This window comes from Indicator indicator, chromosome 22 (genome assembly GCF_027791375.1).
Source record: "Indicator indicator isolate 239-I01 chromosome 22, UM_Iind_1.1, whole genome shotgun sequence".
Lineage (NCBI taxonomy): Eukaryota > Metazoa > Chordata > Aves > Piciformes > Indicatoridae > Indicator > Indicator indicator.
The window spans coordinates 9074272-9357782 of record NC_072031.1 but is presented as its reverse complement, the minus strand read 5'-3'; the positions used below and the strand labels follow the sequence as shown (position 1 = coordinate 9357782).

General features: G+C 42.0%; 15 protein-coding genes across 17 annotated transcripts in view; 6 read left to right on the top strand and 9 right to left on the bottom strand.

Moving 5' to 3' along the window:
- Positions 1-20, bottom strand: part of ANKS4B (ankyrin repeat and sterile alpha motif domain containing 4B) — a 4949-nt gene extending 4929 nt beyond the window's left edge. Inside the window, exon 1 of the mRNA XM_054391236.1 lies at positions 1-20. This exon is cut by the window's left edge and continues 144 nt beyond it. Coding sequence (XP_054247211.1) covers positions 1-20 — 20 coding nt within the window.
- Positions 21-5401: 5381 nt separating this feature from the next.
- Positions 5402-11205, top strand: ZP2 (zona pellucida glycoprotein 2). The gene is made up of 18 exons (XM_054391058.1): positions 5402-5448; positions 5527-5600; positions 5783-5866; positions 5956-6050; positions 6789-6947; positions 7292-7336; positions 7557-7721; positions 8130-8226; positions 8309-8490; positions 8906-9035; positions 9216-9397; positions 9479-9570; positions 9650-9774; positions 10046-10235; positions 10489-10624; positions 10705-10801; positions 10887-10973; positions 11060-11205. The coding sequence occupies exons 1-18, from the start codon at positions 5402-5404 to the stop codon at positions 11203-11205; spliced, it is 2133 nt and encodes a 710-aa protein (XP_054247033.1).
- A 5676-nt stretch (positions 11206-16881) lies between these two features.
- LOC128974647 (melanin-concentrating hormone receptor 1-like) lies at positions 16882-18462 on the bottom strand. Its single transcript, XM_054391321.1, is given in 5 exon segments — positions 16882-17033; positions 17036-17121; positions 17123-17356; positions 17358-17862; positions 18378-18462. Coding segments are annotated over 5 exon segments (1062 nt in total).
- A 1493-nt stretch (positions 18463-19955) lies between these two features.
- On the bottom strand, positions 19956-25100 carry LDAF1 (lipid droplet assembly factor 1). Of its 2 annotated transcripts, none has more exons than XM_054391046.1 (5): positions 25063-25100; positions 23729-23860; positions 22687-22855; positions 22153-22291; positions 19956-20805 (listed from the first exon to the last, which is right to left on the bottom strand). In XM_054391046.1, the coding sequence occupies exons 2-5, from the start codon at positions 23798-23800 to the stop codon at positions 20712-20714; spliced, it is 474 nt and encodes a 157-aa protein (XP_054247021.1). In that variant the 5' UTR covers positions 23801-23860; positions 25063-25100; the 3' UTR covers positions 19956-20711. The 2 variants fall into 2 exon arrangements, with proteins under 2 accessions (XP_054247021.1, XP_054247022.1); XM_054391047.1 differs by lacking the exon at positions 25063-25100 and adding an exon at positions 24579-24607.
- Positions 25101-28646: 3546 nt separating this feature from the next.
- Positions 28647-85055, top strand: DNAH3 (dynein axonemal heavy chain 3). Its single transcript, XM_054391320.1, has 62 exons — positions 28647-28737; positions 29166-29188; positions 30257-30352; positions 32715-32940; positions 33085-33154; positions 34255-34420; positions 34881-35070; positions 35718-35913; positions 36914-37039; positions 37706-37901; positions 38937-39116; positions 39489-39625; positions 39777-39882; positions 40441-40619; positions 41701-41885; positions 42356-42479; positions 43033-43186; positions 44580-44724; positions 45002-45213; positions 45491-45582; positions 46002-46116; positions 46665-46781; positions 47789-47968; positions 49143-49279; positions 49938-50139; positions 51017-51109; positions 51407-51517; positions 53317-53431; positions 53873-54071; positions 55438-55546; positions 55807-55920; positions 57072-57248; positions 57948-58039; positions 58423-58642; positions 59638-59772; positions 61420-61531; positions 62054-62295; positions 62860-62960; positions 63038-63143; positions 63662-63791; positions 64277-64513; positions 64877-64980; positions 65995-66289; positions 66708-66887; positions 67605-67728; positions 67823-67979; positions 68946-69089; positions 69671-70337; positions 70441-70606; positions 70935-71151; positions 72036-72218; positions 73066-73264; positions 74140-76281; positions 77214-77439; positions 77768-78012; positions 79678-79794; positions 80844-80998; positions 81738-81905; positions 83160-83302; positions 83840-84044; positions 84399-84536; positions 84702-85055. The coding sequence occupies exons 1-62, from the start codon at positions 28647-28649 to the stop codon at positions 85053-85055; spliced, it is 12267 nt and encodes a 4088-aa protein (XP_054247295.1).
- Positions 84878-100379, bottom strand: LYRM1 (LYR motif containing 1). 2 transcript variants are annotated; one of them, XR_008489314.1, is made up of 5 exons: positions 100348-100379; positions 92464-92622; positions 91327-91419; positions 89269-89541; positions 84878-84906 (listed from the first exon to the last, which is right to left on the bottom strand). XR_008489314.1 is itself a non-coding variant. In XM_054391235.1 (4 exons), the coding sequence occupies exons 2-4, from the start codon at positions 92620-92622 to the stop codon at positions 89425-89427; spliced, it is 369 nt and encodes a 122-aa protein (XP_054247210.1). In that variant the 5' UTR covers positions 100348-100379; the 3' UTR covers positions 89242-89424. The 2 variants fall into 2 exon arrangements, 1 of the variants encoding a protein (XP_054247210.1); XM_054391235.1 differs by lacking the exon at positions 84878-84906 and having other exon boundaries at positions 89242-89541.
- A 15798-nt stretch (positions 100380-116177) lies between these two features.
- Positions 116178-119387, top strand: DCUN1D3 (defective in cullin neddylation 1 domain containing 3). The gene is made up of 2 exons (XM_054391124.1): positions 116178-116700; positions 118676-119387. Exons 1-2 carry the CDS (start codon positions 116270-116272, stop codon positions 119157-119159), a joined length of 915 nt encoding a protein of 304 aa, XP_054247099.1. The 5' UTR covers positions 116178-116269; the 3' UTR covers positions 119160-119387.
- Positions 119388-128469: 9082 nt separating this feature from the next.
- On the bottom strand, positions 128470-142433 carry REXO5 (RNA exonuclease 5). The gene is made up of 19 exons (XM_054391045.1): positions 142400-142433; positions 142002-142123; positions 141022-141148; positions 140088-140172; positions 138632-138781; positions 138379-138467; positions 137581-137696; positions 136706-136844; positions 136043-136137; positions 135186-135288; positions 134440-134576; positions 134027-134135; positions 133605-133715; positions 133343-133480; positions 132763-132855; positions 132026-132245; positions 131308-131501; positions 130543-130652; positions 128470-128552 (listed from the first exon to the last, which is right to left on the bottom strand). The coding sequence occupies exons 1-19, from the start codon at positions 142412-142414 to the stop codon at positions 128483-128485; spliced, it is 2223 nt and encodes a 740-aa protein (XP_054247020.1). The 5' UTR covers positions 142415-142433; the 3' UTR covers positions 128470-128482.
- A 1699-nt stretch (positions 142434-144132) lies between these two features.
- On the top strand, positions 144133-148796 carry ERI2 (ERI1 exoribonuclease family member 2). The gene is made up of 8 exons (XM_054391239.1): positions 144133-144155; positions 144364-144503; positions 144785-144912; positions 145061-145217; positions 145344-145444; positions 146500-146581; positions 147151-147239; positions 147450-148796. Exons 1-8 carry the CDS (start codon positions 144133-144135, stop codon positions 148794-148796), a joined length of 2067 nt encoding a protein of 688 aa, XP_054247214.1.
- Positions 148797-149518: 722 nt separating this feature from the next.
- LOC128974645 (acyl-coenzyme A synthetase ACSM3, mitochondrial-like) lies at positions 149519-162365 on the bottom strand. Its single transcript, XM_054391319.1, has 15 exons — positions 162172-162365; positions 159381-159432; positions 158542-158718; positions 156956-157166; positions 156055-156262; positions 155672-155815; positions 154381-154537; positions 153311-153390; positions 152440-152563; positions 151843-151923; positions 151082-151183; positions 150626-150753; positions 150416-150515; positions 149745-149864; positions 149519-149605 (listed from the first exon to the last, which is right to left on the bottom strand). Exons 1-15 carry the CDS (start codon positions 162363-162365, stop codon positions 149519-149521), a joined length of 1965 nt encoding a protein of 654 aa, XP_054247294.1.
- A 33-nt stretch (positions 162366-162398) lies between these two features.
- THUMPD1 (THUMP domain containing 1) lies at positions 162399-164661 on the top strand. Its single transcript, XM_054391318.1, has 4 exons — positions 162399-162608; positions 162967-163147; positions 163511-163759; positions 164342-164661. Exons 1-4 carry the CDS (start codon positions 162399-162401, stop codon positions 164659-164661), a joined length of 960 nt encoding a protein of 319 aa, XP_054247293.1.
- Positions 164662-166870: 2209 nt separating this feature from the next.
- LOC128974273 (acyl-coenzyme A synthetase ACSM4, mitochondrial-like) lies at positions 166871-175255 on the bottom strand. Its single transcript, XM_054390827.1, has 13 exons — positions 175055-175255; positions 174413-174623; positions 173996-174203; positions 172052-172195; positions 171471-171627; positions 169875-169954; positions 169292-169415; positions 168807-168887; positions 168506-168607; positions 168059-168186; positions 167870-167969; positions 167211-167330; positions 166871-166957 (listed from the first exon to the last, which is right to left on the bottom strand). The coding sequence occupies exons 1-13, from the start codon at positions 175253-175255 to the stop codon at positions 166871-166873; spliced, it is 1743 nt and encodes a 580-aa protein (XP_054246802.1).
- Positions 175256-184538: 9283 nt separating this feature from the next.
- On the bottom strand, positions 184539-194298 carry LOC128974643 (acyl-coenzyme A synthetase ACSM4, mitochondrial-like). Its single transcript, XM_054391317.1, has 14 exons — positions 194240-194298; positions 192873-193104; positions 191800-192010; positions 191177-191384; positions 190676-190819; positions 189833-189989; positions 189143-189222; positions 188333-188456; positions 187770-187850; positions 187554-187655; positions 187046-187173; positions 186240-186339; positions 185445-185564; positions 184539-184625 (listed from the first exon to the last, which is right to left on the bottom strand). Exons 1-14 carry the CDS (start codon positions 194296-194298, stop codon positions 184539-184541), a joined length of 1833 nt encoding a protein of 610 aa, XP_054247292.1.
- A 1389-nt stretch (positions 194299-195687) lies between these two features.
- Positions 195688-207513, bottom strand: LOC128974278 (acyl-coenzyme A synthetase ACSM3, mitochondrial-like). Its single transcript, XM_054390833.1, has 13 exons — positions 207313-207513; positions 206851-207061; positions 205676-205883; positions 204131-204274; positions 203167-203323; positions 202253-202332; positions 201269-201392; positions 200476-200556; positions 200230-200331; positions 198016-198143; positions 197807-197906; positions 196551-196670; positions 195688-195774 (listed from the first exon to the last, which is right to left on the bottom strand). Exons 1-13 carry the CDS (start codon positions 207511-207513, stop codon positions 195688-195690), a joined length of 1743 nt encoding a protein of 580 aa, XP_054246808.1.
- Positions 207514-209612: 2099 nt separating this feature from the next.
- Positions 209613-231837, top strand: PDILT (protein disulfide isomerase like, testis expressed). The gene is made up of 10 exons (XM_054391314.1): positions 209613-209811; positions 217600-217806; positions 220908-221041; positions 223756-223893; positions 225710-225835; positions 226784-226981; positions 228437-228557; positions 229900-230081; positions 231166-231252; positions 231832-231837. Exons 1-10 carry the CDS (start codon positions 209613-209615, stop codon positions 231835-231837), a joined length of 1398 nt encoding a protein of 465 aa, XP_054247289.1.
- Positions 231838-283511: the final 51674 nt, after the last annotated feature.

Here is a 283511-nt window from a genome sequence, read left to right as displayed (position 1 = left end):
TTGTGATACCTGCTCGACATTTTCTGTAACTTCTGGTTTCCCTGGGCAGCTCTGAATGATAAACAGACTGTACAGTCACACTTCCATTACAGGGATAGTTCATTAATGATTACAGGTTAAGGCATCCCTGGGAGGATGGAAATGAGGAGGCAAAGTTCAACCTGGCAAACAACTTGCCTGGAGCTCTGCATAGGTAATAAGGCAATGGTGTGGGGAATGCTTTCAATTTCTAGAAGCTGGCTCTTCTGTTTAGCATTAGTTGCTTATTTAACTACTTAAAGGTAGAGGGGATTCATTCATCTTCTCTGTGTCTTTGTTTAACTGTTATGGGAAAAATTCAAATGTACCTTGAACTTCTGAAAATAACCATCAAAACCAGCAAAAAGCCTTCAAAAGGCCATGAATGTCAGTACATGGAAGTTTCACCCTAAGTACTGAAGCATCCCTGAGCTTTAGCAGGAATATGGCATAGGCAGGAATATGGCATAAGCATTTACCTTTACTGGTGAAGTCACAAAGGTTCACAGATTATGTTGGATTGCAAGGACCCTCAAAGGTCATTTTGTCCAACAGCCTGCAGTCAGCAGGGACACCTCCAACTAGATTAGGCTGCCCAGGGGCACATCAAGTCTGATCTTGAATGTCTCCAGGGACAGAGCCTCAACCACACCCCTGGGCAGCCTGTTTCAGTGTTTTAGCACTCTCCTTGTAAGAAACTTCCTCCTTATGTCCAGCCTAAACCTTAGTCCTTTGTAACCTATTCTTTACTGAGTTGCTGCTCTTGATAACAAGCCTCTCCCCCACCAGACCAGGCACTTATGAAGCCGTTTCATGCACAGAGATTGGTGTGTGGATGGAAACAGACCTGTCAGGACCAACATGGTATTTCAGTAAAACTGACAGTGGGTCTACAAATCACAGCAGGCAAAACCACAGCCTAGTGTCTGATCCTTAACTGAAAATGACATTTCCTCAGAAGATCTTAGGCACTTGGCAAACATACATTCATCTAACAAGCATTGCAATCTCTGGTTTAGAGGCAAAAAAAGGTGCAGGATTTCCCCAGGATGGCACAGGGAATTCCAGAAATGGAAATGTGATGGGCTTGCACCCTCTGCCACACTGGCACTGTGGTCTTTGCCTGGGAGCAGACTGCTCCAGTGCCCATCTCAGATAACCACTTGTTGCTTCAGAAACTGTTTCCTCTGATTTCAGTGACGTTAAGGGCTACCTCTACAAGTAGAAGCCTTCAGAACTAGACTGTAATTCTAATATTTATGTTCAAAAGGATTGCTAAGAGAGAACCATGGAAAAGGTCAGTTTTAAAACAGTAATTGAGAAGAAATCAGGAAGAGACTACCTGCTGTTCAAGAACATGCTGCAGGCTCTCAGTTATTCTGGTCACGTTGACAGCAGCTGGCAGGTAAATATTGCTTTTTTGTCAAGCTGTTTTCTATGACTAACTGAATTAACCTGTATCTTAGAGAATCTACCCTCAGCAATTAGCAGGGTGGCTTGGCTGTGTATTGTGCTGCTGTTACAGAAGCAGCAGCAATTGAAAACCAGCTCATGGCTCAGAGGTGGTGCAATTACTGACTGGAGTGCCACCTCATTTACTTCCCATAATGCCACCTATGTAATACACCAGAGACCTCTCCAAAGGGGCTTTCTCTCTTAATTATTTTCTCAGACAGGGATTGAAGAGCTCTTCAGGAAGAAACTTGTACCAACATTTTTCTTCCATGAGGGCATGGAGAGTCAGTCAGGTTTGAATCTTTGAATAAGCAAAACCAAAACCCTGGGTTTGCTTCATGCCATCCACAGACACAGCCATCCCTGGTGGTATTCTGCCATCTCAGGGCAGTGAAGAAGGCTGTGCCTCACCCAGGCCAACCTCCATCTCTGCATTAGAAGGCAGTTTTACCCTCAGCCCTTCTTTAAGTTCCCTGCACCACCATTAATACTTTTCTAATAAAAAATGCAGTTATTTATTCTAGTTTCTATATAAAGAGGCTCAGCACCAAGTTAAATTAACAGCTATTAGAACAAACTAGCTATTGCAGAACAAAATCAGGTTTTATATATCACAGAACCATAGAATCATTCAGGTTGGAAAAGACCCCTGGGATCATCAATTCCAGCCATTGACCCTAATCTGCAAAGTTCACCCCTAAACCATATCCCCAAGCACCACATCTAAATGACCTTGAAACACATCCAAGGGTGGTGACTCAACCTCCTTCCTTGGCAGCCCATTCCAATGCCTAACCTCTCTTTCTGGGAAAATTTTTTTTCCTAATGTCCAGACATCTATGCATCTTACATATATTTTGGATTAGTTGTTTCTTGATGCCTTGAATTTGATTTCCTTTACTGGACAATGTAAGCTTTTTTATTCTCAGGAGTGAAAGATGCTCACCAGGACATGCACTACACATACCACCAATTCCTGGAAAAAGAGAGGAGAGAGCATTTTCTTGTCCTTTCACATTTCCTATTGTTAGCTACACCTGTGAAAGTGAGTTGGTAGCAAAAGAGACCTTTTAATTCTCAGGGTTGTTGATTTCTGCTACAGAAGTACATTGATTTGCTTTCCCATTAATTAATTCAGTACACAAAGGGTGGATCTCAGAGTGATTTTTATAATCTAACATAGAAAATACTGATTTAAAAAGACAGTTACTTTGTATGATGGTAAATGGAAAGCCAATGTTCCATGTTTTAAAGAGAAGTAAGGCAAAACTCACATCAGTTGGAGAGAAGCTCCAGCAATCTGCAAGCTTTCTGTTTGTTTTTATGCCACAAAAGTAGGCATCACAAAAAATAAATCAAAAAGAAAAGACCAAACAAAATCTCCATCTGTTTCTAAACTCCTGGTATTTGTCTCATCCAAAACCCTCAGCTTAAAATGTGATAATTAAACAATTAAATTTCTCTGAATGGAGATTTTTCTTTTGAGACTAAAGCTCAAAATCGAGAACTTTCTATACTCCCTGGGTAGATAAAACTAACCTTTTCTTTTTGGGTATGAAAAGAACTTCAAAACCACTCCACTTCCAATTGAAATGTTTTACCAGGCTCAGGAGAAACTCTGTTGTAAAGGTACATAGTGTTGTAAGCTAATTAATTTACTTGACAAGTATCTTTGGTTTGTTATTGGATTTTGCTATGTCTATGATTTTTTTTTTTAAGACTCTCTTAAATAAAATCCTACCAGATAACCAAACTAATTAGGTTAAAAAGCATTAATTACATTGCTCTAGATAACTCAAAGGCCCAGTATGAACAGTGATGATGTTGTGCCATCTCTTTTGGGTGAGGTATTATTCAGCACGACATTTCCTCATTGCAGCTTTTCTAAGCACCAAAGGTGGTATGGTAAAGGCCATACTAAGGGAGACAAATAAGCCTCTGCTTGCCTAATGAGATCCTTGGAACTAATGGGCTTAGAGAATTAAATTAGTCACATGGGGTGATTGTGGCTTCACAATTCAGAGATGACGACAACCTTTAAACAACAATAAAAAGTTATTTCTTCATCCCTTAGAGAGGCAAAACTGCAGTGCCTGAGGACACTGCTGCTGGATGGCCCCTTAGGGCAGCTCTGTTCCCACAGAGGTTGAGTGTGACCCAGGTCAGTGCTGCCTGAGACACTTCCTGATGTGATCATTGCTCATGCGGATCCTCACCGGAGTCAGGGGGTGCAAGGGCAGCCCTGGCAGTCTGCCTGCACACATCATTTCAGGAGCCAGTAGGATCAGTAGGGAAAGATACTTAAAACTGAAAGGCAATAAAGCCAGCTCTACCAAAGCCCTGTGTCTCCTCACCTGCATAGCTTGACATTGCTGGGTACACCAAAGCAGACTGGAGAGCTTCTATAGGGCTGCAAGCAGTGACATTACCTGTTTTTTACCGAAGCAACATTTGAAGCAAGTGTTTTTGCTGGGAGTGTTCAAAAGGAGTCCTGGCCTGGCATGCAGGCTCCTTGCATTGCTCAAACCTTTCCTTGGCTTTGGTTTCTTTTTAAAATTTTCCCATGCTATCATCATCAGTGCTACAAATAGTCCCAAGGAAAACCGTGGTGAGGTCATCGGTCTCTCAAATGCTGTTCTGCTGCCAGTGTGTGAGGGACAGCCAAAGCCCATAGGAAATCTATCCTGAGGTGGTCTGTGCTCTCTGGAGACAGTGTGCGGCACCAGGATGCTCGGGGCTGTTCAGCACTGCTCCAAGGCAATGCCTTTTCTTCAAAAGATACAAAATCAAACAGTAAAAGAAGAAAACAAAACAGAAGAAAACAAAACAAAGTAACTGGAAGAGGAGACTTTGCAGGTTTTTGCAGCAGAGGAAAAAAAAATGGAGATAGTTTCGTGTTTGGGGGCATGAATTTGCTGTTTACCTCTAACTTAGACCATAGTTGCTGACTGTTGCAGGTTGAACAGCCCAGACAGGGGGGGATGGCCTCACTTCCTCTGTAGCATTAGCTGCAAATTGAGACATGGTAAATGAAGCAGCAACTAATTATTTTAGTACATCCTGAGGAATTACATTCTATGAACCAACATCCTCAAAGACTGATACAAGGGAGCTGCTAACACACAGTTGCAACTACCTGCCTTCCTCTCATGTGTTGTCTCATACAAGTTTCCAGCACTTTGGTACCTACCAGGACTCAACAGACAAACTCTTTCTTCTAACTCTAAGTCTTTAAGAGAATTGAAACTACTGTTAGTTGGACTGGGAAACTCTAAAATCTGCTCAAGGCACAGATCTATAACCGTAAAAAGAAATATAAATCATATATTTTTCATGACTACATGGCACATGAATAAAACATTTGTTATTCCCTGAAGCCAAACTTAACATCCTGTTCCCAAATTACTATTAATTTCCTCCTTCCTATGATCTATCTTTTTTCTTTCTCACATCTTAAGAATTCACTTTTAAAAACAAGAGTCTCTGTGGTTTTTTACAAGTCTGAAATAAAAAACATCAGGGAAGCTGATAGATAATATAAATCTGAGATAGTTTTTTTCTTTCCAGGCCTTTTCCTCAGATCTTTGAACAATGATGACCCATCTGAAGCCTCCAGAGACCTTCCAGTCTAAAGGTCTGATCTAGGAATTCTTTTCCTTACCCTGCCACTTATGTTTTCCTCTTAATGAGGTCTATAACAGCATTGCAGAATTGCCATACAGGGGAACAATACCAAAAAGTTAACACTCACTTAGGATCTCCTGTGAGCCCTCCCCTTTGCAGCAAGGAGAGGGCATCTCAACAAGAGGCAGGTGCAAGCTCTCTGTTCCCAGGGCAGCAGAGAGGCTGCACCTGTGTGGAGCCTGGACCAGGTCCTATATAGTCCTCCTTGGGCAGCCAAGGAGCAAGCTTGTGGTAGCAGTGAGAGATGGGGCTGTTTGTGGAGCAGCAGTGCCTGAGCACCTCAAGGATGTGGTGAGAGGGGGTTTGGGTGGGCTAGGGAGCTGGGCCCTTTCCTTACTGCTTTCTCATTTGGTCCTCTTTTGCTTGCAGGTTGCTGCTCTTATTTGTCTTTTTGCTGCCCTTAGTCTCTTGTGCTGAAGACCTGGAGGATCAGGATCTCTTGGGTAATGAGGCCTCTTTGGGCTGGTGGCTGTGTGGGTGTTGACTTCAGGCTTGTTTGGAGTTGCTTCCCCTCTACCTTAGTGTGGATGGGGGCTCTGAAGTGGGGCTGGCTAGCTGGAGGGCTTGCAGGGTATGTGTCTCCAGGAGGGTGATGGTGGAGCTGATGATGGTCTTCCTTCTGCAGAGAGTGTGACCTGTCACAGGGAAGGCATGGAAGTTGAGTTTTCCAGGGAGCTTGGGAACTACTCCTGGCATGTGTGTGTTGTTGGTATGTATTGCTACTGCCTTGCCCTGGCCTTTTGCTGTAGCCCAAGAGAAGGTGATGTCTGCAGGGCTCATCTTCTATGTTCTCCCTAGATGGAAATGATGAGGAGATCATGTCCTGTGACCCCACTGTGGATTATGAGAGGCTGTTGCTCAGTGTCCTGTTTGTCAACTGTACTAACCTGGAGGTAAAGAGGTCTTCATTCTGGGAAGCTGCTCTGGTGGAATGTGGGATGTTTTTCCTAACCAGGACTGGATTTAATAGTGTTTCTAGTCCTAACTTTACTTATGCTTCTGATAACTTACAACGCTTCTAACAGAGCAGCTCATGCCAGAGGCTGATAATTACCAGAACACTTGGTCTTTCAAATGGCAATTAAAGCCTCAGAGGAAACTGTAAATGTTTTTCTGTAAAGGCATTGAGCTGCTCTAAAGGATACCTTGCAGAGAGATGGACCAGGTTCAACAGTTTGAGCACTTCTCTCTTTACACATCTCTAGAGGTTACCTCAACACCTATTCATAGTGTGTGGTGTTAGTTGCTTTAGAGTATGTGGGAGGCCAGCCCAAAATAGTCAAGCAGAGGCTTTACTGATATCTGTTGCTTTTAGGCATTTGAAGTACCACAAGATTCTTGGTGTTTAACTTTTTGCTTGAACAGCTGGCTCTGGCACTACTACTTTAGTCCTTAGTTTTCTTTGTAACTCCTGCAGTTCTCATTCTGTTCTTCAGTTGATCCTTGTGACTCCATGCTGTACTAGAGAACTCATCTTTTTCCATGGGACATTTAAAGCAATTGATCACCTTGTCCTTGCACTGGTACAAATACTTAAAATGCTGAAGTTAGAGTTTATTCTCAATGGCTTTTTGTTGTGTTTATGCTGTGGTGGGTACTGCTGCTTCCTAATTCATGTCTCTTGTCCATAGGATGGTCAGTACTGGCTCAGATTGAGGATGATGGTGAATGACACAATGGGAGAGGAGAAGAATGTAACCTACAGCACTCACTGTGATAACATTCATGAAGATGAAATTGCTTCGCCTTTCTTTGCTGGCACAACAAACTGTACAAAAGACTTCATGGCAGTAAGTACAGGAAAGGGGGTCCTGTAGATCCTGCTTATAGGCTGCAAGACAGGATGGCTGTCCTCTGGAACTGTTTAGCTGGGATCTGCAGAAAGCTGGGGAAAGCTCCAGCCAGGTCCAGGGAGGTTGGCTGCATGTCCACCTTGGCATGACCATTAGCTCTTCAGAGAGCTAGTTTGCAAATGGTCATTAATGATGCACATAGTCTGGCTGCAGCCCTATTGCAAGGGGAAACTGGGATGCTGGTGTCAGTTGCCTGCTTTAGAAAATTGTAGGAGAGATTTTTCCATTGAACATTGTAGGGTTGTTTGCTCCTGTGGTCTAACCCTTGTGCTGTGTTTCAGGTTACTTTCCCAAGACTCCTTATGAGCTTCAGTGATGAGGATATGGTATGTGCCTTCTGTCTTGCAGAGGCAGGGTTGGGGAAATGTCTGGGTTTTGGACCTAAGCTGAGCTTGGTGTTTCCAAGCTGGGGGAGTTCCCTCTCAAGAGTACTGCATCCTCTTGAATGTAGAACCTGTGAGTGGGTAGCCCTGTAGAGTGAAGAACTGTGTAATGCCTTGTTGCTTCTGTGTGGTTGTGCTTTCCTGAGGATCTCTTGCTTTGCAGCTTCCAGCAGCTTCAATGACCTGGACTCTGTCAGTTGATGATGGAGCAAGAATACATCAGCTGAGCCTTGGGCAAGCCATGCAGCAAGGCTATAACCTTCTGTCTGATGGTCACAATCTGATCTTTCAGGTGGCCTTCACTGCCACTGGAGTGGCCTCCTATAAGGTAGGCAAGTAAAGAGCTGGCACTGAGGAGACAGTGCTAACAGAGGTTGGGTATCTCTTTCCTGCAGGCTTGGGGGAAGCACTTGCAGGTCATTGCCATAGCTGGTGTCAAGCTGATGCAGTGCTGTGCCTAGCTGGCAGTTATAGAGCTCTCTGGCTTTTTGTATGGCTGTTGTCAAACTCCCTAGTCCTATAAAATGAGGAAACAGTCTGCTCCTCATGGCACAGCTGTAGGGCACCTCCTATAGCTTGCCCTATGAACAACTGACTGGTAGTCTTATGAGCAGATCCTTTTTTGAAAAGGTGTTGAGGTGAACAACAGCAGTCCTGAACCACATGTAGTACCCTGTGGGGTAGGTGTAATGATAGATTGGGCTGAGCACTCTAACAGAGGTTTATCTTTTGCCAGCACGATGATAACGTCCTCTACACTGTAGCACTTAAGCTAATGTATGGGCCTCCTGAACGTAGACTGACTGTGGAGTCAAGAATGCTTTGTGCACCAGGTAATGCATGGAGAAAATCAGAATTTGGTTTGCTTCTGCCCTGAGGGAACTGGTGTTGTATTTAACAAAAGTGTTGTTGCAGGTCCAGCAATCTGTAATGCAACACACATGACTGTTGTCATCCCAGCCTTCCCAGGCACTCTTATGGCTGTGGGTATAGAGAATAAGACCATCCCCATGGACAAGCTCCAGGAAAATGGGATTGTTCTGGATGGAGAGAAAGGGGTCAAGCTGCATATTAGCAGGGGAATTCTGAAGTTCAGGGTGAGTTGTAATCCTCAAGCCACAGGTGTTGGTATGATCACAACTGCTTGTTGGTTACTCAACTAGAGCACAGTAGCTTGGACCTTGATTAAGCACTTGCCAAGTCAGCCATGTGCCCTGTGCCTGGCTGAGGGCAGTTGTGCTTTAAATGAATGCAAACTGAGTTTATAACAGACAGGCATCACTCAAAGGTGACTTGGTTTTATGAAGTCTCTTGCTCAAAAAAGCTAGAAGTGAAAACTTTCCTCCTGGAGTGTATTGGTGTCAGGCATGCCTGGAGCAATGCAAACTAAAACTAGTGAAGGGTGAGGACCACCATGCCCTTGGGGCTAGTAAAAAAATAAAAAAGCTTTAACATGCTGCTGGTAAAATGAGCTCTTGTAGCTACATCTCAGGAGAGTAAATCTTCTTTCAGGTGCATGGGGGGAGCTGCTCAGGACTTCAGCCCTACATGTCCTCTTTGAACCTGACTTTTCAATTCCATGGGGAGACTGTGGCAATGGTGATGCACCCAGAGTGCCCCTGTGACCAGCATGCACCTGTAGGTGAGTGACTTTTGCAATGGATTTAGCCTGTGTGCTGCTCAGAGGATAATCCTTCAGCTTGGCTTGTTCCTGAATTAGCCTTTCCCAGGGGAGGTCATATCTAGCTATAAAACACAGCAGCTCTTGTCAGACTGGGCTCTTGTCACTGACTGGTATAACTTATGTGAACCTCTATTGCAGCTGCTGTATGCACCCAGGATGGGTACATGGATTTTGAAATCCTTGCTGACAGTACCACACCACTGCTAGACTTGGATACACTTAGGCTCAGAGATCCTACATGCCGGCCAGCCTTCAAATCTGCACTGAATGACAGGGTTTGGTTTCATGTCCCACTGAATGGATGTGGGACCAGGTACTGGGTAAGTGTGTAGCCAAGATTGCTGGTGAGGATGCCTCATGCATTGGGAATGCCCTTACTAAATAATGTTTGCTCTCTGCAGTTTGATGGGGAGAAGATTCATTATGAGAATGAGGTGACAGCATTATGGGCAGACCTTCCCCTGCGCATAATCTCAAGGGACAGTGAACTCAGGTGTGTCTGGAAACCGTTTTGAGTAATATTTAGTCCTAAAAATGAACTTCAGAGTTACCTGCTCCTTCCTTCCTTACAGGTTAACAGTCCTGTGCTCTTACAGCAATGGTGATGCCTCCCTCACTATAAGGGTAGACAACCCTCCTTCTCTGGCTTCTTCAGTGAACCAAGGTCCCCTCTCCTTAATTCTTCTTAGCTACCCAGGTAAAGCTGACTCTGAGCTCTAGGGAAGCAACTGGAACTTGATGGGGGGGGACTTGGGAGGGGGGTGTGTGTGAGTGAACTGTTCTGATGCATAGGCTTCTAACGGCCTCATGTGCTTCCTTGCCCTTTTGTGCATACTACATGAGACAAATGCTTAAAATCTTACTATAGAACAAACTGCAGCTGGTGGACCAGCTGCTGTTGATTTCCAGACTAGTTTCTTCAGGAGTGCCTGTGAACTGAGTTATCTAAGAAGCCTTGGTTCTTGCAGAGAGCTCCTACAGGCAGCCGTACCGTGATGACCAGTACCCGATCGTGAGGTACCTCCGGCAGCCGATCTTCCTGGAAGTGCAGGTCCTGAACCGCAATGATCCCAACCTCCATCTGGTGTTAGATGACTGCTGGGCAACAGCTTCACAAGACCCAGGCTCACTTCCCCAGTGGAATATTGTAGTTGATGGGTGAGTGCCCTGCCCCCCCCCCCGAAGATGGAAGGGCTTTTGGCAGTGGCTGGGGGACTCCCTAATTGTTTCCTACCACTATTTAGGAACAGCCCAAGTGTAAAGGCTGCATTTTGACACGGCCTACCAAGCACTGCTCTGCTATGCTGGAACTTGGAAGTGGGCATCACCTCTACTTTTTAACTGTAGCCTGCTTATAAAATCCCCAAACCTTCTCTACCTTGCTCTTCTGACTTGTCTTACCTATTGGCAGGTGTGAGTATGACCTGGACAGCTATAGGACAGTGTTTCATCCAGTGGGACATGGTGTCAGCTATGCTAACTATCGCCAAAGGCTGGAAGTGAAGACTTTTGCCTTTGTCTCTGGTGGCAAAACCCTACCTGGCCTAGTAGGTGACGTTCTCCTTCTTGGAGTAGATAAAAAGAATTATTGTCCCCAAATGAATGGGCTTCTCATTCTCTGTCCTAGGTATACTTCCATTGCAGTGTTCTGATCTGTGATCGCTTTCAACCAGACTCCCCTTTGTGTATGACAAGATGCCCAAGACCATCTAGAAGCAAACGAGGTAATGTTTAAGTAGATGTCAGGTTGCACTCATCAAGATAACCAACTGTACTATGGCCTTCACTGTTACTGCATTGCTGTTGTAGAGAGTGGGATGCCAGGTGTGAACTCTGCAGTGGTGAGCTTACAGGGTCCTGTTCTCCTTGTGCCAGAAGGATGGTCTGCAACCCAAGGTACTAAGCCAGTGTGATGATACTGCATGCTGCTTGGATCTAACAAAGAGCTGTCTCTATAAATTATTTCTCTGCTTGCTTTGCAGGGACCACTCCCTTGAGTAAGGGGGCATGGACTGGCATTATGATGACTGCTGTTGGCATTCTCTCTCTGGTGGCCACAATGCTACTTTTTTTGGCTTTTCTTAAATGTCTGAAGAGAAGAGCTTCCATGGTAAACATAGTATGTTAGTGTTTTATACAAATAAACTTGGAGAAAGTGTGACTGCAAAAGTCTTCTGGATGAGTTTTGTGTGGAGTGAAGTTGCAGTATAGCTTTCAAGCAAGCAGACTGGACTAAAATGGGTGCCTAACTTGCTGAGCAGTGGCACTGCTCTCAGTGTCTTTGGTCAGGGCTCTAGCTCAGATGAGAACTGAAGCTTTTGAAAGCTCAAGCTTTCTGGGTAAGACTCAAGTGACACTGGCAGTTTCCTCTATATTAGATGGCTTCTTCACCTCCTTCATTGAAACTTGGGGTTCTTGAATCTTATAACACCTTTTACAATGCTAGGTTACACTGTGTTGCACTGGTGGTCAGCTTGGAATAATGGGGTGCTTTGGGAAAAAAATAACAAAGGGTCTAATAGGCTCATGAGTAGGCTTGTTGCTCTCTAACATGATTTCTGATTCAGCTACTTCTAGCCTGTCTTGCATGATAAATATTTCAAGCCATTTATGGACTGTAGAAAACCAATCTGTTTGTTTACTGGATCTATTTCTGGTTAGTTTACTTGTGGCTTTCCAGTATCTGTCAGAGTAGAGAGCAGTCAGTGCAGCACTCCTATTCTGTTAATTTTGTCTATCATGCACTTCCTCACATGCATCTAATTATCAAACTGCTGCTAGTCCTCTCTTAATCTTATTGAAGATCTGGCTGTAGTGATAAGTAATACTAAATTTCCTGAGCATCTTTGTTCTGAAATCTCCTGTTGCTGTGTTACATTCCTGTTGGACTTTGCAGGCTTTCCTTTGAAATGTTTATCAAATGTTTTTGTTCACAATTGTGATTTCATTCAAATGGGTTGTCGTTAAAAAAAGTTTTGTGCTAATGTCTTCAGTACATGCAGCTCTTATCTGCAGCTTTTGTGAGGTCTGTGGTAAGCTGGGAGCTAAAACCTGGCTTTGCTTAAATCGGCTAGCAACACCCAGGGCTTTAAAACATCACTGTCTACCACACCCCACCCTTAAACTCAAACCTGCCCTACACCATTGCAGCACAATCCACCACACACCACCTGAACTACTCCTATTCTTTCCTTTTGTAAAACCCAGAGGTTTGCTCTTCCTCTCTCTAATTGAATGCTTTCCAAATTCAGGTAGGTTTGAAGATTGTTACCATGTAGTCAAACTAAATACTACTAGGTTGTAGAGAGCTGAACAGTGTTTAACAGTATGCTTAGCTTGCAGGTGAAGAGGGGAGAGTTCCAATGCTGTTTCTTCATTAATGCCACCTCAGCTGGAGGATGGCTGTGCTATGCTAACTTCATTAGATTGCATTAGAGCTCTGCTTTCCTTATGTCTGAAGTCAGCTGATCTTCCTTTTCCTGGAACAGATAGCTCTGTTAAACTGAATGTGAACTTCCTACACCCTTTCTTGCCCCTGCTGGAAACACTACCAGTATCAGTTTCTGTGTTTACTGCCTTGACTTGTAGATATAAAACAAAAAGGGAATTATACCCAAAATACTAATTTTTAGGGGAAGCTCTGATTCTGTAGTCATGTATGAAGAACGTAACTTGTACTCTGTCACTATTTGGTTTAGTATAGAAGAGTCTAGCAGTGCTGGATAAATGAGACTCAGCTGTACTTACCTTTTAAGCACAAAGGTTTTGGAATTGCACCCAATGCAAATACAGGGCAAAAATACATTAGAAGCTCTCTATCCTAGAGCTGATGGAGCAAAAGCCCTGAGTCACTGAAGATTGCTGCACACTTTTGGCATAAAAGGATCTCAGATCTTTAGTTCTACTGTACTTTAAGTGGAGCCTTCATGGAAGCAGCCAGGAAAGGTGTTTGCACTCAGAACTTCAGCAGGGTGAGAACTGTAGTGTTTTAAAAGGCCACTGTTTGGTGGGCTTTTTTTAAATGTCACTGTAGCTATTCCTTGCAGCTTTCAACATAGGTGAGGACAGCAGTATTGTAGCTGGAAGAGACCACTCACGGCAGTTTTAGTCATGCAATTATGATTTTTATTCTGTATTCTTTACACATTGCCATAAACAGTCAAGGAGCTGAGGCATAACAGTACAAGTGCCTGTGACAGAATGAGGAGGGATGAAAGGGCTCTGTTGCACTGTGCAACAGCCTTAGGTTAAAGATTGTCTGGGCATTTTATGCAAACAGGGAGAGTGATCATCACAAATCCAGTGCTGACCTCTGTGCATGCAGGGCTTCAGATCAAGCCAGTGGACAGACTCTACTACTGCTGATTGTCAAGCATGCTGTGCATAAATAGCACAAGGCTGGCACTCTTCTGCCACAGCCCCTATTTCACCTAACAAGCACTATTAATGAGCTATTTTTACTACAACAGATTTCAGGGTGCATTGTCTAACTATTGACAGATACACCACATAAGTGTGTAGTACTGAGGACATGATCATTGGGAAGGCTTTATGCTGTTTATCATGGTGTCAACACAAGTACACTGGAACTATGAATTTTACACTGGAGACACTTATTTGCAAATAACTTTTATTATTTATCAGCCTGATGGAGGTTAGGGCTGAAATGATTGCTTAGGCTATTGTCCAGCAAACCACCTACTGTACTTAAGTCCTGTTGACTTAGTACTTGGATGGAATATGAAGTATTCCTATAAAAGCTGGAGAAGTGGTGCTTGAGGAAGAGGGTTTATGTACTTGGCAGCACACAGTTCCTAAAAGTATGGGCTTTTAGCTCTTCTGAAGCAAATAAGCTATTTTCTCCATATCCACTCAATTTTACTCCAATTGTGTGGGAAAAGATTGGAGTGTGTTCAGGCAGAGTCCTTATTTCTCATTGCTGGACAGACCCCTGCTACAGGAAGGGCAGAATTTACTAAGTACCACTACCCAGACTGGTGTGTGTCTGATTTGTAGAAGAAATGCTAACTAGCATCTCCATTAACTGATAGAGACAAGCTCTAGGAGAAATTTTAATCTGGAGATCTACAGTAGTGAGGGTGTTCAAAATCCCTCACTTCTGTAGTAAGAGCACAGGTAATAGCTTTATTTTTGCTCTTTGTCTTCTATTTTTGTATTACACTTACTGGCTGGGGAGGTGAGACAGAGGGGTTGCACAGTGGCCACTATCCAGATCAAAGGGATGGTTGCTCTTGCCTGCTTCTTCTCCCTAACTAATATTATGTGCTTAGGGAAAGACTGTCAGACATAGCACCTGAGAGGAGATCTTTCCCTACTTGGAGAATTACCTCTATAGTTCTCTCAAGGTGGTTCAGAAGGGAAGTTAGAATGAATAGTATTTACATCCAAGAAATCGCAGTTGGTTGTTGGTTTTGTTTTGTTGTTTTTCCACCCTACTTTTTGTCGATGCACAGGAAGAAAAGAATGCATGTGGCTAGTAAAAGCAATGCTGTTTCTCAGCTCACTGTTAGTGTTCACTGGAATTTCAAAGCTCACTTTACAAATACAAGGGATTCCTTTTCTGGGTTCAGTCCTGATGTCCCTCATGTAATACATATGGAAAGGGGAAGTGTGAATGATGCTCCAGCAAGAGGGGGCATAGGAAAAGAGTGAAAGAACTTGCTGCATCTGGAGTTGGCACTGAAGTCTCTAACTTGACCTTTAGCAGCTGCTTCAGAAACCATAGGGAAGCTGATTGCTCCAATCATCCCTAGAACAACTTAGGATGTTTAGGTTCTACTAGGATGTGAAGATGAGAGCCTGATGCCTGTTTAGGCCTCAAGTAAGGGTCAGTGGACTACATCCTTGGGGCTGAGGACCCAATTGGGTCAGAAAGGCTGCTGCCATTTCTCTGCTGGGCTGGTGCTGTTCTGCAGCAAGCCAAGAAAGCAGCTGAAAGCAAGGCCTCTGTACCATCTCCCTGGCCTCCCTTTCGAAGGACTTTTTACCTCTACTACAATGTTTAATAATTTAAATCAAAACAAATAAAAAACCATCCACAAACCCAACAGCCCACACACCTTCCTCTCTCCAGTAAAAACACCTGGTCTGTACTGACCTAGTTTTATTCCTTCAGCATATTCCTATCAAAACCTGTGCTAATGTAATGATGGCACAGCACTGGCATCTGCTCTTACTGAGAGGACACACTGAGAAGCTTTGAAATAGCAGTGGCTGATAAACATGCAAAGGTCAGGGCAGCAGGACTGAAACTCTTCCATGTTTGCCTGCTGGTAACTGAGAATTCACAGCTTTGGCTCCTGGGAAGTGCTGATAATTATTGCATAAAGAAAAATCAGTTTAAAACACAGAAGGAAATGGTTCATATGAGGCCAGACTCTGAGCTGGAATAAGTGTATTTGCTTCATTGTCTGTTGGATTTAAGCTTTGCCTGCTCCCTTTAGTAAAAGTTGAGGGTGTAAAGGAAATTCAGGGGAAAGGATGAGGTCCTTTCAGCTGTGTCCATGTACAAGCTGTGGTCTAAAGCTTTTGAGTGGTGTTGTTTGAGTCAGTAGTAAGGGTTTTATTGCTCTGTTTTTGGAAATTACCTTCTAGAAAGCTATTAGAGACAACCTTGCCTCAGGGATTGTTGGCTATGTGGTTCTCCAGTAGCTGGTTGCTGAATTAATATACTATTAAAATAAATGGCTCCTAAAAATCTAAAGAGTTGGAGCTGACTATGCATGTTACAGAGTGCATATAAATAATTGTAGGTAGGTTTCTTCATCTATGGTGTGATGTTTGGTTACTTTATAGCAGCAGGAAGAGCTTTTAAGTTTTTAATTTAGTAAAACTGAAGTAGGTTGTGTGTTTTATCAATGAAGTATTGTTGATTAGGGAACTTGGTCTGGACTTCTAGATTTCAAGATATCATAAAGTACTTTTTGAGCAGGTACCTGTACCATAAAGAGGTGACTGAGTGTTCTGTTAAAATAGTTGTGTAGAAGTTTGGCTTTTGCCCATTTTTCTGGAAGTGTTTGCTGTTAGAAGTATCATTTTAAAACTAAAACCCCATGATTTTGGTTGCATTGTGCAACAGGTTTGATTGTCAAAGAAGATGCTCAGTGGCTTTTCTTAACTGCTCAAGATGGGGCTGTGCAGTCATGTGCTTTAAGATGTGGATTTACTGAAACATTGCAGCCAGATGAAGAAATACCACAGGATATCTATGCGCACATGATACACTGCCAGGAGTGAGACACTATTCTGATTCCTCTCTTAAAAAAAATGTAGACAGGACCTAATCATTACACTACAAAGCAAATTGGTGACTTAGTGACAGCTGTTCTTTAACTGGGCTTTCTGCTGTCCCCTGGGAAGATAGTACAGAACTGCCTTGCAGAGTGATTGGGGAAAAAAGTCAGTCTGATTACTTTTCAATTAAATGTTTGTCAATAAACCCAGCAAATATTTCCAGTTGCTGATTCTGGAGAGAGAAAAAAAAAAAGGGTAACTTTATTTGCTTTAAAATGACAAAATGATTGTCTCATCTGCTGTTAAACATGTCATGGAGCTGGTGTGTTAAGTAGGAGATGAAAGCATGATTGTCTTGTTCTTTAAAACTTTGAAGTGTTTTTGCTTCTGGGCCACATTTCAGGGGAAAAAAGGAATCCCCTCCAAATTCTTAATTTCTTCCTCAGAAAGCTTTATACTTGAAAGTCCCCAAGTTTCAAATGGTGGTAGTGTCTCTGCCCTGGGCAGAGTGTTGCTGCTTCTATCCATACCTGGAGTCCTGTGGGTCTTGCTAACTACCAGAGATGGACACCAAATGCAGCAGTGGCTGCCCTGATGCAGCTCCATGTTCCTGAATGTTTTTGCTCCTGTTTGGGGAGGCCTGTCCAGCAACTGTTGGCATCACAGGGACCCCAAGCTGCCTCTGGAAATTTTGGGCCAGATATAGATGAAGGGGTTCAGAGAACTGTTGGCATAACCCATGCTGATAGCCACATTGTAGACATAGTATAACGGTAGGGTAGGGTGAGTCCAGGGCAAGTTGCAGGATGTGGAAAGGTGCCCAGCAAATGAAGAAGGCTGCACAAATAGCAATTGCTGTGTGGATCAGCCTCTTGGTTCGAGCCCTGGTGTATCTTTGGTTCATCAGGGTTTCTGAAGACCTGGACATCTTCAGCAGGATCTTCCTGTAAGCAGCTGTGATCAGGGTGAAAGGGATGGCAAAGACCAGGAACAATTGGTAGAGTGTGTACCAATAAATATCTCTGAGGGTTGGGCAGGAAAATTCCACAGCCCAGTAGACCTCCAGGCAAAGGGATGAGCTGAGTGTACATCCACAGAGGTGTGATGCTGAGGAAAGAAAGGGCCCAGAGCATACGGATGGTAAGGATTGCTACAGGAGGCTTCCTGAAGTGAGTGGAGGTGAAGGGGTAGATGAGAGTCAGGTAGCAGTCAATGGACATAGCTGTGAGGATGGAGGTGCTGGTGAACTGGCTGCTGGCATCCAGGGCTGTGATAATTGTGCACATTGTCTCCCCATAGTGCCAGGCTCCATTCCCCAGCAGCTGGTGGATGAGGAAGGGCATACCCAAGAGGAAGAGAAGGTCCACCATGGAGAGGCTGCTGATGAAGATATCTGGGACACTATTGCTAGGGCCAGATTTCTCTAAGACTGTACAGATAACCAAGCTGTTATCAATGATCCCCAACAGGCAGATAGTGCCAAACAGGGCAGGCATTATGAAGCTGCCATAGCTCATCCTCCTGGGGTCGTCTGCAAGAGATAAGTGTATGCAGGAAAAAAAAAAAAATCATCTGTGCCAGTATCACCAGTAAGGATATGCCTTATGGATATCCTGTTTTCTAACAGACAGTGCAAACAAGAACAGATTTGTTAGGCACCTGCAAGATGAGGAAGTGCTTTGTGTAGGTGGCTATGTGTAACTACACAGGCACAATCCCATCAGCATTTACAAACATATGCAGTAAAATGTTTAATCAAATGTGCATACACCCTCTCTTTCCTTCTTCTGTACACATCCTAACAACAGGGGAAAGACCAGGGTGGCTATTGTTCCATGACTGTGCATTTAGACCATTTCAAATACATGCATATCACTGTGTCAATATATGTGTACATAGATTGGTATCTCTCATACAGATCTGGTCCACTACCTTGACAATAACATTCAGATGCAGACTTTTTTTCAAAGCCATTTCACATAAGATTTTTTTTTTCCCCTCTGCCTATACCTACTCTATTTTCACTTACCTGCTTATGACACTTACCAGGCAGAGAAAAGTTTTGAGCAGCCCTGGAGCTGTTGGGGATGCAGCTATTTAAGCTCTCAGTATGATTAATTTCAAAATCCATCCTTCAAGAAAGCAAGCAGCTCCTTTGTCCCCTGCACCACCACTGGGCAAAAGTAATGCCAGAATGTAATGAGGCAGCACCTGTCACCAAGCTGGCAGCAGAGTGCTGGAAATACACTTGCAAAGAGAGCAGAATTTCATTTTAAGGGTGAAGGCAGCAATTGGGGATCTGCAGATAGACTAAGCAATGAGCTTGTGTTCCTGAGAGGCAAATGCAGTTTGGAAGTAAATATAATCCTCTAAATAAATTGCTGGGTACCAAGTACTGCAAGCACACTTGATTTTTCAGAGTTCAATTGAGTACAAATATCTCAAGACAATTCTGCAGAGTACCCTGTCAACTTAAAATCAAGTTTACAGTAAGATTTGTAAGAATAGGTTGAGGTTAATCTCTTTAGGTTGTGGACCAAGATCATCTTCAAAGTGCAAAGGAACAAGCTGTGTCAGTATGCAGGAAGCCAGTATTTCCCAGCTGTGCTTGGTAAAGTTGCAGCACAGATAAACAGCATCATTATTTCTCTCCTGTGACGTGCCTTTTCTACTTCATTTTCAAGTCTTAAGCATGGTGTTAAGTGTATGTTTTGTTTTAGGCAGACTGACAGGACAATATGAGATAAAATAGGGCTATGTTCTCAAGGTGTGTTTGATGTTACAGCAGTTTGGCCTGTAGAAAAGGCAAAACACTGGAAATTGAGTAAACGGGGTGGTGACTGTCTTGTAACCAAGTCATACTAACTTCTGCCTTATTTCCCATACATCTGTGAGTATGCTCTTAGCAGCTGGTAAACTCCTAGACTGAAAGTATGACTGTCTAGAAAGAGATTTGGAAAGGAAGATTAGATCAAACTACATCCTGATGATAGGGACCAGTAGCCTGGTAGAAGGCAGCAAGGATTCTGTAATGATCAGAATGCTATTTCAAGACTCAGTTTTTGCTAGTCCTAAGAACTATTTCTATTTCAATACTTCTAGTTAGTAAATGAGAAATCTCTTACAGTTTTTATTCTGTCAATCCTTCACATTTAACTGGACTTCAGTACATACTAGAGCTCTTTATTAACTACTATCAGGTCTCATGTGTCTCCTGCAGATTAACACAGAGCAGGGCTAAGGATGATTTCACTCTGGTGCTGAAGTGTGGGGTTAGTTTATTACAACAGCTGAAACCATTCCCACCACTACTATGTGGAACACTTGGCAGCTCAGATAAACTGTGACTCTATGTTAAAGTCAAATAACATCTTGGTTTAAGCAAAATGAGAGCACGAGACTGATACAGTCCTTAGAATTCTGCCCTTGCCTTTACAGGCAGGTGGAGCTGAGTACCCTATAGTTTGTGGCTCAGCACTATTGGCCAGCCAAAATACTTGAACATTAACTGAGGAGAAAAACTCAGCTCCAAATGTAGCCCTTCTAGAGGTAGATCTGGATGGTATCTTTGTACTGTACAATAAACAGAAAAACAAGACAATCTGGTTAAACAAACAGCACTTTATTAAATTAATATAGTTAGATACTTTCTAATGTTTAGAAGTATTACTGCACTTGCAAAAATGAGGAAAGTTTAAATAACACACAAGAAGTTACAACCAACAAGCAAAACAGGCAACTTAACTAAACAAGTATGACAAAATGCAAGGTCCAGCTGCATGCCACTGATGTGTTAAGGCAAATACAAGGAAAATATCCCTTCAGCATAAAACAACATCTAAAGGCATATAAAAGCTTATGCCACAACTTAACATATGATAAACCCCAATTTCCCTCATATAATGAATACAAAACATTAGCATGATGTGCTCATGCTCTTTTAGCAAAGGCTGCTAAGGCTTAGAAATGTTTTAACATTCAAAACACACTTCTGGTTTTCTGAGCTTTGAGATTTGTGTATGAAAACAACCAACTGCTGCATACAAACTTCAGGAGACAATGCATCCAGAACTCCAGTAACAAGCAAGCAGTCAACTACCTACATACTCCTCCTTTCCAACAACTTAGCAGTTTTTATTATATCCTTTCACTGGTTCCTGTGGAACACTCCACCATGCACATGAATCTAACATTGCAACGCATTGCTCTTTAATAGTTATTCTTAATAGTTTTACACTGACCACACAAGATGCATATGGGTTGTTTGGTTTGTTTTCTTTTTTCCCACTTCCCATAAGGAGTGCAAAAAAATTGAATGCTCAACAAGTAAACAATCAAATTACAAAGGTTGGAGTAGCACAGTTAAGTGCCTCTAAAAACTTATTCATTCTTTCCATTATTGGCAGACAAATTCAAGACAGAAGAACTCCTCTGTGACAAACTTCCATTAGCTTCTTGTTTCCTTATGTGATCCCTGTATACAGGAAAACAGGAAAAAGCTTTCACAGTCTGTTCTTCTCCAAGATTGTCTTTCAACTTTTGCTTCAAAACCTGACCAATATATGATGTAAACCTCTCTTGAGACTCCAGGAACATCTACTGCTGGTCTACCAGGGCTTCTCTCAAGCAGGAAAACAAAAAGAGAAATATTACCTGGTTTTGGATGTGCTATAGGGAAAAAAAAAGTTTTCTAGAATTGATAGACAATATTACAGACCTAACAATGTGCTCTGGGGGAGTAGTATGCAGCCCTGGAACCCACGCAAGCACACTGGACCTTGCACTGTAGCTTTGTTGTCCTGACAATACCACAGGCTCTAACAGGCAGTTTTTGTGTGCCCTTGAGAGCTGTGCAAGGAGCACAGCCATGATGGAGCAAAAAGTCTATGAGCCGCTGTAATTTTTCCTCTTGTTCTTCCCTCTCCTTAAGCAGTGATTACCATTATTAACTCCCTGGTTGATATTTCAGCAGGCAACAGATGGCACTCCAGCACAGCCTGCTGGTGCTTCTTACTCCTAGCCAGATTCTGGGCAAAGCATGGCTAGGGCAATAGCAACTGAAACAGACCTCCAGGACTAAAGTACTAGGAGGCATGCCTGGCAAGCAGCATGTGTGCAGCACCCACCAACACCTGCAATTTCTATTTTGGCCACACTGTCCCTTTTAAGTACCCCTCTGCCTACTCCAAATCTACAACTAATCTTGCTCAACTGTAATCACAGTGATCACAGAATGTTAGAGGTTGGGAGAGACCTCAGAAGATCATCTAGTCCAATCCCCCTGCCAGAGCAGGATCACCTAGGCTAGGACACACAGGAATGCATCAAGGTGGGTTTTGAATGTCTCCAGAGAAGGAGACTCCACAACCTCTCTGGACAACCTGTACTCAGCAAATGCAGGTAAGCAGAGACAGCTAAGTCGCTGTGCAGGCAGAACTGCAAAAGGTTCATCTTCTATGCAAAGTCCAGTTTGGAAGTGTTTTAATGACGTTTAAGAACAAATACTCTGAATGAGATGAAGTTGTATCTTACTACTCAATGCTGTGTTGTGTTAGTACATGCACATTTAAGGCAATTTACACTTCCCCTTTCCTAACAGGAAAGAGGGCATGCATTAACACCCACATTAAAATACTTATTGATAACTAGACATTTATATGCTGTACATTAAGCCATCAGGGTCACCAAAGATGCTCTAGAATTCAAGAAACATTTGTTACAGTAAACAGCAGTAGCCCACTTAAAATAAATTTAGGCATCAATACAATAGTATAGTTGCAGAGCTTGAAATCCAACCAGGGCTCGAGCCATCAGTACTCACCTGGAAGCATACCAGTAGTTGACCAGAGTTGAAAGAAAAACGTAGCAAATGCTCAGTACTCCAGAAACTCCCAGTGAAAGTGCACCCAGGCCACACAGCACACAAAGAAGGGCTATACCACCTATGGCTATTGCAACACCTAATAAAAGAAAATCAGTTTGTTACTTAAACTAGTTTACGCACAAATGAATTAGAAGAGCTGACATTCTACCACAAGCCCAGCATCAAACCATCTGGGAAAATTGCCTTCTGTGATCAACTAGCTAGCTAGCCTCTGTAAAAGCTATGCATGCTCAAGATAACTGGTTTAGGCATATCCTGGTTGAGACTAGAAAGGAAATAGGATTTTCCTGGTATAGACTACGCTTAATCAGATTACTACTCTTGTATTAAGAATTTCACCACTACTGAGGCCTGTGGACTACATACAAAACCCCTCAACTGCTAGAACTGGGAACTCCAGATGGAAGAGGAGGCAAAGACATTATGCCTTAAAAGGAAATAAGTAAGTACATACATGCATGCATACAATACCTTCCATGACTATCACACCAATACAGGCCATTAAGGCTGTTGTAACAACAAAAATGAAGAAAAATGCAATGGGAATAGCAGACACTACAATAAACATCAGGAGTGATAAGGCCACAAAAGGATGGTCATCTAGATATTGGCCAACACGAGAATTCATAAACGCAACAACCTGTGGATAAAAGAAAAACAGTTCACATTTTGGTTTTATTTCTTGTTATATATAACTTTAAAAAAAATCCCTGCTCTTTTAGTTAACTAGAGCTAGTATCTTTTTGTAAGTCTGCAACTTCAATAGAGGACAGCTCTTGCCTCTCTATTTCAAAAGCATGAGGACTTATTGCAAATATAGGTAACTTCATAGCAAATATAATCCTACCAATAACAGACATGTTTCTTTTGGACTTCCTACTTCCATTTCTGCACAAACAAACAAAAAGTAACCCAAACAAAAGCCCTGAAAACAAACAAACAAAAAAATCCCTGAATCACAGTTTAGCTGCACCGATTTCAGAGGTGTCTCAGCTATGACTTTGATCTATTTGTTAAGAAAAAAATACTGTAGAATGATTATTTATCTGCTCTTCCTGTGCCTTAGTAATATATGCAACCTGCTCATTTATTGAGCATTAAGTACAATGCTGGCATATCTGTATCACAAACTTGTTAGGAATTTAACTGTTACTAGTAGAAAAAAAATTATTTTTACAGAGGAAGTACACCTATATATTAGAATTTTACTGTAGTAGACATTTCCCTTCCTTTTAGGAAATAGGTATTGTAGTTTTAGTTCTTTTTATAGCTACACAACCATTTCACTAAAATGTCACCCTACTACCTCAGATGGTTGTATCAGTAAAACAGAGAAATGCAGAACAGGCTTCCCTTTTTTCTTGATTGCTGAAGGTGTGGGAGGACAGCCCTTCTGAAAGGCTCCTCAGTGTTCAAAACAAGGGAGCGAACTGTATTTAAATAAATTGGGGCAGAGTACTCCAAAAGTTAGGAGTATCTTTATAAAATATATAAAATTATAATCCAGACCCACATTTGAGTTGCTGTGGATGGACTGCATGATGAAGTGCCATTGCTTCTGTAGTTCTTGCATTTCTTTAGACATGTTGTAATCCTCAACCACGATCTTCTGAACAACCAGCTCTCACTCAGCCATCCAATTCTCCTTAAATTGAAAATACAATTAGTAACAGATTTCAGATGTTAAGGTGAGTCAGAGTCCAAAATACTTTAACAAATGTGTGTCAGGGAGGGGGCTCGTCCCTGAAAGCCCTCCCGAAAGCCCCAAAGTATTCAGACACACGGTGACTCACGCTTGTTCCTTTGTAACATTAGCTCCGTATTTAACGGTTAGCGTATTTAGCAGCCAGTAAAAAGGACAATTTTAATTATCTTCATGGACAGCTTACTGCTACGAGTGCTGGAAACCTGTGACCAACTACCGAGACTTGTTTTTATAAGCAGCCTCACGTTCAGAACTGAAACTATACCCTGTACAGCTTCAAAACTCTTGCATGCAAGGCAAAATGCTTTTCAATGCCATGAACATAAGCAACATAAAGCTCAAAAATCTCGCTTCCCCCACAAAAATTTAACCTGTTGTTGCTAGGGCTTCCCTTACCAGCGGAAGGTTAAAGGACACATCTTCCTGCCTGCAAATCTAAGCAACCAGCGTGTCAGTATCGCTGTTTATACTCTGCTTACATACGCGGTCCCTCCCTTTGTCTACACGGTTATGTTCATACAGCAGCGTTTGGGTTCTTGTTCCCAGCAGCTCTGCCGGAGGCTGCCAGTCCTCCGAGGACGCTCGCTCTGAGCCCGGCAGTGCCCGAGTCCTGAGCGTTACCTTTACCGCACCACCGCGGCCTCCACCGGACACTTACAATCGAGGTTAGGAGCCGGTTAATCACACCCCGCCACACCACTGCTGCCGCATCTCCAGCGCACGGTACCGCTACTCGCGGCCGTGGCTCTTCAAGCGCGTTCCCGGGCACCAGCCGCTCAACGGCAGCTGCCGAGCCCTGGGCCACGTCCCGGCCTCCCCGGACCTGTAGCACTAGGGCAGAGCGCCGGTCTCCCCACCGAGCGCGGCGGGTGGAGGCCCCGCAGGGCCGCGGCGGAGCTCCGTGCTGACGACTTGGGGCCCTGTGGTGGTGGGCTGCGAGGCGCTGTCCTCCCGAGCTGAGGGAGGTAAGTGGGACACGGTTCCCGCTCCCGCAGGACTGCGCCACGCTGATCGACGCCGATCCTCCGGCTGAGACCGAGCAGCAGCTAGGGCTGACAGGCCGCCCGCAGTCCCCAGCCAGGCGGAGCGGGGCGGCGCCGCTTCCCGCCCACCCTCCACCGAGCCACGGTCGTCTCTCTCACCTGCGGCTGCTGCCCGCCGGGCCGCAACCCCTCTTGGAGACTCGCCCTCTCGCCCTCCGGATGCAAGGCGCGGCCCGGGCTGGGCCTTGCCAGGGTTGAGGGAGCGCCACCGCCCTCCCACCGCTGTCTCCTCCCAGCGGGGCCCGGCGGCTGGGGGTGCAGGGCCCGGCGCTTGGGGCGGCCGAGAGAGCAGAGAGGTCTGGGGCAGGGTTATAGGTGGTGTGGCACTGGCATCGTCAGCTGAATGTTTAGCGAGGAAGGGACTGAAAAGGTCTCCTGAAGTCGCCCGGGGGTTTAGGGGCGTTTTCTTATTTCCCCTTTTCCTGTGCTGCCTATAGCCCCACGGAACCCTGCCTCAACCGCTCAAGTCTGGGTACCCTTTGGCAGTGTCCAGCGTTTGTGTAGCTTTTAAGGCACACAGCATTGAGGTTTTCAGAATTCCGGACAGAAGGTGAGGCTGTAGCCATGCAGTGCTCCCTGAGGGACGTATTGCCGTGCGGAGGCAACCTGACCTCGGGGGTGCAGGAGCGGTACCGCGGCGCTTCTGAGCTGTGCCTCACGACACCGTGTGCCAGGAGCTGCTCAGATACGTGTCTGCAATCACACCATTCCCAGCTGCAGGGGTTACTGCCGTTGGAGTGGGAGGCTACGAAGGCGTTTTTCAGTGAATGACTGTTAGGCAGTCACGCAGTGTGGTGGTGTGGGACGGCAGCCGTGAAACACTTCATCTGGCATAAGCACCTTCCCCTGCCTCTGCTTACTTGTTCCCACACGTTTCCACCTTGTCCTGCTGCTTCCATGAGTGCCACGTGGGAAACCTGTTTAGGGAGATGTTCCACAAGAGAAATGATTACTTAATTCAGCTGGGTTTTCAGCAAGGTCAGTGCATCGTCCAGTGTCCCAGCATTTGGATGGGACTGCTCATCTCAGAAATGATGCTTGGTGAGGTGTGTTGCATGATGGTTTGTCTTAGCTGCTTTCCAGAACCATCATCATGTTGTTACAGACAAGTGTGAGGCTTCAGCAGATTCCTAGCTCTTGCTTTATAGAATTTCTTCATGGTGTAAATTACAGTCAGAAATTACTAAAATATTTGTGTTTCTCATGACTACTTGTCCTGGGTTAACACAGCCTGCTGTCACAAGCCCCACTCTCTCCCCAAACAGACAGGAGGGAAAGTAACACAACAAAACCAACCCCAGCCAACGCTGGGTAGAGATAAACAGTTTTATACTGGAAATGATCCAGCACACAATTACCTTAGCCTGTTCTCAGAAAAGTGCAGCAGCAAAAGCCGGTGAGCTCTCCCACAGCCCACCCCACAGCCCACCCAGCAGAAAAGACCTGGAAACTGAAAGCAGCAATTGGAACAGGAAATCTTTCCTTACAATCTGAACTTCAAGCCCCACAATACTTTTCCCCATCCACCACTTTTATTTTGAAGCTGGTAGGATGGCAGCATGGTACTGAATATACATCGGCAGGTTCAACTCAACCCATGACACTTTTAATCACTTTAATCACTTTTTTTTAATTGGTGCTGCCTATGAGAGTATGGCAAAATGAATGTTTATGGTTTCAGGATTATGTTTTAAAGGCAACAAAATAAACAGCATGTTTAATATGTAGCGTGCTGGTCTATAATGCAAAGAAAGGCTTTATAAAGTATGGTGGTTTTCATCTATCAGACTGTAAGGGCTCTGTCTTTGAGGTGCTGATTTCAGTGAGCTCTACAGATGCAAGGATCTGGAAGACGAGAGATTTGCATATTATTGCAGCTTTGGACCATGGGCTTTAAAAGCCTGACACAATATACCTACAAGAAGAGGATGGTGAGGACAGGTTTATTTTACTTAATCTATTAAAATGTTTATATTTCAGATTATTAAAGTGCATAGTGTATTGATATTTCTTGTACATGAGCATATATAAAACTGAAATTTAATTTGTTGATTTTTGTATAAATTTTTTAAAGTGAGTGTAGGGAAAAACCTAACTGGTAGAATTACAGTGTAACAATCTGTTGGTAATGGTACTATAAAGTTTAATGGCTCCATGGAGTTCAGAAGTATATTGGAGATTTTACACTTCTGGGTGTTTTTGAAACATGCTGTAGCTGTGGTTTTGGAGATAGTCTCGTACATCTTAGTAAATTATTTTCCTGTTATGCATAATTATTTCTGCTGCTAAAAATTCACACATAATCTCTTTCTATATAAAATTACTGTGTTTAATGTTTCCCAAGCAGCACAAGTAATTTATTTCACTTCAAAGGGCATGTATATTTAAGCAACAGAGTTGTTGTGCACAGAGGAACAGTAGTTACTATAACCGTTGCTTAATTGTGCTTGTCTTCATGCCAGCATCAGCTCAAATTAGCTGGGAAATACTCATGTTGCAAGCCAGCATTGAAGTGTCTGGTCTGTTACCACACACTAACTGAGCAGGTGCCATTCCCAGCCGTAGCAGTGCCGGTCCTCTACCCCACAGTGGTGGGTACTGTGAGGTCTCTCTCAAGGGTCAGTATAGGGAGAATGCACTAGATCTCATGTCAGATGGTAATGATTCCTATTTGTGAAGAAATTTGGTGGAGGACTCTTTCAGGACATAGTGATGACTGTTGAGTGGGAGGCAAATGCATACGAGCAGACTTAATTGGAACCCAGAGTACAAGTATCCCACTTGCTGTCTTTGGATCTCAAGGGAGTTTGATTCTGTATGGTAGAAAAGTGGTAGAGGTGTTTGGGTTTGAGAATTTGAGTCTTTAATATTGGTTTGGGATTTTTTTCTACTTTTTCCTAAGAAAATTTGGTGTTGTATAGCCTTTAGTGCTCTTGGACCTCCCTTGCTATGTGCAATATTTTCAAACACATGTCATATATGTTAGGACTACGCTTTTGGTAGCTTTCAGAGGTAAAATGAACCTGCACAGTTGCTCACTGGAACTCCCTGACCACAGCTTGGTGCAGCACTGCACTGTAAAGGGCTGTTTTCTCTCTGCTGGAGGAAGAGAGGGAGGAGGGAATTCCTGTCTCCAAGCACCAGCTATGCTGTAACTGACAACAAATCTGAGGACTGTAAAGCTGAGTGTCAGAAAAGTTCACCAAGCTGGAACAGGCAGAAGGACAGGTAACAAGGGAGTTTTCAGGTAGCACTTGCTCTTACCCTGCGCACTCAGGCACTCTGGGGGTATGTAAAGCATGCTGGGCATCTCTTTTTCCATTTCTGTTGATCTGTGCATATTTCTCATGGTATTTAATGTGTGACTCTCTTTGCTGTAATCCACAACTAGGGGCCTGTTTTTGGAGAAAGTGGAAAGGGCAAGGTGGAAAAAAACCTCTTTCTTGAAAGACAGTGGGAAGACTTAGAAATAATAAGGTGAAAAGTGAGCTTGAAGAGAGAACTGGAGAAAAGGAGAGTGTGTGATTTGGAGAGATAGAAAGCTCAGTGTTGTAAACAAGGAAGGGGAGAGAGCTCATATTTTAATTCTTCTTGGCCTATAGGAAGCTGATTGTTTCAACAGCTTGTATAGTACCTGTAATGAGTCTCTAATTCTTTTCCAGTGCATGCAACAAGGTGCTTATATGGAAGGGGAGGACCAGAAATTTCTAAGTAGAAACCCTGAACAACTCCAAAACCAAAATGGAGCCAAAAAAGAGCCCAAGTCTCCTAAGGGTAAGTTCTTTATGCGGTGACTGTGAGGGACTCATAACTTTTTCAGAGCTTCAGATGAAATTAGCCATTGCTGATGGCTAGTGGTTTGACATTGGTAGAACTCTTATTTTAAGAAACTCATTGAATATTCTTTGGACCTAAGACTTGACCATATAAGTCTTATTAAGAATTCCTTTGCTCAGTATTTAAGTTTTTGAAAGGTTATGAGGCATATAAATCAAGAGCTGCTTTAGAATGAGCAATGGTTTTCTTAATAACTCTTGCAGCTTTAAGAATGAACAAATCTCCTAATAAACCACATGGTGTATTCATTTTTAAAGTACCCTTAGGCCCAATCTTTTAGCCATTAATCAAGAGCAATTCCTGCTGTCTTTAGTGAATTATGCCTGGCAGTGATGATGTCTTGATTCCTGTGTGTCTGTCTGCAGGCACACTGGCAAATACCAAGGAGGTAAATCAGATCAGTCCTTTCTGGAGTTTTATTTCTAAATGAACTCTACTTTCATACTGAGGAGGGCATGGTTTTTTTCTGTTGGAAAATTAGATTTGAGCAGCCTAATTTTCTAGTCATATATGAGAAAGCAATAACCACATGCTAAAAATTACATTAAAAAAATATGTTATTAAAACATAATTGTATTGGGTAATAACTTTCTCTTTTGTGGTGATTTAATTCTCTGGTCTTCAGATACCACGTACATCCACCTTTTTTTCTGATAGTGTCACTGTGTAGTTGGGAATTTGGTCCTCATGAATCTCCTAAACAAATTTAGGAAACTCGGAGCAGACTAGAGGTGAGATTTTTGCCTATGCTAAGGAAAGGTGTCATTGAAAAACATCTTAAAGCACTGTAAAGCTGAATATTGTTAGAGAGCTTTGTGTGGAGTCCTGAAAGGTCACTTCAAAGTATTGTCACCTTGAGGAGGTGGAACATAGTCCTAAAATGTATTAAGTATTCCAACATTTGTATTTAAGCAAATACAAATGTTGCAGAGTCCTCATGAGTAGTCTGTTTTTCCAGTGGCAGTATAGCTTCTTTTGGAACTGGGTCATTATAGACATGAAAAAAATCTAGGGTTTTTTTTCTCTTCAGGAATGCAGTTCATACAACTTGGACAGTTTCACTGTCAGGTTGGTAGCCTGGTAGGCTTTAATAGTTTAATATCCAGTGTTTATGCTATTGCAGACCCCACACATGAAGTTTTTAATATAACTAAGAGTACTTAAACCAGTTTGAATTGTTTTCAGTGGTATAAAAGCCTTAGTTGTTTGTTGTGGTTTTAATCTGACATTTCTTGGTGATGAGAGGATTTATCAGATGACTGTGAAGAACAATGCAAGCTGAAAACCCATTTTGTTGAGGAACCTACTCCACAGAACATCCGTTTCCTTCAAACTAGAAAAGCTACAATATGTAATTTTCAATAAAAACTGAATGTCTGTGTTGTTTCAGAATGAATATCTTTCAAGACAGTGTATTTCATAAATGTCTTTGAGGTTGTTTTTAATTTCTCTCTAGTCACAGAGGGATTCTGTGTATAACATGAGTCATGCGAACCGGTTACCAGAGTTACCACCCCTACCTGCTTCAGCTGCACCTTCAGAATTGTACCAGGTGTGTGCTCTCTCCCCTTGTGTAAGGGTATACATTAAATTACATGTGCTAGAGTGATGTGGGCATCATATATTACCAGACCTTAGGCAACTGAAGTAAAGACAGCAAAAAACTATTGAAATTACCAGAGCCACGAGGATGATTAGGGGACTTGAGCATCTCCCCTATGAAGAGAGACTGAGATCCCTGGGGCTGTTTAGTCCTGAGAAGACTGAGAGGGGATCTGATCAATGTCTATAAATATCTGAGGGGTGGGTGTCAAGTGGAGGGGGCAAGGCTCTTTTTGGTGGTTCACAGTGATAAGGAACAATGGGTTCAAACTTGAACATAGAAGATTTCACCTCAACCTGAGGAGAAACACAAAAGCCCCTGAGTTAGAGTGGTATTCCAAAACCAGCTGAGATCTTGACAGGTGAGGCATTGATCAGAATGGATAGCTTGTACAGCTGCACAACTACAGGCTCTGCTGTGTGACACAAATGAAAATTACATATGACAGTACTTGAAGAAGGGTGAGCTGGCTTTTTCCACCATGAGTTGCTCATTTGTGTCAGCACTTTGTTCATCTGGGATGTCTTTCTTTGGAAAGATACTGTTTGTGACAAGATTGAAGTAATTTCGGATGGCAAATGTGCTATCTTGGACTTTGTTAGGAACTTTTAAGTGAAACATACTCTAAAATAATGGTAAAAATGTTGGAATTATTCAATGAAGATTTACAGAGATTTTTTTTCTTTTCATCCACAGATCAAACTTCTGGGGATGTGTTAAGGGTTTTTATATGACACGAGAGCTGATATAGCCAGTCCTGAACTTTTTTCTATCACATAAGCAGTAGATTTTTGCCAGGTGACCTTCTTGCTTTCCAGAAACAGCTGTTCTTGTCTGACCAACTTTTTGCCCATAGCACTCAGTGCCTACAGTGCACTCAGGAGGTTATTCTACCTAGCCAGGGAGGCAGAAATATAATTTACAAAGTGGGCCTAATTAAGAGTGCAGATGAGAATTCAGCTTAATGACTTCAGCAGTTCCTAAAGATATATAGTGACTGTCTGAAGAAAATCCCCAAATCTCTGAATTATTTTTAAGTCTCGTATCAGTTCATTCCTCCCAAACTGTAATCCAGAGATCTGCCTGTCTGGTGTGTGCAGTGGAAGAAATCAAAAGATTCTATGAACTTTCAGAAGCTAATTTAAGGAGTGTGATTGCAGCAGAAGTGTGAATGCTTTTTCTTTTCCTGATAAGATTAATCCTGTCAGTCAGAAGAAAAATGCAAGGCAGATGCAAGAATCTTGCCTTTGCCTCTATTTCAGATTGGCAAACTGTATTGTTGATCTCACTGAAGCTCATGATAGACCAAAATAATGTAATTCATAGCTGCATTGGTAGATTAAATGAAAAGAAGCTGGTTTATGCTTTTAGTGTTCTGTCATCTCAGAGGTCATTAAACGCTGAGAAAATGAACTTAACTGCAGCTCCTGAGGGAAAGGCAAGAGAAATGAGGGAACCAAGGATGTGATGTCATAAACATATTTAGAAGCTTTTATCAAGAATTATATAAAACTTATGATGCAAATGCTGCATTGTGAAGTGGGAGAGATGGGTAACAGTGATATGATTGTGTTATTCCAATGGAATATAAAAAGAAAATATGTAATACAGAAACAATCTAAATAAGAATTTAGACTAAATTTTATGAACAAAGGTATGAAGTACATTCATTATTCTGTTTTATGTACATTTTCTCTGTGAGGGTATCTTGATAAGAAACATACATCTTGATCCCATGTCCTTTATGCCTGTGAGCCCTCAGGACTGATGACAAGCCAATTGATAGATACCAAGGCACCTGAGAAGACATGGAATGAACAGACAATAAATCTATCACAAATCCTGTATTGATGTGGGAGAGAGAAAAAGATGAGAACTGGATTTGTAGAACATATATTGTTCAGCTGTTACAAGGATTGAGTGTTAAAAGCAGATCATTAACAAAGGTTTGAGGAATAAGAGCTATCTAAATTTTAGCAAATGTAGGGAGAAGAATAAAAGCAAGATGGAGATGTGGGGGAGTAGAGAGTACTAGATAATGCATTAATGCTTGTTTATAAAAAAGACCTTGATTATGCAAAAAAATGCATGGATACTCCTCCTGAAGCCTTGTGTAAAGTTATTCTTATACATGTGTGGAACATCATGACCTAAAAATAGATCGATGGTCAAATTACTGACAAGTCAGACTCAGGTGTTTGCTGTTTATACTAATTGATCTTTAACCCTGTTTGAACTCTAAGAAGATTCTTTAAATTACTGTGCTGTGTAAAGCTACTGCTTGCCTTTTTTTTTCTTCCCCCAATTTCAGCTTGTTCTTAAGAGCAGCTGTTATCCTCCTTTGATGCAACAAGCATCACGGACTTTGGCAGCTCCGTTCAAGGAACAGAGTTACTACCGAAGCCCAAGTGACTCCATAGCTAATAACTATTCTCTTGCTGCACGGGATTTAACATTGGAAAATGTGCACAGATTGAAGTTCTCTCCAATGACAGGGACATCACTGGGTTCAGCAAAGCAGAGGACAGCCTCGCCACGTATCCATATTTGAATGTGTCGTTTGTAGTTTGCTGTTACTTCATTATCTGATGAATTGACTTAGCTCTGTTTGTCACCAAGCTGAAATAATATCTTATTTGAAAAATATTCCTGTATGTGATTTTCTTAACTGGTGCTTAAAGCTTCAAAAGAATTTGGTCCTTCTAGGAAAAAGCTCAAACTTTCTGCAAGAAATCAACAGGATTCTGATAGGTAATGAACTGTAATGTTGTAAATGTGCACATTATTGCAAGCAGCCTAAATATCTGAGTTGTAATTTAGTATTTCCTTTTACTTGGATGCTATGTCAAGCATCCAAGCATGAAATATTAACTCCACAAAAAAAAAAAAAGTCTGTGCGTTAAGTCTGAAATTCCATGGTGCTGAGTGAGCACCTTTAACTGCTGCTTTGTAGCAGGACATTTGTCAGTCCTGAGCATGCTAAAGGAAGGGTCTTTCTCTCATGATTACTGACTAGTGAAGATTGTAGAATTGAAGTCTCAGGTTTGCTGAGTGTTTAAATGCTCTGTCATGTTCCTAGAGTCGTGTCAGATTATGTAATCTGCTGTAGCAAATATTTCTTTTAATCTTCTTTGTGCTCATCTGTAAAACAAGGAAACAGTCCTCTCTGGAGGTGCTGTGACAGTAACTTTTTCACTCCTTTCTAAGATAACATGGTGATGAGTACCATAAAAAAGAGAAAAAGGAAGTTTAAATTCTCTTGAAAAAAGGACTTAATAAGGAGAAGTAAATCAGGTATGGAATCCAGTATTGTTCATCCTGAACGTTGTAGAAGTCAGTCAAGTATGGACTCCAGTATTGTTCATCCTGAGTGATGTAGAAAACTGCATATAATCATGAAAAAAAGTCTGCAGTGTAACATTTACACAAAGGAGCTAATATGAATTTTAAGATCAAATTATTATGATTTTCATAGAATAATCTGAAAATAGACGGAGATCTTGGGCAACCTAAATAATAGTGCTCATAGGTCTGACTCTGATAGAATTGCTTGTAAGATGCTGCCTGTCTGAGTGATAGGGTGCACCTGGAAGGTTTGCATGATTGTATTCTTTCTGTTAAAGTAGTATGCTATGGTGTGTAATTTTATAGAGGACTTTTTGTGACTAATTGAAATACACTGAAGTGAGGACAAGTATGACCTATGAACTAAATTCATATAATGCTTGTCATTTGTCCATAGTAATTTAAGAATCCATTCCTGCTTCTTTATGAATTTATTTTAATTCATTTACTATTGCTGCTTTAGTGAACTAAGCTTGTTTTCTTTTTGCATAAACCTTGTCAAACAGTTTGGATCCCATTTCATTGTGTGCACTTGCTCACATGCCAGAATTGCATGGCATACGTTATACAGACAACCACCCCCTGACCCCAGAAGAACAGTTTGTTGTCATGCACTTATGTGAAAAGGAGAGAACTAAGCAAGAAAAGCCACCTTCAAGAAATGATATAGAGGTATTTATATAATTTGTTTTTAAGATAAGAGTAGGAGCAGTGATAATGAGGAAAGAAGGTGGTACATGAGGGCTGGAAGATGTAAATATTCTGTGTGCAAACTGCTGGTAAATACTGTCAACTCCTTTCCCATTTACTTCTCTTTCTAGCTATTCAGTCTGATTTTTGTTCTAAAGGGTTTACAAATAGAAGTTATCTTCCCATATTCTTAACCTCTCAAATTGTTGGCTAGTGCTTCAGAGATCAGGAATTTCACATGCTGGTATATATGCTTGCATCAAACCAGACAGAAGTACTGTAAAAGTGTCAGGCATTTACAGTGCTTTAAAAACAACCAAGTGCCAGATAGCTTTTCAGTTGCAGACAAGGTTAAAATGATAAAAAAAGCTACAAATATTTTGTTATAATTAATTCTCTGTCAGAAAATTCTCTAACAAACATATTTTAAACATTTTTTTAGCGGTACTGTTACTACATCTATAATGGAGTGCAGGAAGACATGCTGGCACCTCATGATGAGGAAGTGATGAATGGAATTTTAAAGCATATTCCAGCTCACATGCTTGCCAACCCAAAGCTAGAGAAGTTAATTGCAAGTTTAAAGGAGGAGGTTAAGGCAGATTATCGTATCAACCTCATGAAAGCCATTGGTAAGACTCAAACATTAGTGATTCAGAATCCATAGAAATTTATTGCACTTTCAAAACAAGTCTGTGTTGTTTGTGGGCCCTTTTGGTGGTGATGCTAGTGTCAAGAAGAGGTAGTGGGTCTGCTTCCTGGATTCTGTTCATCCCATATGTAATGGGCCATTGGTAGGAACTGGTAGGACATGAGTTTTGGCACCTAGGAGATAATAGATCAGCCCTTTGAATGTCATTTCCTTACTAGATGCAACAGATGGTTCCTCAGATATTTGTGTTTCACAAACATCTAAAAAACCTTCTAAAAATCATCCTTGAAATGGAGATCCACCCCTGGGTTATAAGCGAGGAACTGAAGCATGAAATAAATGTGCTTCAGCTGGAAAGACAGAATGAAAAGTTGTTTTCTCCTGCCTCTTAATTTTAGAATCAAGACCAACTCTTTCCTTTTTCTAAAATGATTTTATAGTTAAATGGCTAATTTGATTATTGTGCTGTATTTCATCCTAAAAACATGCAAGGAAATATATGACAGTGTATAAGCTTTAAATGGGCAGAATTCTACAGCTTCCCGAGCTATGATGACGCCGTGCTTTCATGTGCTTGCAGTTATGTATGTCATGCAGTCCCACCATGATCCATGTGGTTTGTTCTAGTTGATTACATCTTGATGGATCCAGCTGAGAGAGAGAGACTGTTTATTGGAGGTACCCCCCGCCCTTTTCCCCAGAGAGTTGTCCGTGCACCAGTGCCATGGCACAGCTCTTATGAAGAAGTGAAAAGCTGGATTGAAAAGAATCTGTTCATAGTGAATCCGTTGATGCCCACTTTGCAACAGCTCTGGCTTTCTCAGTAAGATGTCTTGTTCATAGGATCTTAATTAAACTGAGAATGTTTGTATTTTATGGCTTGGTTAAAGAGTGGATCTGCTGACTTCTCTACGTGTGCTACAAATATCCTCAGCAAGCCAGTATATAGAAAGTGGCAAAATCTGTTTTGTAGAGGATTCTTTGTCTGAGCCTGTGAGAATTGCAACATGAATTGATTGTTTCCTGCAGACTCTCAATGCAAGCAAGGAACAAGTTTTATGTGTCCACAGTGAAGCATAGATAACTTTGTGCTATGAAGAGATCACCCCCTTTGTGAGAAGAGATGATATCCCTAAATAATGATACAGTGCTCCATTAAATAGTAATTTGGAATTCTCATCTTGATTTCTGAAATTAACCAAAGTAATTCTTAAAATTGAGGCTCTTTCAAATGTCTGTATTTGAAAGTTGGTCTGGGGACTTTTGAAAATTGAAATATGTTTTCTTATGGAGTTAAATGTGGTAGGTAGTGATCCTGAGAACTGTTCTTGCATTTATGTACTATTTGCAGGAATTTAAGCTCTTGTGTATTCTAGGCTGTGATCTATGCCATGCTGATGAAATTCTACTTTTTTTTCCCCCACAGGGTATCTAGGGTAGGTACTTATAACTATTAATATGGAATAGAAGCAGTAGGTGTCATTCTGTGTGTTCTTTAATGCCTACACTAATGAATCTAGGAAAAGACAAGAAAATATTTTAGCCATTGTAGCAAAAAACAAAAATTAATACAATTTAAAATATAATAAATGCAAAATGAAATTTGTGAAATCTTTTACATAGCCAGAAGCAAAAAACATAAGAAGTACACTCCTTGGACAGTTTAGCAATGAAGTGGAATGCATCAATGAAATTATTTGTGTTTATAAATATATATGATAACCTTCCTGCCTGTATTTCATTGTGGGTTTTTGTTTTTTTGTGTTTTTTTTTTTTTTTTAAACAGAATTCCATACAATCTCCTGTTTGTTTCACTTTCATAGGTATAGTCACCTAAGGTTTGTTCACACAGAAGAACTGCTTTGTGGAGACCTACCACTGCTGCCTACTGAATTTGAGGAGGTCATTCGAAGACACTGTGTGGAAACTCACAATGTTCTTCGGAATGAGTCAGTGCTAACTGTAGTGACAGTAGATAAATAGAATATCTTAGGGTCTGATTTACCTGAAGCCCCCTTTTAAAAACAAATCTTAAGCTTAGATGACACTGTTCCCAGCCATGAGGCTGCCAAAACAAAGGGGAAAGTAGCAGTAAGTTATAAATTTCTGGATGCTGAAGGGACCATTGAAACTGCAAGAGTGCTTGTGCAAAAGCAAACAGGAATAAACTGACTGTGAATAAATATAGACTGGAAGTTAGAAGGTTTTTGATCGTGAGAGGAATGAGTCTCAATCTATAAAAACTGTGACAGGAAAACCTGCCCTTTTTTTGTTAATTGTTGAAATCAATCCATTTAAGAAACAGATTATATGAGGCAATACCCAGGATATAAGGTGACTGCAGTCTGCCACCTGACATCTCTTCCAAACTCAAGTTTCCTATTTAATGTTAATAATTCACTGTTGCTATTAGTATTTTGTCTGTTGATATTAATTTAAACTAATGTTAGTGGGCTGTTATAACAAGAATCTTTAGTTTAAAACCTCAAGTTTCCTCTTTAGTCCTGGTAGCTCCAATTTTGTTTAACATCTAGTTATTTCTCTGCCAGACCTTGGAATTTTGCTCATTCAGTGGGTGCTTTTAAAAACTTTGTGTGCATATTATTTCGTTGTAGATGGATCCCAGCTTGTGCATCAGTTTTCCTTGATGAGAAAAGGAAATGGCTTCATCTTGCCCCCCAAAATGATAGTGATTCCCCTCAGCAAGTTGAAAGCTATTTTCATTCGGTGGCAGCACTAATGGCATTACAGTTACGGGAGATGGTTGTGAACTCCTTAGAAGATCTTCTTGCATTTTTTATGATCTACAAGGTATATTCTGCATATCTAAGCAGTGAAGATAATTCATATACCCCCAATTCAAGAGTCAGGGATCTGCTGGATTGAGTCCAACAGATAGCCACGAGGATGCTTAGGGGACTTGAGCATCTCCCTCATGAAGAGAGACTGAGAGACCTGGGGCTGTTTAGTCTGGAGAAGACTGAGAGGGGATCTGATTAATGTCTACAAATATTTGAGGGGTGGGTGTCAAGCTGAGGGGGCCAATCTCTTTTTGGTGGCATGCAGGAATAAGACAGGGAACAATGGATACAACTTGAACATAGAAGGTTTCACCTCAACATGAGGAGAAACTTCTTTACAGTGAAGGTGACAGAGCAGTGGAACAGGCTGCACAGAGAGTTGTGGAGTCTCCTTCTCTGGAGACTTTCAAAACCTGCCTTGGATGCATTCCTGTGTGAACTACCCTGGGTGATCCTGCTTTTGGCAGGGGGGTTGAACTCAATGATCTCTGGAGGTCCCTTCCAACCTCTAACATTCTGTGATTCTGTGAAATGTATTGCTCTTTGAAGGCTAAAATAGCCCAGATAGCACTTTGCCTTCATAAAAAATGGCTGGATCCTTCAAACAGTTGTGTGTAATCAGTGGATTTTTCTTGTGTGGTCAAGAACTGCTTATTTGAATAATCATTTTGCAGGCCTAGGGTTTCAGTTGGAGTTTTCAGCTTTTGAAGTGAGTATGCATTTGTTAGTTTTTAAAAATTATTTTAATTTTACTTCTCTCCATCTTAATGAGACTTAAATATGTTTTTCTGGAAGCACATGAATGAAGTCAAAAGTGTGCATAATCATGCATGTGATCTTTGGCAGACATAATCTATGCATGCAGTGTCCTTGTCCATACCAAATGAATGTTCTGCATTATTTCAACTAAGGCACATAGTTTGAATAGTAAGCATTACACTATGAGAATTTGTAGTACTCTTTTGGGTGAGCTTCAGTCTTAAGAAAACAATTCTACTTTTAGCTGATTTCTTTGTCATGTACAATTTGCATTCTTTTCCCTAAGGATGGAAGTGATTTTACAGAACCATATGAAGAAATGCAGTTCTTTGTACCTCAGACACTAACAGTGAAACTCAATGTGGAAGAGTCCAGGATTGTCGTTGAGCCACCTTTGAAAGAGTGTTGGAATTTAATCAGTCATTGCTTCAGGGAGATCCTGGACAGTGCTGAGGAACTTCCAAAGGTACTGGACAAGTTAGAGCTGCCTACAAAATATGATATGAATAAAACCTGTCTGTGATATAAAAAGTTATGAATGAGGCAGAAAACTGACAAATGGAACATAAAGATGTGGGTTGTGTATCACAAACTGTGTGATCATTGGTAATTATAGAAGAATTGTTCTTTTGCACATTCAATTTACATGAAAGCTCTATTTTGATTTTCATACCATTTTTGCAAACAAACTATGTGTATAACCAAGTGTTAACTATGAATTAGAGCCCTTTCACATTGCTTTTATTTGTGGTTTGTTGGGTTTTTTTTTAAGTGGTGGGTGAATAGGCTATTTCCTCTCTTGTATATATATTATAATGTTTGCAATGGTTCCTTTTAGGTAGAAAGATTACTATTTCCTGAGTTAAAAAGAGATGATCTCACTCTGAGAACAGTCAAACCAGATGAATCATTATTTTCAGAGTATGTGGACAAACTTGAAAAGATCTTTGAGAGCAACATTCTTGGTCCACAGAAGTAAGTTTTGTCTGTTAACTCTGTTGCCCATCCAAGCCCTCAGATTCATGACACTATTCATTCGACTCAAACAGTTTGAGCTGATTTGTTTATTATAGAGAATCTTCACATTGGAATCTTATGTTTGTTTTTGTGATCTTCTGTGTTTAAGATATTTAAATGTGTACAAGAAATACAGCAATCTTTTGAACAACGATGCACAGCAAGATGTCACAGATTTCTTGAAAGAAGGTCATTCTGTAGAGGCTGCAGCAGAGGTAATGTGTAACTCACAACTGATACATGTTCATACAGCAGCTGACACATCATGCTTGACTTGCTAAGATACTGCCAGAGAACTCCCTATCAAATCACTTGTTTTACCCTTGGCAACACTAGGGAAGCCATCTCAATTCAGGTAGCCCTTCAGTGCTGCTGTGAAAATGAGCAAAGGTTTCTTTATGGCCTCTTTCTATAGGTTTTGTTGGATCTAGTAGAAGTCCAGTGGAAACCTGGTGAATCTGCAGCTTGCTGATCTTTTGCCTGTCTTGTCCTTAGTCAGCCATGGCTCTTTTTTTCTCTGCATTCTGCATCAGTCTGTGGCTAAATACTTCTTCAGGCAACTTGTGGTGTTCCTTAATATGGCATATTATTGTGCAAACCTTTCATTCCTGGAACCCATGAACTGAGCTCTGGAAAGATAGAAAGTAGTTGTTCCTTCTTCTGTTTGGAATGTGTTATCCATTTGCTGGATGGCAACAAATTAGTTGTTGCTTAGCATTTTTCATGCATAGACTTGAAGAAAAAATATCAGATGTATTATTTTCCATTTGTAGAAGATTGACAACTTGACAAAATTGAAAAGAGAGATTGCTTCCATGCATGTCACTGTCCCTCTGGCCATGTTCTGTCTGGATGCTTCACAACTAAATGAGGAACTCTGCAATCGGACTCAAAATCTGAAAGATAAATTGATTGAATTTGAAGTGATGGAAAGCAGAATCTTAAACGAACGGTATGTGTTGCTAGCATGCATGGTTTGTGCTGTCTGCATGGTCTGAGGCTCTATATCTGTGGATGAGATAACTTTATTCACCTGCTGGGATTTCTAGTGCAGACCAGATGCGTGCAAGGATACCAAAGTGTGCCTTTAAAATTAACAGGAACAAAGATATTTGTAAATAAATACCTACATTATTCTGTATAGAGATTAGACTGGAAACGTGCTGTTGTTCTTTCCTTCTTTACTGACCTTCTAGGATTTGGGTTGAGGGCCTTCCTTCTTCTGATGTTTGGATAAAGCAACCCAAACCACCCTGGTAATTAAAGTGAATGGAGAGAAAAAAATCACTATAAAGAAATTATTCAACCCACTTATCTAAAATTCATCTCCATATGGAGATGAACTATAGTCTCAAGAAGCCTCTCTGCCCCCACTTACTGTGGAGGGGATCTAGACAATGCCCTTATGCTGAACATCCACCATTTACAAGGCTTGAGCTGGCTTATATGAACCTATCCTTTATGTGTGGTTGCTGTTTGCATGCCTGCTGTCCAGCTATTTACAGTACTGAACTGGAGTCTGTAACAGGAGAATGTATCACTGGGAAGAAGGAAAGTAAAATGATTTCTTTCTATATTTTCTATTCCCATATACAATGTAAAATAAGCTTAGAATGTTTAATATTTCTTATTTTTATGACTTTGTTTCATACTCTGTGTTTGGTTTTATTGTTGTGAGGTGATTAAGTGAGTTCTTGTTTACTGCATTCAGACATTTCTTTGTGCAGGAGACTGGTTCTTTAAAAGGAAAATCTAAACCCATAAGAAGGAGATTGTGTGCTGTGAATTGTATTTTGGAACTACTTTCACAATTATTCTGTTATATATCGATTCTTATAAACATAGTAGGATAACAATTGATTTTACAGAGTAAAATATCATCCTTTATCTATCTTCAGTGTGTATTGAATCTGAGCACTTAATTTATGTAGCAATTTAATATTCTTGTATAAAAGACAAACTTAATTAATGAGATCTTGCATCTGTCTTCATTTATGATCCCAGTGATATGTCTGTTTTCTTTTTTGTTGTAGAATTTGCAGTGAATACAGCTTAATTGCAAAAAAATTGAGTGAGGTGCCTCAGAACACAGAACAGCTAGTGGAATTATTTGAATATTTAAAGAAATCCAGTGAAGTTACTGTTTACAAACTGAGACAAGAGATTGCTAAAACAGCACACAGACTGGAATTCCTCATGAGCTATGCTGATCTTCCTTGTAAGTCTCAGTTAGATACCTGGTCATTGTAGTCATTATGCTTTAGCTTTTGTGAATAATTCAGCACTTACACACTGTGGACTAAACATGGTTTAAACTTCACTTTTATCCACCATATGTGGGTATATTATATTTATTTAGTTGGGAGTGGTCTGTGTGTGTAGTTAAATGGAACTGATCTTCTGGAATAGCTTATTCTTACTAATTTTCTTTGCCTAGCTAAGGTCTTATTCAGAGAATTGCATGTTCTTAGCTTGATTTCAGAGTTTTGTTGACAGTCTGACTTGGTTTAGGGAACAGTTCTCTTTGCAGTGAACATAATTCAGGCAGCAGCTTGAAATATGTAGCCTCTCTGCTTCTTGTTAAATGTAGTTTTAACTATTTTGCTTATTCTTCACAACAGCCATTCTATACAATTATTGGTTAAAATGTATTTTCCTTAAAATGTCTATATTTTGTTTTCATTTTAGATGCTGACATAAACTTGCATAGCAAAGCTTTTCATTGGCCTGAAAAGATAGAGGCAGTCTTTGAAAACAGTAGAGATAAGTTGAGTGAGCAAAGGAGTCAGGCAGAGATGGCTTTGCTTGAAAGGTATGGTGTTAAGACATTTCCTTTCATTCTGTGTTTTTAAAGAAAAGAAAATGCTCATTATCAGTAAAAGGGAGATAATGTCAAAGAAGGAAAACTTGGAAGGGACATGAGAAAGTAAAAAAGAAACCTGATGAGCTGTCATGAAAATACTGTTGATGAGAATGGATAGAATATTCCTGTGCTTTAAATAGGTCTGAAAGGAGCAGCAATGGTTGCTAGAATGTTCATATTGTTATACTGTGAAGTACAGCATTACACAGAATTTTGTTACATTGTTTTCACTCTTCCTTATTTCTTCCAGGTAGTAAATGTAGCAAATGTAAATCAACTAAATCAATTAGGAGGCTTGGAAATGAACCTTGATTTCTAATCCTGTGAACTGCACAGTACTGATTTAACTGATTAATGGGTTTCCACTGGCACACGTATTTACCTTTATGCTAGTATCAAGATCAGATTTCACCTGGCAGTACCCATTACAATTAATAAAATAACTGAAACCTGGGAAGGAATGAAATAGAACATCCTATTAACTTAGCTGTTTTTACCTCAGGTGTTCTCAGTTTGAGGAAACTCTTGAAGGTTATAATAGAGACCTAGAAAGCTACAAAAAGCGGGATGTCACGACCATGCAAGAAATTAAGAACAACACTGAGAAACTTAAAGAGTTAAATAAGAATATTGAAAATGCACTAACAGAATATGAGGTTAGTAAGCATGGAGTGGACTGCAATGTGCTGGATGAGCAAAAGTTTGGTTCCTGTTCCTGTGGTTTTGAGGGTTCTGGCCATACATTGTCAAGATGGCTTTAAAATTTCCGTGTTCAGAAATACGTAGCAAATATCTTCTTGTCCCTGTATTCTGAGTTCTCTGCTTCTCCCCTAATTAAAACTAAATGATTTTCAACTGTTTGTTGAAATTGTCTATAGGCATTAAATCTGTGTTATATCACAGAAAGGGAGGCTTCAGATGCTAGAAGGAAGCTGAAGACCAAGATGCCTAGATTCTATTCAGGGCTCTCTAGGCAATGTAGTGTGTAGCTGAATAGTTTGTCTTAGCTGTGTCTCTGTTGGGAAATGAGAATGGCTACCTTTGAGAAATCTCACAGGGATTGTGAGGCTTAATTAATCATCTAAATCACAGTGAGACAATGAGATTTCTGCATATATAGAACCTTAAGAATCAAGATTTTAATTAAGTCCTTCTCAAAAAGGAAAATTGAACCAATTAAATGATTTTAGGATTTTGATAAATTGCTAGTCCTACATACATATCAACACTTAATCTGATATAAGACATGCAGTATATTTAATTAGTGTGAGTTAACAGCCCTGATACTTTGTTTTAGGTAGATCAGAGTAAGCAATTAAATTTGAAGTTTCTTAATACATGACCATGATAAGGGGTGTGTCCACACAATGTAATAAATGACATGACAATCAGCTTCATGAACACATGAAGTTAAAAATTGTCATGGAATTTGTGATGAAGTTTTATGAAAAGTCTGTCAGCATTGTAAAAGCACAGACTTGAGACTCAATGTGAATTCAGTGTCTGCTCAGTACCTGTAAAATGAAGCAAACAATGCTTTTTAAAAATAAATCTGCAATCTTTGCACGTTGATTTCTGCTGTAAGGTTTTTTTGGACCGAGACAATATCTTGCCATGAATAAGCACATCAGTAATATCTATTTTGGTTAGAGCTCCCAGATGTTTCTCTAATAGAAAAAAATAATCACAAATAAACCAAAAAATATCCTGTAAGCCTATGCGACTGAGGAGCTTATATCCAGGTTTCAAAGTGGGTTGGTAACTTCTGAGCCACAGCTTCACTGAATGCCATGGTGTGCTACCTATTTCTAAAATAGATAAAGATTTTAAAAAATGGAGTAGTGAAAGATGCCAACAAATAAATAGGCAATTTTCCAGAACATAGTTACTTTATTTACCTAAAATCCTCAGACCTAAACCTGCAAATCCATCTGGCTTTATGCCATGCAAAAATCAATTGTATTCACTGTTCCCTATTTAAAAGTTTAAACAAGTAGGGATTTTTGATGGTAATAAAGTTTTAATGTAATTCTATTGTTTTTCTTCAAGGCTATTAATAAAGAAGAAGAGTTACTTGAGCGGGACAAGAGTCAGTTTCCTCTGTTGCAAATTATAATTGTAAACAAAGAACCTTTTGAGCAACTTTGGATAACAGCATATGATTTCCATACCAAATCTAAGGAATGGATGAATGGTGAGGCTTTGGTGTTCATTTGATGAAACCTGGCATTTTCAGTTAGTTAGGTAGGAGCTGAAAGGATTGGTTAGTTGTGGAGACATAATTTGGAAGAAATAAATACTGTTAGGCAGTGTGAAATACAGTTTTGTTGACGTGGATTTTGCATTAAGATATTTTTTTGTATCAACACTGATTTCCAGTTAAAGGAGAATGATTGTAAATATCTGTAAATAAACAGCCTTGGAAATCTGCTTGTAGTGATGTGCCTGCTGTGGGGTTTTTTTGTACTTAGGATCTCTCCAGGAGTTGAATGCTGATGAAATTACAGAAGAAGTTGGAAGTATGTGGAGAACTATGTACAAGCTCACTAAGAGTTTTCAAGATTTGCCTGAGCCTAGACATGTAGCAGAAACTATGAAATACAAGCTTGAAATATTTAAACAGCATCTTCCTGTGATGTCAATTGCCTGCAATCATGGAATGAAGGAGAGACACTGGGAGCAGGTACTTCAAACTCTCTTTAGCAGTGGGAGTATTGTACCACAGAAACTGACACAGGAATGGTTCTTCATTTCACAGTAGGGAGATCTGTCACATGATAGATCTGGTTTAGAAATTCGTAATGCTACAGGCAGGACCTTCTTTGAATTAATCATTTATGGCAGAAAAGCAAATTAGGGGGTTGCATTAACACTTCTTTAGCATTTATTTCTTGCTGTTTGAGAGATCTGTTGCAAATACACATTTTGGTAATGGATTTTATTTCTTACTTTATTTTCAGATTAGTGAAATTGTAGGACATGAGATCAAACCTGATGAAACTACCACTCTTAAAAACATACTGGATTTTGGACTCTCAAAATATATTGATCAGTAAGACACTTTACTCCATTGTATTTCATATGTAAGATCACAAATACTAGTTCTATCCATTGCTTGATAAAATACAGCTACTTTTACAACACGTTCTAACAACACTCAAAGCACTCCAAACAAACTATCAGTTGTGCTTGTAGCACAAAGGCAGTCCTAGAAACCAGTCATATTCCTAAACCACTTAATTTGGACACTCAGAATTTTCTATTTATTTATTTTCAGATTAATATTAGTATCTCTACATTGGTGAGTCTGAAAATGCAAAATTACTCTTTGAAATAAGAGTTTATGGTGTTACTAACAAATGCATATGAAAGGTAGTCTGATATGCAACTCTACCTACAATTCTTTTGTTTGTTTGTTAGTTTTTCACTGTGTTGCAAAGCCATTTTTGGATATGTTTCCTTTCGATTTAGGCTGGAACCTATTGGAGCAGCTGCAAGTAAGGAGTATTCCTTAGAGAAATCAATAGAGAAAATGAAATCTGAGTGGATCAACATGCAGTTCAGCCTAGTGAAGTATAGGGATACTGTGAGTAAACACCAAACTAATATATGTATTGTTTAAAAGAATTTGATTCTGAATGACATTTGAGAAATAGAAGAGGGAAATTACTGCTGATGGACTGTGGTGTGATGGAAAGTGGTATCATATCCCAGAGCCTGGACAAATGTCTTCGTTACTATATATCCTTATATTTGGACCTTAGTATCCAGTTATCTTGTGATCTCAACATATTCATCCTAATAAATCTGTAAGCCTAACAGCTTTTCCAGTGTTGTATGGAAAGCTGGACAGTAGTGAGATTTTAATTTGCCCAGAAGAATTCCAGTGCATGAGATTTGAGTGAGAAGTCACTTCCTGCACAAAACAGTCCCTCTTTTGATCTTTGAAACAGAGACATGCAGTGGAGATAGCCTGCAGCACGTTTGAAGATATCAAATGCTTTCTCAATGCCTTCTGCTTTTCTTCAACTGTCATGTTGAAGGGAGAAACAGGAAGCTGAATGAGTGAGAGGTTGAAGAGTGGTAAAATAAAGCAACTGCTGTTTGCCTTATCAGAGTGTAATGTATTTACAGGACACCAGCATCCTGTCAGCAATTGATGACATCCAGCTTTTGCTGGATGATCACATTGTTAAGACTCAGACAATGTGTGGTTCTCCCTTCATCAAAGCAATAGAAGCTGAATGCTTGGTAAGGAAAAGCAGGTTTGATTGAACTTCTATGTTCTATAATATGCTTTCCCTAAGGGCTTTTAAGGTATTTTGTCATGGTAAGAAGTTACGTAGTTTTTAACTGTTTGTAAGATCACATGTTCATATTTTTCCTTAAAGAGCTTTGAACTAATTGTTTGCAGACAAAGGTATGCAAATCTTGCTTTAGGGCTAAAGAAATTGTATTGCTAATCTAGTTATTATAAGCATTGGGTTTTAGTTGGATGTCTTGGGAATGGGTCAGTTAATTTAAACAAATCCTGCTGCATCGTGTAGAAGGACATAGGCCCCTCAGTTGTGAGAGAATTTGTTTGTAATCCTCTAGCACCATTATGATCCATACGAGTTTCAGGCTGATTTTGTTAGCTGTCCTTCTATGTTGTAAAGATGTAACCTTTGTGAAAGATGATGCATTTCTAATAGGAAGATTATGCAGAAAGCAGAGACTTCTTTCCTGTCACTATTTAATATAATTTTTTCTAGCCTAGCAGTAATGATTTGTAGGCAATGGTAAGACCTAAGTTCTATCCTTTCCTGTGGACTTTAGCCAAATCGTAGGTAAAGCTGAGTTCAGCCTTCTTGTAGAGCTGGTGATATGGAAGGGAATGGTTAATACAGAGCTAGTATAACAATCTTCATATACTTCTTGCAGAGTAAGGAGCAATACAGTCTCTTTTCTCCTTGCAATACATTCCATTACATATCCTTTATACTGTAGACTGTCAAAGTCACAAAAGCCATGCTATCTCAAATTCTTTATTAAAAATAATTTCTCTCTGGTTTTAAAACTCTTTTGTACTGCTAAAGTTGCCCCTCTTTGGGTGGGGGGGCAAAAATGGAACCCACTCCATACAGGGCCTGTGAACTGACATTTATAGTGTCTGATGAATTCCTTGTTATATTTTTGTTCTTTCATTAATGACAAGATTGCTCAGTGTAGATTAATTCTTGATATGATGTTGTTTAAATTAAATGTTTTCATTGCAGGCTTGGGAACGTAAGCTGCGTTTAATGCAAGATATTTTAGATAACTGGTTAAAATGTCAGGCAACATGGTTGTATTTGGAACCAATTTTTAGTTCAGAAGACATTATAGCTCAAATGCCTGAAGAGGGCAGAAAGTTTAGGGTTGTGGATTCATATTGGAAGAATATTATGGCAGAAGTGGTAAGTGCTTGCATTTAATAAATCCTGTATTTTAATATACACTTCTGGTAACACGATTATTGCTATCATGAATATGTACTAGGTTTTCTGGAGGTAGATATTTATATTTGTCACAAGAAGGTATAATATGGAGTGGTAAATCCTTTACTGAAGCCCACTAAAATTTAATCTTGCCCTAGAAGTGGTAGATTAAAACATTACTTTGAGATTCTTCTAAAGGTTGGATATTGAGGGATGAATTAGATTTCAAGGAATCATTTGATTCTAAAGTTCCTGCCTTTTTCTATGATTAAATGATCAGATTTAGGTAGAAGATGAATGACTTGTGCTTTCAGGATCTACTTCAGGATTCACTGGCAAATCTGTATAAAGTCGTCTCTGGATACAATTAGATTTTGCTTTTAAGGTGTACACATTATTATTAGAGAATTTAAATGGAATTTTTAAAATTCTTTTTGCATATGATTGTTCTCTAATATTTGGTGGCATGGTTATTCAAAACTTTGGTGAATACAAGCTGAGATGGTAATGTGTTAGGATGATGGTGGTAGTAGGTGCAATTTGCTATCCTGCTCACTTCCATATAAGTAAGAAGTTGGGTAAGAGGCCAGATACATAGTGGTAGTGCGAGCTGAAATGTTTGTCCAAAACATTGGGAGTGTGTGATTGTCTGATAAAGGTGTTGAAAAAGTCAATGTAACTAAATAGAAGTTGAGACCTGTCTCACAGCTCAGACTGTGGATGATGAAGCCTGTGTTGAAATAGGTGTGCATCCTTTCAAGTTAAGTGTTAGCAGAAAGAAAAAAAACCCGCAACCTAGATGACAAGAACAGAGAATAATTGTCATGTGCTGTGGCTCTCTTTGCAGGACTTGTTTGTCAATGGAAATAAATGTAGCAAGCCCAAGGCACAGGAGCAAGTGGCAAAGATTTTAATTGCTGTGGATATTGCCTTGTTGTGTTACTATTTGTAAGGTTCAAGCTGGTAAAACTGACAGTCTGAAAAGCAAAGCTGTTAGCCAGTGTATACATATTTAATAACATGCAGGCACACTACAGAGAAGAATGTGTAGCTTTTTAGCCTCCTGCAACAGATGTGATTGCTTAGAACAATTTTCATGTACAAACCTATTGTGGCTTTTAGCCATTTCTCCTGTGGTTTTGTTTTTACAAAGGTGAAAGACACAAAGGTGCTTGTAGCAACTGAACAACCCATGATGTTAGAGAGACTTCAGGAGGCAAATACTCTCTTAGAAGACATTCAGAAGGGGTTGAATACTTACTTGGAGAAGAAAAGATTATTTTTCCCAAGGTAAAAATGGCTGAAGCCATAAGGTCTGTCAAACCATTTCTACTGAACCGAAGTCTCATTTGCTAAATAAGTGGAACACAGTCCCATGCAACAAAAAAATGAAAACCTTTGCTTTTCTCCAGAAATTACTGGTTCTCCTCAGCCTCAGTCAAATTTTCAATGCCAGGGACAGGCAGAGATGGGGAAGCAAAATCTGTCTAGAACAATGTAAACTTACAATTAGAAAGACATTACTTGCAGAACATTTTTGGTACCTTCCCATGGCTGATTTGCAGTTAGGTCTTTGCCCTACCCTCTTTGGTTATGCAAAGGTGTGTGTGATATGTAGGAGTGATATGATTAAGAGGAACAGAGTTTTGTGTTTTCACAAGGTACTTATTGACTGCATAAGTATGTCTGGTCTTTCCTGCCTGAGGTTGAGAACACTTCTTTCTTTCCCTTCATGAAAGGATGCTCATTGAAATTCTGAAGAAAACCAGGTGTGATGAAATTTATAATGTTAAAATTTGCTTAAGAAAAGGGATTTGAGCTAGGAATTCTTGCTCTGTTATACTAGTAATAAAATCAATTCTGGAATATCTATCTTGCTTTAAAAGATTATTAGTGACAGTTTTAATGATTGAAAAGTGCATGTTCGTTAATTGTGTTTTTCTACCAGATTCTTTTTCCTCTCTAATGATGAACTGCTTGAAATACTATCTGAAACAAAGGATCCCCTTCGAGTGCAACCACATTTAAAGAAGTGTTTTGAAGGAATTGCTAAACTGGAGTTCACGGAAGATCTGGAAATTGTAGGCATGATCAGTTCAGAGAAAGAAATGGTTCCTTTCACAGAGAAAATCTATCCAGTGAATGCAAAAGTAATATTTTTGTTTTCTTTTGCTATATACTATTAAGTTAATACTTTGCTTAAAGTGTTTGGGGAAAATGAGGTTTAAAACATTTAGGATCAGATCATGAAAGGCATTTAGGAAGTGAGAATGCAGACTGATATTCTAGAAGAAAATAAATTTCTGCAAAAATGAGTCAGCCATACCAGTCTGGGGGTAAATTCTTCTAGGTACTTTTCTGCAACTTTATGCACCTACTACTTTTAAGATGTAGATAGATAAGATACGCACACACACGTATATAAACCAAACTCTCTTATATACACATGCATGTAACTTGGCATGGCTGAAAGGGGAATGAAGGAAATGTTCTGAATGGCTGGCAGTGAAGAATCAGAGCCTCAGTTTAACAGGATTCTGAGTAGAAGCAGTACCATTTAAAGTTTCTAAAATTTCTCAGTTCCAGCTTCTTCTCCTATTCTCAATGTGAAGGTATGGAGCTGAATTGCTCCTTCCCAAAAAGATGAAAAGTGAGGTGTGTCATGAGCTGCAGATACCCTTTCTCCATAATCCTCCAGGAATAAAATATGCCCTAGGTTAAAATGACCAAGCTTAACTGTCCAGTCTGTGATCTGCATGTTTTATTTATGCTTATGTGAAATATATGTAGCTATTCCTTCAGCTGGGCTGCGTTTGGGGTTAGGTTGATACACCTGCCTTCAGGCAGTATTAAACTGCAGTATTGCTCCTCAGAATTTGGAAAATGTCAGCCTTTCTTTCTCCTGTATACAACACCCAGATGAGAAGAAAGCAGACTTAAGCCTGACACATTGCAAAGAATTTGTCCTTTAAGAGGAATTTAATCAGGAAATGTGTATTGACTCTTAAATGCTTTTGTTTTTCGAAGGGCATGGTAGAAAAATGGCTATTGCAAGTAGAAGAAATGATGCTGGCCAGTGTAAGACATGTTATTCAAGACGGCATAACAGCATATGCTGAGGTAATTGCCCCTGAACTATAATATGAAATAGATTTCATAAGCAAGTGTCCATGAACAGGGTTATTGAAATTCTTAACCAAGGAAACATGTTTAAAGCTAAGTGGAATCCAGCTCTCCTTGTTCAGTAGTACCAGTCTGAAACTGTGAATTTCTTAAAGAGGAACTATTAAAGCATTCCATGCTGATTCTCATTTGTTTACAGAAGGAAACAAAAGAAATTTGGGGAAAGTATTTCTTATGAGTGCCATAATGTGTTTATATCACTTCCTGTGTCTGGAATGGGCCTTTTTGTTTAAGGTTCCTCGGAAAACGTGGGTACTTGAGTGGCCTGGACAGGTGGTTATTTGTGTTTCATCCATTTACTGGACAGAAGAAGTTTCTGTGGCTATAAGTAAAGGAACTTTACAAGTAAGATTTTCTTCTACCTTTCTATTTCTAAACACTACGCTCTGATTAATTAGTAAGGAAGATCCTTAGTCAAATACATATTACAGTTGACTCATGCAGTGTGGTTTATTTTCTATTTCATTTTTTCTCATGTCTTAGCAGGCACTTATTCTCATTTATTTTGCTGTGTATCTGAAGAAATCCCACTGAAGAAAATTGTGTTACTCTGTTTACAGGTGATACTGGTGTAAATAAAAGTACTGAACAGGAAGTGATAGACTGTGGTTAAACACTATGTATTATTTCTAACCCCTGTCTTTACATGTGAAGCCCCAGGGAAATGTGCAGGCAGAAAACTCTCCTTACAGAATGGCACAGTTATTTCTCTGCTTATTGCTAGATTCCCCTAGTGATAAAGGTGCAGCAGCCAAGCTTGTTTCATTCAAGACACTTTTCTTACCTATTTAGTGCCTCTGTCATCACAACAGTTCTAAGTGTCCCTTCATGGAGGCTAATCAAATGCATGTTCAAGTAATGGAAATAATTCCTCATTAATTCAGTGGACTTTTTTCAGATCCTAACAGGACTAGGAATTAGTTGGGGATTAATTCTGTTCTTTTTTAAATGTGAAAACAGAAAAGTTTTCATAAACTTTACACCAGATCCTACATTTTAATATCAGCTCTTTGTTTCTGTATTTCAGTATCTTTACTGAATATCTTGGGTTTAACTTGCCTGTCTTGTTTAATACCAAATGAAGAGCTTGTCCCACATATGCAGTCAGAACAGTCAGAAATTATAATATTTATTACTTTCAGGTAGAATATCCTGAACAATACATGGGTTAAGACGACTGAGAAGATAGCACAGAACAGTGAATCACAGACTTTTGAACATCATGTTGTCCAACTGCTGTTTAAAAGCAAGGCCAACTAAACTAGATTGCTAATGGACTTGCTCCAGTCTGCCTTCTCTGGGGGAGCTGAAAACTGACACAGCCCTCCAGATGTGGTGTCTGCAGTGATGACTAGTGGGGAAGGGTCACTTCCCCTGACATAGTGGTAATGTTTTCTTTCCTAATGCAGCCAAAGATGCTGTTGCTGCTCTTTGCCTCAAGGGCACATTGCTGTCTTAGGTTTTGCTTGGTGTTCACCAGCATCCAGATCTTCTTCTGCAGAGCTGCTTTCCAGTTGGTTGGGCACCAGCATGTGCTGGCACACAGGGGCTATTTCCTCTCAGACACAGGACTTTCCCCTTTGTTGAACTTCACGACGTTCCTGTCTGTCTATTTCTCCAGTTCTGCTGAGGTCCATCTGAATGGCAGCACACCCATCTGGTCTGTCAGCCATTCCTTCCAGTTTTGTGTCATCTGCAGACTTGCTGAGGGTGCACTCTGTCCTGTTGCCTAGCTCATGAATGAAAATGACATTATTATTTCATTAAACTTTATCAATGATGAGAAAATAATTTTAAATGTTAGGAGAATCTTAGATTTTGATTAATTTTATTAATTTACAGAAGACATCTAATCCAAATTTACCCAACAGAGAGAATCTACTCATCTCCTACCATCTAATTTAATAGTTTCTATTAGGAAGGAAAAAAAGTCTTCTGCTTACACTGTTTTCAGGCCATAATGATTTTAAGTGTTCATAGTAAAATAGAATGCCAGTATATGAAAGAGAATTTTAAATGTTTGTGTAATGCCCAGACTTCCATTATGATGTTTTGTTGGAAAGACTGTCTCCAGTGACTGCACCCATGGGAGCCTAGGAACTTCTAGCTACAGCATTAGTGCTTGTTTTCTGTTTCTGTGACAGGATTTCCTGGAGAAGAGCAATCTTCAAATTGGGGAGATTGTTGAGTTAGTGAGAGGCAAACTGTCCAGTGGAGCCAGGCTGACACTTGGAGCTCTTACTGTCATTGATGTGCATGGTAAATGTGCAGTTACTGGTACTCTTGGTCCATCTGGGGCAGTGCTGCTGTTGTTAGTTGGGTGAACTATCAGTAAGAGCTAAAATGCCTTTCTAACTTCAAACAACCTTTACAGAATTATTGCACAGTCACTTTGGGAAATGGAGATTGTTAGGCCCTGCACAACTATCTCCCATCTACGTAGAAGAGACAATGGGATCTGGATCAAATTAAACTGATTCCTTTGCAAAACAGATGCAGGTTCATTCCTAATGTGAAAGCCAGCCTGCTGCTCTAGATGTTGATTTACTTTTCCATAGTTCTCAGTAAATGTTAGTGCATCAGTTAATGTTAGTTACAAGTATGTTAGTTATAAGTAAATGCTTTTTTATTTATATCTGAATTCAACTCATACAGCAGAAGTGTTTTGATTTTTCACCTAATCTGTCACTCACTCTGCAGCTCGTGATGTGGTTGCAAAATTGGTTGAGGACAAAATCACAGATCTGAATGACTTCCAGTGGATTTCTCAGCTGAGATACTACTGGGAGGAGAAAGATGTAATAGTGAGAATGATTACAACAGAAGCCAAATATGGTTATGAATATCTGGGCAATTCTCTACGTCTGGTTATAACCCCACTAACAGATCGATGCTATAGGTAAGGCCATGTTGTCTATGAATTATGTGTTCATGTCTTGGATTGCTCAATATTTACTTTAATTTTTTTGTAGTTAATAGTAGCAGGAATCTCAGCAGCAAAGACTTTCCTGCATGTTTTGGAGGCAATTTTTTATCTTCTTTGCCCAAATATGATAAAATATTTACAATATACCAGCAGAGTAATAGTCTCTGTTGTACCCAAGAATGCTTCTGGAAGAGCTGGCAACTCATGGTACTTGAACTGTAAAGAACTCTACAATAGCACTGGGCAATTGATTTGTTTGAAATGAGACATACAGGTACTGTTTGCCTGCCTGTAAAAAAAGAAAAGAGATAATTATAGAGGCTTTCACAGATACCTGAATGCAGTTAGCTTCCTGTTCCACCACTTGCTTGCAAGAGGTTGAAATAAAAATACTTCATCCCCTAAGGCTGAAGTATTCAAGGGCATTTGGTATTTCACTTCTGGTGAGCCCTGAAGACATAGATCATCTCAGCATGTAATTTTAAATCTATGGTTTGAAAATCTTTCTTTTATAGTATCTCTAGGCAAATATGTGGTGAATATGTGAAGATTTTACTTCAGCACTGAGCTGTGAACTCACCATCTTGTAGAAGGCATTTGTAGTAAAGTGTCTGTTAGTGCCTCAGCTGGCAAATGCTTAAACTTTTGGCATTCACAGTGGTGTTGACAGAGCCACATAGCTGCTGTATTAGCTGTAAACTGGGGCTGTTGTCGTTAGGATTAGCTCAGTCTGAGATAAGACTGTGTAGTCAGCTGACCAGATGTAGTTTCAGTGGAGGCAATGTGCAAGCAGACTCTGTTCACATCTGCATTTAGTGGCAAAGCCTTTGAGTAAGGCTCTTGTGAAGGAATCTGATGACTCCATTGTTAACAGGGATCTCATTTTCACTGTGAAAATCACTCGGAGAGCAATGTGGTTCCCAGGTTTGTGATACAATCTTTATGCTTTCTCCCATTTCTGAAGACTGACTTAATTCATAAAGCCAGCTCCAAGTTTTTGTCATGAGGAGTGCCACTTGATGAAAATGCATCTTCTTGCAAACTCTGCTGTTTTGCTTCTGGTATTGTGCATTTGCTTGTGTAATTGCAGATATACAGGGTGGGTGTGTATAATAAAAAGCCTTGACATCACTTGTAGGCCGAGTGGGTGAATGTGAGCTTCCACAATTGGGCATCAGTTATGAGACAATGCTGGTTATTTCAGGGCAAGCTGCAGTCAGTAGGAAGCAAATAAATCATTCCTAGGGGAACTTGTATAGAAAAATACTTATTAATCCCTTCAAAAGCAATCTGCTGTTAAAGATTACTATTTCTAATGCCTGTGTTCTTGTCTATGTAGGACATTAATGGGTGCTTTGAAATTAAATCTTGGTGGTGCTCCAGAAGGACCTGCTGGGACTGGCAAAACAGAAACAACCAAAGATCTAGCAAAAGCACTGGCTAAGCAGGTGCCAAATACAACCTTTCCTCCTTTGCATTGTTTATGTTTGGATATGTAGCTATTTCCTGAAATGCTGTTCTTAAGCAAGTACTTGTGATGTGCTGCTTCTTTATCCATAGGAATACATTTAGAACTGTGTCAGTATGGCATCTTAGTGGTGTAATCCAAAATTAGCAATAATAATCCCTTCCTATTGTAGGTGCTAAGAATTTTGTAGTGCCCCTTGTGTTAATACTGAGAGATGTTCCCTGTGTGTTTCTGTTGTAGTGTGTGGTCTTTAATTGCTCTGATGGTCTGGATTACAAGGCAATGGGCAAGTTCTTTAAGGGGCTGGCACAATCTGGTGCGTGGGCTTGCTTTGACGAGTTCAACAGAATTGAGGTAATGTTTTAACTCAGACAAATAAAATGGTGAAGCTTTAATTCAAGACACAACAAATTTTACATTTAGACATGCCAGCATTATTGCAAATTTTCTACTTTTACTTGTGGTATAACCTCTTTGTTTCAGTAATGGCTGACACAAATGGGTACTCAAGCTGCCTGCTACAGGGGCACATGCCTACCTGCACTGTGTTGCAGAAGTCTTGTGTCCTGGTTTATTTCAGATTAATTTCTTTCCCCTGTCCAATTTCCTCTATTGCATGTGATGCTGCTTTCTTAAGAAAGAACTGTCCTCTTCTTGAGAAATTAAGCTACAGCTGAGGGACTGCATTTATCTGTGCCCAGCACAAGACGGACAGATCCCAGTTGAGGGATTGCTGTGGTGACAAGCTGATTGCCACTAACTAGTGACCTGGTTAACTAGTTGCATAACCAGATACATCTAATTCCCTCACTGGTCTTTCTCTGATTTTTTGGGTGTTGTCTTTTTGTTTTTGTTTTGTTTTGCCTTGATGACCTTGAATAAGTTTCATTTTATTTTGATGCAGCTAGATGTATGTAAATACTACTAAACATAGAAATTCCATGAAGTTCTATTTTGTATGTTTTAATATCCTTAGTACCTTAATTTCTCCATTTGTCTGCTCTAACTTATTTTTTTAATGAATTCAAGTATTAGCATTTTAATTTTCCAATATTCTGTTACCTTGGTAGTCTAAAGCACTAAGGATTGATGCTACCCTGCCTTACTCATTCTTTATGCATTTACACTCAATTTGTGACATTGAGTGAATCATTCTTTTTTGAAGAGCCCAAATTCTTTTTGTTGTCTGAGGTAAAAGCAAAGTGCTTTTGGAGGCCTCCAGAGGGAGTTCCTGTCCACTTTCATGTCTACATTCAGGCAGATGAAATTCCCCAGTGGAGACTTTTAGAAGCCTCTGTTATGTATAGAGGAACAGTGGCACCAGCTTCCAGAGGAGATTGCTTCAATGCAGAGCTAATATTTAGGCTCAGTAATCTGGCACAAGGTGATTTTTCACCTGGAAGAATGAAAATACAGCCATTAAAAAAATATTAACACCCCCCCCCCCCCAAGTTTATATTGTCTCCAAGTGTCTCATGTTTTCCACTTTGTTCTGTCTGTATTAGGTTGAAGTGTTATCTGTAGTTGCCCAACAAATACTTAGCATACAGCAAGCTGTTATGAATAAACTCAAAACATTCATCTTTGAAGGGACAGAAATCTCTCTTAATCCTACCTGTGCTGTGTTTATCACGATGAATCCTGGGTATGCTGGACGGGCTGAGCTGCCTGATAACCTGAAGGTAAATCTGCAATCCTGATTTCTTGTAGAAATGAAACAAAATTTACAACTTCTGGTCTAATTTATTAAGGAAGGCAGCAATCAAGTAGTACAACTTAGCCCACTCAAGTGTATTCTGTTGTGCTTTTTGCCAAGCTTTAATAAGAGTTTGAGATTGTACAAAATGCACAGAAGAGTCTCAAGCTAACCATACTGATCCCAGGTTGCAGCTTTAACTGTGCTATCTTTTAAGTGGAAATTAACCTGTTTTGCAATGAGTTGTCACCCAAATCCCAGTTTATTACAATTTTGCAAGTTGCTGAGAGACTGCAGAGGCTGATATGGTCCTAATTTTTTTCCTAGCTTTGCCACAATTTTTTGCATGACCTTTTACAAGACATTAACGGCAGCATGTGCTAGTTTGGCTGTTGTGCAAGTGAGATGAACAGCTCCTTTTTCCTTTATTAACAGTTCTTTAGTATTGTGATTCTTTGTAAAATTTTGTGCTTAGCACAGACCTATTAAACCTCTTGATAAGAACACAGTTCCAGTAACAATTCTAATGCAATCTCATCAAATTCAAATGATTCCTCAAGTCATGAGAATGGAATAGAGAGTATAAAAGTCCATGAATTTGTGGAGGGTTGGTATTCTTGCAAAACAAGTGCAAATTATTACCATATTCCATAGTCTAAGCTTGCACCTTACTTTTTTCTTACAGGCACTGTTCCGAACAGTTGCCATGATGGTTCCAGATTATGCTTTGATTGGAGAAATTTCACTTTATTCAATGGGATTTTTGGACTCTCGGAGGTAAGCCATGCTGAATTTTCTCTCAGTTGAGTCTGATAGACCTCATTCTTCTGTAAGTCATCTTTGAAACATGCAATTCTTGAGGCTGTCCCTGTTCTGTTTGCCCAGAAAGTACTTTAAAATCTTCTGCTTTATCATCAACTCTCATTTACCACCTCATGTTGGCAGACCTCTACACAGGATCATTTGGAAAATGTTTGTCAAACAGAATTTCAAAATGGCACAGCATAATCAACACTTCTGCTTCTTAGATGTTTTGGGCCATCTTATCAGCTGGTATCTTGATAATCACTGCAGTTACTTTCTATATGTAGGTACTTTAAATTATTTTCCTTTTATGGTGAGATATTTTCATTCTACATGTGATATTTTGACATCCACAGCCTTGCCCAGAAAATTGTTGCCACTTACCGTTTGTGCTCTGAGCAGCTGTCGTCTCAGCATCACTATGATTATGGAATGCGTGCTGTTAAATCTGTCCTGACAGCAGCAGGGAACTTAAAACTGAAGTACCCAACTGAAAATGAAAGTGTATTGTTACTTCGGGCTTTGCTGGATATTAACTTGGCCAAATTCTTGGCACAGGATGTGCCATTGTTTCAGGTAAGCTCTCAGGTTGGAGGATGTAAGTTTTGTGCTGATGAAGTCCATTATAAGAACCTACAGAAAGGGGTCATGATCTTAGTTTAGAACAGTTTGGTCTAGATGTTGCCATATTAGAGTGGAGTTATTTCAGTACACTTATCTGGATACACTCTTTGGTTCTGTCAGTTTTCAAACTTTTATAAGATCACAATTATGGAGTGGTAATGGTTGGAAGTGACCTCTGGAGATCATCTAGTCCAGCCCTCCTGCCAGAGCAGGCTCCCCTAGAACAGCTTGCACAGGATGGTGTCCAGGCGAATTTTGAGTGTCTCCAGACATTCCCAGAGAAGGAGACTTCACCATCTCTGTGGGCAGCCTGTTCCAGTCCTCTCCCACCCTCAGTATAAGAAAGTTCCTCCTGATGTTTATATATTTTGTTAAGAGTCACTTTGTGCAGTTTCATTCATGGAAACCATTATTTGAAATTTGCATTCTTGCTTTGTGCTGCAAAAGAGATGTGGACAACTAAATTGTGGCTGATTAGAAATGCGAAGGGCAAATGAAAATGACAGAAGTTTCTGTTTGCATGCTGCTTTAATGGAAAAGAAAGCTGTGTTAAGCTACAGAGCAATCAGTGTTACAGAGGTAAAAGCACAAATGCACACAGAATCATGGCTCTGAAATTCCAGATATCCTTCTGTTTAATCACTGAAATTCTTTCAAGTACCTTCATATCCTTTCCTGTAATACTTTTTTGGGGCAAACTTGCAGAAGTTTAAGCTTCCTTTTACAGTATCAGTGTGTGTATTGACAAGTGCAGGCACTCATTTCTGTCTCACACGTACACAATATTTTTGTGGCTACAGTTTGCCTAGAAGTTAGTTTTGTCCAGCTGAAGACATTTCCTCTTAAGCTCTTGTTAACCCTATGAGTATTGCTTTACTTGGAGATTTTTATGCTTGGAGAATTTTCCTTGTTTGTAATCTGTGTTCTGTTCTGTCTTTCCTTAACAGGGCATCATATCTGACCTTTTTCCTGGAGTGGTTCTTCCTACACCTGACTATGATCTGTTTGTCCAGGCACTAACTGAAAATATAAAAAAAATGAATCTTCAACCGGTTCCATGGTTCATTGGAAAAATTATTCAGGTTTGTTTTCTGTATGTACTTTTGGAGAAGAAAGGCATAAAAGCAGAAACATTGCTCATTCACTGTCTGTGTCATGAATGAATAGCTGATAGTTTCCATTAATAGAATATCACAAACAGCATGTTTTTACTGAGTAAAAATCATGCTCATGATGGGGTTTTTTGTTTGTTTTAATTTAGCCAGCCTGTGAAGGAGTTGGTGTGTGCAACCATATCTTAAGTCTTACAGTTCAGGATAGAAAATGAAACCAAATCTCACTAGCTGAGGCATGTAGCCTAGTGAAGAGAACTCTGGAGTGGGGGTCAGGCTCTGTTCCCAATTCTGCTTTCAGTCTCCTTGAGTCATTTCTTACCCTTGCTTATGCTTCACCTCCAGCTCTGTGTTGTCCTTGTCTCCCATTTACTAGTATTAGTGACCTCTTAAAGAATAATTTGGTTTTTTTCTTGTGAATAATGCAGCCTAGTGACAGTGTAATGGCAAAGGCATAAGTGTGTGGCCTGGGGCAGGATCATGGGGGACTCCTCCAACAGCAGTTCAGACCTTATGGCTGATGTTCAGACTTGGCCTATGCTGCTTTATCTGTCATTTAAATGGAAGTAGTATTAACTAGTTAGCAATTTAAAATAGACTGGAAAAGACCAGCCTTGTGGCATGTCTGAGGAAGTTACCACCCTTGTAGTTCAAACTCAGCCCCTGTGTAAGCAGCCATATGGCAGATGCTCAGAAATGGGGTTTCAATCTGTGTCAGTGTGAGCTGAAATTCCCCCCACACCGACAACAACCAGGCTAGCTCAGTCTGGAAGCAAATGAAAGCTGCATTTACAAGCAAATCTACAATCTGTGATGAAATGCAATGAATATGTACAAATAGACACAATTCACAACATTTACAATATATATACAATCAACAGAAAAGCACAACCAGGCTCCCTTTGCTTCCCCCCAAAGCGGACCTTTCCCAAGGGCCTCTCTCCCAGGGGCCTCCCCCCCAGGCCCCCCTGGCAGAAAGCAGAGTTAGCTAAAGCAGAAAGTTGTTAACTTAGCTCGCCAAGGTCAGTGTGTTATCTTCAGCCAGAAGAGAAGAAGAAACAGCAGCCAGACACCCCAGCAAGCTGCCCCCACTGCAGATTGCAGAGTGCAGAGTGCCCCACTTTGTTTTGAGTAATAGTTCTTAAACATTTCTATCTATCCAATGGAAGTGTTTAGAACAATCATTATTTTGCTTTCTTACACCCAATAGTGACTTATTTACACTCTTTCACTTTCTCTGCTTGAACTTTGCAAAGAAAAAGTAAAGAGAGTTTCAAACCATCACACAATCCCTTTGTGTTAGCTTCACTGGAAACTGTTCGTTTCAGTTTAGGCTTTACATTGGGCTGTGATCTGCAGTGCCTGGTTAGTGCACTTATACCCTGTCCAGTGATGTATAGCTGATCCATGGCATTCAGAAAGGAGAAAGGGAGGATGTCCAAGGGCAGTGACTGCCTTCTGATTTGGGTTAACTCTTCAACCAGCCTTAACGGAGCGCAGATATTTAGCTGACATTTTGTCCCGTTGCATCTGAGTGCAGGAGAGAGAACTCTGTTTTCATGCACCCGGTGTTTGCTTTTGTGCTGTGTTAGAGTCAGTCTCTTGTCACCAATACAGATATATGAGATGATGCTGGTGCGCCATGGTTTCATGATTGTTGGAGATCCCTTGGCTGGCAAGACCTGTGCCTACAAAGTGCTAGCTGGAGCCCTCAGCGATCTGTGTGCAGGTAATCTTGTTCAGCCACGGGCTCCTCATGAAATGAAGTTAATTCCAAGACTGATGTTTTTGATCTTCGCAGAGATATGTCCAGGTTGTTAAATGTGCTATATTCTGCTTTTTTCACAGAAAGGTGAAATGACCTATTTTTTGTCTGGTGTATTTCTCTAGGAGTATTTTTGTCTTAATTTACTGCAGTAATAAAACATACCGATGTGTTTATGCTTTGATGAACGCTATTAAGGGTTGTATTTGTGTATAATGCTCTTGAAAAAACTAGCTCCCATAAACAAATAAAACCTATTCTACTCTGCTTTTGCTTTTTTTGTGTGTGTGATTTTGCAACTAGGACTTTGTGCTTTTGCACAAGTGATGGAAGTTCTTATTTACTGCTACCCAGCTACCAAACATCTGGAGGTTTTTTCCTTAGGCAGCACAAGTAGGATCCTCAGGGATCTTGTTCTGTGCTTAAGTTGGTGGATTAAACTAACCTATCAAATTCTCATGCTCATCTATTTGTCTTTTTACACAGCAAAATCCATGGATGAATTTGCTGTGGAATACAAAGTTATTAATCCCAAAGCAATTACCATGGGACAGTTGTATGGCAGTTTTGATCCTGTAAGCCATGAGTGGGCAGATGGAGTTCTGGCGAACGCCTTCAGGGAACAAGCATCTTCTACCACCGATGATAGGAAGTGGATTATTTTTGATGGCCCAGTGGATGCAGTTTGGATAGAGAACATGAACACTGTGCTGGATGATAATAAAAAGGTAGCCTAATTTTTCCAAATGACCTTGAGTGTACATTGTTTTAATAGTAACAATATCGTTACCATGCTGAGACTCAGGAAAAGCTGATGTGCTTAAAAGCATTGCTTTTCCCCCCCTTATATGCATTGCTTTAATAAAGGACATTAAGCTATTACTTCTCTCTAGGAGCCTTGTCTTGCTCTTACTTTACTGAAATAAGGTTTCTCACAGAGATTTTTTTTTTTACCCTTTTAGGAGACTGAAATACATAAACTCAGTTCTGTAACTGAACACTGAACTAGCTGAAGTTATTTAGTGAGTGCATTAACTAAAAAAAAAAAGCTGCAGATCATAGCTGCTTTTCCTTGCAGAGTTATTTAAAGATAGACCATTGTTCTTGGTGTCTCTGCAGGCCTTTAGTAACACATGGCAAAACTGAGATGGGGTCAGAGAAGATGTGTTATGAGAACATGAATGAGTGAATGAGGAGTGACACTAAGCAAAATGTTCAGTGATTTTATGGGAGACATTGCTTTGACTAGAGGATCAACACTAGATCGTGTTTACGTGATGCTTTTCTTCTAGCTCTGCCTAATGAGTGGTGAAATAATTCAGATGAATTCAAAAATGAGTTTAATCTTTGAGCCAGCAGACTTAGAGGAGGCCTCTCCAGCAACTGTCAGCAGGTAATGTGAAAGCGTTCAAACTTAACTGTTCTACCTCACTCATCTATTCCTCTACCATAGCTATTTGTTCTTCCAAGGTGTGGTATGATCTACATGGACCCGCAAGAGTTAGGCTGGAAGCCACTGAAGGATTCCTACATGAATACACTGCCTTCAAACCTGCAGGAAGAGCACCGAGAGCTGGTACGAGACTTCATGTTTTACATAAGTCTAATTTAGATGATTAACTTTTAAGGCAATGTTCACAGTTTGCCAATTTGAAGGCAGACCTGCAGAAACAGAAGTACTTTCATGATTAAGAGAGTCCTAGGTTTCCTAGAGGATGTTGTAAATTTGTCCATAGTGATGAGTATCAAATGTTGCTGCAAGTGCATGAGAGCTGGACATGCCATGAATACTACAAATGGAATGTGGGAAACACAGGAAGAGTCCAAAAGTTTTGAACTCATCTTTCTGTGTAAGACCTCTAGAGTTCAGCTTGAGAAATGCTTTATGGCAGGAGTAACTTGTGATCACTATTGGGTAATGATAGTGTGATTTTGTGATCACTTAAGTACTGCCTCACACAGGCCCATTCCTGATCTTCCCTCTGCTGACATGGGGAACTTCTGATGCCTTATGTTTTACTGAGAGAATTCAGGGACCATGGGAAGTATGGCAACTCCTGTATTGTTTAAAGCCATTTCCTTCTCTCCTGGCAGGTCAATGACATGTTTATGTGGCTTGTCCAGCCCTGTTTAGAGTTTATTCACCTTCATTGCAAAGCCATTGTACAGACATCCTCTCTTCATCTGAGTTATAGCCTGATGAAACTCTTTACTTGTCTGCTGGGTAAGTGCCTTAAGCCTTGTTATTCCTACTTCAGTTTTTCTTTTTTTTTCCTGCTGTGTCCCATAACAAGATGCATGTTCTCAGATGCCAAGAAATACCTTTACTGTTGAGACTGTATGACAGAAGTCCTTTCTCACTGATCAGCATTAACAGTAGTGCTTTGACTAGCATACAGAGCTTTTGCATTTGGACAGTGGTGTCATTACAAAACTGAACGTGATCTTGTGAGTGTATTTCATCTATTTGCTTGCTGTTTGCTAGCATCTGAAGAAAAGAATTAGGACCCTTTGTAAATATTTTTCTTCTCATTTGTTTTCATTTGTAAACAGCGTTTCACAGACAAGACCTTTGCTCTGCAGATTGGTTTTGTTCCACTGAAGAAAATGCTCCCAGCTTGTCTCAGAAGACTCTTGCACAAATGTATTTTGAATTGGTGTTTGTGGTTATTGATGACATTTAACGGCCATTCAAAATATGTGTTTTAGATGAAATAAAGCAATCTGGGGAAGAGGAGAAGGAAAGCATGACTAGTCAGCAAATCACCTTGTGGCTGCAGGGGCTTTTTCTTTTTGCTTTGGTGTGGACAGTTGGTGGGATCATCGATGCAGACAGCAGAAAGAAATTTGATTTGTTTTACCGCAACTTGCTAACGGGAATGAATGACGAAAACCCACGCCCTAAAAGTGTGAAGCTTGGCAGAAGCCACATCTTCCCAGAAAAAGGTGCTGCTTCATGACTGTACTTGGTGGCCTTTTATAAAGCAGCAAGAAAACCCAGCCCTGTAGGGGAGAATAGAGTGCCTGGCGGGTACTCAGTCTGCAGCAGAGCCACCATCTGCCAGGCCTTGGGCTGCACAGCTGGGTGCTCTTTCCTTGCTCTTTTAACCAGGAGTAGCATATGCCTCATGTTACACTCAAACAATGTAGCTGAATCTGACCTAAAACAATTTGATGATGATAATGGCAGTGGGGGGGAAGGGAATCTCATGTGCTGGAAAGCCTTCATTATCTCACACTAGAATGACTGAAGTTTATCTTCATTCTTTAATCAGTGGTCTTTCCTATTCTGTGTTTTTCAAATAACAGGGAGTGTTTATGACTTCTATTTTCACAAGCATGGTGGCGGGCAGTGGAACATGTGGATGGAGTACATCACAAAAGAAGAGCAAGTTCTCTCTCCAGGGGCTAAGGTTCACACTGATATCTTTCACTATAGAAAATAATTGACTAAATGATTTAGAAGTGTAAATCAACTATCTTAGCTAGCTGTCATTCTACTATTTAATGTTTTATCTGCAACATTTCATTAATCTCTGCAGGCTCCTTTTCATGCTTTGCCTTAATTCTAGTATCATCAACATTGAAAGTTTGGCACTGCAGGTGACAAGGAGCCCTGAGGTTGGCTGGTGATTAAAATATTTTGTTCTTCTTTTGTCTTTGTAATAGCATCTAATGTTGGGGAAATCACAGTAGGAAAAAGACAAAGCCTGAATTTCTGTTCCTTTATTTTCGTTTTCTGTGGTTGATATTGTGATGTTATAGTATAAGTTACAGAAAGCAAATGAAGAGACTTACTACTTCTTCAGGATATGGAAAGCAGTATTGAGAGCCCCAGATCCCCTCAGTTTCTAAATAGAAATAGAGTCAATCACATTTTGGTGTCAGGGAAGTGAAGCGCTGCAGAGATACACAGAAAGTACTTATTCTGCAGATAAAATAGCAAGATAAGTATATTTGTTCAGTTTTTCATTCCATTATAATTACAACTGTCTTGTCTATTTAAGCACATGAGAGATGTAGATTACATTTCGTTCTGCTTTCTAAAAAGTTTTCTTGATATCTAGTGCACAGCTGCTAATGATAAGCAGAAGAGGAGGAAGAGAAAAAAAATTCCATAGCATTGTTCCATTGTTCCTTTCCATAGCACAGTAGGGGTACAGAATGAAGTTATACTTAACCCTGAAGTTCTTCTGGGCTTTATATAGTGTTCCTGAACCATATTATAGATAATACTGGTTGTGCTATTTACTATATAAATGCTGAACAAGAAGTGGAGCCATACTGTCTGCCAGAACTTAGTTACAGCTAAACTTTTCAGAGAAAATAATTTTTTTTTAAATGCATTTTTGCTACAGACTTCCTGTAGGTGCCTGTAAGTATTTGTGTTTGATTTTCATATGCTGTTGTCTTTTCTTGTACAACAGGTATCTGAGCTGATCATTCCAACAATGGAGACTGCCAGACAAATGTTTTTTCTTCAAACGTATGTGGAGCATAATGTCCCTTTGCTTTTTGTGGGTCCCACTGGCACTGGAAAAACAGCTATAACAAACACTTTTCTACTACAACTTCCAAAGCAAAAATACATCCCCAGCCTCATCAACTTCTCTGCAAGAACCTCTGCTAATCAAACCCAGGACATTATTATGTCCAAGCTGGACAGAAGAAGAAAAGGATTATTTGGACCTCCTTTGGGGAAAAAAGCTATAATGTTTGTGGGTAAGACAGGTTTTCAGGGTTTTTTTATATTCTCTTAATTGTGGTTTTAGGCAAAGGCAGTTACTTACTGCACCTAGTAATTTTGGATTGCCTAAGTGCTTTTGGGCTTTCTCCAGGCATCCAAGGAAGGGTTAACACTGCCCCCTGCTGAAGGGTTTCTAACTCTTTGTGGTGGTTTACAGAATAGGTCATAGGGTTACAGCATGACATGAAATAAAATAAAACAGTATCAGAAACCACACCAAGTTAAACCATCACTTCTAGGTATGTCTGCAAAGTCCAATGTCATTTGATTCTGGTTAGTTTCATGGGAAGCAAGGATAACAAGACAAGATCTTTTTCCACCTCTAGTTCTTAGCTTTGAGAGAAAACTAAATGGTGAGGTTTTTTTTTTATTCAGTGCCTATGTTCTCCATAGATGACCTAAACATGCCTGCAAAGGAAGTGTATGGAGCCCAGCCACCAATTGAGCTTCTCAGACAATGGATTGATCACGGTCACTGGTATGACACGAAAGATACATCCAAGATTAGCATCATAGATGTGCTGCTTGTTTCAGCAATGGGTCCACCTGGAGGAGGCAGGAATGATATTACAGGTAGGAAATGTATGCCTTTGACAAGTGGTTATCTAAGTGACTGATGTTAAGAGGCAGCTTCCGTTTTGGTGATGACAAATTCTACATGCTTCTATTGGTTGTAACCCTCTAGGTACACTCACTGGCTATGTCATTCTAAACAGAAGTCTGTATGCTCTTGGTTCAATCAGTGCCTTTTCCAGGTGGAGTTTAATCGGCTTTACAAACAACATTGTAACTGTTGATTGAACTGTGAATTATGAAAAGAAATCTAAAATTAGAGAATTGGACACTTCTCCCGTTTTCTGTTCTTTAGAAAACAGAGGGAATACATCTTCATGATGATTCTTTCTGACAGTTCTCTTCTGAAAATGTTATCTCCTGCTGTTAAGATTGCCTGCCTACATTTACTTACAAGCATGTAGCCTGCAAGTCCATGATTCCTGTGGTATCATCAGAAAGGAGGTTATATTTCTCTGATGGTCTTATAATGGAGATTCACGTTTTTCGTATTAAACCCAGTTATTCTAAGTGAAATGCTGATATAAAATACAGATACAAAAAAAAAAAAAAAACCAGTTTATAGTTCTTTTGTATCACTGCTGGGGCAGAAATTTGCCAGAAACAAAATCAAGCAGCGTTGTTGAGTGACAGTCGGTCCTGGAATATGCTAGCTGAAAAGTGGGAAAATGTTTGGACATCCCCAAATCTTTCTGCATCTTTTTGTGTGTATTACAGGCCGCTTCACACGGCACTTGAATGTGGTATCTATGCATTCTTTTGATGATGATGTGCTAACCAAGATTTTTACTGCCATTGCTGACTGGCACTTCAGCAAAGGCTTTGAGGCTGTGTTTCTAAGGTAATGTAGTATCTTACCTGTAACACTTTTGTGTCGCCTTTTCTCCTGTGGTTTATCAGCAGAAGTTAAGATTCTATCTCTTTTCCTTCCTAAGGCTAGGGAAGATGATGGTCCAAGCCACAATGGTGATTTATAAAATGGCAGTTGCTAATTTTCTCCCAACTCCTACAAAATCTCACTATGTCTTCAACCTACGGGATTTTTCCAGGGTTATTAAAGGAGTGCTGCTCTGTCCACACACTCATTTGCAAGTAAGTTGTAGTTTAATTATATTGCTGTAAGAAAGAGCAGTGGCAAAAGTAAATTATTTATATAGTACCAGTGAGTAAACATCTCAAAATACATGAAGTGTGATTTCAATAGATTTATAAGGTTTAAAATCAGGATAGTCCCTTGAATACCTTGCAATGTATTTCCTGTCTGTCTCTGAAAGAGACAACTCTCATTTGGTAATATTCTTTACTTGTGTTACAGTTGGGCTCAGAGGTCCAAGGCTTAAGGCCAGGTTAAGGCCTGTACACCAAGTCAGATAGTTCCTACTCTTGAACCTGCAAACTAAATATACAAAAGAAACAAACGTGGGTAAAGTCTCAGTGTCTCTCTTTTACAAATGGCAGGTTCATCACTGAACAAGAGTAATTTAGCCCTGAGTTTGCCTGTTGTCACAAACTAAAAATGAATACTGATAGATATGTATGATTTTAATATTTGTATTTTTTTATTCATTTCAGTAAAATGTCAAGATAAAAGAATGTGAAAAAGTTTATTTCTGTTGGGAAAATGGTTTTGGTGCAGAAACAGAACAAAACAGCTACAAGCTATTCAGGGGAAATCTTAGCCAGCAACAGTGCTGGGCTGGGCTGGGCTTGAGTTAGAGCCCATGAGCTGTATCATTGAAAGATTTATTCTTTGTGTTGGAAAGGTGGAGAGATTTCATACAGTAAAGAAAAATGATTTGACATAGGAGTCCCAGTTTGTATTGGCAGGAAAGTCAAGATGGTAAATAGGTGAGGAAGCCTATTAAGTTAGCAGATGCTGAGCCATGTGCTGGATGGCTTGGAAGTGAAAGATTCACACTGAGTTTAGTACAAGATACAGCAGGGTCCAGATGGACATTTCTATCTTTTTTAATTTTTTTTTTTTTCAAACCAGCCAGCCAAAATCTGAAAAACCTACCTGAGCTGTATTTACCTGTTTTCTTTTACTTACACTTTCAGGATGGAGATAAACTGATCAGACTTTGGATTCATGAGGTTTACCGAGTTTTCTATGATCGCTTAGTTGATGAGGAGGACAGAAAGGTATTCTTCCAGATGGTAGAAGAGACAACATCAAATAGCTTCAAGCAGACCTTCAGTAAGGTATTTTTGGGTAATGTGCTGGAACTGAGACTGAGACGAAAGCATTTTCAGAAATACTTAAGACACTGACATTAGCATTGGGCACATTTTGAATGCTTTTGATCAATGCATTTAAAAAGTATGGATGGTCTTCTGTTCAGGATTGGGTACTATACATATTCTTGGTCAATACAAATTACTTCATATTAGAATTATTCCTAACTTCAAAAGGATTCTTAGTACAGAGGACTATCTGGAATAAATGTCTTACACAGTATTTATCTGGGCTTTTGCTGGAGTTAGTATTTGGATGAGTCAATGGGAGTAGTGGGTATTTTTCTGAGTAGTGTTTTGGGCACTCCTATTCAGCAGCATAATCTCTCTGTGAGCTATGCCTGTGTGGAAGCTTGTATGCCAGCCTACAACATATCCCCCATTTAGGTGTTTTTTGTGTGATTTTCTGAACTAAGGTACTAACTGGAATAGCTGGAAAACAGTGCTTCCCACAGTATTGTTATTATGCAAGTAAGAATGATGATGACTGTAAGGAAAACAGTTCTCTAATAGTTTGAATCATTTGTTGATTCTTGTCTTTTCTCTAGGTACTGAGTCATCTCTCCCCTACTGGAGAAATATCTGACGATAATATTCGCAGCCTGTTCTTTGGAGACTATTTGGATCCAGACAGCAATGTGAAAGTGTATGATGAAATCACAGACTTAGAGCAACTAACAGCCGTGATGGAATACTACCTTGAGGAATACAACACCACCAGCAAAGCACCCATGTCTTTAGTCATGTTCAGGTTTGCTATTGAGCATATCTCGAGGATATGCAGGGTGTTGAAACAGGATAATGGACATTTGTTGTTGGTGGGGATTGGTGGGAGCGGTCGCCAAAGTGCTACCAAGCTGGCCACCTTCATGAATTCCTTTGACCTCTTTCAAATTGAAATGACAAAGTCCTACGGAATCAATGAGTGGAAAGATGATGTGAAACGAGTCATGCGGAAAGCGGGTACTGATAACAAGAACGTGGCCTTTTTGTTTTGTGATAATCAAATAAAGGATGAAGCATTTGTAGAAGATGTCAACATGCTTCTAAACACCGGTGATGTGCCCAATATCTTCGCAACAGATGAGAAAGCTGAAATTGTTGAGAAAATGCAAGGTGCAGCAAGGATGGAGAACAAGAGAATTGAGGCCACTCCCCTTGCTATGTACAATTTCTTTATTGAACGGGTGAAGAAAAATTTGCACATTGTCTTAGGTCTGTATACGCTGTTATTTCTCAGAATGTTTCTTTCTTAGGCTTATTTTTCTGCTCTCTAACTGCATACAAACTTAGGTAACAGCTGTGGTTTTTCTTCCAGCCATGAGTCCTATTGGAGATGCATTTCGGAATCGGTTAAGGATGTTCCCATCACTGATAAACTGCTGCACCATTGATTGGTTCCAAACCTGGCCTACAGATGCTTTGGAAATGGTTGCTAACAAGTTTTTAGAGGATGTTGAACTCGAAGATAACATTAGAAAAGAGTACGAGCTTATCCATCAAGAAACATAAGAAGAAAATTTTGGTTCCCCTCCCCCTTGTGCCCCCAATGTACTTGATCAGGGAACTGTCTTCATAAATTGACAAAGCTAAACCAACTCTGAGATTTCAGTGCAAATCAAAGCTATATAGGTTTATGTAACTGAGGGCACTCTTTGAAAAGTGTTTAAAATATTTCTTACAATGGGGGAAAAAAAGAATTCTGCCTTCACTAACATTAAAACATTTTCATAAGCTTAGAATAGTTTCCTCGTGTTTATTAACATAAAGACAGATTGTGTTTTCCTACTAACGTGGAAAAATTGTCTCTAGGGTTGTGTCAATGTGCCAGTATTTCCAAGAAAGTGTGAGAGAGCTCTCCGTCAGCTATTACGCCGTGCTGCGAAGACACAACTATGTGACACCAACTTCATACCTAGAACTGGTTCTTACCTTTAAGACTCTGCTGAATAGCAAGAGGCAGGAAGTTGACACGATGAGAACTCGTTATCTTATGGGACTTCAGAAACTGGACTTTGCATCTTTACAAGTAAGTTTCAGGTAAAGACACTGATTCTGTGCCATATGCATACAGTAGGGTGGCGTCTGTGTAAGCTGATTAAAGCTTACACAAATGAAACTAAATTCCCTTTTCACTATATGCATGGTCCTACAGAAAGTCAGCATGAAAAGTTTTATTATTTCTTAGTCCTTCTAAGAAATGGTGGTAGGCAAGTTTGGATTATGGTATTTATGGCACTGAATGGAACACTCAAATTTTGAAGGAACAAATGTTGTCATCTTTCAAAACCCTGTATGGAGAATCCATGCCTCAGCATCCTACTACCTCTTACCCTTCACCAATCAGGGAAGGACTTGGAGAATGTTGTAAGGCAATAATACATATTAATTCCTATTAGGTAGATTCCCAGTAGGTTCCAGGTAAATTATGTGTGATCCAGGTATTGATCTTTCCAAGATGCAAAGGAAAGGGGCTTCCAGGTATTTGCTGGATGAAGATGTACATCCAGTTTGCAGCTGTTGCTGTCACTAATTCTGTTTCCTTCCAAGTTTATTTTGGATTTTATTTTCTACCTATGCAATAAAGGATTATTTGGAGTTCCATAAACTGAAACTGATTGTGAGGAAAAAATCAAAACATCATTTATTTCTCATTATTGAAATGAAATGGATCATAAAAAAGCAAGCATATTGTATGGATGATAAAAAAAAGTCCTTAAAATCTTTTCAATTAAATAAAACAGCTCTTAGTAAAAATAGGCTAGAGAACTATTTACAGTTATGTAGAACAAGTGTCCCTTTTTAGATTGTATTAATATATCATCTTCTGATCTTTCTTCCTAAGACATCAAGTTATGAAATGCTCTCAATGCTTACACAGATATTTTCTACATTTCCTGTTCTGTTCCTTAGGTTGCAGAGATGCAGAAAGAGCTGACTGCCCTTCAGCCTGAACTGATTCAGACTTCTGCAGAAACAGACAAAATGATGATCCAAATTGAAAAGGAAACCACTAAAGTAGATGCAAAGAAGGAACTAGTGGCAGCAGATGAAAGAGAGGCAAATGAAGCAGCAGCTGCTGCTCAAGCTATTAAGGTAGTGTTCCAAGTCTTTCCAAGTAAATGGCAGTTGTGATGATGTTTTAACAGGATAATCTAAACTCTTAAAGTAACAAAGTTGTGAGAAATGACAATACTTCTAATATAAACAAGATGAATTTTGGCTGTTTGGAGTATGAGTGTATCTCATAGTACTGCATAGCTTCCCTTTCTAGTTCACATCCCAAAAGCTGTGTAGCTGTTATTTCTGTACTGATACATTGTCCTTCTCTGGAGAGTCAGTAACGAGGTTATACTGTATCCAGGCCCAAAGACAATTTGTTTAGAGCTAGCTGAGCTAATTTGTAATAGTGCTGCATGGAGCCCTATTAGACAGAACCAAAGGGATATTGCCAGAGCCAGATATCTGTAGCACAGAATTTCCTGTAAGAACTTGCAGAATTCCTCAGTCTAATTTTTTTTAAACTAGTCAGTGATAAATAAGGTAGATAATTACTGAGATCTGAGTACCTGATAAGGAATTTAAGCTACACATTTTTTTACCTTCTCCTCACTGTAAGATTTAAGTAAGAAAAACTGTATCTAACTTGTATTTTAATTCTTCTTGTCAGACCAGAGGAACTTTGATCTTGAAAGCTTGTCTGGCTTTTTCAGCTATTCGTTCAACTTACAGAAGTTACTAATTTCTCTACAAATCTTCCCTCTCTAAACTGTGCAGACAAATTCTGAAAGTAGCTTTCTCTCCAAGAAACATGATGTTGTGAAGTCTTTCTATTACGTACTTAGAAGCAGAGAGGTTATGAGGCTGTGCTGTAGTAGGATAATCAGGTTTTGGATGTGCTATTATATGAAGGTTTACAGACTTCTGCCCAATGTCATAACAGGACGAATGTGAAGGAGACCTTGCTGAGGCCATGCCAGCTTTGGAGGCAGCACTTGCAGCTCTTGATACGCTGAATCCTTCAGACATCTCTCTTGTGAAATCCATGCAGAATCCACCTGGTCCTGTTAAGCTCGTCATGGAGAGTATCTGTGTCATGAAGGGAGTTAAACCAGAGAGGAAACCTGATCCAAGTGGCAGTGGTAATGATGCAGTTTTTTGTTATCCCTGCCCTGGGAATTCTTGGAGAACTACTGTGCTGTACTAGTGAAGTGCTTCTGGTGTGAGTGTACCCATGCGCACTATCAATGCATTTTGCTAGCCGTGCCTTATAAGTACACTGAATAGCTAGGAGTAGCTTTTGCCATGGTAGCATACTGCCCTTGCTTGATGCTGTTGTACAAGCTTTGTACAGTCACCACCACAAAGTCTTCTCCTCAACTTGCTTTGAGCCAACCTTGAGATTTGCATTGCTTTTAGGAACTCCAGGACCTGGAGGTGTGCTGTACACCATTCACCTGTATTTTCCTCTCTAAACCCTGCTACCAAACTTTGCCAGTTGTGCTGGGAGACAGAATTCTAGCTGTACTCCCACCATAGGTAATGACACCAACAAGCTCTTCCTGCATGGGTTATGTTGTTACTGTGGGATTGCACAGGATTTGAGAGGAAAGAGACCTTTTTCCTTGTCGTCTTTTGTCTTATGCCTCTCACAGTTCATCTCTTCATAACTGAAAATAAGAATTCTATACATGTCTTCCCACATAGTTACTGATTTTTCTAATAAGCTATGCTGGGAAAGGCTGTATAGTAATTCTGCTCCCCCCGCCCCCTTATTTTTCTTGGTTGATTTAGAACACCTATGTAATTAATAAATAGAACGTAGGGTAGTGACACTGAAGTTCCTGTCTGAATTTCTTTAACTAATGATTTTCCCAAACTAGCTAACAGTGGCTGCATAGTAGAATTCAATTGCAAAATCATTTATGTTAATTTTTCATATTATGTTTCAAGTATTTTTTTTTCCAGTCTGAACATGCATGTTTTAAATCTAATGTTAGTACTGTTTGCAACATAGGTAAAATGATAGAAGACTACTGGGGATCATCTAGAAAACTTCTTGGAGATCTGAAATTCCTTGAGAGCTTAAAGGCTTATGACAAGGATAACATTCCTCCTGCTATAATGAAGAGAATTAGAGAGAGGTTTATTGATCATCCAGATTTTCAACCAGCTGTCATAAAAAATGTTTCATCTGCCTGTGAAGGGCTGTGCAAGTGGGTGCGAGCCATGGAGGTGTACGATCGCGTTGCCAAAGTGGTTGGCCCGAAGCGCGAACGTCTGAAAGCCGCAGAGGAGTTGCTGGATGTTCAAATGCAGAAGCTAAGAACAAAACAGGCAGAACTTAAGGAAATAGTTGATCACCTCCAAGCTCTGAACGATGAGTTGGACAACATGAACAAGCGGAAGAGAGAATTGGAAAATAATATTCAGCTGTGCTCTGAAAAGCTTGTGAGAGCTGAGCAGCTGATTAGTGGTCTTGGTGGAGAGAAGGATAGGTGGACAGAAGCTGCACGGGTATTAGGAATTCGGTACATAGACCTTACAGGAGATGTATTGTTATCATCAGGAACTGTGGCTTATTTGGGAGCCTTCACTGTTGATTATCGCCTGAAATGTCAAGAGAAATGGCAAGTCCTGTGCAGTGAGAAGAAGATACCATGCTCTAGTGATTTTAGCTTAAGTAATACCTTAGGGGATCCAGTCAAAATCCGTGCGTGGCAGATTGCTGGATTGCCAGTTGATTCTTTTTCCATTGACAATGGCATAATTGTTTCTAACTCCAGAAGATGGGCTTTAATGATAGATCCTCAAAGGCAAGCTAACAAGTGGGTGAAAAACATGGAGAAAACTAACAGGCTGTCAGTTATCAAATTGTCTGATGCACATTATGTGAGGACATTGGAAAATGCTGTTCAGCTTGGAACACCAGTCTTGCTAGAAAATATTGGTGAAGAGCTAGATGCTTTCATAGAACCCATTTTATTAAAGCAAACGTTCAAACAACAAGGAGTAGAATACATTAAATTAGGGGAAAATATAATTGAATATTCAAGAGATTTCAGGTTTTACATAACAACCTGCTTAAGAAATCCTCATTATCTTCCTGAGGTGGCTGTAAAAGTTTGTCTACTCAACTTTATGATTACACCTTTAGGTCTTCAGGACCAGCTTCTTGGAATTGTAGCTGCAGAGGAAAAGCCTGAGCTAGAAGAAAAAAAAAATAAACTGATTATAGAAAGTGCAGCCAACAAGAAACAACTAAAGGAAATAGAAGACAAAATCCTGGAGGTCCTTTCTAGTTCAGAAGGAAACATCTTAGAAGATGAAACAGCCATTAATATTTTGTCTTCATCCAAAGAGTTATCTGAAGAAATCTCTGAGAAGCAAAAGGTTTCCTCTGTAACTGAAATGCAAATAGATTCTACTCGAATGGGGTATAAGCCAGTTGCTGTTCATTCAGCTGTTATCTTCTTCTGCATCTCTGATCTGGCAAACATTGAGCCTATGTACCAGTATTCATTGATTTGGTTCTTTAACTTGTATGTTCAGTCTATTGCTAAAAGTGAAAAGAGTGACTATCTAGAAGAGAGAATTAAGAATATAACTGAGCATTTCACAATAAGCATCTATAACAATGTGTGTCGGTCACTCTTTGAAAAGGACAAGCTGTTGTTCTCCTTACTGCTGACAGTAGGCATCATGAAGGGAAAAGACCAAATAGATGATGTGGTTTGGCATTTCCTGCTGACAGGAGGTGTTGCTCTTGATAATCCTCACCCCAATCCAGCTCCAGATTGGCTGTCTGACAAATCATGGGCTGAGCTTGTACGTGCATCTAGTTTGACAAACCTCCAGGGATTAATGGAACATGTAAGAGAGAATTCTTCAAAGTGGAAACTAATCTATGACTCTGTAAGACCCCATGAAGAAGCCTTCCCAGACACGTGGAGCACGCTGGTGGGGTTAGACCGCATGGTTATTCTCAGATGTTTGAGACCTGACAAAATTATTCCAGCAGTGCAGGAGTTCATTGTGGAAAATATGGGAAGAACATTTATTGATCCACCTACTTTTGATCTTGGAAGAAGTTACAGTGATTCAAATTGTTGTGCCCCTTTGATTTTTGTATTGTCACCAGGTGCTGATCCTATGGCAGGTGAGATTGGTATTAAATCTTCTTTGATTTGGTTAAAGGTCACTGAGTGTGACTGAACTGATAATACTGTAAGTCTTTTCATATGATCTTTAAAGTGGCTTTAAGCATAATACAGAAATGATGGAGTATCAAACCTTGCATCTGCTCCTATATAAATAATGATGCTTAAATTACTAGGGGTTGGAATGGACTTGGTGGTGATGAAATGTCTAGGTCTCTGGACTGTAATTTAGAGATCTAATAGCTTGTAACATCCAGACCAATTTATAATTTATGCTTTCATTACAATTCTTTCATTGGATGTTTGGGACTTGCCCCAGTATTTGCTAAACCCCTCCTCCAGAAAGTTTCCTCCCTCTGAGTTACTAATTAAATGGTGTAGATGACTACACTCAAAACACATCTGTTAAATGTCTTTTTAAAAAAATAGCCACCCAGATTATTTTTAACCCTGGTTTTCTGCCAAAAGAATTGTAATATGGAGCCATATCTAGAGGGTGTTGGTTTTGATGGCAAAGCAAGAGGGTTATTTTTAACCAGATCTTAAGATCCAATTTCCAGCTCAGCTCCCATAAATAATTGTACCCATGCAACAGAGAGAGTAGAGAGTTGTAGTGCAGGCTGGAAGTGAGCAGCTGGGGCAAAAGGAGAAGACAGACTAGTTAACTTGGTTAGTAGTTGGTGGTTTTCCTTTTGTTTTTTGGTATTGCTTTATACATCTAAATGTTAGCATGTACCTCAGAAACACAGTGACTGATTCAGCTTTTGATACTGCTTCTGGATTGTAGTGGTGGTGGTATTTCCAACTGAATAAAATATTGAACTTTTGCCTATTTAGTTGCTTTTTAGATTATAAAAATGATTAATATAGCATAGATTCACTTTCTAATAAACTTTGTCTTTGTTTGCACATGTGAAATGTGCCATCACAGGTCTGCTAAAATTTGCTGATGATGTTGGCATGGGAGGTACAAGCACTCAAACTATTTCACTTGGACAGGGCCAGGGCCCAATAGCAGCCAAAATGATTTATCAGGCTATTAGTGATGGAACCTGGGTAGTGCTACAAAACTGCCATCTTGCAACTAGCTGGATGCCTGCTTTGGAAAAAATCTGTGAGGAAGTTATAGTACCTGAGAAAACCAATGAGAAGTTCAGGTAGGAGCTTGAATGTTTTTCTCTTTCTAACTGGAATATTTCATTGAAGGCACTAGTAAAAAGAAATGCAGCTTCTTTTGTGTCAACAACCAGGTATAGCATTTGGATTGTTTATGTGCAGTGATAAAATAAAGATTCCTAATTAGGGTGTCATCTTTCCTACCTGTCCAATGCAAGCTACTTTATGCCTGCATTTCAGAACAGATTTAGATGTTATCATTACAGTTAAGCAAGTAGCAAACCTTAGACTTCTGCAGATCACTATTGAGGATTTGTCAGCATTGAGGATTTTTTTGTTTGATAATGTGCTTTTTAAAATTCTTTTCAGGTTGTGGTTAACTAGTTATCCATCAGAAAAGTTTCCTGTTAGTATCCTCCAGAATGGCATCAAAATGACAAATGAGCCTCCAAAAGGAGTTAGAGTGAACCTTCTTCGATCATACCTTAATGACCCCATCTCCGACCCTGTCTTCTTCAGTGGTTGCCAAAAGCCAGAAATGTGGCAAAAGCTGCTGTTTGGTCTTTGCTTTTTTCATGCTATTGTGCAGGAAAGAAGAAACTTTGGTCCACTGGGTAAGGTTTAGGTTATTTTGCAGGTTGTTTCAAAAAGATTAGTAGTTTTGAAGTGCATTGTTGGAGTTTCTCTGCGTAAAGGAAGCATTGCTGTTAGCAATATTACAAGAGAGCAACCTGTAGTGCACAGAACATAAGGCTTTAAAGCTGTTATTTGCAAGGATTCTTATTCAGGACAAGCTACTCTTGAAGCTACAAAAAGTATTAACCTGGAAGAGGACTAGAAAATCCCAATTTTCCAAATAAATGTGTTGTAGAGTAGCTACATGAAATTATAGCTTACTAAATTATAAATTTATGACTGTGGTTCTTACTAACCATCAAATCCAGTTCTGGTTTAAATTTCATGTGTAAAGATGTGTCTTCTTGATTCTGCTTTATTTATTTGAATACTTGTTTTATCGAAGCTTGTGCATATGTTTACTTGGTGTGAAACATATTTCTATAGAATCATAGAATCGTTAGGGTTGGAAGGGACATCAAGGATCATCTAGTTCCAACCCCCCAGCCATGGGCAGGGACACCTCACATGGCCAGAGACATATCTAGCCTGGCCTTAAAAACCTCCAGGGATGAGGCTTCCACCACCTCCCTGGGCAACCTGTTCCAGTGTCTCACTACCCTCATGGTGAGGAATATCTTCCTAACATCCAATCTGAACCTGCCCATTTCTATTTTTTTTCCATTCTCCCTATTCCTATCACTACCTGACACACTGCAGTGTGTTGTTTATAACACAGCAATGAAAATATATGGATTTGTGCTTCAGCTTTTTGTATAATCTCACAATATTTAGAAAACTATCTGGAACATCTATGTAAAATGTAGAAACATATGGAATTATAAAATCTATTTTTATAGCTATATAAAGCTTACCCTCTCCACTGGTGGGCATGAAGTTCTCAGCCTTCCATTCTGACTGGGTCTGTCTTTGTCATAACAGGCACTGTTAGGAAATATTATACAGAGAGACTGAAACCTGCTGTTCTTGTTTTAATGTGTAGCTGTTTAACTAAACAATATGCCAGTATGAAGAATCTCACTTATTGCTTTGGAGTAAGCATATAATTTTTCTAAGTGACAAAAAGGTCATTTTCAAGCACCATCAGCTGCTTCATGTGACCAGCTGTCGGGGGGGAAAAAGTGCCATTGCAGCTAGAGCCTTATTTTTTGGTTTGCACTAGGGCTGTGGGTCTTTTGAAGGATTCTCTTATCTGGAGTGGTGTTTTTTATTGTCCTGTTACTCTGAATGTTATGTACAAACAGCATTAAGAGATGGGCAGATTGATTAAAAATGAAAATCAATCAGTGAATTAAAACTCTTTATAATCTCCAAATAGCAACAGATTAGCTGAAAGTACTGAGCAGGTCTGTGTTCTGCATAAGGTAAAATGTAATTTTTCAGGAGTGCATGATGCTGAATGCTTGTACTTATGTTTTAATTATATAGAATGATGGTCAGAGTGCCTTAGGATACAAAATGGTTACAGTCATACTGTGCCTTGTGCAGTAAACAGCCTGGTAAATTCCATGGCTGCTCCTAGGCACTGTTGGCAGCTGTTATCTTCAACTCTGTAGTAACAGTATAGTAGCAATACCATAATTTCCTGAGCTTGGCTATCAGCACAGTGCACCACTGCCCTTTGCATCCTCTGCATCGAACAGGTTGGAATATTCCATACGAGTTCAACGAATCCGACCTCAGAATCAGCATGCGTCAGATCCAGATGTTCCTGAATGAGTATGAAGAACCTCCCTTTGAAGCTCTGACATACCTAACAGGTACAGGCACCTCTGGCACTGAGACTTTGCTAGGCTCTTTCAGCTGATACAGTGATAAACAACTGAGTTCTTGGCAAATCGGGTGGATTCCATTCAGGTTTACTTTCTTGACTTTCCACATACTGACAAGTGGGATCCCAAACCCTCAGGCACCATTGCTGTCCTGACTCACATATAGCTAGAAGAATTACTAACAGTCCAGCAAACCTCCTGGGCTTCTTTCATATATGTCAAATAAAAGCACCAATGGCCTCTGTTTCACTGTAGCTGATCAACACAATCCCAACCCAGTAAGCACTGGCAGCTTAGCAGAGGATGTGATAATGCTCATCACTTTAAAGCAAGAGGTGTTGAGCTGTGTGAATAACTGGCTGCTGTGGCTATTCAGTTCTTTGGTACGGAAAGATAGCTGTTTCCTGACACCTCCTTTGTCCCTTATAAAGATATTTCCTGGGTTTTGCAAATATTACTATTAGTTTTATGAAAAAGAATTTTGAAAGTCAGGATTAAAGTAACAGCTGTGAATATTTAGCAGTTTTCTGTGCTTGCTATCAGTGTAAGGATTCCTTCATTGCTTGCCCATTACTTAGATCTCTCCAAGCCCTGCTGCACAGGGTATTGCATACTTGTGATTACTTGTTTTCTACTGCATGCCTGCACAATCAGGGTAAGTTTGCATGAAAGGAACAAGACAAGTATCAGCTATATAGCACTGCTCAGATTTTGACAGTTCTTAGCAGAACTTCAAACAAAAGAGCTTTCATTTAAAACATGAGATTATTTGCTGTGGCCTGAGTAGCAATTTCTGAGACCAACTCATAGTGTTCCTTAAACCTTTCATCATCAAGACACACAGATTTGTCCCATAGTTCCAAAACTGTTGAAGTGTCTGATTTCCATTGAATTCATTAAAGTATAGGGCTTAAAAACTTTGGAATACCTGGAGCTTCATAACTTCAATTTACTGGAGCTATTCATTATTGCAAAGCAATTTTTATTTGTTCATTAACTTTCAATTTTCCATCCTGCTTTTCTTTGCCCTTTTCCAGGGGAATGTAACTATGGAGGCAGAGTAACAGATGATAAAGACAGGCGCCTTCTGCTGTCCCTCCTTTCCATAGTCTATAACAAGGATATAGAGCAGGACAAGTATATGCTTGCAGCTGTAGATGACTACTACATACCACCACATGGTCCATATGAGGTGAGAAGATAACAATGTAAATTCACTCTGAGTTATTGGGGAAAACATTATCTACACTGTACTTTGATATACTGAATACAACAAATAGAAGATAAACACCATAAGATCACAAAGCCATGCCACAGAATCTCTAATGTATGAACATGAATCTGGTACGCAGCCCAATGAGATGAAATGGTCATCCAATACTCCAGTATTTGTTAGTGCAAAGAGCCACCCCTGTATAGGTTTCCAGTATGCTCTAAAAAGCCACTAAGAGTCAGGCTTCATGAATTTACAGAGTACTTCCGCAACCTCTTGCAATCATTTTTGCCTCGAGAGCAGTGACCATGCTGAGGAGATGGAATGGCCCAGGTATATGCTCACTTTTCATCCTTTCTTCCCTTCTAACAACTGGACAGAGATAAGGAGCATGCTGTTTGTGTAGCCTGCAATTGTAGGGGTGATATATACAGCATCATGCTCTCTTCTGTGATTCCTACCAGTGCTCCGCATATATTTCTAATGTACAAGTCTTTCTCTTGCTTTCTCTTGCTGCTTTAATGAAGCTGTTAAGAACAAATCCTCACTGAGTCTTTGCATCACACAAAACAACTTTATTAACTCTGTTTCTGGATGTGATTAACTCAGAACTAATGTGTTTGACAGTAGATGGGAAGGTTCTGTCCAAATTTGGTTTACTGATTTTCAATTAATGTGGTATTTTATGATTTCTGGTATCTAAATGTTTCTTTTACAGTCTTACATTGAGTACATTCGAAGTTTACCAATTACAACACATCCTGAAGTGTTTGGACTTCATGAAAATGCAGACATCACCAAGGATAACCAGGAGACTAATCAGCTTTTCCAGAGTGTGCTCCTGACTTTGCCTAGGGAAGCAGGGGGAGGTGGCAAGTCCCCTCAGGTAACTGGGGAAGAAAGATCAGCTTACACTCTGGAAAGGTGCCCTTTCCTATCATGCTTTGGGTCTCAAAGCAATCCAGCACCTCTCATCACATGACTGTGTGCTTGGGAGTAGATGGGAGTGTCTCTGTAGAGAAGCAGACAGATTTGGCATAGAAGAACCTCTAAAGATGGAAGATACTCCAACAATTTTGAATGCAAATAGATTAATACCACACAACCCCTCCTGATTGAGTACAACATGCACTTTGAATGTTTCTTTCACATTTTGTGTTTTAAAATAAAAGTGAAGTGCTTCACTTCAGTCATGAGCTGTAGTTAGAGCACAGCTAACAATAAGAGCTGGTAAAGCACTTCAAACCACACCCATTCCTAGGCAATTTTAAATAGAATAGAATAGAATCAAGAAGGTTGGAAGAGACCTCAAAGATCATCGAGTCCAACCTGTCACCCTAAACCTCATGACTATCTAAACCATGGCACCAAGTGCCACGTCCAATCCCCTCTTGAACACCTCCAGGGATGGTGACTCCACCACCTCCCTGGGCAGCACATTCCAATGGCCAACCACTCTCTCTGTGAAGAACTTTCTCCTCACCTCCAGCCTAAACCTCCCCTGGCACAGCTTGAGACTGTGTCCTCTTGTTCTGGTGCTGGTTGCCTGGGAGAAGAGACCAACCCCCTCCTGGCTACAACCTCTCTTCAGGTAGTTGTAGACAGCAATGAGGTCACCCCTGAGCTTCCTCTTCTCCAGGCTAAACAGTCCCAGCTCCCTCAGCCTCTCCTCACAGGGCTTGTGCTCAAGGCCTCTCCCCAGCCTCGTTGCCCTTCTCTGGATATGCTCCAGCAATTCAACATCTTTCCTAAACTGAGGGGCCCAGAACTGGACACAGTACTCAAGGTGTGGCCTAACCAGTGCTGTGTACAGGGGTACAATGACCTCCCTGCTCCTGCTGGCCACACTATTCCTGATGCAGGCCAGGATGCCATTGGCTCTCTTGGCCACCTGGGCACACTGCTGGCTCATGTTCAGGCGGCTGTCAACCAGTACCCCCAGGTCCCTTTCTGCCTGGCTGCTCTCCAGCCACTCTGACCCCAGCCTGTAGCTCTGCATGGGGTTGTTGTGGCCAAAGTGGAGCACCCGGCACTTGGATTTGTTGAATGCCAACAAATAGCTTTGTGTTTTGTGGACTTTACTGCAGAAAAATAGGTGAAAAAGGGAAATTCCTCATTCACTGCAAATTTATGATTTCAGGAAACTGTTGAAGATTTGGCACAAGACATCCTATCCAAATTACCAAGTGACTTTGATGTTGAAGAGGTTATGAAGATATACCCAGTACTCTATGAAGAGTCCATGAATACAGTTCTCAGGCAAGAACTAATTCGATTTAACAGGTATGGCTCAGCATTTTGGGTAGCACTACCAATACTGAAAGATGCTTGTGTTCATCAGTACTAGCTACTCACAAGCCTGGAAAACACTTACAAGCCTTCTGCAATGAATTGTTAACATGATAGATTCTGCTTTGCATGAACCTTTTAAAGACTTGAAAGCTGCAGCTGACTATCTGAATATGAAAAAGGTAGCAGTATTCTTGGAATGTGAACTTTAAACAGTTTTGTTGAGGTAGGAGAGCCTGCTTTATTCTTTTTCAGTCATACCCAGGTCCCAGTGTTCACAGCACACTGTCCTATTTAGTGTTAGAGTCTTGATTTCCCTTGTCTAGAAGGGGACTTTTCACTTTCATTTCTGTGTGTGATTTTTCTTTGTTTGCTTTTCTGAAGTTTTGATAACGACATGTGAGATAAAGAATTTCTGACAGGACGTTTACCAGCCTTGACTGGCCTTTCATTCAAGTTGGTCTCAGAGGTCTTTAACCAGACAGTAAGAAGTAAATAATGAGACAGCAATTTCTTTTGTGTTATCTGAAGGCTTACTGAAGTTGTTCGGAGCAGCCTCATAAATTTGGGCAAAGCCATTAAAGGCCAAGTGTTGATGTCTTCTGAACTTGAAGATGTTTTCAACAGCATGCTAATGGGCAAAGTACCAGCAATGTGGGCTGCCAAATCCTATCCATCACTGAAGCCACTGGGAAGTTATGTGTCTGATCTCCTTTGTCGTTTGGTCTTCTTCCAGGTATGCTAAACTGAGACTGACAGATGTAAGGACTCTGTAGCTGAAAGCTGAATGGATAAAATGTGTATCAGTGCTGTAGTATCTGGACTTGCTACTTTCTGAAATGTCTTCCTCAGTAGCACTGACTTCTGGTAGTTTCAGAATGAGTGATTATTTCTGTTGTCATTGTAAATGTGATTTATGTGATTTATTTCCTCTGAAAAGTACAGAACTAATAGTAGTATCCAGGGGCTCCAAGGTTTAGATCTCTTTGTGCTGTTTGAGTGTATCTGAAGAGCCATCCCTGTTCTGGTGAATTGGCACAATGAAGTCACAGATGGATTTTTTTAATGTTTGTTTTTCTTTTCTATTCAGGACTGGGTAATCAATGGGCCACCCACAGTCTTTTGGCTCTCTGGATTCTTCTTCACTCAATCTTTTCTGACTGGTGTTCTACAAAACTATGCCAGAAAATACACCATCCCCATTGACCATATTGGATTTGAATTTGAGGTAAGGAAATGCAGGGGAATGTTGTGTTTCTTCAACAGCTTGAAACATGTTCGGGGCAGCAATGAAGAGTTTACAAAAAAGAAATTTTATTTAGAGAAGCAACTTCAGACTGTTACTTACAGGATTTACTCCAGGTAAAATTGAGCAATGGTTTAATCATTCTAGGTGATGAAACAGGAGCACACAATGGAGAAATTACCAGAAGATGGTGCTTATGTGAGAGGCCTTTATTTGGAAGGTGCACGATGGGATCGAGAATCCCTGGTAATTGGAGAATCACTTCCAAAAGTCCTTTATGATCCTTTGCCCATCATTTGGCTGAAACCCGGAGAAAGTTCAAGCTTTCTTCATATGAATATCTATTCATGCCCTGTATACAAAACAAGTGCAAGAAGAGGTGTCTTATCCACCACTGGCCACTCAACCAACTATGTTCTCTCAATTGAACTCCCTTCAGACAAGCCCCAGAAACACTGGATAAATCGAGGCGTGGCAGCACTGTGCCAGTTAGATGACTGAGAGGATGCAAGTCAAAGCAGTTGAATTTTGTTATTAAAAGATATACTTTACTCCATAATGGCTGCTATTTTTTTTTATATATATATCTCAGTATTTCCTGCAGCTCCCAAATTCCTTTTGATTTTTAGCCATTATCAGCCACTGAGCAAGAGTGAGTGAAAATAGAGCACCACAAACAGAAACTTATTCAGAGACCTGGGCTTCATCAGAATCAAACTGTAACTGTATGCCAGCAACATCATTACAAATCCTGGGAAATCCAGAGATTACCACCTAGCTGCTAGGATAGGGCCTTTTTGGTTGGTTGGTTTGGTTGGTTTTTTTTGTTTTTTTTTTTTTTTTTTGCTGCCGTTGTTTTTCAGGGGAGTTGTTTGTTTGTTTTGTTGTTAGATAAAATTAGGCCCAAAAAGTTTTGCTGCTGATTTTAATGGGAATGTGATCCACAATTCTTGCAAATAGGACTCTGTGGATTTGCCTGCCACTTCTGTGTCCCTGGAGCATGTAGGGCAAGGAGGAAGATGAGATTAGTTTGTTGTCAACATGGAAAACCAACCCTCAGCTAGAATGAACTGCCAGAGCTGTATCATGAAACTAGGGTAACTGACACTGCTTGAAGATGTGCCTCAGAATTTCCATGTCAAGCTTGTAGCCCCCATAGGCACTGGGAGTCTGCCCTTTCTCAGAGCGTTATGCTTCTCGTAACTTTTAGCTTCTTTTAATTTTTTTTTTTTAATTTCAGTAGAATTTACTTCTATATCCCAGTTACCTGACAAATGAGCTGTTTCCTTTTTCCCATAATCTCACTTTACTTCCTCATTTTGCCCTCTTCCACGTTGGACTAATAACCACCTGAAATTTTGTACTTGTTTAAGCCCTTTCATCAGAGAAGCTGCAAGTAGCTTGCAAATATTAATTAAAATAGCCTGAACATCTTCAAAGAGCTGTGCAGTCATTAGCTAATCCCCACAGCATGCCAAGAAGGTACTAAAGATACATCATTAGACTTGTTGTGTACACAGTACAAGAGAAGCACAAAGATCAAGGCAAGCATTTAAAGAAAACTCCACTACATAAACATCCACTAATTCGAGATCTTTTTTTTTTTCATTGCCCAAATTGCAGCATTTTAATGACTTGCTTGAGGCATCACAAAGTCAGAGATGCAGCTATAATTCAGCACTTGCCAGTATCCTGCTACAGTCATTAAGTGATGCTGCTACAAGTCATTAATGGTTCCTGCCATACCAATTTATCACTTGTGTTGTGCTTAACTGGTGTAGGTGAAAGCAGTGTTCATTATTGTTTTAGTAACCACTCATACTGAATACAAATGTCCATTAGATAGTCACTTTTAAGAACAGTAACATACAGGTAAGGAAGAAGTGTCACGTGTGTGCTGTACACTGCTAGGCAATTGGTAGAGTATCTTCATGTACCATATATATATATACATGCACCACATTCCATGCCTCATTAACAGTGCACTGTGCAGGCATTTGGAGAATCTTCATTGTTACCTGGTGACCAGGGCAAAGATGTCAGGCCCAGGTCTTATGAGGAATGGCTGAGGGAAGTAGGATTGTTTAGTCTGGAGAAGAGGAGGCTGAGGGAAGACCTCATTGCTCTCCACAACTACCTAAAAGGAAGTTGCAGGCAGGGGGAGGTCGGTCCCTTCTCCCCAGTATCAAGTGAGAGGAAATGGCCTCAAATTGCACCAGGGTGGGGTTAAATTGGATATTAGGAAAAAATTCTTTACAGAAAGAGTGGTCAGGCATTGGAACAGGCTGCCCAGGGAGGTGGTGGAGTCATCGTGCCTGGAGGTGTTAAAAAAATGTGTAGACATGGCTCTTCAGGACGTGGTTTAGTAGGGGATGGTGGTGTTAGGTCAGCGCTTGGACTTGATGATCTTAGAGGTATTTTCCAACCTAAACAGCTCTCCCAAAATGGCAGCTTTCTAGTTTGACCTTCAAACCCAAAGGACTCTAAGGCAGATTTCTCTTTTCCATAGAGTTTGACTGAAGCTGTAGAAAAAAAGCTTTGCTCTCTAAACTTGACAGAAGAGCTGATCTAGTCATTCCTTCAGCTGAACAGCCTGAAGTTTTAACAAATTTCAGTCTTTGCCTTCTGGTGCTGGAAAGATATGAGGATCAGGCACTAGTTAACAATTTCTCACACACTTATTTTGAAAATTAATGGGTTGCTTGGCTTTTTAGAGCATCTCAATGTGATGCAGTTACTGCAGTTCAACTTACTGGCTTTTTAGTTAAGCAAGTGGATTCTCATTTGAGTTGAGTTACTTAAGGCTACTTCAGCCTTTTTAGAGTTGCTTATTTATGCTTCCCTTCAGAAATAAGCTTCTATTATTATTTCAGTTAGGTGTAAATCTGTAACTTTAGGATGTTCTTTCGGAGTAACCTGTATCTTATGCTATGTGCTTAGGAAAGAATTGTGACTGTAATACAGACATTAAATTTAGATTCTTATTTACACAGCTGTTTATTTACCTGAGGAGTCACAGCATCAGTGCCTTCGTTAGCCACAGGAATTTTAACAATGGCAAAGATTCAAATTCTGGTTTAATGACAATAATGAGCCTAAGCTTCTATTCAAAATTCTTGTCTCTGCACTTTTTGGTTTGGTTCAGTGGACAGATCTCTAGGCTGGTATATCAGACTGAGGACAGGAAGAGGCTGTATTTGTGCTTCTTTCAAGGCAGGATTAAGCAGTGTATATAATCATGTTATTTTTTTACCATCTTTATTCCATCCCCCTTGTCTTAGGCTGAAATTGTATGTCTTCCTGGCAGCAGTTAATTTGCTAAGCTCCCACTGACAGACAGAACAATGGCATTTTACATGTTACTTCCCACATGAGGCATTCCCAGGGAAAAAATTATATGGGAATAGATAACTTTGTGGACCAGAGCCATAAAGGGTAGTGAGAAATTAGGCTAGCCAGTACCTGTCACGCTGACTTGCTCTTCTCATTGTCTCATTGTACTTTCCCATCCTCTTGTATTTTTTCCACTCTTAAAAGTACATTCTTGGGGGAGGAACTGTCATTCAGTGTTCATCACATGACCAGTTTTAACTTACTCTTGAGGCAGACAAGAATACTTCTTTGCCATTGTCTGCTAGGGCTTGGAGAGTTCAGGATAAGCTGGGGAGCTCAGGAAATGAGATGTCATTGGTGTTGCCCATTTTAATAGGCAAGAATATAAACTGCATTTTTCACATCTGCTTTTTTACCATCAAGGAGAGTAGGCCACCCTTAACTTCCCTGAAGAAATTTTGAAAACAGCCTGGTAAAGCCAGAAAACCAAAAGAGCCAAAAATGATTGGTGGCCAGTGAGAGACAAATGAATATAGTTTCACTTCCATTCATGAGGCACCTGCAAAAGAGAACTAACTCTTGAACTTGAGACTAAAGAGATTGTTGTAGGTAATATTTCAAAATTAAACTGGGGTTCTATCCATAAGGTAAGGCCTCAAACCTAACAGTAATTGTTGAGAAAGCCAATGTGCTGATTAGTTTGAAAAGCCAGCCCTGCAAAAAATGCACAGTGAAGATGACCAAAGCAACTTAAGCTTGCTCCTATGGTGATACCCTGAAGGGTGAGTTTTCAGTCAGTCCATACATGGGAACCTGAGGAAGGCAGCACTGGAATATTTTACTGAGTTGTGTAATAGCATTCCAAACTTTGCATTTCACATCCACACCCTCTCCAAAGGAAGAGGAGAAAAAGCTGACACAAAAGCTTTAGGCCACTCCTGCAGTTTCCAAGAAGGAGAAAGTGTGGTGGCATTTCCACTGTCTCCTTGCTACTGTCTATTTTGAAACCATACTTCACTGTGATGATACTATGAAACTGCAATGTTTCTGCTGGGATAAGAGAGGAAGGAGAACAACTGCAGAATGCAGTCATATTCCCATGTGCATTTGGAAGCTTTAGAGCACTGTGTCTGCTTGATTCTCCTAGACTTAGTCCTGAGTTTTGCTGACCCTTACACAAGGCCCAAGGCCCTGTCTTCAATTATAACTGAGCGTCTATCATCCTCAAACCACTCGAGAACTCTGCTATACTTGCAGAGTATGAAAACCTGCTGTAGTTTGTCCTGATATCAAAGTAATCTTTGTATCACACCTCACTCCTCGAAAAGTGTTACTTTTATTGATGAGTCAGTGGTTGAAATGTAATAAATATTAGACCAACCTTATCCATCATATGCAATGCATCAATTAGCTTTTTGGCCTCTGGAAAAGTGTAGAGTGACCAAAACTGCTTCATTCACAGTTGTGCACACGAATCACCTGGATTGCAGTCCACATCTTAAATGATGTGATTACACATCCCAGCTTAAATGATGAGTTATGAAATTTCATCATGGGATTTCAGGTATATTGGCTTAGAAATCTTCCTTAACTTTTCCTGGTGTCGCAACGTGCGGCCTTGCTTATGGGCAAGACCCATAGGAGGCAGATGGACCTGGAAAAGAAAATCCCACCAGTTAGGTGCATATTGAGAAGGTGCAAGAAAAAGAAGGCATAGAATAGAGTTTAGGTTTCACTGAGTTTTAAATAATTTCTTCAGTTTGGAGAAGGCAACTGCACTGTCTCAAACCCGGCTATTAGATTTCAAGCAGCACTTTCTGAGGAGTGACTACTGCTGTAACTTTCAGCTCCTACATGTTCTGTTTATTAAAATTCTATATATCTAAGCCTTCAGTAACCTTGTGTAGCTCAATAGCAGACTGTAATGATAATACACTTATTGAAAAAGGATGCTTACAATGTTCCAGAACAGTGAGATCTAAAAATTCCTAAGTAGCTGTCTTAAAAGCACTGTTTTATTCATACCTATCTAGTAAGTCATAAAATAACCCCAAATTGTATGTATTGAAAGTCTGCCTGCTTATTGTCATGATTATATATATGATATTAAAATGCACAAGCAGAAGGAGCAATAGGTGACAGGCTCTTCCTTTGACTGACAAAGACTTTATAAGACTATTTGTGGGAGTCATGCAGCTCTATCCCCTTACGTGATTGAAAAATGTAGGTGTTAGCAGTCAGGTGTTACTGGTGCAGAGGCTGTCATGCTGTAAGATAGCTGTTTAGGTGCAAATAGTAGTAAAAGCCCTGACTAAAGCAGCAACAGAGATTCCTAGGCTCTGAAAAACAACCATCTTCCTGTTTGCCTGAGAGAGGTCAACATGGGGAGAAACTTCTTTACAGTGAAGGTGACAGAGCACTGAAACAGGCTACCCAGAAAGGTTGTGAAGTCTCCTTCTCTGGAGACTTTCAAAACCCACTTGGACTCATTCCCGTGTGGACTACCCTCAGTGATCCTGCTTTTGGCAGAGGGGTTGGACTTTATCTCTGGAGGTCCCTTCCAACATCTTACATTCTGTGATTCTGATCTAGGAGTGAGCCTTTGGGATTTTGGAGCCACTGTAGAGTACAAATTTTGAGCCCATTTCTAGAAGCATTGTTTGCCAGATGTTCATTGTTATTCTCTATACTGGAGAAAAAGAAAAAGCTATATGTGAAACAGATGCTAACAGTGACCACAGTCTTGGCAAGCATCTGAGGAAAATACAATTTAATTCTGACCATGACCACCTTGATAAGGAAACTAGACATGTGAAAATACAAGCTAATCAACAGGAGAGGAGAGGAAGTCTCTATGTGAGACAGCATAAAGTACTATCCACAGAAGTGAGTAGGCAGTGAGGAAAGTATATGGAATAGTGCAATAGAAGGCACTACTGCAACTTGCAGTATTTCATGAATCTTGGACATGTTTTTCTCTAGGAACAGGGGAAAAGCAGAGGCAACATAGGCAGGTGGTTTGTAAGGTCTGATTTATGGCCAGGAGGACAGGTATCAGTAACACAGACTTTGAAAATAATTGTATCTATGGCAGATGTAGTTATTCTCTTTCTCATCTGGAAAAATTTACAGATTTGATTCCATCACCATCTTTCTCTACATTCATAGGTTGGTTAAGACTGCCTAAATATGCACAGGCCCCAGAAAGTTTAGCTCATGGAATTCCACTTAGACTCTGACTCCTTATTGTGAGAAGAAATTACCTAATTTACAGTGATAGAGAACATTTCAATGTACATTTGGCTTATTTGGCTCTAATTTAGCATAGCATTTAAATACTGGTTTATCTAAAAATGCAGTGCAGTGACAGTGATGTGAACTTAGAGCTTTAGAGCTAAGTGGTTATGGCTGAAGCCTTTGTGACTGGATTTATACTCACAGGTCTCGGGTAGGGGATGTTATAGTGAAGTCCAATTTCTATTCTTGCCTCACATTCTTCTATACACTGCTTAATCAACTTTGGATCTGTTACCTAAAGTCAAACAAACAAATGTTTTGTAGAAGTATAGCAATTAGCAGTTGGAAGCTCAAGTGTAAATGATGCACAGCCACGTGACTTTCTTTAGCTTTTTTGGTAATCCTCAGGATACAATGATTGTATTTTTCCCATCCTTAAAAGGTAACATTAGTGTTTGCCTTGACTCAACAGTTCTGGGCTTGATGGTGCTGGATATTAAGGCTCAGAGGCTGTCACAACTGATGCTATGGAAGGAGGGTTTTACCCAAATATGGTGTTTTCTCTATAAAAAGACAATACATATGTGAAATAATAATGCATCCATGAAAAAAAAACCCATACTCGCCCATTTAGCATTCTGCAAGGTAGCTAGAGGAGAAAGGGAGGAGACTCCTTGGTCTACATTCTGTTAGCATCCTACCCAGAAGCTCCCTTTGAAGTCAGAAACGTGTCAAATGTGACTTAAATTCACTTTTTCATTTTTGCAGTATTTCAGTTTAATCCCACACCAAAATAAGCACTGTGATTTTCAATTACAAGAAAGACCTTTGATTACCATGGATTCTGTCTGTGTCACCCCTTTCAAAAGAAGTTTGACATTTCTTCCTTGAGAAAAAAAAAATTAAGTGCTTCTTTTAAAAGAAGTGCCAATAATTGCTGAGTTGAAAAGAAAAAAAAAAAGGCATTATAAGAAACTGCTGAGCTCTGTTTGCCATTGCACAGCTAATGATCCACTTAGCTTGCTTTCTGAAAGATCAAAAGCTGCTTCAATTTCATAGGCAGTATCTTTGGAACTTCAGTTTTTTTTTTTCTTGGCATTTTTTCAGGGAAAACTTTAAACCTTTTAGATTTCTACAGCAGTTAATGAAGAGCTGAAATGGTTTGAGTTGTCTTACTGCTATTTCAGGAGAGAGATTTAAACTATAACCCAAAGACCCCAGCATTTAAGGAGAATTAAGCGTTAGGTTCAACTCCTAGGTTGTTATTTCAGCATCCAATCACTGAGACAGCACAAAGAGCAAGGATCATTCAGAAAGTCCAACCTCTAAGGACACTCACATTTTTGTTTTTGCGGAAGAGTGTTTTGGCCTCATTTTTAATGTACTCTTTCTCTTGAATGGTTTCTTCTGTCTGTCCTGATGCCGACTGCCATTTTTTGGCTATTCGGAATATCTTGCGGTAAAGGCCAAGAACTTGTTGTCGGGTAACTGCTGTCATCTGGAAAAGGCAACACAAACCCCAGAGGTGTGCTGAACATACCAGCTGCTAAAAGGCCAGCAAGCAGTATGCTTTTCACACACCTGGATTAGTTTAAAAATAGCTCCATGCTAAGCTACATGAAAAAAAAAAAAAACTAACTAGCTGTACACAGTAAGTGGCTGTTGAAAGTGCCAGACATGGTCCAGTGAAGTACTTCTACTGCTTCTCAAATCTGTCTCCATTCAAACAGCTTCAGCTGTTGCTCAGTTAAGCAGCAAGTTCTCCATGGGACAGCAATGTGCCATTGTGGCCAAGAGGGCTAATGGTATCCTGGTGTGCATCAAGAAAAGTGTGTCTAGTAGGTCTAGGGAGGTTCTTCTCCCCCTAGGGAGGTTCTACTCTGCCCTGGTGAGACCATACCTGGAATACTGTGTCCAGTTCTGGGCTCCACAATTCAAGAGACAGGGATCTGTTGGAGAGAATCCAACGGAGAGCCACGAGGATGATTAGGGGACTTGAGCATCTCCCCTATGAAGAGAGACTGAGAGACCTGGGGCTGTTTAGTCTGGAGAAGACTGAGAGACATTTATCAATGTTGATAAATATCTGAGGGGTGGGTGGGTGTCAAGTGGAAGGGGCCAATCTCTTCTTGATGGTGCACAGTAAAGGAACAATGGATACAAACTTAAACATAGAAGGTTTCTCCTCAACATGAGAAAAAACTTCTTTACAGTGAGGGTGACAGAGCCCTGGAGCAAGTTGCCCAGAAAGGTTGTGGAGTCTCCTTTTCTGGAGAATTTCAAAACCCACCTGGATGCATTCCTGGGCAGACTACCCTGGGTGATCCTGCTTTTGGCAGGGGCATTGGACTTGATGACCTCTGGAAGTCCCTTCCACCCCTGACAATCCTGTGATTTCCTTTAGTGCTTTGCTGAATCCCAAGCCTGGTACAAGAATGCTCAGGTTGTGTTTTACTGCTGTTTTGCAACAGACGTTAGGCAAGCCACCGAAACTCTGAGTGTCCTGCCTGCTGTGAAATCCTTGTACCATTGCTGACCCTGTCTCTGCAAAGCATTTTGAAACCACCACAAAAGTGCTGAAAACCAGTATGGGTTTCAGAGGCTGAGAAGCTTATTACATACCACTACAGTATGTAATAATGATTCAGCTGGAGTTTGATGTGATGAAAAAGTGATGAAAGCTATTTTATCTAAGCACTGCAGGACAGGCAGACTAACTGTGGATTTAGGAAAGTCCTGAATAGCTTGGTTTTCAGAGAGCTGTATACTTGCTGAATCAGCCTCCAGGTGCAATAAGAATCTTTACCAGAAATCAAGAATGAAATTCTATTGTTATCCTATTAGTGCATGCACTTTATCATGTAAGTGGTGACATTTCATGCCAGATCAGAAATATCCCTGAGACAAACCCACTGCTGGAATAACAACCTTTCTGACATGGATGAGATTCACAGAAACAGTGACTTCTGTTTTAGGGACACAGCAACTGTTGAAGGTACCTCACTGTTCAAAAGGAAGATGCAGCAGCACTGCAAAGTAGGTATATGGATGAAATGAAGAACAAGAGTCAGGGGCAGGACATATCTGACTGTCTCAGGATCCACCTGCCAACCTGGAGCTCTCGTTACTGTAGCTGAATCTATGCTGAAATCAGACCTGTGTGCTGGGAATAGCTCCTCCACAAGACAGGTTGAAGCAGGGGAACTCAGGCTGCACTCCCCCCCTGGAGGGGGCACTCTTCCTTGGTGACAGAGGAAAAGCTGCTTCCTAAAACACCCAGACACTGCGGGAAGTTTGGCAGTGTGGCCACTGCTCATGTCCTTGCAGTCTGTGGCAATTCCTGCTATTATGGAGAGCAGAAGAGGGTTTTGAACCAAACTCTTCTCAGGGCACAGAGTTCTCCGATGGCTGTCTCCACCACAGCAGCTGACTTCCACTAGTATTTCAGTACAGTCCTCCTGTGGCTTCAGTCACTCTTATCTTTTCCTCACCCAAGTCAGAATTACAGATGCTAACCTGAAGACAGGATTTAGCCCACAGTTCCTTTTGCTAAAAACCCCCAAGGTAGTAAATTCTAGCCTTTTGTTTGTTTGAACTATTATTGTGATCTAAAGACCTTTTGTTATTTTAGGAGCTCAGTTAGGGATCTGATTCTTAAGAGAGAACACTTTCATTTTGCTATTGGTATTTTAAAAGGGTTAAGCAATCATTTTTTTTCCCCTCCTATATATGATTTTTTTTTCCTTCCCAGCAGAAAGTATTTCTAGCAAATATTGATGGTATTTCTAGGAAACAAATATCCACAATGAAAAAGCTAAGTAGTCCCAGCTCATAAACCGCTTTGGAATAAATGCTTCACTTCATCCATTCTACAGCTCCATTTCAGGCAATAAAATGAGTCACACATGAAGCTTCACATGTACGTGGCTCTGAAAAATCACTGCTTCCCTCTGTTAGGCATGTATTTTGTGCACAAAATAAACTGTACAGTTACAAGGGCTGACCTACCACAAGGTGAGTTCCAAATCCTGTTCTTGCCTAGAGCCCCTCCTGGCCTCACCCCTCAGCTTTGATTTGAGGGTGTCATCTCTGGTGGAGCTGGTAATACTCTTTGTTCCCTGGTGACAGCTAGTAAAAGGTAGTACTGCATTAAAACTTCCAGCTTAGGTTCTCATGTAATCCATAAAGACAGTAAGAAGAACAATGTCAAGGGGAAAGATGTTTCAAATACAGGTTTTAAGTCTGATTTCCAATGCCACAAGCTGGGACAGGGCATGCCCTTTGCTCAGAGCTGTAACTGCACTTGTCACTTTTGGATTTTAAACAGACCAAGAATCTGTTCATAAATATTTTGTTTAAAAGTTTAGAACCAACAAATTTTTATTCGCCCTGCTAATTGCTTCCACTCCCCCACTGAGAATTTATTTTTTCATTAATTTCTTGGTGCTAGAAATGATAAAGAAAAAAAAATAAATGCGTAGCCCCTCATCTAGGCATGGGCTGCACTTTGGCATTACTGCTCTCCTTCCCACATGTGCTAGATGATATGAAAGACATTCAGCAGCTTTGCAGATATACCCAGCAATGAGCTGCTGCTGTGGCTCATTTAATTAACAATCTCTAACGTTAGGGACCTACTCATTAAACATTTCAGCAAGGACACATAAATGAAGGTGTGAGGAACCCTTCACAGACAGAGGACCCTTGTCTATCACAAGAGAAGATGAGACCAAATAGGACAAAATTCAAAGCCTGGGTCTGATTCTGATCTGAGTGGGAATGTAAACAGGGAATAATTCCACTGAAAGCAGAATTGCTTCCAACTTAAAAGTATTGCAAATGAGAGTAGAATCTTTTTCTTCAGTATATCAGATCCCACACCAACAGAATGCGATGGTACAAGTCATGTACCAGGTGTAATGTCATCAAGTGACACTACTTGTATTAGTTTTGTGGGTGTGCAAAATGATTCTGAGTGGTACAGAAAGGAAGATAAGGGAGGCTTTCATGTCCTTGCAGTTACTCATCTTGCAACTTATATCTTTGGCAGTTAAATCATAATTACATTTCACATCTCTGGAATGCTAAGTGGATGTTACACCACTTTCCCACTAACACTCATCTTGTGGTAGTCACACCCATTGTTTAACTTCTACCACCCTTCATTTCATTGCAGAATGCAGCCCACAGAGGTTAACCACAGGCGTTTTTGTCCAGAAGTACAGGGCTATTGTATTAGCTGAGCAAATTTCAGGTGTTTGCTGCAACAAAATAAACTGGCAGAGGTCAGAGGTGGGTCTGTATGCACAGAGGTATCAACGGGAAAAGTGGTAGGTTGCAGCCTGGATTTGAGCTGATTGTTAGAATGAAGCCTTTGGAGGGCAGCCAAGCGTTGCCCTCCAAATAAGAATTTGCTAGGCACTGTGGCAGGGTTCTGACAATGCAGGGTTGTATCATCCTTTTGATCTAGGTGCAAACCCGTTATCAACATGCAGATCAAGCACATGAAATATCCTATTGTATCCAGACTTGCAAAGGAGGCTTAAGCAGTTAATGAGTTACTGCACCATGAAGACACAAACTTTTTCCATTGTTAATTAAAACAAATAATCCTTTAGACTCTAAAATGTAGCAACCAGGTGTTGTTTTTTTTTTCAAGAAACAACTACACATTCCTTTGGCTTTTAGATGGTCAACCCAAAAGTTCAATGGTCTGAATAACCAGTGAAACACCAGACTTCTTTTGCTATTTGCAGGTTTGTTTGGAATGTAGTTTATATAGAAAGAAGGAATCTGTCAGCTGCCTTGTAAAGTGACCCAACAGTGCACTGTCAAAGCAAAGTTAGGACAGAAGGCAAGCTGCATGAAGACTGAGACTTACACACAATAAGTTACAGCTGCTTCCCAGTGAGGGATGCTTGGCTAAGAATGTGTCCCCAGCACCCTCCTATCTGCATAACTCCTTTGCTGAAGCTCTAAGTCTCTTTTACTTCATCCTTTCTTTTCAAGTCAAGCATTAGCTACTAGCTTCAAAATTAATCTGCCAGCAGTGAGTACATAGAGGATTTTAGGCAACCAAGGGTGAAAATAAGAGCCCATGGGGGGGAAAAAAGGATATTTTAAAACAATGGATCTCTTCTTTTACATCCCAGCTAACCAGGGCATGCATTAGTAACAGACACTTAGTGCTGATGCTAGAACCCTATTTGCACAGGGGAGGAGATGGTGGGGAACAGAACTCTTTATGAAATAAGGGAGCTTTGAAAAGGGAGCTTTGAACTTCTCATATGTAAAGTGTTTTAGTTAGGAGCAACACAACTTCTGGTAGCTTGTTTGCTACTGGCAAGGAGTCCTAAATACACAATGACAAACTGCTGGGCTGATTGCCTCCTGAATCAAGCTATGATCACCTTTCTGTTATGGAAATAACTGACATCATTCAGAAGCACCGTGTAGCAGCATTACAGTGTGGAATATCAGCAGCTACAGCCCGTGTGACAATCTGTAGCTTACATTTTCAAACGCACACTTTGGCTAAGGTTTATTTAAAGAGATGCCAAAACTGGTGCATATCTGCTTGTTTTTAAAAAAGCTAAATTAGCTAAATGGTGACCTGCAGTCTCACTGCTGCTGCTAATGCAACAGATAATCAATCATTCCCTTGGCAGCTACCCACAGGAACTAGAGGCCAGCAATCCATATTCATCTTTCTTGCAAGTCTGCCAAAATGAGTCTGTGGTCCTTAAAGCAGCAATGAATTTGGCCTGTCCTTGCCTTGAGGGACAACTGAAACAAGGAGTTCCTGTGGCACAGGGAGAGGAGAAGGACTCGCAGATTCCTGTGATAGCTGGGCAGGTCACAGGCCTGCCAGTGATACTAAATTTCAAAATCCAGTTTCCACAAAAGTACTTTTATCTTCTTTCACTCAAATAAACTACTTAGTGGCCTGTGACAGATAGTACCCTTCAAACATCAACCACATGTGGCTGCAGTACCTAGCAAAGCCAAAATTTGATTTGGTTTTCATTCCCAGTTGAATATACCTTTCTCCACCCCCCTCCAAGATTCAGTCAAAACCAAATCACAGGAGAACTTCATTCACAGCTAAAATATTCCATCTCCACATGGTGAAAAACAAACTAAAATGAAAGATCATATTCTTCCATGATTGTCTTGCATCCTCACTTCTACCAGTGATGCAAAGCTGAAAATTTCAAGATATTTCCATCAAGGATTACTTTGACTCCACAAGCATTTCTCACGACAAGCTGCAATCACACACTGATGCAGATTTGGTGAAAAAGAACCCAGTTACTCAAGTTATTCAGCAGTGGTGTCTGAAAACACAGTGATTTGCACATGGGTTTGGATTTTGTCATGCCAGTATCTTTCTAGTGGCAAATTGAAGTGATCTGAAACCCTGATCTGAAATCCTGAACAGCCTAAGTCTTTGTACTTATACTGTTCATCAGCTGGGATGAGAACTCTGCCATTCTATTCATGCCTTGGATTTCTGACTGAATGTGGATTTTTTTTAAGCTTTCTCTTGGATATGGAACAGTCTTGATTAAAAAAAAAAAAAAGAAACTGCATGCTAACAGAATGCAATTAAATAGGGGAAGGATTTTATCACTGGTTTTCCTATGTAACTGCAATTAAGGGAAATTGCAGAAAATTGGGATTCTACATCATTTTCTTTGTTTGAATACATGGAAGTGGAAACCCTTATCTAGTCCCTTTTGATCACAGAATTTTCTTTTTCTTAGTTTGAGGTGGTCAAGGCATTCTCTAGTTCTAGTAGGATATCCAGACTCCTGCTCTGGGAGCACCTCCTGTGCCATAGCAGGCTCCGGAAGAACAGAAATGCTGAGTTAGACTGTGGAGAGGGGGAGGGGAGACAAGAGATATTGCTTTACGTATTTCTGAGCTTTCTCCAGAAAAGCATGCAGCGGCCAGGTAAACTCTAATGCAATGGGAACCAGTCTCCAGCCTTATGCAACCCTGTCACTCATGCTTTTATACATTTAGAACCATTTTTCCTCCTTTGTGTTTAGTTCCCTATTAGCTACAAGCAGAGAAAGAGGTTTTAATGCAGCGCAACAAATGTAGCAGAGAAAATGAAGCCTCAGCTATCCTTGGATGGCCTTCCTTATATAATATAGAAGCATACAGAAATGTAACAACACGAACACAAAACCCAGCATGGATTTATGCACCTTATTCATACCTTGGCTTCAAACCAAATGCAACTGAATGCATGAACAGAAATATTTCCCAGCATTGGAAATGCTCCCAAACTCGGGAACAGGTATAAATATTTATGCTAGTAGAGGAACAACTCTCTCTACCCCATTTCTTACTTCATTCTGTGGGTCATTTAATGAAACACATTTCATGAACCCTGTGCTTCAGTTCCCATACTCTTCAGTCCTAGGACATTGAGAGATAGGATTTTTAGTCACTATTTGAGACCATCGCTGGGCATATATTGAAAAAAGATTTGGGTTTAGGAAATGAAGTGTGTGAATCTCATGAAAAATTTGGAGTTTTGCCAACAAAGCTTCACACTTTGGATTTGCACTAGAATGGCTCAGCCTTTGGGGCCTCCTGCCTCCCAGGCAGCACAAGGGCTGAGGAACACAGGGTCCGAGGAAGTGCTGCTCTGTCTTAGTCTTCTCCCAGTTTCTGTGAGAGCCCTCAGTCCTGGTGGTAACAGGATGGGAGGACACCTCCCTGACAGGAGCTCTCGTCAGCAACAACTGCAGGCCCGGGTGAGAGGTTCAGAACTCGTTACACACAGAACCTTCGTGACACCAGCTGGGAACGGGACCATCGCACTGCCACTCCTGCAGCCACTGGTATCACCAGGCAGGCACAGGAGCTGGCTGGGCAGCAAGGCTGCCATGTGCCTCACTCTGGGGGTCAAGCCTGTTCTAGCAAAGGCCACAGCCATGCAGCACAGGGCGGGCAGTGGCACCGTGGCTGAGTGCGGGGTAGCTGCACGGCTTGGCAGTCCTCCGCATCCCGTGAACTACACAGGGCTGGTCCTAGTCCTAAAATGGCACTAGCCGCCCCCCTGCCATTGTCCGCAGCCGCCGGGGGGCGCTGCGAGTGCGGGCGCCCTTCTGCCTCCTGGCCAAGCCCCCAAACCTCCAGCCTTTCCCCTCCGCCTCTCCCGCTTATTGGTTTATTGGCTTGCCCGTCCTTCTCCCTCCCACTTTACCTTCGGGAAGAAGCACGCCGAGCCCACTCTCCCCCCTTCGTGCAGCGGTTCCGCCCCGCTAGGCCCCTTCCCCTGCTTCGGTGGGCGAGGGAGGTATCGACCCGTTGCCCTCCCCTGCCCTCACCCTGCGTGCAGCGTCGGGCACGCCGCCTTACGTCACGGCGCGACGCGGGCCGCCGCCGCCAGCTGACTGCTCACCCCCGGAAGTGATGCAGAGAGGGGGAGGCAGTCTCGCAGGGAGCCGCGGAGGTGAGTGAATTGGACCATGTCTCTTCCCGTCCGCGCCGGGCTGCGGGCGCCACGGGCGGGGGGCCGGCTGCGGGAGCGGCGCGGGGCTCGACTCGGCTTGGCTTAGCTCGACTCGACTTAGCTCGGCTCGGCCCGGCCCGGCCCGGCCGGCGGCCAAGGCTGCGGGGCTCGGCCGGCAGCCTCGGGGGTTGCGGGGGCCGTAGCTCTGCCCCTTAGCCTGGCAGGCCGGTTGGACGCTGGGGGTCCCACGCTTCTGCTGTTGCCCCTTCACAGCGCGCGTTCCGGGGGCCACAGCCCACCTGGCCCCTGTGGCTGGGAGCCGTCGAGGCGGGTCGCCGGTACCGGCGTGCCTGGCCGGGAGCCGGAGCCTCCCCCGCTGCCGCGGCGCAGGGCGGTCCCGTCCGGAGTGCTTCTCCGGTTGGTGTTCGTTCACTCTCGCTCCGTGCAGGCCGGTGCAGTGCTAGGCGCGTAGCACCGGGTGCCGCCGAATCGAGCCTGCCTGTCACTAACCCGTGTGCCCCAAGTTATGGTGCTGGCTTACATCGGGTTGATTTTTTTTTGTTCCATATTTTTGTCTTTCGGGGTGTGCTAGCTGCAGGATGTTAAACGTTTCGTGACAAACCTCCTCTGAGCGAGCAGCCCCGCGTCCCCCCCCAGTACTCGAGATCAGCTGCTTTGTTCAAACACTTCGTGCCCAGCCTTTACACGTGTAACGCAGGAAGGTGTGTGTGCTTTGTGTTTTGGGGAAAAAGAAAACTTGGAGCAATTTATTTCCCAGATAGTTCTTGTAATCTGAGCATGCCATCTTTGCACAGCCACTTCTCTTCGTTTAGCTTTCACTCCCTCTCCTGAGCATGTTTACCCTTCTTGTGGAAGCTGCAATCCGTGTTAACCACTCTTGCTCTCCGGGGTGGTACCAAAAAGGCACTCATAACAAACTGTAACTTGCATAATCAGTATTTCAAGCAAATGTTGATTGAAAGAATGTGCCTTTCCTATTAGTGCTGTGGTTGCTGGAAAGAATCATTGATTATCTTTTAAACAGTTAACACTGCTGGCATACTGTCCTTCAAAATGTTACGTTGGTAACTGGGCAGTGTGATGCCAGGTATCAGAACGCAGCATTGATCCACAACTGGTCACTTTTTAAAGTGGTGATGTCTGGCACATAATTTAAAGGGGTAATAGGTTAAATGCCATGTAAAAAAAAAAAAAAAAAAGGAGTATGTCTGCACAAAGGAAAAAAAAATCACAGAACTGCCTCACCTTTTAGAAAACCAGAGAGGTCTCTCTGGGAGTTGGATTTGTGCTGCACGGTCTGTCATTTTTTTGGAAAAAGTTGATCAATAGACATCTTTTCTACACACATTCTTATTATCTAAGAGCCTCTTTGTTAATGTGTGACTATGGTATTGGTCTTGTACTTGGGCTCGTGATGGGAAGAGTGGATGTCTTGGGTACTGGTGCTTCTGGTGCATATCTGCACAGTGCTGCATGCTTCCATGGTAAGAGATAATCCTCACGAAAGGAAGCATAGTCCTTTGTTTTTTGTGTGTGAAAGTAAAGAAATCTGACTTTGTGTTCCTGTCAGTTCTGTAGTTTGTCTTTAAAATCATCCTCACACAGGTGTGTGTCAGCGGTCTGTGGAAAACCTTTACAGCCCTTTGCATGAAAGGCAGCATAGTGTCTAAAGCAAAGATTTTGTGCACATCAGCAGAAAAAGGAGAGCTTGTGATCTGTGCTGAATTAGTTCAGATTTACAGAGTACAACTGGCTTTACAAACATGCTGCAACTCTCAGCTCTTGTGGTGATGTCTAAAATTCTGATTATTTCCTAACAGGAGGTTCTGTGCTGGTATGAATGGTTGTAATCCTTTATAACCCTTTAAAATTTTCACAAAATTGTTAATGAAGGAGCTTACATCTTAGATACTCCTTGGCTGTTCAATGTGATGCTTTTGAAATTGCTTTCATCTGAAAACTAACAGCCAGCAATATGATCTGTAATCTGCTCCTGGATCTTTAAGGCTGGGCTAGGTGCTTTATCTGCACAGTTCCTTGCTTTATTTTGGGGTTGAAAATAGTCATGTTTATTGCAGATTCTAAGCTGTTTGCGTCAGTAGTTCTTATAATTTGTTGATCTTGGAAATTCATAATTACATCTTGGTGCCATTCTGAGTCTTGTATTAAAAAAAAAAAAAAAGGTGATCAGATGAACTGGAGGAGTGGCTTTGTGAGAAAATGAAGAACAGCTCTTTTGGAAGACCATCACTGAAATTATTTACAGAAGTATATGTGGAGAAAGAAGGGCTGTCAGACAGTTTGACAAACATCTGAGACAAAGGGGCTTGTTCTGACAAATTTGTGTGGAGATGAGGAAGAGGCTTGGTTCTGCTGCTTTCTTTGTTTCAGCTTCAGGAATAGGAAAAACTCCTTGTGTGTTGTGTATTGGAGCAAGGGAATATAACGTGGATGGAAAGGTGGAAGAATGAGGGGTAGACATGACTTTGTAAACTTGCATTTCCTCATGGCAGAAAATGTGTAAATGGATATAGAGAAATGCACAGCTGCAAGTCAGCAGCACCACAGCTTTCCCAGTACCACTCAGAACTGTCCCAGACTGTAGCTTTGTTTTCCTTATTGGTGCCGAGGAAGTGTTTATAAATGTAATTTAGAGCCTCGGAGCACTATCAAGTCCGTGATGGTGGGGCTTTGGCAGTTTGTTAAGAACTTGCAAAATGCAGAAACAATGTTATTGTTCCATTAGGCACATGCTCTGTAGTAGAGAGTGTAACAGGAAAGCTCTGCTCTGAGTAAGAGGAGACTGAAAATAAAGGCATAGGATGTTAGAGAAACATTCCTTCCTTTCATCTTCATCCTTGTAAATAAAGGAGGAGCAGAAGATTGGTAGCCAGAATTCTTGGAGACTGAAAGAACAATTTGTAAACGCTTTAGGGACTTGCTGGTCACAAGAATATAAGAGGGAACCCCCCTTAATAGCCTTCATCAGAGTTCCCGACTGGGCTCCGTCTCTCTGGCTGCTTCTCCCTAGGGGTCTGCATCTTATCTCGCTGGTTTCCTTTCCTCTATTTGCTTCTGAGTAATAGGCTTTGTCTTCTGGTTACTGGAAGTCTAATAATTTCTTTTGTCTCTTCCCCCTTCCTCCTTTTAAAAATACTAGAATAAATGGCTGCAATGTTTTGCAGGTTATCTGCATTGGTGACATGGATTAATTGTATACTTGACTAAGTTATTCAGCAGTAATGACATAGCAACTTGACTCAAAACAATGGTAATTTCATGGTAAATGTTCAAGGCAAATGTTGCCTTCTGGTAAAGAGCCACCTGCAATTTACCCCCTGTAAACATGTGACACAAGTAAACTGTCTGTGCTGGCTTTCTCAGTGTCTTCTCTGCAGTAAGTTGTCTGAAGTGTGTCTTTTGAACCAGTCAGCTATCTCTCTCCTTCCCCCCACCCCCTTCTTGTTTCTGGCTCTTGTTTGAGTCAGGTAATTACAGATCTGGGTTGAATCCTTCCCAGGAGTGATCGGAAAAGCCAAGACTTGCAGATGTGCTCCCATCGTTCTCGTGCACCTTGACTTCACCCTTTCATGAGGTGATGCTGTGGAACTGCTCAGCTATCGGTGACTGGCTGTCGGTGAGCAAGTCTGAGAGCCCCAGGGGCAGTGGTGGTTGGCAAACTGAGGTGGAGCTCTGCTTTCTCTTTGCACAAGCAGCAGTATTCATTCTGGTGACATAAGAAGGTGGTTCTTGTCACATGTGGGCTTGGTGTGACAGTTTTGTGATGGTTTTGCATTGCGATCTTGGTATTAACCAGAACAGATTAAATAAGAGAAGGCTTCTTGCCCAAAAGATAATCTAACAATGAACTCATTTAGACTCATTATGTCTCCATTTTATCTCTGTCTCTGTTGGGCAGCTCCCCACTCCAGTGATCTGCATCTCGAAGGAAACAGAAAATCTGAATTTTAGGTAAAGGTTATTTAATTTGCTACTAGAAGAGTGGATTGGGGAACTTAGCTGTAGGTATTAAAGAACTCTTTCACAGATGTAGGAATACTGTAGAGAAACCAACAGAAGCAGAGGTGGTGAGGCAGGATTCCAGTAAAGAGAACGAGCTGGTGTAATCTCGTGTCTCAGAATAGTTATAAATGCTGTTCTGTCTGTGGCATCTGGTTTGTGAAAGACAAAACTTACTTAGCAAAATGTGAGAATGCTGCTACTGACCTCCTGTCTCAGTTTGTTGTTCCCAGAAAGTCAGACTGCCAAAGACAGTGTGACAGATATAGTTCTTGGTTGTCTCACTTTTCCTGTTCAGTGAACATAAGTGTTGTTTTTTTTTTTAAAAACCCAAAGGATTATGTGCTCCTGAAAAATAACCAGTCTTATTTTTGTATCCATGTAGTAGCAGAAAGTAACAGTTTTTAGTTCTTACCCTGATTTTTTTTTTTTTTTTTTTTACTGTGATACAACTTTTTCTTCTGTAACTTTGAAACATCTGATGCAGTCAGCCTTATCCTTGAAAAGGATGGAGAAAAGTCATCTCAGTGCCTGTGATTATGGGAGGCGTGCGTAGCTTAGTAATAGACTCACAAACACAAATGTCCTAGAACTTGGGTTTGGCCATTTGCTGAGTGTTCAATATTTTCATTGCAAATGAGTCTGTACAGAAAGCCTCAAGTACTCCGGATCAGCACATAAATGGGCGGTCTGGAAATGCCAGAGGTCTGATGTACACCAGCTTCAAGCACAGTTAGCTGTGCTCGGAGTCAGTGATTATGTCTCACGAAGCACAGGGTAGATGCCTACACAACTTAGGTCTCTTGTGAGGCACAAGACATCAAGTGAAATCAAGGATATGTGGCAACTTATTTACTAAACCTGTGTATTGGTTGAAGCTGCCACCAGATTTCTCAAGGAGAGCTGGAAATCTTTGCGATAACTGATCACCGATGTTCGAGCACTCAGAGGAACTCCTTTGAAGCTACTGATACAATTAACATCTGAATACTGCAGTGTGAAGGGTTTGGGTCATTCACTGCAGCAGGGAAGTCAGGACTAGGGTCTCTGCAGGTAACTTGGTGTATTTTCTGCTTTGAAAATGGCAGTTTAAAAATCCAGGCATATGCTCTTAAAGGACTTTCAGATGTCAGTTCTTTCACTTAGGACAATTCTTTGTACATATCTTAAATACTGGAATCATATTTACATGGTGAGCTGGTGCTGAAGTTCCTGCACAACTGCATGAAATGAGGGATTCTTTTGGCTGGCAGCCTGTAAATTATGTTACTGAGATGGCTAGTGGGCCTTCTGTAAACTCCTTATGAGCATTTGCTGCCAGAAGTGATCTTAAGAGGTGATCTGGCTCTTGTCTTTAGACTTGTCCTTTCCCTGCCTTGTTATGCAGCTGTATGGGTCACGGTTCTCCCAGCTGCTTTGTGCTAGAGATGGGACACTTCACCAGAGCTGCTGGAAGGACTTCCTTTTGTGTGTGTGAAATTGGTGTGTTTTCCTCATCGTTGAGAGCAGTAAAAAGTGTAAAGTTCTTCACTTACTGCCAGTAGTTCATAGCATATCTTAAAATTACAGGAGTCCCTTGCTATCTGCCTGAATTATAATACAATGGATGGAGGTGCCTTGGCCACTTCAAGGTGAAGTCTGCTGGCTGAACTTGGTGAAAAAGAAAATCTGTGCACACTTGGCTCAGTTTAAAAGTAAATGTTTCTTTAACACTGCAGAGCAGATTGCAGACTGAGGTGGTTTTTCAAAGTCTCTGTGGTTTGGCCACAGGATAGTTGCTGTTTTCCTTAGATTAGTTTACGGAATTGACTGAGACAGCATAAGGTAAATATTTGTAGCACAGCTACTTTCAGATGCTTACAGTGGGATGCATCTGTGTCAGATATCTGAGGGTCACGGTTTCAGTTGGTCCCATAATTAGCAGTTTTGCTGTAAAGATGTGAACTGATTGTGTCTGAGCACAGAGTAGCTCTTCCCCTGGCATGTGCTGCTTTAATTATTCATAACACACACTGAGGTGCTAAAGGTCTATCATGCTGTGCAAAAGTTACATGCACCCTGGAAAAACACTGAAGGATGATTCTTTTACAACCATTTGCACATTAAAGGGAAAAAATCCCCACAAGCTCTCATTAGATGATGATTTGCTTTTTTGTGAGTGCTGGACCTTAAGAGTTGTGTGGCCTTTGCCAAGGATCTTGGGGAGAAGGGGAAGATTGGTAGTTTCCAAATGGCTGGAGAGGAATTGCTCAGTGACCAAATGTTGGGGGTTTGAAGGTGGTAGATTGAAACTTATCCAGGATTTGAGCTATATGCAGTGGAAAAAAAAAAAAGAGTGTGTTCATGTCTAAGTATGTATGAGGTAGAGAATCAAATGGAATCTGGTTGGGGTTCTGATTTCAACTTTACTGAAAACTGATGGTGTGATGTTGAACAGCCACATTGTTTGGCTGTCTTGGTTTCCCCTCTTCCTATTGTTGTGCTCATGGCCTAAACAGATTTATCAAAACAAGTGCTACTGCTGCATGAATTAGTTTGTTAATTTATTTACATCACAGAAGCACCTAGAGGCACCCTTCTCAGATGATGTTGTATTTAGCTAAGTGGACTTGGGTTTGCTCTCTGAAAATACAATAGTCCTCACAAATAATTCCACCCACCTAATAAAGTATGATGAAAGACATAATGGGGAAGGATTTAAAACTTTTTAAATGGGGCCAAGTGTAAAAACAATGAGAAGAAATTGGGAAGAAGGTATTGTGTGGTTAGAGACTGTAAAATAAAGGGAGGAATTCAAGTATGATGGATGTGTCTGCTGAAAAAGCTGCTAAAGGAATGTGTCTTCCATGAGGAAAAGCAGTAAAGTGCCTTTGCTCTCTGTTTCCCTGTTATTTTCAACATTACCATTAATGTTTTTTAAGCTGACCCTATATAATTAGCTACACACAGTGAACTACAGACCCAAAACGTCTAGGCTGGTTTTTCTTATGACTGCTTGTTGAACTTTGAACATGAAAGGTGATGTTGTGCCCTGTGTCTTAGTAGGGTGCTCCTCAAAACTACAGAAAGCAGGTTTCTTCTGCTTAGAGACTTGAATGGAAAAATCCCCCCTGATGTCCCAACCCTGGACTTGAAGTGGCAGCACACCACGTTGAGGTGCTGGCGTTTGAGATTTCTGCCTGCTTCTCAGCAACTGTGGGGCTGCTTCTGGGAGCGGGTTTGGTGACAGCGCTGGTTCTTGGCACTGAGAGCCGGCCCAGCATTATGGGCCATAGACATGGTGAAGCAGTTTCTGAATCTGTTACTTGAATTTTTAGATATATTTGTAGCTGCCTCTCTTTTTCTTCCAGACTAGTGAAGCCTTTCCAGTATGGTCTTTCTCAGAGTCCACATCTTGTTTGAGAAAGTATTCATGCTTCCAACCTATGCATGATCTGGCTTGGTTTTCCCATTGACTGCCATTTAACCTTCTGCCAAGTGGCAGCCAAAACTCTGTATGGTTCCTTTTCGTGTTTCTGTATAACTAGCTGGTACTCTGACACAGGTGTGGTCTGTAGAGACAGACTTTACCAGTCTGATCTGTTTGTTTCCAAAGCTTGAAGCAAGGTTAATCAGAAATAAGTTTGTTATCCTGATTTGGAACAGATTGACCAAGCTTCCATCTGTTTGCCCCCCAGAATCATAACCTGGCTGTAGTTCATTGCAAGATGCTTGCACTGGAGGAAGTCTGACAAACGAATAATTTGTTTTAATTAATTGCAGCAGGACTTTCCAGCTTTTAGACTTCCTGTTAAATAACTTTGCATAAATGTGTTTGTGCAGCAGAGGTGCGGAGCAGATGTGCGTGACAGACTGCTGCTAGCACAGCGCTTGGTTGGGGATGTGGTGAGGTGTCTTGTGGGCTAATGAAAGGCCATAATGTGCCCATTGTGTTTGAGACAGAGTGCTTTTGCTGAGAGAGATTCATTGCATGTTAGCCCTTGAAATAAACAGTCTCCATAATGTGATGGCTTTGCTGACCAAAGCTTTGTTCGGGCTTTAACACTTCTACCCAAGTGTTTGGTGCTGTGGTATAAAACTCTTAGCTGCAGAGTGAAATATTCCACATGCAGAGTTGATCCTCTCAATTTCTGACTTCTAAAGAAGGAAATGATAACACTAATTCTTCACTGATTCACCACAGAAAAGCAAAGAAAATTACCTTTAGTGAGAACACTCAGCTCCTACCGTTGGAATTGCTGCTTGGGACAAGCGTTGAGGGCAATAGCTGCTTTGGCTCTGCAGTGCCACCAGTGCTCTGGAGACCCAAAGTCACAGGGGGAGTGAGAGACACAGGTGCAAAAAGAGGCAGGTGAACAAAACAAAGGTCTCCATAATCCTGAGGGTGCATGCCATTTACTTTTTTCCCCCGGTGGACTGCTGAGCAGGATTGCTAACAAACGATGCAGGAGGGTGTTTTGTGAATTAATGCAGTGTGACAGTCCTCCTGTGCCAGCAAGGGGAGATTTTTGGTGATTGTAGTGTGCACCTGCACCAGCCCTGACCCAAGGACTGAATGAAAACCTGTGCCACAAAAGTATTGATGCTGTTTTCTACCCCTGTCACAGTCACCTTGTAGGATTTAGGATGAAGTCAGCCACAATGCATTGCTGTGCTATGATAGCCTTTAAATACAGGCTTGAAGAGCTTGGATTTTTAACTGCTAACTCCTCCTAACCTTTTATTTCACATCCCATAATTGTGTTGTCACAGAAGTTTACACTTGCTACTACAAGGTGAAATGGGCAGCTTGGTAGAATAAAAGCAGTGAGAATGGGGGAAGAATTGTAGCTGGCAGTTATAACAGATACTAAAATTTCTGGCTCCTGGCTCCAGACAGTGTGTGTGTAAAGATCAGCCAACATGGAAACTACTTCAAACAACCTGGAAAAGTTAGGCTTTTGCTGGGGAAGGGCTGAACTCCATCAGATTCAGCTGCTTTTGAACTTTAAATAAATGTTTGCTTCCAGTATGTGCTGTGGGCAGCTAGAAATGTATATCTGGTGGATCATAGATTTCTTCCAAAGAAATACAAATCCAATTGCAAAGGAGTTAGTTTGTTGCATGAAGTTGCCATGACAATGGTTTATAAATGTGAAGAGTAAGATGTTGCCTCTCTTCTATTTAAACAGGTTCCTGGGGGAATGAGGCTGCACAGTGCTCTGTGTCCCTCCCAGCTCTTCTTTCCTCCCTCCCTCAATGATTTATGAAAGGAATTATTTACTTGCAGGTGGCCAAAAGAAATTAACACAAGTGCCAGATGTTACATTTTCTTAAGTCCTGGAAATTCGTGGGATGCTATGGTCAAACAGAAAGAAATCCAAGATGGTACTTCCACTATGGGAGATGCTGGAACTCCTCTGTTCCTGTGCACATTTAAGCTGGTTGGTGGCTGTGCCAGTTTAGGCTAAAAAGCTGTGAGGCCATCAGAGCAGGAGGCAAAAGGGTTGTTGTTTGTGTGGAAGATGAGGTTTGGAAGTGGAAGATATAGAAATCCAGAGTGAAGTAGGCTTTTTGGACTGTCCATTGCAAAAGTAAATGCTTGAAAGTGGTTCAGCAGAGATACGGTTTTGCTCTCTGTGTGTTACAGGTGAAAGTATCACTCTACAGTTTTGAGGGGTTTGAAAGCACTTTGGATATTTGTTTCCCTGGGATTTAAAAAGCTTTTTAAAAAAGCTTTGATCTGAACTAGATTTTATTTGTCTGTCAAATCTGTTCCAATCCATGTGCAGTACTCCAGTTTGGGGAAAACTCCAGTTCTGTAGATTGGCATGTGTGATAAGAACTTGTTTCATGGTTGTCTTTCTACATCTGTTCCTTACTTTCTACTGAAGAAAGCTAATGTTCCCACTTGTTTGCTAAGAAGTAGGTCTCGTGTAAAAAGCAAGTATGCAGAAAGGCAGCTTTTGATCACCTGTCGGCTCCTTAGGTGTGCTAGGAGCTGTAAGAACAAGACATCTTAATGTTTCTGTTAGTATGGTAGAGCAGAGGAGATTTGCCAAAGCTTTCTTGTTTGTTTCTGTTGTGTTGTTTGTTCTTTTTTTTTTTCTAGATCAGATACAAACAGAAGTGTTGAGTAGGTGCTGTGGTTGTAGCTCTTGCTACACAAACCAGACATACCTTTGTCTGTCATCTTCTCTTCACAGCTTCCTAGTTACATAGCAGAGCTAGGAATTTAAGAGCAGTGAAGTTGAGCCAGCTCAACTGAACATGGGAAAACAAACATGGAAATGAATGTGCTAGGGAATTAAAAAAGGAGAATTACTTTCTAGACCAAAATCATGCTTTGCTAGGTAGCAGCTGTCTGGCACTCACAGATTAAACAGCCACTTAGCTAACGTGCATTGACAGCGATAGCATGTCCTCTGCTTTGCTTTGAGTGCATGATAGGAGGAATTAACTCTTCCCTGCTGACAGCCTTACAAGTGTCCGGAAGTCTGTGTTTGCTCTTGGCAAACATTTGAGCTTGTCTGCTGTATTCAGTACCAGATCTATGCTTTATATGCCAAAGCAGAGTTATTGGTTTTAATGCTACTTTATAAATCAAAAAGTGTAGTTTTATAAAAAGACTCTCTTGGCTCTGAAGGGTTTTATGAAATGCGTAGTGGCTTCTGAGTGATTTGGTGCGTTTTATGGCTTTCATAGCCACTTCTAAATGTCAAGATTTGTGTGATCTTTTGTCTTGCAGTATTCCATGTGGAACCAAGGGAGCCTGAAAACTGTGGGAGCCTGAAGGAGGCTGTGAAGCTAGGGAATGATTCCCTGTGTAGCTGAAACTGTGTAAGTATTAGATGCTTTCTTACTTGCCCAGTATCAACTGTTAGAGCAGCAATTGCTTCTGGTTCAGCAGCTACAACGATCCTCTTATGCCTCCCCAGTGAAAAGCTTGTGTGTATCTGCTCAGAGCTAGAAAAAGGAGGGACACCCATGGTGCTGTTCCCTACTCTTAGCTATTTTAGAAGTGATGAATCGCTGTCCACTGAAAGATAGATAATGCACAGTGAAATTCTGTAAAGTTCTCCCAGACGATGCTCAAGCGTTTGTGAAAAGTTGAGGTTTGGTTAAGCTCTAGCAGTGTTATCTTTGCCTTAGCTAGCGAACTGCTACTTGAGAAGGGATTTAATGGTTGGCTGAACTGTGTCCCCTTTTGTTATGAGATTCCCTGAATTTGCTCTTGAATATATGGAGGATTCTTTCCTTTTCTCTCTTGATACTTTCTGTGTATTGAAACTCATAGGGAATATCTTCTGATGCAACACTTCATTAGAGGGCATAATACTTGGCTGTGTTTTGTTTTTCTCTGGATGTATCCAATCATTTCTATTGCTACTATAACATTGGTCATTAAGGAAAAAACACAGGGTTACTTAAATATCTCCTTTGCATCTTCTTTTCTCCTGCCAGCTCTCCCCCACTTCAGCATGTATGACAGAATTACTGAGTCACTTGGTTGTTTTGCTCCTTTCAAATCTTGGGTTTCACAGGACCTGCGTCGCTCGAAAATGGAGAGAAACGGATTTCCTGACAGTACTTGAAAAAGGCACCAAAAAACTCCTAACCAGAACCAAAAGACCCCCCAAGTATTAGCAAGGTTTTTCCAATCTTCTCTAGGTTTTCCATTCAATGTATTGGGCAATAGGGTTCCACACATCCTTTGTTCTTAGAGGGTGGTTTTGCTTTAGCTGGCTGTATGTGCCAGCTTTAGTCTTCCTGTGTTTCCAGTTGCGCTTCTAGAAAGGAGCAAAGAACATCATTGTTGGTCTCTGCTTTGCAGTTCCTGTTGTGTGGAAGATGGCCTCATGGGCATCTTGGTGATTCATATTTACTGTAGGTTATTGCTCAATTCTTGTCTGAGTAATCAAATGTCTTTGGGAGTATTGCATCCTGTAGTGCCGAGTACGTTCCAATCTTAGCCCTGAATTTTGATCCCTTTTAGTAGAAGGGCAAAACTAGCGGTCAATGCTGCCTTTTATGTCTCAATGTTATGTTACAAGCCTATTACAGCAATTTGGCTCATTGGAACTGATCCTTCTGGGAACTGGTGCTTTGCCATCAATCCAGTGTAACCTTTGTGTACACGACAATTTTATACTTGTAGTTCCCCATCCAGCTGGGAGAAATATCCCTGCATGTCCTTGTGCTTACTTAACTGTAATGGGCATGACCTAGATGTGACATTTGCTTTGCTCTGCAGCTCAGTGGGTAACTCTGTTCACTTTCCTGAGAGTGCTTTTTCATACTCCTTGAACGCTGAGTTCAGTGTAGCTCCTGATGCTGCAATTGGATCCTCTCTCTAGCCTTCCTTAACAAAAGGGCCAATTTCTCCCACTTGTTTCTATCTCCTTCCGAGGCTCTTGTTCCTTTCATGCCTTGAAACCTGAGTCATGTAGGAAGCGGAGGTGACTAGTAAGTGAAGTGGATCCAGCTCAGGAGGGAATTGATGGAGTGCCCAAAGACTTTTCTCTTGCAAAACTAGATACGTGTGCAAACTGCCAGAGGATGCAGGCTGACTTGTTTTTTTTAAGCTGTTTTTACTATTTTGGGGGCAGAATGCTTCAAAGTGTCTGGCACATGGCATCAAGTTTCATGTGGTAGAAAAGTGAGCAATTGCAGCGGCCATACTTCAGTATCTTCTAGTGTTTGCTCCTAACCAGTAGGGTTGTACTCTGTAAACCTTGGAGGAAGAAAGAACTCTGTTACTGCAGGGAGGAGCCGTGCTAGCAGAGCCCAGGCAGTGGGTGCTCAGGAGCAGCAGTCAGCTGCTTGCAAGGCAAGTAGGTTAGAGTGCAGCAAGTGTGTTGTTAAGGGGGCACGCTGCAGGGAACATGGTTAACCTGCTCTCTATGCATTAATGTTACTGTGCTGACAGTGGCTTTCTGAAACAGCTGTTGGGACACTTCCTCACACAGGTGTGTAATAATGCTGGCTGACCTTCCTTTGGTGTGTTGTGGTGCTGTCTTGACAGCAAACTCTGCTTCATCAGACTGATGATGTTGCTCTGTAGTCTTGCATGTTAGATTGTTGTCATGGTTCGTGCAAGCGGTTGCTTAGAAAGCACGGCAGCAGGAATCACTGCTCTTAGGAAGAGTTATGGACAGAGTAGGGGAGTTAGTCCCTCAAACTGTCTTATTTATCTTATTTAAACTTGACATTGGGGATTCCTGAAGTGAGTCAGATTCACCTCTGTCCATTATGCTGCTTGTGATTTGACTGCTACCAGCTCCCTTAGAGGAAAGGACCATTCACTAATAGGCAGCTCTTCCTAAGCTACCCATAGGGAAGAGCTGTTCTGAATCCCCAGCAGCTAATTCTGTTATCTGTTTGAGCAGAGAAGTGCTGTAAACTAGCAAAATTTGACTTTATTACTACTTTCTACTTGGGATTTTTTTATTCTGTTCCTTTACTTGCATGCTTCACTCTAAAGGAAAACTTAGTTGAAGTAGTGCTAGCTGCTTTTGAGAAACTGATGGCAGAACAAGGATTAGTGTAGACTGAGCATTTGATTTCTGATGGGTTTAAAGGAAGGAAAAAAAAAAGAGCAAAGAAAGGCTGGTATCTGGAAGTTAGTCACGAAGCAGTAATTTACACTGACTAATAATATCCTGTTTGTTTTGGTATAATGAAAAAATGACTGGTGTAGACTGGAGAAGATGATGTTGCTCAGATGCATGACAACACAGGAACCAGTGCCAAGCTGTACTCCAGAGTTCAAAAGCTGTGAAGTACTAAGGACCAGTGAAATTGTCTTTTGGCTTGTTTCTGTGGAAATGCTTTTTCTCTTGAATCATTTAAAATACAAATGCATGAGAAACTATTCTTGACCACATTAAATGGAACTTTATTTATCTATAAAAATGATGCTGTAAAGTTCATCTTTAAATCTGTTTGAAGAAAGGATGTCCCAGATGTTTGCTTTTTCTGCTGCTTAAAAAGAGGTCTTTTAGTTTTGTTTGTAGATTATAGGCTTAAGAAAAGGGACTGAAGTGGGGAAGGGAAGCCAGGTGGTTGAAACCAGCATCATGCCTGCTGTGATGTACTGGCAAAGAGATTGGTTGATTGATTTAGTTTCTCCTCATGAAACTACATAGGTACTGTTTTGCCAAAACAGGTATAATGGCTGAGGAAAGATTTTTATTTGTAACCCTAATATCTGGAAAATTCATCTGCACTTGCTGCTGCTGTTCCAAGCTGGTTTACAGCTTCAAACAGGGGTTTGGTCTCAGAAGAACTTTACCCAAAGAAAAAAATACAGAAAAACTGATGTGACATCTATTTTATGTCTTCATTTTTCATTTTTATCTCTTTTCTTTCTTGTTCTAATTCTGGAACCTGCAAGCAGTAAACAAAAGACAAGGCAAACCCAGTTTTCATGTTTGAGGCCTTTGCATAACTGACAGCAGAGATGAAATGCAAATAGGTGGGTAAAGGAGGAATATGATAAGCAATTGATTTCTTGGAGTTGATGTTTCTGGGAAATGGACTCAGCGTGGCTGCATGCTGATAGGATAAGTGTCAGTGTTTGTTTGGTTTTAATAGGGAAAATTTAAGAAACCTGTTCTGTGGGTTAAATACCAGGTTAAATACCTTTTCCAAATATGCAGGGTTTTAATATTGTGATTTCTAAACCCAGAGGATGATGTTATCTTGGGATTTTAATTTTGATATTAAAAAAACCCAAATGAAACCACCACAAAACCCTGCAATTACCACTACTTATCTGCATGTGTGTCTCCCTGAAAAAAAAGCTCCATTAAAAGGGCCCCCTCCCCCTGTCTTGTCTGATTACTTGAAGGGAGGAGCCCACTTGAAACAAAGAATAATTCCCAAACACCATCTCATCTTGCATGAAAGCTGTCTCTCTTCCTTTCTGCAAACACACTCTGTGTGTGTTTTAAGAACAAATTTTAGATTCCAAATTCTGTTTAAAAAAACCTCACAACTTCCTTCTTCCCCTCCCTGCCCCCTCCCCCTCATCAAAATATCCCAAACCAACCCCAAAACTTGGACCCCCTCTCCCCAGTTGCTGAAGGTAGTTGAAATCTAATGCTCAAGTCTCAGCCAGGTTGTCCCATCAGTGTCCCTGTCCCCTCCACTACTTTGAGTGTTTTATACTCTACGTATAAAATGTGGCTATAGTTTAAAAAAACACTTCCTTTCAAACATTTCTGGGTTAGAGTAGTCTGTCTTGATGAAGCCTGTGTATGAATCAACCTCTTTGTAACCTATGTTGCAGTAAGAATTTTAGGAATTTCCTTTATTAGGACCTGTTAGTGTACTGCAGCCCCTGAGTGAGCCAGCATTGATTTCTAGGTCAAACACCTTGGAACTGCCTGAAATTTATGGCATATGCCAACCTCCTGTACACTGCTCCTTTTCAGGATGCAAGGCTTGAATATCCTGAAGTTGGTCTACTGCTGGTGAATGTTATCCCACATTTAATACTTAAAGTATTCCAGAGAAACAGCAATGTGACTCTGAAACTGTTTTACAGGTCAGTGGACTGCCGCTAATGGCATGGTGAGATGTGTTGAAGAGCGGCTGCGAGGGCGTCTGACGGCAAGGGGACTGCTCTAGGAGCTGGGCTCACAACATCATGGGCCAGTGTGTCACCAAGTGCAAGAATCCTTCTTCTACCCTTGGCAGCAAGAATGGGGAAAGGGAATCCGGAGGCAAGTCACATAGTAAGAGAAGTGCAGTCCACAAAGATGACCACGGTTCAGCTTGCGGGAAGTCTTCAGGTGATATCCTTGTGAATGGGACAAAGAAAACGGATGCTGCTGTAGAATCCTGTCAGCCTCCAATGTTTTCTGGAGACACAAAGAAAGACTCTGTTTCCAGCACAGAGGAATCCTCGCTTCAAAGGATCGGGGAGTTGTTTAGGAGGTATAAGGACGAACGGGAAGATGCCATCCTGGAAGAAGGAATGGAACGATTTTGCAATGACCTCTGTGTTGATCCCACTGAATTTAAAGTGCTAGTTTTGGCTTGGAAATTCCAGGCTGCTACCATGTGCAAATTTACAAGGTTAGTTCTTGTAGAACTTGTAATTATTTTCATATGTTAAAGTCTATCCTGTCAGCTGTGTGTTGGAGAGACAGCCTCATTAGCTTCACGTTCTTATTTCTTCTAACACTTGCATTTTGATCACATTAATTCCTGCTACTGCAGAAGGTAAGCTTTGTATTGTCCTCTTTTTCCCTTCCCCTCACAGTGGGTTTCAGAACAAAAAAATACTGTTTTGGACATTATGCTGTTAATGTTGAGCAGTGTAGTCAGATTCTGTAGACATTAATTTATTCATAATTTACCAAAAGCAGTTTTAGTGCGTCCAGCGTTAGCTCAGTGATAAGATTGGATGCTGAAATTAATTTTTGCTCTAAAGTAATGTAAGATTCCTTAGTAATTGCTACCAGCTCTGTGAAAGAATGACAGGCTGCTTCCTAAGTGTAGCACCAGTTGGGTAGGAACAATTCTTAATGTCTGTTTCCAAGAGTAATCCTGTTAAAGCATAGAGGGGGAACGGAATGCAAGATTTTGGACGCTGGTAGCTGTTTCATACTGACAAATGATTGATGTTTAAAGTGCTGTCTCCTTCTGGACAAGGGGAACAGTCAGCAAGCTTATAGCGTGGGTGATGTTTCAGGAAATGACAGAACAGCTAAAATTTACCAGAAAACAAAATCAACCAACCAAAAAAAACCCAATCCAAACCAACAAAAAAAATTCCACAAAAACAAACAAACAAAACCTTGCAAATAAACAAACCAAAACTAAAACAGCCCCCTACATCTTGATTAAGAGTAAGTAGAGACTTCTTTCAGAGACGTGCTGAGAGAATGAATTTGTAATTTTTGGTTTATCTGGATTGAGTAATGCTAACTATTTTTATTCAGCTTAACTTTTCCAAATTACTTTGGTGTTCTGAGCCTTGAGCCAAGCCTCTGCTGTGCACTGAACACAGAGCTTTTCCAGTGTCTTCAGAGTCTTTGTGGATGTGTCAAATGGACGAGTTACTCTGGAACGCAAATGTGGATTCACTAGAGCCTGACAGGTATTTGCAGGCATTTGCCAACATGTTAGAGGAGCTGCAAATAGTGTCTCTCATTCTGCACAACCACCATGAGTTTTAATAATGTTGGGTTTGTTTTCCTGGAGATGACAAATCTAGTGGTGAGAGGCTACTTTTAAGGACACAATTCATGGTACAGGTGCTGATCAGCTTCTTCCATTAAAGAAAGCAATGCAGTCTTCTGTTCTCCTGAGCAGTGCCCCATCTCCTGTCTTCCCTCCAGCCTGACTCATGTCAGAGCCTGCTGGCTGTGGTTAATATTGGCTGGTTATAATGGTTGCTCATGAGCGTTAGAAATCAGAGTTAACCATCTACCCACTTGGTTAGGTTATTAGTAAGTCAATTAATCCAGTACTGGTGCTTTGAGCAGTGTTTATAGCTTGCCTGTGTTGTGTGGTGCCCTGCTCTCTTCTGCTCTCTTGGCAGGTGCCTTGCTGACCGCTGTTGGCACCTTTTTTATTTTGCAGGCTGGCAGAGCAACCAAAAACCACAGGAAAGCCACCAGTGAACTGCTCTGCCCCTTGAGAACAGCTCAGCCAGGGCCATGGGTGTTTAGACATGTGCAGTATCGAATCAAGTTGGTTTATATGTGGTGCTTTCAAACATTTGGCATTTCTTCTATGGTAAATTTCCTTCCTTTTTGATGTAAAGGCACTGGATGTGATAGTATCAAGCAGTCAGACAGACAGCAGAATCTTTCAAATGCTAATAGTGCCCCGAGAGATCTCAGGCCATGAGGAGCTTCTTGGAAATACCTCTCTTGCCTGTAGCTCCTGTTGCCCAAATCGTTGTGTCACCTGGGCTGAGTGTACCTTGTCTTGTGCAGATAACCCTCTTCTGATTGAGTGCAGCTGAATGGCAGTGGGAAACGTGCAGCATGTGAGATGGGAGGGAAGTGCTCACACTGATTTCTCTTCTCTTGCTTAATAGGAAGGAGTTTTTTGAAGGCTGCAAAGCAATAAACGCAGACAGCATCGATGGCATTTGTGCGAGGTTCCCCAACCTCTTAAAGGAAGCCAAGCAGGAAGATAAATTCAAGGATCTCTATCGTTTCACCTTCCAGTTTGGCCTGGACTCTGAAGAAGGACAAAGGTCGCTACATCGGGAAATAGCCATTGCCCTTTGGAAATTAGTCTTCACCCAAAACAAGCCCCCCATTTTGGACCAGTGGTTACACTTCCTAATTGAGAACCCCTCAGGAATCAAGGGAATCTCCCGGGACACGTGGAACATGTTTCTAAATTTTACTCAGGTGATCGGACCAGACCTTAGCAACTACAGCGAGGACGAGGCCTGGCCGAGTCTCTTCGACACCTTTGTGGAGTGGGAAATGGAGCGAAGGAAAAAGGAAGAGGAAACCAAATGTATTACATCTTTGGACACAGAGGGCCTGTGTGTGGAGGAACAGACTTAGTGGCATGGAAGCAGCAGTGACAAAAGCAACCTGTTGCCCTTCATGAAACGTAAACTCTGGGTGTTTCTGGAAATTGCCGAGGCTCCAGATTTTTCTACTTTACACCTATTTCTGCCTTGTCTTTGAAAGGGCTCTAAAATGCTGTATCATGTTTTAGGCACTTTCTTAATTTTGGTTATTCCTTTTCCTCTTGCCCTGAAATATTTAACCCTGGCTACAAGTTAAATGTTTTGGGGTTGGTTTGGTTGTTTTTTTTTCTTTTTTTTTTTTTTGCCCCCCTAAGACTTCAGATTAGCATAAATAAGTCTGATATTTCTTGCACAATGTAGATCTTTTTAGTTAGGTTAAATTAACATTGCTAAATTATACAGTGCCAGATTAAGTTTTTCATACTACATCTGTCAGGGCAGGTCTGTACTGTGTGTAGTGCTGTTTACATTGTTGAAATTTTAGGCTGTAATAATTTTAAGGTTTTATACCAAGGTGAACAGCAGTGTTAACTGTTAACTATAAATGCATTAATCCCCCAGTAATAAGACTCTAAAAAAGAAAAAACAAACAACCCAACACAAGTTTTTGTAATATGGCTAATTCCCATTTTAAGCTAACTCTTAGTGAACTAGTCCAAGTCATTCCTTTTTTTGTTTTGAGTTTCAAAGGAAATGTTGGGATTGTTTTATAAAATTACTGTACCTGTCAGTCAACTGAGTGGTAGATAATGATCTGTATCTAAATCTCTTACCCATCACATAATAAAAGAGCAGTACTACCTCAGTTTTACTGAAAGTGGACTTCTTGATGGACTTCCATTTTTCTCTGGAAGTTGTATTTTTTTGTGGTTACACGAGAATATTTTTACTTGACTTAAAAGAACCAAAGGTTCTGCTTCTTAAGTTTGCTAAACGTTGACAGAAGCAACACCCAAACCCTAAGTCTTCAAGGAAAACTGTGGTATAATTCTGCTTTAATTTGTTTGATTTATACCTAAAGTATTCTCTTACTTGTCTGGCAAGCACAGTACTTCTATGTAAGGAGCTATCTTTTGCATTAATATTGACAAACCAATTTTTTTAAACCCTCTGTTTAATTGCTGAATTGCAGTTAATACTCCACACTTTCTGAAGCAACAATATTGGCATCTGATGACAAAGTGAATTCTTACTGTGTTCTTAATGACAACAGTGTAGATGAGTCATTTTTAGACTGATTTGATAATATTTGGATAGGAGTCCATTTATTATTTTACAATGCCTGTATTGGGACTATTTGCTTGTTGAAACTGTCGTGACTTAAAGGGAGTTTTATTAACACTGGTTGAAACTTTTTTTGGTTATCAATGCTACCTTTTTTAATTTTAGTATGTCAACTTTTTTACACCTTTTGGTAAAAGGGATGATTGCCAAGGCTTTCTACAGAGCTAAGTACTGGCTTAAAGAATTTGATACGCTTCTATTACACACCTTTCATTTTTAGAGCTGCATTTCAGGATCATAAATGAGCTTCAATGAAAAGTAAAAACAAACAAACAAACAAAAACCCCAACCAAACAAAGTCAAACAAAAACCTGGACAGTCATCCCACAGTATCTAATGGCTTTTGTGATGTAAGGGTTTTAAAGCTAAAGGGAAGCAGATTTGAAGTGGTGAGCTTGTCACTGGATTCAGGCTGGCAGGCTTTGCCCATCTGCTTTGCTCCAGAGGGGCTAGCAGAGAGGAGGAGAATCTGCCTGAATTCTGTCACTGGCTTTACTGGTGTGCAGCCTATGCAATAGCTTGGGTCTGAGATCATAAATCACTAACATAATGTGGGTATTGAGAACTGTTTTAAAACAAACCCACAAGCCACAGATAGCATCTCTCTCATCTAATAAAAAGAGAGTTTGGTCCATGCTGCTTCTGCAGACTCTTGGTGGGAGATAACATTAAGCTGTGGTAAACAAACGCAGTTGTTCTGGATGCAGCTGAGTCTGTCCCTTTGCAGGAGGGGGGAAAGGCCTGAACTTGTTCTTTTATAGGTAAATATACTCAAAGCTTTGTCCTTGCCACTGTAACCTTCCAAGCTGCCATGGCACAAGCAGTGTTTGGCAGTAAAACCTAATTCAGTGAGGAAAGCAAGCCAAAGCACTTGTGCTGGTATAACTGAATTTATGGCAAAGCTTTTGCTGGTGCTGTTATTTTTTAAAAAGAAAAAAAAAATCCCCAACAGAGGCTGCTTTGTTAGCAAAGGTTCCAAATAGAGACTGATTTGATAGGAAGTAAAGACTGTATTTATAATTTTGAGACTACTCATTCATTCACCTATTAAATACTTGGTTCATAATTTTTTTTTTTCCTTTCCTAAAGGGAATTTAAAATGTCCAGAGTGTGAAAACTGTGTTGAAATGGATAGCCAGTGCATGCACATGCACACACAATCATGGCAGTGGCTGTTACTGGTTTATGTGCTGAACTTGCAGCAGCTCCATGGATGAGGATGGTGCTCTTCAGGGAAGACATTCATCCTGTGGTCTGAACCTGAATGGCCATGAGGAAATCGCTCTGTAGCACATCAAGGCTTAGCCAGGTTAGTGTCTCAGACATCACACAGCTGCTTTCTTAAGGACAGTGGTGGTGAATACACAGGAAGGGAAAAGTCTTACTTCCTTTTGAGGAAAGGACATACAATTCTCAGTGGCTGATGTCCCATGCTTTCAGTGGGAGAGGACAGCTTTGCTCCTGTTGGGCTGCTCTCAGCCTAGCAGCAGCAACACCATGCCAAATGATCTCTCCAGCAAACATTTGGTTTAGCCTGACTTCAGTTGTTTTAATCACCATTAGCAGAATACAAACCTGACCAGTTTCACTTCTGAACTCCTGAATCAGGAGCTGAAGGTGCAAGCCTCTGGCAGTGCCAGAAGTGAGAGAGGGTGTCAGAGCTTCCCTTGCATTACCTGGTGATGTTATGATCCTAAAGGAGAATAAAGTGTGCTCTGTAATGCTGGTGTACCTGTGTGGGAGTGGGGTTTTGTGCATGACTTGGAGAAGTCTTTGGAGCCTCTGCAAATCTGCTTGTTTAATGGTTAAACTGTGAGTATCTGTGGAACAGGCCAAATACATTGACTTTTCATTTTGATATCATTTAAATTTTGATTGTGTAGGGCACAGGACTGTAGTGAACAGTGATGCTGGTGAAATCTTTGAAACCATTGCAGCTATTTAAGTTTGGGTTTGTTTATTGTTTTTTTTTTTTTTTTGTTTTAATCAGAGTATGCATTAGAAAACTTTATGCATGTAGTGAATTTGCTGCAACTTAGGATAAATAACTATAGATAAATATATAGGTATAGTAATATACTGGAAAAGTGGTCTGCCATCTACTCTCTGTGGCATTTTATTGCCTTCCCTTATGCTTAAAGAAATACAACTCCTGTAAACTTTAGTAATAAACACTGACCACCTGCACCTGCAATACCCTTAAAATTTGGCTTCCAGGTTGACTAGAAGCTCACTTGTGCTAATTTTTACTTGTGTGGGTACATTTATGAGGTTAAAGACTATTTATTGATTCAAGTAAAGATTTAAAAGATTCTGCCAATAGCTGCCCATAAAACATGACCAAGCAAAGCGAAGCTGAATGCTGAATTGTGAGTTTACTTGCTGCTGGTGCTATTCTGGGTGGAGAATTACAGCTTTCTAACACTGTGCAATCACAGTGAAAGAACCACAGGAAAAATAAATGACAGTGTGGCAGGTGGCATAAAATCAGATGATTGAATTCTGTGGCAATTTGGTCCCCCCAAGTGCTGCCTTCCTGCAGCTGGCAAGGTAAATCTGCTCCTGAATCAGCCTCTGAACCACTGCAGCCTTTCAGCTGAGCACACTTAAGAGTGTGAAACAAGCTCACCCTGCTCTGCTGAGGGGTGACTTGGGTTCAAATTGATGCAGCCCCTCATCCTGTGGGCAGGGTGGCTGTTCAGGGTGCTGGGGGCAGCAGCAGCTTTGCCTGTGTAACTTTATTTCACTCTTTGCATGTCCTTCAGAACGTGAAGAACCCACAGATCCCAGGACTAGGTTGCAGTTCCCAAACACAGCTATGCATTGACTGATGCCCTCGGTGTTTTCATGGCACTGGCACCATCAGTAACTTCCTTACAAGTTCTAAGCCTTGTTTCCAAAAATAAAGCCCAGCAAAGTCAAAGAAGCACCACATAGTTAACAGCCACCTCAGTCGTGATGTAATTTGTTGGCTGAGGTTCCATCATTCTCATTCATTGGAAAATAATAGTCATTGTGAGTTTCTAGCTCTTGCAGCCTTGTGTTCTGCAGTGTGAGCCTTTTTTAGAAGATCCTTGGTAAATTGGGCACCCAGTTCTTCCCTTGAGATCACACTCCTCCAAGTGTGTGCATGTGAATTTAGCCTTTCGTATTAAAAAGGAAAATGCTTAACCTGAAACTAAAACTTCTTCAGGGCAGGGTTTCAGTAGGCAGCAAAACATAAATATTTTTCTTCGACTAAGTATGGAATGCAAAGTGGCTGCTTAAACTTTGTTGTCTGCAGAACAAAACCACCAGTGTTAACATTTTCTCTCTGGTCTATTGAAGACTGAATCTTTGGGTTTATATTGTCAACTGAAGGTAAAATCCATGAGATTGTAAGACAGAAGGCTGTAACTCCTTCACCATGAAGTACATAGGTGTCTCTACCTCTTGTTCTTAGACTTGAATAGTTTAAGGTTACTATTCTTGACTCATCCAGGCATAAAATCCTGGGAGAAATCTTTTTTGGGGTGTTTTTTTTTGTTGTTGTTGTTTTGGTTGTCGGTTGTTTGGGTTTGTTTTTGGTTTTGTTTTTAATTGACCCAAGTTAAATATTACCTATTTGCCATACGTTTTGGGAATACTGCTTTTAATCTGCATGCAATTGACCCTTTGAAAGGGAGCCAAGTCAAGCTGCAAATAAGTGTTGGTCCTCCCAGGTGCTAGTTTTGGAGTGCAATAGTGACTGACTAGAGCTGCACTGTGTGTGGCTCAGGAGCTTTTCTCATCACACATCCTCTTTCCTGACAGTAAGTTGAAGATTGAGCAGCTGCTCCCCAGGAGGGATCCATCAGCCTTTTCATTTGCTCTTCAAAAACTTGAGGAACCCACCTGATGCAGTGCCATGAGTGTGTTTTCCTTTGGAATAGAAATACTGTGTTTAGTTCTATGCTGGACTGGATGCCCAGCCAAGATCAGAACACCCACCCTGTTTCTCCCTGAAGACAGAATCTTGCTTTGGACAAATCCCTTACCTATGAGCAAAGTTGGAGCATTCTCAAGTATGTTGGAAAAGCCAGAGTGACTTCAGTGCTCAGTTGTACTCTTGAATGCATTTAGGTGGTGTCTGTCTTTCATGTGACACATCTGTCCCTGTTGCTTCCCTCCCCAAAATGACCACGCGGTTGGCGCAGATCCCCAGTAGATGCTATGCTGTAGCAACTTGCTACAAGGTTCTTCTTCCAGTTCGAGGGCTGCTTTTGGGGTGTGACCTCTTGCACTATCTGTATGTGCACAGATTTAGAGAGAAAGGGAGGATGTGTGAGGCAATAAATAAAAGGAGCATGAACGTATGAGTCCTGCTAACAGCTTGCCTTAAATCACTGACCTTGCAGCAGCTCCTTGCTACTATTGCAATCCTCAGCCTTTCTGTAGTTATGTTTTAGAATCCAAGAGGTTCTGGAAGTTATACAACTTTTTAATTATTTAAACCCCCCCCCCCAAACTTCTATCTTTGCCTAATTGCACTTTTCAGAGAAGCCCTTTCTGGATAACATGCAATTTCATACACAGACAGGAAACCCCCATCCATCTTCAGTGTCCTTGCTGTGATGTGTTTTTTCTCCCTGTTAGTTACATGTGGACTAAACGGTTGCCTACTGTTGAAGCAGTGAGTTTACTTGAATGTTGCCATTTTATGCAGTTACAACTGTTGATTCTTGCTCTTCTCTGGGCCCATGAGAGGGGAGATCGTGTGACCAGAGGTTGCAAACTCAGTGGAGCTGAAGGCTGGCTGCTGTTTTTACACTCCCGTACGTGTCAGAGGACTTCACAGCATAGTACTTCATGTTTTGAAGGTGTGACTTTTTCAGTCATGTTAAACGTAGTTATCTTTAAAATGTTTGCTTTCTTACAAGTTTAAAATAGTCTTTAAAAAAGGAGATGGGCTGGCAGGAGTGGTTGGTGGGCCTTGTGCTGTAAGTTATTGAGTAACTTGTGTTCCAAGAGTCAAGGATGCAACTGCCATAGTCAGGTCCTGACCCAATGCTGTTGAGATTTGTCGTGACTGGTCTTGAGGGTATGAAGCAACTGCAAGTTCTCAACAGGCTGTATGGAAGAGAAGGGTCAGCCTGGGAGGGCTGGTTGATACAGCTGCATTTCTTGGGAGTACTTGAGGATTTAGCCTCGAGTCACCCTTTATGGAAGAAATGCATTTTGATAGTGTTTGCTTGCAGGGAGGTAACTAATTCTAAGGAAATAATGAGAGCCAGCCCTTTGTGCAGTGTTCATTGACTCACGTGTGCTTACAGCCAGCTGGTCAGGCCCTCAGCTCCTCAGGGAAGCAGCAAGGGTGGACAGGATGGAATCTGCCATCCTTGTGGCCTTTCTGGAGTCACCCAAGAGACAACCGTTAGGAGGCAATGTTCTGGCTCTGGGAAATGAATGTACTGCTTGGCATGGAGCAGAGCTGTGCTTCCTCCTTCACCCAGCAGTACCAGGTGTGCTGTGCAAATGGAATGCTTGACAATGGCTGGAGTAAATTCTGGTTTGTGTAGGATCTTTTATTAAAGGGATGTGGCCAAATTTGAAACCATGACATAGAGGGAAAGTGGGAGAAGGTCAGAAGGCTACATCTATTATGAAGTCCCATTTGGTTTGTAGCTTTTACAATTCCTTATGTCAAATTTTGCTCACCGTTGTTGTCTGGAACAGAACGGAAACAGCATCTCACAGAATGTGCAATCTGAGGCACAATGCAAATAGATTGTGATAAGAAGGTTTTGTCTTTACTTGATAGCAATCCTGAGTGCAATGTTTTTGTCGTGTCCCTTTTGGAAGAGGAGCATTAAGTGCAGTCTGAAGTTTTTCTTTTCTTATAAGCAAAGCATTGATTTGTCCATTACTGACTTCTTGTGGAATTTGTGCCAGATGTATATTAAATATTTTGGTGCTTTTTCTAAGCCAAGCTGCCATTCATTTACCTGTGAGATTATTGTACTGATGTATATTTAAATGACCAATCCCTTCAAGAAAAAAAAAAAAAAAGACTCCTGTAGTCACAATGTATCCTGACTGCTGTAGCTTTGTGAATGTTCCAAAGCCTCTGGGTTGCCTGTGTTCCAGTAAGGTCTGAGGGGAGGGAGGGAACAGCTCCAGCAGCCTAACCCATTCCCTGGAAAGGGAATGTGCATGCTGGTGTGTACATTACTGAACAGGGGAGTACCTTTTGTGGTGTTTACACAATGACACGTTGCTCTTCACCTTTTTTTGTGCTCAAGGTTTGTACAAAATGCCTTATTTAAAGCTGAAGTCCTTTTTTTTTTTTTTTATACTTTCAATTAAAAGGGGACAAATTAATTATTTTTTCATGCCTATAAATAGGCCTCTTGCTAGTTTTGTTTGTCATCTCCAGAGTTTCTCAAGCAGGAATCCTGGATCTTGACCCAGTCCTTGCCGGGAGGTGACCACATCAGTTTTAAGTGTGTTGAAAAAAAAAAAAAAAAGTTGGGTTTTTTTTTTTCTTTTTTCAACTTTTCAGCACCAAGTGTCTGCAACAAAGAGATGCTGGCTGTGAACAGGAGTCTTACAGCAGGGTGGGTGCTAAGGTCAGTCTGCCTTTCACCCTCTTCCACTGAACTGCCTGATGCTGGGGTCAAGAGAAGACTGGCAGTGCTGGGCAAAGGAACTGGCTCCCTTTTACAAGTTGTAGTAGTGCTGACATTGATGCTTTTCCCAGTCTGTAGTATCTACAGCTGAAGGATGCCAGACTCATTTAGAGCGGATAAAACACCTTTCTAAATGAAAGAAAAAAATGGCTGCGTTCATCTTGTTTAATAGATTTCATTTCAGGAGTTTTGGAGGCTTTCACTTTAGGGACAAATTATACTGAGCATCTACTACCTGCTTACTAGTGCTGCCTCTGGGCTAGTGCTGCATTTGCTTTTCTCTCCCTTGTCTTTTGCCTGCGCCTCCTCATAGCAACTCTTAACTTCTACTCCGTAAGCTGCTCTTAGCTTGCAGTGAACTTGGGGTAGGAGAGTAGGAGGGTGTAAATACTGTCAATCAGCTGTATTTAGTAATTGCTGGACTGAAATCTATTTCAGCTTGATCTCAGCCTGTTCTAATTCTTATCAGGAAATCCTTTGTCTCACATTCAAGCCTTGTAACAAACATTTCCTTTGATTTTTCTTTTTGTTCTGGGTGCCCGAAGTGCTCCTAGGCATCCTCCTACTTAGAAACGCTATTAAGAAGAGATGCTCAAATTCTATGTTTTTTTAGGTGGCAATGGCTGCAAAGTATGGGTCTGAAGCTGTCAGGCTGCAAATGGGCTCACCCTACTGCTGGTAGTGCACTGTCTCCTCCTGCAGCTCTCCTTCCAGCTCCCTGCTGCAAGCGATGGTATGGTGTTGGCACAGACCTGTGCCTTCCTGAAAATGGGCCTTGTCCCTCCCACAGCCACACTAAAACTTCTCTTTTTTTCATCTTTTTGGTGCGTGAAGGGTGTGGGGGATGGTCAGGGATGGAGAAGAAAGTGGAGGGTGTCCAAGAAGTATGAATCATCAATTCCTCCTTTCCATGGGCTAAGTAGAGTACTTTCCGGAAAGGAGGCAGTAACTGCTTCAGGAGCCAGCACAGCACGCTTCCAGAACTCCACACCATTCCCTAGGACAGCTGTTAACTGCTGAGCAGCTGCTGCAGGTACCACATTAACTTAGCTCACTGCTTTAGGGCCTGCAAGGTGAAGACAATCCAGCTGGCACCTCAGCCCCTGGCAGCAAAGGACCTGCTGAGTTACATCTTGCAGGCCAAGGCTGATCGGCTTTTACACAATGCTCCCCTGGTTTGCCCCCAGCCCTTCCCAAGCACTTGCCTGGCTCAGCCACTGCCAGGGAAAACTGCCACAGCAAGAAGCGGTAATGGAAAAGGTTTTGTGCTTTAAGATGTTTTCAATAGCCTTTATTTTTAGACTTTGTTAGAGATACAGAGTGAAAGGCTATTGTTCTTATGGTAAGAGATCTTTACAAAGCCATCAATATTTGAGTAATTAAAAATATCTTAACAAAAGATTTTGCTTAAAAACTTGGCAGTTCAGTGAGCACTCCTCCCTCTGCCATCTTTTATTCCCATCAGACCAAGGCCAGACTGCGATCCATGCATGCTGCAACAGAAACAAGAGGTGTGGCATTGCTGTTCTGAGGAACCTTGATGCACACAAGCTTGCTGGTCCAGTAGCAAGAAGCCTGCAACATCCAGGGTCAGTAGACTGAAAAACTGTGCTTTGTTTTTCCACCCCACAATTATTTGGCATTCTTTTTAATGAAGAAGCCTTCTCTGGACTGTCAGCCTTCTGGGAAACAGAAATACAGGAACCTTGCTTGGCAAGAAACCACTTCCAAGCCTGGGATCGAGCTCCCTTCCAACCCACGCAGCAGCCTGAAAGAGCCACTGAGCCAGGCTCTGTGGGCTTCCACAGCTCCTTGTGAATGCAGACTCCTGTATCCTCCTCTTCTGCCAGTGGGATTCACACCCTTCAGTGATGTGAGATGAGAGGTAAGCTTATGCCCTTGAAAAGTAAATCTGGACCTACTGAGGCTAGCGTATCTGCTGCAGAGGACACATGGTAAGGACTGTTTCCAGTGGGTATGACAAGTTAGCAGGTAAGGTAACTGAGGTGACACAGCCAAGCAGAGAAGAGGCAACATCAGGAATGTAAAAATGGAGTCAGTTACAACCCAGAAGAAAACAACAGCTGCTCAAAGGGTCACATGCACCAAAATGCCCACAGCAGTTAGCCCTCAGCTCAGGCCTCTGATCTGACTGAAGGCAGCATTTGATAGCCCACAGTTGCAATGCATGTGGTCTATTTGAATAAAGCAGGAATTGCTGCTGTCCCATTTTGAGCTGTTCTTTTGAAACAGGTTAATGGTCTTTACTTAAGACAATTATGAAAAAAACCAAACTTGGTTTCGAATGTTATTGGAAACTGAACAATTAGAGCAGCTCATGCCAAGACCAGCCCTTGGCATGCAACCCTGGTGAAATGGTTTGTCAAAATATCCCCTTGGCTTGGGATGCAACTCCCTTCTAGGGACACTGTTTGGTGCAGAGGATAACATAGCATCCTGAGTCTTCTTTGCAAGCATGAGAGGGGAACCTGGCCTGGCTGCCTAGCCAGGCAGAAGAGATGCTGCTGAGCAGCTCTGCCTCCCTGCTTCTATTTCAGGGCATGCCTTCTGTCTGCACCAGAAATGGTACCCCTTCTGCTGAGGGGGAACTGAAAACCAAGGATAGATGTGACCTTTACTTAACTGCCTGAACAGTGACACAGTGAAGGAACAGAAAGAAGACTGCTGAAATAAGTATGTACCTAGGGCCCTTGTCTGGGAAAGATTCAGCCTTTCTTTTATTAATAAATTAAGCAGTGAATGACTGTGGCAGTTCAGGCCCCAGGTTCTGAGATGCAGGAAGCCTACTCCATATGGAAGTATCCCTGATACTAGTGCTGAAGCCCAATGCAACTGTAGGACTTGGCTCTTGCTATGCAAAAGCTTTAAGGACTCAGGGAAAGTGTTTTCTCCCAGTTGTGTCCCTCGTGTGAGAATAAGTGCATGAACCACCTCCTAGATCAGCTATGGGTACTACATCAGGGTGCTGCAAGACAGCAACTGGTAGATGATGCCTTGGCTGTACCATTAGGTGGTTTTAAAAAACAAACCACCCCCCACCAAAACCACTCAAAAAGCCCTGTTTGTTGTGGAACCTCTACTTGATTCTCTCATGAACACACAAAACTTTGCCTGGGGTCAACAGGGATGAAACAGCCTACAGGGGAAGGAGGGTGAACTGAGGAGACCTGTAGAATGGACCACCACTCTGTACTTCAGCCTTGCTAGGCTGGGCCTTCAGCTGTATAAATGGTTTCAGCACTTGTGCTTGCTCTGGATCAGGCATGGCTTATGCAGAATTTACTGCTGAAGTTCTATTTGCCTAACATGAACAGTCTGACTGAGTAACTACAACAGCTCCTCGAGGCTTTCTCTCAACTTCTCACTTCCTCGGGCAGGGTTTTAATTTTTAATAGATTAAGATAAAAATATTTGGCTATGTATTTTCCTTGCCTCTTTGCAAAAAAATAGGTGGCAACTTACCTGTTCACTCCAGGAAAGAGAACAATGCACAAGGTGTTATTCTGCAGACTTCTATAAAGTTTTTTGATATATTGGTCTAACTTCTTCACTTTCTTCCTTAGATCCTGCTCCTGCATAATAGAATAGAAACATTAAAATCCCCAATTCATCTGCAGATCTGTACCAACCACACTTAAAAAGTGTATGTGGTGAGGCTGACCTTTGGCCATGTCAGTGATGGAACAGGTGAGGACAGCAGTGATTCTATTACTGGCTGGTGTTTGACAGTGCAGTGGCTCTACAGCAGGGAGAACCACATGCCCTCCTCAAATGGCACTGCACCTTCCACCAGTAAAAATGAAAGCTTCAACTACAGCTGCTCTTTGCTGTATGACTACACAACCAGTCACCTCTCCCCTCTGATTCCCACAGCCCTTGCTACACCTGTATGTTGATCTGCCTGCTCTCCAGAGGTAGGCTTCAGTTTCTGTATAGCATCACACACTGCCCTGAGCAGCTATGCTGTTTTAAGGTTGTATCTTAAAAAGTTGTACCTCTTGCCTACAAACATCACATATCTCATGTGATGTTACCTCTTCAAACTGCCTTGGGAGGACTGACCCCTGGCAGCCTCTGCTGCAGCACAAAGGAGGTCCTGTTATACACAGCTGTGCACCTAGGTCTGCTCCAAAAATTACTGCTCCAAAAATTACTGCTCCCAATTCCCAGGGCAGTACAGGAGCTCCTCACCAACTGTAAAGAACATCAGCACAGCCTTAAACTCACAAAGTCAGAGAGCTGCTCCCTTTTCTCATGAGAAATGCTCCCTCCTTGCTGCCCATTGCTGTGACTTGTTTGTCGAATCCATCTCCAGAGGTGACCTGAAGCAAGAGCATTCCTAGTTCTCAGTCTGCTGCCCTTCAGCGTCCAGCCATTTAGAACTTCAAGGGCATCCAGAGCACTCTGTGGTTTCCAGAATTCTGAAACACAAACAGAAGGGGAACATGCTTTGGGAGTGATGTTGTTGCCCTATTCATTGTCACCTGTAGGGCAGGGCTAGAGGTGTGGAGCAGGAAGGAGACTGAAAACTGTAATCACTGCAGCAAGCAGGTCCTCATTTTGCTACAGGTAAACACCAGACTACAGAAATGTCAGTTAACTGCAGCAGCACTCATCCAGTTGGTCTCCTCACCTTTCTGAGGTGATTACTCATCTCTGTGAAGCTGCATAGTAGCCAACCCTCACATTGAGGTATTACAGCCAATGAAGTATCTTGGAACTTTTCTGAGTAGAGATTTTGTGCATGTTTTTAAGCATTTTTTTCCCTTTTAAAGATTTAGCTGTAAACTGCTCCTCCAAAAAAATAGCTGCTTTTTAGTTTAACTACCCTCACTTTGAGCAGACAGGAGTTGCAGTAACTCTTGCTCTGTCTGTGCAAAGTCCTGAGTGCAGCTGAATGAGTTCATGTGAAGGAAATAAGCAGGCTCTATGTGAAGCTACTTACTAAGGAAACAGCAGTTCCTGTGCTTTCCACTCTGGAGATCCTTTGGTAGGAACAGGGTTTCCAGGTCTTTCAACTGGCTGAATTCTTCTTGCAAGTCTGTCTCTGTTAATGAATTCTTTAGCCCCGCCACATAAATCACACCTTCATTTTCTACATCCAGTTCTAGTTCCTTTATCCAAACATCACAGTCCAGCATTGCTGCAGTGACAGGTCTCTGGACCTGGGGTGGGATCAGCAAGAACAAACACAGCATGTCAGCCCAAGCAGTTCTGTGTTCTGAGCTTCTATTTTCAATTATTTTCTCCCCTTGCCAAAAGCTGAGGAGCCCTTTTCCCTCTCTTGAAATATACATGCCTGATGAAGGCCATCTTAGTCATGGAGAAAGAAGAGACATCATGTTTGCAATGCAGAAACACTACAAATTAAGGGCCCCTTGCTCTGTGTATGGCATTTTAACACCCTGTTGCTTGCCTCATCCTTTGAAAGCTGCAGTTGGTGGTCAGAATGCTTTCTGACCCCCTTCTGCTGACAACCAGAAAGGAAAAAAAAAAAAAAAACAAAACAAGACAGCTGTAAGCATTTCCTTTCTGACAGTGTTTCTATACTGTCCATGCACAGGGAGATGGTAATAGCAAGACCAGCTCAGATGCTGTGCTGTGAGAAGGTGTTCAAAGAGCCATGGTGGATGTGGTTCCTGTGCTCAACATGACTTGGCTTTTGCTGTTTGTGTTGTTTACCTTAATGCAGGATCCTGCTACCTCAGTTTCATTTAGGCTTTCCACAGCAAGCTGGGCAGCTTCCAATACTTCATACTGGATACAGACATAGGGCTTGAAAGAGAACAAGAAGATACTGGAGGCTTAGCAGTAAGAGACATTATCCCTCCCTCTTTAAAAGTAAAGGCTGGGTCAAGTTGTGTTTGAAAGAGCAATGTCATTACCCTCCAACTTTTTTATATCTAACATTCCATATACCTTTGCTGTTAAAAACAACCTTCAATTAGCTTGTCAATCCTCTTCCCCCACCCTAACACAAATTAAAGGCCCTAGCAGATCAGTTCTCTTGAGAGGGACAAAAAGCATCTCAGCTTCTCCAGTGCTGACAGTCCTCTAGCTTAAACAGCACAGTCAAGCCACAGGAGCTGTGTTTATTCTTGACATTGCGTGGAGCAGCTTTCAGATACCCTGAGTTGTTGTAGCTGATGACTAAACCTCCAGAAACCCTCCCAAAGAGAGTAGTTTTAATGCTTATCTTTCCAAGAAATTACTCAGGCCTTCAATGCCTGCCAGCACACTGAATGCTTTGAGTGTTCCTCACCTGGTATGTTTCAGCTACCACATTAAGAGACTGGATTGGTCCACACATCTCAAATTCTTTTCTCACAGACTTCAGGCAAAAGCTTTCTTCAAAAGGACCTGCATAAATTGTCAGCATGTCAATCAGCTTGCTTCTCACCTGTAGGAACACAGATTAGAGAAGGAACTTCACAAAGCAAATGAACTAACTACTTGGTGCCTCCAGATAAATAACATGTCTTTCTGAGCTCAGCAATGAAAACTACTCTCAGAAAACCCAGTACCTTTTCACAAAGTCCAGCAAGAGGGTGAGAGGCAATATCCTCTGGTCCCAAACTGAACTGAATGATACTGAATGTGGACTGGGGAACATCTTCTAAGGCTCTCTGAAGAATCTGGAAGAAAAAGAGCGTGTGAGGTTTGAAGAGACAGCAAAACTCAGAAACAAAGCTATTGAACTTAATTCCCAACTTTAATTTTCATTATTGTCCGAGGAAGCCCTTGGGCAGAAAGTCTTTGATGAGTCATAGCAGGATGTAGAGGATCAAAGCTCATTTCCCATTTGACTAACCTGGTATTAACACCATTGCTAACAACTCTGTCAGGCAGCTTTTGAAAATAGGATTCATCTACCCACCCCCTCAACAAGAACACCTCTGAATTACTTTGATGTTTGCTTAGCCCAACCCACTCTAAATCCATTCACCTGTTTGTTTGAAGAGCTCGGGTTACTCTGACACAGGCCAGAAGGGTCTAGTTCCTCTCTGCCCAAAAGGAGGGGTTTTTGGCCTGTCACCTGCAAGCAGTCTAAAAAACTAACAGAGAGAAGCAAGCTGTGAACCACACTTCTGATCAATATGGTGATGTAAAAGCTTTTGAGAAGTGCTTGTCAGAGAAAACCAACAGGGTTCAGCAAAGACATCTCAAAGAATATTCTTGTCCTTAACATCGAAAGCAGCCTAGAAAACACTCTGTGAAATTTGAGCTGCAACTTCTGAAAGTTTTCCTGTGCAATGATCTGTGTCTCTCTGAAGATGCTGATGGCTTCTGACAAACAGAACACACTGATTTCACTGGGGATGCTGGAGGGAAACCAGGCACTTCTGAGCAGCACATTACCATGCTCTGGGGACGCGTGGAGGCTCAGTCAACTGCTTCTGGACCCTACATCCTTGTGGCTGTAATGCAGCTCTGTTCTGTGAGGCCTCAGCCAGTTTTTCATCTGTCAGAAGCTTCTCCAAGTTGAGTTCTGCTACCTTGGGGAAGGAAGATTAGCAGTTGGCTTCCATCTCAGCTAATTGTAGCTAACCAGAAAGCATGTGCTTTCTCTGTGAGTCACCCAGGCACGCTCCTCAGTAGTGAAAAAACACAGGCATTCATTTCTTGCCTTGTTACTGTCTGCTGTCATTTTCAAGCATGCAGCACTCACAGCACCAACCAGCAATCATCTCCAACAGTTCTCTTAGACATCAACAACACAGCAAGAGACTCATAAAACCACCTGACTCACTACCACAACATACAAGGTCTCTCTCACTTCTTTCATTTGGAAAAATAACAGACATTCCTGTAGGCTGGAAGGGTTTCAATCCTTCTTTACCCAGTGCCCCTCTTGAAGATGAGCAGCAGTGCTGATTCATGTCAGTGTTTGAGCAGTGGAACACTGGAAATGCTCAGGTTAGTAGGATACCTGGATACATGCTGAAAGCAAGAAGCTGGCAAAATGGAGGTCTCTATCACAGCTCCATTTTCTCTTTTAAATCACAAGAGGATAAGCAGGAATGGCTTGGGGTTTTTTCCTGCATAAGCATGGCAACTTGTACATTCTGTGATTAAAGATGGAAATCTTAATTAGATATACCTACCTTTGCTGGTCCTTGCTCTATAAAGAATTGAGCCAATTCCAATGCAGCTCTAGCATCTTCTGCAGGATCATGGCCAAGCTTCTCTTCACACTGAATCTCCTTCCTAGGGCATCAAAATCAGGTCAACAGGCATATTATCTGGGTTTTTTTTCCACAATGACCAACATACTGCCTTTCTAAACTGGATCCTTTACAAGCAAGACTGCTTTCCCCTCTACAAAAAGGATTTCAGCTCTGCACAGCAGAATTCTTGTGAAATATTCCCAATGTCACTGCAAGAAATGCTTTTGCAATGTTGAGCAAAACACCGACCAAAGCAGTGCTAATACTGCCTACTCTGATGCATGCCTATTTGCAATTTTACCTCTTCCCTGACTCACAGCCAGCTCACAGTTTGTACACAGACAGGGAGGCACCTCAGTGCCTCTGGTGCTGCAGAGTATTCACTCTGGTGAGAACTGGATTGCTAACAAGTGCTGTCCCATGGCAGCTTGTACACTGAGGAAGAGGATTTAAGTCAATAGAAGATGCTTTCCCACATTAGCCTTCACTTCTTGCTCATGTGTGAGCCAGAGTGTCTTTGTTACTCTACAGCTCACCACACAGGTATACCTGCAAGAAAGGCTGGTTTTGCTAGGATTCAGATCTGGTTTGGTCCCAGGGTCCCAGTTTATCACACTGCCTGATATTTCAAGTGAGCAGTAAATTCTTCTTTACCATGTCTCTCTGTACAGCCTGTCCCTTTCTTCTGAACTTTAGAGAAAAATAAATAAAATCATCCTGATGCTACTAGTGGAAAAGCAAGAGCACCTGCCCAACCTTTAATGTTTCCCTTAGCAGTACAGTAATAATCTTACCCTAAAACAGCTTTGGCTAGAAATTTTAGCTTAAATCTTCGACCTGCATTTCTGGCAAAAAGCAAGGAGGTATCAATAACACTGGGGTGGATCATCTGCAAGAGAGAAAACATCAGCAGTTTGATTTAAGAACAGCAGTCACATAAGATTAGGCAGCAGCTCCATGTTATTGGTGCCTCTGCCTTTTCACTTCAGTTACCAATTTCTACCTGATTGGTAACTGGTCCACAAGAAGAAAGCAGATTGGAATAACGAAACAAGCCCAACTCTCCTTTCTAACACTCCATTGTGCTAGAAATCTAGACTTGGTTAGAAAGATTAGTCATGATTGAAGCATTTTAGGTTGGTTACATTAAATATAGGAAGGACTTAAGTTCTTCCTGTGAGAGAGAGAGCAGAAGCATGTGGTTAAAGCAGAGAGGTAAAGCTTCAGTTGCAACTGTGTCTATGTCTGAACAGATTCCTCCCTTCTTTCTGGGTTCTGAATAGCCCCTTGCAAGTTTTATATATATTAGGAGTCTGTTTCTTTTAAACCCTTACAGACATAAGGCCATTCATAATAAAAAACAATTAATACATGTTCACTAATTAAAAAAAAAAAATCATAGTTTTCAGGTCTGAAATCGCAGGGTTAGGAAAAGTACTCATAAAAAACATACTCACTTCCAAAGCCTGAAGATCAGAATTTAGAGAATGCCCCACCAATACTGCATCATGGGGAAGCATCTTTTTCAGTCTGGTTTGGATGTCTGATAGCTTTGTTTTCACTGGAAGAAGCATTTTCTTTGTGATTCCTGAGTATCTGCAACACAGAAGTTGGATGAGGAAAAGCCAACACGTTAGCAACAGCACCTGCTGGAGAGAGCTACAAGCAGGGCACATAAAATACAAAGTCAATGTAACTAAGAAGAGAATTGCTAGCTACTGCTTTTTGTTCCTACAAAAGATGATACACTGCAGGTACAGTAAAATGCTATGAGTTTATCTCACTCAAATGTAATCTATTCTAAAGTGATGCATTTCTTAGCATCACATAGCACAGGTAAGGATGCTTCCAAGTAACCTGAAAGGGCTGGCACATCAACTCATGGATAAAGCTGGGCAAAGTTTTGGATGACACCAGGCTTCAGTTTTGTGTGAAAGCTGGTAAGCTGCTCTAGTAATTTTTTACAAATGAGCAAACCTAGTGATAGAGCAGAGATGCAGACTGCAATCCTGTGCTCTTACCCTGTATCCTATTTTATAGCCAGCAGTAAAAAACAACTACTGCTTTGTATCACTAATCTGTAACAGAACTCTCCTAGAGCACTGCAGTGATAGTGCCTCTGCCTTGCAGCCACAGGGGCACTGTGTGGCACAGAGTGTACTAATGATCGTGGTTATTCTGCTCAGACAGAACTGTATTCTTAACACTGAGGAAAATGCAGTAGACACCTGTGCAAACCAAAGCTTTCTGCAAAACCCTGTGTAACAGGTTTGATTTGAAACCTGCTGCAGCTCTGGAAGGCAAAGAGATAAGAAACTTATGTGCAAGTCACTTGGTGCGGTAGTTCACGACGGTGGTTTCAGGTTTCACCAGTTCATTCAGGAGGCATTGACCCTGTGCATCCACCAGAGAGACACGAGTGACCTCATTCCCTTTTACAGTCAGGCACTGTCAGGAAGAAGCAGAGGCAGTTGTTGAATCAGCATGGCACTGCCACTCAAAACCAGTGGCCAGCATCACCACTAAGGATTTTCTCAAGAGGCCTACCACCCATGGCTAGTTGGCTTACACTGCAGCATGCTTCATTTTAATTGTTCAATGCCCACCACAAAGAAACCCAAGATGGAAAAAGTGCTGATTTCACTGAATCAGTTGTGCTCTCACTGCAGAGCTGTCACTGAGAGCATCTTGACCAGAGATGTCCATTGAAGAGCAGAGTTGAGGCTGTATTGCTGCTTCTCAGTGCTGATGCCAAGTAGGCATCTCTGAAGGTCAAAACTGCACTAAAGGAGGAATCCACAGCAGCATGCTGCCACAACTGTGACAGCTAAAGGAAAGCTATGGGAAGTATCTCTCCTTTCCAAACCTTGGGGAGGGCTGGGAGAAGGAATGCAGACCTGAGCTCTCTGCTGCACTGCTATCTTGTTGCCAGAACCACTTCCTACATCCTTCCTACCGCTGGATTAGCACTGACACCACGAATGAAGGGACTGGCAGTAGATATTAATGATCAGAAGTGATTTAGCATGGTTTAGCAAATACATAGGGTGCTTGGCTCACTCTGGAACAGCTGGCCAGAGTTTGGCTGCTCAACTGTATTCTGTCAAAGGCACACAAACTTGATTTTTACCATTTCACAATCCAGACCAAAGAGGGGGCTGCTGTCTGTCCTCTGCTGATCACACTCTGTATATATATAGCCCTTACATTCAGGGGAGCCTAGAATGAAAAGATACCCATGAATAAGAAACTTCTCTCTTCTAAAATCCATCATTATCTTCTATGACTGCACATCACTAACTGTCAAAAAGATTAAAACAAAACAAAACAAAACACAAAACACCCAGAGCAAAACAACCAAAGAGAAGCCCTTAAAAACTAACCTTTTATGGGGTAGTCATTTTTTTTCTGCTCTTCTAGAGTTAGAGTATAGCTGGTGAGGCCTTGCTTTTTCTCTCCATATTTCCGTATGATGGGATCACGCTGCAAGCCTGAGCTTTTAGGAGGACAGTCACCACCAGGGGAATTCAAATCTGCAACACACAGAAGCATCTGTCAAGCTCAGAGAGCACTCCCTACACCTGCAGTCACTTTTCTGTATTAGTGTGCAAGAGGCTACACCATTTCACAGGGAAACACTACCTGGAACAATGAACTGGATAGATTAGACTGACAGGTAGACCAGACAGACAGTCTATGCCTATATCCCTCTCTCTAGTTTATCTTTCTCACTTATACCTCCTTTAATGAATGAATAACCACACTGTATACAGTGCACACATACAATTACACACACACAATACTGTATACATGCTGTATCTAGTGAATCTACTCTCTTCCTCTCTCTCTCTAATTCACTTGCTGGGTAGGCTGCTTGAGTCTTTCCCCAGTTCAGCTACTGACACTGTTGCTGACTCAGAGGCAGGTCACATCACAAGTCTCTGGTGTTCCTTTCAAAAACCTGCTTCATAAACATGACAATTACTTCAGGTAAGCTGGAAGAAAAGTTGGGTTGATTTGTTGTTTTGTGTTTTGGGGTTTTTTTTGTTTGTTTGTTTGTTTTCCCCTACCTTCTCTGTGAAATTCTTTCCCTTATGTATTACCAGGAGAAAATATTCTCTAAGAGTGGCTTACAAAGAAGCAAACACTGAACTGACACCAGAATCCACAGCTGTATAAATTATCTTGTAGATGATTCTTTGCAGACTGCACTTAGAAGAAAAATATTTCTGACAGCTCAGCTCTGTGACTGTGCATCAGGTTTACAGTCAGAATGCTAGAGGACTCTGCCAATAATCTGAAAGCAACAGCTGCTCATTCTCCCACCTGGGATTTGAATTCAAGAACCTTTGTTACACTTCTAACAACTTCCCTGAAGTTCTTTCTGTGGTCTCTGGCAGGTTTTACAAGCCTGCTGGCTTACAATCCCCTCTACAAAGAGTGTAGCAATAGGAAATCAGTTGTCAACACACCCCTTCTTTGATTTACTGCTCAAAGAAATGAGTAACTGCTTAGCTTTGACCTAGTTTATAGCTCTGTGTATTTTATTACATACATCTTAGAATAAAATAACCACAAAAGAGGTAATGAAGCCACAGAATTTTGTTTAAAACATGTCAAAAACTTTCTCTCTGCTTTTTGCGTTTGTGACAACATGACCAATAGTTACTGAACTGGTGTCCCTGCCCATGGCAGGAGGGTTGCACCTAGATGATCCTTAAGGTCCTTGCCAATCCAAAGCATTTTATGAATCTGTGAAAGTAGTCTCACAGTTTAATGTGTTTTCCTTTCTAAACCACTTTACTACAGCAGGAGATGATGCAAACCTAAACAAGTTACCTTGTGCAGTGTTCTGAGGTTTCGGGTTTGCCCTTTCTCCATACAGGCTGGCTGGGAAGTTGGCAGAAGGCGTTAATGTGAATCTCTGAAAAGAGATGCATTGGAGACTTTTGAAACAGAAACAAAAATATCAAGCAAATCAGGTGTTTCTTGATCCCCCAATTAGCTAAATTTAGAGGAGGAAGGACAAAAAAAGTAGTGGCCATATGTCTGGTGTTTTCCCAAGGGAAAAAACACCCATCCAACACAAACTAAACCTATTTTAATGACAGAAGATAGAGGATTCTTTGTACCAAGGGACAGATTTGCCTTGCCTGATACCATCAAGGCAAGTCTCAAGACTTTCTTTGATAGAAACTAAAGCAAGTTCCAGTGATTAAGCTGTGATTTGCATTTGCTGCCACTCAAGGAGAACTCTCTGGAAGACTGAAGTGCTTTTTTCTTCCTTCCTTCCTTCCTTGAAAAATGCTGTTTCTAACTCAGATTTTTTTTTTAAATAATCTTTTTGGGAAATGGGAGAAGTAACATAAAGTGCAAATAGTACAGGGGAGATTTCTCAACCAGTAGGAACAGCATAACTCTGTTGAGAGACTTCTCTTGAAAGTGAATTCTAAATTAACCAAGATATTTTTAATCTCACTGGATTCCTGAAGATGTGGGAAGCATAATAGTTGGAGGATTGAAACATCAATAGCTTCACCTGATAAGGCTTCAGAGAAGCAAGTCTTGAAAACGTTTCTAATATCAAAGCCTTGGCCTTTGTTCTGAGCTGACAAAGGCTACAAATAGATCCTCTCACTAGCTTGCTTTGAGAGTCAAAGATGGCCATTTCCTATTGGAGAAGGCAGCAATTCCACAGCAGGGCTTAATCCCTAGGACATTGTTTCAGGACTGGAAGAAGTTCAGGAGACAGCAATGCAGTTTGGGGACTTACCTGTTGGAACACTCTTCTGAGGTGTTTGAACTGCAGATAGAATTTGTAGAAATGGAGTTGGCTCATTTCATTGAGAATAATAACCACAACCCCAGCCAGGTGTCTCTGGTGATAAATATGGCACCAGCTGCAGTTTTAAACAAACAAACAAAAAAGCAGTAATAGAAAGAAGAATAAAAGCAAAGCAAAATTACCAAGCACTCTTAAAAAACAAACTTGAAATCAGCCCAGCTTTTAAGTCAGTAAATGGCCAAGTGCCAGATGCCTTCAATGAGAAGAGGCTTTATAGCTTATCTCAAACAGCCACATACTCCTGGAAGCAACACAATACAGGAGACAGAGCAAGAATGAGTTACAGAAAATTCTGCTGCAGCCCCATTTAGGTGCATCAGAGTGTGAATACCCAAGTAACTGCTGCAGTGATGCAGTCCAGTGAATTAATGCGTCTGAAAAAGTTTTACAAACTCTTTTTTTTCACTACTAAATTCTGAAGTGGGATCATTTTTGCCTTTGAAGTTTCATTTCAAGACCAATGGGTCGCTGTACTTTTGCCATCCAAGGTTATGTCAGCCTTTCCCTTCCATTGCTGAGAGGCTGCATTGAAGACAGTTTTTCCCCAAACACCCCAGGAAACACTTTCGATTAGATCTGACGTGCAAGGCATTCCTATTTGTTGTGTTGTGTTCATATTTTGAATGTGGTAATTGTCACTCAGTGTGTGAAGCTTCTTCAGTTCCACAGAACTGTTTAGTTTTGATAACTGCATGAAACAAAACTGTGAAGTGGCAGAATTTTTGTCAGAAGAGGAATTCTGGTCTCTGGCCAAGTTAAACAACAACTGGATCGACATCATACAGGCTGTCATTGTGGTGACTGCCTTGCAAGGATTCCAAATCCAGCATGGCCAATATGCCTCTAGGAATGTTTTCACATGTTGGGACACAAGACACGACTGATTCCAGAGTACAAATGTGTGATACCTGGGTTGTGTTGCATTGTGGCTTCTTCCCAAAGCTGCATACTTTAACAACTCATAGAACTGGTCATGGCTGATTTCACAGTCCTCACCAAACAAAGTTGCTGACAGGCATGATGACTTCTCCTGTAGAAAAGGAAGCACCAGTAAAGAAAGATTTCATGTAATCACACAAGTTCATACAAAGTTAAGTGAACTATACAGCAAAAGAAAAGTATTTACTATTTGGATACAATCGTTGCACTTAACGCTTCCACTCATTATGGGCAAAAGTTTCCTTTCAGATCATACTTTAATATTAAAATTCTTGTATTTCAGTAATGCAGGTACCCTACCTTCAAAGATTTATTTAATACAAAGTAGTATAAGCAGAGGTATGTAGTGAGGAGACTTAAAAGTTACTTGGTTTGTCAGCATGGTGTTCTGCTCTCACAACCCATTCCCCCACTTGCTGCTGTGAGCTCTGGGTGTTTTTGGAAGTGTTCTATGTAGCCACTTCACGGAAGGTTTTGCTGAAAGCCATTTACTTCGTTTACATTCTGTGCTCTGTTTTGGCAGATGGGTTTGCTGACCCCTGCAGGAATCAAACGTTTCAGTCGAAACTGCGGGAAGAAATTATCACTTGGATGAGAGATGGAGTGGAGACTGTACCACACAGTTCAACACAATTCTTTAAACCTGAATGAAGGCTCCTATTCTCCTAAAAAGCTAACCAGCAAGTGATTTTGGAGATCTGCACCAAACATTTGGTCTGTTTCAGTGAGCAACTCTGATCTGCAAACATTTTAAAGAAACTTTTTTTTTTTTTTTTAAGTGATGAGAAGGCTTCATGACACACAGGGGAAAGGAAAAGAGACCACAGAATGCTAATGAACCTTTTGCTTATTAATTTTGACAGAGCCTGTCCTCATGGGGTTGCGCCAGGGCACTTTTAAAGCCATTTGTCATTGCTAAACAGAGGTGACAACCTTTGAGGTTAAGAATCACCTGGTATGAATAACACAGGGTGTTGTAATTTCTAGTCCTGCATCTCTCACACCAAGTTAGACAAGTAAGTAACGACACCGTTGTTTTCAATATGATCTAATTAGAACTTTGCAACAAAACACCAACCAAACAGCTGTTTCATTTCACCAAACAAAGGCCACCTGCCAACCACAGGAATTCCACTCTCTGCTCAAGTGCAATTAGGACTGATCTCACATGCTTGCTCTTGTCCTGTAGCGGCAACTATGTAAGATGTAACCTGAACAGATGGAGCATATTAAGGGCATGGACCCCTGAAAATCAAAAGTGATTAACTCTTTTTCTTCAATCCCCACAAGCAGACACAATCCTCCTTTCAAAATCCACTTGATTTATGAAAAATATTAGAGTATTTGTTAAAAAAATTCCTTAAATGCAAATGCCTAACACTCCAAATGAGTTCATTTACACATTTCTTGACGCAAAAACGAAGCCATTATCTTTAGGCGTGATGCAATAAATCCACCAAACGGGGCTGCTAGAGAGATACTGCACAGCCCCAGCCCCGCGGCGTTTGCCCAATACCCCTATGGCCAGCACGCTGCTCACCTCAGGGCCCTGGTCGCCGCCATCCACCCTCCTTCTCTTTCGCGCCGTCTGCTGTTCCCCCACGTTCTCCCCGGCTCCGGCGGGCCTTTTGTACCCATTAACGCTGACAGCCTTTGCCATGACCTAGACGAAGGCACAGTAGGTTCAGGGGGGCGCGGCCGCTCACAGAGGGGCAACAGCCCGGCAGTGTCAGCCCCGGCCTACCCGGGCCAGACCCCAGCGCCTGCCCCACCGCCGGGACAGCACCGGTAGCGGGGAGCGCCCGCACCCCTGACGCCGTGGGACCGATCCCCTGCCGCCCTCTCCCTCCCCCAGTCTTCCAAAGCGGAACATGGGCCGCGGATCCCACCTCAGCCACGCCGGACTCTGCAGCGGGAAGCACGCCGCATCGGCACGCGGCTACCTGAGCTTGCCGGCGACCAAGACCAGAGCAGCCGATCCGCCGACAGCACGGATTGGGGCGGGCCCACTGCCTCCGGCGGGAGGTTTCAAATGGCCGCTGTGGCGCCGAGTCCCCTCAGGGATGGCCGCTATCCGCCTGTGCGGGGCTGAGGGTGGAGATGGCTACCAAGCGTCTGGCCAGGTATGGGCCGCTGGGCTGGGAGATCTTTCCCACCGAGACCCCCGCAGGGAACGGAAATGGGGTGGTGGCATCCAGGCGGGCGGGGCCCTGAGGGGGACCGGGGTGCTGACGGAGACTGGGGCGTCCGCTCGTCCCAGGAGGGGCAGGGGAGGACTGGCCGCTCAGCGCTGGGGTGCTGAGGCGATGCCGGCGCCTCTGCGGTCCGCAGGCAGCTGGGGCTGGCTCGGAGCAGTGTGCGGGCGCGGAGCCGTACGCAGGCGGCGGCGGAGCAACGCTTCGGTTTCCTCATCGTGCTGGACTTCGAGGCCACGTGCTGGCGGGACGCGGGGCGGCGCAGCCCCGAGATCAGTGAGTGCAAGGTGCTGGGGCGGCCGGACACCGAACGACACCATCCCGGCTGCGGGGGCAGAGGCGGGGAGGGTGTTGGCCGTGCTGCTGGCGTGCGTAGGAGACGGCTTTGAACGTCGTGTCTTCGTTACGTCATTTCCCGTCTAATCCCTTATATTTCAATCTCTGTTTAAAGTGGGGGACATAATTTTTGCGACCAGCTCTAACCCTTCTGGTTTCGTCGTTTGTTTTTCCGTTTGTTTGTTTGCCCCGTTCTCTCTCTCATTTTTTTTTTTGCACAGTTGAATTTCCAGCAGTCCTGTTAAACACTTCAACAGGAGACATTGAATCTGAATTCCACACCTATGTCCAGCCACAGGAGCATCCCATTCTGTCTGAATTTTGTACAGAACTAACAGGCATTACACAGGTGATACTGCCACTTAGCGTTATTTTACACTACTGTAATTGCTGTTTGCTGTTTTATTTGGTGGCTTTTAAAGCTCTAAAAATAATTAAATTGTAAATGAATGTCGGTGCATACTAACACATGCACGCTTCTTCTCTGTTTTATAAAGGATCAGGTTGATGAGGGGCTCCCTCTAAACATTTGCTTATCACAGTTTTTGAAATGGATTGAAAAGATACAAAAGGAGAAGAAAATCCTATTCGGTACAGATGCTCTAAGTCATTCTAACTCTGAAGCAAAAGCATGTACCTTTGTAACTTGGACGGGTAAATATAATTTTTATTTGCTTTTTCTGCACCATTCCACATATTAAAAAAAAAAACATTTGGTGGTGCTAGTGAGATTGTCTACACTTCTAGGAGTATTTGTGTTTTGTTTTGTTTCCTGTGCAGACTGGGACCTGGGTGTGTGTTTGCAGTATGAATGTAAAAGGAAGCAGCTGCGAAAACCTGACATTTTCAATTCCTGGATTGATCTCAAAGCAACGTACAGGGTAAGAAGATGGAGAGACTGTGAATCATTTATACCCATATCTCAAAGGCTAATTCTATCTGAGCCAATATCATGTGTTCCAGTGACTAGAGGAACCCATTTGTTTTCTTCCCCTGCTGTTTTCACTCCCTAACAAACTGCATGCCCTAGAACTGTGTGTATTTTAATAGAAATCTTAATGGCAGGAAAACAACTTGATACTATTTTTAGACAACTGAATGACAGTCCTAGGTGATTTTTTTTGAGCTGTTCTGCCTTTCCTGACCTATTTTGCTCTGCTTGCTTCCTAACTTCCCTCCTTTTTTGTGCTCATATTGCTGCATAGAAAATAGTCACCATCTCTTTAAAGGTAGAGATCTGGCCAGAATGTCTATTCTGACTAGCATGCATAATACTGAAAAAATGAATGCATGTTCACTACACAGTCTACATTGCCACAGAGTTCCAACTTGGGGGCTAACAGCACCCCTAAGTGTACCCCTGTGTAGTCAAGGAAGCTTTCAAAGGGTTATCCAGGAGTCTACCTGTCCCAACACTCAGAGCCTAGTCACTTAACCTAGGTAGCAGGATTAGGTCTCCAAAGATCAATAATATGATTTTTCCTCTTTACTTGTGATCTAGTGAGATCCTGGGAGTGAGTAGCAATACTCACTTCTCATTTAGAAAGAATTTATCCCTATGCCAAATATGTTAATGCCCATGCCTTTGCAATATGCAACAATTTAAACATCTCAGGATGTTATTTATAGTTGTACTCTTCAGTGCTGTGCTGTTAAGGCCTTTATCAATGTAAGCCATAAAGTGCAAATACCTGACTCTAGAGCTAAGACAGAGAGGATTGGTGGTTCTTTCCAGTTTGCTACAGGGTAAGTCACTTATGCTCTTATTCATCCTGCCTGTACAATGAAGATGCCTGACCTGCACAAGTGCCTTGGGAGATTTACTACTCATGAGGTGGTATTTCTGAAATGGTTTTCACCTCACTAAGAAGAGGTTTTGAAATGCTTTACATGAAGCACTTGCTTTTTTTTTTTGGTTTTTTTTTTTTTTCCTTAGGCCTTCTATAACAGGCAGCCAAAAGGGCTAAATGGTGCTTTGCAGGATTTGGGGATAGCTTTTGAAGGACGGGAGCATTCTGGTAAGCACGACATGGTGATCCTCATTTTAGTATTTATGTTTTTTATAAAGCTAAATAGCTACTACTTAGTTTGAGTTAGCTAAACCAAAGCAGCTAGTAACAGCTAGTCATTCCCCTGAAGAGTAACTGCTGTTTCAGGTTATGAAATGTTCAGTCCAACAGACACGTGGAAACAAGTAAGGCCATATGCTTCAAAGATCAGAGACTTCTCACTGACCTCATGCTTTACTTCTGTAAAGCAATGTAATCTCTCCTAGTGCTACTGAGTACACAATTTCTGAATTTCTGGGTGCAAAAGAGGCAAAGGAAGGATATGGAAACTTGATTTTACCTGATAGCTTTGGAAAAAAACAAACTTGTTGTATATATATGTTCAGTCCTTCAGAGGTTTCATCACAGGGAACTTCTTGGAATTTTTTGACTTCCACTTCCCTTTTTTGAACTAGAAAATTATGTGCCAGATTTCTGTAAATCCCTTCCATTTTTTGTAAGGCTTTCCTATGAGTAGTTTAAAGTAGTTCCTATTAGTAGTTTAAAGCTAAGACACTAATGTAACCATACTTCTGAAGGGTTGGATGATTCCCGGAATACTGCGCGGCTTGCTTGGAGGCTGATTTGTGATGGATGTGTGCTGAAGGTTACTAAATCTCTGGATAAGGTTAGTAACTACTTTGTATCTTCCTTCCCACTTGCTTTGTAGCCTGGAAAACAGATGAAAGGTGAGCAATTCAAATAACACACACAGTATTTTGGCTGTGAATTGAACAGAACATCCCTAGACTCATACACTTACTAATTTTGTGCATTGATTCCTGGAACTTCTGGGTATTCACTTTCCAAAATCTCTTTTTGTTTACGGGGTCCCTAGGCACATCTGAAGAATAATACAGTTTCCAGAACACCGACTATAAACTTCTCTGACAAGACTGCACTGGGAAGAAACAGCAGACCTGAAACATCTAGAGATGGAGCTTGTGCAACAAGCTCTCTGGCTGAGAAAAACCAGAACAGTGTTGCTGGAATTAAGATAAATTCTAACGTACAAACCGAAAAACATCATCAGACCGCTTGCACCAATTCATCTGCAGATGTCCGTGTTGTACCTACCAGCAGCTCAAGGGCTGAGTTATATGCTCAATCCCACAGCTCTTCAACAGCATCTACTGACAGATTTCCTGTTCCTCTTGAGCAGGCACAGCAATCTCCCCATACTCTGTCAGCAGGCATTTGGCAAGGATTAAGCAATCACCAGCCTCTGAGTACAGCTGGATATAACGCTCCGGTACCCAGGTCAGGACTAGTGCTCGTCTCCACAACCCTCTCCTCAGTTAATATCTCTAACGAAGATATCAGTACTAGTTCTGACTGCTTATCTCTGCTGAGTGACTGGGAAGATGTTGCTTTAATACCAGAATCTCAGTATGAACAAAATTCAGACTGTATTCCATTCAAAGATGACTCAAGTAGAGATATTTTAACAGCTTTTGAAGAGAAAGCGATTTCAAAACAATTGGCTGTGCTGAGTTCAGAAAATCAGAGTTTGGATAACTCCATAGTACCTGTGGAACCTCTGAAATCTATTGTTTACAAAAGTCCTGATACTACTATCTATAATGTAGGAGCAGTACAAAGGCAGACCTCAATGTTTTCAGCTTTTAAGTTACCACCTGAAAAGGTAAATGGTATTTCAGCACCATCAGCATCAGCTGGAACTTATTCCAGTCCAGCAGAGGTCCCTAAAAGAAAGGCAACTAGTCCAAAAGCCTTCCCACCAGCAAAGAAACAGTCTTTTGCTATATATGAAGAGAAAAGGGCATCTTCTGACCATTCCTTACCTTTAAGAAGTTCAAATTTGCCCCAAGTATCTCCTGCCATTCTGAACTCCATGGTCAATTCAGTTCAGTCTGTAAGAGCTGTGAAAAATGGCAAACCAACTCCCCCTCTGTGTAACTGTGGTCGAAGAACTAAAAAGCTCCATGTGTCAAATGCTGGTCCAAATCATGGCAAAGCCTTTTTTTGTTGTCCTGTTGGCAAGCACGAAGGTAAGAAGAAAGGTTGTGGATACTTCAAGTGGGAAGATGCACTTCTGAAAGAAAAATCTAATAGTCCGAGCATGAATGCAGATGCTGTGACCCCTCTTGGAACTTGTACTAATAATTCAGGAAACTCTTCCAACAGAAAATATTTGCCTCTTCGACCCTCTATGAGAACTTGAAAACTGGTAATAATTTTTGTCTGAACCTTAATCTCAGTAAATTGACCATGCATAATATAGCCAGGACAGTCAAATGATGTTCTGAGAATGGGACACAGCTTGGTTAACATAGAAATGGGAATGGCTCAAGAATCCCAAAATGCCAACGTATCATAAAGTAGGTGATCAAGGAAGTGCAAGAGAACAGACTGAAGTGTAAGTGCTAAAATTAAAGTTGCTACAAATCTGCTTTACTATAGATTTTAAATTCTGTACTGGTCTAGTCCTTAACATTTTAATGGTACAGATTTTATCTACACTTTTTTTTCTAAATATACTTGCAATGATTATACCTTTTAAAAATGTGAGGCAGAAGTTGTCACCCTTCTCAAAAGTGATTTTTGAAGCAAAAGCATTCTTTTAAACTTGCTGGGTTTTGTATCCTTTTAAAATTAAGTAATAAAGACAAAATGCTGGTGACAGTTCATTAAATACTTTATTTAACACGGATCACCTGTTGCTCTCTTGCCTACATGAGCTCCTCATCTGATGTGTATGTGTTTGCCTGCTGTACTGATACAGCTGTTAGTGTAGCACCTGGGACAGCCAGATCTGGGACCTGGCTAAGAATTTATTCAAACCTAAACTAAGAAGGATGTGGTATAATGTCTTACTCTCTGTTCCCAAGTAAATCTTCAATACCTTACTTGGGAAGAATTCCTGTTAAAATGCAAGAAGTGCTTCTAATCTTTCCTCCACTCCTTCTGGCGCAGCTCATTTCTTCTGATCTTCCCACTAACAGTTTTTGGCAACTGCTGAACAAACTCCATCTATTGGGAACAGGAGGAAATGGCAACACAAAATCAGAGTTTACCTACATTTTTACTTTCTCTTAACCTCAGCAGCACACAGAAGTTAACATCCCCTGTCTTATGGCAGTGAAAATGATCTGGGTATGTGAGCACTCACCTTCCTAGGATACTTGTACGGAGCAGTAACTTTCTTAACGTGGTCTTGCAGCTCTTTCATCATTTTTTCTGGATCTTCTGAAGCATAGTCAGATGTCAAAACAACAAAGGCTTTCACCACCTAAAGGAGTTATGGCAGCAGTGGTTTTAAATGCCAATGAAACTGTATTACACAATAATAACATCTGAAACTTTAACCAAATACTTGCTGAAAACTTGCAGGGTAATGTACAGAGCAGGTACGAAAAGCTTTGCTGAAGCCTCTGTGTGCTTACTGAGTCTGGACTGTGCAGGCAGTTTGTTACATGCATTAAAGACTGAAAACTAATTATTTGAATGACAGAGAAAGCTTCAAATGGTACTTTTGGTATACTGGATTTGGGACAATTGCCTTGGTCAGTTTTGTCCTGGGTGGATTCCTCAGTCTGACAGAGTAGAAATGCCAGCTTGGATTTTTTATTTTTTTTTTTTAGTTGTAATTTAAGAAAACAAACAAAAAACCCACCACCACCAAAAACCACAGACAAAACCAACCACACTCAACACGAAAACCCCAAACTAACAAAAACCCAAAACCACAAAAATAAACCAACCCTGGACAGATAAATCCCTTGGAAATTGTTTTATATTAGCTCTAGTATGCACAAAGCTACTAAGAAATACATAGTTTACCTCTCCTCTGATGGGGTCTGGACTGCTGACAACAGCTGACTCCACCACTGCAGGATGCTCTACTAGGGCACTTTCTACCTCAAAAGGTCCAATACGATATCTTTAAAATGGAGGAAAGGGCTTTTAGTTGTATTTGATAACACATAAACAGAACTTCCCATCTGAATCGTCAAGTTTAATGATTTACTGCTAATCATTCTTCAGTTTTACCCAGCAGAATTAATGACATCATCAGCTCTTCCAACAAACCAGAAGTATCCATCCTCGTCCATAATCCCCCTGTCTCCAGTCACATAAAAATCCCCACGTATTGTTGCCTCTGTTTTTTCTGGATCATCCTAGGAAATATTAAGCTCCCTTAAAAATACATGACATTGCATTCTGACATTTGGTATACAATTGATGGTAGTCAAAACATCACAAAATTACAGCTTTTTCTTCTGTGGTTGTATGCATCTGATTCATGAGGGATGTTAATAACAGAATTATTAATTCCCCATTACTAAGATACAAACCTAAGCATCTGCAGGAAGAAATGGAAATCCCTCCTTCCTCCCCCTGGGTTTTCAGATTGGTAAGCAAAGCAAAGTAAATTAAATGGGGCATAAGGTTCCTTGTGACAGAGATTTAACAGGCTATCTACTTTAAACGTAGAAATATTCTTACAGCATAGCAAGTGAAAAGAAAAAGTGGTCTGGTAGGTTTTACTCTGATGGCAATATCTCCTTCTTTTCCAGGAGGCAGAATGTTACTGTTTTCATCTATAATCTAAAAATAAAACACAGTTTTATTTTGCAGTCAAATTAAACGGTGCTAAGATGACAAAAATCTTGGTGTGCATTTAAAATATATAAAGTTGGCTTTTTTTTTTTTTCCCCACAGGGAAATTATTTGGAGCAGTAGAGGGTCTTACTCTGACAACTGAAGTGTCATTGTTACTAATCCACTGTACTTTGCACTATGTCATTTATCTGAGGAATGCTAAGCACTGTGCAAACATGTGATGGAGTTAGTAAGACCTCAGGGAGGATCCTGAGTGATGGGGTAGGAGAACTGAAAGATACTAAAAACGTTAATCCACATTGCAAATTGATGTGGTGCTAGAACCTGCTTCTGTAGCTTTGTTATCACCAGGAAACAATATTCAACCCCACTCATCCTTGACTCAGCAATTTAATTTCTAGCACTGCCTGCAAGTTTCATATCTGACAGTTAGTACTGGTTTGTCATCTCCATTGGTGGAGATGGTACAGCAGGGAAGTCCAGTGGTTTGTTCTGCATGCTCAGAGTAGAGCAGTAACCTGCATTTCTTCACTCTTTCATTCACTGCTGAGTGTGCATGGTACAGCTGCATTGGAGCTTTCAGACTTCTTTAATGGAAAGTGATTAGGCAAGAGAGAGAGACTGAGTCACCAGAGGTACCATACCTTCACATCATACTCTGGAGATGGCTTTCCCATAGAGCCAGGTTTGATTTTCATTCCCTTAAAATTTCCACAGACCAGCACCTGTAACAAGTGGTGTTGTATTTTAGTTTTTTTCTTTAGTTAAACTGTGCCTTGTATATTCACTCTATAGGTTTAAAAATACTCAGCTAATATTGTGTATTGATGTAAGGAATATTAATTGTCTTTGTTATGATCTTATATCCAATGATGAAACTTCTAGAGAGAAACTATGCCCTCAGACTCATGCCCACAGCTCCAAATAATGTTAGTGAGTGCTCTAAAGATAGAAGCAGAATTTGGAATGCAGTAGTGAGAAATATACTTCTCTTGTGTTAGTTCCCAATCCAAAGCCCACAGGGATAAAAACCAGTCCTTGGATTTTGAGTGAAGCTGTTAAGAATGTCCTGTAACTACAAAACCTAATGTTTTTTTCCACTGTTGCTTACTGCAGCTGACTTTTCCCCTGAAGTCCCAACTGTGTAAAATCATTTTAATCATTTTTTCTTGGCAACCTGAAAGGAATTTATTGCTGTATCCATAAAGCATACATATTTACAGCTGCAAAGCAGCACATACTGTTTCTGTCTGTCCATAGCCTTCGTGAATGTCCAGCCCAGTCTGCGCTTTCCACTCTTCCATCACGTCAGGGTTGATTGGCTCCCCTGCACTCACACAGTGCCGCAGGCCTTTGAAGTGATAGCTTAGTGAGAAAGAGAAAACAGAACATTGGCATCATCTACATCCCACTTCTGTGTTCCTCTATTGTGGGGTCCTTTCTATATAAACCCAACATTTTTACTGAGTTCATTATGTCTGAATTATGGAGTGTTAAACAAAACCAAATCTGGGAAAAACAAAACACAGAGCCAACAAACAAAGCAAAGGAAAAAAATTCTGCTGGTTTACTTCTGCATTCTTTTGGAAAAATCTAATGATCAATATGCTGTTTCCACCCTTAGAATCTGACTGGCGTCTAAACTGAAAAGAAGTAATAAAGTTCACCACTAATGAGAGGAAAAACTCACAGAAGAGTTAAATGAGGCCAAGGAGTGTTTCATACATTTCACCAAGCCATCCTGACACACATCTTGTAGCTATAGTACTGCAGGAACAAGTGCAAAAACAAACTGGGGTTCTGTGATTATAACATCACTTCTGAGGATAATGTCAGTCGTGATACCATGTCTATCCTCTTACACCCTCAGCTAAACTGCTTTAAAGTCTTATGCAAGTTGAATGTAAATTATGAAATCTGAGATAGTTAAGCTGTGCCTAAGCCTGTATTCTGACTTTGTTCCTAGTACTTCAGATTCAAAACGTTGGGAAATCCATAAGCTGTGTTACTGTTATGCCATTGTAAATTTGGAATAAAATCAAGGTGAGATGAGCATTTGGTCTGATGAATTCTGATTAAATGGACCAGCAAAGTTACTTTCCTTTTGCTTACCTGGACACTTTATGTTGCACAAGCATTCGATAGGCAGTTGGAGGAGAACAGAAAACAGTGATGGGAAATCTTGACAGACTCTAGAGAATTCAAAAATTAAAAAGGATGAATAAATAAAAATAAAACATACTGACAAGGTACTGAAACCTGTGAGGTGTCATCTTCATTGTAAGCAACCATATAATGATCTCTGCATGCAGCTTGTGAAACACACAAAGGAAGTGTTGTATCCTAAAAGCAGTTAGCACCATGCTTGCCAACACCAACACACAGCAGTTACATTTAATTAGTTTCATCTTCAAAACAGAACCTACCTAATTTTACAATTAGTTCTACACACTGAAGTTGCTGTGGTTTTTTTGGTTTGGTTTGGTTTTTTTTCCCCCTCTGGAAAGTTTTACAGTTTCTCTTGCAGAATTTCTTCATAATTACAGTTAAGTAGAAAACAAGTGAAACCATAAGGCTGCTTTTTGAGATGCTCTGTAGGTGTTCCAGCTGACAGTGGTTTTCAACGTGCCCTAACACTAACTAGCAATTTCCAGCCACTCAATTAACATGGATAAGGTGATAACGTCATTCCATGCAAAGAGAAACTCAGTTGTCTTTTTCAACTGTTGAGAAATTGTGTGTGGATGTAAGAGAATATAAAGTTGGTGCCTTTTGTTAAAGAAATTCAACCTCACTGCCTCTACACTCCTTAACTTTGAATTACATGGGGCAGAACTGAAACATCAACCTATTACTGTCACTTCTTTGAAAAACAACAGCAAAGTGCTCGACAAATTCCAGAACAACTTCTTGTGTACTTCCCTGCAGGTTTGTGCAGTCAAATCCAGGGCACTTTATATGATGAAACTCTGTGAATATCAAATATGCTCTTGTTTGGGATAAACATTTGCAGCACTCGCTACTTAACTAGCTGTTTGCTTACTGGTTGGTGAGTTGTAACTGTGTTGTCCCTGTGCGAGTTGTAACTGTGTTGTCCCTGTGCAGCATCAGAGGAAATGAAAACCTGGGCAAAAGCAGCCAGAGAGAATAGTGCTGCTTGTTGTTGGGCTCTCCTCACTTACCTCAAAGACAATGTGTGGGTCAAAGTGTGGCATCTTGTGTACAAACACACATGTCCCTTGAATCCACGGTGACAAAACGCTGCTCCAAGCTGCCTTTGCCCAGCCTGTGTCTGATATATTCCAAAGTATATCTGAAGAAGTCAAGTTCAGCCAGTATCTGGTAAAATAAGGAAACAATTCACAGTCTCTGTTTGGCATGAATAAGGCAAATATTAAAATATAAACCAGAGAAGGCAAATATTAAAATATCAACCAGGGATGTGCCGGTAAAGCAAATCCATCACCGGTTGTCTTGGGTAAAAGGCAGTTAGAAGAAGTTGAATTTCTGAGGAGGGGTAAATCACAGCACAGGCAGGATGTCAGCAAAACAGATTGGTGTTGCATTTTTCTAAGGAAAAATTATACAGACAAGCAAACACCACCTCAGAATACAGTGTTGTATGAATATGGATGGCACTGCTGAGGTTTTGTTGAACTACTTTTTAGGGACGAGGAATTTTTTTCCATTGTTTACCTACTTTTAATTTGGTATTTTCTCATTTGTTATTCTTTGCCTGTTAGAGCAAAATACATTGCAAAATCAACTTATAAACAACACTGCTTTATAAATTTAAAGATTATCAACTATCAGCATTTTCTTCCTGCGGGAATTGTGCCTAATCCAGACACAGATGGATTCAGAAACCTTGGCTGACCCATGGGGTTTTTTCCCTTTTTTGATACAGACTTCATAAATGTGTGCTGATGTGCAGTTCATGGGCATTCTATTAACTATACACAATGACAAATGTACCAAAAGTTAAAAGAAATGTTCAATGTTGTTTAGTCTGAGGAGGCTGAGGGGAGAACTCATTGCTCTCTACAACTCCCTGAGAGAAGATTGTAGTGAGGTGGGGATTGGTTTTCTTCTCTCTACTATCAGGTGATAGAATGAGAAGAAATGGCCTCAAGTTGTGCCAGGGTGGATTTAGGTTGGAGATGAGGAAAAATGCCTTTGCTGCAAGAGTAGTCAGGGATTGGAGCAGGCTGCCCAGGGAGGTGGTGAAGTCCCCATCCCTGGAGGTATTTAAGAAATGTCTGGACATTGCACTTGGGGACATAGTTTAGTGGTGATGGCAGTGTTGGGTTGATGGTTGGACTGGATGATCTTGGAGGTCTTTTCCAACCCAAACAGTTCAATGAATCTATGATTCTAAAAGAACTTAGTGACTGTATGATCACTCCATTCTCTAGAAACCAAGGCAGCTGGACTCAAACTGTAAATAGGTCTGGTTTAAAGTGGTATCTGTACCTTCCACTTACTGTGAGGCCAATACCATAGCTGCTGTGGGAATGTTCAACCATTTTTGGAGATCCTGTTGTTCCACTGGTGAAGAAGATAGCCATGGGATCTTGATACTTCGTGGTCACACACTGGTGATCAGAAGGAGCATTTCTTAAAATAAGCAGAGTGATGAATAAAGTGATTTGCAAGTGTGACTGACACATTTTGGAAAACATTTAACCAAAACAACTGCAGCAATCAAAGCTGTCATAAACATTGATATTTTTCCACACTGCAGTCCTAAAAGGGTGAAAAATATATTAGTGTGTGCCAACATTTCCTATTCAAAACCAGCAGCTGTGCTTTGCTTTCGTTATTGCTGTGGTGCTTTCACAGTGTTATTTACTCACCTCAAGAGATCCTTAAAGTTCAGCCATCCTTCTCTGTGGCCCTCTGACACAAGCAACCTGAATTTCAGAGACTGGCATTCAGCCCCAACAGAATCTACAGCTGGTGCCACAGAATCATCAGTGATGATACACTTTGCCTTGGATTTCTGTAGTCGGTGAAGAATGTCCTTCGCTGTCAACTGCTGTGTGCCAGGAATCAAGACAGTTCCTAAATGGAAGGAAGCAGAATGGAAAAACCATCTCAACACTTCAGAATAACACCTGTATCTACAAGCAGACTTCAGCTTACTTTGCTCTTTTGTGGAGGAAAGAGCTGTACTAAAAGCAGGACTTGCCCCTACACATGTAAAGAGACTGATTTCTTGGGTGGATTAAATGCTATGTGGGAATTAGCACAAGTTAGCAAATAACACATTGAGCATGGGACAGTAAAAGAAATCAACAGAATAACTTCCCTTGTTCTGAAAACACTGCTTCTGGAACTTGCCATCTCTCTCAACCTTTCTTCTGGCTGTTGTCTCACAGGTTTGCTGCTAGTGTTTGTGAGGTCCCAAGACAGTTGGAAGCTGAATACCAGATCACTCAGGGAACATGTGAAACATTTTAAGTGGGCTAATTTCACTGCAAGTTAGCAAGAGGATGCATTTGCAATGTGTCACAGTTGCTGTGAAGAGAAGAATGGCAGAGGCACACAGACTCACAGGGTTTCCTTAACACCTGGAACATGTGCAGAAGTCATAAAAGTGCCATGAAGGAAAAGCTTGGCATGAAGAGTGGTTTTGATCAGCATGAACACTGGTTCATCCTCAGTGTCATGTTGGTAGTTCTGGGTGATCAAGGTGCAGCAAGGAATTAAGTCACAGTTTCTGTACCTACAGAGCATCACTCTGCTTTTACTAACCTGTTCTCATGCAAGCCACATTCACCAGCCACCACTCCGGGATCCGGGGCAGAATCAGAACCACTCTGTCTCCCCGCTGTAAGCCACAGGCACCAGAGAGCACGTTTGCCACCTTCCTGGACAGCACTCCCAGTTCCTCAAAGCTCCACCTCACCTCTTCTCCAGCACCATCTACCCACCATAGAGCAGGGTTTTTAGACTTTTTCCCCTCCTACAGAAGGGTAGAGGGAAAAGGCTTCACTTTAGAAACACATTGACTGTACCTTAAATCTGAGGGGAAGAAAGCATTCATCACTTATTCAGTGCTGGAGAAACCTGGGGACGCAACAGAAATTAGCCAGGGATTCCAGATGAGGCAGAGAACTCCCCCATAGAAAGAACAGTCTATATGTGCCATTTAGGACATTACATTTGTATTCCTTTCCCAAGTTCTTCATCTTACTCTCTGTAAGTACAGCACAGAGGAAAAATAATGTTTTTGGTTCAGGTCATGCCAACAAAGCCAGGTGATGAATGTGAGCACCTCTGAGATGTGCCTCAGAGTCTCCTGAGCCCTCCAAGCTCATTTTCAACTTCACCTGGAACAGGGGCCTGTCTAGTACTTCTGAAAATTAAATCAAACTTTCAAAAGCAAAGGTCCACACAGTGTGACCTTTAATCAATGTCTCAACTGTTGTGTAAAGTGATGTGATATGTATGCATATGATGTGCAGTAGCAGTGTAGTAAATCATCTCCTAAGCAAAACGTTCACTGGAGCAGCAAGAGTGTGACACCTTATTATCCATCTGAAGGTACAATAACACTGAGGTTAATATTCAGGGGAAAAGATTTTATCTGTGCGCTTCAGAGGGCAAAGTTTCAGAGGCTGTTCCTTGCTCTGTTTGCAGCCTGCCAAAATTTTCCTGCAAGAGGAGCAATTGTGTCAGACAGGTCATACCTCTGCTCTGTTCTTGCTGACAGGCTGGCCAGAACTGCATTTAGCCCTTCACCATGAACAGCCTGAGCCTGCTAAATCAGTCCTACAGCCACAGAGACCAGACCTAGGTAGCCTAGCTAGTTTGGTTATAGACCCATTCTTCATGTTGTTTGTTTGGTTTGGGGTTTTTTGTTGTTTGTTTGGGGTTGTTTTGTATTCCCTTTCCTTGAACAGAGCTATGCCAGTTTTTTAGAGTCCAAGGTCTTGATGCAAAAGATTCCACATTTGGGATAGGTGGGTAAGATTTGATGCTACACTGTACTCTTTCATTTTACAGGCAAGCAATGAAGCATGCAGAGGTCAGTGATTTACCTAGGACATGCAGGTAGGGATGCATGCCACAGCTGTGGGGGAATTGATGTAGAGTGCCACAGTTCACAGACTCCTTTACGAGGCACCTGTTTACACACATTCAATCTGAATAAAGGAAAGAACTATATGGACTCAGTGACAAGACATCACGTGGCCTAAGGTTCAAAATGCATGAGATGATCACCAAATTATAATATGAACATAACACCAGTGTCTTGGTTATTGGATTTGTCAGATATCCAGCATTAATGACCATCATTAGATACTTCAGCAGCAGAAAAGCCAAGTAACTGTTACCTTTTCCACTTCAGCCCATCTGTCCAGCACATCTCTTGCAAAGTTGAAGTACTCTGGTATCTCTGGCCTGTACTGTTGTGTCATGGCTTCATAACAGAAAGAGGCATGAACTGGGTAGCACCGGCTGCAAAGCTGGAGAGATCTCAGAGGAGCCCACAGGGACACAGCTCCTGGGATCTTCCATGAGAGATGCACAGCAGCAAGAGCCATAATAGTCTCCTCAAGGTTATTTGTTGCTGATTATCTCTCCAAGCAATGCTACAGGGATACAGTTACAAAACTGGTATTAGCCATGTGGTTTCAGAGCAGCTTTTACTACTGCACAGTGGCACACAATGGAACAACAATTCCAGCTGCTAACTGGAGTAACTGCTGAGGACAGTTCCAGTTTGGCCATTGCCTGGCCCCTGTTTTCCAGTGCCCACCATGCAACTGAGCTCCTCACTGCATTCAAGCAGAAGAACTCAGCCTTGTCACTGTGGCAGCTTTCATGTAGGTCACATTCCTTCCCTTACTATGAGCTCTGCTAATCTCACAGATCACACTTGTCTTATACAGCAGGGAGGCACTGAATACTATTCAAGCTCTTCAGCTCTGATTTCTCCAGATGCAATGTCTGCTTCTGACTGACAACATAGAAGCAACAGCTTCTGGACCAAGGTGTTGCATAGATAATCCAGCAACCATGCATGAATTACTGGCTGACCACAGTGTCACTAGGTACTTACAGCTTTTCTGGTTTATCAGCACTGGAGATATATTGGTTGCCAGCAATGAAACAAAGGTAGCAAAGCCCTGAAAAGATTCTAAGTATCATCTTTTTAAACATCATTTGATACCTGGTCAGCAAAAAGGGTTGCTTTATGAGATGAGGAAACATCCAAAGACTCCCTGAAAAAGGACCCAAAATGCAAAGCCTTACTTCTCAAAAAGAGCAAACTTACCAGGAGATCTGAAAACTCTGAAGTAATTATTTTCATGCATTGTCAACTGTACTTTATTTACAAAATAATGTAGACACTACTGGTTCCTTGTGGAATTAATAACTATCCAGCTGTAGAATCAAATTCAGTGACTTAGTGAAGCAAAGGGACATTTTTTGGATCTCTGACTGCATGCTGCATATGAGAAATACAGGGGAGAAACCCAGCCAAAAGGAAGACATAAAGGGACAGGGAGAAGAGGGAATGTGGACAGAGAGCAGCCAAGTCAGCACTCCAGAACGAGTGGGTAGAGAGTAAAGGCTGTCAATGCTGACTTACTGCCTCTGCCCTGCACCAAAGCGGAGTCCTCTCAGTGCTGGGATGTGTCACAGCTTTGACTCCTTCCACAGATCTCAGAATCCTGGCCACATGTCCACTCTTGCACTGCTGCTACCTCCAGTGACCGACTGCTGTCTTCCTTATACGTACTTTGGACTCACACAAGGGGCAGCTGCGTCCAGCCCAGAGAGAGCAGCTGATAGGTTTCCACAGAGCTCAGAGCAGAGGTAGAAAGCGAGTCCAATATCTCTTCTGTTTCCTTTTCCTCCCCTCTTTCCATTCACCAGCCCATGGAGTAATACAGTCGTAAGACCTTGCTACAGCCAAGCCAGACCTATTATGCTGTGGCAACACAGGAGCAATAGTCTTGTGACAGGCTCCATGACTGCACTGCTCAGCATATAGCTTGTGGGTTCTTAGGCAACCACAGAAGTTCAGCCCTGACAACGAGTGTTGATTCCTGAGATGCTGCAGCTGGTGCCTGGATGAGCTTTGTTAACACCTGGTGACTGTGAAGTTTTGTAAGAGCTCTGCCTCATGATCAGAGAGCAGTTATGTGGTGCAGCACTACTGTCTGCTCTGCTCCCATGGGAGAAGCAGGAGGGAATGTGTGCCACCCTCATTTCTACCCAGGCCATAGACCAGCATCACTGTGGGCATGGCTGTGGCATTGGTGCATACCCCCAGTCTCTCCTGTAAAAGCTGGGGAGAAGGTGGCAGCTCTAACTTAAATTGGGACATCAAGATGCATAAGAGCCTGTTTGCCAGTGCCCTAAACACCTCCTGCTGTATTTCCATTCTCCAACCATGGCTCTAAGGTCAGCAGGAAGATTGCTAATGTCCATCTACATCTTTGGACCAGAACAGTCCTCTGGGTGCTGATCAGTGAGCATAACAGTATGGTCCTTCCTGGCACATAGGTCCTGTACTTTTGCCAGTACTCCCTCATAGGTTTCTACCCATGTCTGTTTATAAACAGCATACTCAGAGGAAATGTCCAGCTCCCTGAAAAATTCAGTGCAGCAGAAAGAAACTGATTCAAGAGATTTCCCAAACCACACAAAGCTGCTGTCTGCCTAGCAGTAAAGGGAGACCTATATCCAGAGTGCAGTAGTGAAATTTTAAACAGCTCTTTGAAATGCATGAGATGAAATTCTCCCTGAGGAGCAGCCTTGAAGGGATTCCTTAAGCAGAAGATCACATTGCCCCAGAGGAGGCACCAATGTAAAGAGTAAATGACAGCAATGGCTTGTGGTAAAAGTCACCGAGTGTGCCAGGAACATATAGGCAAACAGGTTTCAAGTCTAGAAAGAAAGCTGTAACTTCCAGAGCCCTGTTACTTTTTTGTAGGGCAGAGAACAGATTTCCAGAGCATGGATAGGTATTTCCAAGGCCCCCAGCACTTCTCACCACAGAAATATCCTAGTTCTGAGTGATTAATTGCATTTCCTCTGCACCACTCAGCTGCTTCTAGAAATTCTTCCTCCTGTTTCAAACATGACCTGACATACCCAACTCCAGAGACTATCACTATAATTCACCAGAACTTTGAGCCTTTTGCACAGCTCCAGCCCTGCAAAGATTTAGTGAATTTTAATTCTGTGTGGTCAATGATCCCACCACAATTGGGTGGTGTCTAACAATGTCTAACAATTGGTGTGGAACTGTGAGTCTCAAAGGCTTTGCGGGAACAAAGTTTCAGAGAAGATGTAAATGCCACATCCAGTTTTGCTTGTAACTGATAGATACTTTCTGAATTTTTTAAAATTTCTTCTCCTGGAATCATTAACACAAATCCAGACTTTAATCCTGGAACTTTAGTCCAGGGAAGAGAAGCCATTGAGGGCTACGAATGAGTGAATTTGGCCACAGCTGAGCACACAGAGTTCAGAGTCCTGTGCCCTGGGTAAATCACAGAACGCTTGGGGATGGAAGGATCATCTAGTCCAACCCGCCTCGTAAAGCAGGATCACCTAGAGGAAATCACACAGGAACATGTCCAGGCAGGTCTTGAACGCCTTCACAGAGACTCCACAGCCTCTCTGGACAGCCTCAATGCAAAGAATTTTTATCTTGTACTTGCATGGAACATCCACACAAACCTTCCAGTCTGTGCCTACTGCCCTTTGGCCTGCCACTCAAGAAGAGCCCGGCTCTGTCCTCCTGACATTCGCCCTTTAGATACTGATAACCATTAATGAGATCCTCCCTCAGTCTCCTCCAGGCGAGCCAGCCCCAGCTCTGTCAGCTTCTCCTCATGAGGCAGATACTCAACCCGCCCGCAGCAGGTATGAAGTCTGAGGTGAATCTGCATTTCCAAGGGTGGCTTTCTGGGTCTTTTTCACCTCCAAAGGCAGCTTGCAGCTACACTAGCCGCGGGAGGAGCCCCGAGTCCGGCTGGCGCCACGGCTCGGCTTCCCCGGGGGAGCCGGCAGCGTACGGGCGCGGGGGGAGATTTCGGTGCCCGGTGCCTGCCGACTCCCCCGGCGGGGACAGCCGGGCCGCAGGGGGGCGCTGTCCCCCGGCGGGCACTGTGGCCGGTCGGCGCGGAGCTGACGCCATCGCTGTGCGCAGCGGCGGCACCGGGTGGCGTCAATGGCCGCGGCGGAGCCGGCGGCGCGAAAGCGGCGGCCGAAAGGCCACTTCGCGGCGGGGCGAGCCAAGCGGCCCCGCGGCGGCGGGCGGCAGCTGGAGGCCGGCATGCGCGGCATCCTCATCACCTGCAACATGAACGAGCGCAAGTGCGTAGGGGAGGCCTACAGCCTCCTCGGCGAGTACGGGGATCTGCTCTACGGGCCCGAGCAGGTGAGTGCGTGCGGGTCCGGCCGGTCGCTCGGTAGTGGACGGGAGACGACCCTGCGCGGTATCGGCCGCGCCTCTCCGATGTCCTGTTTTCTGATTCCCGCAGTCCGGCAGTGCTACCTCTGGCGGGGAGAGCAGCGCCGTGAGGCCTCCTCTCCCATTCTGTGTGCAAAACGCCCTGTTGGTGTTCAGGACGCACACGAGAAGTGCAGCTGACCCCAGCGCAGCCCTCGGGTTGGCTGAAGAAAAGGCCCTGTGCCACTTACCTCCGAGGCCCGCCACGTGGTGATGCCATGCTGGTGGTTTGAAGCGTGGGCACTTCTGCTCGATACTCTACAAACGAACTGTGCCTTGTATGAAGTTTTCAGATCACGAGGAGCAGCCCTCTGGAAGCGAGAGGGAGGAGGATGAGGACGATGTTGAAGCTGCCCTGAAGAAGGAGGTGGGCCAGATCCGTGCTTCGACTGAGCAGAAGCTGCGACGGTTCCAGTCGGTGGAGAGTGGTGCTAACAACGTGGTCTTCATCAGAACCCGGGGCATAGGTGGGACAGCAACTGGTGCTGCTTTATGCTGTGGGGATAAACTGCTCTGAACAGTGTTAGGAACAAGCCACAGAGGAGCAGTTCCAAGAGACTTGCATGTATCAAACAAATACAGGGTTTCCCCTACCCTTTGGCATTGCTGCTGAATTTTGTCATTAGCAGAGTTGCTGAGGGTAGAGGAATGTATCTTGCCCAAATAATCTCTGATGATCCAATTTTAGTGTAGTAAAACAACTCCACACAAAAGTATTTGAGGCTGATGGCGGTGCAGCCAAGCATGCATTTCCCCAGCTTATTTAGAGAGAGGAAGAGGGAATAAAATGCCTTCAAGTTGTTTCTTATACCTAGATGTGTTTCTTGTAGAACCTGAGAACCTGGTGCATCATATATTAAAGGATATGCATGCCACCAAGAAGAAGAAAACGAGAGTCATCCTGCGCATGCTGCCCATTTCTGGAACTTGCAAGGCTTTTATGGAGGATATGAAAAAATACACAGAAACGTTTTTTGAGCCTTGGTTTAAAGCCCCTAATAAGGGTACTTTCCAGATTGTTTACAAAGCTCGTAATAACAGTCATATGAGTAGAGAAGAAGTGATCAAGGAACTGGCAGGTACGTATGGATTTCACACCAAAGAGATGAGTATATGAGCAGTTACAACTTCGTGCAGAACATAAGTAGGGTTATTAAAAGTGGGTTTAGTAAGCAGAGTTGTTGCTTGAAATCTGTTGAATTAAAAAAGCTGCTCTTAAGACTTAAAAAAGGTGTTGTCAGTGGTGCTGCTGTCTTAAGAGACAAGCAGAAAGAGAGTACAGTGTTGAATATGATTTGGAGTGCTGGTTACATGTGCTTTGAAGTGATTGCTATCAGACTTTCTCTCTGGATGCTGTATTGAAAACAATATGTTACTATTTCCATTGAATGTAGGACTTGGAAAATAGCTCCACCATACTGAGGTATTTGGTTTCTTGGTAATTGCAGTGGAAGGGTTTTGCAGTTACTTTAGTCTGGTGGTAAATTCTGGTGGTGTAGTCTAAGAGTCCTGCTCTGTTCCACTATTTCAAGCAACTACAAAAACAAGTAATTGGTTACAGCTAAGGCTCTTCTGTCTTAACTTTAATCTTTTCAACAGGGCATGCTTAAGTTCTGAAACGGTTTTTCTAGCACATGCTAAACTACACCTTCATTTTACAGGAATTGTGGGCAGCCTCAACCCAGAAAACAAAGTCGATCTTAATAACCCACAGTATACAATTGTGGTGGAAATAATAAAGAATGTCTGTTGCTTAAGTGTGGTGAAAGACTATGTCCTGTTCAGAAAATACAATCTACAGGAAGTGGTGAAGAGCAACAAAGAAGACACACAGCAAAACCCACCAAGTGTGACAGAACAGAACTCAAAGGTAGAAAAACCAGAAACCGAGGAGAAGGAGAAAAAAGAAGTAAAAGAAGAGAGCACAAATCAAGGTGAAGCAGGAGCTGAGCCCAAGGGAAATGATACACTGAATGCTTAGAAGATGTGGTAAAGGGAAAGGTAAACATGGCCAAAACCTATTAAAAACAGTTTCCCTTGAGTTCTGAAAAGGTGTTTTAAAAGGAGAGTGGGTTTTATTTTGAAACCTTGTTTTTAAAATGCACATGTGTAAGAATCCTGATGCTCCGTGCAGGTGGAGCTGACATTACTGCAGATGCAAGAGTGCTCAAGAGTGCATCCTAACCTTTCTGTGAGGCTTGCTGTCATTCCCCTGTGGCTTTGTTCTGCACTGCCTTTACCTAGCAACAAAAAGCATGCAGATGGAGGTGCTGCCATTCTGACTCGGAGTGACTCTTTTTATATCTGATGGCAAGAGAAACCAAAAGGCAGTGCAGAATCAGCTCTATCAAGAAGTATTGACAGAAGTGAGGAATCTGAAAAAGACAGTTGATTGCAGAGGGTTTTTAAGGAAGAGAACTGGTGTAACTGGAACTCAAGGTGTATTTTTCTGTGTGAACAATGGAATAAGCTAAAACAGGTAACTTCCTGTATGATGGAGGGTTATGCATATATATATACACACATGTCTGCAAAGATGTACTAGTTTTCAAAAGGGAGTGGGAAGAACTGCTATGATCAAATACTTGAATAGTAGGAGACAGTTTAGACTAACAGATTTGACTGTTCTGGATCAGTAGAACAACACTGCAGGTGGTTTTAGCTAAAACCCCAGGTTGTTTACATCAGCTGTGCATACAGCAGTTATTGGTTTATAGGAAATGGTGTAGTGACAAACCAGAATCCTCTTATGTAATTACCTGCAAATAGCCTTTTGCTGCTCTTTCCAAAGACTTCATCCTTGGTGAGGTTTATAAAGTTTTTTTTTAATGTATTTTTTTCTTAGGTCCTAAAATTTGAATTAAGTACTGTTTGGAAACTTCTTGTGAAAGAAGCTCTCCATTATACTACAGTGGATAAGGGGAATTAAGTTTGATTTTTTTGGTACAGTTTTAGCTTTACAGTATTAATTTTGTTTCAGATTTAAAAATACTGTTAGTGAGCCTGTCCTCTTTAGTTACAGCAGCTTTTTTGATATCCCAGTGACTTCTAAAAAGCAACCCAAACCAGTTCAGCTATAACCTGCTTTCCAGTAGGGTTTTGGATATGCTTTCTCTACAACTGTCTAGCTTTAGTATTTCATTTCTAGCATAAAAGCCTGTGGGTTATTAATGAGAAGAGACTCGTTTTGAAGAACACTCTTGTTACTTGTCTTGGTTTAATGCAAAGGATTTGTTCAAGTCTCTGAAGGGTGTTTAATTTAATTTTCCTCTTTTCTCAAAATTGTTTCAGAAGTTGGAAAGTTAAGACTACTTTTTTTCACCTAATCCTGCCTCCCCATTTATTAAAACCCTGCTTTCTTATCTCCGTCAGTGTTTTTCTTCAAATTTAAAAGCTTTTTGTGTGGATTAAACCCAACAATGTCTAGGTCACACATAGGAAAGAACTATTTGAGACCAGAGATGAAGGACAGCTGTCACTGGTGATGGTATGCAGAATTCTAGACAGGCGACTTGTCTTACCAAGGACAACGAAAGACTCTTGCATAGTTTGTGGTTCTTTGTTTTATTGTTTTCCTTCTCTCTCACTCCTTTGTGTGCCTACTGGACATGCCGTTCTTCAGAGGGAACTGCTGAATAGCTGCCATCCATTAGTCAAGCTTATATCTGACATGTAGATGCTGTCTGTGCTGCAGTCTTGAAGAAGTTTGTATTCTTTTACTTCTCTTTGTTAATAGTTTGCACTTACTGAACATTAATTCCTAAATCTTGAGGCTTTCAAGATTCATACAAAAAGGGTGCTTCATTTGGATGCATGGAAGATCTGTGACCATTTCTGTGAACTTCACACTGTTAGGATTTCCTCAATAATGAGCCTCTTGTGAATTAAGATACCTGGTTTCAAGGAATGGACACAATGCTCCTTCACCTGGTAATCACTTCTGAAAATTCTGAAAAGCATTAGGTGGCTGGAAGCATGTGTGTGCACATGCCCTGCTAAGGAGGCTGGACAGTTGTTAAGTAAGAAAAAGCAATTAAAACCAAGTTGGAGTTCTTAAACCTTGTGCATTAGTACACAATCACTGCCTAACAGGTGAAATAAAATCCTGCATTGGTGCTTACAGTTGTACTAGAACAGCTCCACTATGAACGAAACTGATGGGGATAGGTCTTTTAGTTTGCTTGTCAAAACTAAACGTGTCCCCACTCCTTGTTCCTCAGTTCATTCCGTTTGATTTTCCCCGCAATATTCTTTGGCAGCTGCTGGACAAATTCAATCTGATTAAAAAGATAAGAAAAAAGTAAAATGAGCAGATTTATATATATGTGTTCCCCCACCCTAGAAAATCATAGGTCTGTGGCCTACTTATTTTAAATGAGATTTTGGTGACTGGGGAAATAACTTAGCTGGTTTTAGATTCTGTTGTGTCTTTTATTTTCCAGAATCATCTCTAAAATACCACTTGTCATTTTTCTTGCACGGCACGTATTTGGGCTTTGTTTGTTAACTGTGTTTGAGTTTTTGACTTGCCTTTCTGGGGTACTTGTATGGAGCAGTGACCTTCTTGACATGATCTTGTAATTCACAGGCCAGTTTCTTTGGATCTTGTGACTTAAAGGAAGGAGACAAGACCACAAAAGCTTTTACCACCTGCAAAGAGAAAATAAATAAAAAATACGTTAAAGTAGAGCACCCTAACAAATGAGGCAATTTATTGAGAATAAGTTTTGTATTGTATTGCCTGCAATACAGACTTGCTGTATCACACCTGTGCAGTAGAACAAAACTCACTTTTGTATAAACAGATTTAATATTGAGCAAAACACTGTTTCTGCCTTGCATCAGTAAAAGTCTTAACTAATGCATGATGGAAGTTGCAAACTCTGCTTCCAAACTTGTAAGAGTTCTGTAAAGGACTGGTTTAAAGTTCTTGGATCCTAGAGCCTTTTCTGTAAATGTGTGTTGTTAAAGGTGATTCTGGTAAGAATTGATGTATGCTTTGATCCACTGCCTGGAGAATTTTGTTCTTTCTGTTCTTTAGGAAACTGTCACGTTCATCGTTTCTTAGTGAGTGCTCCCCTCACTTTGAGTAAAATGATGGAAAAGTTTGTACAGCTGAATTAAAAGCTGTACAAAAAAAGCTCTTTCCCAGAAGGCACTTGATGAGTAAGCAGAATGACACTAATTACCTCCCCTCTGATGGGGTCTGGGCTGCTGACAGCAGCTGACTCAAGGACAGCCGGGTGCTTGATCAGGGCACTCTCTATTTCGAACGGCCCAATGCGATAGCTGGGACAGAGAAATGAAACACTGAGCAGATGAGAGGTACCTGGCTCTTCTTTAGACATTTCTTGGCATTGTAACTGAAATGTACAAACCCAGAGGAGATGATGACATCATCACATCTCCCCATAAACCATATGTATCCATCCTCATCCATGCTCCCTCTGTCTCCGGTGATGTAGAAGTTCCCACGGATCGTGGCAGCAGTTTTCACTGGGTCATCCTGGTGAACAGGCAAAGATTACACATTGAGAAGCCTTAAGCTTAGTGATGAGTTTTGCCCCTCTGGGCACTACCAAGTATCTTTCACTACTTGTTTTCTGTCTTAAGAATCTAAGAGCTTGTGCTTGTTCCAGAGGGGAAAACTTATCACAAGGGCAGGTACAGAACGGAAGATCACACAGTAGGTCTGCAGAAAAATGAGGGAGAGAATGGAAGTCAAGTCAAGAAGAGGCACAGCCCTTTGGTGCTGCTGCTGTAGGTATAAGTCCATGCCAGGCTGCAGGCTGAGCTGTCTCTCTGGAAATTCACTTTTGGCTTACCAGGTATTGAGTGAAAAAAGTAAATGGCTGCTTGGCATCCACTTTGATAGCAATGTCTCCTTCTTTCCCAGCAGGCAGAGCACTACCATTTTCGTCTATAATCTGCAACAGAGAGGCAAATGGGTGATTGTAACTTCACATTTTTAGAAAGCCATGATCTAAAACTAACCAGAAGCCAACAGCTCAGCCCAAGAGCTTGCCCTGAATACCACTCTATGGTACTGAAGCTTGCATGCTATGTTGTTCTCTTGTTTTTTACTTCTATGAAACCAACAGTAAACAGAAAAGGGAGCCACCATACCTGAACATTGAGGGGGGGAACTGCCTTTCCCAAGGAACCTGGCTTAATTTTCATTCCTTTCATATTTGCACATATCATTCCCTGTTGGAAGAGACAAATAACCAGCCCAGTTATTTTTTTCTTTCATTCCAGAGGCTATTCCTGTTGTACAATGCCCACTGTGGAGCTAGCTTAAGCCCTAAGTCTTCCATCTGTACAAGCCAAAACATTTGTGAATTTCATGAAGAGTCCTGGGACAAAAAGTTCAAGATAGTCTACAGATTAAGTAGTCTTAGAAGCAGTATCATAACCAAGCTATCATTGTAAGCAAAACAATGAACCCTCTTGTAGGCAACTGCCACAATATTCTAATGCCATCTTTCTTTGTAGACAAATACATGTGGCCAAGTTCCATATTTACCCATGAGGTAATGAGGAATGAGGATATGAGATACCTAAGTCCCTCTAAGCTCAGTTGTAACCCTTTACAGAATACCTGAACATACAATTTCGGTTTGGCCGTAGCCTTCATAGATGGTGAGTCCTGTCTGGCTTTTCCACTGTGCCATCACTTCTGGGTTGAGTGGTTCCCCTCCACTCAGACAGTGCTTCAGTGCCTTGAATGCATACCTTCATAGACAGAGGACATTGCTATCAGAGGACAGAATGAGATGAATTCTGCTCTCCCTGACATCCATAGGTCCAACCCCATGACTTCAGGACACGCCGGACTCTTGAGATAGGGTTATGGTTGAGAGAAAGCCTGGAGCTCTAATGCAAGAGCGGGGCTGGAAAGGGGCTGCCAAATCTCTGAGCTGCAGAGATGTGCAGGCAGTGCATGAGATGTCAGTGCAGCCTTCAAGAGCTGTATCCTGGCCTCTATATTTACTGCCTGCCAACCTCTTGGCAAAATTTGCTCTGGTTGGAGGTGCCTGTGAGGTGGATTTTGTCATCCCTCTCTGCAGTGCCACAAAAAAGGCTCTGCCTCCTCACAGAATTTTCACTACTTGAGTGTTTGGCTATAAGGGCCTGTGGCAATCAGTGTTGAGGAGCTAGGCAAGAGCTCTACTGGCCACTGATGTGCAGTACCTGGTGAGGTCCTGCTGTACCAGCATGCGGTAGGCAGTTGGAGAACTGCACAGAGTGGTCACTGGATACCTGCACAAGGTCTGAAAAATAAAAAGTAGTTTAATCAGTATCATTTTGGGAAAAAACTTGCTGCTAACTGCTCCTTTCTGTACCATCGGAGGACACGATAAGATGTGATTGTAACCTCACTTGCATGAAAAGCAAAGTAATTGCTGCCATTGTCAGTGCTGAAGAAAGATGTCACAGTGCCCCAGACATCAGCTGCAAAGTTGGTAAATTGACTGTGGTAAATCCCTGCTTTATCTTGCTTGTCCTGATGCTCACTTTGCACACAAGGACCATCCACTGGCATTACACCCTGGCCCTGGAGGTGCAACGTTAGTTTTGCAGGGGACTTAAGTAAAACCCACATTTACCCATGGACCAAGTCAGGCACCTCAAAATAGAGGCATCTAAAATTACAGGTTTCTTTTGAAGAGTTTGCCTCTCTCAGTCTTTGATTTAGCCTCCCAGTTTCTGAAATGGACTGCTGCAAATCTTTAGACGTATTGCAGGTCCCTCAGCTGTCCTGCCAAAGGGCCTGAGCCAAGTCTCCGTGATCTCTAGCTGAGTTGTGAGTAATGCTGGTTTAAAAGGTTGGTTCAGGCTGGCAAATTTATATACCCTCTTTTACCTGGAACAAAGGATATGGTTGCCTTGGTAGAAAAAAAAAAGCCTCTGTTTTCAGACACATCTTTATTTCTTCCCCCATAACACCAGCAGATGATTCACAGTTACTCAGGTAGAGCTCAGCCTTACTTTTTTTTTGTTTTAAGCTCAGTTCTGCCTGCAATGAAAAATTACTCAGAGAGGGAGGACAAGTAGTGATAAATAAGAGCAAGCAAAGTGCCCTCATTCACCAGCCTTCAGTCCAGCCATACCAAGCATAAAAAAAAAAGCAGTCTCTGCTGCTAAACTTCATTTTGTGCAGAGATGTGAAACCCCATGCACATTGCAAGCATGGTTTTGCAAGGCCAAGAAATTAATACAAAGAGGAAAACCAAGCTGGCAGCTACCATTTAAGAAAGGAAATGAAAAGGATGAAATTCCTCAAATAACCCCCACATGTTAAGAACATACATTTCTCCACAAAGGTGCTTTGAGCCATTTGGGAACAGCACTCCTCCCTTTGTATTAGAGTAAAACTCAGATTGGCTTGAGAAGCTTGAAAATAATTGAAGGACAAGTCAATCTCTCAGCTCCAGTGTTTTCTAGTACTGACTTGCCTTTCTAAAGGGTCACAGCAGTGTAATGACAGTATTAAATTACATGTAATTCAGCTCATTTCTCATTGCAATAGTGAAATACAGTAGGGGGAAGCTTTAAGTAATACCAGTAACTCCTCCTGATTGGAAGCAGCTGGTAATATCCTGTGCCCAAAAGAGTCATGCTGCAAAATCCTTCCTGTATTCTGTTCCTATTCAAAGAGCAATCACCTTGTGGTTGTGCCATCTTCAAACAGCTAATCCCATAAACCTAAGAGGCTTAGTTTTCTGGCCTGCCTGGAAAACAACATGAAATATGAGTAACTGTTGATTGTGAGCATGGTGTTCTTACCTCTAACGTTGCTCTCGAATCAAAGTGTGGCATGGCATGTACAAAAACACATGTGCCCTGGAACCATGGCCCAAAAACACTCCCAAAGGCTGCCTTTATCCAGGCAGTGTCTGATGTATTCCACATGATGTCTGAGGGAGTCAAATTCATCCAGTATCTGTTGAAGACAAAGGTGGCCAATGTAAGGGAGTCTGCAAATGGAATGAAGAATGTGAGAGGTTTGGGGGATTATTTTTGCTTAAAAAGGCATGGTGAATTTGATCTGAAACACGAGAGCTCCAATAAATGCCTTTTGCCTATCCTTTATACTGATGGCAAGGGTAAAGGAAATCAAAAGGTATCCTAACTCACTATTTAGCTTGGATTAACAAGCAAGTAGTTTCTAAAATGAAGCCATGTCCCATATCAAACAAGATTCCTGCTTCCTGGGTACAAATTCATTCAGCTGAAGGGACCAAAAGAAATTACATGTGCAGTATGGAGGGGGCCCTATCATCTATCAGATTTTCATCACATACAAAAACTTCCCTGTGTGCTTCACATTTTAGAGCTATAAAGGCATAATTAGCTGAATACTTTACCTTCCACAGAGAAAAGAACCCAGACCAAGGCTTCCATAGGAATGTTCAACCATTTTGGGAGAGCCTGTGGCACCACTGGTGAAATAGATAGCCATTGGATCCTGGGTTTTTGTCTTCACACAGTTATGGACAGAAGGGGCAGCCCTTCAATGCAAGATTATAAGAAACAATGGCTGGTATCACTCAGCACACTTAGCTTGTGCCCTGTATGTGTAGAACTGTTTGTATAGTGAGACACAGGGGTTAAGAGACCACTGACATCCCCTCACCAATTCTGTATTAAAATGTTGCTGACCTCCACATCCACCTTCTCCAGAGTAACACCACAAACTGACTCTTTTTTATTTGCCTCCCCCAACAGCCCAGCATCTTGTGTTCAATCCAGAGCCCTCTGTGATTCTGTGATACCTTCCAGCTGAAGGAGGACCCACCATTTCTTTTAGGAGGTTCCAGTAGTCAGCTATCCTTGCCATAAGTGTGGAGAGGCCCAAACCCTTGGCTGTCTGGCACATGACAGGGAAACATTTCTCATCTCTTACCAGAATGAGAAAGAATTGTTTGTTTTTCTTTGTCAGGACTGATGTTCAAAAAGGTTTTGCTTGGCACACAAACATTGCCAAGGTTGGCTGTGGGAATGCCCTCCCCAGGTCAGCTGTCTCCCTGTGCTGGCTGGCAGGCAGACAGTCTGCCCAGGAGCTCTCTCTGGAGCCCTGCAGCCCCTTGCCCAGCTTAGCAGTAAGGTAAGGCAGCTGGGGACATGGGGAGCTGGGAAGTCTGGGCAATTAGTCTGCTAGGTAGGCAGACTTCCAGTGATCTGGCGAGACAGTGAACCAGGCAGAACAGCAGCCCAAGCACTCTGGGAGGACTGGGAACCTGACAGCTGAACAACCCTGGAGCCAGAGAGCCAGCACTTTGCAAGGCAGCCATCTGGGGAAACCAGCCAGCTTACCTGCCTGCCCACCAGTGACAGCCTCTGCACGACTGATGCAGTTCCAGACAGTATGTAGGGTTTATTAAATCAATTTTGCCCTCTGCCATGGAACTGAGCCATGGAATATTAGCCCAGCATGAAAGAGTATCATCAAATCCACTTGACAATGTTTCAGTAGCTCTAGGAGGTTTAAGAATGCAGTTTTACTGCTTCCTCTGTCTTCCAGTTCAGTGACACTGAAGTGGGCAGTTGTTTGAAGTGGCAGGTGGAAGTACAGTGAGACTGTACTGGGCTGCACAGGTAACACTAGTTCAGACACCTCTGCTTGTGACAGCACGTGGTACATCTTTTACAAAGCTCTTCAAGTGTCCAAGGAGCTGGAATCCCACCTTAGAACAATGGCTTCAGTGGCACAGATGCTTTTAACAAACTATCAGCTGGTAAAATCACACCTAGGGCCTTGAGCAGATTGCAGGAGGGTATTTGCTTCCCTTCCCCACTCTGCCTCTCCACTCCTACAGTCCCGGGCAGTGCAGTGAGGAGTTGTCTCTTGGGTGTCATTTTAGTACCTGCTTTTCAGCAGTGTGACAGGTGGATTCCTGAACACATTAGGTTCACCCTGCAGTAATCTTTAAAAACCTTTCATTAGACTTATTCTCATCAAATTTTAGGAATATGGGTTAAAATAATTTGTATAGAATACTCTTTTTTGAGCTTTAGAGGGTAAAGGGGCTGCAGCTGTCAATAAAAGAGGCTTTCCTGTCCATTTTTCCATATTACTTCATAGATATATATGACAGACATCATAAGACTGTACTTATGTTTTAATTAGCAGTTTGGCTATTCCCACATATTCCCTTTCTTCATAGAAAAGAGACTAAATCACTTCCTCTCCCACCCCCTCAAAGGTACCTAGTTCATTAATGAGATGTAAGTGCACAAGTGTGTTTAAACAATGTGATCAAATTTCCACTAGAGATAACTGTGATGGAGTTAAAGTAGAAGGCACTTACTTGAGCAAGTCACTGAAGTTCAGCCATTCTGCCCTGCTGCTTTCAGATACAATTAGCTTTGTTTTCAGAGACTGACACTTGGACACAACGGAGTCCACTGCAGGAGCAAGCTCATCAGTTGTAATAATGCACTTAGCTTTGGAGGCCAGCAATCTATAGCCAATGTCTTGTGCTGTCAGTTGTGTTGTCCCTGGGATGATGGTAACACCTGAAAGTGCAATAAAATTAGACATTCATTAAGTATTTTTCTCTTTCAGTCTCCATCACTTTGTAACTTCTCCTGATTTGTGGAAAACCAGCACCATTCAAGACAGAAATGAGTCAAATAAAAATGCAGTTGGTAAATGAATTGTTAACCACCTTCTGGCACAGAAGGTGACAAAACAGTCTAGAGCCACTAGGAGTGATGGAACTTACCTGTTCTCATGCAAGCCACATTCAGCAGCCACCACTCTGGAATCCGGGGTAGAATCGCCAAAACTCGGTCTCCTCTTTGCAGACTGCATGGCCCTGAGAGCACATTGGCCAGTTTTTTTGACAGGAAGCCCAGCTCTTCAAAGCTCCATTTAATTTCATCTCCTTTTCCATTTATCCACCACAGAGCTGGATTTGATGGTCCCTTTCGTTCCTATACACCACTCAAGGGGAAATAGAGTGCGGGTTACTCCTTGCACAGTTTCTGGGATGCTCCAGGCAGTGGAGCCTGGTAGTGCTACACATTCTAGGGCAGGGATAAACCAGGTTTTGTTTAAAAGAGCCCTTTTCCCAGCCACCTGTAAGTTAGTGTGTATATCTACCTGATTTCAATGCTCACAAATTACCTACAGGCTCTTACGAACCCTGCACTGCATAGACTGCTTAGCTGGAGTCAGAGACAAAGCACCACGTCCCCCCTGATGCCAAAGCAAATTGCCTCTCCTTTCTCTGCAGGGTAAGACCATGTTTAAATAGAATAGGGGAGTGAATTGTGCTCCTGCTGAAGCCAGTGATGTCTCAGGCTTTGGGGATAGGGGCACAGTTTCACTAAAAATACTGAATCTACAGGGTCAGAAATGCTACCTTTTCTATTTGAGACCACTTGTCCAACACATCGCTGGCAAAATTAAAGTACTCAGGTACTTCCTGTTCACAACGGCCAACAGCTTCATAATCTGAGAAATTCCAAGTTGCAAAAGTCTTGTGACTGTGGTGGAATATTCTGCAGAGTGTCTGGATGCTCCAGTGGGACCGCAACACTCGAAATTCCAGTAAGATCTTCATGGCAGAGAAGCAGCTGTATGGGGGCTTCTGGAGACAATAACCATCAGAACTGGTTGTGAATGATCATCTCCCTCCTACAAGAGAGAGAAATCAATAACAGCATTGTGCTGTGCACATTCCCAGATGAGCTGTTGGCTCCAAAAGGAACAGGTGTATACACAGCAGCAAGGCCACCTCTTTATGACATTTTATCCCACCTCTCCTATGGGTAAGCTGCAGCTCTGGTAGCCTTTGTAAGTCTCCTGCTTTTTCTTTTGTCCACAGATTTCTCAGACAGTTCTTCTCAGAGCTGACAATCCCTGTTCTGTCCAAGCAAAGCAGGGACCTCAAACTCAATAGCAGGGTGTTTCAAAACAATCCAAACAAGAGCTTGCTGGGACAGGCTTGCACTTCTCCCTTCTTTTAAGGGCCACAGTGGTCTCACCCAGCCCTACAAGGCTACTAATGTCAAACACAGATGTAGCTGCAGGATGGATGCCAGCTTCTGTTCCTGTTTTTTACCTCAGAATCCAGGATATACCCATCACACACCTACCCAAAGACCAGGACAGTGGCTATCAAGGAGGGATGAAGCTTCTGTGGATTTAGCCAATATAGAAGAGATGTGATAAACATCTTCACTGTTGGGTTTTGTTGCCAAAACAATAGATGTTGAACAGAAGCATGTCCATATTCTTTGCACCATTGCTCAGCTTTCCTTTTGTCCACAAAAAAGATTCTGCCCCTTCCTCCCCCTGGCATTTGCCTTGTGTAAGCTGGATAGCAAAGTATCATGAATAACTCAGAGGTGGCTTTCCACCTTATTGATTTCTTTACCAGACTAATGCTTTTGCCACATCTGCATTTGTTCTGAAACATCCAGAGGTGAATTTGGTTGCAGAAAATACCATTTGAGGTTGTGCATTACCCTGAAAACACATTGTAAAAACCAGTGAGTTACAGCTGTGTGTCTGGGAACACGGTGCTCAGGTTAGATTGACTTGCAGAGACTAAAAGATCTCTTTTTTTCCATATAGTCTGCTTATAACATATTGTTTCTCATCTCTGTCCTTAAAAGGGTCACTAAAAAAGGCCTGATTTCAGAACTCACGGTTAATCAGAGAGGTCTTTGTAAAATTGGCTGCTGTTTTATTTTCCCCTTAGATCTGAACCAGCAATTGCAGGCTCAGACCTAGAAGATGTTCTTGCATTGAAGAAACTACTTCTTCAGTCTACTTGATACAAACCAGGAAAGTGTAACTGCTCTCTGGCAGTCCACCCTCCTTCACAAAAGTGAGAATCATGTGAAGAAAAACAAATAAAACACAACATTTTTTTCCCCTTTTCTTTCACATGAGCAGATAGCATCTTTGTGAAGATCCGAATATTTGAACAACTAGTAAATAAAAACTGATTTCTCAGAGTGTTTAAATAAGCTATGCTTACCTGGAGATGTTATTTGTGATCAGGTGAGACTTTTTTTTCAACTCCACCCCATGTATCTTGCCTAGTGCTTCACAGCCAAATGCTACCCCTTCCTGCGTCCCTCTAGTTGTCTGAGCAGTTGTATCACACAGCATATTCCATGGTGGGGATTGATTTTCCCCCCAAGAGTGCAGATTTCATTTCTCCAAGTACATTCTGAAGAAAGGCACAAGCACTGAAAAAGCTGCAAAAAGAGGGAAATAGTGCTGAGTATGAACATTTCTGGTTCACTGCTTTTGGAGAACAGATAATCGCCCATACATTAATACATAACTATTCTGTGGCACCAAGGACTTTGGAAATAGCCACACTGGGGCTCTCTTTTCAGATTCTAGAGTTGAACATTGTATGAGGACTGGTATGATCAAAATAGGAGGATCTTCCAAAGCCTGATGCCAGTAAATATCACCTGTAAGAGCTGATGGAAACTTCTGTGGAGAAAACACACGCGGTTCAGATGTGGGCCATCAGCTCTGAGCAGGACAATCCAAACTTAAACTACAGAGTCTGCTATGAAACAGGGTGACAAAGGGAAAAGACACAAAATCCACGGTCTGGAAGGCAGCAAGGTGGTGCAGGAACTCCAGCTATTTCATTAGGAGACACCTGACTTAGGTGAATCTACTGCAGTCACAGTACAGTCTGCTGGCATTGCTGCCACAGGCAGTATGCCCTGCAAGGGGGAAGTGGTGTTAAACCAAGCCCTAGATAAAGGCTACACACAAGAATTCTGACCTCAGGCTGTTACCAGTTTTGTAGCTAGAAAGTAAAGCAACACCCATTAAGGGTGTGAAAGAGGCAAGATCCACCTGCAGAAGCCTCTTGGCACAAGTCCCCTCCCAGGTCTTGTGTTTGTCTGCCAGTTAATAACTCAGTTTTCCTGAAAGGTTATCAACAGGTTTACTGAACAGCACTCTTGTTATTTTCCCAGGCTCTTGGTACAAGAGCAGATGTGCTGGTGGGTACTGCACAGTGGGTTTACAGCAGAACCAGGAATTGTTGAGATAAATAACCCTGGGGGTTTTGTTTGTTTCTTTTTTTTTTTTTTTTTGTTCACTGGTGGTTTTTGTACTCCCAGTAAATACAGCCTTGGTCATAGGGTTCAACTACTACTTCTGTCTTCTGAAGCAAGAATAAAGAGCAGACAAGCTGAGCTGTAACAGCACTGTGTGAGGTGCCAGTGCTACAGAGATGTGAGATGTGATCTGACAAGGATGGTCTAAACCTCTGCTGCACCCACGTAACTGTGCTTGGCTGTTATGGAAATATCTCACTGTTTGAACTTACTACCTGGACCAGGAAATCCTTGATGATATTTAATCCTGAAACTCTATGTGACCCAGCACTGGCTGAAGCTGGTAGTCTGACCATCAACAATTATTAAAAAGCATTCTCCCAAAAAGTATTTGACACATAGAATCCAACAGTTTGTGGCTTTCAGTGACAACAAGGCACATAAAAAAAAAAGGCAAAAGCTAAAGGCAAGTCTGATTTTCCCTTATTTTCAAATTATTTTCAAAGTTTCCCTATTATTTTCAGTTTCTCCCACATACATTTAAAATGGTAGGACACATATTCCTTCAGAAACACCCCAAAGCACCAGAACAAAATTTTGGTATCTTCTACTCTTTTGAAAAAGGTTGTCCAGCACCTCTTAAGACTGGCAGGATGCTAGAAGGCAGAAAAGCAGTCCAGGATGAGCACAGGGTCCCCTCTTTTGTTCCCTAGTTTCTTGCTTTGGATTTTCCCAGACATCATCCTTGGTAGCTGTTGAGCAAACTCCTGCTTGTCTGTAAAGAGAAATAACAACAATACTTTGTCTGACACAGCTTCATTCCAAGCTGTATTCCTTTCCTGTGGCAAGCCTGCAATTTTAAAAGCCACAGGCTCTTCTGAGGATGCAGCAGGCAGTGTGCATCAGTCCCACTGCCCAACAAATAGAGTGAGCTGCATTTTAGAGAACAAGAGCTCATCAGTAGGGTGACTTAGTCATTCTTCACATCAGCAATGACTTAGTGAACACCAGCAGTGCAGGGCAATCTCACACCACTGAACCTGAGCACAGCTTGGACCTCCAAGTGAGCACCTAAGGGGCTTTATTTGTTTGCCTGAAACCATGGGCAGTGAGGCAGAGCTAGGACTCCTGCTGAACAGAGATGTTTTCCTTCACCTATTTCTTTCTTTTTTTGTCCTGGTCAGGTTTTGTTATCTTTGCAAGGCTGCACTAACACCTTGGCCTGACTGAGCCAATGTACAGACTGAGAGGTCTGTGACTGCAGTCAAGAGGAAACCTCCTGAGACGTTCCCTGCTGTAATAAGCAATTTCCACTACTCAAACAGGGCCCAGGGAATAATCCAGACAGAGCTGCATGGACCAGTACCAAACCCCAACAACCTCTTCCAGGATTCTATTTTTAAGACTGTTTTGAACACGAACACTTCCCAAGATCGCATTAAAAAAATTGTTGCACATGTAAATGGAAACCATGAACAACCTGATCACTTCAGACAAAGTGGATTGCCCTCACAAGAAGTACTTGCATTTGAAATCTGAATGTGTTTAAAAACCATCAGATTCTGAAACTGTGAACAGATTACATTTTTCAACGTTTTCATTTTTGCACTGAAAAATCAAATCTTAGTTTACTCCACTTAAAAAATGGGATTAGGTTCAAAATATCCAATGTTTTGTTCTGATTTAATCAAAGAAAGAACAATTATTCTCCAAGAACAAAGCTGCTACTCAGGAAAAGGGAAGGGAAACGTCAAACCTTGCATCAGGGCTGTTGGAACGCTGTGTAGAAACAGAGGGAAGCTAAACACAGACATTGAGGCTTTTCTGGGAGCTGGGGCATCACTGCTTAGCCAGGTGGGGATCATCCTGCTACCCCTGACGAACTATTCATGGCTAATTCTGAATGTGAGTGCCCTGGGGTTCTCTTCAACCACTCCAGATACTCTGCTACTGGAGTTTGATTCCTGCCTCACCTGCTTATGCCATAGTTACTGTTTATCCCTGCACAGACCATTGCCACCAGTAATGAGATGTGAAAATCCTGCTGACATTCCCCCAGACCTGCTGAACCCTTTTGACTCTGATAATCTGCAAGCAGTGCAGACAATAACAACTCTGCTGAGGACCTTGACAGGCAATCAATCGTGGCCAGCTGAGGCTTTTGCCCACACTCAGCATTCCATCCCCTTGTTACTGCAACAGCCAACCACTACCTTTCTCTCTTCAGTTAGGAATTCAGAATGTCTAGAAATACATTTACTGGTTTAGAACTGTATTTAATTGGTAAGACCTGATTATTTTGTTTAAAATAATTAGAATGAAGTGATGCTCATAGACACAATTCGATTAGGTGAAGGAACATTTCATTCCCCTGTATATAATCACAGTGAAATCTAATAGAGGTTCAGCTGTAGTTTCATAGAATCATAGAATCAGTCAGAGTTGGAAGGGACCACAAGGATCATCTAGTTCCAACCCCCTGCCATGGGCAGGGACACCTCATACTAGATCAAGCTGGCCAGAGCCTCATCCAGCCTGGCCTTAAACACCTACATAACATAAAGATGTTATCTTCAAAGATGCTGTCTTCAACATAAGAAGACAACATCAGATCCTATCAGGACAGGCCTGGGCTGCTCAGCTAAGCAGTGTTTATTTATGTAGCTAGGATGGGGTAAGATTTTTAATGTTGCATTTCAAAACCTGAATATTTATTTTACCTCTGGAACGTCTTTTAAACAAATTAAAACAAAATTTCCAGTATTCCAAAATATAACCTGATAGTATTTTTGAGCTGATTATTAGGAACAATTTGTATATTCAGAACTCAGCCACACTTGCCTTTCTGGGGTATTTGTAAGGTGCAGTAGCTTTTTTTCACCTGCTGAAGAATTAATTTTTTCAGGATGGTGAGATGTAAATTCAGGAGACAGAACAATAAAAGCTTTTAACACCCAAAGGATAGAGCTGGAATAAGGCAACGGTCAGCAATCACTAACTTGATGAATAATGTTCAATAGAAAGACTAAGATGAATAATGCAATTTTCTACAATGTACTTTCAAGCCAGTGAAAGTACAGATTTCTGAGCCAGGTGCTGGGCAGCTTTCTGGGTTTTATTGTTTCTTGAGCTCCACAAATGGTCCTTAAAACTACTTCTGGTGAGCACAGGGTGGGGCATTCCTAGCAGACAGGAATTCTTCACTGGTGTCTAAGCAGCCAGATGATGTCCTCAAGAGTGTTCAAGAAGAGAGGTGACTGCAAACATCCTGATGCAGTCTGGCCATGACATTATCATAGATACCTAACCCTCTCTGTCATGGCAGCAGGGTGGTTTGATTCCTCTGCACTCATCCATATATGCTGGGGAAAACCCCAGGAAATCAATGCATTAGGATCACCAAAGGAAAAGGTTTTCATTTAACTCTAGGATCCAGCTGCACACAGGCAGAAATGGCAGTTTTGCAAGTCACAGACTGACAGATTGCAGTGGGCTGGAAGGAACCCTCAAAAGTCATCTTGTCCAAATCCCCCTGCAGCAAGCAGGGACACCTCCAACTAGATCAGGCTGCTCAAGGCCACATGGGGACCTCAGTTTCTGGAATTATTACACTCTTGACAGTGCACAACACACTCTGTGTGGGATGGAACTAAGGCAGAAAGCTCCAGCCTGCAAGGTGGCTCTGGTGCAGTGGATACCTGCTGAGATCATGCTGTAACACCATGCAGTCAGTAGCAGCATTAACACCTGGGTGAGGTTGTTTTGCAGCCTCGTCATAACGTTGCACTTCTGTAATCCCTGCAGAGAGCATGCATCTCATGTTACCATGTCTGTGGATGAGAGGACTGTGAACTCTCAGGAGGTCATGCATCAGAAAACATTTGCTACAGAATACTTATTCTGATGCAGGCACTGCCTTTTCTATTGCTTCTGAGAAAAACATCAAATTGCAGCTGTGCTGTACAAGGGAGGGGGAAGACATCTCAAAGGGAAAAGCTAGTCTGATGACAATTATATTCTTTTAGGCAGAACAATAAAATTCTGTTAAGTTTAAAACTCTGTGGCTCCAAAAGAAAGCCTTGTGCTAGAGACACATTTTGCTTTCTGCTGCTTCCAGCTGCAAGCTTGTGGCTCTGAAACAACTGTGCATGGATCAGAGGAAATGCATTGGTGATTCTCTGATCTTGGGCAGTGGAGAAGAACTGAATAAACTGTCTGCCTTGAACCCAAGACAGAAAAGTTTAAGGGGTTGGTGCAGCATGGAGCAGACTACCTGAGCATGTGGCATGCATCATAGAATCACAGAATTGTTAGGGTTGGCAGGGACCTCAAGGATCATCTAGTTTCAACCCCCCCAGCCATGGGCACAGACACCTCACACTATATCAGGAAACCTGACAGTCTGCTTGACTTTGATCCCAGCTCATTCAAGCAAATAACCAGGTGCTGAGTACAACAGAAATCCAGTTTCTAAGGTCAGCTAAGCAAGACTGTGAATGTAGGTGACAACTCCAGTGCTGAAGCCTGGAATTTAGAGAGTCAAGAACTCATGACCACACTGAAATCAGCTGTAAAACTCTTGTCTTCAGTGTGATAGTTTTATTAACTTTTTTAAGTTCTGAATTTCCTCAACTCTGAACTTATTTGCTTGGTTTCAGGTTCTTAAATTTGGTGAGGGGGGAAAAAAAAAAAAATCACCCTCCCAGTCCTCAGACATTACTCGAGTTGAACTTCCCAAAGAGCTAGCTGCAGAGACAAGGACAGCTCTCAGGGGTTCTGAATCCCAGTCTGCACACCTGGTTATCATTTCACTTGTTGTTTTGTTGTTTACTTATGTTTTTGTTGGTTTTAAACACTTGCTTGTTTCAAACCAAGCAGAAAGACATAGAAGATGCGTGGTCCATGAGGGCCCAGGAGTACATAGCTTTGAGAGGAAACTCAACTAGGGACAGAATAGAGCCTGAGGTAGCCACAAGTGATGTGCCCAAATGAGTGCATTCAAGGAACTAATGATTAGTTTTATGATCTATGTAATCTATTGCTCCTAGAAACCTTAGGAGTGAAATGGTGAAAAGTGATCTGAAATCCCTGTCAAATACTATGGAGCATTAAAATCAAAGAAGAAGCTACTGTCCAAAAAGAATGAAGTAAACATTTATTTATTGAGAATTGCTTTCATTTCAGCAGTTGCTAGTACAGAAATTGTGTCACTGATATAAGCAAAGTGTTTACTCTCAAGAAAAGTTTCCTTTGTCAAAATTACAATTCTCCAATTTCACTCTACTGCTGCAGCAGATTCAGAACTTGAGGCAGTGAGACACAGCTCTAAGAGACATTCTTTCCTGCCTAAAGATGCTGTTGTCCTCCAGCAGTTTCTTCTTATTTAATGAACAGAGGAGGACTCCACGGCTGGGGATGTTTTGGTCAAATAATGAAAATTCATATCAGCAAACAAAATCTTTCCTGAGTACATGAAATTAAAACACCTGAGGATGAACACCTAAGAACTGATATAGCCTTAAAGTTTGGCCAACTGTTGCAACTGTAAGAAGGATGTGTACCCCACAAGACATGCTTCCTTATGAAGCTGAGCTACCTGTTAAACAGAGATGTGATCGTTCCAGCCAGGTCAAGAGAGGTTTTTAACTGGTTTCTCCTCTCAGTGGCTGCAGAAACAGACTGGTCTGGTAGTAGTTATGTGTCTGCTGTCTGTTCTACAAATTGGGTCACCTGCCCAACAGCAAACTTAATTTCAAAGACCTCAGAAGAGGGACATAAGTTTTGTCTAAGAACAGAGGGAGTGTTTGTGGAAGAAGCAGTGGAGAAGCTGGCACTGCTTGGCATCAACACGTGGTATACAAGAATGGCTTGTGAAGGTCTTATGGTGGCATCAAAGAGGAGTCTTTCCATCTCCAGTAAACAACAGGAGGGCTGCATTCAGTTTAAACATGCTGCATTTAAGGACAGAGCATCTGAACCACTCAAATCCATGGCTACCTTTTCTGCACCTTGGAGCAGAAAATCAACATCAGCATTCTCTCTTCACTAATCTTTGACACTACCTAAAAGGCATGGCTCATGAGCCAGATTCTGATGGGCCTGTGGATATTCAGGACCAGAATGACAGAATCATAGAATCAACCAGGTTGGAAGAGACCTCCAAGATCATCCAGTCCAAGCGATCACCCAGCCCTAAGCAATCAACCAGACCATGGCACTAAGTGCCTCATCCAGTCTGCTTTTGAACGTCTCCAGCGATGGCGACTCCACCACCTCCCTGGGCAGCACATTCCAATGGGCAATCTCTCTCTGTGTGTGAAGAACTTGCTCCTAATATCCAAGTAATACCTCCCCTGGCACAACTTGAGATTGTGTCCCCTCGTTCTGCTGCTGGTTGCCTGGGAGAAGAGACCAACCCCCACCTGGCTACAACCTCCCTTCAGGTAGTTGTAGACAGCAATGAGGTCACCCCTGAGCCTCCTCTTCTCCAGGCTAAACCATCCCAGCTCCCTCAGCCTCTCTGCAGAGGGCTGTGTTTCAGACCCCTCACCAGCTTCGTTGCCCTTCTCTGGAGAATGGAGTGCTATGGTTTGTTCCCTTTTTCAGCAGTGCTTCAGGAACTGAAACTGTGGTACTGACATTAGAAGCTTTGTAAGCAGGCACAGATGTCACATCTTGATGTTATCTGCAGTTTTTGCAGCTCAGGTGTTTAGCAAAAAATAGTTCAGGAGAGGGGCAGCTATATCAGAGAAATTTAGATGGTGCCAATGAAATGAAAGAAGTTCTGTTCAATTCCAGACAATGCTACATCCGTCCCCACTCTTTGTTTCTCAGTTCATTCCTCTTTATCTTCCCAGTGACTGTCTTGGGCAGCTCTTGGACAAACTCCACCTAAATAGAAAAAAAAAAACCAAAAAAAAGACAGACAACAACACAGCCTATTCTACACAGCTGGGTTCCCAGGACTGGCTCTCTGCATATGTGGAATACTAAAAGGAAAAGGACTCCCATCAGTAAGAACTGCTTGCCTAAAGGGTCAGGTCCAAGCCAAATCAAGGCAGCACACTGTGCCAATTGTGAAACAGTTTCTTTGACTGCCTACATGGCCAAACATCTGCATCACTGCCTCCCAACCAATCTGTAACATGAGTCCTGTAACAGAAGGATGAATACCTCAATGGTGTCAGAGGTCAGAGGTGAATGACACGAAGAAAGGAAGGATGTTATTGGCACACAGTCTTAATGGACCTTAGCTCCTGTGAGTTCTGCACTAAGGCACTGCTAGTAGCTCTTTTCCTGTGGTGCTGGGATTACTGAGAAACATCAGGTACATCCTCCTGGGCTTTCCTCTTCTTTATCAACTGTGAGGACCAGTAGATAACAACTTACTCAGATTCAGTCAGATACTACCCTAAATTCACCAGAGTGCTTGGTTGAAGATTAGATACAAAATGGAGAATTGTGGACCTGGCTTAGAGCATGCAGATCCAGCTAGGATGTCATACAAAGCCTGGAAATTTTGCAGAGGTTTAAATAAACACTTTTGTCAATATAAACTAATGCTTTTTAGGAATGATTTTCTGGAGCCAATGATCCAGCTGAATCTTTACCACTTTCTCTTTCAGGTAAGCCATGGAAATCCAAGCAGTAGTTGTCCTGACATTGATGGAAGGCTGCCCTGATTTCAAGCTCCTCCTCAAGAGCATTTACCTTTCTAGGGTATTTGTATGGAGCAGTAGTTTTCTTGACATGCTCCTGCAAGTCATGGGCTAAGCTTTCCAGGTCATTGGATGAAAAGGTTGGGGACAGGACCACAAATGCTTTCACAACCTGTAAAGTAAGGTCAACAAAAGTGGTCAGACACCATCCATTTTTAAGAGCTGAGATATAGGTTACCAGTGAGTAGTACTGTTCAGTCATGACATGCAAAAGGGAGGAACAGAGAAAGCAGCACAATATAAGAATTGGCTGTGCAGGAGGGAAAGCTGAAGGCAGTTTTCCTGCCCCCCCTTAGAATGCAAAAGAATTTGCTCTGTCCTCTCAATGGAGGTAAAGGAGGAGGATTAATAAGACATGTCTCTGCAGAGTTCTTGTGAAGCTGAGGGCCATTTTGCTTCTCACTGAGCACAGAAGGCCCATATCATCCCAGCACAGGACTGTGCTTTCTCCACACACCTAGCCCAAGTTTAATACTAGGGCAGTTATAGTAGAACTCTGGCTACACCAAGAAACCCAGAAAAGACATTTTCAGTGTGTAAAGAAGTGCTTAACAAGAAGGGGAATGTAAGCATTACTGTAGAGAAGATCTTCTTGGGATGAAAAGAAACTAAGAGCACAGGCATGTAAATTGGAAGGGATTTTGCCTGTCACCCCAGGTGACAGGCAGATTTATCCAGGATGACATGCCTGCCTCAGGTCTGTACATTACTCAGTGAAGTAGGAGCTGCTTTATATAGCTATATATTTAAACATATTGCTTCCCCCACCAATGTTCAGCATCATTACCTCTCCCCTGAGAGGATCTGGGCTGCTGACAACAGCTGTTTCTGCCACTGCTGGGTGCTCCATCAGGGCACTCTCCACTTCAAATGGCCCAATGCGGTATCTAGGTAAGGAAAGAAAAAAGCAGGATTTGATTTCATGAGCTCCCACACCAGTACCAAATGTATTTTAATCCTCATATTGCAGAGAAAGCCCCAAAACAAAACAAACCAGCAACCAGCTATAGAAACTTTAGGCAGAGTGGGAAAGTTGGCTGTGTGAGAAGAGTATTCCAGGGTGCTCATGTGGTAGAGGAATGCTCTCCATCTCTCCACTAGCTCCCCCTCTAGCTCCAAAGCTAGAGCTCAACCCCACCCTACAGCTGAGGTCTTCTGTATCAGCTGATGCCACATTATGGTATCACATCATAAAATACCAAATTCATGTTAAAAATGAAATGTTTCATAGAATAGTTGAGGCTGGAAAAGAGCTTACTGAGTCCAACTAGTCACCTAGCACAGCCAAGCCCACAATGCTCCTTGAATAAGAAAGAGTTGCCCTTCAGTTTTAGTCAAAACCCAAACTAGATTAAAACCCCTCCTCTGCCAGTGGAAGCCTTCACTGTTTGTTGAAACAAATGAAATGTTCCAGAGGAAACAGATACAGAGCCCACTGACATCAGCAAGATGAGAAAGCAGGTCCATGAAAAGCTAATAATAAAGCAAGTCAAGAGGTCAACACACTCATGACAGGACTGTCCCATCAGAAGCTCCCCAGGAACACAACATGTAAGATCATACAATGGCAGATTCAGAAGCATGCAAACTGACCCTGAGGAAATGATGATGTCATCATCTCTTCCAATAAACTGAAAATAACCATCTTCATCCATAGTTCCTCTGTCTCCAGTGACATAAAAATCCCCACGCTCACTTTCCGCAGTTTTCTTAGGGTTATCCTAGTGGTTTACAAGCAATCATTTAGATGTTGAGCATGCATTAGCCATACATTCTGCTACAACACAGATATGTTAAATGCACTGGAACTTCATTTTTCAGTCCAGGAGTTTCAAGAATTGTCCTCACATTGCTATAAAACACACCAAAATGTATTTAAAAAAACCCCAACCCCCCCATGTTTTTGTTCTTAAAACAAACAAAACTCAATCTTGAGCAAATTCTTCTCTTCCCCTTTCTAGCACCCACAAATTCAAACAAACAAACTACATTGGTAATAAATAATAAACTAGCGAAAAAATATTCAGTCTTTTGAACCACTATGCAGTTGGAGAGATCTTGGGGAGACTGGTTGTGGTGAGGAATAAAATGAAGTCCTTACTACATATTTAGAGAATAAACCAAGTGGTCTTATAGGTTTGCTTCTGACAGCAATTTCCCCCTGTTGTCCTGGAGGCAGGATATTACCTTTTTTGTCTACAATCTAGAATGAAAAACAATTAGATTTTAGTCCAATGAGAAAACAAATAAACAAACAGAAACTTCCAAGCCAAAGGAGAAAAAGCTTGTGAGAGAATCTAAAGAGCAGCCAACAAACCTGAACATCAAAAAGGGGAGCAGCCTTCCCCATTGATCCAGGTTTAATCTTCATTCCTTTAAAAACACAGCAGATTACTCCCTGCAAATATACAAAACAAACCCAAGTTTTGCAATAGAAAACTGCTACATTCACATTCCACTCATTAAAGGTATTTTCTAGAATAATTTCAAGGCAAGGAATTAAAATTTAAAGGATCCTCTATGTCAGTGCTATGTGGCACAGATAGGTAGAAATCAAGAAAGTCCCTGGAAGAATCCTGTTCCACTAGCTGCAGAGCTCCTATGCTTTGCTAAGCAGTCCTCTTCCATAGATTCAAACTCCTGCCTGCCACTTGGAATTTGCTTAAGGACATCTATGGAATTATTAAAGCACATCTTCTCCCAACAATCCATGCTTCTGGCAGGTTCTGCACGGAGAGCCACGAAAGGGTGTTCTTTCAGAGGTTATCAGGAGAAGGTATTAGTGAAGCCTTCATAGAAACAGGCTGTGCTCTTGCAGAACAAGCCTCAGAACATGGTGAAGCAGACAGGAGTCACCCAGGTTTAACAGAACAGCAATACCGTTTCAGTCTGCCCATATACTTCATGGATGTCCAGCCCAGTCTGGCTTTTCCACTGTGCCATGACTTCTGGGTTGAGTGGCTCCCCTCCACTCAGGCAGTGCTTCAGCTTCATGAACTTGTAGCTTCACAAGGAGTTAAAAAACCAAAAGAGTCAGTACTTAAATCTATTGGGCAAGACAAGGAGCATGAAACTATAAACAAATAATACCACAAAGGGGGGAAATCAGAGCATCCATATGAGTAAGCAGCAGTCAAGAGTTAAACGGAGAAGAAAAATGAAGTTTTTGCTGAAGTCAGCTGAGATTTAAGGACATGCCTATAACTAACCACAGAGCAATTTGCTGAGCCAGGGCTCTGCTTGCTGGACCTTTGCAAGACCCCAAGTGAGAAAGTGCAAGAGGAGAAGGCAGAAGAGTGGCAGGTGGTGAGAACTGGAGCAAGGGGTGATGTACAACTGCTACAAGTCACTGCCTCACACTCACGCTGAGACTGCCTTTCTGGGATGACAGTCCTTCCCAAAGCATGGACAAGGAATATGATCATTGAAAATTGTGATAAAAAATTCCACAGGCACTCAAGTTTCACACCCTCAGGGATTTGCTCACAAGTTCAGCAGTGAAAGTCACATCAAGTTTCTCTCTGTTTGATCACAAAGCTGAGCAAACTCAAGAATTTGTTACGATGGTCCTCTCATGAAGGACATTTCAAACTAAATGACTACCTATTTTGGGTCAAGCAGCCAGATGTGGGAGATCACTGAAGTTTAGTGAGGGTAGGTTAAATATAAGTAAACCATTTCTTGACATACTTGGAGAGATCATTTTGCACCAGCATGCGGAACAGCGTGGGAGCACAGATCAGCACATCGATAGGGAATCTGCAGAGAGTCTGTGAGTGAAACAAGACAGACAGGTGAAGCTCAGACAGAACACTGCCTTCTGCATGGACAGTAAGCAAGAGGGGGGCAACTTAGCTCTGCTTCCTGTGTAAAAGCACCCCATGCTCACTGTTGGGCAGGAAACTCTCCTAGAGCTGATGTAATATGCAGAGGCTCACAGTACGTTTGATGGGACACAACCCCACCCTGCACCCAGGCTGCACAGCTTGGAGCATGGCCACAGCAAGCCTGGCTGTGTCTACATTGCAGGGAGGTTTTCACTTTCATCTTGGCCACTGTGGGCAGAGAAACACTTTCGTTTGTTTGCATTAATACCAGCTGATATTGCTTCCACCATCACTGGAACACAAGGCAAGCAATTAGTGCTGCTTTTGGATGATTGTTATTCAGGTACTCACCAGCTATGAGCAAAACATGTGAATGAACTGCAGGTTTGTCCCCTTCTGTGCACATGAAAAATGCAAACAGGGCCTCTAAGCAATGGATACAGCACCTTGAACACAACTATGGACAGAACTCTCACGAAATCTAGGGATGCTGTTCAGAATTATTTTTGGGCCCCTTATGCAGATTAGCACATCTCTCTGAGTTTTTCCTTACATTTAGGATGGTTGATGCTTCAGTCTGTGGTAGATTATGTATAAAGATGCATGCTCCAAAAGTCCAGGGATCAAAAACACTTCCCAGTGAAGCTACTACCCATCCTGTGTCTGATGTGTTCCATACTATGTCTGAGGGAGTCAAATCCAACCAGTATCTGACAGAGTAGAAAACAAACAGAATGAAAAGATAACGAAAAGATTTTGCTTTAGAAAAAGCCCAAACCAAATCATTAAACAAAGAAAACAAAAGAAACCAACTAGCCCAAGATTTCTGATGAGACACATGGGCACTGGGTACCCTGAGGAAGTTTATTTTTATGGACTGCTTGTCCTAGGACAAAAGAGCATGAATATACACACACACACACATACACCATACATACATAGTGTCAGTCAAAACAGGATAGAGTAAGGGTCTGAATGTCAATAAAGTGACTTCTCACTACGTAGGAAGATAGGGTTGAAGCAGCACTCAGGGATGTTATGTTGGACACCAGGGATTTCTGCTGAAGCACCAGGATGATTTGTGCAACCTCTGCTCATCTATGTGTCACAAAGCTTCTTGCAGCCCAAGCAGCATGGGATCTCTTGGTTCTCTGCACGAAAGTATTCCCAGCTGATGGCTGCCCTTTGACCCACTCTTAACCTTTCTTTAGAGATATTAAAATAGGAAAACGCTTGAGGTGATCCTACCCTGGAAATCTGCTGAGTTTCTAGTCCAGTTTCAGAGGGAGAAGGACTGAGGTCATACATTGGTAATTCTTACTCAGTTATTTTTTCCCTCAGTTCTACTGTGCAGCTTCAACTATCCCATGTTCAACCAGGTTCAAACTTTTCATACCTTTCACTTAAAAGGGGTCTGAAACCAAGACTACCCTGAGAGTGCTCAGTCATCTTTGGAGAACCTGTGGTTCCACTGGTGAAGAAGATAATCACTGAATCCTGAAGGCTTGTTTTCACACAGGAATGGTCAGCAGATTGGTTCCTTTAAAACAGAGAATGCAATCATGACTCCACTGCTTGCTTCCCACAGGCTTTAGAATGCAATGAAGCACTACATATTGCAAGACTCCTATCCCAAAGAAGCATCACAGAAACCTTTCCACAAATTAGACTAAACAATGTGAAATACTACTTCCTAAAAGACAGGTTTAAGAAGAACAGGGCAGAAACTTCCCAGAACATGATCACTGTTAATAAACAACTCAGATGTGGATCAGCAATCAAGCAGTCAGGAGTAACACCTTAATGCTGGCATGTGCTGAGTACTTCTAGATAGGCACTTGTGGAGAACAGATCTGCTTTCTGCACTGTGACTGCAGTCTCACTAACTCATACTCACTTGTACAGGTCAGTGAAGTTCAGCCATCCCTCCCTACTGCCTTTGGACACGATAAGCTTTGTTTTCAGGAACTGACATTCAGATGCCACTGAGTCCACAGCAGGAGCCAATGTGTCATCAGTAACAATGCATTTGGCCTTGGACGCCTGCAGTCGATACAGTAAGTCTTTGGCTGATAACTGGGATATTCCTGGAATTAAGACAATTCCTGCAAGAGCAATGACATTAGTTTGGGATAGCATTTTTTTACATCTGATTCTTCTCTAAGAACCTAAGCTATTAAACTCTTCCCAAACTGACCTCTGAGATTAATTTGTCCTGTCAGTGCCACACCAGTCATAGTGGTCTAACGCAGCTGCTTGTGCTCTCCTGTAAGGAGTGAAATGTGGACCCATCTGGTGAATTCCAAGGCTCTTCCCTACCTTCTGCCATCTCCGTGTCTGCTGCGCAAGCCACCTGTTCTATGGCGCTTAGTGCAAATCCTTTAGGAGTACCTGAGTAATTGTAGCTAGGCCACTCACTAAGTTCTTATATTACTTTTCCTTTATAAACCACATAAATTCCTGATCCTGCCAAGCAGTCTGCATTAACCACTTCTACCAGTCTCAGGTATGCTCACTGACCTGCTCGCATGCAAGCCACATTCACCAGCCACCATTCTGGGACTCGTGGCAGGACCACAACAATTCTGTCCCCCTTCTGCAGTTCACATACTTTAGTCAGCACATTGGCCGCTTTCCGAGACAGGAAGCCCAGCTCTTCAAAGCTCCACTTCACTTCTTCTCCTTTTCCATTTACCCACCAAAAGGCAGGGTTTGGTGGTCTCCTTCCAGCCTACAAAACATAGCGATTCAAAGCCAAAACATTTTCTTCTTCCAGACCATGAAATTATAAATCACAAAATATCTGCAAATGATGTAAGATGTGAGTATTTCCCAACTAGCACATAAATAAATTTCTTCCCTATTGTCCTTCATGGCTCAAGATTTGTTATGGATCAAGCTCAGACATTCCCAATACATTATCCTTCTCTGAACCTGAAATGTTTACTACCCCTACTATCTCCAGGCTCAATTTCTAGTCTGGATCCTATTTTAGCTGAGCATTGATGCTCCTACAAAATAACAGATAATGTCAAATATGTCACATAATAGTCCTGGTATTCTGAATGGATTTGTGGAATACTATTCAACAGAAGCAGCACCAGCAGAGAACAAATTAACACAAGACAACACAGTATCCCAGGCCTCTTCCTAGTCTGCTTGCTCAGGAAGAGGGGAGTTAAGTGACTTGTCTCTAACTACAGGGCATCTGGACAAACGCAGAATCCAATCCACTTTGGAGCAAGGCAATTAAACATTTGTGGGACAACTTTCCCTAGCAAGCAACGTTATTGTCACCTTACCTGTGTTTTTGTGAGGTGAACAGCTAGAGTTACAGTAGGCAAAAGGAATAAGCATGACAATTCTGAGGTTAAACCAAAGTCAGAAGTGACTCACCATTGTTTTTCCTACCTACATAGGGAGCAACAAGGGTCAGAGACATCTTTTAAATAAAGCAAGAAAGAAGGAGGTTTTATATAACTCTGCGGTTTTGGCAACTGTTTTTTTTTTTTTTTTTTAGCTAAGTATCCCCAACTTTTTTTAAATTAAATTTTAAACTAAAGTATCTCATCTGCACAACAAAGATCCTCTACCTTTTCAATCTCAGACCACTTGTCCAGTACATCACTTGCAAAGTTAAAGTATTTTGGTATTTCCTGTTCACCCCGCCTGACGGACTCGTACTGTGAATATACATCTGAGACAAGCAGCCTGGGGGGTCCGTGGAAAGTCCTATTAGGAGGCTTCAGCAGAGTCCACAAGGATTTTAAAGTCTGTAATTTAAACAACTTCATGGCAGAAGATGATCTATGTAGGTGCTGTAGACTATATATAAAAAAAATAAATTAGTGGAACTGTTGCTACGAACCCTGCAACAACAACAGCAAAAAGAAAACAACAAAGAAGAAAACAGTTATGAATTCAAGAGTTATTAATTGAAGTCACTCAGGCCAGCCACAGCCAAACAGATGTTTTGAGCAGTTAATTAAATGTTAATTTTATTTTTTTACCACCAGCCTTTTAAGGACTTAATGTACTGTACTGATCTGGTATCTTCTCTGTAGCTCAGATGACCCTTACAGATTCTTGGATGTGTTCTTTGGGGCTGCTAATTGCCCACAGCTCTCCTCAGTCAAACAACATCTGTTGTTATTGTCTGCATTATAAGAAGGTTACTGGTTCTAACACCAAAGCATTCAGTATCTGATTCTCTACTCTTTTTCCTTCACATGGAGCTCAAGAACATTACCAGACTACTTCCATCAAGATTCTCACCATTTTAGCTTAAACCGTTGCTGCCTGATACAACCATTCACAACATACATCCTTGAGGTCAGTAATCCCTGACATAGGTCTCCAATTTGATTTAGACACTTCTCTACATTTTCTCACTGTAAATGCCCTCTTCCATCTGTACTCACCATAACGATCCTAAAAGCTCTAAAGACCAATTACTTTTTTCCTTTTCATTGCTACTCTTTTTTTTATTATTATTTTCAGCAGTCTAGAAGATTGCTTCAGATCTGTACTCAAGAGTAAAGAATTTTAATGCTATTTAGAGGCTTTTCTTAAGGTTAGCTAAGATAGAAAAACCCTGGAATTGCCCAGAGTCTGGAGCCAGTGTTCATTGGAAGTGCTCACTGTCAGGAGCCAGTGGAGTCCCAGAGGCATATGATGATTCTAAAACCTGAGCCCACCTACTGATTTTCATTTTGCAACCACTAAACACAAGTTACTGAACTCAATTCAAGGTTAAGTGGGTGGCTGTTGAACTTGACAGGTTAAACTTCCTTTTCTGCTCTTGCTAAAGGCTCTACTGGTAAAAAGCAGTCTTTTAAATATTCCCTAAATACATCCACAGCAAATGGACATTAATAAAGAGGTTTTATGTTGTATTCTGGGATATACATTCATTTTTACTGCTTTGTTTTGTTGGTTTTTTTTTGTTTGTTTGTTTTTGGTTTTGTTTTTCTTCTTACTTAAGGAAACAACTGTCAGTAAAACCATCAAGATTTTCATCAAATGTAATCATTCTTTCAGGTTGTGACCTCCACTGTCAATGCTGAAACTCAATGGATCCAATTTTGCTCAACAGATATGGCTAATAATTTTGATAACTCTTTTTAATAACACAGTAAGATATCTCTCATTTCTAATACTGCTCTAGTCCTATGACTTAGCTATGAACTACAGATTTCAGAGCACTGCAATGACAAAATCTACATAAAAACCTGTACAGAAAAGAGGCCAGAAAGAACATTCAGAAGCAATATTCAACACTGGAAACAGTACTCAAGACTGGCTGGATAAAAAAACATTTTAAATCCAAGAATCCCTAATGGTCTACAAAAATGTCTGCAGAGTTTTGCTGTGAGAGCCTTCAACAGTTTTTAGCATTTTTTCACCTGCAAACCTAGAGGTGAAAACGAACCAGGGAAACTGAGGAAAAGCCCCAGTAATGGCAAAGTCTTCTGACCTGCTGTAAGAATCTGAAATAATTTTTCCTGATTCAGTACCATCTGCTTCTTCTCAAGGATCAGCAACACTAGGAAGTCAGACAAACAACATTCTCCTGACCTGTTTGCTGTGGACAGTATAGGCTTAGAGCTGGCTGGGGTAGATCCTCTTCATTCAGTTCATTTGGCTTTCAGGGCTTGTGTTTCCCAAAGGAGGCACTGTAAAGATTAGTCTTTATCTGGAGATGTGAAAAGGGTCTGGAGTGAAACCCTTCCTACTTAATTATTTGCTTCTTTGGAAGTAATGAGAACAGAGCATAGCACAAAACAGACAAGGCAGCACAATTCTTTCTGTGGAGTAACTTTTTTCTTGTAATCATTTACACCATTTTAATAGTGCATCATTTCATCCTTAACCTACAGCACTTTTTAACTTCTCTTTGCCTGCACTTTAACCATTTAAGCAGATCACAAATTCATCAGGATGAAGCTGTGCTTCTCCTTTCACTCAGAAAGGACTGCAGCATGTTTTTGAAGGCAGAATATCACTTCACTGCTGATAATCACCACAGAGCAAAGATTATTTTTATTAATTTCTCATGCTGTTGTAATTATCAACACATTGTAGTTACACTGTTAGTTGGGGTTTTGTAATAGGAAGCTGTTTGTACTAATTCCAATAAAAATATTAAACCTTTGTAAACTCCAGGATCTCTTCCCTTCTCTCTTGTTATTCCTCATTCTTAATTACTTGCACTTTCTCCCTTGTGAAAATTTGTAGGTCAATGGCAGATGGGTCTTAATACCACACATCCTCAAGCTGCATTAGTGGCAGTGTCTTTTGCATCCTGGAGGCTCTCCTAGTGCTCTGGGTCACGACCATGTGCCAAAGGTGCTGTGCTGTGACTGGTACAGATGATGGAAGTTTTCCCTCCTCAGTTTCCAGATGATGTTATACTCTTCCCCATTCTTTGTTCCTTAGAGCTTTTCTCTGGATTTTCCCAGTAGCTGTCTTTGGCAGCTCCTGAACAAACTCCACCTGGAAGGCAAAAATGCTCACTTTTAGGCCAATACATTCTGTTTCATCTCCCAGGTGCAAGGGAAGACACACTTTTGTCATGGATAGGGTAAAAAGAAGGAAAGCTGCTCAGCTTGGGGCTGGAATGGTGAAATTCATAGAATCTTAGAATGGTTTGGAGTGGAATGCACCTCTAAAGGTCATCCAGTCCAACCCCCTGCAGTGAGCAGGGACATCCTCCACTAGATCAAGTTGCTCAGAGCCTTGTGAAGCCTGACCTTGAATATCTCCAATTCCTTGCTACACATCTTAGCTGACTGCACAGGCAGTACTTGCAGGGCTAGGTACCCCAATCCTGAAGAGATGAGTGCTTCAGCTGTCAGGACAGGGAGTTACTGATGTCTTTCCTGGTTGTAAGGGATGGATCCCAATCCCTCTGATAGCCAGCAGAAAATTCCCCTTTGCTTTGACTGAGAGTCTGGACAGAGTTCAAGGGAGAAACTGATAAAATCTGAATGCGTTGCCCATCTGAGCTGCTGTGAAAACCCCAGGATTTCATGAAAGAAAGACTGGACCCTGACAAAGATTAGTCACATTAGCATTTCCCCCTTGGGTCCTTTCTGGCACATACAGTGAACCCAAGGCTACAGTTCCAGCAGACTATAATTTACTTTTCTTGTCTTTTATTTAATTTTATTGTGGTTAGATCATTTGTCAGAATGAAGTTGAAAAGAAACCAAGGTAGGACAAAAAACGTTCAACTTGATACAAGACCTGTCTATTTGTGGTGTGTTTACCTTCCTTGGATACTTGTAAGGTGCAGTCACCTTCTTAACATGTTGCTGCAGCTCAAGAGTTAATTCTTCTGGGTCGTGTGACGCATAAGCAGGAGCTAAAACAATGAAGGCTTTGACCACCTGTGCCATAAAAGTTAAGAGACTCCATTAACTTCGAGAGATGGGAATAAACAGATACACTTGTACCAAAGCTCACAATGCAAAAATGTGAGTTTTCTCTTTAAATTTCCCTTTTTACTCTGTTTATTTCCAAAGGCAATGTTCTGAAGGACATATTCTGCATCACAGTATTTTTTTTGCTACTTTTCCCCTTTTAGTTTTTTCTTCTTAGCCTTGTACACTACTAAACTTTCCAAAAGCTGTAGAACAGAAAACAAAAATACAGCTGAAAAATCTCACCCAGGGACTCAAAGAAACATTGTAAAATTAAAGAATGCAAAAACAAACCCTAAACCCTCACTGCCACCAGTGCTTAGTGACAGAGAGAAATCATCTGAATTCTATTTCTTGGACAAAAAGACAACAAAGTAAATCTGAGAAGCCAATTTTTTTTCCACATCAAAGCCTGCAAAACAGACAAATATTCTGAAGTCCTCAGGTCTGCCAAGCTATGGCTTTTCAATTTTTTAAAAATTCATTTTATTTTCAAAAATCTGCAACGCTTAATTCCAAGAAGCCTAATCCTATTCTGTTCAAGAAACCTGTGGACGTGCCACTTAGGACATGGGTTAATGGCCATAATAGTCTTAGGTTGATGGTTGGACTCAATGATCTTAAGAGGTCTTTTCCAACTGAAATGATTCTGTGATTTGGTATTTGTACTATATAGGGAACTTGATGCTTTTTAGTCTGGAGAGAAGACTGAGAGGGGATCTAATAAATATGTATAAATATCTGAGGGCTGGGTGTCAGGAAGGAAGGGACAGCCTCTGCTCACGCTCTGTGACAGGACAAGGGGCAATGGATGTAAACTACAGCATGAGAAGTTCCATCTCAACATGAGGAAGAACTTCTTTACTGTAAGGGTCACGGAGCACTGAACAGGTTCCCCACAGAGGCTGTGGAGTCTCCTTCTCTGGAGACTTTCAAGACCCATCTGGCTGTGTTCCTGCATGACCTGTGCTAGATTCTATGGTCCTGCTCTGACCATCTGGGTTGGACTCGAAGATGTCCCGAGGTCCCTTCCAGCCCCTAACTCCCTGTGATCCTGTGAATAAAGAGAATTTGCATTCTGTATCTTATTTTTCTCTTTATACCTCCCCTCGAAGTGGATCAGGACTGCTGACAACAGCTGACTCTGAGACTGCAGGGTGTTGTATTAATGCACTTTCCACTTCAAACGGGCCAATGCGATACCTGTGAAGGAAATGCAGACAGGAGAGCTGCAGCAAGCTGGCCACCCAATTGCTCTACCCAAACTGAACTTGAACAGGCAAATGACCAAATCTAAAAGCAACTGACTTACCCAGAAGAATTAATGATATCATCATCTCTTGCTACAAACCAGATATAGCCTTCTTTATCCATAATCCCTCTGTCTCCAGTGAGATAAAAATCTCCTCGTATAGAGGCAGCAGTTTTCTCTGGATTATCCTGAAAATGATCAAACATTTCAAAAACTGCATCCAATCACTAGGGCAATGCAATGCATTTACTTTGCACTGGTGCTAATGATGATCAAGACAACTTCACAAGTTTTTCCTCAAAAGGAGTGTGCTCAACACTATTTTACATCGCCAATTAAAAATCAACAAACAGAAAGCAAAAAGCACAGAAGAGACAAACGAAAAGAAAACAAACAAAAAGAAAACAAACGAAAAGAAAACAAACAAAAAGAAAACAAACAAAAAGAAAACAAACAAAAAGAAAACAAACAAAAAGAAAACAAACAAAAAGAAAACAAACAAAAAGAAAACAAACAAAAAGAAAACAAACAAAAAGAAAACAAACAAAAAGAAAACAAACAAAAAGAAAACAAACAAAAAGAAAACAAACAAAAAGAAAACAAACAAAAAGAAAACAAACAAAAAGAAAACAAACAAAAAGAAAACAAACAAAAAGAAAACAAACAAAAAGAAAACAAACAAAAAGAAAACAAACAAAAAGAAAACAAACAAAAAGAAAACAAACAAAAAGAAAACAAACAAAAAGAAAACAAACAAAAAGAAAACAAACAAAAAGAAAACAAACAAAAAGAAAACAAACAAAAAGAAAACAAACAAAAAGAAAACAAACAAAAAAGAAAACAAACAAAAAGAAACAACAAAAAGAAAACAAACAAAAAGAAAACAAACAAAAAGAAAACAAACAAAAAGAAAACAAACAAAAAGAAAACAAACAAAAAGAAAACAAACAAAAAGAAAACAAACAAAAAGAAAACAAACAAAAAGAAAACAAACAAAAAGAAAACAAACAAAAAGAAAACAAACAAAAAGAAAACAAACAAAAAGAAAACAAACAAAAAGAAAACAAACAAAAAGAAAACAAACAAAACCAGAGCCACATTAATTAGCAGTTTTGTGGAAATCTGTGGGAGGTGGAAAAGAACATTTGTGCATGCATGGATTGGTGTTTCAGGGAAGAAAAGCTGTGCTACAGCAAATTACTACAATGTACAACCCAGGTCTCATTTGTAGGGTGTTGCCACAATAACCTGTCACTGGAAACATTTTACCCCTGACCTTCAAGACAAAACATGAATGAGGAGATCAACTAGAAAAACTTCATTATCTACATTAATCTATTTGGTCTAGATAGCACAGGAAAAACACCTTGACAACAGAAGACAATGAAAAATTGAAGTAGAATTGAAGTACAGAACCAAAAGAATGATGTACAGTGAGCAACTGCTGTCCAAATGTTATGAGGATTCAGAAGAGAATTAAACACATAAAAGGGTTCCCCAAAGCTCCTTCCATGTGACAGTTCAAATGTAGTGAAGAGTATCTTTACATTGTCTAATTCCAGTGTTTTCTTAACTCAGCACCACCACAGACACAACACTAGCTTAAACAGACTTTTCATCTGAATCAAAATGGCCATTCTCAAACGTTTTTTTTTTCATACCTGTTCTGCTCTCAGTGGATAGAGCATTCCCATTTTAATAGCACTGTTATGCCACTACCACAAAGGCATATGATGATCTACACTTGATGCTTTTGTGCTGTAACTTGTGTTGGAGCTACTGATGGTCTGTGTGCCACGTAACTGCACAAAGAGTTTCTCTGCCACCAAATATATTTGTGCATGCTAGAATGTGTAACTTGTAAAGATTTAAAAGACCACCCTGTGGGTACCTCTGACAGTGCTGTAAGATACTATTTGGGAAGCCTCTCTGAGCTTGTGACATCAGAGTAGACTTCATGGGCTTCCTTCATTAATCCTTAACCAAGAATAGGAGCAGGATGGGAAGGAAGAGTAAGGCATTGAATACGAAGCCCCTGCCAACTGCCAGCTACATGTCTGGAACAAGGTATCCCTCTGGTTTGTGTTGACTCCTGAAGTTAGACTCTGCCAGTCAGTCCTCAAATAGCAGAGCAGGCTCAAAACCTTCAAACAACCTAGTGAGACCTAGTGAACATCCTGGATGAAAGCCTGCTCCTTGAATAAGTCAACAGAACTTTGCCCTGGGTCTCTCTTGAGCTTCTGAGCAGGCACAGACAGGCCAATGTATACTTACAAAGTACTCAGAGAACATACAGAACGGTCTCGTTGGTCGAACTCGGATAGCAATGCTGCCTTCTTCTCCTGCAGGCAGAACAGCCCCACGCTCATCTATGATCTGCAGAAAGGACACATCAGCATTGCTTTGATTAACTCAGTGCAGCATCTTGTTACAGCACAGTGCAGGACAGAGAAGGGACACAGCCAGCATTCCCTTACTCTTGCACCCACAGCTGGGCTCCGATGTGCCACATCAACATACCTGCACATCATAAGGGGGAACAGGTTTTCCAAAGGAGCCAGGTTTAATTTCCATTCCTTTCCTAGTGGCACATATTGTCACCTGCAGAACAGATCATTTCTTTCTCAATGTGTTCAACATTTTGCAGAATTGAGTATTGTTTGCATTAGGCACAACACCTCTTCATGACTGTTGTGATGAGGACTAAAGCACTGTGGTTCTCCAGCTCATTAGAGACGAGTTGAGAGGCATTTCAGGTCAGCCCTGTGGAATGAGGTTGCTTGTGCTCAGTTTGAGCCAGTGGGTGGTTCTGCAAACACTTCAACTTGCGAGACAGCAGATGTGAACATATTACAGATCTTATTTCAGTAATGGGACAATTAATTTGTGACCAAATGAAGGGTAAGGGGAGAGAATGCCTGAAACATGACTCTTAACAGCTTTGTTAACGTTCAGTTACAGAGAAGTCTGGGATGTGAACTGATTTAGTATTTTTCATTAAAACCTCAGAGGGACTGAAGTGATACCCTGAGCAAACTCAGATGATGAAGGCATCTACACAAATTATTTGATTTGAGGGAATCTCTGGCATGTTTTCTGCAGGAGACAAACTCTATAGTTCTAGTATTTCCTAGAAACATAAAAATATGCAGCTGGGTTGTTTTGGAACTATAGAATCATAATTATATAGACCTGCTTTTCATCCAAGTTCATTAAAACGATTCCCACCTTTGCCACTGATTTATTAAGCACACTGTGCCTCTGCAATTGTTACCTTTGAAAGGCTGTACTGCAAGAATGAATGCAAACTTACTGTTTCAGTCTGGCCATAACCTTCATGGATATCCAGCCCTGTCTGGGTTTTCCACTTTGCCATCACTTCAGGATTGAGTGGTTCCCCTCCAGATAAACAATGCCTCAGACTTGGGAACTTGTAGCTTGAGAGGAGGAGCAAAGGAAGTCATTCTCTTAACTCCCCAAAAGAGCAATGAATGGTCTTAACTGAACAGCCTCTCCCAACTTTCAATGTATGCATGCCTTAAACTTCGTAAGCTACTTTGGAAATTACAATAGCATCCTGTTACACAGTCCTGCATTGGACTCCTAGATTGCTCATGTTACCACTGAGGATAATTGTAGTTTGTGTCACTGGAAGTTGGGGATTTTTGCTGGAATAAGAGTGACAAAGGTGTACTCTTGGAAGAGGTGGCAAGAAAGGAGAAATCTGAATAAGCATATCTCATGTTGGTGGAAAGCTGAGTTATGTGCCAAGCAAAAGGAACACAGAGCCTGAACTCTCTGCTAAATCTTGGCTGGCTTTGGTCAGGATGAAAGACCTATGTGAGAAGAACAAGTACCTTACTGAAGATGTGAAAACTCCTTACAAGTCACACTGACTACTCCTCATAAGGTGAGTATTTCATGGTGTAACAAACTGGTGAGGACAGCTGTCAGATTTTCTCAGCATGTGCAAGTCCTCTAACTGGCCACTTCATTCTCAAGTATATGGGAACAACTCCACTATACTCCACTAATTCCCTGATCCAGGTGACAACTTAACATCTCACTTGTCTCCTCTGTGCTGTCTTTTCAGAGACCCATTCCTGAAGCCTGAATGGCCTGAGGGGTGCCCAGTTATTCTCCTATTTCAGAACATAGCTTTCTCTTGAGAGCTAATTTTTCTAATTAGATTTCCTTGTAAAAATTAAGCAACACAAAGAACTAAACAGCTAGAGTTGTCACAGCATTATATCCCAGCTTCTCTCTGCAATTCCTTCAGCAGACAGATGTGCAGTACCTGCTCAAATCATGTTGGACCATCATGCGGTAGGCAGTGGGAGCAGTGCAAAAGACAGTGATGGGATATCTTGAGAGAGTCTAGGAAAAGAGAAAGTTATCTTGTTGAAGAGAAAGTGTAATGGGGTGTCTGACCTTGTAAACGTGCAGGTGGTTAAGACAACTTTAGCTGCTCAAATGTCTGCAAAAGGAAAATCATAAAAATGCAACATGCATTCAACACAGAGCATGACTGCATTAGTGACTATGATCCCCAGCTGTGCAGCAGCTCCACCAGTCAGGCCCACTGCTGCAGAAAGTGTACTTTATGTCCTACAAAAGTCACTCACCTCAATGAATGACTACTGAGAGTACTAGTTCCAAGGTGACTGTGTCCCAGGCTCAAGACTAAGTGACAACAGTGAACTAGACTAAAGCTTTTCCAGTTTTATCCTTGGGAAAGTCTGGGTCTCCTCTCCACACAATAGGTGAGTGTTGAGGAAAATCAGCCAGCTGACTGGTTGTGCAAAATGGCAGAGAGGAGGAACAGGCATTCTGGCAGCTCAATGAAAACTCAGGGTAACATGGCCCTGCCATGCTCTGATCACTGGCTCATGCTCATGCTGACTCTGAAGTAGTTGCAAGTCCATACTGAAGTGAGGTTTAGGCTAAATAAAGGACAAACCAGCAGTGATCCTGAGTTCTTTTTATTCTGCATCTTTCACCACACCTCCTTCACACTCCAGCCACATCACCTGGCCTAACCAGGAGGCAAAACCCTTACTGCTCTAGCTTACTGGACTCCAAAGGGAGCAATAATTGCTTGGGATGATCCCTGCTGTTACAGAGCAGTGGATACCCATGCACTGGCCCCATTTTGTTTGTTCATTTAAGTAAATTGGAACTAAAACTCACAGTATAAACTGTACCACTTACCTCTGCAATAACTGCTGGTTTAAACTGTGGCATATGGTGTACAAAGACACATGACCCACAGATCCATGGTGCAAAAACGCTGGACCAAGCTGATTTCACCCAGCCAGTATCAGAGGTATTCCACATTATATCTGAAGGAGTCAGGCTCATCCAGTGCCTGATGATAAAGCACAGAAAAAGGAATGCTTCATGGAGTGAGAGAGACTCAGCTATAGGTCACAGCATAATTAATGTGAAGGGCAGGAGCCTTGTACTAGAAGATGCAGTGTCAGCAAGTGGGGCTATTTAGAAAATTTCTGAGAGTTCAAGACTCTGAAACACTCTCTTATTTCCCTTCATTCCCTCCTACTTAACATTTCCAGCATTTGCTTTTCTCCTGAACAGTGTAAAACACCCATGGCTTGAGTTGCAGAATCCGGATCTAGATCAAAAACCAAACAGACCATTTGGAATAGGCTTCCCCCACCCTGTGGATTAGATCTATTAGCTAAATCACATCTTATTTCTCTAACAATCCAACCAGAGTAACTCTATGGACTTTATACTGCCAACTTCCAACTTAGAATGCCTTGGGAAATAATCATGTTCAATGAAAGCAAGTCAGTACCAAGCCACAGATCTAAACTGTATTGTAACTTTTAAGGCATAATGCTATGGTCCAAGGTTGCTTTGGTGCTAAAGGAAGGTTTACAAAACACTAAAGCACTTGACCTTCTCTAGTTTCACTATAAGGACACTGATCTGCAGTCAGCCCTCTGAGCAACAGAACATTGTGTGGTGATCCCAACCCAGTCTTCAAGAACCTCTTAATAATGAGGTTTTCACTGTGAAAGGGGACAGGTGAGGAAGAAGCAAGATCCTACCCTCATGAAATACCTAATTTACTGGAGTTTTCAGTCACATTTTCAATTTAATTGTGATCATGTCACTTGATCAGGACACTAGGAACAAGTGCAAGGCATACCTGCCAGAGGTTGCAAATCCGATGCCGTAACTGCAGTGGGAATGCACCACCATTTTTGGAGAGCCTGTACTTCCACTGGTGAAATACATCATCACTGGGTCTTGACTCCTTGTCTTGACACATTCATGGTCAGCAGATGCCACCCTTCAGAAGAAATAGTAGGTGACAGTTACTACATGCAGCTTTTCACAAAGGAAACTGTATTTGTTAAGGTTTAGGAGATAACTATATGGTCTCACTAAATAAAGAGCTGCATCAGACACCACAGCTGTGGGTCAGAGAGTCTGTTTTGCTAGTCACAAGGGTGCTCTGTATGCCATAACTTCCAAGATGTGAGCATCTACAGCATATTCCTGTGACATTATCTACAGCTGCTTTGCAAGGACACTGAAGGTGCCTGTTACAGAACAGCAGGCAGGCGCACAAACGACTTTTGCCTCAACACAGCCTGTCTCCCAGGCTGAAGTCAGTGATGGCCAGATTCAGGCTGTTATGCCAGGTAAGGCAGACTTAGACATATCATCTGTGTTCAAGAGAGTGATGCACCATTCAGATTGTCTGGGCTACCGAGAAAGTCAAGGAAAAACAACGGATGGCATGATAGCTGAGCACAGAGAGCTGGCAGTGGGTATCTTCTCATGCCATTCAAGAGGCATGAGGTGAGGCTCTAGAAGACAAGCACAAAACAACTGCAAGATCAGTACTCCGTGTGCTTGGATTGTGGTCACAGTAGAAGCAGACAGCAGTCTGCTCAGGAAGGAGAAGCTGAAAGCTGAAAGACCTGAGTATATGTAACAGTGTGAGAGCTGAAATCCCCGTCCCACACCGACAATAACCAGGCTAGCTCAGTCTGGAAGCAAATGAAAGCTGTATTTACAAGCAAAACTATCATCTATGATGAAATGCAATGGATATGTACAAATAGACACTATTCACAACATTTACAAATATGTACAATCAACAGAAAAGCACAACCAAGCTCCCTTTGCTTCCCATAAGGGGCCTTCCCAAGGGGCCTCCCCAGGAGCCAGAAGGAATCCCCCCATGCTCCCCTGGCAGAAGCCAGAGAGTCAAGAAGCAGAGAGGCTGTTAGACTTAGCTTGTCAAGGTCAGTGTGTTATCTTCAGCCAGAAAAGAGGAAGAAGCAGGCAGACAGAAACCAAGCGAGCAATCTGAGTCCCAGACTGCCCAACTCCCCAACCTTGTTTTGAGTAGAGGTTCTTAAACATTTCTGTCTCTCCAATGAAAGTGTTTAGAATAATCATTATTTTGCTTTCTTACACCCAATAGTGATTTGTTTACACTCTTTCACTTTCTCTGCTCAAACTTTGTGAAAAAAAATTAAAAAGACAGTCTTAAAACCATCACAGTATAGCTCCCCAAAAGTGTGTGGGAGAGATGTGTGCTTAATGCAGTGGTTACAGGGAGATGGCAGAAGGAGGGAAGAACAGAAGCCATTCATCTTTTGGACAACAATCCCAAGATTTAGCAATGTCATCTGTCCTTCACCTCACAGGGATGATGGTAAAACAGCCGGATACTCACGCAAGGAGTTCTTTGAGGTTCAGCCACCCATTTCTGCTCCTTTTGGCTACAATTAGTTTGCTTTTCAGAAACTTGCAGTCAGGCATGACAGATTCTACTGCAGGTGCCAGAGTATCATTGGTAATGATGCACTTGGCCTTTGAAGCCTGGAGTCTGTATAACATGTCTTTGGCTGTTAACTGGGATGTTCCTGGAATAAAGATAATTCCTGGAAAAAAAGCAACAAGCAATTTAGAAAATGGAGCATTTATCTTTGTTACATTCACACGACATGACCCCAGCCACAGAAAAGCTGGCCTCCTTGCTAAAATCTTATCCTCTGAGAAACCAAGAGCCAAGTGGAACTCAGGTTTGAAGGCAGAGCTTAGGTGAATTTGTGACCTAGAAATGATCCCAGATCATATGGCTCTGAAAGACCTCTAAACACTGCAACACTGATGTTGAGTTTTGTGCCATTCACATGAAAGATAACAACATCTAGATGTGGAGTTATTTTGAGCGCTACTTTCATGACTTGTAACTCAAGAAGGAAGTGTTTCATATACTTAATGAGGGGGGTGATAAGGCCAGCATTTGGATTATATTTACATCTGGAGTAAAGGCATTATCCATTTCAATAAGGAATTTGTATCTCTGACACCTGATAAATATAGATGGGGGTCAGGTAGCTTACATACATTGCCCAGCCAACAAACTCCTCAGGCTTGGATTTTGTAATTTGAACAAATATAAGTTTGAATATCGAGTCCAACAAGGCTGAAATCATATTTTTGAGGGGGGAGTGCATTTCTATACCTCCTTTTCCCAAGGATTTCAACAGACCTGACCTACAGATTGATTTCAGTCTTCTTGCACCTTCAGAACTGTCCACCAAATTTTACACTTGGGCAGCTGAGGCACTGAGACACTGAATGATACTCTCACATCACAGTCCACAAAACCTTGGATACAACAGAATAGAATCCATTTGACTGGCCCATGTCTGTTCAGCACAAAGCACAATGTCACGTCAGCTCTTGTGTGGGGGCTGCCATTTCTCCTTCTGTGCAAAAGCTGAATTGTACAGGGAACAGCAACATATTCCTACCTGGATTTCTATCAAATCAATGTAGCATATTTTTCACATCCTCTACTTATTTTCTTTCTGCATCCAAGAGATCAGTAAGGTCACTCACCCGTTCGGATACAGGCTACACCCATTATCCACCATTCAGGAACACGGGGCAGAATTGCTAGAACTTTGTCTCCTCTCTGCAGACCACATGTCTCAGAAAGTATATTAGCTGCTTTCCTAGACAGAGATCCCAGCTCTTCAAAGCTCCACTTTATCTCCTCTCCTTCATCATTTACCCACCAAAAAGCTGGATTGGCTAGTCGTGTTCCATCCTAGAGCACAACAGAAGATATTGAAGCAAGAAGGTAAGCCTTAAAATGATTCACTTCAATCCAAAATAACTCCAGACTAAGCAAATCACCTGTGGCATTGAGTCTCTTCAAGTGATAGCTGTATTTCTGACAACAAAAATAAAACAGTGCATTCTACTCTGCAGCCAATTCTGTCCGGCATTCACCAGGAAAATTGATTTGTATCACCTGAGCTTTGTTCCAATTTCTGTGAAGGAGAAGAAAAATCCTACCTTTTCTAGTCGTGTCCACTCATCTAGGACATTGCTTGCAAAGTTGAAGTATTCTGGCAGTTCCTTTTTATACTGGTTTATAGAGTCATAATGAGAAATAATCTGAGATGTGAGAAGCCTGTTCTGTCCATGGAATAACCTGCAGGGTGATCTGATAATCTGCAGACACTGAGGAATCCATGATTTCATTAATGTTCTCATGATAAGTGATGTTGTATCAGACTGTGGGGAAAAAAATCAGGTGCACACCTCCAGGAATCAGTCATCTGAAATAAAGAAAATACATTTGAGAGCAGCCAGGTGTTGGATGCTGTTTGGGATGTTGGATATATTAACGCAAAGCAGCTTGAACAAATAGGTTGGTTGTGCACCTGCTTGGTTTTCCTCCATCCCCCAGGGGGGTTGTGGAGTCTCCTTGTCCAGAGACTTTCAAAACCCACCTGGATGCATTCCTGTTCCTATCCTAGGTGATCCTGCTTCGGCAGGGTGGTTGGACCTGATGATCTCTTGAGGTCCCTTCCAACCTCTGATATACTGTGAGACTGTGATTTTATGTGATCTCAAAATAAGTGCTCCTCCTTTTTTGGCAAAGAGATTGTGCACTGCTTTTTTGTTAACCATCTTCATCCTCTATTTTGTTAGCTGATGGATGAATGTCATATATCTCATTTCTAAACTTCCCACCCCTTTTATAAGTACCTATTTTTTTTATTGTTCAGATCAAACAGGCCTTGGTAGGTGCAACCTATAATTCTGAAAGATGCTTTTTAATCCTTCAAGGCTGTTTCTTGAAGGATATGTTTGGAAAAGAGCCTGATATGAAGAGAAGACCACCACAAAGTCAAACAGGTGACTAATTTAATTTCTGCTTTTTCTTTTTTTCATTTCCACCTGACTGTTGCATCTGTATTTATGTGTGATCTTCCCAGCTCCCCCCAGTTTCATTAGGTGCTCAGCAGGAATGCTAACAGAACACATCTGAAGGTGCAATACAATCCAAAGCCTTTGAGGTTGATAAGAAAGAGCTGACCTGAAACCCAGATACACTCACAACAGGCATGAAAGCAACCTAAATTGAAGCCACCCAAGATCCTTCAACACCAAGAAAATGGAGGCCACCACACCAAGGACCACTACAAACACTCCTTCCTTTTAGCAGTACCCTCCTGACCCCAGATTTGTCATCCTTTAGTCTAAGGAAGGGTGAAGCAGCACTTACCACCTCTCAAGAGAAATGAAGAGTCACTATTGCAGGCAATTTCTTCACCTCTCAGTTTGTTCCTACTAATCCAGATCCACCTGTCCTCAAGTCAGCTCAGACCTTGTACATACTAACAAAACAACTACCAGAATTCCTGGTTCCCTCTAGAGAGGCTACAGCTTTGGGTGGCCAGTTCACAAATTTTACTACAGTTTAAGGGTCAAAGATTTTTCTGCTGCAATTAGAGATGGGCAGATACTAAGAAATTCCTGTTTCTGGAAGTAAGTGGAGCCCTCTTAATCTTCTGGTAAGATGTTTCTTAAAATATGTTCTGCAAAGCACAGCTAAGGAGGCCTCACAGCTCACAGACACAGCTGATAACTATCCTAAGGATAGTTACATTTGGTCCCTTCAGCTTACTGCACCTGTATTAGCTGCATGGAATTGTGCTACCACTGAAAACTAATGGCAAAATCTTCCAGTTTAAGCCATGAAGAAGGGTCTTACTTGGGCTACCACTTGGCACTTAAGCAGAGATGACAGGAGCCTCACAGACAACAAACATACATTAAAATCACATATGCAAAGGACTGAAGGTTTTTCTCTGACTTCAGCACACTCTGATTCAGCTCCACAACAAGTATCTTCCAAAGTGCAACAGACAGCTAAACATTAAGAAGAGAAGCAGCCCTCAAATCCTGTTGCAGACACGTTGCTTTTTTTGTCTGCAGCTCTGCACTGGTAACAGTGACAAGAACAGGCTGTCTAGATAAGGGCTCTATGCACTGCCTGATGCTTCTGCAGGCAAGCACTTCTCCCTGTGCTCTCTCACCTTCTCCACAGGCTTCTGATTATTTACAGAAACAGTAAATCCATTTCCCCACAGATGCTTTTTTTTCCCCAAACACTGTTAAAGATGAGGAAGTAATTAACTATATTAATCTTTCCATGGAAAGGTGCAGTCGGCTCCACTGGTGGCAAACTCCTTTTATCAACCTTATCAGCCCTTTAGTTTGGCTGAAACAACAGGAACCATTTGAGCAGCCAACCCTGCTGCTCAGTGCTCCTTTGCTTCTTTTTCTCTTAGTAACTGGACAAGATGAAGACACATCAGTTTTTCCTTCTGTCGTTACTGTTCCTCACAGGCTTCCTGGCAGCAGACAGCATAAGCCCAAATGAAACAAAACTAAAGAAAGCCAAACTTCCCAAAATAAAAAAGGAGAACAATGTCCTCTTGCTGAAAAAGAGCAACTTTGACAGAGCATTGAAGGAAACCAAGTACCTGCTGGTGAAATTCTGTGAGTATCAATTTCCACTCTCTTACCCTGACGGCTCTGCAAAGCATGACTGATGCTGGGGCACTCAGGTTTGTTGTATTATTGTTGCTTTGTGCTCAAGCAGTTCTTGTTTGTTTCATTTTGCTCCATGTATCTATTTGTAACCATAACTGCAGTAATTTATTCCTTTTTTGGGGTGCTTAAATACCAGTTTATTACATAAGACAGACACTGTGAGTGAGTTCTCACACAGGGTGCTGAGCTGACACTCTCTGCTCCCACTGCCTTATTTTGCACATATTATGCCAGCAATGCTGGGTGGGGAAAAAAAACCCTACAAAACACAAACCCCCACAAACCCAGAGAGACTTGTCTACCTCTTTCCTTTTTATCAGTGCTTTGCAGGAGGTTTTTGCCAGATGTCATCTCTCCCATGTGCGTTTGGGCTTCAGGAAATGTCTTTTTACAACATTTTGGTGTCTATAACTGCATTACGTTGACTCTTTCCCTGAAATTAGCACTTGATTAGGTGGAGGCTGGTTTGTGGTTTTTCTGTTAGGTTCAGGGGAGTGAACTACTGGGGGCTTTTGAGTAACTAACACTGTTAGAAGGTCTGGTCATCTGAACCTTACAGAAAGCAAACCATAAAAGCAAAACCAAATGATACATTCTCATGACATTACAGGTCTACAAGTTCATAAGCTGCACCATTTCCCACAGCACAAACATGGAGCTGTTACTTCCTAGCAGCTTGCTGGTAGCAGAAACTCTTCAATCTGTGTGAGGCAGCAAAAGCTTTCTCTCTGTTGCTTGGGCTTGACAACCACATCAGAAATGTTCTTTAGGACTTAATGTTTAAGATTCTTGAAAAACTTTAAGAAGTGTTGAAATTTAGCAAGATTTTACTTTTTAATTGTAGAGGGTTGAAAAGGTATTTGCCAAATTCAGTCTGCAGTTGTGAACTCTCTGAAGATGCATTACTTTGGTAATGAACATGTTTATTGGAGAAACCTTAGACAAGCTCTGTTCTCAGCTTTGTAAGAGCTGATTCAAAGCACAAAACATAAATGTCCAAGCCAAAGAAGAGTTTGTAGCCAAACTTCCTTAGCACTGGCACAGCTGATCAACAGTGAGGTACTGCCACAGACTTCAGGATTTCAACCTAATCCTGAATGGAAAGACGATGCGTGAGAAATTTCATAGACAGACAAGAGATGAAGAAAGAATTATTCACAATACAGCAGCCCAGGGTCTTGGGCAGGGAAAGGATGTGGGAGATCCAAATCAGGATTTCTTACCCCTAATTCAGAGCACAGTCTTGGACCTCTTGGATACCCCTCACAATTGCTTTTCTTCAGCAGGAATGTACAAACACACACTTCCACTGCATACTGCATCTTCCAGAAAAGGCAGCAATTCAATACTGCTCCTCAACCACACCTAGCTCCACTGATCCTCCCTGTCTTGTGGGCTGGATTGAAGTCACCATGTCTCTCTGAAGGGCTTACTGAAAAGCTCACAGACTGCCTTTCCCTCAGAAACCATAAAGCCACTTACAGTCCTTGGAGAGAGTGAGGAGCTCCACAGCCCAGATGCATTCTCTAGAAGCCAACGTTCTCAGTCTCAGCAGCTCCTTTTGGAGACCTGCCACTAAACAGCCTCTGGGGCAGTGCCTCACTGCCCTGGGGGATGGAGGAAACAGGAATCCACAATGCTGCACCAGCTGCTTCATTTGCTCTAATCACTTGCACTGCTGCAGCACAAAGAGACTAAAGATGGGGCACACAGATACCTGCAGAGAGGAGCCAGAAAGCCCTGATATTTCATGTCCTGCTTTATAAACAGGCTATCTAAATAAACAATCTGTATGAACACGGAACTACTAGAGGAACTTAAGATAGAGACAAAGCTATATCCCCCAGATCACAGGAAATCTCTGAGGCTGCCATAAACTGGCTTCAGAAATCTAGAACAAATGAAAGATCTGAGACCTTTCTCTTCTGGAAGAGAAGACTCAATTGTCTCTTAATCACTGAGACACAGTCAGAGAATGGAAAGAAATCCCATGCTTGCCAGAAAGTGCTATTTTTGTCTGATGCTGCACCAACATGGGAAAAAATCTGAGCTCCAAACTTTGCTACAAGACTTGATGATCTGTCTTATGCCTGTCTGTTATAGGAAAAACTCAACACTTTCCCTACTGCCTACCATGACCCACTTACCAGTCCCACAACGTTTATCAGGAGATGCCTTCTACCCAGCAGCTCCCAAGTTCTCTTAATGCCCTTCAGTTCCACCTTCACAGTGTCCCAGGTCTGCCTTCTTTCAGGCAAGGTTTACTATAAAAACACAGGCTGACTTTCTGCCAAGCAGTATCAGTTCACCTTTACCACTCGAGCAAAGTACACTGGGCAAGCACCCAGCCTGGAAACAAAGTAATGACTCAGAGAGCTGTCTCTCTTCCGCATTCATCCCAACAGTGCTATGCAATGACAGAGTAGCTCAATGGGCAGAATAAAGAGCAAGACACGGGAGCAAGAGGCTCCAGCTCCTCTTGGGTTTTGGGAAGACTGAGAACAATGCCTGGGAAAAATAAAAAAGCAAGCAGCACAGAGTGATGTACCTTACTCTCCCATGGAGGCAAGCCCTCCGCTCCGCCCTGCTGAGTTATGTGCCCTGTGTGCACCAGCAGCACCTCATCTCAATGTGCAACTGAAAGTGCCCCTCTGCTGCAGTCTGTGGGGGCCTCTCCATCCATGTTAAACTGATCTAAGTATCACAAAAATGCTTGTTAGCACAGGGAATACAGAGCATCTGACACCAACAGAAAGTAGATCTTGCATCAGCCTTGCCTCCATGGGAGTTAGTTTACAGTATACTTTAGCTGAACATAAGCCCCTGTGCTGACTTTCACTGCAGAATTGCTGCTATTTGAAGCAAACAACCCCCAAAACCCCAAACCAACAAAAACCACTCACACACACAAACCCCCAAAACAAACAAACAGAAAAAACCAAAAAGCCCACAACAAATCCAGTTTGTGCACTTAAACCCACAAATGCTAAAAGCAAACTGTAAGCAGTTGAAGTCAGGTTACTCTGGATTTCTCAAGGACAGCAACTGAGTGCAGTAAAGCTCATATCCTATTCAATTTCATAAAGCTTTCCAATTTTCTGTCATCAGAATGGTTTTCACAGGGCTTTCCAACTGTCCTGTATTCCTCCATGCAAGAGCAGCCCTCGGATCCCCCCCAAAGAGCATAGTGAACACCATTCTGCTTTAAGGCTTTCCCAGGCCAGAGAGGAAGAAATAGCTCACAACATGCTTCAGCCCAGGGGTAGCATATCAGCCTACACCAGCAACTGACCACACTGTGACCGAGAGGGGAAGTGTTAAATGCATCCAAGTAGATTGTTTCTACAAAACAGCAGGTATTAAACTGCATTTTCACTGACAATAGAATGGGTTTAAACACAGCAGACATCATGGGCAGAGATAAATGTGACCCTTTAGCTGGAGGCTTAATGCCTAAAGTGGCTGTGGTATCTCCATTTACGGCAATATTGGAAGCCAGATTAGTCAAACAGGTCTCAAGATTGGGTTAGACGTGGTTTAACTTGCCTTAGGCCAGACCAATGACCCCTCCAAGTCCCTTACAGCTCTGTTTCTGTAAGCCTTTAAATTGGCTAGTGGCATATTTTAGGAAACACAAAATGGGTGCAGAGCACATGCTAACACCACTTTATCCTACCTGGCAGAAGAATTCAAGAAAAGGCCAGAGCCCAGTGGGTGTCTGACTCCCCAGATCTCTGGGAATGCCCAGATCTCTGGGAATGTCCTTCCCAGTGAAAAGTTCTCAGCTCCTACTCTTGAGATCTTGAGATGTTCTCAAGAGAAAATCTCTCAAAGTACAACATTTCTGGTTCTCTTCCCACCTTTGCCATATCAATTTGGTGTGGCTTCAAGCAAAATATACTGAGAGCAAGCACCCTTCCTTTGGGGAACGTGTGTATGAGATTTGCTCTACATGACCTTTAGAGGGAGGCATTCCTACAGCAGTTCCTAAAACAAGGGAAGATGCATAAAAATATGATGTTGTTCTTCAGTGTGGGACCTTCTCCTCACAGAGACAAGGTGGTAATAGTGTCGGAGCAAAGTGGCTGCAGAAATGGTGCTAAGTGTCTCCCTCCTGCAAGCAGTGTTAAAAGATGACTGGCTGCAGTTCAGTGGTTATCGAAGAGAAAACAAAGGAGTAGAAATTTAAGAGGACAGCACACACGTGCTTTTAACTCTCCTTCTTCTGGGGCCCTTTTTAATTCTCTCCATATCTGAGCCAAAGAGCTGAGCTGTTCTCAGACACTGGCTAATTTGTCTTCAGGATCTTCTGTACCCACGATCAAGCGGTGGCAATCTGTTAAGATGCTCATTTGGAGGCTCTCAACTGTTTTGAAAAGGACACTTCACAAAGCAGCAACTACACAATGTAGGAGGGAATTCAGAGACACTGCTAAAAGACAGGTCAAAATCAATACACAGGAAAACATTTAAAATCTCAACATGCATTTTTCTCCTTGTTTTTATTTACAATACAACTGAAAACTAACACTGAAGACATTCTCCTGTTAGCACAAAGCTATTCCTCAGCTGACAGCCTTTGAAGGCTGACTTCTGTGGCACATGCTGGTTTGTACAGACATCCCACCACTCATACATTTTCCCTGGTGTCCTGGCTACCAGCTCTGTTACCTCCCATCTCTGTCTGCCCTTGCACACTGCTGCCTCTCATCTCTCCTTGAGTCTGTGATGCTGTTCCCCTCAGCAGCTGCTCCTTCACTTCAATGCCTGAAGCAATTGGTGTCAATAAAAAAAAAAAAAAGAAAGAAAAATCTCAGAGGAAGCAAAATGAAACTCATCCAAATAAAAGGAGTGATGATTTCCCTGCAACACTCAAGCAACTTGAAAAATAAAGCACCTGGGAGGCAAATTGAGAATGAGTGGAATGAAAAGGAATTGATGGAAAGCTGAAGAGGAGTCTAATCACTCAGGAAAGCAGGGGCAAGGTGCATGAAGGATGTTTCCACATGCTTTCTGGGTAGTCAAGGAAACAGATTTTACCTGTCTGATGAAGGCTTTGCACTCACTGAACTCTGGTCTCACAGTTATTAGGCTAATGGTACTTGGATTTCTCCTGGTCTCTGGGTGCAGTAATCACTTTTTCCAGCTCCATCCAGGAGCTACTAACTCTACTAACTCCCACCATCTAAGCATGCAAGTTGCATTTCTAGTTACTTGCAACTCTGCCTGTTCAGGTCATTCAGTGCTAAGAGGTCTTTCTTAAAACATGTTTGGAATTGAAATATTTCAGAGAAAAATGGGTTCTAAAATCCCCCAGACAATCTCCATACATGTCTAATATCCATAAATCTCATTATTCCCTGTATATTTAGGAAGCCTCTAACTGGCTTCAGCTTCTGTGTCCAGACTGCACCCACAATCTCTTCTGCCCCTTCCCAAGAGAGTCCTGTTCCAGTGTGCAGTGAGCATTTGGTCCATAGTCTCAGTTGTGGTAAAACAGCTGTGCAGGGAAAAGGCACAGTCTCAAAATCACCTCTGGTGTAAACCACTGCCTTGGAATCACCTAGAAGGGGCTGGATTCCTAATTGCTGGCAGGCCTTGTGCTCCTTATTCACTCTGTCCAGAGCCATACACCCTTCCTCTTGGAAAGCCTCATAACTCTGTCTATCTGTTCTGGGCTAACCCTGCCACAACGCAGTCATTGTGCAGCAGCACTCTTCAACTGCCTAGCAAATACTCCATGTTTTATTTAGAATTCCATGTATCTTTTGCAATCACTTTAAGCAGAGATATTTCACCAAGGCTCAACACAGTGTCCCTAGAAGCAGCAGCAGTATTTTTATAGGCCAGAGATGTTTTTTCTTATGTTGACAGGTCAGAATTTCTAACAGATACCACGTTTTTCTGCAGTCACCTCTAGAGCATATTGAGATACTACTTTTTTTTTTTTTTTTTTTTTTTGGTTCAAGTTGATAACACATCACAGACTTGTTGGGGAAAAGGTTTGCAAGGTTTGTTTTGGTTTTTTTATAATCTGGGAAGAGGAAATTGGAGTTAGTACAAAATCTCCTTGAAAATCTCTCTATAAAATTAAAATTAATTTTATTTTTTAAATTAATTTATTTGATGAGATTAATTTTACAAGCAATTAGGACACAATTTGCTTTGGACTGATGCCTTAAGGCTCATTCACTTAATGTCAAGAAGCACCTTCTGTTTAGCACCATGGTATCTGAGTGACCCCAGAATAGACACTGACTTTCCTTCTACTAACAAGGACCCCCTTTGGCATGTTAGCAGCTGAATCAGCTGTTCCAGTGTGGGGGCTTCTGTGAACCAAAGCCAAGATGGGTTTGTAGGTACAGAACTTGGAAGGGCCTGTAGCATTAATCTTTTTGAGGAAAAAAACATACTTCATGCTGCTTTCTATATGCCTTGCTGTAGGAGCTAGGTGGAAGAAAGTGACTGATACCAGGGATTCAGAGCAAGGTTAATGACTAATAATGCAAGAAATGTAACCCAGCACCGAGTCAGACTGGTGGGTTTACCTTTCATTTATCAGAACTCATACAGAAACATTCACTCACTTTTTGATTATGATGATGTTGGGCAATGTCTTCCCCAGGTAGGCTGTAGAGAAGTGCATCTGGCATTCTGTGAAGGAGCAAAAGACAGTTTGTAAGGTTCATGCTTTGGCACATGTGTGCATGTGTTTGTGAAGTATATACCTGAATGTAGAACATATGTAGAACATAAATATAGGAAATCAAGACTAATCTGATGTCTTTCACCTGTTCCTATTTGAAAAGCGTATTGATGAAAACTTCTCTAGGCAGACTCTAAAGAAAAACGCTTTGCTCTTTATGACAAAACAAATTTAACAAGATAGGGTATCTCAAATGTATCTTTAAAAAGTTAATTCAGTTACTTTTCAACCCCAGCTGCAAAGCTGTAAAGCTCCAGGACTTTGCCTCTTTTTAAACTTGGAATATAGAGCAGCTAATGTGTGATGAGTTCCTTTCTCTTGTCCTTTTTTTCATGTTACAGCTTGTATGCTTCACTTTTTTCTTGTTATCACTTGCAGCTCCAGGGCCCAGACTAGGGTGGCCTTTCTTCCTCCAAACACAAAAGTGCCATTCGAGCTAGAGAAGGGCTGGCACATAGCATGGCATGCAGAAATGCTTTGCCAGTCTCTGTTCTCTCCTTCCTTCCTCCTTATCTTATCTGGAAAAGTAGATTCTGCATTACATAGGCTTGCCACAGTAAACTGCTTACAAAAATAATACCTTAATCAAAGAGTCCTAACATATCTAACTCTACCCTTGACCTCCCTTGAACTCACAGTCAGTCAATCAAACTACTTTTTAATTCCATGCCATTTCTTCCCAACTGCTTACAAAAATAATACCTTATGAAAGAGTGCTAACATACCTAACTCTACTCTTGACCTCCCTTTAACTCACAGTCAGTCAATCAAACTACTTTTTAATTCCGTGCCATTTCTTCCCAACAGAAGACTGTTGCAAGCTTGCCAATTGTCCACTGTGACTAGTCCAAGGACATGTGGTGTGGTGAACAATCAGCACCAACACAAAGAAGTAAAAATAATTTCATATTAATTTCAGTCATAAACCAGCTTATTCAATCCCCCAAGCTACCAAAGACAACCACCCCCACTACAAAGCTTCATGCTGCAGCCTATGTAACTCACTTGCTTTCGGTTGACTTTTCCAGATGCTTCCTTATCTCAAGCATCTCAGAATTTGTCTGAAGAATTTGCTAAGGCTGCAGGACAGCTTAAAAAAGAAGCTCCAAGGATCCAGTTTGGCAAAATTGATGTCACTCACCAACACGATCTGAGGAAAGAATTTAACATTCGAGAGCTCCCCACTGTGAAATTCTTTGTGGATGGCAGCAGGAAGGATCCCATAGACTGCAAAGGTAAACTGTATTGCAAACTGATAAGATAATGATCCATAATGACAGGGTGTACCTATCCATTATGCTGCTGAGGAGAAAAAGAGAGATGCTCAGATAAAGAATATGCAAAATAGCCAATTGGTTTTGCCTCTGGTTTGGAATATACAATTACTGCACTAATACCAGAACTTAGACTTCAATGAATCTTCCAAGTGTGTAACTGAACACACTTCTCTATGCTTTGTTCACAGCCAAATTAATTGCTAGTGTAATTTCATCAAGCCCATCAACCCACCAAGAGGGCTGACTCCCATTTACTACAATAAACACACAAAACTGAATTCCTTCAGACAAGAGTTTGGTCCCAAACCTGCTCTGTTTGTACTTCTATAGTTCACTGCAATCCCTGCAGGTAGCATTCCTGCTGAAGCAGGCTGGAGCAATACTCTGTGCATTAAACAACACATTGTGAATTCACTAGGTTCCTTAACACAGAGGTCTACTTCCTAAGCCAAGGAAAAGAATTTTATACTTTAGCCATCAGAGGGAGCTCACATATGGTTCAGAAAAAGCATGGAATAATTTGTAATCTTTTACAGAAAGTTATTAAGCAAAGGCAACAATATTGGAACAGGACTGACTTGAGCAGTCCTGGGAAATCCAGGCTTTATTAGAGTTTTTCTTTCACTGAAAATATAGAAAAGAAAGGGGATTTTGGTTGTTTGTTTTTTTTTTTGGTTTGGTTTGGTTTGGTTTTGGGGGGCTACAATAGTGAACTTTTGCAGAGCTGGCAAAAAATTGCATGACTTGAGCAAGCATTTGTGTTAGTGTACTCTAAGCAGATGAAGTTGAGTCACAAGCACAATACAACCAGAGTTTTTCTTTCATTGAAAGTATATAAAAGAAAGGGGGGTTTGGTTGGTTTTTTTGTTTTGCTTTGGTTTGTTTTGGGGGGGCTACAATAATGAACTTTTACAGAGCTGGCAAAAAATTGCATGACTTGAGCAAGCATCTGTTAGTGTACTCTAAAAAGTTGAGTCACAAGCACAATACAACCAACAAAAAGAAGGTTGCCTCCTGAACTTGTACACAGCCAAGTGCTCTGATTTCTTCCACTGCTGAGCCTTCTGTGGCTGCTGCTGAGAGCTGATCTTCAGTATTTTTAGCAACTTGCTCCTCCTTGCTATTGAATTTCTTACCAAGCTCCCTTCAGCTAGACTTGTGCAAACAGCAGCTGCTGCACAAATACCACTGGAAGCGTGATTTGCCACACTGAACTTTTGTTAGAGGTGCTGACACAGGAAAGCAAAAGTGCCTGCCTTCAGCCTCTGATTATATCTACAGCACTGAGAAAATCTCTTTTAAACTGGAAAACCTATTTGACAGGTATGCTTGTGAGAACCAGTGAATACAGAGCATCATAACAACACACACAGGCAGCCTTCAGCAGGCAGCTGCTATTTAAGACACTTACTAGCAAGACTCAAGAAGTTAGGAACCTGGCTTCTGCTCTGCTATGTGCACAAGGAAGCATCAACCCTTCTGAGCACAGCTAGCACCAAAACCAACTTCAATTATGTTTTGTTGACTGGTAAATGCTTGTGTACAACAAGTAAAATCTCACCTGCTGCATAAGGCTTTTAAACCACTGAGGACTGGCAACTGAAAATGCACAGCAGCCACCCAGTAACTTTTCATACAGAACTTGGTGCATACTTGGTACCACAAAATAAATGGAGCACTTTGCTCGCACCAAGAAATTAACTCAATTATTTTACGGAAGAGGGGAAGTTTTGAATAGTTGTCCTGGCAATGGACACAGAATGAAAGCTGAATCTTAGGCTTTGTAAGTATCATCACTTACAACTCCAAGGCCAGAATTTAGCTTTAAGCTACACAGGCAAGCAATCCAACAGAAAGATTAAGCATGTGGAAAACATGCTGAGAGGTTACATCACTGAACATGAACTGCAAGACCTCAATTCTGCTTTTAGATAGTAGAAGTCAAGCACTGTGTGGCCACTAGATACTGCTCTGTGCTTTGCTCTGCAGGCTCCAGAGCAGGTGCCTGCCTGTTTCACCTTAAAAGAATACTCTTTTAAACTGGTTAGCAGCATGCTGCAAAATGACTTTGATAGCAGTAAAACGGTCTGACTCAATTTTGATCTTGTCATACTGATAAAATGCACAGCTCCAGGACTTGCACCTTTGATAATCCTCTTGGTACTACACCTCTTGACTCTCCCACTTCACAGCATACAGATTTTTTCATATATAATTTTCATCAACCCTTTGCTGGACACTTGCTCTGGTCCAACAAATACGTCATGCTCACAGAGATGAAAGGGCTTCTTTACAGCTGAGATTGCCAACTCCTGAGCCTCAATCTACAGCCCCAGCTCCTCTGAAAATGTAGTAACTAAAAAATGTTATTTTTTAAAGAGACTCAAGATTTCTAAAACTCCTGAAAGCTTGAAGAGAATTTACAGCAACCAGTAAAACTGGTAGCAGTAATTTGGAATACGAGAACAATCCTGAATTAAAAGACAGCTTTGTTTCTTAAGTCTAAATTAAGGACTGAAGCTGCAGCACCACAGAGGAGTTTTAACATTTCTCTGTGCCTATCAGATCCCTTCTGCAGCACTGAAGGAACAATTTTGCCACCTAATTTAATTGAACAGATAGTTCAATAAAATCTGCAATTGGTTTGAAATCATTTTGGATTGAACCTCAGGTCCATAGCTCTTTATAGCTTACTGTGATTTTGGGACACATGAAATCTTGCAGAACAGGTTCTCCACTTGTCTGAATTTCCTTATCTCTATTCTCCATATGTGATTAAGTAGTTAATTGGACATACAGCCATTTGCAGAGGTCCCAGAAAACACAGTACTCATCCACCACTGACCTTCTAGAGTCAGCAACAGTTTAAATGGTGACCAGAACCTGAAGCTGAATTTGGATGCCCCAAGCTTGCTTTGAATTAGCTTTGACATCAGTCCCAAGGAGCCCAAGTCCATTTGTATTCAGCATCCTTGTGGAACTCCACTGCTTCTCTCCTGATTGCACAGAAATTTCTGCCATTCACTTTGACAGTCATATTATCTCTTTTCCTTCCACAGGAGTCAGACAGGCCTCAGCCTTTATTACGTGGGTGAGAAGAAGAACAGGACCTAGCACTGTTTTAATCAACTCTACTGATCAGGCTGAAGCCATCATAAATGCTGATGATTTGGCAGTGATTGGCTTTTTTAAGGTAAAAAACTCTAAAAGCTGTTTTCTCTTCCAAATTTGGGATATGCTGCTTGCTATTGCCAACAACAGCCAGGAATCCAAACAATCTAGAGCTCACCTGAAACACCCAGGCCCTTGGTTTTCTCTGCATTTCTACATTTCAATTCCTTCTATCTGCTTTTCCACACTTCTAGATAAAGCAGCAGAGGCAGAGATAAGAACACCTCACACCACAGCCCTTTTCCTGAATAGCTACCCAGGCACAGAGGCTGACCTGAGAGCACGATGCTGCAGCAGTGTTTGCACAGCCCTGATCACAGGAGACTTTCCTACATCCTCAGAGAAAAGGATTCTGACAAACCATCCCAAATTTCTGTGGCTGGTGGTTAGCAGGCATAACTAGTGACCTACCTATCCTTACTTAACTCCATCCTTCTCTTTGGAGAGACTTAACTCATTTCTGGTGTGGCTACTGGAATCTCCAAATGCAAAAAAAGTTGTAATCCCCACCCAGAGTTGTATCAGCTGTAGAAATCTAGGGTTAGCTGATCATTTTTCCAGTCAAATATGGCATAAAAATCACAGCCATGAACAGCTGCAGGTTGCTCCAGTGAAGGAAAGTTCCCTTCCTCCTTGAATACTGTGTCCAGTTCTGGGCTCCTCAGTTTAAGAAGGACATTGAGATACTTGAACATGTCCAGAGAAGGGCAACAAGGCTGGTGAGAGGTCTGGAGCACAAGCCCTATGAGGAGAGGCTGAGGGAGCTGGGGGTGTTTAGCCTGGAGAAGAGGAGGCTCAGGAGAGACCTTATTGCTGTCTACAACTACCTGAAGGGAGGTTGTAGCCAGGAGGGGTTTGGTCTCTTCTCCCAGGCAACCAGCCCCAGAACAAGAGGACACAGTCTCAAGCTGCACCAGGGGAAGTTTAGGCTCCAGGTGAGGAGAAAGTTCTTCACAGAAAGAGTGATCTGCCAGTGGAATATGTTGCCCAGGGAGGTGGTGGAGTCACCATCCCTGGAGGTGTTCAAAAAAGGATTGGACGTGGCACTTGGAGCCATGGTTTAGTCAGTCATGAGGTGCTGGGTGACAGATTGGGCTTGATGATCTCTCAGGTCTTTTCCAACCTTGTTGATTCTATGATTCTATGAATCCATAAAAAAAAGCAGTAAATATTGCCTAATATATATTGGAGTGCCTTTCCTTCATCTTTCTATTTGGTGATTGAAACAGCTGCAGTGCAACCCAGAGGGGCAAGCCACAGCCCCATGAGTAGGATGCTAAGTGTGGTTCTGCCAGCTAGGAAATCTTCATGGACAGGAAATCATAAAATATTACACGGTGTAAGATCCAACTGCTGTAGGCCTTTCTTAAGCAGCTTCCTCCTAGTTTCCAGAGCAGAACAAGGTTCTAAGATTTGGGGCTGAATGATCCAGAGCAATAGTCAAACTGTGCAAAACCAATTTCAGCTCTCAAGGCACGCAGTTAGAAGTCAGTAAAATAGGAATAGTTTTTCCTGCATTTTCAATGTACCCTTGAAATCTTTAATATCTGAAATGTTCAATCAAAGATCTTCTCTACCTAAAGAGACATTTATTCTGCTATCTCTCTGCTCAGCTAAAAGCACAGTGTCTGGACTCATATCTGAACTGATAAGGTCCCAGATGTGCTGGCTGCAGTAGGTAGTCCAAATTTTATGGATGTGGAAAACAGGATTCATTACTAAAATACCTCACAGTTACAGAATTGCTGAACACATAGAGCACAATAGGACAAACTGTGAAAATGCTCAGAGTGCCCAGAATTTGGCTTTGCAGCAATCTGCTTGCAGCCCTTGATGAAGGAAGGCAGTTTTCCATTGTTAGGCCAGGCTACCCCAGTGATGATGCTGGATCGTTCCCTGAACCATGCTGATAACAGATTACTGCCTGCAGATGTGTTTGACTCCATGATTGCACTCAGGGGCTGAAATGACAGTAGAGGAGCATGAGCTAGGGCATGTCAGAAATTTAATGGCTGGAAGCCAACACAACAGTGTCCAAGTAAAGAGAGAGACCTGTATTTGGCCTTCTATTAGTCACAGATTGCTCACAAATCTGAGTGCCAGGATGTGTTGGGAGGTCTCAGCATATAAATTACTATTCATCTAGCATGAAATAATTGTCTGGTTAAATCAAATCTGGAAGTGCTGTTGCCTTTCATCATGCTTATTTACTATTAGTTTGAGGGTAGACAGCGGAGTGATTATTTGACAGATGCAGGAGTCAAGGTCTCTGCCATGAAGAGCACTCAAAGCACCCAGCACATCAGTCAGGTCCTCTTGCAAGCAGAAAGTCCTCCTCTCTAATCCATCACACCCCACCAGCTGTGCAGATGAGCTGTTGGCAGTGGAGCAGCTGTTGGCATGATCCACTCCATCTGCACAAGTCTCTGCAGAATGTTGAAACGCCAGGGGAGTGCAAGGCAGATGAGAACAGTGCAGGAAGGCCACAGAGGACCCTACACCATTCAGATTGATCCAGGCCAGCAGACTCTAGCTGGAGAAATAAATGCACCAGTGGGGTCACAGCACCCCGAGGATTTCCCCTGTTCTGAAGACCTCTTGGCAAGCTGTACCCTCTAACTCACAAGCCTTTAGGGACCTGCCTCACCTGTAGTTCTCAGTCCTATACATATCAGCAGGATGAATGACAGAGTCTTAATAAATGCTTACTAAATACACAGTCCTTTCTGTGACTAGGAACTTCACAATGGCAGTGTGGAAGTTTTCTGTGAGACAGCAAGAGATGTGCCAGAGATGCCTTTCGGAATGACTGCCAGCAAGGACGTCCATGCTGACTATGGCATCCAAAAGAACACCCTTGTTGTGTTTAAGAAGGTAAGAGTACAAAAGCCTAGCAGGCAAGGTGCAGTGACCTGCCCTGGCAGGTCTGGGCTGTGGAAAGGCAGATTGGCAATTGTTCAGGTTAAGCAATTTCCTAGCTGAAATTCAAACAGCTTAATATAACAGCTACTGCATTTACAGGCAAAAGAGACAAGCAGGAGGCAAAGAGCAACCTTTGGACAACTCATTATTTTCAATCTGTCTGCCTACATTCAGGCTCCTAGTTTATATTTAAGGATCTGGATCAAATAGCTTGATCTTCCAACCCGTGTTTTAATCAACACACACTGCCAGGTTCAGTGACTTTCACAGACACTCACCTCTTTTCCTTTGCATTGCTTTTGACCAGGAATCTTCTTTCCTTCCAATCCACAAAAGAAGTAGCCAACAATAAGAACAAAACTACAAAGGAAAAGAACCAACAAAGATTTAGGTTATGAAGTAGTCAGACCAAGGACAGTGTGTACAGATACAGCCAAAGATATTTCAGTGTGTTAAGATTACTAAGCAAATTAAAACTGTAAGTTGTACCTTGAATTTCAGCTATAATCTTGTTCTGTAATCGAGCTGTGACATTTATTTTACAACCTATCCTCAGTAACTGAAATTCCACAATAAAACAGCAAAGCTGAGAACAACTTTTAGAGTAAAGACAGTCACTTTGGTCTTATTATTGCTAAGGCAAGCAACCTCACAAACCTCACTATTTGTCTAAGGGAAAACCTGTGCATAATGAAGTGCTTGAAGATGGCAGACAGAACAAACTGGATCTAACGAGGCTAATCAAAACCTTTACCTTGGATTTGGTCACTGAATATAATCTTGAGGTATGTGTATTTCACTGTATTGACAAAAGCTATAGGAAAAAGAGAGGAAAGACAGGAGCCCATGCAGAAGGAGACCAGGAGAGTTATTCTGGTGCTTGGTGTTTGAGAATTTTGGTTGCTTGTTTGACTAGGCTAGCCCTAAACACATCTACTAACACCAGCAGAGCCCAACACTCATCTCTTGGTCTAATCCAGGCCAAAGGATGCTTTCCTCAGAGGAGAAAGGGAATGGCTGGCCAGACAGTGAACTTGCCTGAACTTGCAAACACACCTCCCTCCTGTGGAGCTCACTCCAGGGCCTGAGCTGCTTCAGCAACAATTTAGATGGGGTGAGAGGTTGGTCTGTCAGTCCTTAATTCCCTTTCAATACTTTCTACTCCCAAGCAGAAACTGGGTCTTCTGAGCCAAGAAAAGGAAGAAAGAAGCCAGCACTAATTGTTGCTAGGGCAAGTAGAAAGGTGAAGACATGGACATGCTTTCCTGGGGGACACCACAATGACTCCTGAGTGTGGGGTGGCATGAGAAGGGCATTGTTGTGCAGGGAAGGAGATGTAAGATGCTGATGCCATCCAGAACTGAAGGAAGTACCCCAACCAGACCCAGATCCTGCAGCTGCTGCAGTTGGGCCTCCCTGGGAACACCACCTTTTACTTTCACCACATCTTCAGCATTAATTCTTCAGTGTGGATTATACAGGAGGTCAGACTAGAAGTTCACAACAGGCTCTTCTGACTGTAAAAATCTATGAATAATGATGAGGTTTTCCCTGAAATGGAGAACATTCAGCAGCTGCTGATTTTTCTCACTTTATCTTCTTTAAGACAATGAAAAAAAATCCAGCAGTTTATGGAAATGATTGGGAACTGAGGACTTAAAAACTAACATTTGCAGTAGCAGAACGGAATGAAACTGATGTGCTGAGCCTCTGATTCACTGTTCTGCTTACAAAGACTGGAGCAGATGTTGAGTCTTTTGTTTCCCAGACATCTGTGAAGATTTTTGATGTCCCTGTTGAAAATCACATCCTGCTGTTCACCCCAACGAACTCGGAGGCATTCAGTGCGATCTATGAGAATTACACGGCTGCTGCTGCGGACTTCAGAGGAAAGGTTTGTAATGCTGAATCCTGCTCTGCCAACAGGAATGCCAGCAGATCAGTGGGAAAGCACTCCCTGCTTCTGGTAAAAGCACATTGCTGTCAGTCCATCTGACAAGTCTATCACACCCTCTAGAAATGTTTTCAGTTAACCATTATTTGAATTTAAAGGACACAAGCTGAAAAATTAACTCCACTTGAAAACGACACTTTGAAAGGCAAAGATCACACTATCCAACACTAACTCCAGCTGCTCCAAATAAACCTGCTCCTGATTTTACAAATGTGACTTGCTAAGGAGCAAGGTTCTAACAGTTTCTGCCACCAGCAGGAAAAGCTATGAGGGTCTCAGGGTATTGCCTGAACCAAGAGCTGGAATGAGCTACAAGAGCCAAGCAATACTGCAAGGCATCTGCATAGCCTTGCTTGCAGCACACATTTGCATGCATATGAACAGGTACAGGCAATCTGACACAGAAGTATTTCAGTTTCCCATTGTCAGTCACTGGGATGCTGCCCCTGCTCCACCTACATGAGACACTGGGGAATGGTAAGTCAGCTTGTAATAAAAGATCACATTTTAGTATTGGTAAAGACATGTGGAGCACAGGCTTTTTTAGCTCTTTTGTCCTGTTAAGATTTATTAGGAAGAGCAGTAAGTGCTTTGAGGGGTAATTTAGACATGTTACTAAAATAAGAGATAGCAAAGCACTATGAAAGGACAGAATGGAAAGCTCCATTACTTTTGGCTGCTTCAGCATTTGTTTCTAACTAGGATCAAGGCATGATAAAGCCTCCTGAGCTGCTGGTTGTTGGACTGAGACCGAAAAATGGTTCTACACAATTCCCAGTGTTTAAAATTAGCTCCTAACCCATTGTCAAGCTGCAGGGTCCATTTCTCTAAAATCACTAAAGCAAAGCTGGAAAACTCAAGCAGCTGCACGACTTTCTCTCTTATCAGATAATGTTTGTCTTGGTGAACACCAACGAGACGAGGAACGGGCGAGTGTTTGAGTATTTTCGTGTCAGGGAGGTTGATGTTCCTGCTGTGAGAATCCTAAACCTGACAAGCGATGCGAAGTACAAAATGCCTGCAGATGAGGTGACTGTGGAGAACCTGAAAGAATTTTGCCAGAGCTACCTGAATGGAAAAGCAAAGGTATGTCCACTAGCAATGAGACACCCTGTAACAGTGTGAGCTAAAATCTCCCCACACCGACAATAACCAGGCTAGCTCAGTCTGGAAGCAAATGAAAGCTGCATTTACAAGCAAATCTACAATCTGTGATGAAATGCAATGAATATGTACAAATAGACACAATTCACAACATTTACAAATATATACAATCAACAGAAAAGTACAACCAGGCTCCCTTTCATTCCCGTGAGGGGACCTCGCAAGGGGCCTCCTCCCCAGACCCCCCTGGCAGAAGGCAGAGAGTTAAGAAGCAGAGAGGTTGTTCACAGAGCTCGCCAAGGTCAGTGTGTTATCTTCAGCCAGAAGAGAAGAAGCAGCCAGACAGCCCAGCAAGGAAGCTGAGAACTCAGACTCCAACTGCCCCAACTTTGTTTTGAGTAGTGGCTCTTAAACATTTCTCTCTATCCAATGGAAGTGTTTAGAACAATCATTATTTTGCTTTCTTACACCCAATAGTGATTTATTTACATTCCTTCATCTTCTCTGCTTGAACTTTGAGAAGAAAAATTTAAAAAGACAGTTTTTAAACCATCACACACCCCTCTAACAAATGTGCAAAAGGTGTGGCTTTTAATTAGCACATTGCTGGTTGTTCCAATCAACAGTTTATGCATTTACACTTGCTCTAATTGCTGACAGAACATTCCTCTGTATTTAACAGATGAGGTGGACTACAAAGCTCTCCAGTCCCCCTATGTGAAAGTTGGATACATCATTTATGGCCCAATATTTTAATGGATTTCAGCTGATGTACTTTAGTAGTTTTAAAACTTTCTATGACTCAACATTTCCAATGCTATAATGGAGGTGTTTCACTCCTCTGGTTGGAAGGGATGCAAACAATGACTGCAATGGATTTTGTGCTTACAGAGAAGTCCAGTAAATAAAAAATAGCCAGTTTCAGAGTAGAGTTGTAGTAAGCAAGTTTAGCAGAGACAATTTTCACAACGGGGATCATTCCCAATGGTTAATGCAGTATTTGTTGTCATGATGGGGCACCATTCTCCACACACACTGAAATGTTTTGCTTATTCAGTGCTTCTGAGGGTGATTTACTTCTGTTCCCATCATGAGGGGAAAAGATGAAGTAGTCAGGCTGACAGCAGGCAGAATTTAAGAGATACAAGTAGTAGATCCTGCTTTCAATGTTGGAGGGGGACAGGATGCTGCTTCTTCACTGAGATCTGCTATTGGTGGTGAAGGCAGAGATTTAACCAGCAATGCACATTGTGCTTTGTAGCACTTTTGAGAGCCCACAGCAGGTAACCTTTTCAGTAGTCCAGCATCTAAACACTGGGCAAAAAGAACACATTAATAGTGGACATTAGGTAATGGCCCACAGGCCTGGGATTAACTGGAGCTACAGTTTCTCAGTGCTCCCTGCATTTTCACAGCAGTGTTTCTGTTTCTGCTTAGCTACATCTCCCTAGTGAAGAAATTCCAGAGGACTGGGACAAGCTGCCTGTCAAAGTGCTTGTTGGGAAGAATTTCAACAAGATTGTCTTCAATAAGACCATGACTGTGTTTGTTATGTTTTGTAAGTGTTACTGTTGTACTTAAAGGTGCTTTAACATGGTCAATTGGAAGTGAAAAACAAAAGCTCATGCTTACTGCCAATCTAATCTTTCCACTTTACAGAAGTCAAACTTAATGAATTTTTATTGTCCAATGAAAGCATTAGAGAAAAAAAAAAATTTGTCATATCTATGGAAACACCTTTGCTGACTTAAGGGATCCAGTGTCATTCAATGCATTCAAGTAAATATTTGTTAAGACCATAGCAAATCTTAGTGTTGAAAGACACAAAATGACACTGCAACATTATGTTGTACCACAGATCATTACTGTAAGGATGGGTCAGGCTGTCTTCCAAGGACAGAGGGAGAGTTAAGTGAGGTTGTCTGGTTATAATGCTCTAGGATTAAATTCCAGAGAGGAGCTGTGGCTTTGCAAATTGTAACTCCTTTTTCAACTCCTCTCTCTGCAAGCTTTCATGCTTGACTCTTCCCAGAAAGAAACCACTGCTCTATCTCTGTACCAGCCAACAGGGATTAGTTTGTGCCTTAATTATTTCAGTAGAGCAAACATGCAGCATTAACATAAATATAGAAAACTATCTTTACTCTCCTGGATGTCAGAAATTCTTAAAGGAATTACATTCCTGCAGTTCTCCTTGTGGGCTGCAGCCACTGCATTCACACAAGTCATTTTTATGTAGCAGTATCATGAACAAACTGATCTGAGAAGGAATTGAACTACATCCTCTGGAAATGAAAGGCTGGTAAAATTATGGATGTAGGGTACTCAGGAGAGTTCCCCAGCACTTTAAATTCCATCTAAACTGAGTATGAGCATTGTTCTCATGACTGAAGCACTGCAACTACATTGTATGCTCTTTGAGGGGATCTTGGGCTCTCATCAGTTTGCCTTTCTGAGTGCAGTGCTCAGAGTCAAACCACCACCATACCTCAAACTTCTCCTTTTAGTATAAATACAGTGTATGAACACAGTTAATTCTACTATGCAGAAAGCATTTAGTGCTTCTGGCAAGTAATTCCCTATAGGACTGACTTGGGTTGCATTGGTTATCTAGCACACCTCTCCAGCAAAGCCCTATGACAAGCACTGGGTTTGTTACAGTCATAGAAGTGTAAACAGAGCTAAAGCAGAACTGCTGTCAGAAGTAGGTTAGCAAATAGCTCATTATTACTACATAAAAACTTATGACATTCATGAAGGGTGAATGGTTTCAAGTAGAGACTGACCATAACTTAAATCCAAAACTCTGGTAACTGTAAGGGTTAATCAGGTCCCAGTGATGACACCAATACATGCTCCTCTGCCAGAACGGATCCTGCTACTTCTCTTCAAATTTGCAGATGCCCCTTGGTCCTCTGACTGCAGAAAGCTCCTGCCAGTCTGGGATAAGCTAGGAGAGAGGTATGAAGGTCACAAAGACATCATGATTGCGAAGATAGATGTCACAACAAACGACATCCTGACCGTCTGGTTCGATCGCTATCCCTTCTTCAGACTCTTCCCTGCTGGACAAGATTACCAGGTGAGAAGCTGTGAGGGGAAGAACGTGGAGAGACAGCTACAGACTGAGGTGTAATATAAACCCGTGTGTGTGTGTGCACCTGTGCATCTTGGTGGGAAAGGAGGCCTTTAAGCAAGAAAGCTTAGTCCTTATCTACTCAACATTGGATCCATTGCTGTCAAGACCCTGAATTAGAGGAGAAACCCTTCTATGGTCTTCTCCTGCGTGTGAGGCCTGACCAAAGCCCAAGTATCACCCTCATTTGGACCTGCAAGTCATCGCAGCCTCAGGTTCTGCTGTTTAACAACATCCAATCTGCCTGCTGGCTTCCAGCAAGAGTCTCAAATCAGAGTGAACTTCCAGATACCTCCTAATCCTTGCAGTGCCTTTTTACTTCAAATCAAGATGTACTGCCACTGAACTACCCTCTGCCACTTGTTTCTGGAGGAGGTATGACTTCAGCCTCTAAAACGCTGATACATCCTCAAGGATCAAATCCCAAAACTTTCTTCTATACACTTGTGCCAGTAATTTGACTTCATTCCAGTATCACAGCCTCAACTGGGAATAAATATTTGTTGTCAAGACCAATAATCTTTACAATATGCTATCTAAAGCATCCAACCCACCACAGTTACACGATAATAAGAAAATGCTGCTGAAAGAGGCAAAGAAAAATATTCAAGTCAAATTGCTCCATCTGCCTAGATAATCTAATTAAAAAGAAAGTATCTCTGGAGCACAAAAAAATAAATTTAATTCTAAGATACTGTTATAATTTAGACATTACTAAGCTTTTCATTTTTCTTCTAGGTCCTAAACTTAAATTAAATTCTAAGACATTTGCCCATGTCCTCATTTAATCTTTGAGGGAGATATTTTCCTCTTGGATGTGCATGCACAGCTTCTAATGAATTGAAATGCAGTCCTGCACACTCACACCCTGTTTAGTCTTTCTGCAGAAAAGCAGGAACCCATTGAATGATCATAATAAAAGCCTAGAGTTTGGTCAGTGTAAAGACCTGAAATCACCCAGCTGGTTATTTCTGCTGCTACTTCCAGCATTTTGTGGTGGAACACTTAACCTTCAAACTCTTTTCAGGAGGTGGCCTATGCTGGGGAGCATACCTTGGAGGCATTTTCTGAATTCTTAGAAGAACATGGCAAGACAAAAGCACAACCAGGAGAGAAGGTAAGCACTTGATCCAGACACTGAGCGATCTGTTGTGTTGTCTAAGGCATGTTCACACCTTGTACAGGCACACTCAGCTGGATGTAGCATAGTTACACATTATGAGCTTCAGCCACTGCTCATGTCAACGTTTGAACAGTTCTTACCAGCTCTTAGCTGACTAGCTTGGCACCATGACCACACTAGCTGCAGACACTCACCACTGCCTGGCAGGTACATGCCCACTCACATCCTTATTTTCATCACACAAAAAAACCTCTTCTTGCACTGTTCATGTTATCAACAACCACCAGCGTTAATGTAGTGACTACCGCATGGCAGAAAGGAACCTGCATCTTAGCAGGTGCAAGCAAAACTCAGCCAGGATTTTAGCTAAAAAAAAAATTTTAAAAAGCCCCAGCCAATTTAGTTTCAGCTCTAGCTGGAGGAGCTCAAATATCAATCACCCACTTCACCCTGCTTCATTCAGTGGAGCTTCTCTTCTTCATAAAGCGAGGACATGACTGAGAGCAGGTATTGTCCCCTCTCTTGGCAGCCTGGTTATGATTACAGTCTGGTTCCTCAACTCTTTTTCCTCAGCTGTAGATCCTAAGCATGAGCTGTCCCAGATGTTACTTAACCTGGGCACTTCACTGGAAAAAGACATTCTGGAAGTGAACAATGTGATCAAGCTTCATGCAGACAGCCCCAAGCAACAGGGGAAAAAACTTGACATATGAATAGAGACACTGCTTGCCCAGTGGAGGAATCTGGGGTCCATTCTGCCCAGAAGTGAAGTAGATCCAGAGTGGCAATAGTTAACACTAATGCTCTTTCTAACTAGTAGGGAAACTTTCCATGGGTGGAAATGAGTTTGAATTTCAGACTTACTTCCACCAGAGGCTTCGATTTGCTCCTGAATTCACTACTCAATTAGGTGGTTATGGATGGAGAGAGATGGCTAAACCAATAGTGGGACACAGAAGTCTGTAATGAAGGATCAGACATCCAATCTGCCCAATCATTGCATGATTCTGTTTCTCAGGTGTCTGCCTCTGTTACATGCTCCCTAGTGACGTGTTGGAAGCAGATCTGTTGAGTCCTACAGTGTTTTACATACCATGTTAGAGCTGTGTACATGCTGTCACCTCTTCTTCAAGCTTTATTTCACATTACAGAATAAGTAAGGAATAAGTAAAAAAAAGCAGTTTAGGAAACATCATTCAAAAACATGCTCTGTGTAGCAAAAGGGGTAAGTAATTGGAATTTTCTCATCTGTTCACATTCTCTGTCCTTACCTGACACCCATCAAATTTTCCCAGACGACTGCAGTATGAGGCCATCTGCAGCATGGTGCTTGATCACAGAATCACAGAAACATTCAGGTTGGAAAAGACCCTCAGGATCACCAAGTCCAACTGATAAATGTGAAGCCTCCTGCTGGATTAACTCTTCATCCTCACCCCAGGGCATTCAGAAACACACAAACAAGACACCTAAGAAGGTAGTTTCTTTTAAGATTGCCTAGGAAAGGCTGGTTTATGCCCATTATCTTACCAAACAGGGTTTGCCAAGCTCTCATTAAACTTTCACACAATGCCTTAACCAAGTTTTGCCACAAGCCAGTGTAAAGGTTTAAAAACAAAATACATTTTAACAACAGCTTCACTCTTTCTGACCTCACTAACAACCCCTCAAAGCTCCTTGGTTGAAATGAGGAAAATCTGCACTTCCTATCATCTAAAGATCTTTCTTTGGAAGTGAAAGAATTACTAGAGCAATTCTTGTGAAGATCAGTAGCTTTGCTCTTGTATTTACTTTTTTTTTTTTTTTTTTAAGGATCATCCAGGAGCAATCAGAGAGGATCTCAGCCAAAAAGAGAGTGCAGTAACACAGAAAGAAGAACTTTAATAGTACAGAGAAAGAGCAAACTTCTGAGGATTGTGGGGAATCCTTCCTGGAAGGAACTCATTAGAAGCATGAATCATCCCCAGTGAACACAGAGCTGGATCAAAAATTAAAAGAACTCTGTATCAATGTTTCATTATGTGTGAACTTTCTTCTGAATTCAGTTTGACTCATGATCAGTTGTCATGCTTTTAGGACAAGTCAATTTTTGACAGAACTGCAAATAGTGCAAACCAAAGCCTCACTCAGTGGCAAGATGGGATCCCAGATACCAGGTTGCTAGTTTTAAGCCAACCTAAGTCTCCCATTCCAGGATTGCAGTTAACAGTGTTTCCCAGCACCCTGGTTAAGATAACTTTATTTACAAATATCACACAAATGTCAATTAAAACACTGAAATATGCCAACATTATCTTATGTACAAGTGAAGAAGCCACCTCTCCCTTTGACATCAAACATGAGTTCTCTGGGACACTGCCAGAAGGGTCTTGCACAAAGCAAGCTTGATCACTGCTGCGTATTTGGTTTCATCTATCTTTCATTTTACACTGGGCTAGCAAACAGAAGCCCTCATTTGATATCCTGGGAGATGAGATTAGAAGGTAAATGAGATGAACTGAATCCCAGAGAAAGGGGAGTGCCAGCATCCTTCTCTTTGCTGTTTGCAACACGATAAAACTTGAATGGCAACTAGTGCCACCAATACATTCTGAATTGACTATTAAGCACAGAAGCTATAATCTTTTAATTAGTTTCCTCACAGAAAAATGGAGCAAGCAATGTTCATCAACACTCTGTATCTGGCAGATGGGTTTACCATTCAAACTAATGAAAAAAAATCAATTTTCACTGTGCCTACAGACTGTGTACAAGGCTCAACCCTGAAACTGGTATCTATCCTATTAGAAGGTGCAACATTACATACTCATGAAAACATGTGCCATCTCAGCAAATAACATTCTCAGGTCTATTCCAGCCACTCTCAGGTGCTGTGTCAAGACAAGGGGCCAAATGCAGATTCACATGCCGTGTCCTGATGCATGAGAGGAGCTGCAGTATAAAGCATCTGGCAAAAGCCTGTCTGAAATGCAAGTCTTCCTAGGTCAGAAATCTGCCTCACCACTAGCTGGGTTGACCCTTGACCATGGCAGGATGTGCCCTCTGTGCAAGGCAAGTGGCACTGCATGTTGTTCCAGAACACATTCCTGGAACAAGAATTTAAACTCATTGACCAGACTTAGATAACTCATCACCAACTCACTTCCCCTGTCCTGCCAGCTTCAGTCACTTAAACAAAACTCCTAACACTCTCTGCAGTGGCTCCTCAACTGTCATGAGCACCACCATAAGGCTGGTGAGACACTGGAACAGGTTGCCCAGGGAGGTGGTGGAAGCCCCATCCCTGGAATTTTTTAAGGCTAGGTTGGATGTGGATCTGGGCAACCTGATCTAGTGGCAAGTGTCCCTGCCCATGGCAGAGGGGTTGGAACTTGATGATCCTTGAGGTCCCTTCCAACCCTGACAGTTCTGCAACTCAAGCCCTCAATGTCTGAAACAGAATTACTTCCTCAAGCTCTGCCCAGGTTAAACACCACTTCTAGTTTAGTCTAAACACAATGTAAATCTGTTTACCTTTACTGAGTATATCATAACTGTGCTCAACATTCTAAAAAATATTTAAATCCATGTAAAGAAAAAAAAAAAATCCCCCAAACACCCCCCCCCAATCTTTATTAGTCAAATTTGTTCCTGTAAATGAATACCAATTATTTGAAATGCACCAATATCACTGGGGTTTAATCCTATGAAAAATCTCCCAATGCACACGAATAAGCCCTGTCAATTCAAAGACTAAGTCAAGAAATATCAATGTGCCTAGCTGCAGAGGTGGTTTAATCTGCAGTGTCAAGATGGTTTGGTTATCAATATAGAGCAGCAGATGCAGGACTCCCAGCTAGGAATCTTACTTACAAAAGAACTTGCAAGCAAAATGTGAAGCATAGCAAAAAAAAAAAAAAAAAAAAGCACCAAACCTTCCCCAAGAAATGCTGACTTGTTTTTTTACTAACTAGCAGCCTATTCTGCCTTAAAAGAGAAGCTTTGAGCACCTTGCAGATAGCAATTCATCTCATGAAGTTATTTTCTTAAATCCTGGGGCAGAAAAACGTGTTTCAAAATTGACAATCATTCATAAACACTCAAATGCACAGCAAAAATAATCAGTCCTACAGAGAAATGCAGTAATTCTTTTCATCTTTCCAACTGCTTCATCCTAGTGTAACTCCCCTGGAATTACTCTCAGCTGGTATCAGAACAACAGAAACAGAGCCACAGCACATTGAGAGAGATTGATACAAACGCACAAATGCATTGACAATGTGCTCTTGTGGCCAAGAGAGCCAATGGGATCCTGGGATGCATCAAGAAAGGTGTCCAGCAGGGCTAGGGAAGTTCTTCTACCTCTCTACTCTGCCCTGCTGAGACCACACCTGCAATACTGTGTCCAGTTTTGGGCTCCCCAGTTCAAGAGAGACAGAGACCTGCTGGAGAGAATCCAAGGGAGAGCCATGAGGATGATTAGGGGACTTGAGCATCTCCCCTTATGAGGAGAGACTTAGAGTGCTAGGGCTGAGTAGTCTGTGGAAGAGAAGACTGAGAGGGGATCTGATCAATGTCTATAAATATGTGAGGGGTGGGTGTCAGGAGGAGGGGGCCAGGCTCTTTACAGTGGCACACAGTGATAAGACAAGCAACAATGGGTTCAAACTGGAACATAGAAGATTTCAGCTCAACATGAGGAGAAACTTCTTTACAGTGAGGGTGCCAGAGCCCTGGAACAGGCTGCCCAGGGGGGTTGTGGAGTCTCTTTCTCTAGAGACTTTCAAAACCCACCTGGATGTGTTCCTGTGTGGACTACCCTGCTTTGGCAGGGGGAGTTGGGCCTGATGATCTCTTGAGGTCCCTTCCAACCTCTGATATGCTGTGATATTGTGAGTGCTCAAAAAACCTGGGTGCATTGAAATGGCATAATTGGTGTAAATCAATACAAATCAAAGCAGATTTGCAGATCAGAAGTTTGGCAGATATAGATGTGCTGTATGCTTGAAGACCAATGGGATGGCCAGAGAGAGGTGTCTAAACCCAGCATTTCAGGCATTTAATTCAAACATCACGTTAGAAAGCCTTTAGCTCTGGCTTGCCTTGCTCTCTCACTCCTGAGGGCAAAGAGAGGGGGAGTCTGCTCCAGGGCCACAACGACTTCAGACAGACAATAATGAAAAGGAACAATTCACACTCGAATAAAAGCAAACTGTTGTGCTAACAAGTGGAGTTTGGCTGATGGAAATGACTCAGCTCAGATGTTTGAAAACCATGCTTAGTACAATCAGCTGTGATAGGGAGAAGGAGATTGTGTTCCTTTAAAACTTTGATTTGGGAAATGCTTTAATCCCATCTGTGCCCTCGGCTTGCAGCCACACTGTCTCATCTGTGCATCAGTAGTGCCACAAAGCTGACAGGCACTCGCTCAACTTCGTGCCCAATTCAGAGAGCTTCCAGGTGCATTTCACAGCTTATGCTACTACATTTGGGGACTGTGACTGGAATTGCTGAAGCCAAATTCATCTCTCAGTCTCAGAGGAAGCTGCAGATTCTCATGGCACAGTGCCGGACCAAGGGCACGTTGGACACTTTGCCCGATGTGCCCTCAGTTGCCAGTTTCTGAGAATCACCTTTGGAAACATTTGCTTTATGTAAAACATTGACAGAATTAAAGCTGTGCCAGCCCTTGCTGTCCACTCCTCTCACTGCTGAGCAAACATGCAGTGGCTGCCTTTTCACCAGAGCCTGCCAGCTATGCTACACCAGGTCCTGGGTGGGGAGAACTTACTGAACAGGGACCCTCCCCATTCAAAAGCTGGATCTCTATCAGCACTTACACACCACACACTGAACACAAACAACTGAAGAATCTTTTTCTCCCCCTCCTCAGCAAGTACACCTTGCTGCATTTCATCTGAGCTCTCCTGGGCAAACACATGCTACCAACAACTGCAACCAGTGAATAATAAATATTAATAAAGCATTTAATTGGATCCTCATTGAGAAGCACTTTTACCAGCACAGCTGGCAAGAGCCCCCTTGAACAAATGCTGTCTGTGTGCCAAGTACAACACAGGTAGAATCATAATTAGTCAGCAGAGGCTAAGGACTGCACGTGTATAAACATCACTGACTAAAGTCTGAGCTTTTCAAACCGTATATTTAACAGTCTGAAATAACTCGGGAATTCTGCCTAAACCCCATTCTCTGATCTTGTCATTTTAGAGCAGGTGCTGGTTGTGTCATAGCATGCACACTACAAGGTAACAGCCTCCAGACAGTGCTCCTGAGCTAAACCAGCACCCTGAGAAAGCACTGCCTACAGCTTCTACATCCCAGGTCACATCATCCTTGTAGACATGGCACTTTGGGAGATGGTTTAATGGTTAGGTCAGTGGTTGGACTCAATGATCTTAGAGGTCTTTTCCAACCATAACACGTCTATGACTGTCAGAAAAATAGTTCTCTAAGCCAGTAATGGATGAAAGCATTTACAAATAACCATCATTTCCCTTTACTTAGTTTGACACTGATGGGTCTCTGCCTGCCTCACTCTTGTCTTCCAAAGCACTGCTATTTGCCGAGTCTGGCAAAATTCCACCCTCTCCCACCATGCCCTGATTCTTTGCTTAATAGCAATTTGCCAAAGTCTAGAACCTTGAACTGGCCAAGGCATTTGCCTGGAAATCACATTTGCTTGGAAGACTGAGCACACTGCAAAACCTGTGTCACTGTTTTACAGTGACTGCACTGCCTCCAGAAACACTTGGTTTATGGGTGGCAATTACAGACTTTGTAAGAGTCGGTGTGGGATTTAACAGCCTTCCCACTAGCTTTAAATACATGTCTCTAGTCTAAACTATTTTTTGCTCTAGTCCTCAGTATTCCCCATGCAAATTATTGAAAGAGGAGACTGGACACCTTTTAATGTTTGCTTAATTGACCATCTTTGTTGTAAATTCATCCATACTCCCACTTGAAACCCTTGCACTAAGGTGTTAGTTGGCACAAGTGTTCTTTGAGCACACTGATGTGGAAATATGAAGCATATGCTCTCTCAGCAACTAGGAGGTTTCATACAGGGTGAGAAAGATGGTCTTCTGTTGAACAGTCATTGGTGAAAGTGGACCATAATTTGTGATACACGAAAAGAACATCCATGTGCTCAAATTAATGCCTTCATTTTGAAATCGATATAATTTTGCAACCCAAAAATCTTCTTTTCCAACTGACAGCCACTGTGGCTTTGAAGTAAACAAATCTTCATTTATATTGGGGGTACACAAAATATTTTTCCAAGTATGCTTATTCTGTTATAACCTTGATCCTAGTAGTTTTCCTAAGCCTAGAATGACAACATATTTCAACCACAGGGGCAGAGATGAAAAAGAAGGCCAATTTGATTTACAAAAATCACAGAGAGTAGTACCCAACAGAAACTTAAGGAAGTCATTCTGCACAAGATTTGAAAGGGTCAGAAAAGCTACCCAGGCACAGTCAAAAGGGGAGAGCTGGCAAGTCACAAGGTAAGAGGCACAAGCCAAGTTCCCCAGGAGGCCAGCCCTGCTGATTTCTTCATTAGCAATGCTCACAGCACGCCGCTGTCCGCTCCGCTACCGCCACCTGCTGGTCAACTGAAATCTTACTCCCCGTGCTGGCTTCTTGGGGGACCTGCCGATCTCACGGACACAACACAGAGCACCAGCAGGGCCGAAGAACATAGTATCTGGGAGAAAGACAGACCTCATGGCCAATGCCGAAGGGGACCCTAGGGCCTTATCCATGTATCCTCACGAAAGAGAAAGGTTGAATGAAAATCTGCTTGATCCTTCATACCTGGATGCACCACTCACAAAGCCCCAGGGGCTGCCAGAAAGATCAGCTAAGTGCCAGTGCATTTTTCAATAAATGCAATTAACCAGAAACTAATTAACGCTGACATTAAACTATTCACAACAGGAGTAACTTTGACCTCTTGGAATTGGCCTGACAGATCAGGAAGTAATTTGCAAAACAAAGCATGGGGGAAAAAAACAAACCCACAAGCAAAACCAAGAACGTACAAAATTTCTGAAACCAAAGAAAACCTCTCAACCTAGAAAGCTAAAATATCTTGATATCTATCCAAAGGCTCCCTATGTCCAAGTTAGCACTGTATGTTGGTGCAACAAATCACAGCAGTCTTTCTCAAGAGTATCAAAGTATCTTGAACAACTCTGCAAATCTGAAACAAGAGATGAGATTGAACGCCTCAAAATAGGTGACGTGGGACAAGCCAACTGATTCTAACACTGGCTGAATTGCTCTCCCCATGTGAAAACACATCACTACAACAGCACTGCCATGTGAATATGCATTGAAAAGCTGTACACACACTGTTGCTCTGTCTATCATGAGACCAGACTGCAATTTAAAGAGTGCCTCTCTGGAAATATAACAGTGGTTTAGGGATGTTTACAGAGAAGATGAAGTTCAGGCAATCCACACAGAACCAGAGTCCTGAAAAAAATTCACAGCAAGGCTAACATCCCAAGATAGCTTCCTGATCCTACTAACCCAGCCATTATACATGGTCTTGATTCTTTTCTCTTTTTAATATCCCACTGGCTTATTCCTCCAAGATGTACCTATTCCAAACAACTTCTAAGACCTGCCCAATTCTTCTTTACTGTATCCTCATTATCATGATTTCCTCTGATACTTCTTTAGCATCCTAGCTCTAGTTTCTTCAAGTCTCTCTATTCATCCAGATTATCCAAGACTTTATCCTCACCTCTCTTTCTGGGACTAAAACTTGTCTCTGAAGAATTATGCAGTAGTGCTTCCAGAAGGATGATCTTCAAAACCAGTGATGCACCAACACAAGTGTAGAATATGTTACAGATGAACAAAAATGGACTCTTTCTAGGGGAAGAAAAATCAAGCCCAGGCAGCAAAGTAACAGCTGATTTCAAGCTCTCTGCACTTCTCAAAGCTAGAAGAAAATGGTAAGAATTTGTTCCCAACTGATTAACTGATTGACTGACAGTGTTGAAACACCATCTACATTCAGTATCAGGTTGGGGACTTCCCAGTGCCACCAGCACTGTCATTTTAATGTCACATTCAAATGCACTTACACATTTGTCAAGGAGGCTGGCACACAGCCATTCTACCATCAGCCTAACTGAACAAGCATTTGAATTAACACTTGCTTGAACTGATGGAAAATAAAACCTGTACAAGTTTACAGGAAGACTCTTATATGTTCACTGCTTGTATTTTCCTCAGCTAGCACTATGATAGTTTCTCATCCACTTCACTTTCTGGCCACCACAGCTGTACATTTGCAGGGAATTCCCTGCAATTAAAAGCATGAAATAGCATCGCTGCAGTCCTGCATTTTGCAGGATCTACATCTCACAGCTAAAAGGAATGGGGATGTTTTTTTTTATTTATAAGCAGTAATTTCAAAATCCCCTAAAAACATATTCATGTGAGAAGTGAGCTGAGACAGTAAAATACAAACTACAATGAATAAGGACTGCAAGTGAAAGGGAGATGCCATGCATTCAGTCACCTTCTGAGCAGAGGCAACACCTCTCTACAAAGCTCAGATGAGCTCTTCACTTGGAGGGTATGCATCAGCACTCTGCAGGCTGGCAACATTAGCTTTGTTATTTACGAGCAACTTTCAGCAAACATTGCTAGGGGAACTCCAAGAATTAAAGAGAGTTTCTCTAAAAGACAAGATTTACAAAGCCTCCGCTCTGGGGAATCAGTTTTATTGAATCCCAGATGTCAGATGGTGGAGAGCTTTGCAGCTAAACCTAAAGTTAAAAACTGTCAATATGATATAAAAACTGTTCTCTGGAATTTTTCTGATCATGAAGTCTCCATAAAAATGTGCATTATGCACAGTGATGATGTCAAACCAGGCTGTGCTGGCTTTTTTTTGTCAAGTACATCGGTGACCATGTTGTCAGAGCTGAGATTAGGACATCCAGCCCTCACCTGGGGCAGGATGAGGCAGCCCTCACCTTGTCTCAAGCCATGAGAGGTAAAATGCACATTTCAGGCACGGGAGAACAACCCTCATTCGCATTCTAGAAGATGTCAACGAGTGAGTTTTAGTTAGAAGTACTACAATTATCCACTTTGCAATAGATAATTATCAGTATTTCTAATTAAAGATAGGCAACTGTACAGGACTTTGCAATTACATGAGACAACCTTTGCAAACAAAATAAGGCATGGTCCACACTTCCTTATTTGTCTTGCATCAGAGCTACCAAAACCATTTCACCTCTAGCCAGCTGTACTGAAAGCAGAGATACAGACCCATATGAGGAAGATCACATCCCTTGTGAAACTTGTTTCACTCGGGGAGCTAGCACACCTATGTTAATTTGGTTGGCACAAGCAGTATCTACAAGGAGAGTTTGTCAGGCTGCTTGCCATCAAGCATTTTCTAGTGGAAAGATCTATAGGCTTTATGAAGATCACATGCATAAATGAAGCTTCAGTCTTGTGGGCCAAGCCTATTTCAACAAATTTATTGGGCATCACTTTGAGGAAGGGAACCTCTAGGAACTGGTAGTGCAGATGTTTCATATTAACCTCCTTCACAACAGTTTCTACAGTTTTGAGCCAGCCTGCTCTCTGTGACACACCCTTCACCAGATGCCTTTTAGCTTGGTCAAGTGGTCAACTGTAACCCAGGCAGAGAAATTCCAGACAATCACTTGCCTGAACATTCCCAAATTCCAGGGCCATGGAATGATCTGACCATTACCATAAAAGTTATGCAGTGAATTACTTGATAAGAACCAGAGCTGCACTTCCCAGCCAACAATTTGTTCTTCACTCTCCTGCTAGTCTGTCCTCAGGGCTAATCATTTGGGTGGTTTTATACTGAGAATGAACCTGCCCTTGTGTGCTTATGGCTATTCCTTCAGTTTTTATGTAATTTCCCTCACTGCTTCAGCACAGAGATAGGAAAAGACAATCACTGCTTCAAGACAGCAGCAGAGCAAAGTAATAGTGAGCAGTGCTGAAGGAATGTGGATGGGAGATGTTACCATGGCAACAGGGGGACAGAGAGCTTTCTAGGTTTGGGAAAGTAAGCAAATTTTTCATCACACTCAAAACACTCAGCTCTGCTTCTACTCTGAACAGCCCTTGTGACTTTGGGGTCAGGGATGAGAGTTAAAACAGCATTCGGCCCCAGGAAGTTGTTACACAATGGCAAAGGGTGAAGGGCAAAGAGCAGCTGAGCAAATAATAAAGAAATTCAAATTGGTGTTCAGGTCAATGTCTTGAGTACAAATTCATGCTACTGAATTTTGCAGTGGATCCATAAAACCACTGTGTAACAGAAGAATTGTACAAATCTCATTCTTGTCCTTTTCTGAGACAAAAGGCTCAGGAGAGACCTTATTGCTGTCTACAACTACCTGAAGGTTGTAGCCAGGTGGGGGTTGGTCTCTTCTCACAGGCAACCAGCAACAGAACAAGAGGACACAGTCTCAAGCTGTGCAGGGGAAGTTTAGGTTTGATCTTAGAAAGAAGTTCTTCACAGAAAGAGTGATTGCCCATTGGGATGGGCTGCCCAGGGAGGTGGTGGGGTCAATGTCCTTGGAGGTGTTCAGGAAAAGACTGAGGAAAAGGATGAGGTCTGGTTGATTAGTTATGGTTGGGTGATTGGTTGGACTTGATGATCTTAGAGGTCTCTTCCAACCTGGTTGATTCTGTGATTCTGCGTTTAACATCACATTCCCAAGCACTGGCTACACTGGCCACATACCTGGCAGGAAGCTGACAGTCAGTATTTCCTTGCCAAAACTGCCTCCAAGAAGCAAGAGCAATACATGACAATAACTGTGGATGAATCACGTGAAAAGCAAGGAATACAACAGGTCTGTGACCAATTAAATTGCATCTCTTGATGGTCCTCTAGCAGCATTAGCCTTGTCCCCTGTGGTCAGTATAGGTTTTTCAGATGAACAGGTTCACACGTGGGATGTGTGAACAAGCTACACACATGATTCTGGCACAGCACAGTCCGGGTGCAGCGTATTCTCTAGCAGACAGAATAGTGATTGTATCTGTTACCCACAACATTTATGTCAGCTGTTGTTCCTAAAGAGCTAAAACCGGAGCCCCACTGAAGTTACCAAAAGACCAACCATAGTGACGGAGCAGCTGATGTGGCTGTTCTAGAAAAGGAAGCACCAATTTTCATTTAAATGTCCAATGAAACAGCGAGAAGGCTGCAGTGCCTTGCTGAGATAAGATGAAAAGCTCGCTGCAATTGCATGGCTGTGTGTGTGCTCTTAGCCTAAAGGATGAGCCACACTAACTCTGCAAGCTGGCAGAAGATTTACAGAGAGCAAAGCTGCCAATTTACAGAGAGCACCTCCTGGGGCATGCAGTCTACAGCAGTTATCATTTCTGAAAGTGAGCATGGGAGTGCTGGTAGGGGAAGTGTCATTTGGAGTCAAGGAACAAATGTAAGAAATGGTATTTGAACACACAGGTCTGCTGATAGCAGCTGTCTCTGCTGCTCAACACAAAACACATTTTGGAGAAAATAATAGCAGTTCTAATGTCAAAGGCTGATAAAAACAGGAAGAAGATGCAAATCTTTCCCCTTCCGAGGGGCATGATACCGCTGACAGTTGTATATGATACAACTCCTCTCCCTGCTTCTTCAAGAAGCTGAGCATGACAGATGACTCCACTGGTTTGCTGGAGGAGTGGGGAAATTCACCTGCTGAGCCACGACGACCTCTGCTGAGGTCACAGCAGTTTTTGCACAATATCATGTCACAGCTTCAGTCATTTCCACCTTCCGATCTGTTTCTGACTCCCTCTGCAACCATACCTGAGCAGCACACTGTTAAAATATAAAACAAGGGGCTAGGAGCAGGAGGCTCATGGTATCAACCCATCATCAGTAGTGCCCAGTGAGGCATGAGGGCTGCTGGGTGCAAACAGAAGCCTACAGATACACCTGTAGTATTCCAGTCCAAACATAGCCTGCTTCTGGCCCACAGCTCACCTAGGGCAGGGAAAACCAAATCCCTCCAAATCTGTGGCCACATACTACTTTGCACTTGTGGGATGGGGAGCATTAAAGGACTGAACTGATCCCTTCTCCTGCTGACAGTGAATACAGCTGCAGGTTTTCTAGCTCACTCCAAGCCATCCCTCAAACAAGCACAGCAAATGCATCTCTCACGTCCTAGGGGTTTCTTTGCCTCCTCAGCTGTTCTCAACTGTGCAAAGCTTGTGGTAGAGCCTGCAGGTCTTTGGAACACACTCTGCAGACACAAGTGCATGCAGTACACTTCCAGGCACCTTATATATCTCATTTTCCATAGCTGGCCTTGGATATATTCCACTTGCTGGTGAATGGCCACCGTCTGCTTCAGTCAAATATGCAGGAAAGGCTCTGATTCCTGAGAGGACACAACATCATCCACAGCTCTAGGGTGGAGGAATATCTGAAATGACAGATGATATGGAGACATTTCTTTTATATGAACCCAGATGTGCCTCTGGGAAAATGAGAGGGCACAAATGGAGTAGCTGTAGGCAAACAGATACAGTCACTAGCTTTGTAGCTCACACTTACACCACAGAGACCTGTTTTCTATCTGTGTATTAACTCCCAGGAAGACTGAAATTGAATGGTTTGAACTGTTGCAAGCAACCTTATCAGAAATAACTCCCAATCATACCTGCAAGGATGACTTTCTTAGACAAGCAGAGGACTCCTCTCCCCTTCCTGCATCACCTGAAGTGGTAATCCCACAATTTAGCAGATGATAGCACTTGCAGAAGCAGCTGTTTTCACTTATAAAACGGTCCCTTGCAGTATCTCATTAAGAGCATGTTTGTATTCACAGTGGGGTGAGTATCTCCTAAACTGGCACGTTAACACATTATTGACTTTTTCTAAATCAAGATTTCACTTTTCCTCATTCAAATCTCAGCATCAAGGGGGATTTTCTGTTAGCAGGCTGTTAACAGTGGTCTGAATCAAAATAATGTGGTTACTGCAGCCAGATGCATACCCAGCATCTTCTGTGGAGCAAGGACTGACTTAGGCATTGTAACCACAGGAGGGAATGTTACTGTGCCGTCCAAATGTATGCCTTCTGGGGAGGGTACAGGTGAGGCAACACTGACTGAGAGCAAGGAAAACCAAAACACTATAGATTAATGTTGACCAGCAGCAGCATTAGCACTACTTTATCTCCAGCACTGTTACACTTAGGGCACATCTAGACCTCAAACCAAACATGCTGCAGTGATGTCTGAACAAGTACCTGCCACCTGAGGGCCAAAACCAGAACCCCAGTACTGGCATTACCATGGTGCTGGACATGAAATCACTAAGCCCTGCTGACTGCAGAGGATTGTAACGAAAGCATTGCAAGGGCACATGTGTCACATCTACCCTGATTCCCCCACATTTTGAGCCACTGTCACTATTCCAGTTCCTACTGCCCTTCCTGCTTTGTTCCCAAGGCACACTGGAAGGCAGGCTGGAAGTTTTTTCCCCTTCCACCATTAAATAAGCCTCCACATAAGAAGGCACAACTGTGCAATGGAGCAGCACACTGTCAGAATTGATTTCTCCCAGCCTTCAAGCTGACTTCTTGTCCTTGCTTTATTCAGTGCCTATGTGACTATTACATCACAGTTACTACGTGTGCTCTCTTGTGAGCTAAACTTCTCTACATAATGGTGAATTTAGGCTACTTGATGGGGGAAGAAAAAAGAAGAGCAAATAATTTTATTCTCACAGAAGAATCTATTTGCAGGAGAAAAGAGCTGGTAAATTGCTGTCATTTTACTGTTTTGTTTGAATAATTTTCTGTAAGAGAATTTTAAATGCCTCGTGTATCAGGAAGGGGCAGCTGCTCCTTTTTCCAGATGGGTATTATGGTAAGAGGCACTGATACAATTTGGAAGATGGACTATTGACTGTTGTGAAATGATGCTGCAAATGATGCAATCAATTTAATTCTCTAATGGCCTAAGGAAAGGAAGGGAAACTTACTGGGCATTGTTTGACCTGCCTTATGAGAGGCTGAAAATTCTGTTCTGAGTAATCAGAAGATGGATCTCATTTTATACAACTTTTTCTTTTTTTTTTTAATTCAGTAGCTGAAGGAGGAAGAAGTGAATTTCAATTTATAATTCTAGTTCCTTCCACTATTACTCAAAATGAATAAAGACGACAGCTTTCGTTCCAAAACTCAAAGTGCTTCAAGTCTTTAGATGACCTTCAAGAGAACTCCAAGACAGCCTGACTGTGATCAAAACTTTTCTGCTTCAGTTGCACCCTGCAGAAGTGTTTTATCAAGCATTCAGTGGCAATGAATCAGTTTGAACTTTTCTTTCTTCTAAAGAAAAAAGTAAACACAGAGTGAGCTGACTTATCATAGGATGAATGAAGACATCAGTTCAATTTCCTGTGTTAAGTCAGGGATATCTGGGATGAAAAATGACCTATCACATGAACCTCTATGTGAAGTTAGAGAGCACGAGTAGCTTGGTGTCCCACACAAAACTGGGCTTTCATCTTGAAAATACTAGTCATGGAAACTCCAAATTCACATTACAAGAAAGATCTGGACATGCTGGAATGTGTCCAAAGAAGGGCCATGAGGATGATCAGAGGGCTGGAGCACCTCTTCTGTGGAGACAGACTGAGAGAGTTTGGGGCTATTTAGTTTGGAGAAGAGAAGACTCTGAGGAGACCTTATTGTGGCCTTCCAGTATCTTAAGGGGGACCACAGGAAAGCTGGGGAGGGACTTTTCAGGATGTCAGGGGCATAGGGATAGGACTGGGGGGAAGAGGCAAAACTAGAAGTGGGTAGATTCAGATTGGATGTCAGGAAGAAGTTCTTCACCATGAGGGTGGTGAGACACTGGGACAGGTTGCCCGGGGAGGTGGTAGAAGCCTCATCCCTGGGAGTTTCTAAGGCCAGGCTGGATGTGGCTCTGAGCAACCTGATCTAGTGTGAGGTGTTCCTGCCCATGGGATGGGGCTTGGAACTAGATGATCCTTGAGGGCCCTTCCAAACCTGACAATTCCATGATTCTACATTTTAAAAAGTTCATTATGTTCCACAGAAAAATTAACTTGTATTTGAAAGCCTGAAAAGCTGCTGAAACTGGAATAATTTCATCAATAAAATACATCAAACAAGACAGAAATTGCCACATCCTCTTGATCAATACACGTTGCTTCAGAGAGTGCATGTACTACAGCAACAATAATTTCTGTTGCATTATTCTGCAGAGCAAATGCCAAAGATCATGTTCCTCTTTTTTAAAGAAAAATATAAAGATTTTTTTTAACAAGCAGGAAAACTACAAGAGATAGTTTTACATCACACCTGGTGAACTGAGGTTCCACAGATGTATTCAAAATTGGTATCACTTAAACAGACCAGCACTAACTTCAGAGCATTGCCTGATGCTGTGCATCTGCAGAGCTTCTGTGCAGCTGCAAGGTCTCTTCTGAACCATATCCAGGGCATACTTGATGGCCATTCTCTCCCTCTATTGTATTATGAATTACCATTTTGTAAGTCTTCCAGTTCCAGACACATTAACCTGAGCTGCTCTCAATCACAGCAAGGTTGAGGGAGCAATTCTAATCCAAAGTTTGCATGCCTGCATTAACTTGGTGCTTGTCCATAAAGGACAGCTTGGCTATAAAGGTATGGGGCTAGAATTCATGAGATTTGTTTTCAACTCTCAGTTCTACTACAAGTTTTCTAAGCAGGTCATTTAATTTCATTGCATCTTTCATCTACTCTAAGCATATGCTAACTGCTGAAACTGCAAATTACCCAAGAACAGGCCCACCTAACACTGAGCACCTCTAACAGCTGGCACAGTGGGCAATGGGTCACAGCCGGACGCCAGTGCAGTACCACCTTACAAACAAAAGTGAGTTCCTCCCAGCCAGTGCACCCTGACTGGGAACTTCTCCCACTGCTTCACTAGCAGTCACAGGCTGAATAGGCAGTCAAGATGCTCTGACTAAAAAGTCAGACTTGTAGCTTTAGGAACTGGCTTTTTGCATGAGGTCATGCAAGGAAAGCATCCAGAACCTGAAACACCCTGCTGGGTCAGCCTGCCTCTCCTGTACCCACCACACACACCCTGCTGGCTCAGCCTGCCTCTCCTGTACCCACCACACACACCCTGCTGGGTCAGCCTGCCTCTCCTGTACCCACCACACACACCCTGCTGGCTCAGCCTGCCTCTCCTGTACCCACCACACACACCCTGCTGGCTCAGCCTGCCTCTCCTGTACCCACCACACACACCCTGCTGGCTCAGCCTGCCTCTCCTGTACCCACCACACACACCCTGCTGGCTCAGCCTGCCTCTCCTGTACCCACCACATACACCCTGCTGGCTCAGCCTGCCTCTCCTGTACCCACCACATACACCCTGCTGGCTCAGCCTGCCTCTCCTGTACCCACCACACACACCCTGCTGGCTCAGCCTGCCTCTCCTGTACCCACCACATACACCCTGCTGGTTCAGCCTGCCTCTCCTGTACCCACCACACACACCCTGCTGGCTCAGCCTGCCTCTCCTGTACCCACCACATACACCCTGCTGGGTCAGCCTGCCTCTCCTGTACCCACCACACACACCCTGCTGGCTCAGCCTGCCTCTCCTGTACCCACCACATACACCCCAGCTGGTTCAGCCTGCCTCTCCTGTACCCACCACATACTCCCTTTGTAAGGAGCCTTCAGGATAAACAATGCCTCAATATTTTTGATTAAATGCTCTTCAAGTCCTTAAAGTCCCCAGCAAGGGAGTTAGTTTGGTCTGTGCTATTGCATTATACAACAAGAATGACTGATTGAAATGAATCTTTCTCCCTTCACTCCACAGCTATTTCCACAAGTATTTTGATTTTGGCAAGAAGTATAACATTATTGATCTGCTCTGCACTTCTTGGTCTGGAGCCTCATCTGCAAAAGCATTATTCTTTATTGCTTCAATAATTTCACTGAATATAGACAACTCCATTGTATTTTTTTTTTTTTTTACTTAGCATTTAGTGATTCTTTGAATTTTTTATGTGCTCTGAAGCTGAGTATCAGCTATTTGCAGAAATGCACTGGAAGGTAACCAGAAATTCAGATGTCTCCATAGACATAGGACTACTACTCTTGCTGATACAAAGTTCCCTATAGACACTTGGCTTGCTCTGGGACACTGACAGCACACAGCATTTATGCAAGATTTAAAGTGAGGAGGAGGAGTGGGCAGGGAAAGGAAATTAATTCTGAACTCAGGACAGCACCAATTTCTGTCCTCAAATTGCTCCTGGTCAGCAGAAGTAAATGCAGTGTTTGGTGCCTAAGACAGGTTAACAGCAGATCCCAGCAAGAGGGCTCAGTACACCTTTGTCTTACCCTTCTGTCTTCCAGAGCCCTCTGTTCATGGTGCTGAATCCATAGTAGCTTCCAGACCTCTGAAAGATCCAAGGGCACCTTGAGTGAGCATTGTTGTCAGATTTCCAGCTGTGGATCTGCCCATGCAGCCTGTGAGCATGTGGGGACTCTCTGAATATAGAATTTTCACCATGACACAACATGGATTTTGGCTGTCTGCTGCTCCCTTTGGCTGCCACATGGAGAAAAAAGTCTCATGAGAAGACAAGACTGCAGCTGATGCACTGAGAGCAAAGGGTGCCAAAAGGGTGTCACTTGTTTGCTCAGATTGAGGAGTTAAGGATAATGCCTTAAACCCTGCATGACTTGAGCATCATCTGGTCTTTGAGAGGTGAACTGTAAACTCAATGAGACTGGAAAATGGGTACTAGGAGAAGGAGCATCTGTGAAGTCAGGCTAAGAGGCATTCATCCTAACAGTGACTTCCATGTGAAGGAGAGATTACAGACTGACACTGGGCTCAGAAACAAGTTGGAAGCTCCCAGGAAAGGCAGTGCTGTATCCCACGCAAACTAAAGGAGGCTCAAGAACACATAAATATAGTATGACATGACTTAAAGGAGCTTTGGTCCAGTGGTTTCATAACAGGCCAAGATCTGCCAGGAGAACCACTGATGACTGCTTATTTTCACAGGCTGTTTCCTTGTGTATCAGCTGTGACCCAGCTTGCAGGCTGAGGACCAAAGCTATCACAGTAAGACAGAAAATCTCCCACTCTCCTTAAAGATGGGAATGAGCTGTGATCTTCATATAAAGGAACATTTTAAAGTTTCCAGGGTACTGCAACATACAGAGTTATTTAGCAACCTGAAAAGGTCACATCTACTCTGCCTCCCACCACTATTTACAGAGCATGGTAGGCATCAAATACAACAGGTGATGTATTTTCATGCTATAGGTTTTGGGGAACGGGAACTAGAATAAAGAATGTGTTGGCAAAACAACAGAACTGTCAATGTGCAAGTGGACAGCAAATGTGTTCTCTGTCACCTGAAAGCTCTCTTTCACTGCTCTTAAGTGGAATTCTGAACATTTTCCACATCTGAGGAATCAGGCTCAGGCCTTCAATACTGAGCAGAGAATAAATACCTAAACTAAAATTTCATCATACACAAGATCTGCCCAGAAGCCATTCTGCACTTCAGTCTTTGGTTTATGACCAAAGAAATTAACAGCTTCATGCAAAGTGTCAGGGAGGAAGTTCATGAAACTGAACCCCCAGACTTCTCTTTGTCAAGCAGCTTTGTCTAATTTGGATAGCAAAGGGTGTTCCAAAGAAAAAGACAATCTCATACCCCAAGACACTATAACACTTTAAAGATGTATAGTCTTATAGCAGACTGTGTGGCAATTTTCTCATGGAGAAGATGAATATCTCTCAAGGATATGTTTAGAGGAAGAAGGAGGCTATAAAATGTGCAGTGCTGCAAACATAGACCAAAACTTACTATATAAAAATCTTTTCACATGTTTTCTCTCTCTCCAAACAGCTGAATGATCTCCATCATTCCCATCACCACCACCCCCAGACTGTGTGTCCACACAGAGTTGAGGCTGAACACTGTTCTAATAATCAACTTTACTTGCTTCTAGGAGTGCTTCACTAACCACCTCCTGATGAACTCAGTACAGCTCCACTGCATCACTCACTGCAAACACATGCACAGACCTGACACCAAAAGGTACTGATCAAAGCCACATTAGAGGACAAAGTTCTGCTTTTGTACAAGTGAAAGCTGGGCCAGCTTCATTGAATTCAGCAGAATGCTGCCTCTCTACACCAGTGAAGAACTGGGCTCAAAACTAATTTGTCATGTTTTTAAGGATGGTCCCAGTGGTTTTAAACCTATCTTTTTAGTTGTGCATTTATTGACCTTATTTAAGAGACTTTTCAGCAGTTCTAATATGCACATCTGTTCAGTGCAACAACAGGGCAATTACAAAAACAATTGCAAAGTCTACTTCCAGTCTTTTTAGGAGTGACAGATCCTTGCAGGTGACAGCTGTTTTGCCACACTGCCAAGTCCACAGCAAGCTTTGTATCACACCCTTAAGAGCTCCAGGAAAACAAGGCATGAGCCACAAGTCACTGTAGTGAGGCTGAGACTTTGTCAAGGGATTAGACATCACACTGTCCTGCCTCCAGCACTGCAAGCTCCATAGCACTGTCTTCCTCACGTGCCAGCACCATGCTTTGCAGACACAGCATGCCCCTTCTCCCAGGCACCAAGTGGACAAACTGAGAGCAGGGGGGATAAGGGCAGAGATTTTTTTTTTTTTGTCTTGTTTGTATCTTTATGCCTAAAGCCTTTAGTTTAACAGTACACTCCTGCTGATTTCCTCTGTGATCTGCTCTAGGTGATCCTGCTCTGGCAGGGGATTTGGATTAGATGATCTTTCGAGGTTCCTTCCAACCCCTAACATCCTGTGATTCCATGATTTCAGGGAAACTGGGGCCAGTTTAAACACCATTTGGGCTTTTTTTTACCCTTTAACACCTACATTTCTTTTTCAACATTTAATACAAACGTTGCTGACAGCAGCTGGATCCTCTCTGCCATCCTATAGGTCAGCAAGCGACACTGGATTAAGGTGAAGACACTGCCTGCACTGCTGAAGTACCTGGTACTGATCAGACCACACCAACAAACTGGAATGTGCTCTGGATCACAGCTGCTCTTCAACAGTCCATTAATGTCTGCACTGCTTTAAACCCTCTCTTCTGATTTTAATCCTTAGGACAGTCAATGTCATCATGGTAAGTGCCTTCCCTGTCCCCAGTCCTGCTCATACTGTATTGAATTATGAACTTGAAGAACATCTTTCCAAATGACTGATCAAATCCTTCCTTCAGGCTTTTAATTTTGTATCAGAAACAGGTTAGGCCCTTAGCCTGTTGTGAATAAACTAAACTTACTGAAATACTTTCAGAGGCTCTTCTCTAAGTCATCAGAGGAAATTGCTTTCTCTGTAAGTAAACAGGTGTACTTCCTATGGAATACTAAACCTCTGCTGCTTTCATTATTTCAGTACAGAACATGTGCTGTAAGCAAGCTTTATAAGCTAACAGGTCAGTTTGAAGGTCTACATGAAGCTCAGATGTTGTAATGATCCCCTCTCTAATTTAATATTTACTTTATTTATTTAATACCCACTGCAAAGGTTGCTCACAGGTTCTTTTGACTTCGGATTTGTGAGTCAAAGGAACTTAGCCACTCACTGTTTGCAAAGTCCTCTGCTAGTACAGGACTAGTACTGAATGCATTTAGCAAAGACTGGAATACACAGAATGAAGTCAGGTGACAATTTTGCTCCTTCTTTGTTCCCATTTTCCTAATGGCATTCTTTCCACCCCACCCACCATCCTAAACACCACCAGCTTTAGGCAGCTACCTGTCAGACTCATTTCTAGAGGCCTCATTAGTGCCAGCTACAGAAATTTAACTTCATTTTTGACTGCTAAGTCTTATAAAAAAGAACAGCTCCACAGCTAACAGCAGCATCTCTTCAAAATATGACTGCCAAAACAGTGGCTTTAAAAGCTCTTGCCTGACTTATTTTAAAACCACATATGGTCCAGAATACACACTTTTTTGTTACTTCAAACCAATTTTAAAGCAAGGAAAGAAGACAAATTCATTACTACTGGGGGATTACATAGGAGACCTGTTTTACAAGGACATAGAAAAATCACAGCACAGCACTGGAAAATAATAACAGCCACTCTCCTCTCTCATACCAGCAAGTCAGTTAACTGAAACCACCCTTTATTATTCCATTTGCATCATCTGACATGAAGCAGTGTATTAACGTGCTTTGTCAAATTACAAATGGTGGAGATGTCAATAATAAGATGAGGCACATGTTGACTGAATTCAGCATGCAGGCAGCATTCAGTATTTCCCCTTGCTGTGCAGCAGGGGGGCAGGCTGGGGGCTCCCCTCTATTCCCTGCCAAGAATCTTCTCTGACAGGTGCTCATTTCTCACAGAAGCGTATTACCTTTAATAAGACAGGAACAACGTTGTTAGCCCACAGTGAGCCGATTTGTCACCCTCTCTGCCAGCCTTTTTTGCCCACAGTATGTCCTTTGGTTGTTTTTCCCCCAGCTAACGATAGCAAACCAAGTCTGTCAGGAAACAGCAGCCTTTGGATTTGTTTGGGTTCTTTTGCTTCCTGAACACCTAGATGAAGAGGGCCTGCTATCACAACTTCAGTTCATTCCCACTACACTTGTGCTTTTATTCACAAGTATAGAACAACCCCCTTCTGACTCTGCATTTTATCTGCCTTCATTTGTGCCAAGTGTTACTTCTTCCACAGCTAAATATTTTATGGAGTCTGTGCTTCACCTAGCCAGGACACGCTGATCAAGCCCAAACAGAACCTCACTCTTTTGAATGGTCTCTGTTAAGAAGACAGGAACAGAAGACCTCAAAACCACACTAGAATTGCACTGCAGAGTGCTTTGGGCGCTTGGATAGCCTTTTTGTTCTGTTTAGACTTCAAATTAAGTGGGGGCATTTGGGCCCTCAATAAAAACACTTTACAGTCATTTACACAAAGCTGATCTCCAAAGGAGTAACAGTTGGGACCCAGCTATGCTGGATGATAGAATTTGGCCCCAAGAGTACAGTGAGATATTCCAGGATGTTTCCTGTGTTAGTTTTCACCAATAAATTTGCCTTATGTTTGGAAGCAATTGAGCCACTTTTCTAATCTGAGCTTCAAATCAAAGATTAACAAGTTTCCTGTCAACAGTTTGTTTATGTGTGTTTACTGCATATCTGACTCCTTGCTAGATGTGGGCTGTGCTATACCCAATCCACAAATGTCTGACTTTCTGTCTGGATTGCTGAAGGAACATAAATCTGGCAAATGATCACAGATTTATTTTTCTTGAAAAATCTAATTTTATGTTCACACAGTAACTGACTTTTAAAAAGCACATTTTCAGATCTCACAAAGTGTTTTTAAATTCAACAGCTTCAGCCACATTGGAAAAACATTCAGAGAATACACACACACACAAAAGGGAATATGAATTAATTAGAGTTCAGTTCCTGACAGAAGCTGAGCATCTGCTGAGTGCACAGATCCAGTTTCCACTGAGAAATAAATAATTAAAAGTTCAACTTAAAGGCAGCATTAAAGATAATACTAAAGATGCTCAGAGTTAACTGCTGTAAACAGCTTTTCACACCAGTCAACACCAGTATAGCATCAGCACTGGGACTACTTCAGAGAAAGCAGGAGCTGCCTGTTAGCAGTTGCCTGTACCATGCTCAGTCTTGATGAAGGACTCAGGGTATTTTACAGTATCCCATACCATAAAGAGATCCAAGCAATGATAACTACTATTAAATGCAGCTGTTTTGATAAAAGAATTTACTTCCTTGTCAAGAAATAAATTAAGTTCCTGGGATAAGTTTTTAGTACAGTTCTCAGTGATTTATCTCTGTGATTCATTGGCAGGCAGTTTCCTTAAAGGCTTTTACGTCCATTATGGAATTTTCACTATTGCTTTAGACTTTCCTGTCATCTCTCCTCTCCACAGCTTCTATCAACAAATCCCTGGCAAAATCATCTTTGTGGTTTATGCCCTGTATGAAGGACATCCTCCTACCCAGGACACTGTCATGACCAGATATCCTGAGCCAGCCCTGGGTAGTGAGGGGGGGTTTGAGCTGAGATTCCAAAATTCCCTTGGAGGAAGCCCAAATGACTGATGAGTTGGGTTCATTGGAGCCAATGAAAACACTCAGTAACAGAGCAGAGCAGAGGGAAATCGGGAAGAAAAAGGAGAGAGAAAAAGAGACAGAGAAAATATCACTACTGCTTGGGTCCAGCAACGATGTCACAGAACAGTCCGAGTTCTTGGTGGCAGGGCTATGGTCCTGCAGGGTCTTGTGTGGTAAATGCAACACATGGACCCCTGGAGTTGTGATCCTTTTACACTCTTCTGGCAGGGGGGTGTGCAGTCTCTTCAAATCACAGAGGTGTGAACCAAGCCCCTGCTGAGCAATGTCATGGTGCTCTTACACATGATTTTAAAGAGGGGATTCCTCTAACTGTTAAGCCAGCAGAGCTATTAAGGCCATCACCTTGTCTATTCAACCCCAGGTATGTCACACCTTGTTTGAGACAAGTCATTAAGGGCTACCAGCCCTACCCAGGGCTGGGCTATCACATTCTACCCATCTCAAAACACTGGGTGCACTGTTTCCTCCTTCTTTATTCAGGGTGGTGATATGAACATAGTGTAAAGGGAGAGAGAAGGAAAGTGAGAGACAAAGAGAAGAAAGCAATTGGAATCCAGTTCCAACAGCAAGCTGTAACATTATGAGAGCACTAATGCAGTGCATTCATATGGGAATAGTGAAATCCCTGGAACACGAGAAGAATTTAAAAGCCAGCTGGTATGACTGGAAAGCATCGCTCAGGGAGTGCCACTGCAGGTATGAATTGTGCTGAAATACTGGAGAGTGGGAAAACTCCATCATTCACTTCTTTCCCCTTCCATCTCTTTCTCTCCCCAATTTGGTTTTCCATCAAATTTCTGACAAAATCCATGTCCTTTTCCATCTCAATGGACTATTGTCTTCTAGCTAGCATTAACTCTTTGGTGTGAGAATTGCCTTCTTGTTTTTCACTGCCTGTAATCATACACAAGACCAATTCTTTTGCAACAGTTTAATGTGCAACCAGAATACAACAAAGATAGAGTGCATGCCATGCTGCCAAAAAGAGAAGTTCACAGTAAAGATGATGATCAGTTAACACAGCCAGGGACAAGCTCACAATTAAGAGTGACTTTTATTAGTCTTCTTTTCTTGAGCAACCATGACTACCAATTAAGTGTAAAATGGATCTAAGAGCTCTACAGAGGAACATGATTTTAATCTAGATTCAGTCACAAGAAAGAAGTTGAAGCAAGCTACTGTTTTGTGAAAGTTAGAGAAATCTCACCTGAGCCACAAAAGGAAGATAAAGTACTGAAATGTCAGCTGGGCTGGGAGATTCTGTTCTTTGCAAAATTAAGTAACTGTAGGCTTCAATGAATTTTTAAGTGAATAAGTTGGGCCTGCTTCAGTACAGTTCTGCCTTTCAAGTCTGCACTCCTGTTTTTAGCTGTTTCTCCTCCTACTTCAGAAGTGTTTTATGGCCTTCTGGAAATAGCTATCTGGGAAGTTAGTGCTTGCAAAAATACCTGAAATTCTGGAAGGTCTAACGTCCTGTGCAACAAATCCATTCCTACACTACAACCAGATATTATCTCCGCTCCTTCTTCTATCCTTTCATTTCAGAAGGTCATTAGCTCTCAAGAGCAGGAAGGATGCTCTTCAACTTACATAATCAGAGTTGCAGAGTAACAAGCTGGTGTGGTATGCTAGACCTGGGGTCTATGGTCATTTGACTCTAAGGAATCTGCAGCTGGCAGCCAACAGCATGGTCATGATTGGAGGCCCTGTAGCCAGGTTTTTTCCATTGCTACCTGACATCTCCCTACTTACCAAGACCAGCTTCTTACAGATAAAAATCTTCCATTCCACCAACTGACTAGCTCTGTGCCAGTCTTTTAGTCTCTGTACAGGCTGTTCCTTATCCATCACAGCTTAAAATTGTTTTCTCTTTTGTCTCTTTCAGGAGCATAATATGGAGCAGGGATCAAATCATCATATACACAAGAAAAATGAGAGGAAGCATTTTCTCAGCATGAGGCCATAGCTGTATTATTTATCAAGACATAATGAAGGCCCCAAGAGGTTACTAACTATAAGCCAAAGAAAAACACCACTCTTCAGAAGGCAGGAGAAATGCCATCTATAGCAAGGTTTTACCCAGGTACTCGCAATCAGTGACTACTGTTCTGCACACATACAGGCTTTTGTGATAAAAGGAGCAAAATGACTTCAGAAATGCAGACTAAAAATATCCACTGGACTATTGATGTATCATACAGTGCTGAGTGTATTTTAAGATGCTCTCCTTTTCTGCCAGCATTGTATGAAAATACACACACTATTCACACAATGGGAGCAGAGCAGAACCATGGGGTTATTTGGAAGTTCAGTGGCATGGCAGTGTATTACCAAACCTGTGTGCCCACTAGATCAAACATACCACACGTTTAATACTGATAGTTGTAGCCTGCAGGAATAATAAATGAAACTAATTAAGTTTAATAATTCAAGAGAACCTCACGTGCTTGGTCACTACATAAAGGCTAATTATCTTTTTCCTCTTCTTTTACAAATATCCCCCTTCCCCAAATTATTACAGAAATGTTATTAAAATGTAAATACATTAAGACAAAAAATCACAATGCTGCCCCCCCTTTCAACACACAGAAAATACCCAGGGAGAGATTTACAGCTGACAAAAACTTGACTAAAATCTTGCAGACTTTAAATGACTAATGCTTGTTTTTACAAGGAGTTGGCTTAGTCATAAAGGAGATTTGTTTTCTTGGAGGTCCTCTCATCACAGGAAAAAAAAGACCCAAAAAGCTACCTTAGACAGATCTTAATAAATCCAAGTCATCATCTACACTGCAGCAGAGGCTCCAAAGCCTGCATTTGGTTCGTATATGTTGGCACACAGTAACTTTTAATGAAGATCTACTTCATTCAGCTGTGGAATGTTTAAAAGCATGAATATTTCTAGAAAATTACTGATCTCTTCCCCCCCCCCCCCCCCCCTCCCCAGCCAGGGCTATTATCAAAACACAAGAATAAATTAACTGTTTAAAACCTGTAATAGTAACTTAGACTGTCAGAAAAACAATTCATCAGTAAAGAGAAACTAAAAAGAAGGTTTTATCAGAAGCGCTGGACACAGAGGAGAAGGATCCATGAGAAGAGCTTGCCCTGGATGCAGGTTACTTCATGTGAAGCACCCCAGACCAGCAGGTACCCATACAGGAAGCAATATGCAGGGTGTTTCTTGCCAATACATCCCACCACATTAATAAAAGATAAAAGAAACAATCCCAGATGCATCTATTCAGCTTCTTCCTAAATCCACTTCAAGCCAATGCTCTTTTGCCAGAGTGAAGAGTTAAAGAAAATAGTTTAAGAGATGATTAATTTCCTTTGCAGCACAGTGGAAATCTTTAGAGCCAGAGGTTGACTTAGATTACCTTTGTAACTCATAAAGAGAGCAGGTTTTTAATTAGGTCGCCTAAAGCTCATTCTTCCTTCATTATTTATGATTCTTCTTTTGCACAATGTAATTACTACCACTAACATACACATATATAAAAAAACTAAAAAAGCTATACACACAGATAGATTTCTGCCTCCTGCACAGACATTTCTGCCTAACAGTAGCTATGCAAAAAGAGAGACTTGGCAAGTGCAAATATCAGCGTTGCTCTTTGGATCTCTCTTTTCCTGGGACAACCACCAGACATATTCAATGGACAGTTGAACTATTACCAAAACACTTCCTCTCACTGCCTACACCCATTTGGAATCCACAGTTTGACTGGAAGCTCTTCTGCACAGGGCTGATTTCTGTTGTACAGTGTTTAGCACACTGGGCTCTGACCAGCAGCAATGGGTTCTCAGCAGCATCATTAAACCCACAGTTGTTTGTTTGTAAAATATGTACAATATTTGCCTGATAAAATAACTAAACAAGGTTGGCTTCCATATTCACATCTGAAATGACTGGAGGTGGTAGGTTTCACACACATATATAAGTGCGGAATGCGCAGAGAGCTGAATAAAGGTTGTGAATTATTTACCATTATTCATTTCAGAGGAGTTGCTTTTGCTCACTAAGTCCCATGTCTGCTCATTAACTGGGGATTGGGGAGACTAAGCTAGCAAACATTGAACCCAAAGCTTGTGTTAGACCTGCACCTCAGGGGACTGGCTGTACAGCAGCATGGAGGAGCAGTGCTGAGACATGCAAGAGAGGTACCAAAGCCAAGCAGTTCAACTTGAATTTCAAGCTGTCATTATTTTCAGGCAAAGATGGCTACTGACTACAGGTAAGAACAGCATAAGCCTTCACAACACTAAAACCAAATTTACTTCCCAGGCTGCAAGGTTTCTTTTCCAAGCCTTTAATTGTTGCAACCACAACTTAACCCAAAACCTGTAAAGGCTCCACACTTGCCACAATATTTGGTTTTGTGGGAGTCCTTGGGACAGGCTCTGTTGTTTTACATATTTCACCTCACTGTACTTCTCTTATTCTGGTTTCTTCCTTTTCCTCAGCTGTGCCCAGAGAGAGCATTTAAGGCCAATGATTACCTATGCACAGTATATCCTCCTTCTATTGTATACCATGCTATTTCAAAGTTTAATAAGCCTCTGAAAAATAAAAATGAGCATTTCTTTTCAGTTACATCTGGGTGTAATGAAATTGGGCGTTGTGGGGTTTTTGGTTGGTTTACTTTTGTTAGTTTTTTTTTTTTTCCCGCAGGGTTTGAGAATTAATTTGCTCTATGCATACCCAGTCTATGCATATATACTGCTACCTCTATTTGGGTACAGGGGGAAAAAGTTTGTGGCATCATTCATTTGCATTGTAGCATACCTAAAAGCACCATTATTGACCAAGCAATGCCTTTGTGTCCAAACAGATCAACAGCAGCAGGTCCAGTTAGTGAGCTCATAATCTAATCTCACAAGAAAAAAATTTATTTTTGTTTTGTTTGGTTTTGTTTTGTTGTTGTTGTTTTCTTAGGTTGTGTGTTTGGTTGGTGTTGTTTTCTTTTAATTTACTCTCTCCTTCTCTTTTTGTTTTGGGGGAAAATAAAAAAGTGTATTAGGTCCAGTAATTACTTTCCTCCATGTATTTCACATGCACAAATCAAAAAACCTGATGCTAGTCCATAGAAAAAAAAAGCCCAGGAAGGAAAAAAAATGAAAGAAGAAGAAAAAAAAATATTTTTTGCTTTAAAGCACATAAAAGGAGGATTACAAGGCTGGTGGACAGGCTATTTGAGTCACTTATAAACATATGGTACTACAGCTTCCCAGTAGGAACACATAGGTTCAGTTTTCTGCTCAGATACACTGGCGTGAAAGTCCTTGCTGCAGGAGGAAGGACATCACTGAGTGCTGATTCTTTGCAGCATGGATGCAGAGAACTACCTCAGGATAATCAACCCCACAAAACAGGCAGCTTCATTGCTACATTAAAAACATGTAGTCAGGGGCTTTTCTGCTAGATACCCACCAAAGATCCACAATCAGGGACTGACACAACATTCTCATGGCTCTGGTTATACGCAGCTGAAGTAAAGAGCTTTGGGGCCACAGGTAAAGGAGTAACTTAGTACAGATCTATGCCTGCTTTGATGCAGGGCCCTCTCTTTTGTTCAGATCACCATATTTGGGTTAACTGTGGGTAAAACTGGACAACAGAGGTCAGGCTGTGAGCTGGCCAGCAACAGGGCAGGCATACTGTTTCCAGGAAATGCTGGTAATTGCTAAAGATCCCCATGGCTCACTCAAGAGAGCTTTCTCCCCACTGGGTGTATAAAATTTACATTGCCTAATTCCCAAATGATTCTTGTTAGCAATCTGGTTACTTGCCTTTTGTGGAACTCTGATATAAGGTTTCACTGCTTGAAGTGGGTCAGAAAGTTTTAAGTTTCTATGTGTAATTACTCAGCAGAAGGCTGGATTCTCAACAGAATGATGATACACTCAGATACTGATTCGAATAACAAGAGCCCTTGTCCTTCTTTTGGCAGCTTGCCTCACCTGGCTAGTGGCTCCTCAAACATCTGCATTTTGTATTCCTAGAAATCTAGTAGTCAAGTTTCCAAAATACACCACCTCCTCTGAACATGGAATGCGTTTGTGAGACAGCAACAGCCTTCTCTGCTTAAGCCTGATAGGCCAAAGCAGGGATTCTTGTCATGGATACTTATAACCACATGTTGCAGGCACACTTCAGAAGAGCAGACACGAAAACAGCCAACATCGAATCGTATGACCCACTGAGATATTTTCCATTTTACGTTGCTCATGAGAGGCACTGATTCAGAGCTTCCTTGCTCCCTGATCAGAGGTAACTAACCCAGAATTTTGCAGATGCACACACACAGGGCTTTAAAGCAGGAAAGATGCACTACTGAACTCCATGGACATTCAATGCACAGTATGCTCTTGCCTACAAGCATTCAGTCATGCGCTCGCAGCGCTCCTGGCAATGCTTCTAATTGCCCTTGCTTGATTTACATGTCACATTTTAAGCACTAGAGATGAGCGCAGAGGTTGCCTGCAGGTTTGAATCCTTTTGAAAACACTGTATATCATGGCAGGGGAGGTAGATGAAACAGTTCTATGACAATATAACAGCAGGAAGAAAGTTCCCTCCAGTAGTTCTACAGCTTCCATTCCATACATCAATGCCTAATTTGGACTACGACTTCACTTATGCTGGTATGGTTGGCCTCAGAGGAAGAATGATGCAATTGTGTCTATACAATGGCCTATTCTCTGCTTGCTGCAAAAGCAAATGCCTTTTAAATATACATATATAGAGACAAATTCAGATTAGGCATGAAGAATACTGATATTCTCAGCCAGCCAATAATAATGGCAGACATTCCAATAACATTACTGATATGTTTTGATGGGCTGTTTCTTCAGCAGGACTGTTGTATGAAGTGTGTCCTACTCACTCCATGTAAGGCTACCCAAAATCTAAACCTCTATCAGTTATTTACCTATTAAATTTTGTGAAGGGCTATCTCTTAAACTGCCAAACATATATTCCAAAGTAAATACACATGCAGTTATGGATACAATCCTGCCAAATACTGGCATACAGGTTTCATTCCCTAACCAGGATGTATAGTTTGTAATATCTGCTTAAGTTTAAACACACGCTTCAGCCTCAAAGAAATTAGTGAGACCTGAAAGCCACCCTTGGAAGAGATGTTTCTATCCAGCATGTCTGCTGGATTGGAGCTCCAGTATTTACCAAAATGCATGTTACTACTTATTGACTCACCAGAACACCAAAAAATTTCACCCATTCAGTGCATTTCCTCTTCATGCAAATATTAATCACCTTTTTCAATGTCAAACCTTCAATTAGGTCGTTCCTAGGAAGCAGGGTGAACAAACCATTAGCAATGCATAGACCAGAACTCTATTAGGAAAATGACACTTTCACTTCTGTAGACTCAGACCAGCGTAGCTAATCTGACTCTTACATTTTAAGTAAAAACAAGAAGATACTGCAACAGCACTGAGTTCTGAATGCCCTTGACTGTTCACCAGAGCTGTAATTAGTATATGTATGCTGGAGTAAAATGGTACAGAAATGCTGAGGAGAAAACCTAAGTTTACTGTAAAGAAGCTGTAACATTACTTCATTTTTGCACATTAAAAACAACATTACTTCATTTTTTTGATCTGGCAGAAGCAGCTCTTAATTGATTTGCATCCACTGCAGGGAAATAGACATCTCCTCATTTTATTTAGGAGAACACTGTGGCAACTTGTGGAACTTGTGCAGTGCTGAAACACTGAACAGGCAGATGAACCATAACAAATGCTTATATTAATTACAAAGTTGACAGGCAAGGAACTGGACCCACTCAATGCATACAATAGTTTGCAGTACCTGGCAGCAAATCTAACCACAACTCTGAATAATGCTGTCCTCTTGGGTTTTGGGAACTGCCATCCTCTCACATTCAAACATACTTATGCAGTCTCTAGGGTTCAAGTTGGACTGCAGAGAATTCAAGCAATGTACTCCACCATAAAGAGTATGGCAAAGCAAGAAGAACAGTGATAAAAAGAGGGAAAACACCATTACATCCAAGTTATAATAGAGTGAACGGAACAGAGCTTTTTACAAGTGGAAAAAGCAAGAAAGTTACAGCTAGAAATGAGAGTTCAGTAGCTAGGATCCTGATAACTTGAAGAGCTTGAATTGAAACAAACATTTGTATTAGTAATAGAACAATAATCAAGCCTTTGGGCAAAATATGAGAGTGAGGCACATCTGAGCTGAAGTGCAAGATGTGAAAACGTTAGGCTCAATCTTAAAAGTGAAATGTTTTCATTTGAGGAGGTTATTGTAAACAGTTTTATTTTAGGAGCTGTCCTTTGAGAAGCTACTATGAAAAACGCACACGGAAGGAAACGATGCTTTTCTCTATCTGAACTTGGCCTTAACAGAATGCTGTGTGCTTTTCACACAAAAAGTCACAGCCAACAGCTCTAAAAGCATGCCTACACATTTCAATGCTTTTTATACTCTAAAAAGATCCAAAGTAATCAGCTGATACCCCTGTGAACCTTTGGAAAAGCTGCTGAGCCTTTAAGTACAACCCAGGAGAACTCATCTTTGCTTTATGCATTCAGAAATATGGATGAGCTCAATTCCAATTTTAATGCCCGCTGTCAAAGAAGTCTGTGAATCCCTCCTGTGCAAGACGAAGGTCTCCATGAATCTTCCATCTCTCCAATAAGCAATAAAATGCACCTTTATTGTTTTGGAGATTGATAATACTTACTATTTAAGATGCCAATGTGGCAACTGCTAAGTTGCAGAAGAGCAGAGACATTAGACAACAGAGTGCAGTGAACTTTTTGGGCAATGGCAGTTGTCATTTTAAGGAATTTTAAATGTTGCAAGCACCAGTGCTCTGCTGTGACTTTGAGGCTGGCTGGAAGAATCAACTAGCTCTTGCTAAAGATGACAATACAGAAGGTGAACCCAAGTTCATTTCAGCTGTTTATGTGACCAGTACAGAAGTTGTTTATACTCAGCTCTGCTATTTGGGAATCATTCCAAACCTGAAGCAGTAGTAAAAGATAAACTCTCCTTATTTAATAAACATTTTACATTCATAAAACAGACTTCTAGAGTTCACTCACTTCTGCTTCGCATCTCTGGCAGTAACTCACCTAATGTGGATACAGGATCTGGAAGATGAGCTAAGGCACAGGCCCAGGGACACACTTTGTGTAAAGTATTATCTGGCATTTCTCCTTTTTATTTTTTTTTTCCTTCAGCAGGTTGTCTGACCAAGCTGGATTGCATCACAACAGAAATACCATTCATATATATTTTTTTTTTGTGCAGTATTTAATAATTAATTCCTTTTTCTCTGCCACACAGACGTGCAAAAATGCTCCACCAGCAACTTGCCCCTTCCTCACAAGCTGCTCTAGCTTCACAGTTGAGTCCAGCTAAGTCTAGAAAAAAACCGAGCTAAACAACATTGCCCACAAACATTAACATACTGAAAATGCACGTTAGAACAAGGAAATGTTTCAGACTCCTTCCTTCCTCCTCGACAACACAGTAGCACATGGCTACTCTGTGCAGCAGAGAGCCACGATGCCAGGACCATCCTCAGCAAACATCCCCTGGACATCATGATAAGGATCTGACCACTGACAGAAATCCTCTCGGGAGCAAGCACCGGTGGCAGCCTGTTAATTTATTGTGCAAATTGCACTTGGCCTTTCCTCTCATGCGAGATCGACAGCCAAAGGGCAAATCGACCTGCGCAGAATGCCAGCTGCAGGGCGCTGCTGCTCACGTACAGCACAGCTGCCTTCTGTAAGGCAGCACCAGCACACGAGGGCACCACCAGCGCCCACAAACGCGAGTGAAGCCACCTTACCTCCACCACTCCGACAAGCCCTTCAGTGGCCGGGGCATGCTGCCACCTCCAAACGAGGCCTCGGACCTGTTCCTCACCTGGCAGAAGCAAAGCTCCCCTCAGACACCAACTCTGAAACTACTACAACCTCTCAACGCCACAGCCTGGGCGAGGTCTTCACAGCCTCGCCCTTTCCGGGATGCACAGCCGGCCGGCGGCCCTTAACCCGCCCCGCCCTGCCCGCTGGCAGCTGCAGCTGTGGCAGCCGAGGCGATGGTTGTAGGTTCACAGCACCGTCTGCCCTGCTGCCGCCCTGCCGGCTGGCAGCTGCAGCTGTGGCAGCCGAGGCGGTGGTTGTAGGTTCCACAGCACCGTCTGCCCTGCTGCCGCCCTGCCCACGGTGTCCCCGCACCGGAGGCTACGACCCCCGCGCCCATACCTCCGGGCCGGGGCACGCTCCAGCGGTGTCCCGAGCCCCAGCCAGCGTTTTCTTTACACCCCCTCATAGCCCTTAATGGGTTTTGTTGTCTTCTTCTCATCGCGTTTCCATTAGCCTCTTGACACATTTCTGGTTTCAAGAAGCCCAGAAATAGTAACAAGTTCAAAGAAACTGAAAAAAGAGCAAGCAAAGAGCCTGTTCAGGCTATCCTAAAGGTTTAAAAAAACCACAAAACCATCACAAAAAATAGAGCTGAGTTCAGAGTTCTAGCTGCTTTCCTCCTTTCTGTGTTCCTGACTTTAAGCTGTCTCCTAAGCACTGCTGCTGATGGGTGCTGCCTGGCTGCAGCAGGCAGCCCTGGCGCTTACCTGTCAGTAAATATCCCTAGCCCCCAAACCAGACTGAAAAGGGAGCAGAAACAGGCATATGTTGATCTAAACTTCAGGCCCTAATGCACTTGTCATTTTCTCAAACGGATGAGAAGATCCCAGCAACTACAGCTCTGCTCAGAGGGGTCTCTTCCGCCTACATACCTGCTATTTATGGACTGCACTCTGCAGAGGGTTTGCTGACCCTGAGTATTAATGGAGCTTTAATAACACCATCCAGCTAACCTTGGGGGGGGGCGATGCTGGTGTTCTGCCCTTGACAGTTTTCACAGAAACATCTCAGTTACTCTATAAGAGATAGCAATAAATTCACTGACGCACTCAGCATGTTAGAGATCCTGGAGCAAGTATAATTTTAGTGACATGCATGAAGTTACATCAGAATTGATTCACCCCAGTAAGTTAGACTATCTGCATCCTTGTTGCCCTTGAAAAGCATGTGCACTGTCAGCTCACAAGGACAGATCCATTGCTTGCTCAAACTGAAGCCTCACAGTCAAGCAGAGTAGGCCCACAAGCCCAAGTCCACCTGGTGGCTTGGGAGGTTGCAAATACTGTGTTGAGGAGCTCAGTACACCACCACTGGCATATCCAGCCTGCCATAGAAAGGCAGAGAGTGCATTTCAGCTATTCCTGAATACAACCCATGAAGAAATAACCTCTGGGTTAGATCAGGAACTCTTGTATCAGGTAGAGTGGGAATAGAAACCCAAAGAATCTAAACAAATTTGGTGTGAATACTTGAAAGAATCACTGATTTTTTTTATTCCTTTTCTTAAAAGGGGAGAGGGACTGACTTTCCATCAGCTCTTTTCTTGTTGGTGGTGGGGCAGTGTGCCCTTGGCTTCCTGTGATCAGTGGGACACACAGCAGTAAGCACTCTTTTTGAGTTTCATTGATATTTTCAGGGGTAGGAGAGAACTTCACTGCTTTCGAGTACCACTCAGACAAAGATGAAAAGCTTGTGAAGGTGCCAGTTATATAACCCAACTGAGCTGCCTTATCAGTGAAGAGCTTTGCAGGATGCATTCTGGCTTCACAGGATGGAAATTCAGCTTTTCAAGTAGTTTGGTTTGGTGACTTCTGTTGAATCCATGTAGCCATTGTGGTCAATCAGAAGCAGTAACTGAAAGGGAGGTTGCTCAGATGAATTCTACCATGTTGACTGTCCTATGTCTCTCAGGTAGCAATCCAACAGGATGTTTTCAAGACAAGAGTTGATGCATGCTACACTGGAGACAGCATATGCTTATACTGTGTGACAGAGCCCAAAGCTGAGATATTGAACAGGCCCCAGGTAGGTTCTCACTGTGCAGTGAACATGCCACATTCATGCTGAATTACATCCAGATCAGTAAACCCTGTCTCCTGGCTTATTATGTCTCCTGGCTTATTATTGTGGGCCCTGTACCAAGTCATATACTGCCATACTGTTTCCTGGCCTAGAAGGGCTTGTGTGCAGCTGACTCTGTCACTCTCAGACTGCATTTCTCCTCTCTCTGATCTGTGGACACCTGGACTTTATTAAACTGCCTTGGATTGCCAGGCTTTGGAAGAGGGACAGTCCTTTGCTTATGGGTCTGGGTGACACCTTCCATCTTGTGGTCTCACTCTTGAACACAAATGCTGTTAAAGTAATGACAGCTTTTCCTTTTCTTGCAGGAGAACAGAGCAATAAATCTGCTGCTCTTACAGAAGCAGAGGAAAACTATCAGCAAAATGTATCTGAAGAAAAAAAGAAATGCTGAGTTTATTAGCCAAGTTGCATGCAAAGCTGAAAAATGTATCCATCTAGACCTGAAAATTTATGTTCAAAGTCACAAATTCAGAGTTAATTTATTATGCAGTAGATTTCCAGCTCCACTGAGCTTAATGAGATTTGTTATTCTGTTAAATGGGCTTTTCCCTCAGAGCACCTTGTTTCATTAGAGCATTTAACTGAGGTTTGGGTGAATGAGGTGTGTAAACACAAGGCAGCCACACCAGCTGCCACTTTGTTTTGCACACAGAAGTGCTAATTCCTTTTAGAGGCTGTGAGTGCACACATACTGCACTCTGTGCATGAGGGTATGTATGTACTCTGGTCATGGAGGCAGTGGGTGTCTGTGGGATTTCTCTTTGCTGAAAGACAATGAGAAACTGCAGAGAATTTCACAGAGCCCTTGAGAGAAGGCTTTGACTTGCTAGTGGTCTCCAATGTGTTTAGAGTTCAAAACTGGAACTATTTTACTCGCACTAACAGTGTTGACAACAGGTTCTCCAAGAGCCAATAACACTTTGGGACATGACAGACGTGTACAGAACTGTCTATAATTAATAACACTGATTTGTAGCAGGACTAAGTGGACCTGACAAAATCTAGACCCCAGGACTTTCTCTGTTTCATGGAAAGTGTTTAAAACCTAAGTGTCAACACAGGAACAAAACATAAGGGAGACAAAAGATCAAGCTCCATTTCACAGAATGAAACCAAGACATGGAAGCAGCACATGATCCTGGTGACAAATCCAGGAATGAACCCGAGCCCTGCCTGTTTATTCAACACCTGGATAGAACTCCTTTTCTGATGGTTCTCACAAGGTCCAACCCTAAGCTACATGATGTTCTTCTCAATGTCCATCTCTCTGATGAGAAAAGAGATCTGTCCACTCTGGGGCTAATTGGAACATTAATTTTCTATCAACTTTAATTTTTACAAGTGGAAGTTCTTTGCCATTCTGACCAGCAAGTTGAGGGTAAACTCTTACTCAAGCAATGCATCTATTAATGAGACCTTTTGCACCTTTTTCATGATACAGTCTGATACTGTACAACCAACTGACTTCTATTTACAATCATTTAATTTTCAGGTAAAATATTATGATGTTTCCCAAGGAAAACTTAAAAGCAATTTCAGCAGTTACTAGGCATTGCCAGTGAAACTCTATGGTGAAGAGCAGAAAAAAATCAACACAAAACTGTCAAGGAAAACAAGAAAGCCAATGTTTAAATTCCTGGCAGGATCCATAACAACAAACACTAGTGTGAAATAGCATGAGTTTTCCCCAGATAGCCATTTTGTAACTTGCATACAATGGGAATCTTGTTGAAAATAAAATTAATGTATAGAACAAGGACCAAACAAATTAATAAAAGCTGGGAGACTTGAAAATAAATGGTTTCTTTCTTTGCTGCTTTCATTTGTGTGTGTATTCATGACTGTGTGTAAATCTTAATAGATTCCCAAGCCTGAGGGCAATGTTGATTCAAAAACACAGAACAAAAATTAAGGAGTTAATGACTTGCCGAGATAAATGGCAAAACTCTCTTGACTTCAGCAGAGACAGAATTTTGCCCCACATACTTGAGCTGAACTTATCAATAGCCAAAAGGAGGGAAATGATCTTCGGATTCTCCATCTGTCCCATAAAACTTTCCTGAAAATGTACCAAAGAATGCTCAAAACTTCCTTTCCTACCCCCACCTCAGCATAATCTGATGATGTCTTTTTCTCCACTACCCCAAGGGTAGTGTAAGCTCCTTAAGTAGATCCATCAGTATAGAGTTAGTTGGAGTAATTACATAACTTCATGTGAGAGAGGCCAGATCAGCATTTCCTTACAGGATGTGACAGATCTCCTCATGCTTATTTTGAGTTAGGAGTGTGCAGTGTGGGTATCAGTGCGGACTAGCTTAGGCGCTGTATGTAGCCATGGCACTGGGTGGGATCCTGTGAGGCTGCACAGGTACAGCCATTGTCTTGAACCTGGGTATGGGTTCCTGAAGTGACCTGTGAGGATGGTGATGGCACAGCATCATCTCCCCGCAGCCCCTAGATTTCCCCCTTGCACTTCTAGAAGTTTTGCATCTGCTGCTGGTGGTGGTCCAGCGCTCCCTGGCTAAGCTTGTCCCTTGCTTCCTGACCCTGTGGACTGGAGAGATTGGCTCTAGCTGCCGGGCATAGCAAAAGGCTACTTTGTCTCTGCTGCTGCAGAGAAGACCAGGTTTAGTAGGATAGGTACTGGCTCATTCCAGGAGCCCTCCTGATCCTACAAAGAAACCTTCTTTCCGTTGGCATGAGCCCAGCTCTTCTCTCTCCGTGTTACTGTGACACAAAGCAGCGGTACCATCCAACAGCCACCAGACAAGCAGGATTTAACACCATCGTTATAAAAACAACAAGGGTCTGCAGGCAGAGTGAATGTCAAGGCAGAACAAAGCCTCAGCTTCAGGTGGAATGATGCATGCCTGGGACAACCCCTCCCGTTCTAATATTTCTGGTATTTATGTTTCATTAGCTAGTGGTTCCAAATAGCTCTGGGAGTAAATCCATCCTGGATGAGTCCCAAGGTCGCTTCCATAGCTGCAGGACTGAGAAGTGCACTGAAGCCCAGCCAGCTGATAATCTTTTGGCTTGCTCATGCCAATTGATTCCTTTCTTCTCTTGGACGAACTTATCCTGGAGCTAGCTAGACTGTAGGCCCCTGTTAAATAATGATGATTATGTTCTTTTTGCTCACTGCCAGACAAAGAATTATAGCCCCTCATTTAGAGCTCATTTCAAAACCATGAGATTCTGTAATTGAAAGTGGCTGAAGCTAATTTGATAACCCAGTTCTGAACACTGCAGACTAACTACTTTCCCTTTGTCCTTTCAACAGTAATGGCCTTGTCAGGAAAGTCTTCTGTGCTACTTTTAAGAGGGCAATTATGACAGAGGTTGAAAACTATTGTTCTGTGACAGGCTGCAATTTCAACATTGCCTTCAGGTTCCCAGCAAGGCCAGGGGTATGGCAGCAGGTTCAAATGCCCTCCAGCCTCACCTGCCCTCTGGAACACTTTCCCAATGCTCACTTTCTTGGGTGAGTCACTCTATTGCTCTCCTAACATGGAGAGATCTGTCCAGGAGAGCTTCTGACACTTCCCAAGCCAATGCAAATATTTGCCAGGTCCCCAGGGACAGCAGGCAGAAGAGTGCCTCAGTGGCCATATCCTGGCTGGCAGCTTCCTCAGACACACCAGACCATTGACCCTTGCTGACTAAAATCCTATATCAGGACACTGAAGGCTCCTCCTGGCTTACAGCCACCATCAGTTGACTATACAAGGAGGCTGCATTAGTGGTTAGATACAGTGAATCCCACTTCTTGTGGGTGAGAGGTGGGTAAAATTTCTACAGCATAGCTGTAGGAGAGGACCTTTGTTTAGCCCAGCGAGCAGCCACATATAGACATACTCCACCAAGGGCACAGGCACTACTGACTACACTGGCAAAATACACACACGAGCAGGATGCCCTGCAATGCTTTCTGCTCTCAAAAAGGCCAAAGCAGCCTAAGCAAGCAACACAACAAAAGACAGAAAATAAAGCCTGAACGTGATGCCTGCTTAGTGCTTTATCTGCCTCAGTCTCAAGCTGTTGTCTCTCAGACTGCTTTGCTCTTGTGATTAACAGCCCTGATCCCTTGAACACATTTACTGGGGGACAAGCAGCAGTGCAAGAAGCCCCTTTTAAATCTAACTCCTGGCTGTCTCCTCTTCACATCTACACCAGGGAGGGCAGTGGGTTCACGAGATGAGAGCAGCTTTCCTTAAGCCTCCTTTGCAGCAGTCACTGAGGGAAACTTGCCGAGTGCAAGATGTACATCTTTAGTATCTAAGTGCATTTTTCCTGATGCATTTTGGATTCTGGGCTTTCCCCATGGTAAAGGACGGAAATGTAAATAACGTGGCAAATATTTCTCTAGCCATAGCCTAGAGCTGTGCTCAGAACTCCTCTGGCTGTTGTAGTAATTAGCATAAGCAAATTGCTAAATTGTGTGCTGTGATAAAATGATAGATTACAGCATGGAAGAAATCATTAAGACATTGATTAGCAGCACATGCCTTCAAAATCACTATCTAAGCAAATTCTGAGGATTGTGGGAACTTTGTAAATGTTATAAGCACTGCCTTCCATAAGCAAGAACCAGGAAATATGAATATATAAATCACCAAAGTACCAAAATGAAATTTTAACTATTAAAGTTGGTTCTCAAATGGTTTCTAATATTTGCTGTTGCTGTTCATGTGAGGGTCCTGTTCTGTGTTTCCCTGTCCTCACAGAGAGGGTTGTGTCTGCTTCAGGCAGGGTCTGACACTCTGGGAGCTGCCTCCAGGTTTCCTGGTGCATGTTCCCTTCCCTTTTGTACCTCTGTGTCTGCTGCACATGTTTTAAGCTTTACACAGCAGTGGATGGTGTAGTGGTGTGTTCATACCATGCAATGGATGCCTACCTCCTTGCATAGAAAAAGGATAATTTATATAGTTAGAGCATGGATAATACCATTTTATTATTTTCTTTGCAGAACAGTTTTGCTTTAAACGCAGTGGGAATTTGGCTTGCTCCTTTTTCATGACAGGAAATGTTTCCCTGCACTTACATATTGAAGGGATCTCCTGCCCAAAGTCTGTGTGGTTCATTGGCAGCATCTGCTGCTAGGTATTCCCTCACGTTGGCTTTAATAATCAAAGCAGCCTGTTATTGCCAAAGCTAATAGCAGTAGGCTTCACTTCTTATTCAGCTCAAGTGCTTGGTAGTTTATAAAATTACTCATCTGAATGGGTTTCCTTTTATTGGAATTAGCAGGCCAATCCCATCCCTCTTCCCCACTTCTCCCCTCTCTCTTGTTTTAAATGAAGCAAGACACCCATAATGAATTTTAATACATCATTGCAACACAAATGTGTGTGTCAATAGTGGCTAGCTGCTGTGAAACAGGAATACAGGAGCCCTCCCCACAGCTCTGTGTCAGCACATGTACCTAATCCCAGAGGATTCCCAAATTCATTACCAGCAGAACATAAAATCAATACAGGGCTGGGATTTCACTGACTGACTTGGCCACTGCCACGGAAGAGAAGATTATACCCATAGGCCTTGCTGGGGTGCTTACTGCCAGAAAACACTAATCCTGGCAACCACTGATGGTGGGGAGGACCACCAGAGCCTCTCTCTGGGTTACAGCAGTGCTCAGCTCATGCCCTCTCCACCTCTAACCACGCTAAGCACTCCAAAACAGTGCAGCTCAGAGAACAACCCCACACAAGCAAGACCTGGTTGTCAGAGCTCACAGCTGGGGGGATCTTCTCTCTCTCCCCTGCATCCCTCTGCCTCTGTCTTCTGACATTTCTCACACTTCCCTCCCTGTGCATGCAGCATGCTGTGTGCCACCTCCTGTGCCTGCCTGTGCTTTTGCTTTGTTTTTGACACTGTTCTGCCTTCTAAAACGTGTTGGTCCCTCTTATCAGCTCTTAGCCCAGTAGGAGCAAAGGTTTAGCTATTCTGATTTTTTTACAGACCCCACTGCAGAACACAGGTCATTAAATCTATTTCTGGATGGGAAGAAGAGAAAGGGATGTGAAAAAATGTTTGCATTTGCTTTATCAGAGGTGAATATCATTCTGTTTCATTGTCAGATTAAATCACAGACATGGAAACAGTGATTCTAGGGTTTGCATCTGTAACTGCAAGAGAGTTTCATTTAAAGGGTAATTTATTTCACTTAATTAAACCCACTGATTTGTGGTATGAATCCATTGAGCAAAATGTCCTTCTAATAAGTAAAAGAATACCTTTCAAAATTGAAAGGTTTGCAGATGTGATCTTCAGTTCCCACTTCAGTTCCTGCTGCAAGGCAGTTCTTGGAAATCAGAGACAGAGCATTCTTCTCCAAGGAGAGTCCATTTTATGAGTGCCTTTATCTGGTGCACTTAACTGCTCACTGTTTCGCTCCCAAAATCCAGCATCTCATTGGAATCTTTTTTTTTTTTTTTTAAAGAACTAATTAGGCAATTTTATACATAGTTCCAAAAGTACCTTTCAGAGCAGCATTACTTTTAATAGCATCTTAAAATGACACATTCAAGATAGGCCACTAACAGGGAATATAGGAAGTTAAAAGATTTTCTTGCTGCACTTACTTGGCACTACATTTGTCATTGCAGTGGTCCTGTTTTGGCACCATTGTCATCCATTCCTCATCCACTGATTTTTGTATCATAACATATCTTTCACTAGCAGTATAATTTCTGCATTACCATACAGGTAATGTCACATATTTCACAAACTCTTCATAAACATTCACATCAGCAGCTGTCTGCGTTAGACGTCAAATGTTCCTTCCTGGAGGAGTCTGCAGTTTCACCTACTGTTATGGTAAATCATCTCCCAGAAACAGTCTCAGAAAGAATCTCTCACAAATTTAAATGCCATAATGTCCATGAGCAGCCTTCACCTAACCAGACATAGGAAATTGTCTTGGTTCTTCATCAGCCATAAGGAATGTGCATGCTAAGAACAGCACAGCAGTCAGCCCTGCACTAGATAGCCCCTCTCAGACCAGCAGACTACAGCCTAATACCACAAGTCCTCATTTGCCTAGTTTTGGTAGGATCTTCCCACTTTTGCCTTTTTTTGAGGGAGTCTGAGCCACCTGACATGGCTTGTGGCTCTTTGAAGAGTACTTGCTGTTTTGCAGTGATGCAAAGCAGCACAATACTTCTGAAGTTTGTCCTCCATTCCCTTTGAATTAGGAAAGCTGGTTTGTTAAGACGAGACTTTTGGGTACTGTTCAAATGGAGTTTCAACCTACAACCTGTGCAAAGTTTGCTGCCACTAGTCACAGAATAATGTGACTAATGGCATTGACAATCCAAACCCCAGGAAGAGACAGTTGTATTTTCCAATTGTGTTTGAGAGATTTCTTTTGAGTACTTCCACACTTGGTTTTGGTACTTCACACAAGACCACAGAGTTAAAAGTACTTGCTGTGCTGTCCAGCACACTGTAGCTATTGATTATCTGCTAAACCAGGGCACTTGTGTTCCTTCTAGACCCACCTAGAGTTTGATCAGTTGAAGAAGAGGAAACAAACCCACTGAGAAGTCCTTTACAGTACAAAGCAAATGATTCAGTGTTTAACTTAGAGTAGTTTCTCACTAGTAATAAAGAATACAACTGAAGACCTTACACTGTGAACAAGGATGGAGGCTGTAAAAGAGCTCATGTTACCTGGCCTATCTTCTTGCTGATAAAAAAACATGGGGACAGTGACATGGAGCAAAGAGGGAAAGAAAAGCTGATTTGGCAGGTCTGGGAATCAGAGGGACCAGATGAGAGAAGCAATCCTAGGAATCCTAGGAGAAACCAGAGCAGATCATAGAATCATAGAGTTGTCAGGTTTGGAAAGGACCTCAAGGATTATCCAGTTCTGCCCCTCCTGCCATGGGCAGGGACACCTCACACTAGATCAGGTTGCCCAGAGCCCCATCCAGCCTGGCCTTAAAAACTTCCGGGGATGGGGCTTCTGCCACCTCCCTGGACAACCTGTTCCAGTGTCTCACGACCCTCATGATGTCATGTATGTAAAGAAAACATCTCTGTAGCTTTCATGCAAGGAGGAAGAAACCAGCTGACCTGGTAGCAGAAAACAGGAAGAATGCAAAGCAGTGAGATTCACAGTGCTAGGCAGATTTCTCCTTCCCAGGCTGTTGGCACCACTTTCCAGCAAGCACCTGATGGCAGCTTCCAGGAGCCAGATAAGGCCTACAGCAAAGAGGATTTCCCGACATAGCATCCTCCTTAGGTAAAACACTGTAAAACCATGGTGTACTAAACGTGATAGTTGATAAAATCCTCATTCCCTTGAAGGCAAAGCCAAAACTACCTCTGACTTCATTGCAACAAGTGTTTTCCCACCCCACTGTCTCTCCAATCAGATCTCTGTTTCTTCTTTGTCACCCATTCTATTTTTCTGAAACTCTCCTGAGCATTTTCAGAGGAAATTAACTGATTTCATCTCTTCTGGTTCTGACAAATGTGTAATACATTTGTATTCTTTGTGCTATGAGGAAACTCTGCCGCTATGCTTTTCAGGCTTTCCATCTTGCAGAGTTCATTTTGGTAAGAATCACTAAAGGTCATGCTATTTAAAAAAGGCACAGCCTGAGCAGAGTGCAGCAAAGGACCTCGGGACTGCTCGGTGTTTCCACAGCGATGCATGCAATTTTTTTTTCATCAGCAGATGGTACGGCTGACATCTGCAAAAGCAAAGGGCACAGCTGGGTTACAGCTCAGGTTATGGACAGCAACAACATCTACTATGTGTCACCTGCTTGGACTACATAATTCATCTATCTCTGAGAACAAAGTGCTTCCCCTATGCATAGAGAGTGACTGTGTGTTTCCTATTTATGACCAAAGTGATGCCTTGTACCCCAGTGGGGACAGAAGAGCAAGGGCCTAGGGTATTAACAGCCAGGTCTGACATTCAGCTACCAACAGAATCACAGAATCAACCAGGCTGGAAAAGACCTCAGAGATCATCAAGTGCAACCTATTACCTAATACCTAATACCTCCTGACAACTAAACCATGGCTCCAAGTGCCACATCCAATCTTTTTTTTTAACAACTCCAGGCACGGTGACTCCACCACCTCCCTGGGCAGCACATTCCAATGTCCAATTACTCTTTCTGTGAAGAACTTTCTCCTCACCTGGAGCCTAAACTTCCCCTGGCACCGCTTAAGACTGTGTCCTCTTGTTCTGGTGCTGGTTGCCTGGGAGAAGAGACCAACCCCCACCTGGTTACAACCTCCCTTCAGGTAGTTGTAGACAGCAATGAGGTCACTCCTGAGCCTCCTCTTCTCCAGGCTAAACACCCCCAGCAACCTCAACCTCTCCTCATAGGGCTTGTGCTCCAGACCTCTCCCCAGCCTCATTGCCCTTCTCTGGACATGTTCAAGTATCTCAATGTCCTTCTTAAATTGAGGAACCCAGAACTGGACACAGTACTCAAGGTGTGGTCTAACCAGTGTTGAGTATAGGGGAAGAATGCCTTCCCTGCTCCTGCTGGCCACTGTATTTCTGATGCAGGCCAGGGTGCTATTGGCCTTCTTGGCCACCTGGGCACACTGCTAGCTCATGTTCAACCTTCAAGGAGTTTTCTACATTCTGGAACTAAAACTCTTTTCATGGCAGAAGTTAACATAAAAGCAAATAATCAGTGTTCTGACAAAGAGGGCAAGGCCTTTTCCCGTGGCAATGCAGATGCTTCAGTGCTGCGCCTTGTTAATGATGATGTTGGTGTTGAGGATGCTGGCTGGTGTGGGCTTGCTGTGGCTGGAGCATCACAGGGTCAGTGAGGGCTGGGGGAAAGGGATGTCCACATGCCACATGTCCAGGTGACACCAGCAAAATGTCACCACTACTGGCTCCTCCCCAGCTGGCTGCAAGTACCAACAGTCATTCAAACCAAACAGAGAGGCAAAGGTTTTGGTCTTGAGGACAGACTGAGTAAGCAAAGCCAGAGAAAGCACACAGTAAGTTTCCAACTTGTGAACAGAAACTGGTGAATTTTAGATTACACTAATTGTATTCTTTCCAGCTTTACTGGCCAGCACTGCTGAAAAGGGCTTTTTATAACTCTGTTGTGATTCATTCTGTGCCAAGTGCTTCCCAGTCTGGATTCCATGCCAGGTATTCTACTTCTGTGCGTTACTTGAACATACTGACCCAATATAGAATATCAGAGGTAAGGGACATCTGTGGAGGAGGATGTTCTTCAATGCAGAGCAGTTGATGCTGTCAGATGCTCTAATCTCTGCACCACCTCTCTGCATTCAGAACAGCAGATAATGCAATTTGGTGTTTCCCCGGAAGCAGGCAGAGGGCATGCACTTTCAGTGCAATAGATGGCAGGACTTCAAGAGCACCCCAGAGTTCAGCCCCACCCCCTTATTTGTACTGTATTGAAGATATTCTGAATGTGTGCTTTCTGTCAGGGGCTTTTCTGCCTGCTGATGATAATGTTGTCTTGTTCAGAGAGGTCAGCAAGAACAGTACAGGGTATTTTCCAGTTAAATGGTCACAATTATTTAGCTGAGTCCTTTTATGTAAAAAAAAAAAAAAAATTAAGTTGATTAACATTGCAGCAAAACAAGATCACTTTGGCTTGATTCAGGCTTGCATCTGAAAACAAAGAGGGCAGGAGTGCAAATGGCATCCTGTCCTTGAAGTGGGAAATAAACCTCAAAGTGACATTATCTCTAGATTTTAACTCCTGATGTCATCGTTCAACACTGAAGTGCTCCTGCTCTGAGCATTTCTGCATTTGGCAGAGCTCCAGAACTGCATCCTCTGCAGCTGCAGAGCAAGACCCTGAAATTCCAGTGCTAGATCAGTGGAGTGACAGACCCTGCAAAGCATCTGAGGAACTGCAGAGTAGCTGTTCCTTTTCTTTGCTTGGACATCAAAACTTTTCCAAAGCAGCTGGGACAGAGCAGTAGATGGATGGTGGTTTACAGGGTGGGGTAAGAGCAGGAAGCAATAAACTGGCTGGCTGGATGAATCCTATCATTAAATAATAGCAATATGTATTTCAGAGCCTCATTTTGCAGAGCTCCAGATCTCTCATTTCATGCTCTTGATTCACTCCCTCCTTGTAATAAGCCTCTACTTTACCTTATGCTACCCTGTCTGACATTCTTGAACACTTCTCTTCTTGCTGGTTAAGGATGAAGAGTAATGGACACCTAAGTGTAACTAGTGTGATGCCAATAAGCATTATGTGCCATCAGCATTCATTCTGTTTCAGAGGTGGTCTCCTGCCTTTGTATGAAACCGGCCAACAGAGCTGCTGGAGGAAGGCATGGGAGACTTCACCCTACATTAACACTTCATTAGGAGAACAGCTTCCTGCTAAAGGTAGGAAAGCTGCTTCACTGAGAGGACAGCCTCTCCCTTGCTTTGAAGACAAGGCACTCTTGCTTGGCTGGGAGGCAGCTGGGCCAGTCAGAAGTGCCTTTGGGGACAGCAGCGGGAGTTTTCCTCAACCTTATCTTCACCGAGGTGGGATGCAAGAGTGGGCTCCTGAGTCTGAGGAATGCTGTGAGATAAAGGCCATTTTTCAGCTGAAATCAGTGAGAGCTGCGAGAGTGGCTCCTGATCTCAGCCTTTCCCTACACTGGCCAGTGAGCTCATCCTGAGGGGAAATGTTTGCAGCACTCTCAGGTATCTGCCTTCCTGGCAGGTTTAACTGAGACTGGGGTGTCCATCATCCTTTCTCCCCAGCTCCCTGTAACAGTGCTCCTGACTGTGAGAGCCTCATAATCATAATGCAGGCGTTTACTGGAAGAAATTAAACACCAACAGGTGTCCTTAGAGCCCTCGATGACTGTTAAAGGAATTTACATTTGTGAATAAACAGCAGTAGAAATTATTTGTCTGACAGCTTCTCATTATTAAAACTAAGACCCCACTTAATCCTGCTGGTGTCAATGGGACCCAAGATGACCTGCTAAGTGCTAGTCACAAAAGTTAATGTTGCTTAAGGGAAGTTTTGATGGAAGCAGCCCATTAAAAAAAAAAAAAAATCTCTGTATTTTGGAGCTCTCTTTGCAGCTGCTGAAGTCAATGGCAAAATCTCACAGCTTTCAGTGAAGCAAGAGAGCAGAACTTTTAAAGACTGTCTACAGCATCACAGTTTTAGGGACTTAGTCTAAGAGGAGGTTTGGTTCTATACACTCAGATATTATCCACCAAACAGTGCCTTGAAGTGGAAGCTGCACATCTACTGGGGGAAAACTCCTTATCTGCCACACAGCTTCCCTGATGCCTTGACAAGCGTTTTCACTCTGCCTGCAAAATGAGGATGCAGGTGGTCATCTGTACTTCTAATGTGCTTTCAAAGTTTAATTTGCTTACAAAGTTTCTCCATAGCATTGTTAAATTACCCAATATAAGATATGCCACAATGAGACCTAAATTCAAACCCAGATCATTTAGCAGGGAGCAGATACCACATATGCTCAATGAGGCTTGCTGTGAGCAGTAGTCAGTAAGGAAAGGAAGGTTTTATGCTGACTAGCTTTCCCTTTTTTTTTTAATGTATTTTATTGCTACTCAGAAGTCCAGGACTGGCAGGTAAAACAATGCATTTGCAGCAGATTGTCAAAATGTAAAAATATTGATTTTGAAGAAGCTTGCCCACAGTGTAAAAGTAAGTCAAAGTTAAAATCAATAGGGATAAATGGGGACTTCTCCAGCTGTATAAATGTTGCAATAGCAGACCCTTTAGTGCATTACAGTCCTGTACATCAGATGATAAGAACAGTTTAAACTTTTTGCTTACATTTTAAAAGGCAAGGCAAACCACTCATTATCTTTTGCTCCTCATTTTGAACAGGACATTATTTTTCCAGAGATTATATTTTCCAGCAATACTGTTTTGCTAGAGTGCCAAGAGCCCTGTCAATGCTTGATATCCTCACAGACTCATGCTTAGCCTCTGCTGTACCAACACAGACACACACAGAATGTCAGGGGTTGGAAGGGACCCTCAGAGATCTTCGAGTGCAGCCCCCCCTGCCAAAGCAGGATCACCTAGGGCAGGTCACACAGGAACACATCCAGATGGGTTTTGAAAGTCTCCAGAAAAGGAGACTCCACAACCTCTCTGGGCAGCCTGCTCCAGGGCTCTGTCATCCTCACACTTCAGAAGTGTCTCCTGGTGTTGAGGTGGAACTTCCTGTGTTCTAGCTTGTACCCATTATTCCTTGTCCTATCACTGGGCACCATTAAAAAGAGACCATCACCTTCATCTTGACACCCACCCCTCAGATATTCATAGCCATTGCTGAGATCCCCTCTCAGCCTTCTCTTGTTAAGACAGCCCCAGTTCTCTCAGGTTTTCTGCATGGGAGAGATGCTCAACACAGGACAGTGCAGCTCCTTAGTGAGGGAAACACTCTTGCCTCAATAGCACAGAGAAACACCAGTCTGACAAACCTTAAAATTTATTTTGTGGCCAGCCCTTCCCACCTGCCTGTAGGCTGTTAGCCCATGTCCCACACATACATACACCTCTGAAGAGGGCCCAGGACTCAGCCCTCCTGATGGAGTTTCTCACCTAGTGTTGTTCCCCACTGTGGTTTAGTGCCAGGAAAGCTGTGCTGTGGGCCTTCTTGCTAAATTAGATGCCACTGCTAGGATGATATGTCCTTATTTACTTTTGCTCTCCAGGTTGCATGAAACATTATCCTTCAACAAGACCTTTGCAAGTTTCTAGCATCATTCCTTGCTTGATCAAGTTGTCCTCCTGCATTGCTCACCAATTATTTTATCTTTGTGATGTCTGGTTGAGTTAGGCTGGAGGTAATAGAAAGGCAAGATTTGCCAGGGAGCAGCAGGCAATGGCACTACTCTGACCTCACCCCATGCTTCCTGGGGATTTTGACCTGATAACTTTAAACGTCTCCTTGTCTCAGATCACTAAACAAGGATATTGCTACCTTTCAGGCACTCTTTTGCTCCACTGTGAATTGTATGAGTATTTTGTTATTTATGAAATTCTGCTAGTGACCTAGAAAAATGCTCTGGATTGTTGGAAATATCCTCTGACTGACCACAGAAAGGGTCTAGGGGCAGGCAATCAGCTTCATAGTTGGTCTGAGAGCTCAGGTGCCTCTTCTCAGTGGCTGCCTATCTTACCAGCAAGCTTACACTGCGCCAGAACTTGCTTGTGAGAGAAGCACAACAAGCAGCTCTTCCCCTTGGGTCTGAGAAAAGATTGATTTAAATACTTCTGATAGGCTTTTAGACCATACTCCTTTTTTTGCAAGTTATGCTATTCATGGAGAGTTGCTCAAATGAGACTTCTCAGTTGCTTATGTGGGAGGAAGCATTTGGCAAGTGGACAGAGAAATCCAGAATTTTTTTTTAGGAGATGCTTTATCCTCACAGTGCAATTGTTTTGTCACATATTTCTCTCGCTCTCTCAAGGTTGAAAAGTTTTTGGCAGAAATAAGTGAAGAGCTTGCAAGAAGTCATGGTTTCCAGCACAGCATGTCAGCTGAACCTAATGAGACAGATCCTTGATGGCTGTAAGCAGGTACAGCTCCACTGACAACTGTACAGAGAGGCTGATTTACACCTGCAGAAGATAAGACCCAATATGTTTTAAACTTGGAGGCTGCAACTGTAGCTCTGAATGCAGCTTAATGGCTCATGTCTTTATTCTGTTTCAGTACTGTGTATGGTGCCATTTCCATGAGCTGTGGGGGTACCACACCATTACAATGGTTTTGGTTGGCTGCTTCTTTCTCCTCATCTTTTTATTGGAATTATTCATGCCATTGCATGTAAATAGATTTCTTTTGCAGCTCTTGATGTAAAATGACTTTTTAATGGTATTTTTTGTTGCATCTGCTCCAGCTGATGATTAGGCCTGAGCATAGGAAACTTGCTCTAGTACACTTTTCTTGACTCAAAGCTGTAATGGCCCTGCTGCTCAAGGGGCTGGACATGTGCAAAAGCTGAGACCATCAGCCTGATCTGTGTAAGTGCAAGTGCACTCTCATGAATGCAAAACCTGTGTTCTCAGCTGCATGCCAAATGCATTCTCTTCAGCAGCACACAAGAATATTTCCCTCTGTAGAAAATGAAGCTTTACAGCTTGTGTCATCCTGGATGTGATATAGAATCATAGAATTGTTAGGTGTGGTGGGTTAAGAAAAATCCCTCCCACACTGGCAATAACCAGGCTAACTTGGAAGGGACCTCAAGGATCATCCAGTTCCAATCCCCCTGCCACAGGCAGGGACACCTCACACTAGATCAGGTTGCCCAGAGTCACATCCAGCCTGGTCTTGAAAACTTCCAGGGATGGGGCTTCTACCATCTCCCTGGGCAACCTGTCCCAGTGTCTCACCACCCTCATGGTGTAAAACTTCTTCCTGATATCCAGTCTGAATCTCCCCACTTCTAGTTTTGCTCCATTCTCCCTAGTCCTATCACTACCTGACATCCTGAAAAGTCCCTCCCCAGCTTTCTTGTAGCCCTCTTAAGATACTGGAAGGCCACAATAAGGTCACCTCGGAGCCTTCTCTTCTCCTGACTGGACAGCCCCAACTCTCTCAGTCTGTCCTCATAGGAGAGGTGCTCCAGCCCTCTGATCATCCTCATGGCCCTTCTCTGGACATGTTCCAGCATCTCCAGATCCTTCTTGTAATAGGGGCTCCAGAACTGGACGCAGTGCTCCAGGTGGGGTCTCACCAGAGCAGAGTCACTGTCAGTTCATCTTGCCCCAACAGATGAAGAGTCTTAAGGATTTTACTTAATATATGGACATTGATACCCAGCAGCATACACATACATGTATACAAAAGTGGGAATTCCCCATGCAGGTGAATTGCTGCACACAGACAAGTCCAGAATTTGACAATGCAGCTTTGTGCTCACTTCTGCTTTTAGAGATGTAGACAAACAGCTGTAGAGAACAGCTGTATACTGGCACAAAGAGATCCGGGGACGTGCTACACGGGTTCAGTCATCCTGC

Coding starts and splice junctions, on each gene's coding strand:
- ZP2 (XM_054391058.1), top strand. CDS start 5,402: ATGGGGCTGTTTGTGGAGCAGCAGTGCCTGAGCACCTCAAGGATGTG. Junction 8,491..8,905: donor GGGGAATTCTGAAGTTCAGG/GTGAGTTGTAAT, acceptor ATCTTCTTTCAG/GTGCATGGGGGGAGCTGCTC. Junction 10,802..10,886: donor ACCATCTAGAAGCAAACGAG/GTAATGTTTAAG, acceptor TTGCTGTTGTAG/AGAGTGGGATGCCAGGTGTG.
- LDAF1 (XM_054391046.1), bottom strand. CDS start 23,800: ATGTCTAAAGAAATGCAAGAACTACAGAAGCAATGGCACTTCATCATG. Junction 22,292..22,686: donor TGGTGTGATAGTCATGGAAG/GTATTGTATGCA, acceptor TTCTTTTATTAG/GTGTTGCAATAGCCATAGGT. Junction 20,806..22,152: donor AACTACTGGTATGCTTCCAG/GTGAGTACTGAT, acceptor TCCTGTATACAG/GGATCACATAAGGAAACAAG.
- DNAH3 (XM_054391320.1), top strand. CDS start 28,647: ATGGAAGGGGAGGACCAGAAATTTCTAAGTAGAAACCCTGAACAACTC. Junction 46,782..47,788: donor CAATAGAAGCTGAATGCTTG/GTAAGGAAAAGC, acceptor TTTTCATTGCAG/GCTTGGGAACGTAAGCTGCG. Junction 64,514..64,876: donor CCACATCTTCCCAGAAAAAG/GTGCTGCTTCAT, acceptor TTCAAATAACAG/GGAGTGTTTATGACTTCTAT.
- LYRM1 (XM_054391235.1), bottom strand. CDS start 92,622: ATGACAGCAGTTACCCGACAACAAGTTCTTGGCCTTTACCGCAAGATA. Junction 91,420..92,463: donor TCTTCCGCAAAAACAAAAAT/GTGAGTGTCCTT, acceptor GTTTGACTTTAG/GTAACAGATCCAAAGTTGAT. Junction 89,542..91,326: donor ACATCCCCTACCCGAGACCT/GTGAGTATAAAT, acceptor TTTCTTTTCCAG/GTCCATCTGCCTCCTATGGG.
- DCUN1D3 (XM_054391124.1), top strand. CDS start 116,270: ATGGGCCAGTGTGTCACCAAGTGCAAGAATCCTTCTTCTACCCTTGGC. Junction 116,701..118,675: donor ACCATGTGCAAATTTACAAG/GTTAGTTCTTGT, acceptor CTTGCTTAATAG/GAAGGAGTTTTTTGAAGGCT.
- REXO5 (XM_054391045.1), bottom strand. Junction 136,845..137,580: donor GTCGTGAACTACCGCACCAA/GTGACTTGCACA, acceptor TCTGTGTTGCAG/ATACTCAGGAATCACAAAGA. Junction 128,553..130,542: donor CTCTTTCCTGGAGTGAACAG/GTAAGTTGCCAC, acceptor TTTCTGTTGCAG/CATGCATGGATCGCAGTCTG.
- ERI2 (XM_054391239.1), top strand. CDS start 144,133: ATGGCTACCAAGCGTCTGGCCAG. Junction 145,445..146,499: donor ATCTCAAAGCAACGTACAGG/GTAAGAAGATGG, acceptor TTTTTTCCTTAG/GCCTTCTATAACAGGCAGCC. Junction 146,582..147,150: donor TGAAGGACGGGAGCATTCTG/GTAAGCACGACA, acceptor ATACTTCTGAAG/GGTTGGATGATTCCCGGAAT.
- LOC128974645 (XM_054391319.1), bottom strand. CDS start 162,365: ATGGCGTCAGCTCCGCGCCGACCGGCCACAGTGCCCGCCGGGGGACAG. Junction 155,816..156,054: donor AACTTTAAGGATCTCTTGAG/GTGAGTAAATAA, acceptor GCTTATTTTAAG/AAATGCTCCTTCTGATCACC. Junction 149,606..149,744: donor CGTACAAGTATCCTAGGAAG/GTGAGTGCTCAC, acceptor TGTTCCCAATAG/ATGGAGTTTGTTCAGCAGTT.
- THUMPD1 (XM_054391318.1), top strand. CDS start 162,399: ATGGCCGCGGCGGAGCCGGCGGCGCGAAAGCGGCGGCCGAAAGGCCAC. Junction 162,609..162,966: donor TGCTCTACGGGCCCGAGCAG/GTGAGTGCGTGC, acceptor CCTTGTATGAAG/TTTTCAGATCACGAGGAGCA. Junction 163,760..164,341: donor AGTGATCAAGGAACTGGCAG/GTACGTATGGAT, acceptor TTCATTTTACAG/GAATTGTGGGCAGCCTCAAC.
- LOC128974273 (XM_054390827.1), bottom strand. CDS start 175,255: ATGAAGATCTTACTGGAATTTCGAGTGTTGCGGTCCCACTGGAGCATC. Junction 168,888..169,291: donor GCTACGGCCAAACCGAAATT/GTATGTTCAGGT, acceptor CTCTTCCAACAG/GGAATGATATGTGCAAATAT. Junction 167,331..167,869: donor CAGACCCCATCAGAGGGGAG/GTAATTAGTGTC, acceptor TTCTCTTTGCAG/GTGGTAAAAGCTTTTGTGGT.
- LOC128974643 (XM_054391317.1), bottom strand. CDS start 194,298: ATGAAAATCTTGATGGTTTTACTGACAGTTGTTTCCTTAAGTAAGAAG. Junction 190,820..191,176: donor AACTTCACTGACCTGTACAA/GTGAGTATGAGT, acceptor TCTGTTTTAAAG/GAACCAATCTGCTGACCATT. Junction 189,990..190,675: donor AGACCCCTTTTAAGTGAAAG/GTATGAAAAGTT, acceptor CTACTCTGTCAG/ATACTGGTTGGATTTGACTC.
- LOC128974278 (XM_054390833.1), bottom strand. CDS start 207,513: ATGAGAACATTAATGAAATCATGGATTCCTCAGTGTCTGCAGATTATC. Junction 201,393..202,252: donor GTCCAACATGATTTGAGCAG/GTACTGCACATC, acceptor CCTCCTCTCAAG/CTACAAGTTCCCAAGTCTGA. Junction 200,557..201,268: donor GTTATGGCCAGACTGAAACA/GTAAGTTTGCAT, acceptor TCTGTTCTGCAG/GTGACAATATGTGCCACTAG.
- PDILT (XM_054391314.1), top strand. CDS start 209,613: ATGAAGACACATCAGTTTTTCCTTCTGTCGTTACTGTTCCTCACAGGC. Junction 221,042..223,755: donor CAGTGATTGGCTTTTTTAAG/GTAAAAAACTCT, acceptor TTCTGTGACTAG/GAACTTCACAATGGCAGTGT. Junction 226,982..228,436: donor ACCTGAATGGAAAAGCAAAG/GTATGTCCACTA, acceptor GTTTCTGCTTAG/CTACATCTCCCTAGTGAAGA.